Source organism: Lutra lutra, chromosome 2 (genome assembly GCF_902655055.1).
Source record: "Lutra lutra chromosome 2, mLutLut1.2, whole genome shotgun sequence".
NCBI lineage: Eukaryota > Metazoa > Chordata > Mammalia > Carnivora > Mustelidae > Lutra > Lutra lutra.
In genome coordinates, this window is record NC_062279.1 from 74022158 (window position 1) to 74310515 (window position 288358).

The following is a 288358-nucleotide window of genomic DNA, read 5'->3' on the forward strand; positions in this document are numbered from 1 at the left end:
TGTACCATAGCAGGCAGGTCAAACCAAATGCATTCTCAATGGGCCACTTAAAACAGCGCTGAAAGTCCTCCATCTACAACGATCACCACCTAAATAGCTAATTGCCGACTCAAATTGAAGGTGGTCCAAAGGGTTTATCAATGTTTTTCTACGATTCCACCTTATACCAATTTCACCATAACCTAGAGGTCACCCCAGTATTACCAACTTCACAGCAGCATTGTCCAAAAACATGTAATATGAACCACATATGTAATTTTTAATTTTTTAGTAGCCATGTTTTTAAAAGTAAAAAGGAACAGGTGAAATTAATTTTAATAATACACTTTGTTTAACCCAACATATACCCCAAATATTATTATCTCATTTTGCAATCAATTTAGAATCTATTGATGAAATATTTTCCTGTACTAAGTCTTCCAAATCAGTTGTGTGATTTACATCACAGCCCACCAGAGCAATTCAGACTAGCCATATTTAAAATGCTCAGTAGCCACTTGTGGCTAGTGATGACTGTATCAGATAGCTGACAGATCTTGCATTCTGATCTTCTAAAATTACTCCTTGTGATTTATCTTCATATTTAATGCTGTGATCCAAACACTCACTGGTTATTTCTTTGTCCAGACTATGGCAATGTCCTCCCCTGGAGATGACTCTTCTCTATCACTGGTTAATCCGAGTTTTAAATCTTTCTGCTAAAACCCTCCTTCTTCATCATTCACCTTGATGACACTATCTACCATTCTGTTATGTCCATCACTCAGTGGCTCAAAACCAAAGCTGTGCTCCCCCTTGTTAAAATTTAATAAAAGGAAACCTTGCTTAGAATGGAGTCAGGAGGCCAGCAGAGGGAGCTCTCAGCCCTACTGCGCTTAGGCTGTTAACAGATCCAACAGGAGGAGACAGACCTTGCCCCAAGATACTACCTTACTCTCCCAGCAGAAGGAAGGCAGATTTCCTCCTTCCTGGCAACAGCCTAGCCAATGAGCGACAGTTACAACTCAGGCACGAAAAGCCATTATGCTTCCAGCTCCCAGTTTACTCCAATGAGTAAAGTTTGTAACAGTTCAGTTTGTTACAAAGTTTGTTACAAAGTTCAGTTTGTAACAGTCTCTCCCAACACCTCCCCTCTCCTCTCTATGAAAATGCTTTCCTCTCTTTAGTTCTCCAGACTCACCTATAGCTTTGCCCTAGCTTGCCTCTCCTGGATTCAAGTCCTTTGCTATTCCTGAATACACCAGTCTTTCGCTGGTGAAACAATAGCAGTTTTATTTTTAAGGTTAACACCTTCTTCAGAAAACTTTACAGGAGAGCCCTGAGAAATCTTACTTCTTGTATCTCCTGCTATTTCTTTCGCTACATTTTATCTCCCAACTCATTACTTTAAATTCCTGCATCCCCATTCCCCAAATTATAACAATCATATTTATATCCACACCATCCTTACCTCCTATGCTGTCTTCCTCCCAAGGCCATCCCTATCCCCTAACCCTATTCCCGTCCTGCACTCCCTCCACCAGGCAATCCCCTTCTCCTATTCATCCAGGTCCTCTTTCCCTCCTTGCACCTTTCCCTCCTTTGCACCATTCTCTCCTATCCTCTTCTAAAAAAAAAAAAAAGAAAGAAAGAAACCTGAAATTCTCACTTGAGTTCACTTTCCCCAGTTGGCACCCAAACACCTCAACTCTGTCACATCTCATTCACTCCTTCACTCCACTTCTACTCCGTAGGTTCTATGCATCTAATAAGACTCAACATTCATTGACCTTTCCTAGGCTTCCGCAGGGACTTGCCTTCAGCTTAGTGTTCTTCTCCCTCTTCACATGCTAAAGAGTGGTCTTATATCCATGCTCATGGCTTCACTTAGCACCTCCCTGCTCCCAAGATCCAGAGTCCCATACCCATTTCCTCCCTGTCAGAGATAGAGCCCGCCTTCCTTATGTGTTTGTCTCCCTTGCCTCCCACAGCAGAGCCACAATCATAGGTCAGTATGTTCCCATGTGAATGAAGGAATTAGTAAATCTGCTAGCACCTTCCTAACTATGGCGTTCAGACCTCTCCCCATGTTTGCAATGTTCCTCTTACTCAATAAGCTCCTGGATTCCTGCCTTTTCCTCCAGGAACCCTTCCTCAATGTGACCCAAGCACCACAGCCTTCTTTTCACTCAGCAACCACAATTACCAAGTCGCTTGCATTTAACGTTAAGTCATTGGCCAATTTTCACATTTGATCTGTGTACTTATTCCTGTAGTTTCTATTTCTCTCCCCATTTTTATTGTCCATATTATAATTTTGATTCTACCACACTACAAGTACAATATTTGGGAGAGAAAAGTGGGTTTTTCTATTATCTTCTTACCTTTGGAAACCAAACTGCTGAAATGAAAATCCGATTGCCAATTTCCACTTCCAAAGAATGACTGGTTTTCCCTTCCGTGGCTGGAACTGACCAGTACAAACAATGCAGGATAACTTTACGACGGAGGATGCTAACAACGTGATGGTTGGTGTTCAGGAATGTTGAGTATTACAGAGATGTGCAGACATGTACTGGAATCTTCCATTATAAGCAACAACCATGCCTTATCTATTGTGTCACTTTTCAATCCATAATATTTCTTGTACCCTTTTAAATTTCAAGTGTCCAAAAAAAGAAAGCTGTTCACCTCTTTGTTTCATACAACTTACAAGACATCGGGGTAAGACGGTCTCTTACTTACTTAGTGAAAGCTGCTCAGTTCGGTACAAGAGTACAGAATTATCAACGTATGTAAACATATTGTGTGTCCACACATCTCCTACCCAACACTTTGGAAGCCTCTCTGCTACTAGAGGGATGGACCAAGATGCTAATTAAGTCAAAATTAATGAGGCTAACCATGTATACAGAGAGCAAAACAAACCTCTTACTCATGACCAGGACTACGTCCTTAATTTCAGAAAAGCTTTGTGCCTGACAACAAACCCAACTCCACTGATGCTTAGGTCAGATGGCTGTAGGTGGGTGCGTGGTCAGTCATTCATTATTAGCAAAAAAGAAAAAATACACACATTTTTATACAAATGTATATACAAATATATATTTATAAAAATGTATATTTGTATAAAATATATACATTTTTATACAAATGCATATACAAATGTATATACAAAAAAGAAAAATATATACAAAAAATTTATACATCCCCATTCATCAAGTGGATGCTCAAAAATATCCAATAGCTCTGATTTTCACATAGTACCATTATGTAATTATTGCTGTTCGACACCTCAATGTTGACTGATTATAGTCTTTGAAGTTAAATCAGGATTCTCCTATACCCCGAACACAACACTTGTATTGGCACTTTTGTTGTAAAGTAATGGGGTACTTAGGTGGCTCAGTCATTAACCTCTGCCTTCGGCTCAGGTCAGGATCCTAGGGTTCTGGAATCAAGTCCCACGTTAGGCTCCCTGCTCAATGGGAAGCCTGCTTCCCCCTCTGCCCCACTCCCTGTTTGTGTTCCTGCTCTCACTATGTCTTTCTGTCAAATAAATACATAAAATATTTTTTAAAGATTTTTATTTATTTACTCGACAGAGAGAGAGAGATCACAAGTAGGTAGAGGGGGGGGGCGGAAAGCAGGCTCCCCGCTGAGCAGAGTCCGATGCGGGACTTGATCCCAGGACTCTGGGATCACGACCCCAGCCGAAGGCAGAGGCTTTAACCCACTGAGCCACCCAGGTGCCCCCATAAAATCTTTATTAAAAAAAAAAAAAAAAGAAAAGAAAGGAAAAGAAAAGTAACCCATATATGGACCAGACCAAGTTACTGAAGAAGGGGGCTTCATTTGCTCCCCACGTGGTTGCAGGATTTACTTCAGGGGCCTGCATCCTCGGATACAGAGCTTGGGAGAGGGCAGATCATTCCACGGAGAAGATGAGGGGCCTGGAGGCATGGAGTGGTCACTGCCTAGCAGAGTCCTGTTGGTGGCAAAGCCCAGGTCCTGGGGCCAGGTTTGCCTTCTCGTGAGTGACTTCATGGATTGTCTCTTTCAGTGGGAATCCTGTGGCCAAAAGAATAGACTTCAGATGAGAACTTAGCTCAGATTTGTGTAAGTGAAGAGTAGAGAGTACAGCGTGGAGAGGGAGAGAGAGAAAAAGTGAAAGAGAGAGCGAAGGCAGAGGAAGAAGAGGAGTAGCGGAAGAGGAAGAGGGAAGAATAAGAAGACAGAAGAAGAGGGGCGCCTGGGTGGCTCAGTCTGTTAAGCCTTGGACTCTTGATTTCAGTTCAGGTCTTGAGCTCAGGGTTATGAGTTCAAGCTCCGCATTGGGCTCCATTGTGGACATGGAGTCTACGTTAAAAGAGAGAGAGAAAGAGAGAGAGAGAAGAGAAGAAAAAGCAGAAGGAAGGCAGCTGAAAATCCAGTACTATCTCTATTCAAAGGCCTTAGAAACTTTATAAACTTCATCTACCTTAGTGTGAAAAGTGTGGGAAATTTGCCTTCCTTATGGACGATTAATCCTAAATCAAATTGAGGAATCTCTCTATCTTATGCAAGACACACAGTAGCATAACAAAAACAAAAAGCATAATATTTATAAACATTTCAGTGATCACAAAGTATTTCCTCTGCATTTTTCACTTGATTCTCACAATGACCTCATTTTATTATCCACATTTTACAGATAAGCCACCTGAATTCATGAAGGATAAATTCAAAAGCAGGGAGACACCAGATTAAAGAGACATATTGTTAATGCAAAGACATATTTTAGAGTTACCCCTTCATTTAATTTTTTGGATCTGAGCTGATTTTCCTTTAGGAAAATGTACTGTAAGTCTAAAGCCTCAGCATGTTACTAGGAGAATGAATTAAATTTCTATGTTTTCCTCCTGTCTATGAAAAGAATTATTTCTGTGCTTTTGACAACTATAAAATGTGGTGCTCATCAGACTTAAATTAAAATGATATACTCTAGTATGTAAAAAAAAGATACCATTGGATGCCTGGGTGGCTCAGTCAGTTACGTGTCTGCCCCCCATTGGGCTCCCTGCACAGCAGGGATCCTTCTTCTCCCTTTCTCTCTCCTCCCTCCTCGTGCTCTCTCTCTCCATCAAATAAATAAATTAAATCTTAAAAAAATACCAAATATTGAATAAAAAATATAATACAATAACTTGCTTATAAAATGTTATACTAGGCCCTAGTAGCTAAGGGAAGGTATTGCTCTTTAGCCCCTAATTTTTCCAGTAATAAAATACATAGAAAAAAATCAAAAGTGCCTTTTCTTTTATATGCCCATGTTTGGGAATGAAATTACCAAAATGAAAATCAAGTGCAATACTCTTATGAGACAAAGGTCACAAAAGGTGATTGGTTTTCCCTTTAGCTGTTAAGATGTTAGCCATCTTATACATTTTTATAGCTTACAAATTAATAAATCTTGTAAATAAATAAGGTCTTTAATTCTGGATCAAGTTAAATTGCTCAGGAATCTACAGTGATAACTGTAAACATTACACAGATGCACAAGTAGCACACGAATCTTTCATTATAATCAATAATCATATCTACTCAGATTTTTAATACTCTTGTCAAAGTATGCTCCCCACTTCCCTTCCCAACACAAACACACACACACAAAACCCCTGTGTTTCTTCCGGTATATTTCATCTCAGAAATGGCCTCATTTTCAGGGTGCCTGGGTGGCACAGTGGGTTAGGTATCCAACTCTTGGTTTTGGCTCAGGTTGTGATCTCAGGGTTGTGAGATCCAGCCCCACATCAGGCTCCACGTTGAGCATGGAGTCTGCTTGGGAGTCTCTCCCTCTGCCCCACTCACTCACCTCAAATCAATAAATAAATCTTTATTTAAAAAAAAAGAAATGACTCCATTTTCTGTTTGTCCAATAAAATTCCAGTTGACAGCTTTGAGCTTTCTGTTTCCGCATGCTCCACATCAGCAATTTCCATCAATTATATCATATATGTATAAATAAATATATGTATAGATATAGATGAATAGATAGATAGACATGGCCATAAACACTGCCACTACCCTAATCTCAGTCACTAACTTTTCTCACATCAACCATTGTGATTGCCTCTTTACTGATTTCCCTGCTTCTTTATCTGCCCACCCTGAATTTACTGTTCACACTGCAGTCCATTTTCAAAATTTAAATCAGATTGTATCACTCTCCTGCTTTGTATCAGATTGTATCACTCTCCAAGTACATTGGAGCTTTCCAATGTACTTGGAATAAATTCCCAAATTCTTACCATGACTTTCAATGTCCACGAATCTGTCTGCTGCATACCTTGCCCATCTCCTCAAAAGCCACTCTCTCGGGATCTCTGTGTGCAATGGGGACTCCCAGGTACCATCTGTCATATCTTCTTGTCCATTTCCTTCAACATACGCATCACAAAAATCCCGTTTCTTTACTTACGTTGCTTTTTTATCCACTATAGAAGATGAGCACGTGAGGATAGGTTCCTAATCTATGAAAGAGATTTAATAAATAGTTGTTGAAAACAATGAGATATATGTCCCCAAGAACTTTATGCTTTTTAAACTTTAAAGATTTTAAGGAAATAACCTCTACCTCTAAAAGAAGACTATTAAGTAGATTAGGAATGTTTATTTATTTATTTTTTTTTTTTTTGAGGGGAAGGAGAGAGTGAGCATGAGCAGGGGGAGGGGCAGAGGAAGAGGGAAAGCAGAATCCCCACTAAGCAGGGAGTCTGGCAGAGCTCCATCCTAGGACCGTGGATCACAACCTGAGCCGAAGGCAGATGCTTAACCCGCTGAGCTGCCCAGGCGCCCTAATATCTACATCTTTGAACTAAGCACTGTAATAATTATTGGCTTTGACCATGCTCCTTGTACAACATTTTACAAATGAGAAGACTAAAGTTTAGAAAAATTAAATAATTAGTACAAGTTTATATAAATAGGAAGTGATGAAATAAGGCTGATGGGGAAAGACACTATCATTTCCATGGTATGGGCTTTCAATTCCTTCCTTCCTTCCTTTCTTTCTTCCTTCCTTCCCTCCTTCCTTCCTTCCTTCCTTCCTTCCTTTATTCCTTCCTTCCTTCCTTCCTTCAACAAACTTCTATTTAGAACCCACTATATGCCAGGTACTTGATAGTTACTTGGTGGGATGTGGTCGGTGAAGGAAGTAAATGGATTAACATATAGTCCCTCCCAAAGAAGAGAAGAGAAGAGAAGAGCTCAGAGCCCATTCTCCAGTGTAGAGATATAAGTGATATGTATCACTTGTCCAGTGATAAAAAGTGTTCTCTGGCTAGAACCGATCACCCATGCATAGGAGAGCTTATTTCAATTAGGATGTAGCAGAATTGAAATCTGGGGAAAACACATCCTGTTAAGAAGTGACTTATTGAGTATTTTTAACACTTTGAAAACAATATACAATAAAAATTCCAATAACTAATTAATTCACAGATTCAGAGCACACCACACCCCAGCTGCTTAGGAACCCACTTGTGGCAGGAAGTGTTACCAAACACATTGAGTCATTAAGCCTTCCTAGTTGGGTAAAACAATTAGGTTCAGCTGCCACATTTGCTCAAAATTGCTTCATGAAGGCTTCTTTCAAGTTTCAATGTGTTATTTATTCTGTCTTGTTCTTTGCCTCAGCAAATGCATATGTTGACTCCTTGACTTTGTTTAAATGTTATTTAACACTTGCAGAAATCCCAACAGCCCAACCACTGTCCCTTCTTTAATCTAGCTTTACCTCTTCCCGGGGAGTAGTTTCTTATCTCCTTGTCCTGTGCAGGCTGGTGTCTATCCGCCACTTCAGTGACCTGCCCCTGGATGTCTGTGACTAACCCACGCTTGGCTGGACAGCCAACTGGGGTTGGAACAACGGCACCACAAAGAGAAGGGACACAAGTGTCGCTTGAACTGATGGGATTATGGAGGAGAGGAAATAGAGGGCAAGCAAGAATGAGTCCCACACAGGGGCTCTGACGGAAAATAAGCCACAAGCCCCCTTGGTGGTTCTTCCACCTTGGCTTGTCTCTTGCTCACGCCTCAGAACAGGGCAAGCTCCCTTGTCTAAAGTGCTTCAGAAACAAACTCCAAAGCACGACATGAGCTAGCATCATTCTCCATCTTCTCTCACCATCGCACTCATTGCTTCCGTCCTTCTCTCAGTATGTGGCATATTCCTACACTCTCTGACCCTCAGACCACAGTGCATGTGGTTCGCTTTACTTGGGTTATTCTTCCCTTTCCATCCCCACTCCCTTTCTAGGTAACTTTTGTTTTACCAGTCAGGCCTCAGATTACACACCTTATGGAGGAACCTTCCCAGATAGCCTCCATCAGGCAAGGAAGGTCCCATGGTCATGTGATCCCAAAGTTCCTCGTGCCTCTCTCCCTTCTCAGAACGTTTTAATAATTATTTCTTCAATTGACCATAATCTCCTTTATACTATAAATTTTGTGAAGGCAGTAATCATGCCTCTCATGCCTTCTAGTGTCTTCTGGTGTCTTCTGGTGTCTTCTAGGGCCTAGCAGAGTTTGCTACAAAACTGAAACTAAACAAATATTTATTGACTGGGTAAATACATAAATTCTTAAAGAGATCAAGCTATGTTTCTCCACTGACATCTGATATGCCACCATTTAAGTTAAAATACCTTGCTCCAACTCTACATCCATTAAGCTGCAACCTCTTCCATAACAGCAGGAAACAACTCGTGTTTATGGATGTATGCGGATCTGAGGGAAGTATTTTCCTGAGCTTAAGAATCCATCACCACTGCCTACCTACCTGGAATAGAGCTCCGCTGACTCTGAAGTCGGAGCAGCTGAACTAGTCAGGACTTGCTTCGTTGCAACTAAATAAACCGAATTCAAAATGGTCTAGGTAAACAGGAAGGAAGGTACGAAGGAAGGGCACAAGGAGGTAGAGAGGGAAGAAGGAAGAAAACTAATTCACAAAACAGAGCTGGCTTCTTTCCCAACTTCTTCCAAGGACTCCACCAGCACCAGGAAGCTCCATTAAGCCATCCATCCACCTGTGGGTCCCTTTCTTGCCACAGCCCTCTGTGTTAGCCTCACTCTATCCAGTGAGAAGGATTTCTGCAGACATGGTCAGCACTCTCTGTCACTGCCCATGCATAACTTCCCAAAGAAAGACGATGGATTAGCCTGCAGACTTAGGTCAGGTGCCTATTCTCAGGCCAATAACTGGCGATAAGAAAATGGGGCATTGGGGTAAGTTACACCTACAATTTTTTTTTAAATCTAAAAGCCTAGAACATGTAAAACCCCCAACAGTATATCTATAAAGACTAGAAACATAGGTAAAGATACTTCATGTCACCCAAAACATAATCAGTCTGTAATAAAAATAAAATAATACTATCTGTTTTCGGGCTTTATAGACTTCATGGACCAGAGTTGTGCCTTTAAATAATGTTCCATGATCTAAGTTAAGGTCAAGATCTTCTTGTGACTTTTTCCTAGCTCGATCCTTGTTTTGTTTTTTTTTTTAAAGATTTTATTTATTTATTTGACAGAGAGAAATCACAAGTAAGCAGAAAGGCAGGCAGAGAGAGAGGAGGAAGCAGGCTCGCTGCTGAGCAGAAAGCCTGATGTGGGGCTCGAACCCAGGACCTGGGATCATGACCCGAGCCGAAGGCAGCGGCTTAACCCACTGAGCCACCCAGGCACCCCTAGCTTGATCCTTGTTTCCGGAAGACTTTCCCCAACCATCCCTCAGCCACAATCGGATGGGAATCAACGCCAAGTTCTCAGTCTGGGACTCTTTAGGCTGTAAACAATTAAAGCTGCAGAACCGACATGCTGCCATATGGAAAGGGAGTGTTTTTTGTTTTTTTTAAGATTTTATTTATTCACTTGACAGAGATCACAAGTAGGCAGAGAGGCAGGCAGAGAGAGGGGGGGGGGGACAGGCTCCCCGCCGAGCAGAGAGCTTGATGTAGGGCTCCATCCCAAGACCCTGAGATCATGACCTGAGCCGAAGGCAGAGGCTTAACCCACTGAGCGACCCAGGCACCCCAAAAAGGGAGTATTTTTGAGAAGAAGTCTCAGAATAGTGACGGTTCAGAGTATTTTGTCATCTTGTGACTTGTCCTCACTACACTGAATTAGTACATTAGAAAACCATTCTTTACTCAGCAATCACAGTCTCGTGTAAGAAATTCTTGCTACATAGTTGACAATTTGTTGTGTCAATAAATCACTGCTAAATAAACAGGATTAAGATAGAAAGAAAGAAAGAAAGAAAGAAAGAAAGAAAGAAAGAAAGAAAGAAAGAGAAAAGAAGGAAGAAAGAAAGGAAATTCTTGCTAAGGGGTGCCTGGATGGCTCAGGTCCTGATCCCAGGATCCTGGGATCAAGCCCAGAGTGGGGCTCCCTTCTCAGTGAGGGGTCTGCTTCTCCCTCTCCCTCTGCCCCTCCCCCCTACTGCTGGTGCTCTCCCTCTCACTCTCAAATAAACAAATAAAATCTTAAAAAAGAAAAAAGTAAAGAAAGAAATTCTTGCTAATATGTAAGCTGAGGGGTGGCCGTAGACTACTCTTAGATGACATGGTAAAAATAAACTGGAAAACAATGAACAAGACTCAGAAGATCATTTGATTTGGTAAATGAAATTGTCTGGGGGAATAGCCACCTGGACTCTCTAGTTCCAGAGTTATTTCACATTTTCAATCTAGCATAGCATTCCTCACAGCAGGAAAGTCACTTCATTTCTGAGATGTTGTAAGTGATGCTGCAAAATTGAACATGATTCACTAGGACCAAAATAAGAAAAAGTGACAAAATGGCTGATAAATATAATTTTCATATAAAACTTTCAATCAAGTTTAAAACAAAATTTTTTAAAGTTTTTGTTCTTGATAAACCTGCTAAGTTAGACTGAACTAATAACTATTTGAAGTTTAAACATGCATTTCATATTTCTATCGATTCAGTTTAATTTACTGAATATATCTACCCTCTACATTTTATAGAAAGATATTTGTAAAAACTGTGTATATTCACTCGTGTAAATAGAGGAAAATAATAGCTTCCAATGAAAAGGATAAGTATTGGTTCCAAACTGTCCATTTCCCTGACAGTTTATTTGAAAAATATTAGTCAATTAATTCAGAAAATCAAACCTCAGTTGTCTTCTTCAATTTTCAGCATTTTGTTGCTGTTTTTTATTTTGTGTTGGGCAGTTTGCTGGGGTTTTTTGGGCATGACCTGAGCTAAATATGTTTAATCCTTGAAACCTTGTAAAGTAAGCGTTAATACCCCCGTTTTACAGAGAAAGAAACATGCACTCCAGCAACGTGTCCAAGATCCCAGGGAAACAGCCAGAGTCTGACTCCAGACTGAGGTCTGCACAGCAACCCTGCCCTTTCCTCAGGCCTCGGACCCTCAAGCAAAATAGTGTCGCTGCCTATAGTGAGGGAGCTACTGCAGGATGGTGAATTGGCTCCCTCATGGTCTCATCTCAGCTCAAAGCTTTTTCTCGTGGCTCTCTGTTACAGAAAATGTTTTGTGTGTGTGTGTGTGTGTGTCTCCTCTTTATCCATTCATGTATTGGTGGATACTTAGGTTGTTTATCTTAGCTATTGTAAATAATGCTGCTATGAACATAAGCTTGCATGTGTCATTTTGAATTAGACTTTTCATTTTCTTCAGATACATACCTGGAAGTAAAGTTGCTGGATTGTATGGTAGTTCTGTTTTTAACTTATTGAGGAATTTTTATATGCTTCCATAATGGCTACACCAGAACATGAGAGTTCCCTTTTCCCCACATCCTCCAACCCTTGTTATTTCTTTTTTTTTTCTTTTCTTTTCTTTTTTCTTTTGTTTTTTTCTTTGAAATACAACTTTATTCTGATTCTAAACGAAAAGGAATGGGAATGACAGTGACAAACAAGATTTCACCACTAGATATTGTTACGGGACTATAGCAGTCTCATATCTGAAACTCAGGAAGGAAACAACTGCATTCCAAAACAGCTAAATATGCAGGTCCAAAAACTGAAGGTACTTTTTAAACTGCCACATTCACTCCGAAGCCCATTCATCTCCTTCAGCATCCCAGAGATTAAGCATATGTTCTGCTCAGCTATATAATAAAGTGGCAAATGCGCTGCACCACTGACATCACAGGACAGTTGCATATAAAACTAGTCTTCTGACGCTGGGCTCCAGCTGCATGTTCTCACAGGTCATCATCCTCATCCGGGAGAGCAGTTGTCTGAGCAACCTCTAGATCATGCTCATACTTTGCTGCCAAAGCTGGGTCCATGACAACCTCTGGCGGGACGAGAGCAGACATGGCGACAAACTCCAATTAGTTTTCTAGCAAGCCACAGGAAGGGCTTTTCAAAGTTGTAGTTACTTTTGGCAGAAATGTCATAGTACTGAAGATTCTTCTTTCGATGGAAGACAATAGATTTTGCCTTAACTTTCCTGTCCTTAATGTCTACTTTGTTGCCACACAGCACAATGGGGATGTTCTCACACACTCGTACCAGATCTCTATGCCAGTTAGGCACATTCTTGTAAGTAACCCTTGACATGACATCGAACATTATAATGGCACACTGGGCTTGGATGTAAGTAGCCTTCCCACAGCCTGCCGAACTTCTGTCCAGCTGTGTCCCACACGTTGAACTTGATGGGTCTCCTGTTGGTGTGGAACCCGAGCAGGTGGACTTCCATGCACAAGGTGGCTACATACTTTTTCTCGAACTCCCCCGCCAGGTGATGCTTCCTTCACAAACATCATCTTCCTGGTGCTGCCGTCACCAACCAGCACGAGTTTGAACTGGACTTGGGTCTCTCCCTGGGCAGCCATGGTGCTGGTGCTTCCAGAAATGTCTCCGGCCCGTCTGACTCTCTTTTCTTTTCTTTTTTTTTTTTTTTAAGATTTATTTATTTACTTTTTTTAGAGAGAGAGAGAGAGAGAGCATAGCAGGGGGAAGGGCAGAAGGAGAGGAAGAGAAATCTTCAAAGAGACTCCCCACTAAAGTATGGATCTTGATCTTATGACCCTGAGATCATAACTGAGCTGAAATCAAGAGATGGATGCTTAACCAACGGAGCCACCCAAATGCCCCTCTTTTTGCAACAACACCATTCTGACATATGTGAGGTGATATCTCCTTGTGGTTTCGATTTGCATTTCCTTGATGGTTAGTGATCCTGAGCATCTTTCCATGTGCCTGGTGGCCATCTGTATGTCTTCTCTGGAAAGATATCTATTCAGGTCCTCTGGCCATTTTTTAATTGGACTATTTGGTTTTTTGAGTGTTGAGTTGTAGGAGTTCTCTACAGAATTTGAATGTTAACCCCTCATTGTATCTATCATTTGAGAACATCTTCTCTCATTCATTAGATTGCCTTTCATTTTATTGATGGTTTCCTTTGCTGTGCAAAACCGTTTTGGTTTGCTGTAGTCCCAGTTGTTTATTTTTGCTTTTGTTTCCCTTGCCTGGGGAGGCATATGCAGAAAAGAGTTGCTTCACAGTTGAATTCTACCAAATATTTAAAGAATAGTTAAAACCTATCTTTTTCAAGCTCTTCCCAAAAAATTAAAGAGAAGGAAGAGCTTACAAACTCATTTTACATGGCCAGCATTACCCTGATACCAAAACCAAACAAGGATGCAACAAAAAAAGAAAATTACAGGCTAATACACCTGATGAATATACATGAGAAAATCTTTAACAGAATATTAGCGAACTTAATCCAACCATAATTGAAAGGATTATATACCACGATCAGGTGGGATTCCAGGGATGCAAGGATGGTTCAACATCTGCAAATCAATCAACATAATATCACATTAACAAAATAAAAGATGAAAAACATAATTATCTCAATATATGCAGATAAAGCATTTGACAAAGTCAATGTCCATTCATGATGAAAACTCACAACAAAGAGGATTATAGAGGGAATATACCTCAACATAATAAAGGTCATATATTAAAATCCTATAGTAATATTGTACTCAACTATGAAAGACCTGCACCCTGAAAATGATAAGACAATGATGAAAGAAATTGAAAAAGATGCAAATAAATGGGAAGATATTCTGTGCTCATGGTTAGAAGAATTAATATTGTTAAAATGTTCATATTACCTGGGTCAATCTGCAGATTCAATGCAATACCTATCAAAATTTCAAAAGGATCCTTCATAGAACTAGAACAAATTCTAAAATGTATATGGAACTACAAAAGATCCCGAATAGCCAAAACAATCTTGAGAAAGAAGAACAAAACTAGAGGCATCAATCTCCCTGATTTCAAACTATAGTACAAAGCTATCATAATCAAAACAGTGTGGTATTGATATAAAAACAGACACACAGATCAATGGAACCAAATTGAGAGCCCAGAAATAAACCCACACATATATGGACAATTCATATATGACAGGGGAGTGAAGAACATACAAGAGAGAAAAGACAGGCTTTTTAATAATGGCAATAGGAAAACTGCACAGCTACAGGCAAAAAAAATGAAACTAGATCACTATTTTATACCATACATAAAAATTAAAGACTTAAGAAATCAAAATAAAAAATAGATTAATTTTAAAAATATGTATATATGAACAAAAGTATGTAAAAACTATTGATAGTGTATATTTCAGAGGAAATAATGAATTAGAAATTTCATATTCTGTATTTTGTATTTCTACAATGTAATTAACTGTAGTTTGGGTTATTTTTATAACTGGTAAGAGTATAAAAATTATTTTGAAAAAATTACGTTGAAAGAAATTTCAAAATGAATCCTTTACAGTAGAGGGGTGGGGGAAGGTGGTGGGAGTGATTTTCTTCTCAAAAATGTTCAATAAAAGCTCCTAGTCTTACCAAAAAAAAAAAAAAAAATTACTAATCAGCGAATTGCAAATCAAAACGACAGTGAGGTATCTTCTAACACCTTTTAGAATGACTATTGTCAAAAAGATAAGAAATAGCAAGTGTTCGAAAGGATGTGGAGAAAAGGAAAACTTCAGGCACCACTGTAAATTAGTGCAGCCATGATGGCAAACATCATGGAGATCCTTCAAAAATTTAAGACTAGAACTACCATATGACCCAGCTATTCCAGTTTTGGGTATTTATCTGAAGAATATGAAAACATTAATTCAGAAAGACACATGTGTTCCTACATTCATTGCAGCATTATTTACAGTAGCTAAGACATAGAAAAACCTAAGTGTCCATAGTAGATAAATGGATAAAGAAGATATGATATAATTATACAATGGAATATAACTCAGCCACAAAAAAAGAGCTATCTTGCCATTTGCAATAATATGGATGGGTGTTATACTAAGTGAAACAGATCAGACAGAGAATGACAAGTACTGTATGATTTTACTTATATGTGGAATCTGAAAAGGAAAACAAACAAACCAAATAAAACAAAAACAAACTTACAGATACAAAGAACAGACTGTGTTCACCAAGAGGGGAAGGGCATCAGGGAGTGGGTGAAGGGGGTGGAGGGGGTTAAGTCTATGGTGATGAGTGGTAACTAGACTTGGGGAGGGGATAACGATGTAGTGTATTCAACAGATGTTGAACCATAAAACTGTACACCTGAAACTTACATAATAAAAACACAACAAAACTAACTTTACATTTCTGACATAAATGCCATCTGATAATGTATAAATAATCCTTTATATCATACTGGCTTTGGTTTGTTATTTTTTCTTTTTTTTTTTTAGCTAAATTTCCTTGTGAAATATCTTTTTTTTTTAAGATTTTATTCATTTATTTGACAGAGATCACAAGTAGGCAGAGAGGCAGAGAGAGAGGAAAGGAAGAAGACTTCCCGTTGAGCAGAGAGCCCTATGCGGGGCTCGATCCCAGGACCCTGGGATCATGACCTGAGCTGAAAGCAGAGGCTTTATCCCATTGAGCCACCCAGGTGCCCTGTTTGCTAGTATTTTCTTATGGATTTCCACATCTACACTCATATGGGATATTGCTCTGTAGTTTTTCTTTGTCGTGATATTATTGTCTAATTTTGGCATCCAGGTAATTCTGGTCTCACAGAATGCATTTTCCTGCGTTTTAAACACTGCTGTTCTCTATCAGGTCGCTGTCAAGTGTTTTCACTTTCTTGAAAAGTTTATGTATCTACAGATATTCCTGATATGGGTCAATAATGATTGATAAAATATTCATCCACTTAATAAATATTTACAATGAAGTCAGTTTTTAGAAGACTTTTGTCAGCCTATTCTGGGTTCAGTCCATAATAGTTATATTTTGTGTTGGTGGTATAGTGGTGAGCATAGCTGCCTTCCATAACAGTTATATTTTAACTCTATTTAGCATTCCTAGGAACATCCAGACTCTGTGTAGGAACTGGGAAGGTGACTCTGGATAAGAAAACCACTAGGACATTCCCTGAGTGTAAGTCTGTTGGGAGATACAGAGCAGCACGTTGCCCTTAGCATCCAGTGTGCTAAGTTCCATGATAGGAGAACAGTCAACAGTCAACAGGGAAGTACCTACGTCTGACCTAAAGAGAAGAGGTTAGACAGTGTTCACCACAAGTGGTGTCTAATCTGAGACCTGAGAGAGTAGGCTTATTGTTCTGGAGAAAATGAGTAGATATTGAGCGGAAGAGGCTCAAGCATCTCCAGATACTGAGGAAGCTGTGGATGAGGTGGGCATGGGGCTGAGAACTGAGGGATTCTGTGAAAGGGCACCCTCTGACCTGGGGCTCCTAAGGTCCCTTCCACACCTAATTCCCAGAATGAATCTGGGTATCAGGGTATATTCTTCCCCAGAGAGAGACTGGAACAGTCTCCTGTGGAGACACTGAACCCAACCTATTGAAAAAGACAAAGTCTGAAAGGACTTGCTTGCTGTCTGATTATCTAAAATAATTTCACAGTCATATTTGCAAATTCTTTCCCTCCTCAGGAACTCGAGGACATTTCAAATGCATTTAAAGCTGTTAGGCACTTGAACTAGCTCTTCCTCTCCCCAGGGATTTGGTTCTCTTAGCAGGGCGGTCTTGCTTCCTTTCCCGACTACAGATTGTGTTCCCTTGACACAGAAGTGTCAGAGCCAAGAGTTCAGATGGCTGCTCTCTGGGTGAACAGTGCCTCATCTACTCCTGAGCACTGACCCTGCTCTTCTTACTCTCTCCTTCTTCTGTTCCTAGCAAATGATTTTATAGCAAAGGAAACCTCACCGAATCTTCATGGAGTACAAGAAGTTTTGCTCAATCTGCCGAAAGGCTAAACAAAATTTTAAATGTTCTTTATTAGGTGGACACCGTCTTTTGTCAAGTTCAACAGACTTGCATGCCCCCGGAACATCTAAAGCTGCGTACACCATAGGAATCTGCATCAATAAAGTCAGACTCTCAGCTGCTTAAAGCATGAAAAGTGCAGGCAGACCTCAGCCGACCCAGGCAACCCCGACGCATGGTTCCACCTCCAGCGTGTACTTCAAGAACCCCTCTTTGCCCTCTGCTCTCCCCACCATTTGCTGTTATTACTTAAGACTTTCTAAGTCGATCGTTACAATGGCGGCACAATCGCCAAATCCTACATTAAGATGCTGTTACAGGCTCTCCCCTTTTTTAAATTGGTAGGCGTTTTTCAAACTATCCCATGGTGGGGGGTGGGGGGGGGGCTCACGTCAGATGTACAAATGATGCAGTGGGAAACGCAGAGAAGAGGGAAATCCCAGCTCTGCAGGCAGCTCAGCCACTCACGACCTGCATGCCTTTGACCATATGAATGCCACTCACTGAGCCTGTTTCAGGTTGAAAGATTAGCATGAGCAATGGCACAAAGGAGAAGCAAATGGTGCAAAATAGGTATCTTTGGCTAAAAAGGGGTGGCGCTCCATAGTAGAATGTGCCAAGTGGCGACAGAGGAGTGCTGCCGAACCCAGCACGGGGAGATCAGTGAGAAACTGGTCACCTGAAGCAAGAATAAGACCTAGGAATAGGAAGGAGGGGGTGGTGGGGTGAGGCTTGAGCTGGGTCCTTAAGAATATGGAGCGTAGGGAATTTTTAACAGAATAGCCAACATGTGTTGCATATGGCAACACATACTTCCCACGGAGCATCTTACTGAATCCTCACAAAACTATGGACTACTATTAGCCTCATGTCATAGATGAGGGGATAAGCTTCGAGGAAGAGGAGGGGAAAGGCTCTCCAGGAAGCTTCTGTTACCTGGAGTGAAGGAGTGAGAGATGCTGTCATGGCATCTGTGGCTTTGTCTCTCTCCTGTTGTTGTCGCTGCAGTGTTGGCTTCAATCTCCCACAAGCAAGCAGCTCCGGTGGTTACTTACCCTGTGCTCTTCTTCTCCACCACCGGTCCTTTCCATTCTGTACACAGTGAGCATGCATCTGTCCCCCGAGTTTTGTGATTTTCTTAGTAGGTTGAAGGCAGTTTCAGATCCTGGATTTTAGCCTCCCACATCCCCTTCCTTTTGACATGTGGAACTCAACAGCCCTCTAAGTATGCATCCTAAAGACATTTCATGTGGTCCTCCAGTGATTTTAGGTAAAATGTCAGAATTGGAGGCACCTGGGTGGCTCAGTGGGTTAAGCCTCTGCCTTCTGCTCAGGTCATGATTTCAGGGTCCTGGGATCAAGCCCTGCATTGGACTCTGTTCAGCTAGGAGCCTGCTTCCCCCTCTCTCTCTGCGTACTTGTGATCTCTGTCAAATAAATAAATAAAATCTTAAAAAAAAAAAAAAAGAATGTCAGCATTGGACAGTCACCTGCTATTCATGCGACGAAAAGCACATCATTCTTCAGAATACTGGCAGAGAATATAATCTTCTGGAAGAACGGATTAGGATCTAAATCCTCAGAGATGAACATACAACCATCTGACCATCCGCTCTTAAAAATGGTTTAGTCTTTCTCCCACTAGGGGGGTATGGGACTTGAATATGGATTTCATAGTCTGAGGCTTTCTGTGAGAGCAGAACTGGAAGCTGCGGGACAGGAGGTCTCGTAACCTACTGCAAACCCAGGTTTTTCTAAAGGTCTAAATGTCTTTAGCCAGAATACATAGAAGAGTAAAATACTACTTAATTGTGACATGATAGATATAACTCTAATATACTCTGCTAATCATTTTAGCTACAATATTAACCTTAAGCTTTCCAATTTCCACTTCAGTGAAGTCCAATGGATAATCCAACAGAGTATGTTGTCATTTTCTAGAGTAGAATCAGACCTTTGTGTTGTATTTGTACTCTAGTCTTCGTATGTTTTTTGTCAAGCACAAACAGAAGAGAGATAGAAGCTAATCCAGGTAATTTTAGAAGAGGTCTTGCCAGTAAGTCGTATTAAAATTTGCTTGTACTGAAGTGTTGTGTATGAACCTTATTTTCCGGGTAGCTACTGGTTTAGAACTTTCTTCTCAGAAGACTGTACATAGTGAGGGAAAAAATCTGAAAACTTATCCTGTGAGATTTTTCTAAAAGATGCAAGTCTCCATTGTAGTAAACGTAGTGGCTGCAAGCACGGCTTCTGATGTCAAAAGGCTAGCTAGCCCTGTGATCTTAAGTAATTTAACCTCTCAGACAAATCCCTCACATGTAAATGGAGAAAATGGCATTTGCCTCAGAGACTTAAATGAGATCATGCATTAAAAGCTCACAAGAGTGGGCGCCTGGGTGGCTCAGTCAGTCAAGCAACCTACTCTTGATTTCAGTTCAGGTCATGATCTTGGGATCCTGAGATTGAGCCCTATGTCAAGCTCCACACTCATTAGGGAGTCTGCTTCTCTCCTGATCCCTCCCCTTGCTAGCCCGCACTCTCTCTCCATAAAATAAATAAACTTTTTTTTTTTTTTAAGCTCATAGCAGAATTCAGGGTATACAGTAAGCGCTCAGTAAATTAACTAGTGTGAAAAGAATGAATTAGGCATACCAAATTGTTTAGTACCATTTCCAACGAAAGAGGTCACCCTCTCCCCAAGTACTGAGTCACCTTTAACTAATGCAGGTGTCTGTGCATTCCATGAATATTAAAGAACAAAAGGTAAAGATTAAAGCTTCTATAGATTATCTTATAATTGAACCACAAGATTTTAAGCATAGCCCCCAAATCAGTTTGAGAATGAAGAGCTAAACCCACACCCATGAGAGTAGGGGAAGGGACAGAAAGGGAAATGGAAAGGGTCATATGGACTAGGTTCGAGTTAGAAAACATGGTCTAGCAGAATATTCTCAGTTTAACTTTCTGAATCCTTATTTGAATCTTCTTCACCATGTGTCTTCAAAAGAAAGAAAAGACACTTACCAGGAAACGACTCCATATTGTAAATAAAAATTTGGTACTATGATATACAAAGTTAGAATTACCAACTCTTTGAGTTAGAATCTAGATACCATTTAAAGCTTTAAATAAGCTTTAAAAAGTTTCACTCTATTCTTCCCTCTGTACAGACAGCATACATCTTCTAAAAAAGAAAAGAGTTGTCTTAATACTAGGTCAATGGAATTCCCCACTAACATAGCCTGATAAATACATGTCGAAACTGCCCAAAAAGTTCAGCAAATGAAGCACTTTTTAAAAAAGTAGAATTATTCCTTTTATTGCAAAACAATAATATAATGATTTCTGTACTTTTCTTTATAAGAATAAAATAAAACAACTGATGTTCAAAATTGGAACCCAGATAATCAGACAAAAAAATCACATTTATTTCAATAGTTCAAAGTGCAAATACAGCAAGTCAGTTCATGTTTCAAGATACAGTTTTAAGTATAATGAAAACTTGATATACAAAAATGAAAGGGAAAATAGCAGAAATAAAGCTCAATTTTTTAAAAATTTCAAGTAACCCAAAAACCTTTAGACTAAAATATTCCACTTGTAATTCAGAAATGCCTTAATTTATAGACACCAGTAGTACAGTGCAATCCCAAAGGACTTCTCAAAGAAAGAGAAGCACCCCAAACCAGTTGGCTCAGGACAAGAGTAAAGTTCTCCATGCTGGCTCTTCCTGCTTCGGCAGCCTCACTCACGCTGTCAATTGATATGGTTCAACCCATGATACTTTGATGCTTAGGCAATTCCAAAAAATGTTTAAAGTTCAATACGAGGCCAACACCCTACTAAGAGAGTTTCTGAAATGGCCACTATATATTTAGAAGATTTTAAAGACCAATTTCAACTTCAGGCCTATGATACTACTGGGGAAAGACATAGATTAATACTTCTTCTATTACTTAAAACCTTTCTGTAAGGTTAGCAACATGGCCTTTACCACTTCCTCATGAAAAATCGTACTTAAATACATATTTATTTATTTCTACACATACCACAGAGCTTTTATGTAAAGTAGAAAAAGTTCCCACCAGGAAGATAATTAAAGGTTGTTAATGTTCTCTCTATCACTTAGCAGCCAAGACATATGTTTATTTCTGCTCTGCAGAAGCAATGTTAGCTACTTGCTTCAATTCAGGAAAAGTGTGTACCTTCAGGAAGGTTTAGATGAGATACTTATTCAGTCTTTTTCTCAATCTTCTTCATCTTTTCATTGTAAGCAACAAATTGAGAGTCTGTTCCGAAAATTCTATCCCACCATGTAAACGTTGAAGCGTAGTTTCCGATGAAGTTCATATGGTGGAAATCATGATGCCGAGAACCAGCATAGAAAGGGATCAGATTTAAAGGGTTGAGAGGAATGTCATAACCACTGAAATAAAAATGATCAAGATTTTTAAGGAAATAAATACACTTCAAATAACTGACATTTTCATTGATAGTAACATACCTGTTAACTAATTCAAATAACATTCCATTTTACCTAAGTCACTTTGTTTCTAACAGGTTGACACAAGACAAAAATGCACAGAAAAATGGTACATATTCTAGAAACCATTTTCAGAAATTAAGATAAAAACCTTCAAAGATATATGGAACTTAATTATTATACAACGGGATGAAATGAGGGGTTATAAAAATAAATCTTTAGACACAGATTTTCAAGAATTATTTTTCTTTTCTGTTTTAGAGGAGCTTCCTCACCACAGGTTCTTATGCCCGGGAGAGTACATGTCCTTTAGGCAAAGTTAAATGAGTATCAAGCACTAAGAAGGTTAAACCTGAGAATCACTATGTAGCAACTCTTTTAGAGTATCCTCCTTTATTTCCAAAAACAAATCTAGAATCTGATAGCCACAACTGTAGAGCTCGGAAGCACCAGCCCCCTCCCTTCCTCAGGAAGCTGAGAGGCAGGAGGGAGGAGACAACAGTGGAAGGAAAGAATGAAGGAAGGAGATATCCTTTACAATTTAATCTGTCCTATTAGTCTGCTTAGAAATAAAGATGATCTTATGACCATGAAAACAATGGCATTTTATATTTTGATACCTTACATCTGAATAGAAACCATAACCCACCTATGGACGTCAATAGTTTCTATCAAACGAATAGTCACCCATGCCCAAAGGAGAATGACGTGATCACATAAAAGCATGATTCCAATGAAAAATCCAGTTCCAAGAATCAGAGTTTCCAAGGGATGTGCATATTCAGCTTCCATTCCAAATGGAGCCTAAAATAAATACGTACGAATTCCTTAATATATTGTGACTGTTAATTTTATGTGTCGGCTTAGCTAGGCTATACAGTGCCCAACTGTTTGGTTGGTCAAACACCAGCCTGGACATTGTTATGAACGTATATTATAGATATGACTAACATTTAAATTGTTAGCCTCTGAGTAAGGGGGATTATCCTCCATAATGCAAGTGGGCTTTATCCAAACAGTTGAAGGCCTTAAAAGCAAAGACTGAGGTCTCACGAGGAAGAAAGAATTCTCACGACCACAATATGGAAACCCTGCTTGAATTTCCAGTCTGTGATCTGTCCAATGCATTTCAGATCTGCCAATCCCCACAATCACATGAGCCAGTTCCTTAAAATAAATGTATATCCTATTGATTTGTCAGAGAACCACGACAAATACATATATTCTAATTTATGCATACAGTTTTATCAAATTAGATTGTTTCTTTAAGTAATGGCAATATATCTAGCCATACATATATAAACAAGTAACAGTAATTCTCAATAAAAACACCTTTTTGTTCCTACCAAACATCAAAATATCGAGGGATGTCCTTAATAGAATCTTAGTAACTGACTCTGATGGTTTAAGATAAAGGTATTAAACAATTGACTTAAATTCCAATTTTGGTTTATGCTTCTGAATTTGTTTTGCCAAGAAAGGGATACTTGATTTAGCATTCCACGTAATCAGGGCCAATGTGGAATATATGACATAATCAGTCTGATAAAGGTACATCAAAGCAGTTCTGATAAAATAGGTTTTTGTGGGCATCAGAATGAGGTGGAAAGGTGCTCATTAAACAAGTCGGTAACAGTTTTAGAAATTTAAAGATGACCCATTCATTGTTTTGGGGTCCAATTTAAATAACCTTAACATCACTATGGTCTCTATTCATCTGCCACATACCAACCAGAACAGGAGAGTGGTCTGGCCCAAATGAGAGACTGAACTATTTCATGTTAACACTTTTCTTGAACATTTATAGAACTGGCCGTGTGTGTGTGTGTATGTGTGATGTTCTTAACATGTTCATGCCAAAGAGAAAGAAATAAAACCATCACTGACAATTTTTTTTAAAACCTGAGATGATTTTAAAAAAGCATTTTGCCTCCAATTGAAAAAAATGTATTAAAAATAATTCTAACATACCTGAAACTCATGATGAATTTTATGAATATATTTATATATTCTTTTGTGGTGTAAGAGCCTATGCAGGAAATAGTGCCAGGTATCCTCAATCACCGCACAGCCAAAGCATTTTGCCAAAAGCAGGTACCTTTAGGATGAAAATACTGTAATGAGCATAAAATAACTTCTACTTAAGTGATCTAAGCTTTTACTTGGGATCACTGTTTGAGGAATTACATGAACCCACTAACCAGCTTGACCGACCTGGATACACAGACCAGCAAACTCCCATAACTGCTATGTACAAAGTGGCTCTATAATAGCACCTGAAGCAGACCACTATTCCAATTCTAGTTCATTTTTAAAAATTCAAAGGCACAGGGGCGTCTGGTTGGCTTAGGAGATAGAATATGCAACTCTTGACTTAAGGACCATGAATTCAAGCTGAATGCTGGGTGTGGAGCCTACTTAAAAAACAAAAAACTGGAAAATAATTTCACATGTATAAAATCAAAGTTAAGAAACAAAATCTGAAACTTCTAGGAAAAGAGTAATATTGATGAGGGACTTGAACTGAGATTATCAATATAAAATCATCACTTCATTCCACCAAAGAGAGGGATGTAAGTGCAATGGGCAAAATATATTTATATACAAATAAACACATACACAAAAACTCTTTTATATAATATATGTTACAATGAAAAAGTATACATCTATATAATTGGTATATCTCTATTCAGGTTATGTCAAGAGCAGACAGTTGAATACAAACATCATTTGAACACAACTACTAGTGCTCAGGTAATATATATTTGTTCCTATATATACACAACTTTTATAAACCTCACAATTACTCTCTCTTTTCTTTTTATTCACTTCAGACTTAAAATGTAATATAGTTTTTCTTGGTATAAGTGGGTATATCTGTATAAAATCATATAAAGGATGCTAACAAAACTTATCTGATGTAAGAAATCACTTTCCAAAAATATCTAAATAAATAACTTTCCAATAAAATATTACATTAAAACACAAAAAGACAGAAAAATGGGAATGTTTTAAGTTTCTACTATGGCTTACATTTCTATGTTTTAATTACTTCTAAAGTTTAGAACAAATAAATGAAGAAAGAAACATGAAGAATTATTTTAATTGGATGATAAAGCATGACTGAGTATCAAAATCAAATCTTTATATACATACCATCTTGGCATTCTTTCCCAATCATAAGGTATATTAAAATACTCTGTAAAATAGTAAGTTCCACAGATCAAAGGAAGCTGGATAAAAAAGTGATTAAAGAGAAGTACTTTAAAACATTTCCACTGGTTTTCCCATGTTTCTGGTTTATCCTATGGAGAAAAAAAATCACAATATTTAGCATTAGCCTCAGCTATCAGTAGCTTGACTTTAAACTTAGAACGAATTTTTAATTGTTTCTGTAATGTTTCCAGATAACCTTAATTCTACATTATTTAATTAATCTTACGATGTGAATTCTGTATTACAGTGACTGTGTGACAGTAACTGAGACCTAGGAATCACAGCCTCCTCCCCTTCTAAATCCTTGACAACTGTGATCACTAGTTTAAATAGGTAAAAAAAACTGTTAATAGACAAACCCAGGTGTAACGATCTCAAATGAACCAAAGAAACACTACAGAGTAACTGTCCAGTCTTTGCGTCCCACATCATTCCCTTCGGTCACCCAGGAATTTCAGAGCACAAATGCGTGATGCTCAGAGCACAGGTGGGTTCTCCCAAGTGTGCCAACAGTCCTGCAGGCGGTACTGAAGCTTTTATTACAAAGGGAAATCCGTGCTGTCAGCCATTCAGCAGTGTTCTTTCCCAGAAATTAGCATATTTTTGTTCACATCTGATGACAGAATTATAAACTCTGGGCTGGAAGAACTTCGGAAATGGGTCCAGTGGTTCCCAAAGAATGGAGACCTACTGCCCACAGATAAGTGTTCAGAGATGAAAGCCAGAATGAGAAAAGTAAGATCAATAAAATAAATATTTCAAAAACCTCATCAGGATATCAACTGGCTTAGCAAGCCATATAAAAAAACTAAATTTATTCAAATTAAAGGGCTGCAGTTAGGGGTGCCTGAGTGGCTCAGTTGGTTAAGCATCTGCCTTAGGCTCAGGTCATGATCCTCCTGAGACTGGCTCCCTGCTCAGCAGGGAATCTGCTTCTCCCTCGCTCTCAGCCCCTCCCCGTCTTGTGCAAGTGCATACTCTCTCTCTCTCAAATAAATAAATAAATAAATTTTCAAATGGCTGCAGTTAGATAAGAAAAAGTACTTTTGGTTTTACAAAAAGATGGTGATAATAAATAATAGTTATTGCTTTGTTTTCAATGTCCTTACTTAAACATTTAGACTTCTGCCAATGATACTTTTTTAACTAAACCATAATATCCCAAGTATGGAAACTACTGCTCATTAGCAGAAGCCCAAAGAGGTCAACTACCTAGTAGCCCAGGATCACACAGGCAGTGATTAGAACCAGGACTAACTAAAAGCTAGGTCTCCAGGGGCGCCTGGGTGGCTCAGTGGGTTAAGCCGCTGCCTTCGGCTCAGGTCATGGTCTCAGGGTCCTGGGATCGAGTCTGCATCGGGCTCTCTGCTCAGCAAGAAGCCTGCTTCCCTCTCTCTCTCTGCCTGCCTCTCCGTCTACTTGTGATCTCTGTCAAATAAATAAATAAAATCTTAAAAAAAAAAAAAAAAAAAAGCTAGGTCTCCAGTTCTGGACTTAAAATTCTCCTTGTTGTTGTTCTTAAAATTCTGAGTTCTCTTCCATAATAGGGAAAAAAAAAAGGAAAAGCATCCAATTGATAACCCATCTAGACAGCCAGTCTCCAATCTCAGGGCCTTCACCAACTAGTTAGCTGGCTCTGTAATGCCCACAATTCAGTTTCCTTAACAATAAAATGAAGGGATTAGACAAGATAATTTGTCATTGGCTATCTCTGAGATTATCCAACCTCACTACTCCAAACCTCCAGTCTGTGACTGAGGCAAAATATAAATCCAGCTTGGGCAATTTCTCCCTAAGGATCATGTTTAACAGGCTTTTAATATCCTAGCTTGAATCTGATACTCATTTAGCTATAGCAATTAACACAAAAATTTATCAATTATGACTAAAAAAATCACAGTGTGGACAAATTAGTTTAAAAAATAGTGAACAATAAAATACAAATACCTGGGTTTACCATATTTTACTTTATATATAACTACAAGTTAATATGAAGGAATACTACTAGGAAAACTGACTCCAGAAAGAATGGTTTCAGGTGCACCTGAGTGGCTCAGTCGGTTAAGCGGCAGCCTTCTGCTCAGGCCCTGATTTTAGGGTCCTGGGATCAAGTCCCGAATCAGGCTGCCTGCTCAGCAGTGAGCCTGCTTCTCCCTCTGCTTCTGCCCCCAGCCCCTATGTACTCTCTCTCAAAATAAATAAATAAAATCTTAAAAAAAAAAAAAAAAGGAATAGTTTTAGTATATACCCCCTGGAAGAACATTCCTAGAGAACTAGTAAGACATCAGACTTTCTAAAGTGCATTAACTGTCTGGTAGTCTATTCCGTTTAAAAGCTGCTATGCTCATCACCACCAGCAACCTCTTCCTGTATCCTCAGTGCTTCAGGGGATCTTCCTTTGAAATAAATAAACTTGTAATTAATTTTACTAATTTTGTTGCTTGTCTTTAAACCCCTTGTTTTGTGAAAACCTATACTGCTTTACTATCACAATTCATTTTTGTACTAAGAAGATCCAAAGCAGGGATTTTTTTTTTTTTTTTTTAATTTATTTATTTGACAGAGAGAGATCACAAGCAGGCAAAGAGGCAGGCAGAGAGAGAGGAGGAAGCAGGTTCTCCGCCGAGCAGAGAGCCCGATGCGGGGCTCGATCCCAGGACCCTGAGACCATGACCTGAGCCAAAGGCAGCGGCTTAACCCGCTGAGCCACCCAGGCGCCCCCAAAGCAGGGATTTTTAATGGTTGTGAAACTGAAAGAAGGACAAGGCAATGTGAAGCCACACTACCCAGCCTTTTAATTTGTTTATAAATAACTACCTGTAACCAACTAGACAACTACTTGTATTGTATTTTGCAACAGTTTATTTTGAAGTCATGCATAAAACCTTAGCTGAAAAAGGCCTTTCTGGAAAAGTTCCCACCTCTGACTAGTGAGTCAAGGGCAGAGGGGAGGAGGAGGACCACAAGAATGCTCTGACCTGGCCAGACACATCATGTATCAGCCCTATAAACAATTACGTGGTGACACACGGTCTCCAGAATCACCCCAAACATGCATGAGAACTTACACATCCAAACTGAATTCTGCCTTTCAAAGCAGGCCTTGTTATAAAAAGCTTTTGGAACGTCTCTCCTTAATATACAGGATACCCCTCTTTGGGCATGTCCCTTTTTATTTCCTCCCCCTTTTCCTTTGGCTTAGAGTCTACTGGCCTGACCCCATGGACTACCCCCAGAAAGGACCAGCATCAGCACTTGAGTGAGCACTTACAGTGAGACTCACTGGGAGAGGCAACGGGGCTAGGAGACTGATGGGGGAAAATGTGCACAATGACTGCCACCTGGTGTGTACTTGGTGAGTATAAATCATTCTCCACAGGTCAATGCTCTCAAGATGTCCATTTTCTACCAAGACCATGTGCCCCTGAGTTTTAGTTTGGCATAACTTTTTAGAAAGTAAACAGCGAGTATTAGACACTACCACGGGTTTGCCAAGTGCTGATAACTCATCTCTGATAAGCGAGATTGGACTCTGTTCCGGACACCCCGACAAGCTCTAGTCTTCACAGGGCTAGAGCTCACTATTTCCTCCGTGACTACAATGGAGAAGAGGCACTGTGTCTATCTCAACATTTTGTCATGCATGGTGGGAATCTCAAGGAATTTAGTGCACTAAAGCAAATATCTAGACTCTAGGAGCATGATGACATGAATCCTGCAGAACCACCATTATATATTTAAGGAAAAAAACAAAACTTTTAATAGCCCTGATCAAGATCTTATGGTATTAAACATACACTAATGGCTGAGACATTAGGAGATGGAGAGAATTGCAAAGTATCTACACATGCCCATAATGTCTCTTTCCAGCTAGTTTAAAGATCATAAACCCAAATTAGATAAATACTTTTTATACTAAAAGCACACTTTAAAAAATTATTCTTGAAACATTATCAATAATAATCTAGCACTGTCCAATGTGACAGGAACTAGAAAAATGTGGCTAGTGAACACTTTAAATATGGCTAAACTTTGATGGGCTAAAATTAACATAAGACACCCAATTCCAAAGACTTTTTTTGTGAGAATATGAACAGAAAATAACCTACTAAGTACTTTTAAATTCTGATTACTTGTTGAAATGTTTCAATTTATTGTATTAAATAAAATATTAAAATTAATTTCCCTATTTCTTTATACCTTTTTATGTATTCTATCAGAAAATGTAAAATTACATATGTTCCTTCTATTTCTATTAGACAACCCTGATCTAGGTTCTCTCAAAACAAAGTTACATTTACTTTTAAAATATTCGACATGAATGATAACATTTCATTGCAAGTACATCACACTCACCTTTTGAATTTTGTACTTTTTCATGTAAGGTATAAATTGAAACAAAAATCCAGGTAAACAGAACAAGAAATAAAGGACCTCATGAACTATCAAAGATCCCCATGTTGCAATCTGGAACTTTGTATAATTATCCAACATATAATTCCATGCATTTTTAAATGGTTCTTGTAGAGGGTTCTCAGGTAAAAGTGAATCTACATACTCCACAGCCAAGGATGCTGAACTAAAGATGCTGACACTTTCATTTGTTGCCATTTTTCAAATCTCTGCAGAAAGCCTTAGAATTCTATAAAGGCAAATAAAAAAATAAATAAATAAATAAATAAGCAAGCAAGCAAACCAAGTAAGCCAAACAATGAAATTCCCAGAAAATAATTTAAACAATTAATCTTCTGATAATTTTAAAAACAACAAAGGTATAATGGATATTATCACCATGACCATTTGCAGACACTGATTTATGAGACTCTTCTTAATCTTAGGAAACAAACCGAGGTTTGCTGGAGGGGAGAGGGTAAGGGAATGGGGAAACTGGGTGATAGATATTGGGGACAGTATGTGTTGCAATGAACACTGGGTATTATATAAAACTGATGAATCACAGACCTGTATCTCTGAAACAAACAATACATTATATGTTAAATTAGTTTAATTTAAATAAATAAATAAGCCAGCCAGCCACGTGTTGGGGCACCTGGGTGGCTCAGCCAGTTAATTATCCAACTCTTAGTTTCCGCTCAGGTCATGATCTCACGGTCATGAGATCTAGCCTGCCCTCTGCCCCCCAGGGCAGAATCCACTTGAGATTCTTTCCCCCTCCCTGCCCCTCCCTCCATGCTACCGCCCCTCCTCGTGCGCCTGGGCGTGCTCTCGCTCGCGCGCGCGCGCTCTCTCTCTCTCTCTCTCAAATAAATAAATAAATAAAATCTTTTAAAAATAAAAATTAAAAGCCACATGTTAACTTTCAAGAGCAAGATCTAAAAGAACAACAGTAGAGAAAGAACTTCAAACTATCTTTAAAGAGACTTTTCAATGTGGTCTCCATGGAAAAACTTGTACCTTCAATCTGCAATGATGGAGTTCAAGTGTCACTTAAAACCAAAAAAACAAAAAGCACACCAAAAAACCCAAAAAACCTATAAAGAAAAAGTGTGCCAAATAAGACTACATAAAATTAAATATGCTTGTTATAAAGACAATTATAAATAAAGTCAAAGATCAAATGGCAAACCAGAAAAAATATTTCCAAAACTTATGATAAACGGCTGCAAAGTGTGCTTTAGGAAAAGACTAAAAACCCATTAGAAAAATGACAAAGGCCATTCCTAAGGGGTTCACGGAAAAGTAAATACAAATGTTCACTAAACAAATAAGCAGCTCAGATTGAATACACCCTAAAACAAAAGTCTTCAAAAGTTTCAGTGTTCAGGAGACAGTACTGGCAAGGGTAACAATTTGAGGAAATAGGCACCATTATACATTGTTGATGGAGAGATCAGTAGGCCTTTGAAGAAAAATTCACAGTACTTGTCATAATTCCAAAATAAATATACCTTTTGACCCAGCAATTTTCTCACTCACAAAGAAGCATTGCTTATAGCAGCAAAAACAAAGAAAAAAGGAAAACTACAGAAATAAGTCCATTAATAAGAAAGGAGTTAAATAAACCCTAAGTCCTTCCAGAGACAATTATGCAGCCATTTCAAAGAACAGGAAAAATCTTTATGTTCTACATAGAAAGATGCCCCAAGATACAATGTTAAGTGAAACAGCAAGTTGCGGAATAATGCACATAACAAGAGCTCTCCCACCTAGTGTTTGTGAAAAGGTTCTATACTGTGCACGTTCATGCTTATGGACAGATGGATGGATGGACACATACCCACACACAGGAAATGTATGGAAGAATATCTGAGGAACAATGGGAACAATTGAGAGTGATGACTTTAAGGAAAAGAGATCAAGAAGTAACAGATACATGCATTTGCATTATGTGCACACTCAGTGGGTGGGGGGTTCCATTATGGAGGAGAGGACAAAAATTTTACTTTCCATTTTATACCTTCTTACAATTATACTTACATACTCCATAGCCAAGGATGCTGAACTAAAGATGCTGATACTTTCAAGTTTACAAGAATGTCACTTTCCTAAAAATGTTCACTGTTGTTCCCAATTTATGAATTATGATAGACTAAAACCAAAAATATTTTATTCTTTAAAAAGATTTTATTTATTTATTAGAGAGAGAGAGCACGAGAGAGCAAGCAGGGGCAGAGGGAGAGGGAGAAGCAGAACCCCGACTGAGAAGGAAGCCCAGTGTGGGACTAGATCTGAGAACCCTGGGATCATGACCTGAGCTAAAGGCAGATGCTTATTGTTCCCATATTGACCTTGGATCCCTTCCTCATGGAGGACACTGGGAAGATTAGCTAGCTTCCTCAGATCTCAGAATTCACTTAGAATTTTGTCCTACTCACTCTCAAATGACTTGTACTATGGAGGCTACAGATACATCCTGGGCCATCCCAACCTCAAAATTTCTCTTTTCTCACTCACCCTCTCTGAGAGGGACTAGTCTTATGTTCTTATTTTACCTGGGAACTTGTCTGTCACTTATCCTTTCTCATCTTTCATTTCTCCCCTCTTCACTAAGTCCATCCTCTCAAGTTTAAAAATATACTCAAGTCTTCATTTCTAGTGAAAAGTTTTCCTAACCTGTATTCCCTCTTCCCCAAGCCACTGTCCCTCTTCCTATTCTTTGAACCAACTTCTTTCTCTAGGGAGAAATCAACAAAAAGCCTTCCCCCTGCTTTGCTCTTACCCACACAACCCCCTCAACTACTTGCAATATAGTTCCCGCTCACACCAAGATATCTTCAGTCTTCTAACTTGCAAGGTAAAAGTCATTCCAATTCTCATTTTTCATGAGGTTGTTGCCAAATGTGGCAATGAACCAACAACACTTACTTGCTGTGTGTCCTTGAGCAAGTTACATAACCTCTCTGAGCCTTAGTTTTATCATCTGCAAAATGTACACAGTAACAATAGTAACTAGATCGTGGGGATCTTTTCATAGTGTATATATATATATTAAATCACTACAATATACATTTAAATATCTTACAATTTTACCTGTCAATTACACCTTCATGAAGCTGAAAAAAGAAAAACAATAGTTCTAATGGGTCCAAGACCTAACACACGTGAAGTCCTTAACAAAGGACCCAACACATAATAGCTACAAGAAGCTAACAATTTTGAGCACTTCTTACATGCTAGGAACTGTGTTTTGTTTTGTTTTTTTTTTTAAAGATTTTATTTATTTATTCGACAGAGATCAGAAGTAGGCAGAGAGGCAGGCAGAGAGAGAGGGGGAAGCAGGCTCCCCGCAGAGCAGAGATCCCAATGCGGGGCTTGATCCCAGGACCCTGAGATCATGACCTGAGCCGAAGGCAGAGGCTTAACCCACTGAGCCACCCAGGTGCCCCCAGGAACTGTGTTTTAAGAGTTCTGTATGCTCTCTCAATATATTAAAGACTTTAATCCCTACCACACCTTCATGAAGTAGGTAATTTTATTATCTCTTCTATAATTGAAAAACTCAGGTTTAGAAAGAATAAACAACTTTTATAACCCAAGTTACAAAAATACTAACTGGGGGAGCCTATGCACTCATCCCTTATGCTCTACTGTAATCAGAAATAACAAAGCACACAAGAAATATTATAGTAAGAAGGGAGTACTTCCTACAGCTTTCCCAAAGCTCCTTAAAGATTATTCTATACATAATGTCTTCATTTTCACATTTCCCATTGACTCTCCAGCTATTACAATCAGCTTTCCATTCTCTTCACTGCACTGAATTTACTCTTACTAATACAATCACTAAGGATCTTCTAGCTGCCAAATCCAACATACATTCTTTGCAGTTTATTTTATTTGACCAAGCTGAAGATCTGATACTTCTCTCCTTAAAATACTCTCCTTCCTTGGTTCTTGGAATTCACATGTATTCACTCTGATTTAATTTATGCTACTATGTCAGCTACTATGCTAGCTGCTGTCCTCACCCCTGATATCAAAATATAAACTCTAATGAGGAATACAAAGCAAAAACCAGACTATCATAAAATTAAGTGATAAGGACAATAACGGGTTGGAAATACAGAGTGCTAGAACACAGAGGACCAGGAAAGAGTTCTTAAAACAAGAGACCTGGAGCATAAGGGGGAGGTGACCTGATTAAAACAGAGTTAGGTAGGGTGGGGTGGGAGGTACAGGGAATGTTTTGAGGAGAGGGCACATCAGATCCAAATACTCAACCAGGAGATGAGAAAGAAGACAGCGCTTTCTGATTTAGTATGTTTATGCTACCGCTTTTTGAGAAAGAAGACTTGGGAATGGAGGTGAGTTACCCCAAAAATGTTTTCCTTACCCCTTTCCACCTATTTCAGAGTACCTAGAGTGATGGCAACTATTTCCTGTTTTAAAAATACACTGACATGCACAACCTTTCTATTCCTAGCCCTCTCTCCTAAACTCCAAGTTCTGATTATCTAAAACTCGACTGGCCATCTCCAAAGAGACGGTTCAGAAGCCCATCAAACTCAACATGTCCAAAAGTTCAACAACTGCCCCCTGCATCCCTGCCCAAATACTCTACCTTCTTTAACCTCTAATTTGGTGAATTGCACCATCACCTATTTAGTCATTACCGAAAGAATGTTCTAAGTCTCTCCTGTCTCTGCTGCCTTTGAAGACAAGCCTTCAAAATCGCTCCCAATTTAGAGATACTTGGTTTAATTAACATTCAGGAGTTCACTCTCCCAACACAAGAAAGTAAAGTGGATACACGTTTGCCAAGTGAACAAAAGCAAAAACTAGGAATTAAAGAGGAGAGGGGAGGGGGAAATAGTGAATTTTCTTTTCCTTTTCTCATCCTGTGCAACTTGATGGAAAACCTACTTTATCCTCAGAAAAAGTTAGTTCTCCGTGGATTCTCTGAGGAAACCCCGAAGTTTAGCTGTCTGAGGGCGGTCAGCCTGTGTCTGTCCTTTGGCGCTTTACCTTCGCTGAGCCCAGACTGCAAAATTCCCTCATTTGCTGGAGTTGCCCAATCTCGAAGTTGCCCTCCCGAAACGATACAATGCCAGGATATTATCTACACAGATGAGTTAACCCCCTTCTTCGTACAAAATTCAAGGGAGTGCCTCCCTTAAAGACAAAGACCAAGGCCCTCAGCGAAGCAAATCAGGTCCTGCCAGGCCTTTCCCCACCCTTCATCTATCGTATCTTCCACCTCAACATATTCTTATATTTCACGTGTAACGGACACAGCATTCCCTAGCCGGTGATGCCACCCTATCCAACTCCTATTCATCCTTCAGTAACCTCCGTCTCAGATGCCCTTCCCAACCACTCCACCCCGCCACTGCACGAACACAACAGAGCTTATCCCCCGCTAGTGCTTCCGTGTTTGTAAAACTTTCTCATCACTCTTTCACCCCCACGCTGTTAACTATCTCCTAATATTTCCCGTCTTCGAGGACTATAAAGCTCTTAAAGGGCAAGAAACAGGGCCCAACCCCGATTCCATCATTTAAGACTTCGCACCGCTTTCATCCGCTCCCTCTGGCCGCCGTCCTCATATCCGGCACTGACGCCCCGAGCACCCACGCACGCCGGACCCCGCTCCCACCACGGAGCAGCTGGCCAGAGACAGCCTCTCCCTCCTTCTGACCTACCAGCCTCTCTTCCAGCCCCCTCACCTGAACGACCGCGCGGGAACTGCCGGACGCCGCTACCGGGACTCCACCAGGTGATGCAGCCTCGGAACCTGCCTCTCCGCGTCGGGGGTGGAACCCAGAGCGCGAGGCCGGCTTCTTTTGCCATTATTGGCTTGTGAGGGCTCCCAACCCGCCTTCTCAGCACTGTGATTGGCCCTCGGTATTGGAGGCATCGTCTGACTCGCGTGAACGAACCCCTGGCGATCCCAGCCATTGGCTCCGCGGATGGAGTGAGGATAGTGAGACCGAGACGTCTAGCCAGTAGCCAGCGCCGCAGCGCTCCTGGAGGCGGGGAAGCGCGAGGACGCGTGACGGCGTGAGGGGGTGGAAACGGACGGCGGCTACGTGGGGGTCGCCGCAGGGAGTTGCCTTGGCAACCGGGGTTCCTCCGTCGTTCCCGCCACGCCAGTGCTGTCCGGGTAAGAGGGTACCAGCCCGTCCTCCCCGTGACTTTGAAATGTGATTTGTGTAGCAGTCGCTTCGCCAGAACCTGGAAAGAGAATAGGATAAATGCGGTTTTGACTGTTCTGTGTTTACATATAGCTCCGCCTCTCTCAGCCGTACCTTGGATTTAGATCATTCTCCTTGTTTCCCCAGCCCCAGTACCCTTTAATAAACCCATATATATATGGAAGATGGAGAATTTCCCATGCAGTATATCTCCTGCGATCATCTAGAGAGTTAGTTATCATTACCCCATTTTGCAGGTGAGAATATCGGAAGCTAGTAAAGGTTTAGAAAATGATTTGACCTAACAGATGGCAGATGGCTGCTCCCCTGAGGGGGGTTAAGGCCTTGACCTGGCCAGTAGTGCGTGGGCTGCCAGAACGCCCAGGCGTTGTAACCCCCAGGGGAACGGGGAGCTCCAGAATGCCGGGGGCGGGGGCGGGGCACAGAGGATTTGACACACTTGCAACTAGTCTACTGCCCTGACCTCATCTCAGCTGTCTCTCAACACTAAAATACTAATGTACAGGGAATAAGGGTAGCCTGTACAGACGGTGTAAGAAGATACGAATTTCAACCTAAGAGTGTGTCCTAAAAGTTCGCACAAAGGCACCATTTGGTCTAGTGGAAGGTACTGCTATTCAGTGGTTCAGGAAAACGGGATGCTGTTGTTTCTCTCAGGGCTATGCTCAAACTGGTTTTTCTGCCTGAAATCATCAGCCATCTCATCCCCTACCCATAAGCTATCAGTTCAGGTATAATCTGCCTGAGGAAGTTCCCTCTTGAGGGATGCCTCTCGTTAGCTTCAGTGACCTCTACCCTCCCATCTAACTGTCCCATGTCTGACAAAGACATCTCTGTAAAGTATCATTACAGTGGGGTCAAATCAAATTAAATGGGATCTGCCCTTTGGGTGGTCAGAGCCCTATCTTTAGGAGGCCGGAAGAAGGGGAGTGGTGTCCTGGAGTGGATGTTGTGGTGCACCACTCAGGTCCCCTTCTTCAGGACTGAAGCAGGGGCTCAGTTACTGAGTGTTGGCAGAGAGAGCCACCTATCGCCACTGGCACACCCCCTTTCCAGGGGGCAGCGGGAGTCCACGGCTGCTCTGGTCAGTCTGGTCGATGCAGGAGTACAGTGGCTCAGCCCCTCACCAGCTCCAGAGCTCCCCCGCTTACTGGCTGAGGTTGAGGGTGTGACTGCATCTGCAGTCCGCTCTTCATCTGCTCAAACCTGCTGCGCTTTCTCCAGTACTGTTAAAAAATATCCACCATGGTTCAGATTTACCAGGTTTTGTCCATTAGCAGTGTGCTAACTTCTGTGCTAAGTTTTATCTAGTACCTCTGTAAAAGAGTTTGTTATGATGGTAAATAGTATGTATGTAAGGTCACGTGCATAGTACCTGGAATACAGAAAGTGCTCAGAAAATGTTGGTTATCATTTCAGACTTGGAGGCCTACACAGTAGATGTATTTTCTGAATTAGAGCAGGTATATGTATTGGAGGGGTCAAATTACTCTTTTAAATCTTGGACATTTAGAACTGAAAGGAAATACAGATAGGGCAGCTCAACTCACTTATTTCCCTACAATAAAGAAATGGGAGGTTCAGAGACTGTTAACAAAAATGGTAATTTATTGAGGGTCCTCTGTATTCCAGGCATATTCACATACATCATTTCTTTCAAATTCTATAATAAACTTGTGCCACAGACACTACACTGCCATTTTAGAGCAGAAAGATAAGAGGCAGAGGTTAAATAACATATTTAAAGTCACAGCTAGCAGCTAATAGAGGGGGGATGCAAATGCAGAGCCTTCTTGTTCTTATGCCCTTGGATTTTCCAGTACACACACTGCTTTTTTCTTTGGAATCATGAAGCCAGGCTGGAACCTCAGAGTCTTGATTCAAAGTGTGATTCCACTCTCCCATGTGAACTCCTCTCCAAAATGAGACACTGGCTGCCATACAAGTCAGTAGGAGGCAATTTGCTCAATACCAAGCGGAAACAAGAGGCAGCCTTGTTTAGCACATCACTGTGTAATATTATGTTGTCCTTATATCTATTAAAGGGGAAATTTCACAACCCATCAACAGCTGAGATTATAAATACTCAGGTCTTCATGCTATAAGGGAGGATAACAAAAACTAGGAATCATATGCGAGAGTGCACAAGGGAAAGGAAGGGAAGTCAAAGTCTCCTACCAGTATATGTATCACCCACCTTAACCATAGCCACCAGTGCTTTTGGCCAACAAGGCACATATCCAAGCAAAGCAGGCAGCAGAGTTGCTTCACAATGCAGGTACCCAAATCTAGCCTTGAACTCCACTTGAACCTGGTGCTGTTTTCTTGACAGGATTTCTGAAATGCCTCTCTGCCTTAACTTATGGTCTTTCTCGTACAATAATAGAATAAGCCAAGAATGCTTTTATATGCCCCCCTTTTTTAAAGGGGGCATTCCAAACTGGAAAGACAGAGGGGTGTGGGGGAGAGCAGGGTATATCCAAAGCCTCTGAAGACAGAGTTACAAATCTACCTACTGACAAACCTTGGCAAACTACTTTACAGTCTAGCTATTAAAGCTTCAAAGGAAGTAAAAACAAAGAGATACTTGACATGCTAATACCTAAGACTTTGCTACCTTAATAGATTGCATTTCAAGAAAAGCTTAATTTATTTTTTAGATAAATCTTTAATTGATAATTCACAGATGTTTCATGGAATATTAGTGTTTGGAAGTGACTAGGAAGATAATGACACACATTTTCCTTGATGCCGCTGGAAACAGCTAATTGTGCTCCAAATTCATTAGATCTTCAGCATGTTTGTTGACATTGGATGTGCTTGGAGCCACACTAATGCAGAAATTCATTCTTTCATAAGGTAAGCAGAGGCTCTTTCTTTTTCTGATTAAATTCCTTATGTTTCCATTTATAATTAAAAGTTCAAGTAAGTATTAAATATGGTTCTATGTTTAAATTTCAGTACTCTGTATTAAACTAAATGGAAATTTTATCATAGGTCTAATTCTTGCTCTTGATTATCGATTGTTCTGGCTCAACTTCTGTTCATGCTAACCTTTTAAATTCTCTTCTGAGGCATAGCCACCGCATCCCATCACACTTTTCTCATTCTCCTTCCCTCCCCTCTGCACGCTCTCAGGGGTCCACAACCTAAGCTGTCCATCCCAATGGACAAGCTCTCAATTCCTTCAATTCCTTTGATTTGTATCAAAACCACAATTTATGTCTCAGTTGCTCTAGAGTGGGTATTTTTTCTTTGACTTACTTTTTGGTCCTTTGCTATTTGTTTCATTGTCATCTATCTTGTGCTCATAGTAGGGACATAGGAATATAAAAACTTGAAATTTGACCAATACTTGCAAGACTTTTCCCTGATGGCTGAGATAACTTTTTCTTGGACTACAATTTTCAATGACTTCACTTACCTTTTATGTTCTTTTGGCAACAAGTTAAAAATGCTAATCTGTGAAGTTAGAAAACGCAAATTAAAAAAAAAAAAAAAAAAAACCAAAACAGAAAACTTTCTTAATATGAAACTAAATAGATAAAAATCAAGGACAATGTGAAACAAATAATATACAAACTTTTATTCAAAGATATTCAAGAAAGACATGTTTTGGTCATTTTAAAGTGAGATTAATTGAAGATCTCAGAAAAACTGTATTTGATCAACACACATGGCTACTCACAGAAAGTTCTCTCTTCTGTTAATAGCAGCTAAATTTATACACACAGAAAAAATTCTTAAGACCATGCAAATTCAGTTGAATTCCATACATTCATTATATTCATCAAAAACCTGCAGTAATGTTCATGCCAAAGTGTTACTTTAAGAAAAAAATTAAAAATACACACCAAAACATGACCAAGATTAAACTAAAGGAAATAATAAATAAGCATAATTTATATTTTATTTAAAAAAGTTTGGCATCACACATATTCAAGTGTGTTACACCATGTTCATTCCTCAGAAGTGGCATTTTAAAGTGTTAAGCATTGTTAAATATCAAAAAATACAACTCTGTTTTACAATGTAGTACTGGCATAATTCAAAGTACTGTGCCAATTATAAATAGTATAATCAAGTTTCAAACATCTTTTCAAACATATTTAAAGGAAAGCATATAGACACATTTATATGCACACAATTTATTATACTCATGTAATCAAAGATATTTTATAAAAGCAAACAGTTTTATCCCTCAGCTAGTTTGTATACTTACACAGATTTTAATACCTTTTCAAAGATTTTCAGTTCCTGTGTATACAGATTTTCAAGAGAAGGAATAAAGATAAAATTTAATTTTACAAGAACACACATTATTTTATCATCCTTCACAAAATAATCCATAGTCATTCGAGGTTGGTAAGAACTAGTCTGTAAGAAAACAACTGTTGTCTAAAGACCACAGAATAAGTACTGTAGTCCTGGTTTCTTATTAAAATTCAGTCAGCTGCTGCTCATTGCAGAAAAACCCTATGCAGTACTTCTACCAAAAATAATCTTCAGTATCTGAGGCCTATTAAGGCAGCCGATCTGATCTTCTGCTGAGACTTAAAGAGCAGCCACAAGTGGAGAAGTGCTAGACTCTGAGTCGCTTCAGAAATACGTGGTGAAGCCTGCTTTTCATGTGTAAATACGCCAAAAATGTCCTTCTGGCTCATAATGGTTTATCAATAACTGTGACCCCTGAGCAAAGACAGAAAGAGAACAGAAGTCACAGGCAGCATTCTGTACCTCTGAGAAAAGAGTGAATTCTTTATTATTGAAACAATAGGGACTGAATGAATCAGCGTGTTTCAAGATCTCTTTCCTCAACTTGAATACTACTATCATTTAATCTAAATGACAGTAAGATCTCTACTTAGTTATGGACCAGAACTACATCAGACTACTTAATCCAGAACTACTTTTTTGCTCTTTATGGTTATAATTAAGAGAAAATAATTTTTCTTAGGAAATATCAAAATCCACCTAATACTCAAAGGGACACAAGAAACTTTGGGGGTGATGATATTGTCATTATCTTGATTGTGATTGATGGGTTCACAGGTATATACGTATGTCAAAATTAATAAAATTGTACACTTTAAGTATACACTATTTATTCTGTATCAGTTATATCTCAATAAAAAGCTATTAAAAATTTCACCTAATTTTGAGCCATATTATTCTGGGAACCTACTATATATAGTTCTTCTATTAGGTGTTGTTTTGGATGATACATAAACAACAATGATGGCTAATTAGTATAAACTGGTTTCTCTCCACTCCTGGGTAAATATTAGAATAAATATTAGAATTTAAGGCAATATACATATGTATCTACCATTAGAATAATATGTAACATACAACTGTCAAGACTCAACATTATGTTGATTAAAGATTATTACTATTTCTCTTACTAAGAGAATGGACCAAAAATGGTATTTTATAATTCACCCAGGGTTATGTGTAACTAAGAAAAATTACTCCACAGTCTCACTATAGTACTATCACATGGCACCCTGCCAGGGGAGATGTTGTAGTGGTCATATTTCTTGGCTATCTGAGTAATGAAAGCCTTGCCACATAGTGAACTCCACTCTATGCATACAGATTTTAGCCACATTGTTTTATTATATGATTCTGCACTAGAAAGTTTTGGGATTTTGAATTCAAATGACTGCAGAATGACAAAACAATACCAATGCTTTATTTTAGAATATATACATCCAACAGAGAATAAGAAATAAACTTTGAGAAAATTCTCCTTAGAATATTCATAATATAGAAATCATGATAATGTATTTTTTTCCATCTAATAGAAGACTGTAAGAAAATTAGATATTTATTACCTGCATAACTTCTCCCTGTGCTCATACAAGATGACACAACTGTCCATTTATCAGTCGTTGGATTATAATATTCTACAGATGCCAGGTTACAGGAACCATCATCCCCGCCAACTACATATAACAGACCATTAACTGCACAAACTCCTTTAAAAAAATTATGCAGAGAGAAAACAATTATTTTAAAAATCTGGGTAAATATACATATTCCTTTATGTATTTGGTGAAGTGGTCCAGAGACCCTTATTTCCTTGAAAAGGGGCAAGAAGAGAAAGTGGTGAACATGAAAACAATTCCCTTTGTATCTATAGTCTAATACCACTTCTGAGCTCCTGCTTCTTCCATTTATGCAGTAGTTGTTTTATATGACCACTAAATGATATGAATTCAGAAATGATACTGAATGGTTACTTTATCTCCTATAAAGACAGAAAGCATTATTTATTTCATTATTACTAGAATAACTCATTTTTTTGCAAAAATTCAAAATATCTAGAAAAGTATATATAAAAAAAGATCACCTCTAATTCTGTACTAATTAGAATAATGACCACTGAAATTCTGATCACTACTTTTGCTGACTCTTATCTATGCATATATACTCAGATACTTCTTTTTTTAACCTTAAAGTTGCTTATACTACACACACTGCTTTATTACGCACCCACTCCCAAACAACGTACCTTGGACATTTCCCTAAGTTAATATAGATCTACATAATGTTTAATGGCTGCATAATATTCCATTTATAATACCATAACATGATTGTCTTTTGCTGATAGATATTAAGTTATTTTCAGTTTTTTTATTTTTTTAAGATTTTTTATTTATTTATCTGACAGAAAGAGAGATCCCAAGTAGACAGAGCAGCAGGCAGAGAGAGAGGGGGAAGCAGGCTCCCTGCTGAGCAGAGAGCCCGATGTGGAGCTCGATCCCAGGACCCTGAGATCATGACCTGAGCTGAAGGCAGAGGCTTAACCCCCTGAGCCACCCAGGTGCCCCTATTTTCAGTTTTTTTGCTCTTATAGTAATGTTGCAATGAACAAGGATCCCTCTTACATACTTTTTTGCATACCTATGCAACTGTTTTCTAAGTATAAATTTTTACAAAGAAAACTGAGTTAAAAAGTAAATTTGTAAAAGCTCTTTATTTTAATATATACTTTAAAAGCATACTTTTAATAATTTTAAACAAGGTTCAGAACTGGTACCAGAGAGCATCACAACGACTAGAGGATATTGTCCACATACTGGTTTCTGCAGTTTTGTAGATGGTTTTGCTAACCTAATTAACAGATGCTTGTAGATTTTTTTCTTTAAAGGTTTTATTTATTTATTTGAGAGAGAGAATGAGAGAAAGCGAGAGAGAGCATGAGAAGAGGGAGGATCAGAGGGAGAAGCAGACTCCGCCAAGCAGGAAGCCTGATGGGGGGACTCGATCCTGAGACTCCAGGATCATAACCTGAGCCAAAGGCAGCCACTTAACTGAGCCACCCAGGCGCCCTGCTTGTAGATTTTTAACATAACAAAGTAATGAGTCCAAATCTCTATATAATATTTAAAAGTACACTACCAATAATATCTTTTTTCTTTTTGTTAAAGATTTTATTTATTAGATTGCACAAGCAGGGGGAGTGGCAGAGGGAGCAGAGAACCCGTTGTGGGGCTCAGTGTGGGGCTCAATCCTAGGACCCTGAGATCATGACCTGTGTCAAAGGCAGACGCTTAACTGACTGAGCCACCCAGGCGCCCAGCAGTAGTATCTTCTGTGCAAATGGAATGGATTTTCGCTACTCAAATTCAGTTTTGTTACTATTCTAATTTCTTGACAAGAAGCAAATGCGTATCATTTTAATATAGTTCAACTGTTTAAAAAGCAAGAGCAGGATGATAGTTTTACATACACAATTTACTGCCTTATTCTTCTTGCTAGAAGAAATGAGCTAATTTTGATTTGAAAACAGTAAAACACAGGTAGCGGGGGAAAAAATCAGACTATTCCAGTGTTTAGGAAAATAATGAAAGCTCAGAATGCAAATAAATTCCCTAATCCAGCAAGGCGCATGCACATATTACTGTGGCTTTTCTAACCTGATATGTACTGGGGTCAAGCACTTATTCTACTTAGGGCCCAGATTTGTGGGTCTTACCATGGTTCTGGACTATCTATAGCCAAGAGATTTTTAGTAATCTCACCAAATACAATTGACCAGATGATGGGAAAGGTGCTTGTAGTCCCATATACTAGTCTCCCCTCATAATCACACAACTTAATTAGAAATTTTTTAAAAATAAAGAGAGATTAAGAGAGCATTTTGTGGGGGGGTGGAGGTTGCATCTTGAAAAATCATCCAGTAGTGTACAGTGAGTTTGAAAATCATGAGGAACTTATTTTGGACTATGGGAAATGGCATGAAGATAATGGAATTTTAAAGATGACTAGCATTTCCTGAAAAGACTATTTAGCTATGCTGAATCTATTTTCCATTTCTATTTCCCTTCCATAGTTCTTCTTTTTAAGTAGTTAGTTCCCTAATCGTGAAGACCTCAGCTTTCTTAAAATTACTTGGCTGCTGTAGGGCACCTGGGTGGCTCAGTCAAGTAAGTGTCTGACTCCTGATTTTGGCTCAGGTCATGATCTCAGGGGTCTGGGATCAAGTCCTATGTCAGCCTCTGTGTTCAGTGGGGAGTGTGCTTGAGGATTTCTCTCCCTCTGCCTCTCCCCCTGCTCATGCTCTCTCTTTCTAAAAATAAATAAATCTCGGGGTGCCTGGGTGGCTCAGGGTGTTGAGCCTCTGCCTTCAGCTCAGGTCATGATCTCAGGGTCCTGGGATCGAGCCCCACATCGGGTTCTCTGCCCAGCAGGGAGCCTGGTTCCCTTCCTCTCTCTCTGCCTGCCTCTCTGCCTACTTGTAATCTCTGTCAAATAAGTAAAATCTTTAAAAAAAATAAAATAAATAAATCTTTTTAAAAATTACTTATTGTTGATGTTGTTTTAGCTTTTCCAATTTTAGAAATCATGAACTATATTAAATTAGGGTAAGCTTCTTCAGATTCAGATAAACTACTAGCTTTTAACCTCATACAAATAACCAGATAAACTCTGAGTACTGGGAACTCCAGTACACAATACATGGTATGCACTCAAAAATATCTGTGGTAAGAATGAATGAATTTAAGCATCAAATATAGAGGGCTCTTCCTCTGATTTAGTCTACATTATCACCAAAAAGTAGCCACTAAGCTAGGCATTCACTATATAAGATTACTATATGTTTCATTTTAAAGAGCTAATCTACTAGAAAACCCAAATCAGTAAAAGAAGGATGAAATTATACAGCAATACTAGTAAAACTCTGAATACAAATCAATATAAATTCCATAATTGTAAGCTAGACAGATACCTGCATTTCTTCTGCACATGTTCATATCTGCAACCTGTCTCCATGTATTGGTGGTGGGATCATACACTTCAACACTTTTTCGTACTAAGGGACCATCATGACCCCCAACAGCATATAGTAAGTTGTTTAACACACCAACACCTATAAAACACAAAGAACAAAACACGATAGTAGAGTAAAAGTGACAAATTTATAAGATCCGAGGGTTTATTCAAATGATTATAAAAGTAAGTCAATATTAAAGCACACAAAAAATGGAAATGAATTGGTCTGACAAATGAGAATCTCAGTAAGAACTACTATTCTAAACATGGCATGTTAAATACAATAAAAATAATATGAGGGTGAAACACAAAGAGGGAAGTCCTTTAACATAATCCTTCTGAAAACAACTTGCATGGTAAAAGCAAACCAGTAATAAAGCACAGAACTTGTAAGAAATGGATATGTAAGAAATGGATATGAAGTTCAGTACGAACTAAGAACAAAAACTCAAAGAATGCCAAATAATATAAATAATTAAGTGATACAAGAAGCCTTTAATATAGCACTTAGGAATTGTACAAAGTGATATTTAAATACAGCTATCTACCTACCTGCCTAATTCAAAGGAGATTTAACAGTGTCATTAAAATCAGGATATGTAATATATTTAAGAGCAGCCAATGAATCATTTCACTTGTTTATTAATTCATTTCCATCATTTTCATGCTTTAATCTAAATGAGTTGCCTACATACCGGCTCCGCTCCGTCTGGTGCTCATTTCTGCTATATATGACCACTCGTTTGTTGTAGCATTATAGCATTCTACTGTGCTAAGACATTGACGTGAAGCTCCATCATAACCCCCTACAGCATAGAGTAAACCTAAACAAGGAATCACAAAGAAAGCCAGAATCATCAAAAGCTATTTCTTCAAGGCATTAAGTATTTTCCTCTACAGTAGCAGTTTCTCTTTTATTATTTTTATAAACTATAAAGATACTCCCTAGTGGTGACCAAAGGCATTATAAAACCACATTATGAAGCTCTGCAGGGCATATTTGATGATATTAACTTAAAATTTTCATCAACAAATCTGAATAATAGGGCGCCTGGGTGGCTCAGTGGGTTAAGCCGCTGCCTTCGGCTCAGGTCATGATCTCAGGGTCCTGGGATCGAGTTCCGCATCGGGCTCTCTGCTCAGCAGGGAGCCTGCTTCTCTCTCTCTCTCTCTCTGCCTGCCTCTCTGTCTACTTGTGATCTCTGTCAAATAAATAAATAAAATCTTTAAAAAAAAATCTGAATAATAAAGTACATTCATCGCATCTTTGGATAACATTTGGTAAGTAAACAACATCGTGGGAAACAAATACCTTGGTAATCTTAGTAAAATGGGAAAAAAAGTTAAATCAAAAATTAATACCAGTATACAGTAGAATATTATTTGGCGATAAAAAGAAATGAGGTACTGATAAATGCTACAACACAGATGAACCCCAAAAAACATGACTTCAAATCAAAGAAGCCAATCACAAAAGAGCACATACTGTATTATTTCATTAATATGAAATGTCCATAAGTGGGAAACTTATACATAGACAAAGTAGATTAGTGGCTGCTGAGAGCTAGGGAGATGGGGGTGACAGCTAAGGGAAGTGGGGCTGCTTCTTGAGGGAATAAAAGTGTTCTAAAATGAATTGTGGTGATGTGTGCACATTGAATTGTACACTTTAAATGGGTGAACTGTATGGTATGTGAATTATATTGCAATAAAGCTGTTCTAAAAAAAAGTTAGTGCAAAGAATTATACCAATAGTGGGGAAGGAGTGAGAACCCACAAATCTGCCCAGGCAGATTTAAAATAAAAAAAAATTGCGCCAAAAAATAATAGTTACAACCTTTCTTAAGCTCTTTCGGTGGACAAGGTAGGATATAAATAATTGTGGCAACCCATCCTCCTAAATGTGAAAGAGCCTTTCTCCAGCAATAAAATTTTGCACATATGTCTTCTGATTTGTTCCCTCAACAACTGAATTGTGATCAGTTAACAGGTTTATATAGGTTACAAACACACAGAGAGAGAGAGAGAGAGAGAGAAAAGAATGGGATGAAAAAGAGGACAGAAGAAGAAAAAGGAGGACTGGAAAACAAGGGCTTCCACAGTTTATATACACAAGCTAATTTTTAAAAAATGATAAAATTTTACAGCGGCTCTTCCTTTCCTTGTTTAAATGATCATGTGCTTGCCCATTTAGAAAACTGATGTTTAGATTATTGGAAGGATCACTCTTAGCAATCAAAAAGCGAAAGATTCACCTTAAACAACTGTCAGCACCCACCTCCGACAACACCGACACCCACGCTGCTCCTCCTTGTGTTCATTGGAGCCACGTGAAACCACTCATTAGACTTTATATTATATGCTTCCACAGATGATAAACCTGTAAAAAAGCACAATGCTCTTCATTTCCTCCTCTAACAAAAAAACGTAAGGTAACTGTTCCTTTACATATATTACTAGGGAAAAGTACTTCAGGTATGTTAAATTGGTCTAAATTAAAAGAGGAAAATGGTGGAATGTACACAGCAATTACATGATACATAGGACTAGCCTTTTTTCCCCAGGGCTCCTATCCAAGCTACTGACACTTCTTAGCTTTTTAAACATGGTAAGAGGACTGACAGTGATATGCATAAAGAAGAAAATTTATAGACTTAAGTACTCTTCCACTATTTAAAAGAACTCTTTAAAAAAATTTTATTTATTTATTTATTTATTTGAGAGAGAGAGTGCGCGAGCACAGAGTGAGAGGGAGAAGCTGAGCAGGGAGCCCTATGCGGAACTTGATCCCAGGACCCCAGGATCATAACCTGAGCCCAAGGCAGATGCTTAACTGACTGAACCACCCATGCACCCCTTAAAAGAACTCTTTTTTTTTTTTTAAAGATTTTATTTATTTATTTGACAGACAGAGAGCACAAGTAGACAGAGAGGCAGGCAGAGAGAGAGAGGGAAGCAGGCTCCCTGCTGAGCAGAGAGCCCGATGTGGGACTCGATCCCAGGACCCTGAGATCATGACCTGAGCCGAAGGCAGCGGCTTAACCCACTGAGCCACCCAGGCGCCCTTAAAAGAACTCTTGATGGGAGCTTTTAAACTTACCTTTATAATACCTAACTTACCTTTATAATACCTGTTAAAACACTCAAAAGTCTCCTACTAAATTTGCCACAATTTATTCCCTAAACATGACTGCTATGTTAATTCTTTTTTTTTTTTAAGATTTTATTTATTTATTTGACAGAGATCACAAGTAGTCAGAGAGGCAGGCAGAGAGAGGAAGGGAAGCAGGCTCCCCGCTGAGCAGAGAGCCCGATGCGGGGCTCGATGCAGGGCTCGATGCGGGGCTCGATCCCAGGACCCTGGGATCATGACCTGGGCCGAAGGCAGAGGCTTTAACCCACTGAGCCACCCAGGTGCCCCTGCTATGTTAATTCTAATACAACATAGAAAAGACCAAAAGAAAGCTACCTGTGCTGCCATCAAAGCCTCCCACAGCATACAACAATCCATTCAGTACAGCAGCTCCCAAAGTGCTTCTGCGGTCCCGCATGTTTGCAACGCTGGTCCACTGATCTTTCACAGGGTCATAGGAATCTACAGTGCGGACTCTCAAGGAGCCATTAAAGCCACCGACAGCAAAAACAAGCCCAGCCATGTAGACCATCCCTGCCAAAGAAATCCAGCAGTTAACGATGAGTATGCAGCCAGACGACCACACTATCTTAAGGCTGCGTTCCAGTAAGTTCACAGCTGTTGTCAGAAAATAAACTGCTCTTGGGAGAACACCAACTAAATAGAACTCTATTCATTAGCAAGAATATCTAACCACTAAATTGTCCTCCTTTCCAAGATTATTAAAAAATGCAGTGGTGTGGGCTGAGGCATTATTTTGACTCTTGGCTTTTTCAAGTATTTATTTACAGACTTAAATACTGAGGCAATATTTGCCACCTGCTCAAACCTGTATACAGCTCCCACACCTTTCAATTTTGGATCTTCCAACTCTATATGTTTATACTCAATTTGCATAACGTACTGCAAGTTTATCATGTTAATAAGCTAAATCAGGGGTTGTGATTATTTTTTTTTAGAAACTATGAGCCAGGAGTGGTTTTTACATTTTTTAATTGGTGAAAAACAACCAAAAGAGTATTTTGTGACACAGGAAAAATTACACGAAATTCAAATTTCTACACCCATAAAGTCTCACTGGAACACAGCCCATTCATTTATGTAGTGTCTAGGACTGCTTTCGCACTGCAGTGGCACTTGAGCTGTGACAGAGACCATATAACCCACAAAGCCTGAAATACTTATTTTCTGGTACGGTAAAAAGTTTGCTGACCCTGGGCTAATGAGAGGTTAGGGAATCCCTGGATGGAGAAGCCAAGTTGCTAGCTTCTGGGTTTAATCACTTTTTCACTTCTCTAAGCTTTTTCCTGTGGTTGTCCTGATCTGAGCAGCCCCTCTTACCACCCACTCTGCTTTCTTCAAGTTTCAAGTCCCAGTGAAAGTTCCACATTGTCTCAAACCACTTTAGCCTGAAGGGATTACCTCTAGCTCCTGAACCCCCCCAGAGCAAATCGCACCTAGATACACATTTGAGGTTAGTAAATCTCGCACAGTCTGCATTTTCATCACTATACACTGTTCCAAGTTTTACTGGTCTTCAATTCTGTAGTGCTTCTGTCACGGCTCAGCTTGGGACAGGCACAGTGCCTCACAGTTCTCTGAATCCAGCTGGGAGACCAGGAATCAGCAGTCCAAAGTGCTGACCAGCTGAATGTTTCATATGATGTCATCAGGCAAGGCACAGACCGCGAACCCCGACTGTCTTACCCTCTGGTGCTTGATCCCCCAGCTCCCAAAATATGTATGGATGTGCAGTCCTTCCTATGGCATGAAGACTCTTTACAGTTCAAATGAAACTGCCTGTGTTGGCAGCTCTCTGTCAGGGAAAGGAATGACTTTTCAGTCCCTGGTTCGATGAGGAAATGAATACTCAAGTTACTTTCCAGTAAATCTCAAGGATTTGAGGAGAGCTGTGGGCAACAGACAATTTAAGTACACAGAGAACTAATGAATGATGAAGAGTAAACCCTGGATTTCCTGCATGCCCTCGATAAAGAAAATGTGGTATTTCTCCTACGAGGGAACAGAGCAGGCAGTATGAATCATGAAGAACACTGAGGAATGTTCACTGTGGGAATCTGGACCATTGCAGTGTTCATTTTCTTTTCTCTCCAAACAAAACAAAAATTTATCATCTCTCAGAGATTTGATACAATATGCTTAGCAAGTGCTAGGGTATTTCAGGTGATAAGGAAGAAAACGACGTATGAGTCCAAACACTCTGGGTGGAGAGGGGGTGAACTAAAAGAACTGAAACTCCCCAAAGTTACAGGGAAGCCCCCAAAAGTTTGAGTAATTTGGCCAGAATTCCACATTTAAAGGGCATCAACTCCAGTCTGCAGTGGGTGGGGAGGCACATTGTGCTTTCACGAGGGCACTATGAAGGCAAAATTTACACAGAAAAATACACTTTGGAATGGACCCAGTCTAATGAGTTATAGTGCAATAAAAAGGAAACTGAATCAGGAATCAGATATGAAATGAGAAACCAGTTATAAATATCAGGGAAGACTCCAACAGTAACAATAAAGAAAAAATATCAAAGAATGACCTTGCCAAGAAACATTCAGAACCATATGAAGAGAATGTTAAAAATCTACTGAAGAAAGAAGGAAGTCCTACTACCAGTCATGTAACTAGTCCCATCGTATCTTAAAACAAATTATAAAGCATAGTAATTATAGTGATAACTGCTCTATTTTGAAGCATAAATAGACAAGATGAGTCAATGGAACAGGACAGAATATTCAGAATAAAACCAAATAAATGTAGAAACTTAGTATATGATAAAGGCAGCATTTCAAATGAATGGGAAAAGCTGAATTAGCCAATAAAAAATCTTCGAACTGGCTACCATTAAAAAAAAAAAAACAATTCCACATCTTAATTCTTATATAAAAATAAAGTCTAGATGTTTCTGATGTGAATATAAAAATTAAAATTCTGCAAATACTAGGAAAATTCATATTTTTAAATATAATTTTGTTTTAGGGGAGAAACCTAGCAGACACCACCTTAACCAAGTGACTGAGGTTAACATCACTAGAGATAATCATGATAACCTCCATCTAATCATGAGAAAACATCAAACTGAGAGACATTCTTCAGAACACCTAACCAAGGAATTAAGGGCATGAAAGATAAGGAAAGACTAGAGCTATCACAGATCAGAAGAGACTAAGAAAATATGACAAATGCAATATGGGTTTCTGAAACAGAATAAGGACACTAATGAAAAAACTCATAAAATATGAAGTCTATAGTTTAGCTTAAATAGTAATGTACCACTGCTAATTCCTTAGTTTTGAAAATCGTATCACAGTTGTATAAGATATTAATATTAAGAAATGAATATATCAGAACACTTCATAGTAAGTTTGCAACTCCTAAGTGTAAAATTATTTCAACATAAAAAGCTTAAAAATAAAATAATTTTTTAACTTAAATAAAAAACATGTATATACACACATACACAAATAGTTCTGAATAAGCCCTTTCTACACAATGAATCCTTGAATCCAAAGGCAAACCTTGATGTACAGAATTTCATAAAATGGCAAATATTTTATGTGGTGAAAATAACACAAGTAAAATCAAAAAAGAAAAGATTAATACAAATATTCACACCACATATGACAAAAATGATACTTTCCTTACCATATTATCTGTCAAACCAGTGAAATAACAAAAAATGGCAAAAATCGTAAACTGACAATTCAGAAAGATGTTGAGCTCTCCTCATAATAAAGGAAGTACAAGGTAAGATGAGATAACATTTTCCATCTACCAGAGTGGCAAAACTCAAAAAATTTAATCCAAGGTGTTGTTGGGAATGTAGGGAAATGGGTACCTTCATATTTTACTATTTGTGGTAGTAATAATTGGTGTTTCCTCTTAGGATACCCTTTGAATCAGTACTTAAGTTCTAGAGTTTTACCCCACTAAAATATATTGGCACATGTACGTAATGATGTAAGTGTCAAGGATTCATTGTAGCACTGTTTATTATGTAAGATTAAAAACAATTTTAATGCTCAACAAAAATTAGCAAAAACTATACTACATCCAGACCCACCCCCAAATATTAAACAGCCCTTAAAGAATGAGATAACTGTATTGCTATGTAACCATCACCAAGTAACCAAGATAAACTGCTAAAGTACTACGTTCCATTTGCTATGGGAGCCATGAATTACGGAGTTTTTTTTTTTTTTTAAAGATTTTATTTATTCATTTGACAGACAGAGATCACAAGTAGGCAGAGAGGCAGAGAGATAGAGAGAGACAGGGAAGCAGGCTCCCTGCAGAGCACAGAGCCCGATGTGGGGCTCGATCCCAGGACACCGGGACCATGACCTGAGCCGAAGGCAGAGGCTTTAACCAACTGAGCCACCCAGGTGCCCCATGAATTACGGAGTTTGAGTTTGAAGAACCCTTAGGGGTTTACAACTGCCTTTCTGCTTGCAGTTTTGGCTAAAACAGTTTTGGCTAAAGTCTATTTCAACAAGTGTTTATAAAATGCATGCCTGGAAGAAGGCAACTAACTGTGGATTATATAGCAAAGTCAGGAATCTCTTAGAACGAAGGGTCCCAACCTAAAGAATTATTTCTCAACATTTGAGTAAAGGTAACCAGGAAAATATCCAGCAAATTACAAGCTATGCCACCTTCTACTAGAGAATCAAAAAGATATGCAAAGATGAAGACTAAGTGGCTCTCCCCAACAATGTCTTGGGGCATTCATGACATATCTACTTTAATCAAAGCTTTTCTAGTAAAGAGTCTTCTAATTAATAAAATAAGACCTGAGAGTGAAGCTCCCAATGACCCAACAGCAGAGAAATGACCACAATGCATCATGCTTACCTGCCCTACATCTCCTGGAAGGTAATTCTGCTACTTGGTGCCATCGCTCTTCTTTAAAGTCATAGCATTCCACACTTCGGATAGCTTTTGGTGCTTGGCCCCCAACTACCACCATCAACTGGAAGGGCAGAAATGTAAGCACTTGAATAAGCAACTATTGCATATAGAGGGATTTAAAATGTCTTACAAAGACACTGATGTGGAGAGTGTTAGGATGAAAATGGTAGGGTGAGCTGGGGAAAAACAACCACCTAATCAACACTTAATAAACATCAACAAAGGGGGCACATGTTAGAACTACAATTCTATTATCTAGCACATTTAGTCAAAAATAAGGATTTCAGAAACTAGACTAAGTTTCTGATCCTTCAAGCAAAAGCAGTATTAAAGCCAAAAAACAGCAGGCACTCAGCACTGGCAAGGCTGCGATAGGTCATAGGGCTTGCTATAAACTAGACCCTGGCTTTGTAATGACCAGGGATTAGGTCTCCACAATTCAGACAGAAGTGAAATCTATGTTAGTAGGTAGGTGAAATGAAAAGGGCAGTAAGGTATTAAAAGAAACATGAAAAAATGAAAATAAAAAACTATTGAAAGGGGGAAGTAACTGAACTGGAGTTCACAAGAGAGCATACATTCCTAGATCTCAAGTAGAGACCTCCTTTGATGCCACACAAATAAATCAATCTAAAGGACAGATAATGGAGATACCCGGAATCATAATGAATGAATGTACAATAGGCTAGTGTTAAGAATAAACAAGCTCTACAAATTTCTTCAGTTCAATCCAACTATTTACTAAGTGCCTATCATCTATATTTGTCCAGAACTGTGCTAGGTATCATACACATAAGAAATACAAGACAGTCTCTACCTCCCAAGAGCTTACAGATCTCACTAAGGAGACAAGACCCATGAAGTAATTCAAGAACAATATACAATTATGCATGACCAAAAAGGTATATGATTAGTATAGACATGAATCGCTAATGCTGATCAGAAAATGGAATGTTGCCATAATTCAGTGAAAGCTTCTTGGAGACACCTTGAGAGACAGATGGAATTTAGCTGTCACTGGGTTTGTCTTCTACCAAGTACGAAGGGGCACTCTTTGGCAACACTGAAAACACAGCTATCAAATTCGAAGAACATACAAGTTAATGATATCACGCATGGAAAATTTTAAAGAATGGCAAGAACCTCAGGGGAAAGATGATGATGATAGGAGGAAACAGATGTTCAAAGGAAATAAAAAGTCAAAACAAAAGGAGATGGAATCACTCATACATACAAAAAGGGGAGGTTTGCTTAGCAAAGCAATGACCTACCTGTACTTAGAACTACAGAAAGATGGGTATGGCAAAAACATGATTCCTGAATCAGAGTAAATCCCAAGTTTCCAAAAAGAAGACTCTTTTAGTAATTTATTAACTGGAAAGTAGAAGAAATTTTAAAGGTCTTAAAAAAGAAGACTGAGCATAGACCAATAACATGATTTTTTTCAGATATGTCACTCTTCTAATGTTGATGCAAATAAGGAAGAATTAAGAAAATCTGCAATACTCTCCCTGCTTTCACCCAAGCGGGAAAAAGGGGAGGGGGAGAAGAAAGGCAGGTTGTAAAACCATAGAGGTAGGACAGACAGATCAACCCCATATCCAGCTATTTATGTAAGATCGATCAGCATTTAAACTTCTAAACACTGCCTAGCAGTTAGGCAATAGTTAACACAGGCTTGGTTAACATCTCCGAAGATCACTTTTACAGAACAAATCTCTGAAGGCAATACTTTTCAAAAAATCCATGAGGGGCGCCTGGGTGGCTCAGTGGGTTAAAGCCTCTGCCTTCGGCTCAGGTCATGATCTCAGGGTCCTGGGATCGAGCCCCGCATCAGGCTCTTGGCTCAGCAGGGAGCCTGCTTCCCCCGCTCTCTCTGCCTACTTGTGATCTCTGTCAGTCAAATAAATAAATAAAATCTTTAAAAAAAAAATCCTTGAGAAAAAATACTGATTTATTAGATTTCATGATTCTCAAACTTTGAATCTCACACTTTCCGTGCAGTGGTTCTCTTCTGCACATCACAATGAGGACAGAAGGGAAAACACACTAATGAATACAGAGAATGGCAGTATTATCTGTCCTGAGCTCACCCAAGAACAGTAGAATGAGGTGAGGATTTGGGACTCCCAGGAATCAGAGAGAAGAGGGACAAAGAATGGATAATGGGAACACAAGAGAGCAGGGCTATTTGTATGAGATCAAGAGACTGCACTAAAAACCACTGTGCTACTAACCATCAAAACAAGTGATCATAACTCTGACACCACAGTTATTTGTAAAAGGCATCTGATCTGTTTTGAGAAACACCAAACTAATTATGCCACTATAAGGGAATAGAAAACTGGAAACATTTTTTTTTGTATAGAAAAGTTCAATGTGACATGTTTAAAGAAGGCAAGAGGTAGGGAGTTAAACAAACCCAAGCGACCATCCTAAAATGCACATTAAACTTTGTTTTTTCGTTTTCTTCACCTACTAAATATTAGGTAGAAAATGCCTCCCGAAAAATCAAGTTTCATAATTTTCCAGTTGGAAATCTCAACAGATATCCTGAGTAAAATGAATACATACACAGAAATAATATGATAACATTTCTAAAAATACAGACTCCAAAGTGAAAAGGCAACAAAGTACAGGAGCAAACATAGTTTCTCATTATGATGTCCGAATCCAAGAGTGCCTTACACACTCCCAATATTGTTTACTGAAAATGCAAAACTAATGTATGAGATAAAAAGAATCATTCATGAAAATCTGTATGATTCCACACAATCAGAGCCTAATATAAAAAGTACTAAGTCACTGTCATGGAAGAAATATTACTGAATATTGCAAAAGTTTCCTTAGCACTACTACCACATTTTGTCTGATTTGACTTATCAATACCATGATAAAATGCATCATTATTATAAAATATGTAAGCATGAGAAATTAACCTTTGTATTATTCTTAACTACCTATTCAGAATTAATCTTGGATATAACCACTCTAAAATGGCAAACAGTGTTGCTGAAAGAGCATCCAATACAAGTATCTTTTCAAAAATATGTGTAAATAAATTTTTTAAAATTATTTTTATTAAAAAATAAATAAAATTGTTTTTATTAACATATAATGTACTATTTGCCTCAGGGGTACAGATCTGTGAATTATCAGGCTTACACACTTCACAGCACTCATCATAGCACATACTTTCCCCAATGTCCATAACCCAACCACCTTCTCCCTACACTCTCACTCCCAGCAACCCTCAATTTGTTTTGTGAGATTAAGAGTCTCTTATGGTTTGTCTCCCTCCTGATCCCATCTTGTTTCATTTTTTCCTTCCCTACCCCCACAACCCCCACCCTGCCTCTCAAATTCCTCATATCAAAGAGATTCATATGATAATTATCTTTCTCTGATTGACTTATTTCGCTCAGCATAATACCCTCCAGTTCCATCCACATCATTGCAAATGGCAAGATTTCATTTCTTTTGATGGCTGCATAGTATTCCATTGAATATATATATACCACTTCTTTATCCATTCATCTGTTGATGGACATCTAGTTTCATTCCATAGTTCGGCTATTGTAGACATTGCTGCTATAAACATTCGGGTGTACATGCCCCTTCAGATCACTATATTTGTATCTTTAGGGTAAATACCCAGTAGTGTGATTGCTGGGTCATAGGGCAACTCTATTTTCAACTTTTTGAGGAACCACAACACTGTTTTCCAGAGTGGTGGACAAGCTTGCATTCCCACCAACAGTGTAGGAGAGTTCCCCTTTCTCTGCATCCTCTCCAACATCTGTCGCTTCCTGACTTGTTAATTGTAGCCATTTTTACTGGTGTGAGGTGGTTTCATCTCATTGTGGTTTTGATTTGTATTTCCCTGATGCTGAGTGATGTGGAGCACTTTTTCATTTGTCGGCCATCTGGCTGTCTTCTTTGCAGAAATGTTACATGTCTTTTGCCCATTTCTTCATTGGATTATTTGGCCTTTGGGTGTTGAGTTTGATAAGTTCTTTATAGATTTTGGACACTAGCCGTTTATCTGATATGTCATTTGCGAATATCTTCTCCCATTCTGTCAGCTACTTTTGGTTTTGTTAAATGTTTCCTTTGCTGTGCAAAAGCTTTTGATCTGGATGAAGTCCCAATAGTTCATTTTTGCCCTTGCTTCCCTTGCCTTGGCAATGTTTCTAGGAAGAAATTGCTGCAACTGAGGTCGAAGAGGTTGCTGCCTGTGTTCTCCTCAAGAATTTTGATGGATTCCTGTCTCACTCCTGTCTTTCATCCATTTTGAGTCTATTTTTGTGTGGTGCAAGGAAATGGTCCAGTTTCATTCTTCTGCAGGTGACTGTCCAGTTTTCCCAAAACCATTTGTTGAAGAGACTGTCTTTTTTTCTATTGGACATTCTTTCATGCTTTGTCAAAGATTAGTTGACCATAGAGTTGAGGGTCCATTCTGGGCTCTCTATTCTGTTCCATTGATCTAGGTGTCTGTTTTTGTGCCAGTACCATACTATCTTGATGATTACAGCTTTGTAATAGAGCTTCAAGTCTGGAATTGTGATGCCACCAACTCTGGCTTTCTTTTTCAACATTCCTCTGGCTATTCGGGGTCTTTTCTGGTTCCATATAAATTTTAGGATTATTTGTTCCATTTCTTTGAAAAAAATGGATGGTATTTTGATAGGGATTGCATTAAATGTGTAGATTGCTGAAGGAAGCACAGACATTTTCACAAAATTTATTCTTCCAATCCATAAGAATGGAATGTTTTTCCATTTCTTTGTGTCTTCCTCACTCTCTTTCATGAGTACTTTATATTTTTCTGAGTACAGATTCTTTGCCTCTTTGGTTAGTTTTATTCCTAGGTATCTTATGGTTTTGGGTGCAATTGTAAATGGGATCAACTCCTTAATTTCTCTTTCTTCTGTCTTGCTGTCCGTGTATAGAAATGCAACTGATTTCTGTACATTGATTTTATATCCCGACACATTACTCAATTCCTGTATGAGTTCTAGCAGTTTTGGAGTGGAGTCTTTTGGATTTTCCACATAAAGTATCATATCATCTGCAAAGAGTGAGAGTTTGAGTTCTTCTTTGTCAATTCAGATGCCTTTTATTTTTTTTGTTGTTTGACTGCTAAGGCTAGAACTTCTAGTACTATGCTGAATAGCAGTGGTGATAGTGGACATCCCTGCCCTGTTCCTGACCTTAGGGGAAAAGCTCTCAGTTTTTCCCCATTGAGAATGATATTCACTGTGTGTTTTTCATAGATAGCTTTGATGATATTGAGGTATGTACCCTCTATCCCTACACTTTGAAGAGTTTTGATCAAGAAAGGATGCTGTATTTTGTCAAATGCTTTTTCAGCGTCTATTGAGAGTATCATATGGTTCTTGTTCTTTCTTTTATTAATGTGTTGTATCACATTGATTGATTTGTAGATGTTGAACCAAACTTGTAGCCCAGGAATAAATCCTACTTGGGCCGTGGTGAATAATCCTTTTAATGTACTGTTGGATCTTATTGGCTGGTATTTTGGTGAGAATTTTTGCATCCGTGTTCATCAAAGATATTGGTCTGTAATTCTCCTTTTTGATGGAGACTTCATCTGGTTTTGGGATCAAGGTAATGCTGGCCTTATAATGAGTTTGGAAGTTTTCCTTCCATTTCTATTTTTTGGTACAGTTTCAGGAGAATAGGTAATTAATTCTTCTTTAAATGTTTGGCAGAAATCCTCTGGGAAGCCGTCTGGCCTTGGGCTCTTGATGTTGGGAGATTTTTAATGACTGTTTCAATCTCCTTACTGGTTATGGGTCTGTTCAGGTTTTCTATTTCTTCCTGGTTCAGTTTTAGTAGTTTATGTCTCCAGGAATGCATCCATTTCTTCCAGATTGTCAAATCTGCTGGCGTATAGTTGCTCATATGTTCTATAATTGTTTGTATTTCTTTGGTGTTGGTTGTGATCGCTCCTCTTTCATTCATGATTGTATTTATTTTGGTCCTTTCTCTTTTCTTTTTGGTAAGTCTGACCAGGGTTTATCAATCATATTAATTCTTTCAACGAACCAGCTCCTACTTTTTCATTTATTTGGTCTACTCTTCTTTTGGTTTCTATTTTGTTGATTTCTACTCTGATCTTTTTTATTTCTCTTCTCCTGCTGGATTTAGGCTTTCTTTACTGTTCTTCCTCCAGCTTCTTTAGGTGTAGGGTTAGGTTGTGTACTTTAGACCATTCTTGTTTCTTGACAAAGGCTTGCATCGCTATATACTTTCCTCTCAGGACCGCCTTTGCTATGCCCCAAAGATTTTGAACAGTTGTCTGTTCATTTTCATTTGTTTCCACGAATTTTTTCAATTCTTCTTTAATTTCCTGGTTGACCCATTCATTCTTTAGTAGGATGTTCTATAACCGCCATGTATTTGAGTTCTTTCCAACTTTCCTCTTGTGACTGAGTTCTAGCTTCAGAGCATTGTGGTCTGAAAATGTGCAGGGATTGATTTCAGTCTTTTGGTACCGGTTGAGACCTGATTTGTGACCCAGGATGTGATCTATTCTGGAGAATGTTCCATGTGCACTATAGAAGAATGTGTATTCTGTTGCTTTGGGATGGAATGTTCTGAATATATCTGTGATGTCCATCTGGTCCAGTGTGTCATTTAAAGCCCTTATTTCCTTGTTGATCTTTTGCTTAGATGATCTGTTCATTTCAGTGGGGGGGAGGGCATAAAGTCCCATACTATTATTGTATTATTGTCAATGTGTTTCTTTCATTTTGTTATTAATTTGTTTATATAGTTGGCTGCTCCCATGTTAGGAGCATAAATATTTACAACTGTTAGATCTTGTTGGACAGACCCTTTAAGTAAAATATAGTGTCCTTCCTTATCTCTTATTACAGTCTTTGGCTTAAAATCTTATTTATCTGATATAAAGATTGCCACCCCAGCTTTCTTCTGATGTCCATTAGCATGGTATACTGTTTTCCTCACTTTAAATCTGGAGGTGTCTTTGGGTCTAAAATGAGTTTCTTGTAGACAGCATATCAATCGGTCTTGTTTTTTTACCGTGTCTTTTGACTGGGGCATTTAGCCCATTTACATTCAGGGTAACTATTGAAAGAGATGAATTTAGTGCCATTGTATTGCCTGTAAGGTGACTGTTACTATTTATTGTTTCTGTTCCTTTCTGGTCTACTACTTTTAGGCTCTCTCTTTGCTTAGAGGACCCCTTTCAATATTTCCTGTAGGGCTGGTTGGTGTTTGCAAATTCTTTTAATTTTTGTTTGTCCTGGAAGCTTTTTCTCTCTCCTATTTTCAATGATAGCCTGGCTGGATATAGTATTCTTGGCTGCGTATTTTTCTCATTTACTGCTCTGAATATATCATGCCAGTTCTTTCTGGCCTGCCAGGTCTCTGTTGATAAGTCTGCTGCCAATCTAATATTTCTACCATTGTATGTTACAGACTTCTTGTCCCCAGCTGCTTTCAGAATTTTCTCTTTGTCACTAAGACTTACAAGTTTTACTATTAGATGGTGAGGTGTGGACCTATTTTTACTGATTTTGAGTGGGGTTCCTATGCCTCCTGGATTTTGATGCTTGTTCCCTTTGCCATATTAGGGAAATTCTCTACTGTAATTTGCTGCAATATAACTTCTGCCTCTCTTTCTCTTCCTTCTTCTTTTGGGATCCCAATTATTCTAATGTTGTTTCAACTTATGGTATCACTTATCTCTCAAATTCTCCCCGCGTGGTCAAGTAGTTGTTTCTCTTTTCCTCAGCTTCTTTATTCTCCATCATTTGGTCTTCTATATCACTAATTCTCTCTTCTGCCTCATTTATCCTAGCAGTAAGAGTTTCCATTTTTTTATTGCACCTCATTATTAGCTTTTTTTATTTCAACTTGGTTAGATTTTAGTTCTTTTATTTCTCCAGAAAGGGATTTTATTTCTCCAGAAAGGGATTCACTAATATCTTCCATGCCTTTTTCAAGCCCAGCTGGCACACTGATAATCATCATTCTGAACTCTAGTTCTGACATATTACCAATGTCTGTATTGATTAGGTTCCTAGCTGTCAGTACTACCTCTTGTTCTTTTTTTTTTGTGGTGAGTTTTTCCACCTTGTCATTTTATCCAGATAAGAGTATATGAATGAGATAGTAAAATACTAAAAGGGTGGCAAGGACCCCAGAAAAATATACACTAACCAAATCAGAAGAGACCTGAAACCAGAGGGGAGAAATAAGGGGAAAAAAATACAAAATTAACAAAATTTATATATTGGACTAGTGAATAGAACAGAGCCACCCACTTGATCTTGGATGTATTCTGGTGTCTTAGAAGAAACTAGCTCCCAAAATTTTAAGGAAAGGAAGACTTATATATATCCAAAAATAAGGATAAACACAATAATGGGATGGAATATGACTGTAAAGATGAAAATTACAAAGTACTGCATGGAGCACTGGATATGGTGCATAAACAAGGAATTCTGGAACACTGAAAAGAAATAAAATATATATATATATATGTAAAAAAAATCATAAAAAAAGATTCTTAAAAAGGAATTGTTAAGTTGGCTGGAAAAAGGAAAAAAAAATGGGAAGAGAATGTGATCAGGCTGGAGACTAGAACAAAGCCATGTGCTAGATTTAGGGTACATTTTGATCTACTAGAAGAACTTGTAGCCCAAAATTTTAAAGAAAAAAAGCCTATATGTACACAAAAAATGTTAAATACAATGAAGGAATAAAATATGACTATAACAATGAAAATTTTAAAAGTTTTTTTAAAAAGTTATTGTTAAAATAAAAGAGTTAAAATACCTCAAAAGAGGAAAAAAGAAAAGTTAAAAAAATAGAATAAGAAAAAAATAAAATAAAAAAAAATTAACTTTGCAAGACTAAAGGATCATAGGGATAAAGCCATGAATTCTAGGTGTTGCTTTCCCCTAGCTCTGGAGGGGAGTTCTCCAGAATTCCTCAGTTCTTGTTGATCAGTGAACTTGATCTTGGCTGGATGTTCTTGCTGATCTTCTGTGGGAGGGACCTGTTGCAGTGATTCTCAAATGTCTCTGCCCGAGGCAGAATTTCACTGCCCTTCCCAAGGGCCAGGCTAAGTAAACTGCTCCGGTTTGCTCTCAGTAGCTTTTGTTCCCTGAACACTTCCTGTAGAGATTTGGAGGATGGGAATAGAAATGGTGGCCTCCCAATCTCCAGCCCTGTAGAAGTGGAGAGCTCAGGGCCCCACTCCTCAGTGTGCCCTCAGAGAAAAGGAGTCAATCACTCCTGTCTCCCTGGTCTCTAGCCACGATCTGTGCTCACCCAGCCTGTGACTGAGCCCTTCTATCTCTGGTGCATGGTCCCATTTGGAGTCTCCAAACCCAGCAGATTCCTGCCTCACGCTCCTGCACCGCTCCTCCCAGAAGAGGAAGGTGGGGTCCCTGCTCAAAGAGCAGTGGTCCAACTGTGCCCTGGATCATGGTGTAAGGTTGACCTTGAGCTGAGAGCTCACTCCTCTGTTCTGTTTCTGTAGTCGGGCTTCCCTACTCCAATACCTGGCAGCTCTGACACACTCAGACAGCCCCGGTCTTTATGTGACCCCATGAATCCTGAGACCACACTGTCCCCGCGAGAGCTCCACTGCCGCTTAGCCTCTTGAGCAATGTCCCTCAGTGGAGACGACTTCTAAAAATTCCGATTTTGTGCTCCACTGCTCCACTGCTTGCCAGGAGCTAGCCCCTCTCCTGTGGACTATCTTCCCAACTCTTTGGATTCACTTCTCTGCACATCCTACCTTCCAGAAAGTGGTCAATTTTTTGTTCCTAGAATTACAGCTATTCCTCTCTTCTATCTCCTGTTGAGTTTGTAGGGGTTCAGAATGGTTTGATAACTATCTAGCTGAACTCCTGGGACCTAATGATATTTCAGTCTCCTACTCCTCTGACATCTTGCTCAAGAAGAGCCTAGATAAATTTATGCAAAGTCTAAGCAACAGTGGAGCATACTGCCATCTGCCATGTCTGTTGTCCCCCGCCCCCAGCCACCTGAGACAGCAGAATGAATAAGAACCTTGATGGATAGTATAAAAGGTAAAGAGCTGAGAAATCACAAGTATTAAGAGAGCTGGAAGGGCCACTCCAAAGCCACAACCAGAAAAGCCCAGAAACAATGTAACTGAACAGATGATCTCAACTCTACAAAAGAGAAAATAAAATACTTGATGGGATTTTACCAAGAACGCTTCAGAAAGTTTCCAAAAGTGACGTGTTTATTCCAGAAATTGGAAGAGAGTTAGTTTTCACTCTAAAGGTCATTGCAGAATAGTTAAAGACAGCAAAGCTAAAGATGCCAGAAGAAGAGAACTTTTACAAATATGGAATATTTTAAAAAGTATTAAAATAAAACAAAGCTGCTCAGAAGAATGCTGAAAAAACTAGCATAAAAAGAAATGATAATTTAAATGGGCTAGGACTATGAACACTTTTTATAAATCCTTTTTTTTTTTTTTAAGAACAAAAACTGACACCAAATAATATGGACAAATATGAAGTGATGTAGACTTATAAAGATGGCTATTTATAAAAGCAGGTAAAAGGGTACTTGGAAAATGTAAACATTTATAAAATCAGCAGACCCGGATGGCATGCATACTAAAGTGTTAAGGGAACTAGCTAATGTACTTACTGAGCCACTTACAATTATTTTTGAAAAATCTTGGAGAACTGAGGAGAGATCAGAAAATTTAAAAACGGCAAATACCAATTTTCAAAACAGGGTAGGAAGTGAATGCCTTGTAAATACCTTTTAAGTGATAATAACTCTGAGCAAAAATTTAGAGTATTTTGAGAAAAGCTTCTGAACCTCTAGGAGACAACAAAATGAGTAACACGCAGAGGGATGTTTAAAAAAAAAAAAAGTCATGCCAAATTTGAATCTATTTGATCCTGAATCTCACTGGATGTTACAGGCCAAATTACTTATTTTTGGCTTAGATAATAAACATAATCCTATGGACTGAAATTTTCTGCAAATGGACCTTGTCAGTGAGTGGGTATTTCTAGCAAGGTGTCACCAGGAAGAGCAGTGAGGTCCATTCTAAATTAAAATATTTACTAATGATCTAGAAGAAGGAGTAAATAGCATACTCGCAAAATACACAGTTGGTTCTAAATTGAGAACTGGTATTAACAGTGGGCAGAACAGAAAAACAATGCCAACACAGATTTGAAGAAATTAAAAATGTACACTCCAAAAATAAAACTTGAAAAGAACACTAAGTTAGAGCATTAAGTGAAAGAATTTAAAAGACATAATTTAATGAAAAGGATAGAGTGGTAACTAAAGATGATGTAAGAAAACAATGGGTAACAGATTAACTCTTATTTCTTAATCTATCATTGCTCCACACTCATATAAGAGCTAAAAATAAATACATAAATAAAAGCATTATATTATGGATCATTCTGATTAGACCATACAAAATGATGCATAAAGTGCTGGTTTTCTAGTACTGTGAAGATGGAAAAAGGGCACAAGAAATTGCAAACAGAGACAGAAATGTGGGGTTATTCTGTCAGGAAAATTAAATCAGTAAAACATAAATGGCTTCAACTAAAAAGATAAAGGTAGAATATGAACTCTCACACAAGGGAAAGGTGAACACTGGCGATCTGGGACAATAGAGGGGAGACCTACACTGAAATGACTACAGATGATGTGTGAGTGAACCATCAGACAGCATACAACAGGGAGAGGAAGAAAACGAACTGAACAAGCTGTTCATCAGCCTTAACTCTAGTATGTAATTCTGTGAAACTGCTCAGTTTTCAGTTATTACCTAAACAGCTTACAGACAAATTACAGACAAAAAAAAAAAAAAAAAAATTACAAATTACAGACCAAAAAAAAAAAATTCAGTTATTACCTAAATAGCTTACAGACAAATCTTTCTACCTTCTCTGATTTTCCTTTCTACTGTAACTAAAGCTAATAAAACTCAGAAGAGACAAAAATCAGTTGCTTTTTGTTCCAGAACAGTGACATCATGTGGTTTATAAAGATTAAATGAACCAAACAATCCCCACCCTCCACATACAAACCCAACAGAGAAGCTGAATTATAGACACTACAATGAATTCTCAGGCACGTGGAAATTCAGATGAATAAAAACATTAACAGCCTCACTATGGGCCCTTCAGGTGAAGTAGTAACAAGTGCGAACAATAGATCCTACTTTGGGAAGGTTCATGGGTGTCCTCAGTCGGGTCCGGACACTCTTCATTAATATACGCTGCTCTGTTGGCAGCAAATGATACTTCATAGCCTCAATGAGGTAATCTTTGCAAGCACTGCTATTCTTGACCAATGCTTCCTCTTCAACCCTCTGTAAGAAGAAATAAGACATATCCCATGATGGGGACAACTATTTCATGATAAAACTGGCAAAGAAATGAAATAAAGAAGAGGCAAAAAAAGGAGTAACTATCCTCTCTGGTTCAGTCTTTTCCTTACATTGAAAATCACTAAGAGAAAAATAAATGAAGCCAAAAAATGCTCAATATCTGGTCTGCAGAGAAAAACACATGTAAGTAATAAAGAATGACAATCAAAATTAAATACCTCGACATCAGCTCTAGAATAATCTTTAGGTAATACTATATCCATCTATATCTTTTTCTTTTTCTGTGTATATTCACCTATTATCTTTAAACATCAAGCCAAAGAGTAAGAAAAACATTTAGATAATGAGTTCTTCAGGTGGAGTAGGCAATACTAATAAAGACATTTTTCAAACACAAAAAGGCAAATAAAATAAGAGAATGATTCAAAATACCTATAACAACATGCCTACACCACAAACAAATCTTGTCCTGGCTATTCCTGACCTCACATGCAAAACAGATTTTTCCATTCATTTTCTTAACAGTAGATTGTCAATGACTATGCAGATCACAAAAAATAATGAGGCTTCAAGAAATCCTAAAATGCTCCAACTGAATCTCTTAATAAAGAACGTTTCCTTAAATGGTTTCAATTATAAAAATGTTGAAATGTTCAGAGCAGGATGCTAATAATAAAAAAATTCTCATAGACTACTAAAATCCATTTATTTCTACTTATTTCAAATAACCTAGGTTTCCTCAGATTAGCAATAAAGACCAAAACCAAATACATGCCACTGTAAAACTATGATGTAGAATTAAATAGTATTTGGGTCAAATGTCAAAATTCCATTTCTGCAGGGCCATCAGAAGAAGCTCAAAAGGAAAGCAAAGAAGATACAGAGCAGGGACACAGAGGCACAGGTGCATTTATTTATGTGTAAATGACCATCAATACTGCCTGGATAAGCTCTAGTATTTGCTTGCCCACATCAAAAATTGGGGGAAGCACAATTTCCAAGAATGGGGAGTGGCCAAAGAGGAACAGCTGCCAAGGACTGCAGGTGCCTTTACTGTCCTCTGTCCTGTGCCCTGTGGATCTGTATTCTACAGGTCTTACCACTGTGTAACAGGCATCTACACGCTGTCAGCCCAGGGACATAGTGCTACCCATGACAAAGTGCCGTGTGTATTCATGTGTTTTGCATATGCTTTTACCTGAACTAAATATTCCCGAGGAAGCAAAGGTAACCGCACATGTTCCATCAGCCGAGCCATAAATTCTTGCCTTACATCTTTGTCATGGTTTACCCAAGCTATTACTGCTTCAAATACCTTGCAGAAAATACGGGGAAAAGAAAAATAAGTAATGAGTTATGGACCAAGGCATGTGAATGAAGTATGATGAGACTACATTTTATTCAGTTCCTGCTAAGACATCCAAGTTTAACACATAGCTCAAATTTTTCAAAATCTTGACCTGTGCTGTACTAAAAAAGTTATTCAGTCTATTTCTTTCTTTTAATTTGGTATTTAGTAATTACTTTACTTTTTTCCAGCTTCACTGAGTATAATCAACAGATAACACTGTGTAAGTTTAAGATGTTCATCTGATATATTTATACATTGCAAAATGATAACCATCATAGCCTTAGCTAATACCTTCATCATGTCACATAATTACCACTTCTTTTTTGTGGTGAGAACATTTAAGATCTACTCTCTTAGCCACTTTCAAGTATATAATACAGTTTTGTTAACTATAATCACCATACTATACATTCCCGAGAACCTACTCATCTTACAACCAGAAGTTTGTACCCTTTCACCAACATCTCATTTCTCCCATCCCCAACCCCACATAACCACCACTGCACTTTGTTTCTATGAGTTCAGTTTATTTAGATTCCACATATAAGTGATATATAGCATTTGTCTTTTTTTCTGACTTCTTTCACTTAGCAAATGCCTTCAAGGTCCACACGTGTTGTCACAAATGGCAGTTATTTCCTTTCTCGTGACTGAATAATATTCCAGTGTGTGTCTGTGTGTGTGCACGCGTGTGTGTGTGTGTGAGAGAGAGATCTTCTTTATCCATTTATCCACTGATGGACACTAGGTTGTTTCTATATTTTGGTTCTTGTGAATAATGCTGCAACAAACCAATGCACATGGGAGTGTAGATGTCTCTTCAAGATTCTGTTTTCATTTCCTTCGGATATAGGCAGAAGTGGAATTGATGGATGATACAGTAGTTCTACTTTTAATTGAGTAAGTATCTTTAGTACTTTTACATATTAAGTATTTTTCATTTGCTATTTACGAAGAGTTTCACCAAATACATTATCTAATATTCTTGAACTTAAATGGTTACTGTGATAAATCTGATGATACACGATCTAATTCACTGTTGATAACCTTCCTAATTTGAATTTGGTTCTACTTACCTAGATTTAAATCTCAAGTCTCTTTGGAATAAAGCACCCAAAATAATAAAGCTAAGTGATTCTGTGGAATGAAAATCACATGCCCTTATAAACAACTATTTTGGGGGCTTTTTCTATAGGTTTACACATAAATGTTAATGGTACACTTCTAAATCAAGGGTGTGCAGAATAGATGAACACAACTTTTCTCACAATGGAATGTATTAAAATCTAATATTTTTGAATTTTCTTAAAAAAAGAAATAACAAGGGCATTACAACTTAACAACATGTACCTATGAGAAAGCTAATAGGCTAATATGAAGCCCATATTTGCATATATAATTTCCCTCCAGGCCAATGAATATATAACCCAGTAATTTTTAAAGGCTTGTAGAAAATACCTGATGATAGGTAAGTGGATTATTGGAAACAAAAAAACTTCTGTTGATACAGAAATAGAGCAAGAAACTAAAAATGATTTACAATATAATTAACATGGCTCTTTAATTCATTTGGTCAGCAAGTACCTACCAAGTACCTCTAGGTATTGGGTGCTAGAAATAAAAAGAATCTTGTCAATTCTATCTACTATTTCTCAGCTCTGCTTGCTCTCCTCCACCTGTTTCAACCATCCTACATCAGATCCTATTGCTCACTGGTATGACTTCAACATCCTCCTATCTGACCCTCACCCTACTTTTGGTTCATTTAGCACACCACCTCTGTGACAGCTGGCCTCCAAAACAGTCCCCTAATAAACCACATCTCTGAGTATCCACACCTTATGAAACCTGCCACGGGGAATCTAAGTTGGCCCTGTATAACAAAAAATAAATAAATAAATAAATAAATAAATAAATAAAGAAAGAAAGAAACAAACAAACAAACAAACAAACAAACAAACAAAGAAGCAGTGCTGAGTGATTTCTAAAGCTTTTCAGTTTTCACTCGGGTCTCTTGAAATGCTCATTTGGGGGAAGACAGATGTCATGCAAGAAGACTCATTACTTGAGATTACCACGTGACGAGGAACCCAAACTAGCCACACAGAGGGAGTGCAAGGAGGGGCCTGGGGGAAGAGGACAGAGGTGGAGGGAGATACCAACCAAACTCTAGCCCAGAAGCCAGAGAAGTGAATGAAGGAGCCACTGTGGAAATTCTGGAGATATAAGATACCACGTGCAAACAGACTGAAGCTCCAGGATGGCTCATCTGGTATCATGCTGATATCTCCAGACATTCAGGCCAAGCCAGCAGAAGCCCCAGATACTACTGAGCAGAGATAAGCTGTCCCAAAATGCCCTGAATGAATTCTGCCCACAGAATTTTGAGTATAATAAAATGGTTATTGTTTTGTGTCACTACACTTTGGGGTGGCTTGTTATGCAGCAAGAGAAATTCAGAACAGCTTTCATGACATTTCTATCATGTAGGTATTATCATGATTTTATTCTCCTACCACTTAAAACCCTTTAAAGATTCTCCATCACTAGGATGAAGTCAAGGTTCTTTAATACGGCTGAGAAGATTATTTTATGTCATCTTCCCATCTTATCTCGTACCACTCTGCCAAACATATTCTAAACTCTAACTATATAGAACCAACATAATGCAAGTTATTCTTTCTCACCTTCTTTACATTTACGTATTCTACCTCTACCTGGAATGCCCTTCCCATTCCCACCCACCTGGACTTCCCCAGCAAATGCATACTTATTTTTTAGAACTTGGGTCCTACGTGTGAGACAGGCTGAACTGCCATCCGTACCAGGAATGATTAAATGCTCCTAGAGTACCCTCTACAGCATTCCACAATCATTTATTTACCCTGCTGTATGTCCCTCTAGTCTGTGGAGTAAAGATTTCTATTTTGTTAGTATTTCCGTATCTGTGATGCTATGGCAATGTCTGGTACTCAGTAGGCACTCAATAAATGTCTGTTAATATGACTAGTAATGTCTTCTTCTTCTTTATAATTCTAAAGTGCTAAGATTATACATGTAACAAGCACTTTTTGCATATTCTTATAGTAAATATAACAGTAAATGTGTCTTTTTATGGCTAGGCAGGATGGATATCTTCGAAGAATAAAAGCTAAATTTCATATAACTTTAAATGCAAAGAACAAAAAGGAAAAAAAGTTTCGTTTCTCTGAACTCAGTGTGTTCACAAGCTTTTGTGCCCTGATTCCCACAGAAAAATAACACCGACCCAAAGAATAAAACCCTAAGGGTAGAAGAGAAAGTCAGGGGCGTCTGGGTGGTTCAGTCAGTTAAGCAGCCAACTCTTAGATTTCAGGTCATGATCTCAGGGTTGTGAGATCAAGCCCCACGTCAGGCTTCATCAGCACAGAATTTGCTTGAGATCGTCTCTCCCTCTCCCTCTGCCCCTCCTGCTCATGCTCTCTCTCCCTCTCTCAAATAAATAAATCTTAAAAAAAAAAAAAAAAAAAAAGGTTCAGGTGGCTGACAAAGGCAATTCAAAATGTGGAGAAAGGGAGGCTACAGCCAGACAAAGCAGGTGCACAGCACTCTCGAAGGGAGAAGGGAAGCACTGGTAGGGGTGGGGTATGAGTAGCAGGAGAGTAGTCTAAAGGAAGAGTATGATCAAGAATGTTCAGTCTAGGGCATCTGGGTAGCTTAGTCAGCTAAGCATCTGCCTTTGGCTCAGATCATGATCCCAGGGTCCTGGGATCAAGTCCTGCATTGGGCTCCTTGCTCAGCAAGGAGTCTGCTTCTCCATCTCCCTCTGCCCTTCCCCCCTGCTCTCATGCTCTCTCTCAAACAAATAAAATCTTTTTTTTTAATTTTTTTTTTTTTTTATTACAAAGAATGTTCAATCCAGGACAAGCTATTACTTTGTTATCCCTGGTATCTTCTTTCAACTCATGTGACAGTGAAATTACTTAGATCACAATTTTTTACAGACATCTAGCTTTGGGAAGAAACTGAGCACCCAAAAGACTTGTTTCAAACAGCTTAATGTGTACCAGTTATTGCTGTGGGGGTCAAGGACAAAACTCTAATGTTTAGCAATTCAGGGAACCTCCTATGAAGAAGAAACAGTAATCTGCAGACAATCAACAAGTTAACTACTGGAGTTTCTAATAACTTCCACATCAAAGATCACTGGCTGTCACTACACATACGGGATTACAAAGTTACAAAACAAAGTGAAACAAAGAAAGGAAAAGTACTACTTCACAATATACTAGAAAAGAAATATTTAATTACCTTCTCTTCTGAGGAAATGGTAAGTTTGTCACTTGAGATTAAGCTGCACACTTGTTCAATGCCGAGATTGAGAAATTCTTCACTAAGTACAACATCTGCAAAATGCTGCTCTGTTTGGAGGTTAAAAATAAAACCCATTAAAACCAACATTCCATTATCCAGCTTCAATCTGTTTCAAAAGGAAGCAGTTTTTCTTAATCTAACCTAAGAATGAGAAAAACAACTATTTCCTCAAGGCAAGAGCTAACAAAACCCAAACAATCTCACCTGGGGAAGTGCACTCTATTTAAGTAACAAAATAGAGACACAGGTAGGAAATCTGCCTCATCATATACTCAGCTGAATCACTTCTCCTTCACATGGTGGTATTTCAGAATTAAACATGTATTCCTTATATGCTAATAAGACTATTAGTATTTAAATCCATAAAAACTTTGAGTATACAAATCAGATAAAGTACATGGTATTATACATTCACACACTTGAATGTATTATATGTAAAACATTAGAGGACTCCAAAACATACTGGAATAAGGAGGGAAACCAACTTTATTTGAAAACTTTAAACAAAGAAATTTTAAATGCTAGTCAATCTGAACATATGACCATCATTAAAAAAACAGATTTGATTTATAATATAGATAGCTCTGAATTCTGTGGTATTTCATCCAGGGACCAAAGCATACTATTTTATAAACCCTCAACCTCCTTCCAGAAACTGGTAAAACTAGAAATTCTTAAAATTCTTAAAAATTTTTAAGAATTCTTAAATTCTTAAAAAAACCTTTGATTTCACAAATATACCTACTCCTCCAAATGGGGGGAAAACTATTCTTATAATCAATGACTTTACAACTTTAAAAAGGAACCATTTGTTGTGAATGGCAAGATTTCATTCTTCGCCATGGCTAATGTTCACTGTACACATATACCACTTGTTCTTTACCCATTTATCTATCGATAGATATTTGGGCTGCCTCTGTATCTTGACTATTATAAATAATGCCACAGTAAATGTAAGGATGCATATATCTTTTCAAATGAGAGGTTTTGGTTTCTTTTAGGTAAATACCCAGCAGTGGAATTACTAGATCATACAATATTTCTTTTTTTTTTTTTTTTAAAGATTTTATTTATTTATTTGTCATAGAGAGAGAAGCGAGAGTGAGCACAGGCAGACAGAGTGGCAGGCAGAGGCAGAGGGAGAAGCAGGCTCCCTGCCAAGCAAAGAGCCCGATGTGGGACTCAATCCCAGGACGCCGGGATCATGACCTGAGCCGAAGGCAGCTGCTTAACCAACTGAGCCACCCAGGCGTCCCTAGATCATACAATATTTCTAACTTTTTGAGAAACCTCCATACTGTTTTCCATAGTGACTGCACCAACTTATATTCTCACCAACAGTGCATCCAAGAAAACTTTGCTCCATGTCCTTGCCAACATTTGTCTTTTATTTCTTATCTTTTTTGATACTACCCATTGTGACTAGTGTGAGACGATATTTCATTATGGTTTTGATTTACATTTTTCTGATTAGCGATATTGAGCATCTTTTCATGTGTCTGTTGGCTGCCTGCATGCCTTCTTTGGAAAATGCCTATTCAGGTCCTCTGTCCACTTCTTAATCAAATTATTTGAGTTTTTGGTTGGTTTTGTTTTGTTCTTTGGTGTTGAACTGTATCAGTTCTTTATATATATTGGATACTAACCCCTTATAGGATACATTATTTGTCAATATCTTTTGCCATTCAGTATATTACCTTTTCATTTTTGTTTGTTTTATGGTTTCTCTCACTGTGTAAAAGTTTTTAGTTTGATATAGTTCCAGTAGTTCACTTTTGCTTTTGTTTCCCCTTGCCTAAGGAGACATAGCCAGAAAAACATGAAAGCTGATGTCAATGAGAATACTACTTATGTTTTCTCTTAGAAACAGTTGCAGGCCTTACATTTAGGTCTTTAATCCATTATGAGTTTACTTTTGTGTATGGTATAATGTAATGGTCCAGTTTCACTCTTTTGCATGTTTAACTATCCAGTTTTCCCAGCACCATTTAAAAAAACTATCTTTTCCCCAATGTATATTCTTGTCTCCTTTGTCATAGATTAAGTGACCATATTATTTATGGCCTTTCAATTCTGTTCCATTGGTCATGGTGTCAATTTTTATGCCAGTTCCACCCTCTTTTGGTTATTATAGTTTTGTAATATAGTTTGAAATCAGAAAGTGCAATGCCTTCATTTTTATTCTTCTTTCTTAGGATTGCTTTGGCTATTCGGGGTCTTTCATGATTCTACAAAATTTTTAGTATTTTTTTTTTCTACTTGTTGAACAATACCATTGGAATTTTAATAGGGATTACACTGGATCTACAGATGGACTTGGGGGTATGGACATTTTAACAATATTAATTCTTATTCATGAACACAGGATATTGTTCCATTTATTTATCTTTTTTCAGTTTCTTTCATCAAAGTCTTTTAGTTTTCAATGTATAGATTGTTTACCTTCTTGTTTAAATTTATCCCTAGGTATGTTACTGGTTCTGATGCTATTACAAATGAGATTGTTTTGTTTTTCAGATATTTGTTAGTGCACAGTAACTCAGATTTGCATGTTAATTTTGTATCCTGTAAGTTTACTGAATTTGTTGATTCATTCTAAGGTTTTTTTTTGGTGAAATCTTGGGATTTTCTGTATATATGAAGTCATATCATCTGTGAAGACAATTTTACTTCTCCCTTTCCAACTGAATGTCTTTTATTTCTTTCTCTTGCCTGATTGCTCAGCTAGGATTTCCAGTAATATGCTCAACAGGAGTTTTGAGAGTGGGCATCCTTGTCTTGTACCTGATCTTAAAGAAACCTTTCCAGTTTTCTCACAGTTGAGTATGAAGTATGGGTATGCCATATATGACCTCTACTATATTAAAGTTTAATACATTAATGTATGTTCCTTGTATACCTAATTTGTTGAGAGTTTGTCTCATGGAAGAATGCCATATTTTGTCAAATGCTCTCTCAGCATCTGAGATGATCACATAATATTTACCGTTTATTCTATTCCTGTGCTGTACCAAATTTACTGTTTGCAGATGTTGAACTATCCTTGAATCCTATAGATAAATCCCACTCGATTTTCTATGTACTGCTGAATCCACTTTGCTAATATGTGGGTAAGAATTACTGCACTTACATTCATCATTGATATTGGACTGTAATTTCCTTTTCTTGCAATGTCCTTATCTGGCTTTGGTATTAGTTTTAACCCTGGCCTTGCAAAATGAGTTTGAGAGTATTCCCTCCTCTTCTGTGTTTTGAAGAAGTTGGAGGATTAGTGTTAATTCTTTAAATGTTTGACGGAATTCATCCGTGAAGCCATATGGTCCTGGATCTTTCTTTTGAGGAACTTTTGGATTACTGATTCAGTCTCCTTACTTGCTATTGGTCTGGTCAGATTATTCTAATTCTTCATGAGTCAGTGTTGGTAGACTGCATGTTTCTAGAAATTTATCCATTTCTTCTCATTATATTAGCATATAAGTGTTCTTACTAGTCTCATGATCCTTTGTGTTTCTGTGTATAAGCTGTAATGTCTTTTTCACTCCTGATTTTATTTATTTGAGTCTCCGTTTTTTTAGTCTTGCTAAAAGGTTTCTCAATTTTACCTCTGCAAAAAAAACCTGGCTCTTAGTTTTATTGACCTTTTCTATTGTTTTTCTGGTCTCAATTCATTTATTTCTACTCTGTCTTTTGCCATTTTCTTTCTTCTGCTAACATTGGGTTTAGTTCGTTCTTTTTCTAGTGACATGAGGTATAAAATTAGGTTGCTTATTTTGGATCTTTTTTAATAGGCCTTTATCACTGTAAACTTTCCTCTTAGAATTACTTTTGAAGCATCCCATAGATTTTGGTGTGGTGTGTTTCTGTTTGCATCAAGATATTTCCCTTTTGATTTCTTCCTTGACCCACTGGCAGTTCAAGAGTATGTTGTTTAATTTCCTCACATTTGTGAATTTTCTAGTTTTCTCTTGTTACTGATTTCTAGCTTCGTACCACTGTGCTCAGAAAAGATAGCCAGTTTGATTTTAATCTTAAATTTGTTAAGCCTTGTTTTGTGACTTATCACATGATCTATCCTGGACAACATTCTGTATGTGCTTGAGAAGAAGGTGTATTCTGCTGTTGTTGGATGGAATGTTCTACATGTCTGTTAGGTCTGTTTGGTCTAAACTATGGTTCAAGTCCAATGTTTTCTTGTTGATATTCTGTCTAAATGATCTATCCATTGTTGAAAGTGGATTTTGAAGCCTCCTACTATTATTTTATTGTTGTCTATTTCTCCTTCCTGGTCTGTTAGTCTTTCTTAATATACTTAGATGCTCCAATGTTAGGTCATACTTATTTTTTTTTAGATACTTTATGTATTTATTTGACAAAGAGATCACAAGTAGGCAGAGAGGCAGGCAGAGAGGGGGGGGGAAGCAGGCTCCCTGCTGAGCAGAGAGCCCCATGCAGGGCTCGATCTCAGGACCCTGAGATCGTGACCTGAGCAGAAGGCAGAAGCTTAACCCACTGAGCCACCCAGATGCCCCGAGTCATACTTATTTTTAATCATTACATCTTCTCAATGAATCAAACTTTTTGTCACTATGTAATTACCTTCTGTTTCTACTTACTGTTTTTGGCTTAACATCTATTTTGTATGATATCAATATACCTACATTTGCTCTTTTCTGATTTCCCCTTGCATGGACTATCTTTTTCCAACCCTTCACTCAGTCCTTAAAGCTAAGTGAGTCTCTGGTAGACACCATATAATAGGGTCTTGTTTTTTTAATCCATCTCACCACTGTATGCCTTTCAATTGGAGAATTCAATCCACTTACATTTAGAGTATTTATTAATTAGACCTTACTAATTCCATCTTATTGTGTTCTGGCTGTTTTGTATTTCCTTTGTTCCTTTCTCCCTCTCTTGCTTCCTTCCTTTGTGAATTGGTAATGTTCCATAGTTGTATGCTTTATTACCTTCTCTTTATCTTTTGTATATATACTATAAAGTTTTGTTTTGTGGTTACCATGAGATTCATATAAAACTTATAACAGATATAACTGTCTATTTTATATTAATAAAAATTTCACTTTGATCTCATACCAAAACTCTACCCTTTTACTCCCTTCCACAGTTTATGGTTTTTGATGTCAAAAATTACCTCTTTTTAGACTCTTAATTTCACAAAACAAAATGAGGGTTGCCAGGGGGAGGAGGGTATGGAGAGAGTGGTTGAGTTATGGACATTGGGGAGGGTATGTGCTATGGTGAGTGCTGTGAAGTGTGTAAGCCTGACGATTCACAGACCTGTACCCCTGAGGCAAATAATACATTATATGTTAGAGAGAGCGCTGAATCCTAACCACTAGACCACCAGGGAGGTTAATACATTATATGTTAATAAAAAAATTAAATTTTTAAAAAAATTATCTCTTTTTACATTGTGCATCCACTAACAAGTTATTGTAGCTATAGTTATTTTTGATACTTTTGTCATTTAATCTTATGCTAGAGTTAACACAGCACCATATTACAGTATTATTCTATTCTATTCTATTTGAGAGAGAAAGAGCATATGAGCAGGGGAGGGGCAAAAGGAGAGGGAGAAGGAAGAAGAAAACTCCCTACATCGAAAACTAATGATGTACAGTATGGTGACTAACACACACACAAAAAGATTATCTCTTTACATTTTTGACTATTTTGTTATAATGCATCTTAGAGAAAATGTCTTTAAGTTGATTTTGTTTGGTGACCTATAAAAGCTTCATGAACTTAGATATCCAAATCTTCACCCAGATAGCCCTTCTTCCTGCATTTTTTTTTTTTTTAAGATTTTATTTATTTATTTGAGAGAGACAGAGAGAGCACAAGCAGCGGGACGGGCCAAGGGAGAGGGGGAAGCACACTCTCCGCTGAGCAGGGAGCCCAATGCAGGGTTCAATCCCAGGACCTTGAGATCATGATTTGTGCCAAAGACAGGTGCTTAGCACTCTGAGCCACCAATGCACCCTAGCCCTTATTTCTTCAAATAAACTTTCTGTCCTCTTCTCCCTTTCTTCTTCTAGAACTCTAATGATTCACCAGTTGGTCCTTCTGATGGAATTTCATAGATTATGCAGCTTTTCTTCATTCCTTTTCATTCTTTTTTTCCTTATTCTCCTGACTGGATAGTTTTAAACTTCCTGATTCTTTCTTCTGCTTGATCAAGTCTGTTGATCTTTTCCACTGCATTTTTCATTTCATTCACTGAATCCTTCAGCTCCAAAATTTGTTTAATGATTTCTCTTTGTTAAACTTATTTTATTCCTGTATTGTTTTCCTGAAATCACTGAATTATTGGTGTTTTCTTGAAGCTGAGTTTTCTTAAAACAGTTATTTTGAATTCTTTATCAGGAAAACAACAGATCTTGGATGTTTTGGGGCTTAGTTATGGGAAGATTACTGTGACCTTTTGGTGGTGTCATATTACCATGATTTTTTAATGTTTCTTGGAGTTATGTGCTGCTGTCTCTGCATCTGAAGTAGCAGTCACCTCCTCCAGTCTTTACTGTCTTTAGGGGACTGATATCTGCCTTTAGCCCTGCTGGAGATTCTGAGGATTTCTTGGACCTTCCATGGATACATCTCCTCTAAGCTTCTTATTCTCTTTTGTGGAAGAAATCTTAAGCTTGTAGGCTTGTCTTTATCCTGCAACACACCAAGCTGAGTGCTCACAGCCTCTTGTTTTCTTAAAGGTGGCACTACAGCTGAAGTTTGTGGTCTCTCCCTCACCCACAGATTTGGATGCATGTGCTTATTTGTCACCTTCCAAAGCCCACTCTTGATGCTTTCTACAAAAGCACAAACAGGAAACTGGCCACACAGTGGAGGTAGGGGGCACAGCACACAGGGGATGGGCTGGCCATGGGTCTGTTGAGAGGATCTGAGATGGGGGGCTTTCCTAGCAGCTAGTGGGAAGGCTTTTTGATGGGAGTCCACCGCACAGTTAGTAGAACTTGTTCCTGGGCACTCACTCATACACTCTCCCTTTTCTGCACTAAAAGAATTGCATCCTGAGGAAGTTCTCTCTTGTGAATAGGAATGCTGGGCACTCACTCATACACTCTCCCTTTTCTGCACTAAAAGAATTGCATCCTGAGGAAGTTCTCTCTTGTGAATGGGAATGCTGTAGCACCTTAGGGAAGGTGTGATGTGTGTAAAGACAAACTGTTCTGACCCACTCTAATGTACCCAAACTTTTTTATCCCTCTGGTAAGTGCTGGATCTTCTCCTCTGGAAACCTGGACCTCTTCAAAGACTCTCTTGACCACAGGTGACCATCTAGGTCAATGTTCTCCAGTGGCTCTTTGACTTCAGTCAAGAAGGGCTAGAATGGGTTCATGGGTCACTTCAGAGTCCACAGCCAAGACAGGAGTCTGTCTGCCTATTATGCAATGCACAAGTGGGCAAGACTCCCACTGGATGATGTATGATGCTGGATCCCACAGGTCCCACAAAGGCATTTTGTACATGGATGGATACAGAATACTTGTTGTTGGGGGTGGTGGGGAAAAATGAAGAACGTCCTAGTGGTTAAGATTTTTATAAAAGAAAAAATAACAAAGTATTTCCAAACTAGACCCAAACAGTTTCCTTCCCCAGTGGGAAAAAAAAGTTTTGCTATAGATAATCAACACATTTTATTGTCCTGACTTCAGTGGACAAATGCTGTCCTAAGTAAGAAAAAAAAAAGAAAATGGTTACCCTCCCCATCTTGGGCCACTGCCCTACATTGCTGATATTCATACAAAACTTCTTTTTTTTTTTTTTTTAAGATTTTTTATTTATTTATTTGACAGAGAGAAATCACAAGTAGGCAGAGAGGCAGGCAGAGAGAGAGGAGGAAGCAGGCTCCCTGCTGAGCAGAAAGCCCGATGCGGGGCTCGAACCCAGGACCTGGGATCATGACCTGAGCCGAAGGCAGCGGCCTAACCCACTGAGCCACCCAGGCGCCCCCATACAAAACTTCTTTAGGGCAGATCTTAATACAGAAGCCTCTGCATTTTGGTGCACTGTGCACTCACATCTTAACCTGTTGTAGCATAGCCTCTGGCTCACCCTTCCCTCCTGAATTTGTTCTTTGGAAGTCCTTTTCTTGAGATTAAAACTTCTCAACCCCCATACAGTGTTTAACCCTAAGGATACTCTCTCCCAATTCGGATTCTATAATACTTTTTTCTAAACTTTTTAAAAAAGTTTTTATTTTTTTAAGTAATCTCTACACCCAACGTGGGTCTCAAACCGACAATCCCGAGATCAAGAGTCACATGCTTGGGAGGCCTGTGTGTGGCTCAGTGGGTTAAGAGTTTGCCTTTGGCTCAGGTCATGATCCCAGGGTGCTGAGATCAGAGCTCTGCATCAGGCCCCTTGCTCGGCGGGGAGTCTGCTTCTCCCTCTGCCTAACACTCCCCTTGTTTGTGCTACCTTGCTCGCGTGTGCTCTCTCTCTCTGATAAATAAATAAAATCTTAAAAAAAAAAAAAAAAGAGTCACATGCTCTACCCACTGAGCCAGCCAGGTGTCTAATCTTTCTAATCACTCAGTTTGTCTCCTTCAGCTCCCTAAACATTTGAGTCTGCTGCATGTGCTTATTTGTCCTGTCTGCCCTGAGCCCTTTTTTCATTTTCTGCTTACCCTCCCTTTACCATCTCATCTACATTTGTGTGTCCCCAGTTATCTTTAACTAGCACCCCAGTATGGTTGCTCCCAGATTCAACCTCTCTCCAAACCTCAATATTTGAATTTCCACCTGTTAGTCTCTATGTGATCTGAATCATCACCATGACTCTTCTAAACAGATTTATCCCCAACCACACACCCAGTAATCCATACAAGCAGTCCTCTAAAACCTTCACATTATTCACCACTTTAGGCCACTTACCTTGGCTCTACTATCTAAATTTTTCTTCACTGCCCAGTTTTCCCCACCTTGGTTGGATGCATGGCAAAGATTCTCTGGCTGAGTCTGATTATCTCTCAAAATAAATCAAGGTCCTCCACTGGCCTGCTACCTTTGCCTATTGCTAATACACTTGCCCAGTCAGAGAACTTCTTAAAATTGATAGTGCACTTCACTCTCATTCTCCCTCAAGCAATCAAGACTAAGACCCACCTACACCTCAAAGAGTGTCAGTACCTTCCTCTAGATACCTAGAGTGCCCTCCTGTACTCCTTTTGTGTCTTTTTTTTTTTTTAAGACTTTATTTATTTATTTGACAGAGAGAGACACAGAGAGAGAGGGAACACAAGCAGAGGGAGTGGAAGAGGGAGAAGCAGGCTTCCTGCTGCAGGAAGCCTGCTGTGGGGCTCAATCCAGGACTCTACAATCATGACCAGAGCCAAAGGCAGACGCTTAACCCACTGAGCAACCCAGGCCTCCCAAGCCTGTGACTCTTGATCTCAGGGTTGTGGCTGAACAACTGAGCCACCCAGGCATCCCTCCTTTTGTGTCTTAATGGCTCTACTATCTGCACTGATTCCAAGGCTAAATGAAACCTCAATTCCTCATTCCTTTTTCTTTCCCTTTTTATCGTGGTGTGACAAAGAATATAAAATTTAACATCTTAACCATTTTTAAGTATACAGTTCAGTAGTTTTAAGTATACTCACATTGTTGTGAAACAGATAGGCAAAACTTTTTCATCTTGCAAATATGAAACTCTGTATCCATTAAAGAACTTCCCTTTTCCCCCCTCCTACATCCCTTCCTCTCTTTAAACCCTAAAATAAATTCTTTCACAAATCCTGTTGAATCTTTTCTTCTAATGCCATGGGAAATCATAAAATTTAGTGGTATAAGAAATCTGAAAGGTCCCTGACACAACTTTTGTCAGAGTAACCTCTAAAATGCTTATATTTGATGGATATCTGTTACACATGTGGCACACATCAACAGACAGCAAGGTAGTCACACCATTCTTAAACACTTACTATAAGGGGCAGTTAGGCTTTATGTTGCACTAAAATCTTTTTCCATCTTATTTTCTAACACTGACACTACCTCTGCACACCAAAGACACGATTAATGTCTCTCACTCCTGAAATTCCTTCAAACTTTTATAGAGCATTATATTCTTCTAAATTTTATTTCCATGGTCTACAAACTCCTAACTCTTTTGAGCATTTCTTGCATAATACTGCTTGGGATCTTCACCATCATGCTGGCTCCAAATTCAGGGCTTCCATTTGTCAGTCTCTCTCAAAACACATAACCTGAAAATGAACTCAGTTTCATAGATATGGTCTGACCCTGGAAGAAGAGAATGAGATAATCACCTTACATCTTTCTAGACACAGTTACAGAACTGTTATTCAATACACTATCAGCTAAAATGCTAACATCTTTGGATTGGTTTGACCAATATAAGCTTAATACCTGTCACAAAGCCAAGATAAGAAATTCTTCGTTTCACTGAATGAATTCTTACTCAGCTTACTGCACCTCAGCTAGGTACCCAAATTAACAGCTATTGCACGCACTAAAATGTACCCACAAAATACTTAAAATGTAATCCTAAAGAGCAGATCATGTCAGAGTTTGGTTAGTTCCCATATCCCCAGACTGGCTTCAGTCACCTCCTATCTTCATTACCATGGTTCTCCCTTACCAACCTCAACTATTGTCTCCAATCCTTTTACTCACATGTTGACAAATTACTGTTTACAGCACAGAGCTTTCACTGTGACTTTAGTAACCTACCCTTACTAGTTTTACCACTGCTGCTGAGTAAAGCCAGCCTAGTTAAGCTGACATTCAATAATCAGTTCCTTTTCTCTAGACAAATCCCACAACTGCAGGAGGGCATAACTTCCAGTAGTACATACTAACTCATGAATGTGCAATACATATTAAACACATTTATTGTATATATGATATACATATACATTCTTCCTTATATATGATTCTCTTCACTCTCTAGGATAGTTGAACTTTCCTGTTTGCTTCCTTGCTGAAACTAAAATAAGATTATAGAGAAATGAAAGACAAGCCTTGGGATTTGTCACACAAGGTCTGTTGGGGCTCATTAGCTCTGGTCCCTCATCCTAAATTAAGTCCAATGAAATACAAAATAAAAGTCCAAAGTTTTGTTTGTTCAGTTATACACCCTGTGATAAGCTACAAAGCATCCTTTATGTTTGATTTCCCAACCTTTTTGACCAGAATTAAGTGCCATGAAGAATTCCTGTAATTCCTCTATATTCCACCTAATGCAGAATTCCATCTGAGAAATGAGTGTAAGTGCATGGATAATAACATATTTTAGACCCAAAAACAGCTTATCCCTGAGAGATAAAGTGTTTTTGGGAAAATAAAAATCCCCCCGGTCTTCATTATCCTAATTAATAAAATAAATGTTAGATGAGATAACTGCTAAGTTCCCTACAAGTGCTAATACTCTGTGATTCTTTCATTCTGAATACTATTAGCCTCTAAGAAAAAAAAAATTACATTTATATCTCCAGCAGCTCCATTAACACAGACAGCTTTGGTGAAACCTAGAAACAGCTTACTCATCTGAATGAGAAAAACTATCAACCCAAAGCAGAGCAGAGAGATTGCATGTCACTTACTAGGACACAAATGAGGACCATTATGAATGTAAAAACATAAAAATGATTAATTCTTGTAAGAAGCATCAATTAAGTCAGCATGAATTCGTACATCAAATGCTTTCATGGTTCTCCAAAGAGAAAATCTTCTGTATTGGTAAATTAACACTGCAAAGACCCTTGGATAATCAGCACCTTAGTCTTTAGTATGCATATCACACAGTCAAGGCTAGTAATGCTACTATAAAAACCACTCTCTCAATACAAGTTTCTTTCAAAAGGGCAGCTTTCAAAATCATGGGCTTTTTTTGACAGATGTTTACCCCACGCAGTGACTCCTAGCCTAAATTACAGAATGGTGGGCAAATGATTGAAGCAAACTGACTGCAAAAATAAATAAGTAAGTAAAATGTTATGGGACCTACTTTTACAGAGAATAAGGCATAATCTAGACACTGAACCTGGATGTAAGTGGAATATTATTGGCCCTGTAAGCAGGGGTTAAATTGCCCTGAGCCTCTTTATCACCCACAGCAGCCTGGGTAAAGGTAGACACATAAAGCATAGCTTTGAAATGACTGGCCATTGAGACTAAAGGGCCAAGAGATTGCAGGGTAAGTGGAATCAGAGAGCAGATTTATGAAGAAATACATGAGGAGGCAGGAATAGAGTCAGCACAAAGCTGTTTCAAATATCAACAAGGTGTCCAAATAAGGTTCAACATGCCCTGGTCAAGGTCTAAGGTGGCACGTCTGTTTATGGAGGAAAGATGGTGGCCACAAGTAACCACGAACAGGGAATCTCAAGGAAGCCAACAGGAAAGATCCCGAGATTGCTGATGGCAAAAGAGAGAAAGTAGAGAGGGAGGAGATAATCTAGGTGTCAAAGACAGAAGCAGACGTGGAGGTCTGGAGAGAAAACAGGCTGCAGAGAGAATGCTGCAGGCCTCCAGGGCAGAATGGAGGATGGTGACAGGGACAGAACAACAGTCTGAAGTCGTACCCCTTCACCCACCTTCCCAGAGTCGGCGGGGAGGGGTGTTCCCTAAAGAAGTCTGCCCCCAACACTCAGGTTTGGAGGGAAAACAAAGTTTCATTTAAGACAAAGGGAGAGGCGACACACATGAAAACAGCTGGGCATATAAAAAAGTGTCATTGTGCAACCATGGTAGAAAGGCTAAAAGGGCGGCAATTCAGGCCAGGATGTAAACAGACAACAGGGTTAATAGCAAGAGGAGGACAAGAAAGAAAACTGAAAGTATATTAGGGACTGGAGAAGACTGCAGGTTTTCCTGGCACTGGGGAATACTGAGTGTTCACCAATCCTAGAACTTGAGCCAGAACACTGGCTTGAAAATGATACTGCAAATCTCCCCAAAGATCACTAAGAACTGAGAGTAAGCAGCTTCTCAAACTTTTAATGTCAGGAGTGGCGAGATGAAGGAACGATTAAAAACATAAAACTGTTGTTTCCCTTAAATTTGTTTGAAATTCTTACAACTCCACAACTGGCAACTTTTGTTTGTCAACACAGAATGCTAAATAAAATTCATATTTCAAGTTAAGATTAAAATCTAACTTTCAAAACAGTCTGGGACTATTAAAATGCACTGAAACCAGTAAGTTCACTTTTTATCTCCTCCATATTTTTGTCCTGGAGAAAATGTTAAAAACAAAGGTATTCGTGATTTGGGAAACTCTTAAAATATGAACACCACTCAAAACACATGGGAACTAAAAGCATCCACAAGTCAGCATTATCCAAACGAGGCTGTACAACCTGGAATTAGGTGTGAAAATTTTCTTTTTTAGGCATGAAGCAAAAATAATTTCACCTATTTCACCTAGCTTTTTAGCTAAGAAAATAATTCAAGAGCATAACAAAGGCTGATTACAGTCCAGAACACCATGCCTCAGTATGCAGATCATTTAACCTGGCTGGTCTAGTCGCCCTCAGCTGTCTACAATTTGAAAAACATGTCGCCACAGGCCCCAGTAAAGCACGTGGGCCAGCGTGACAGGCTGTGACTGCCAGCATCACACTGCCACAGCCACGGGAGTGCAACAGGATAAGCAGGAAGGATTTACACCATCCCTGCTCACACTTTCTACCCTGCCCACTGGTTTCTCACCCTCCCTGAGCCTTCTCTCTTTAAAATAAATTTTAAAAATCTTTTTTAAAAATTAAGAATTTTTTTTTATAATTTTGCTGAAAATGAGAATAAACTGTCCACAAAAAATTCTCTGCATAATTATGAAGAAAGATTCTACAAATGAAGACATAGAGGTGTTCAAATTCTGGTGGATAACTGTTCATATTTTATAGTATACCACACTAAATTTAAGATTTTAAATAAGATAAAGAAATAATTAAATCTAATAAAAATCTCCTAAACACACAGAGCATGAGTTGGTTCTGACAGGAGCAGAACTAAGAGTTCCAGTACATCATGTGAATTATGTGTGGACATCTTTTGCATGAGTCCTGCTTTATTCATTCTGTCCCCAGTCCCTTTCCCTATCTCTGAAAAGTCAGTAATGTGTATCAAGTCATATGAGACAACTAGCTGCCCAAGAAAGATATGTTCATGCAGAAAAAAAAAAATCATCAAAAAATATACAAGCCTCCTTCACTCTCGCAATATAAATCACTCATAACAGGCACATTATGTCTAGAGTTAATGGATCTTACAGATTTAGAAGGAAAATTTTCTATTTAGCTGAAGAAGAGCTAAAGAACACTGGAATACATCAGCGAATCCAAATTTGTCTTTGGTTTTTCTTAAAATGTCTCATCCCACTCAGAAGGATTACATGAATATCATTACATATATAGGCATTCCCCAACTTACAGAAGGGCTGTGTGCTAAAAGTTCATCTGTAAATTAGCTTTCTGAAATTCAGATCATGTTTTTCCCACTGAAAGAATCTTATAAAGGGTATTCAGACCAATCAGGCCACCCCAAAGAAATCTATAAAATTCAAATTTACTGGTCATATTATGTTTCACTGCACACTGCAGGTTTTTTCTCCAGCTAACCACTTACCATTATTTCTTTGATAAATATAATAGGGATGATAGCATACTTCTCTTCAGTGCTTGGTGCATACATATGTAAACACACACACACACACACCCCTCCCCCCGCTCCTTATCCGGGTCAGTGCGCTACAGTGTCCTGATGAGTAAGCACTGTGGAGCAGAGTTTAGACAAATGGCTCTTGCATTTGAAGGCTGGAGGAAGTTGGGATTCTAAAGCATATTAAGGGGCAGTGGTCATGGAAGGTTCTATAGTAACGGTTCTTACTGGATCTTACAACTATAGGACAGAGATGGTGGGTTATAACTTCCACCAGACTTACCTTCCCAAAGATGTTTAAAAAAATTAGAAACTTCCTAACAATCACCTTTAATATGTATTTTTTACATGCTTACAAATTCAGAGCAAAATAAATTATAAGTTACTTTTGTGTACTTGAGCTATATCCAAAACAATAACAAGAAACTCTCCCCCTAAACTGGAGAGATGGGGATCAGGATCAGAGGGTCCTATATAGTAACCAAAGTGATGGCTTCCTTGACAACAGCAATGGGCTGCCTCTGCCACAGAAGGAGGGTGCCAGCGGGAGATTCTGGGAACTAGTGTCTAAGGAGAAAGATGCCTATATTTCAGATCTCTTTTTCCACTCCGCCCAAAGGCAACTAGACTTCAACACCTTGAAAATTTTTAAGCCAGAAAATTGTTCCCTTGGGTTTAAGAAAAGGGTGTACAAAGCCACAGAGATTAAATGACTTAATTTCATATGCAAATATTTTCTCAAAAAAGACAGGGATTCAATACTTGCATAAAACTAGCTATTCTATTCTTTAGGCCCAATACCAATTTATAGAGGGTTTTTTTTTTAAGTTCAGAATTTTATAAACATACTTCAATTATGCAGTGATACATTAAAAGATTTTACATGTATTTTTATAAAGTCCAGATCCAGAAACATGACACAACTTTCCAGAAATCACTACAGATTCATATCAGAACTCAAGAGCTCCAGATTCCACCATCTCAAACTCAGCCAAGGTCTATTCCACTTGCCTGCATAGGTGTTGGCTTTGTTCAGGAGGTCTGTGCATGCATGCATATCAGCAAAAGCTCGAATTCCTAAGCAGTTGACAGGGTGAAGCTGAGACTCCAAAAATTCACAGCAGGTCTTCTTCACATCCTGTAACTGTAACAGACCAGCTGCTGGGAGAAGTACCTGCAACATGTAAGTCAGTCCGGTTAGGCAGGTGGACCGAGGAACACTTACTATTTACCACTCCTATACAGATCACAACACATGCAGCGAAAACTTATGATCTGCATCCTGACCCGAATACTCCATGGACACAGGGAACACTCCGTGGAAAGTAATGGAACAATTATTTGCAAAAAGGGGAACGACCCACATTCTCCCTAATTTCTATAGAATCTTTCAAAGATCCCTTCCTGGTCATAAAAATATAAGAGGTATTAGGTATTAGATTAATGGTTCTTTTTTATAAGCATAAACAAAATGTACCTTTGAATTTTCAAAACAAAAACTATTAGGATGCCAGGGGGTGCTATGGTTCAGTAAAAAATGGGTTTTTTTGCCCCTTCAATTCAAGCATCATGACCTTCAGTGATTTGTGGGGAAGGCATGAACCCAAAATAATACATACCACAACAAAGCCTCATTTTACTCTTCCACTGTCTGAATAACACAACAAATTGCTTTCCTTAGGGGAAAGAACAAATTTAAATTCAATAGTCTCAGTATAACCAGATGGTTTCTCTAAAATGTAATATATGTACTAAAAAGGAAAACACAAAAGGTAATTGCCTAATATTAACTTTTTAATTTGTATTTGTATTTGAATAACTCCAAGAGATTTTATATTAATTATGAGTTTTTCTATGAGATTTAACCAGTATCTTCACTATAAACTATATCCAACACCACAACTGGTTTACAAATAGGTCAATAATGGAAACATTTTTTTCTTGTTAAGTGAATTGGTATGAAGCTATGTTAAGTACCACATTTGAAAGTCAAATTAAAGAGGAAACCTTCATTAAAAAAAGTTCTTGAACATCTGCTGCTCTTTTATAAAAGCCAAAAGAAAAAAATAAACCTCAACTATTAGAACAATGGTCAATTTTAGAAAAGATCACATTAGCATAAAAAATAAATAAAACCTAAGTTCCTTCAGGAATTGACTCTCATATATGCCAAGCTATAGCCCAAGGAGAAAATGAGAAAAGAAACAGTAGTTTGGGATAGTAGTTTTCTCTATCTATGTAATAATCCTTAATGTGGAAAAGAAAGAGGGTATTCATGTAGTTCTGTAACACAAACTAGTCTACTTGTTTAAAGGAACCACAGAAGTTCTACCTTCCAATCTAGAGGCTGCATGTGTAGTTAACCCACATGTACACAATCAAATGGCCAGAATGAAGGACAGAGAGAATAATTTCATGTGTTTTTAGTGGAACTTCACCAACTAATATTAGTTTTCTATAAAAATACAGAAACAGTACCTAGCAGCCTTTTCCTTCTGAATTTAAGAAAAACAAAATGCAAATAATGCTGTTTATAGCCAAACCTTTCATACAGTATGAATAGTGTGTTTCATTACGTTATAAAAATGATCTCCATGGAAACCTTTAGCTGTTGATAATTTGCAAATTGGAGGTTTTTCTACTCTGGTATAATTGTGCTCTGAAGCAATGTAAAGTACATTCCAATATGCTTAACAGTGCTGCCATTTAATTCAGCAAACACATACAGTTAAGAAAGTGGTCTTCAGTGTAAGATTTAATCCCTGTGAAATTTGTACAAATACTAACAATCACCCATCTAATCAACATTTTCCCAGAGGCAATACAGAGTGAGAAAGTAACATTCAAACTGGTGGTAATATAGAAAAACAGGAGCCATGGCGGAGAAAAGCGGTTGAGCAGAAATGGACTCACTCATGCACTTTTGGTAGGAGTGTATACTGACTGGCTCAACGTTCTTGAAAACCAATTGGCCCATTTTAATCAAAATTACAAATGCACATAACCTCCGACCCAGCAATCTGACCCACAGATACACTAACAAATGCACAAAATCTCACACACAAAAGACATTCATTAGAGCACTACTGAGGGTAACAGCAGAAGTTAGGAAAAAGCCTAACTGTCCATTGCAAGGAGATGGATTAAGCACTTATATCCCTTCCACTCAATGGAATGCTCTGCAGTCATTCAAAACAATGAGGAAGCTATATGAATGGGACAGTTTCTAAGATACATTCTTAAGTGAAAAAAATCAGTAATTGATTCATACTAAGTAACATACACATAGATGCCCTCACTTATATATACATCCATCTAAAAAAGTAGCTACAGCAGTCTTTTAAAATTTTTATTTTGCTTCCTTACCTTCAACTTCATCACTACCAAGCCCAGAGCAACCTTATCAGGAGAATGAAATTCATAAAACTGTGGAATATGTATGCCAGGGACAGAAAAGTTATTTCAATTGTAGGCCATGTAGCTCAAAATTCACATATAATTTTTAATTCACTAAAATCAATTGATTTTAATTGATTCATCAATTAATGATGAGTCAAGTAGTCCCTATGCTTGGCAAACAACACCATTAAGTATACCTTAAGTGTTAGTCAAATGTATAAAATAAATTTATGCATAATATCTTTCCGTCAGCAAATCCTTTAAAAATGCCTCAGTTTTATGATATAATTTTACCAGGACTAAATTTCAATTGCTCATTAATTATTAATTACATACAGCATCAAAAACAATGAATAATTGGCCTAGGCTTACTAACATGACCCATGGTGACCATGAATTAGTTACTCATGATGAAAACAGGAAAGCAGCCTGGGGCACACCAACTTTCTAGATTACTTTGTCTATTAGAAAGCCAACAAAAATGAAACAAAATAAAAAGTGCTCCTAATTTCAGATGAACCATAACCCACAATCAGAACCACTCAAACAGCTGGAGCCTATGAGCTAGATGCCTTGGGATCAAATCATATCAAACCTTCTAATTTGTTTGATAAAGAAACCCAATCTTAGAAGAGGCCCAAAGCCTGGACCGAGTGGTACACTTGGTCAGTGGAAAGCTAAGAATATAATCAAATTTGCCAACTCTTTGGTCTGCGATTTTTTCCACTACCTTGAGCCCCCTCTATAGGTGCAGAATGGAAGTGTTTGTCCAATTTCTAAATTTCCAGTACTTATCTTTTCAGCAAGAGTAATAAAGACAACAATCACCTCAACAATACATTCTTTTTTTTTTTTTAAGATTTTATTTATTTATTTATTTGACAGAGATCACAAGTAGGCAGAAAGGCAGACAGAGAGAGATGGGGAAGCAGGCCCCCCCACTGAGCAGAGAGCCTGATACCGGGCTCGGGCCCAGGACCCTGGGATCATGACCTGAGCCAAAGGCAGAGGCTTTAACCCACTGAGCCACCCAGGTGCCCCCAACAATACAGTCTTGTAATTGCTTCCACTTAATGAGCAATTATGACATCAGGCACTGTGCTAAGCACTTGTCAGGCAATAATATCTCACTATCCCCATTATACACAAGTGAATACAGAGGCTTGGAGAAGTTGGGTAACTGGCCCAAGATCACACACCTTGTATGGCACAGGTAGAGTCTGCTATGAGAGTAGCACTAACCGGAGTGAGTATAATGCTTTTGGATGGCACCCAGATAAACATTCTTATGTCACTAGTTAGGAGTAGGTTTTTAAAGTTACCCTCTATTTATTTCAATAATATAAACTATTTTTAAGTAAATTTATTTAAGCAAGAATTGAGTCAACATAGAGGAAAACATTAAATATTTAATGGTGCCAGCAATATAGAATATAGCAAAATCAAGAAGGTGACACACAAATTATGAAACTTCAGAAATCTCTGATTTGGGAGATCAAATTCACTATTCTAATCCTTCAATATGTGATCTCATTCTGATTCTTATGGCTTTTGCCTATCACTGAAAAGGAAGGCTGTGCTTTAATCTGGGGCTATCACAATCCCATGGCATACTTTCTACAGAGTGGATAAACTCTACTATTAGCAACAAATGTGGGAAACACCTAGCAATGTAAAGAGGTGGTTTCTTAATTTGCTATTTAGGTCACAAAAATATCTTGGGCATTGTAATTAAGAGGCCTGAGGAACAAATTTATGCCTTAAAAACTAATTTTTCTGAGCTCCCTAGAGCAAAGGTGCAGTTAAACAGTGCTGCTTCTTATATGAAGTGGAATTATATTGACACAATAAACCTCTAGCCACATAGCATTATGACCTAATGGAAATTTTCCATTTGCTCCATTTTCCACATTAACACTGAGATTGGTGAAAATAACCCTATGGCACTCTAAGATCTAAAGTATATTCCAAAACATCAAAGAAAAAGGAATTATGTTTGTTATATAATACAAATGTTAATGATAGAGTCTGAGAATCAAAAAGTGATTAATTCCCATACAGTATATATACTGAGGGAGGGCCACACTCCAAAAACTGAAATACCTCTCTCAATTATGTTAAGGCCTAAGATAAAATATACAGCTGGCATCATGTCTTGGGGTCCAACCCTCCCTCCCCTTCCAGCAGCCTCTTCCTCATTCCCCTTTAGCTCTATTCTATCAACCCTGAGGTTCCCCACTCAGACCCTGGTGTTCTCACCATGATCTCTCAGTCCCTTTCAGGTCACTACTAACAGCATCACACAGGCTTCATCTGCTTTGTAACACTTACTATTGTCAGAAATGACTTTATGTATCTGCTCCCACATTTACTGTCTCTCTCCCTATAGAAGAATACATGCTCTGGGCCTGTGGGGTCACATCTCTTATCCTTATTGTAGCCTCAGGTACTAGAAGAATATTTAGATGCATAATAAATGAATCAACCTGAATGTACTCTCCTGGGTATTTGTATTTTAAAAGAGATACAATTTTGGATGTCCTTTGACCCAGAAATACAAATTCTATTTCTACAATGTGTCTATATGGGACATTTGTGTCCTGCTGCAAATCACCTCAGCTCTACCTCTTGCTCAAGCCACCACTGCAGCAACCTGTTCTAAGTAGGCTTTGATCACCTCCGTGAAAATATAATTTAACAATGCCTCACCCCTACTCTGTCCCAGCCAGGGAATGCACTGGGGACTCACAGCTGCACCATCTGGAAGCACAGGGGGAACAATGATTGTGGGGCCAGCCCTGACCTATGGAGAAAGATGATAGGTAAATACTTCCCCTCTTTATTCCCAAGCAGATAGTTCTGAGGCACATTTCATAAGCCTCCTCAGATGGTGCTGGTGAAAACCAAGTAAAAGAACGCACTTCTGGGTCTCTAGAATTCTAGCCACGGCAGCAATGATAAAGGCAGCTATTTATTCCGTGATTGTCATCCAGCCCTCGCCAGGCACGCCTCAGTTTGGCCTGTCCTCTGAGTACCATGAGTCTCAAAGGCCTATGATCATGAAACTAGTGTTCTGTAGAATGTTACATAGGCTCTACATATTCTTCTTCTTGTTCACGTGAAAAACATTATCTTTAAGTGCTGGGAAAAATGTGAAGTAAAAGAACATGACCAGGGGCGCCTGGGTGGCTCAGTGTGTTAAGCCTCTGCCTTCAGCTCAGGTCATGATCCCAGGGTCCTGGGATCGAGCCCCGCATCGGGCTCTCTGCTCGGCAGGGAGCCTGCTTCCCCCTTTCTCTGCCTGCCTCTCTGCCTACTTGTGATCTCTGTCAAATTAATTAATTAATTAATTAATTAATTAATTAATTAAAAAAGAACATGACCAGCTCATTAAACAACTTTTAATCAATCATTTTGGTAAATAGGAGAAATTTATTTTCACCTAGATGTGCTGATTTCCAAAATATCAAGAAAATACAAGCCTAAACATTTTACATGGTGGAGACATTTTCTGCAAGGAACAAAGAAGAAGGGGGAAAGCTACCAGTGATTAGAGAAGACAAGAGGAACACTAGACATGGAAGACACCCGAGACGAACAATTAGCACCCGTGAGACACTCTTACACCAGCTGCACATTTTAAGTAAGATGCTTTCATCCTACTTCACTTTGTTTGACAAGCCAAATTACACATAAGATGTTTCGCTTAGACAAGTACACTCCTTCTGCTTGGCTATTAGGATTTGCAATTTATTTTCAGCTTGGGCATTTAATCCATAGGGGAGAATAATTTACGTAGTAAGTCTTTTAAATCCTGAGTCATTAGCAGTGCATTTATTAGAAAAGACTACCAAGGGGTCTGACTGTTCCATACACAAGATTTCCAGATGTCTATGAAAACATGCAAACATGAAACAACGCAGTCACTATTAACTTTACAGTGACTATACTGCTAAAAAGAAGGTTTTTATTAATTTCCCAGCCATTTTATATTCATATAAGAAGCACCTGTTTGTTCACAGAGCAAGGAAGGCACCTGGGTGGCTCAATCAGTTAAGCATCTGACTTTTTTTTTTTTTTTTAAAGATTTTATTTATGTATTTGACAGAGAGAGATCACAAGTAGGTGGAGAGGCAGGCAGAGAGAGAGGGGGAAACAGGCTCCCTGCTGAGCAGAGAGCCTAATGCGGGGCTCGATCCCAGGACCCTGGGATCATGACCTGAGCTGAAGGCAGAGGCTCTAACCCACTGAGCCACCCAGGCGCCCCGAAGCATCTGACTCTTGACTTCAGCCTAGGTCATGATCTCAGGGTCACGGAATTGAGCCCCACATCAGGCTCTGTACTCAACAGCAAGTCTGCCTGAGATTCGCTCTCCCTCTCCCGCTGCTCCCTTCCCCCACTCTCATGCACACATGCTTTCTCTCTCTCTCACTCAATAAATAAATCTTTTAAAAATAAAGAGCAAGGGCCTTGTGTACCAGGAATGACCTGAAAACAGAGAAACAGCTGTTCAAAGGGCATGAGGAGAGGAAAGAAATTATTCCCAAACTTAAGCTATACGCTATTGGACAAAAAAAAAGAAAAAAAAAAAAAAACTCATTATGAAATATAACCCAGGGGCGCCTGGGTGGCTCAGTGGGTTAAGCCGCTGCCTTCGGCTCAGGTCATGATCTCAGGGTCCTGGGATCGAGTCCCACATCGGGCTCTCTGCTCAGCAAGAAGCCTGCTTCCCTCTCTCTCTCTTTCTGCCTGCCTCTCCGTCTACTTGTGATCTCTCTCTGTCAAATAAATAAATAAAATCTTTAAAAAAAAAAAAAAGAAATATAACCCATAACTTTCAGTACTACATACATCTTCTAAAATCTGCGTTTAGTCTCCAAATTATAAGTCATGTTTCACAAGTTTATTTTTTCAACTGGCTTCTTGATACTCATTTAGTCATAAAACAGTATTAAAAATAGTAATAAATCACAGTATTAGTGAATATAATATTACCACTTGACTGCTACAATCTTATAGGGCATTGGTGCAGAAAAAAAGGAGAAAGAAAGTTTCCTTCCTCTTTCTGGGATGTAGGCCTTGCTGGGTGCAGAGTTTTGAAATAGGAAGTGTTTGACCTTGGCATCCTGCCACCTCATTCGCACTTCCACATCTCAAAACCCTAAACCTCAACCACCAAGAGCTGGTCTCTGCTCTGTGCTCCAGCTATGATTCCCCCATAAGATCATCCTTTTCTGACTGATAAGTGTTTCATCCTCTAAATGTATTTACCTCACCTTCCTCCTCCCAACACCCCCCATCCCAAGCTCCATCCCTTGGGATAGCTATGGCCAGCAGAGTCGAAAGGAAAGACATCTTATTATTAATTTATACTAATGGCTAATAACGCATCACCTTCCAGGACAAATCCCTTCCAGAGATATTTAAAGTTTTAAGAGAGGCTGACTCTTAAGCAGAATACATCTGTAATTGAGGTCTTTTCCAATGGTATAATAAATGAGGCAGAAAGGCACAAGTAGTACAGAAAGAGAAAATATGTGGGCAATGTGGCTTTCCAACAGGCTGAAAACTACCCCTCTTCTACTATCCTTTCAAATACAGCTGCTTTTTCCATTCTTTTTAACCTAAGTTTTCTCTAAAATCTCTCATTTATTCAACAGTGGCTCAAATGTGTAACAAACATAGCATCTACCTTATAGAGTTATTGAAAAAAAAAAGTTGGTCTACTGTTTAATGCAGTTCCTGGCACATGGAAAAGGAGCATATTAGCTCTAACTCAAGGTTTCTTCTTGGACTGAACTGAACATTCAATCCCATAACAACAGAATGCCAGGATTTCTTTTCTCCCTCACAAGACGATGTTCTATGCCAGATCATTTACAATAAGCATAAGGTTGCTTTCTTTTTTGATCAAATATTCCGAAAGTAAAATATATAATCAGGGACAATTCGAAAAAGAACAAACACTGCATACAAAAATGGGAAATATATTTGATATCCCACTACCTATTAAATAAATATAAATTAAAATAATGAGAGAGCATTTTATGACTATTGATATTCTTTTTTTAAGATTTATTTATTTATGAAAGAGAGAGTGAGACAGAGAGAGAGCATAAGCAGGGGGAAGGGTAGAGAGAGAAGAAAGCTCCCTGCTAAGCAGGGAGCCATATTCAGGACTCATCCCAAGACCCTGGGACCCTGACCTGAGAGCCAAAGGCAGACGCTTAACCTACTGAGCCACTCAGGTGCCCAACTATTGATATTTTCAACCACATAACTCAGGCCAAGGGATAGTAAGCGCTGGCCCCTATCACGTTTCTGCCTTCACTGTAAACTAGTCAACTCTCTTAGAAAAGAAATAGGTAATATTCATCAAGAGCTACCAAAAAATATAAAGTTTAAAGCATCTGATGGTGGAAGTATGCTCCCGAACATCTACCCTGAGAAAAGAGTTAAAAAACTAGAACAGGCTACATCCATGAATTTTACTTTAGCATTACTTATAAGAGTAGGCAAAAAAAAAAAACAAAACAGAAACAACTACAGACTTACCAATATGCCAACAATTGGATGAATTATATTAAACCCACATGATGAAACAGTATAGTCAATGACAATGAAGTCTAATAATGGTTTTAAAAAACTAGTATTTCTAAAATATTTGCAGTAACATACAAAATTATAAAATGAGATGGATACACAGCTAGCTCTAATCTATGATTATACAGAAAAACTTAACAGATGTCAAATTCTTTTGATCTCAAGGAATTTGGTTAGTAAAACAATGTTGACAGAGACAGAAAAAATACATAACTGAACATTTTCACACAATTTAATTTTTCTAACACATAATGGACATTAAGTAAAGAAAGAGGTGCACGGGTCTTTTTAACAACAGCTTGGCTCCCTGCCCTCGCATCTGTCAGCTCTATAGCTGGAAGCACTGGATCTGGATCCAATCCTGATCTGATCAGAGAGAACATCTCTCAACTCTAACTATAAGCAGCTCAACCTGGTCAACTTCATGTCAATGCTAGTGCGACCTTGGGCACTTCAACGCTTTTTTCCTAGACCCAGCTCCAGCCTACCCACCTCTAACTAGGATCCTTCCCTAGTGGGCATGGACCAGATCTCCCAGAGGCTGAAATCCTGCCCCTAGGTCCCAGCCCAGAAAATGTAGAGTGCTTGTTCCCAGGCTCCCTTCCTCCTGTTCTCCTAGGACCTCCTGCCTAGTTCCACTTCAATCCATCAAACAGGGCCTATTCATCACACAGGCCTATCCTATGGGCATTCCCCCATTCATCACTTAACAAATATTTATTGAGCATTCAGCCTAGGGTCCAATCACAAGACGATGTTCTATCCCAGATCATTTACAATAAGTTTAAGTTCTGGGGATACAGCAGTGAAGCCATCCTAGAGCTTGGATTCTTTTTTTTTTTTTTTTTAAGATTTTATTTATTCATTTGACAGAGATCACAAGTAGGCAGAAAGGTAAGCAGAGAGACAGGAGGAAGCAGGCTCCCCGCTGAGCAGACAGCCCCATGTGGGGCTTGATCCCAGGACCCTGGGATCATGACCCGAGCTGAAGGCAGAGGCTTTAACCCACTGAACCACCCAGGCGACCCCCCTAGAGCTTGGATTCTAACAGGTAGTGCTTACATTTAGTAGGGGCATGTGTAATTTCCATCATCCCAGCACTCATGCCCTTCAAAGTGGTCTTCAGATCTCAAAGTCTAAAGTCCAGAGGCTCTGGAGGACTTAAGAGCTATAGATTTTAATCCCCAACCTACTGCTGAGTTCCTATAAAGCCTCAGGGCAGAATGGAGTTAGTATGAAAAGAATGGAAAATGGAAACCATACCATAGGCTCAAGAGTGGGAACTCTGGTCTTGAATGCTGGACATGCTCCATGTTCACTGTGTGACCCAAGAAAATCGCTTAACCTCCCTGGGCTGCAATCCTCTACATTGTAAAAAACAACTCTCTGTCCAGGATGTTATAAAAACTAAATGAGATCAGTACTTAGCAGAGTGACTGGAACATGGAAGGTAGATAGCTCCTTCTTCCTAAATGAATACTTTTTAAATTCTATCTCTGCTATCATTTATGGGCATTAATCTATTTTAATTTCTTCTCCTTTAGTCCTTTCTCTCTAAAATCACCTCAAATCAAAACACATGACTACTAGTCTCTTGACTACCTGATCATGCATTTTACTCCTACTACAGATCAAATTTTCCCCTGTATCTCCTCTATATTCTCCAGGGTCCTTCCTTTCCACAACCTCAGAATTTCATGAATAAAGAATAAACTAACACTATCACTAACTCCATATCCACCTTCAACACAGAATTTAAACTCATTAGTTTAGGATGGTGAGACTGAAGCATCAATCTACTGCTTAGCAAAGAAAACAAGGACCAACAAGAACTGTCAGCAGGACTCAAAAATATTTTTTTAAAAAAACAAACAGGGGCGCCCGGGTGGCTCAGTGGGTTAAGCCTTTGCCTTTGGCTCAGGTCATGATCTCAGAATCCTGCTTCAGATGCTCTGCTCAGCGGGGAGCCTGCTTACCCCCTCTCCCTCTGCCTGCCTCTCTGCCTACTTGTGATCCCTGTGTCAAATAAATAAATAAAATATTTTTAAAAATAAAAAACTGAAACAAAAGCAAGCAAGTTTAAGGGGCCACGATTATCAACAAACGTAAGATATGAGTCTTAGCACAGGGACTAAAGGTGCTTACGGCTTTTCAAAGCTGCTGCATGGATATACTCACAACTGTGGATGGTTAACTGCCAAACATAACCATCAAAATAAGTTAACTTCACTAACTTCACTCCCCAGGGCTCTCTATTGCTTTAGCACACACACCTCCCTCCTCTTCCTCTACTTCTTCTTGGTCTTTCCTCTCTCACTCTCTCCCTGTCGCCTTTTTGTCTATGCCTGCTCCTTTTTCATCTTCTTTCTAAACTGATTTATATTATTCAGAGCTTCCCCACCCCCACCAATAATCAAATTTTATTCCAGTGGAATTTTTTCAAGACCAAAGAGACTGCTAATATCTTTTAAAGGTTATTTTTTGTTGTTTTCACAAATAATACAACACTAAATTAAAACACACGGACATCTATTCATACATGCACACATATATACCAACACTCACATACATCATGTACTCATACTCTTTAGACAAACAGCACTTTTTCTGTTGCATGATTATATATTCTCTCCTTTCATGTATCATCTCCCAACCCCATGTGTCAAAGCCCAAGCTTGACATGAAATAGAGATAAGATAAGATCAAATTATTGCTGGAGAATAAAAAGTAAGAAAATACATGATAAGAAAGCATATGTCAAGCAAAAAAAAAAAAACCAAAAAACAAATCCCTTTTAATAAGCAATTAAATAACTTTATCCATCTTACTGATTAGCCTCTTCCTGACCCCAACTACAGCTTAATTACAGAATATGTGTTTCTCAATGTCCTCTATCAAAGTGCCTTAAGTCTATTCATAATAGCCCAAAACTTTAAATACATGTCCACCATCATGCTAAACTGCAATAAATCCATACTCTAGAATACTCAGCATCTATAAAAAGGAACTAAGTACTGGAACATGCGGCAACACAGATAAATCTCACAAATGCTCTATTATGCCAAAGAAGTCAGCATTGAAAGAATACATTCTGCTTGATTCTATTTATATAAAGTTCTGTAACAGGCAAAACTAATCTGTTATAACAGAAATCATACAGTGGTTGCCTAGAGTCAGAGGTAAGAGATTTATCAGGAAGAGGCCTGAGGTTATAAATGCTCAATATCCTGATTTGGGTGTGGGTTAATGGGTGTATACATTTGTTAAAACTTAGCAAACTATTATGGACATTGGGGAGGGTATGTGCTACGGTGAGTGCTGTGAAGTGTGTAAACCTAGTGATTCACAGACCTGTACCCCTAGGGCTAACAATACATTATATGTTAATAAAAAATAAAAAAATTTTTAAAAACTTAGCAAACTGAACATGTAAAAAATAGCCCACTAGAGGAAAAAAAAAATGAGTGCTTTAGGCCCACACTAAAAGTCACCAGAAGTCAGTCAAAGGCATTTATAAATTACAAAACAAATTTAAAATGAAAAATAAAAATACTACCTGATAGAACCCCAAGTAAGAAAATAAATGAAAATATATCAAATGTATTTACATAACCAAATTTCTATACTAGTATTTGTAAAGTTAATTTAAAACAACAGCTTTTGAAGAAATGTTAGTAATATAGCTATATTCTATTTTCACAAAAAATGAATCATATAACCTGGGGAAAGACACATGTACACTTCAACTAGATGATGAGAAGCACATTAATTTTACTAACCTGACAATGGAATTAAGACATTAAAGTCCAAAAGGTAGTAATATTTAAAGTTGTGGGTCAATAATGCTAGGATTTATAAAACCTTTGGCTTATTTCAAACCAAATATGCCTGAACCACAGATAATTCAACAACTCTAGGCTCCCACCACCTAAACTGGTCTGAAGAACTGGACCCTGAACACTGGCAGCTGACACAGATGTGCTTTGCCACACATAGGTCCAAATGTAAACAGTATGAGGCATAGCTCAAACATGAAGGAAAAAATCCACCTAATAAGGACTTTAATGTATACCTAACTTTTTACTGCTCAAATTATGACACTGCTATAAAATGCTAGATCACAGGGTGCCTGGGTGGCTCAGTGGGTTAAAGCCTCTGCCTTCGGCTCAGGTCATGATCCCAGGGTCCTGGGATCGAGCCCCACATCGGGCTCTCTGCTCCGCGGGGAGCCTGCTTCCTCCTCTCTCTCTCTGCCTGCCTACTTGTGATCTCTGTCTGTCAAGTAAATAAATAAAGTCTTTAAAAAAAAAATGCTAGATCACAATCAGGATGAAGTATTTTTTTGCTCATCAAGATAAATTCCTCTTATATACCACATGAAGCTAATTAAAATATCAATCACAAAATGACTCAACATTGGACATCTTCAAAGATTACATATTTTAGGAGCGCCTAGGTGGCTCAGTCAGTTAAGTATCTGACTCTGGGTTTCAGTTCAAGGCATGATCTCAAGGTCCTGAGATCAAGCCCTGCATTGGCCTCTGTGCTTAGCAGAGTCTGCCTGTTCCTCTCCCTCAGCCCCTCCCCCTACACACACACACACACACTCACTCTCTCTCTCTCTCCCTCCCTCTCTCTCTGTCTTGCTTTCTGGATAAATAAATAAAAACTTTTTTTAAAAAATTATATATTTTGGGGCGCCTGGGTGGCTCAGTGGGTTAAGCCGCTGCCTTCAGCTCAGGTCATGATCTCAGGGTTCTGGGATCGAGCCCTGCATCGGGCTCTCTGCTCAGCAGGGAGCCTGCTTCCTCCTCTCTCTCTGCCTGCCTCTCTGCCTGCTTGTGATCTCTCTCTCTGTCAAATAAATAAATAAAATCTTTAAAAAAAAATTATATATTTTAATAATGTAAAGCCACAACTAAACTTAGTTATTAATATTTCCTGAGTACCTGGCTTTTCTGTAAACAAAAACTTAAACACTTCAAATTTGATGCCCATCTAAGATTTATAACATGTTTTTATGATAAACCCTCTAGATTTTTCTCAAACTAGCTGACCTCCAATGGCTTCTTCCATCTAAATTTTAAATAAGTTTTCATTTATTCTATACTTTTAACTTATACAAAGTAAAACATAATTTAACTGGCATGCCTGGAGAACAGATATTCTAGCTGGTCAAGTATTTTGATTAAAATTAGGATTGATTAAAAAGGATTACCAAGTTCAGACTTAAAATATAATAAAATGCAATTAAGACCAAAAATCAACTGTAAATATTTAAATTTATAGTAATTATTAATATAAAAGAAATTCACCATTTTGTGCCTCTGGGTAATAATAAACTAAAATTATCATAATTCTGATAAACTGATAAAATACTAGTTTAACAGTTTTCTGAGTATTAGAATGTCAGACAAATTCACTTCAATGATAGGATTTCCCACTGCTATCCCATAAACAACCACTAATCCTGAAAGTTTGATTCAACACTTTCTTATGTAAAGTTTTAACGTGTGTTTTAAGCATATCATCTGCCAAATTCTTTTAGTAACAAAGAACTTACTTTCTATCTCATAAGAGAAACAGAAAATGAAAATGGAAAAACAATAAGGCTTCCAAAACTTATGCTAGGAAAAAGAGCACTTTTTCTTGAACCACTGCCTGTCAGACCAACGGAAGAGGGGGTTACAAACTGGTACTGCAATCACCCTAGAGTGCTGTCTCCACACTAACCCAAACACCCAAGTCCTGCTGGGTGGAGAGAAGTCTACAGCAATTTAAGATTTATGGTTTGGTCACAAATACATATCTGGATTCAGAATATAAAAAATAAGGGAAAGGTTACATGAGCCATTTCTTTTTTTTTACCCAGGGATCCCAAACAATCTCAGTGGGTTCTTCTTCTACCTCATGGCTACAAGACTTTTTATTGCTGCCCACTTCTTATTTCTGTTCAACATTTATAGAGGACTTTAATATTTTTATAAGCTTTAACAGGCACATTTCATATATCACAGCATTTCTGTGAGGTGTCAAAGCATTATCAGTTTATTTGTAATCGCTAAAAATCTCAAGGCCATTCTTTTTTTTTTTTTTTAAAGATTTTATTTATTTATTTGACAGAGAGAGATCACAAGTAGGCAGAGAGGCAGGCAGAGAGAGAGGAAGGGAAGCAGGCTTCCTGCTGAGCAGTGAGCCCGATGCGGGACTCGATCCCAGGACTCTGGGATCATGACCTGAGCCCAAGGCAGCGGCTTAACCCACTGAGCCACCCAGGCGCCCCTCTCAAGGCCATTCTTGAAGTCAATGGTTAAATTCAGGATTTGAGCTCTGAATTCTAATACAATAATTAGCCAGAGTCCAATAGCCCATGAAAGTTTTCTAGCAGAGAGCCAATCTAAGGGGCCTCCTTATTATTATCTAAGTTGTTCTCGAGTCCCACATCGGGCTGTCTGCTTGGCGGGGAGCCTGCTTCCCCTCTCTCTCTGCCTGTCTCTCTGCCTACTTGTGATCTCTGTCTCTCTGTCAAATAAATAAAATTCTCTAAAAAAAAAAATTAAAAAAAAGTTTATTATCTGAGTTGTTCAACAGTAACTTAAATATACAGTGTTATATATTTGATTTAAATGATTTTATTTAAACCAAAAATATTTACAAAACTGCTCAGTAGACATTTTTGCTCACCCTGAAGACAAATCTGCTACTGAACTCCTTTGGTACAGGAGCAACTTCTATTTGTGTGGCTGAGAATGGAAAATTGTCATTCAATCAAGTAACTAAAGGGCAGATCTGGAATGTGACTGTAATTAAGGTTAAAGCATAACCAATCGTATAGTTATAGTCTCTGTCAGAAGAAATCATTGTTAACAGAAGAGTAAAATGGTTCTTATTATTCAGTCTCTATATGAAGACAGATGAGAATTCAAAATACTGGGGCCCTACCCTCTAATTAAGAATCCTGGCCTCAATGAGCCACGATGGCTGATAGAGATCCTGACAGCCTCCAGGGCCTGGAGGTAGAAACAACAACTACCAGCTAACAAAATGTTCAGAAATGGGTCATCTAAAGAGAAATTACTTGTCAGTTTTTCTGGGTACCATGCAGTGGAGAGAGGCATTGGATCTGATGGCATTTGATCAATTTCCTGGTCACTAGAGATGTGTTTTGCAGCAGAATGATAGTCAATGAGGGCCCTCCCTAATCCATCTGAAGTAAGCTCCCTTCTCTAAGATTTCATGCTCACCAAACAATCCTCTGATTGGAAGACCTAGGTCCTGGGAATGACGCACATTGGATAGTGTACATTGGATAATGTACACATCTATCCAGTCACTAGAAACACCTATTACCCTGTAGAGCAACAGGCTGTAAAGACTCTTAGGACAAGGGCCTTATCTATCCATCTTGATATTGCATCACCAATAGCTGGAACAGTGCCCAGCATAAAGCAGATGTAGATAAAACAGATGCTCGATAATTTTTTACTGAACTACCACTGAGAACCAGAATTCATAAGGATCAACACTGGCAATGGAAAAATGGGCAAGCTCAGTATCTTTAGAAATAAGAAAGGGAAAGAGCAAGCCATGTATAAAGAAGCAGTGAAATGGTTATTAATTCTTACCTGATCTATCCTCATTCAGCTGAAAATGTTAAAAGCCTCATATCTTCAAGTTCAGTCCAACTCAGTCCTAAACTAATCTGACCAAGACTATGAAGTTTATTGGGCGCCCAACCAGTGTTTCTAGTCTGTCATTAATCCTGCTGCCTTAAATGCGGTGCGCTCCCTAAAGCATCCTCATGCTTACCAAGCCACACTGTGAGCCAAAATCCCTACCCGACTGAACATGGCCTCAGATCCTGGATTTACCGTCCACAATCCCACCTTTACACAGCTATGGTATTACAATTGCCTAGAGCTTACCAAGTCTCTTTCCTGACAAATGAGCTTGGGGCTATCGACTTGACTCACTGTTCACTCAGGGCAGCTCTTCCTGGATCAAAGATACTGCCATTAGCCTAACAGCAGGTACCATACCACCACTGCTACCACCATGAGACTTCCTGCTGCCATGCCTCCTGCAGCACCTCATTCACACCTGAATCTGTCACTCATCCTGGAGCACTTTCATTCAGATTACATGCTGCCCTCAATTTAAAAAAAAAAACTTACTGGGACGCCTGGGTGGCTCAGTTGGTTAAGCTTCTGCCTTCGGCTCAGGTCATGATCCCAGGGTCCTGGGATCAAGTCCTGCATTGGGACCCCTGCTCAGCGGAGTGCCTGCTTCTCCCTCTACCTCTCCCGCTTCCCCTGCTTATGCTCCCTGTCACAAAAATAACTAAAATCTCTTAAAAATAAATAAATGAAAATTAAAAATAAATTTAAAAATATTTATTGAGTGCTTGCTCTCCCAGATTGGTGCCCCTATTCTTAGCCCCATTCATTTCTGGCCCAAGCCTCAATCCCAACTATGCTTTTAGTTAGGACCCAGCATATCTCACCTAGTTTATGTATATAAACCAGTTATCTAATGAGTGATGTTTCACAAGTTCCTATATATGAAAGAACAGAATTTATCCCCCTCTTTCAGACAAGAAAATAAAGCTCAGAGAAGTTAAGAACTTTGGACAAAATCCCAGATATTTCAATAGCACTGCCAACATCTATAGTATATTTACTATGTTTTCGTCTTTGCTCATTCTTGGACCAAGCATCAGGACCAAGCACAGGACTGAAGACTTAGCAGAAGACTTAGTCTACTTAACTGATAGGGTGTCTTCGATATACACTGGGAAATAAATATCCATCTAACAGGAATCTCATTTCGGTGTTTATCTACACAATGCAGAAATACACACAGCAAAAGCACTGGCTTACCAACCTCTGTTTCACCTGCCCACCTGACTAAGCAACTCTCCCATGCCCCCTGTACTCTCTAATATGCCTGCACACTTCTGCCTCTCCAGGTGAGTTGCATTTTACCAACGCATACATTTTGGTTTCACCCCCAAATCTGTTTATGACACTGGCACTTGTTACTGAAATTACATAATTTAAATAAACATATATAATCCAGTGAGATATAAGTGTAAAAAGAGAGCTATTTCTATGAAAACTAAGTTGATTGCTTTAGAATGACTTGAACAATGTGTTACTACAAAAAAAAAAAAAAAAGCTTCACAAATTACACACAGGGGGAAGGAAAGAGAAATTATGTAATTCAAAGATGACTTTGCACTGAGATTTCTTTTCAAGTGTCTCAGTTTTGTTTTTTTTTTTAAGATTTTATTTATTTATTTGACAGAGTGATCACAAGTAGGCAGAGAGGCAGGCAGGGAGGCAGGCAGGGAGGCAGGCAGAAGCAGGCTTCCCACTGAGCAGAGGGCCGGATGTGGGGCTCATGTCTCAGTTCTTGATGCACTTTTTTAAAAACTAGAAAATTAGGGTTGATCTATCATTATGATGTCACATGTGCAAAAAAGGATATGGCTCTCCAACCATACTAGTTTTACCACAAAAGACTGGCATATAATTGTACAATTGCAAGTTATAGGTTAAAATAAAATAGTTGGGGTATACATGTATTCTTATTTGATGGTTTCTTCACTTTAACAGCCTTTTGTTGATTAACTGGTCAACCTGTCAACAGGTCTCCTACTGTGGATGCCCCTTTCTCTGATGTCTTTTTAGGAACGCCTCGCTGGTAAAACAATATATACAATTATACAATATATTGCTAGCACTTCTGGTCTGAAACAAACAAAAATAACCTGCCCTACACCTCCAACAAAATGGACACACTATGTTGAATTTTCTACTGTATTGAGATTGTGTAAAACACTTTGGTGTGTTTATTACCAAAAATTAATTTTAACTTTCTTAAAATTAAATTAGGTTCCTTTTCTAAAAGCATGAGATTTCCTTTCCCAAATAATTTCAATTTATGCAACATATAAATTTTCTGAACTGTTTAAAACCTATCCATTCACAATTATCAGATGCTTCTTAAATTCTTCTGAAATGAGAAAGGTTCTAATGTAGACAGAACTTCTGATGAACATTCATTTTTTATTTTTAAGATTTTATTTATTTATTTGACAGAGATCCCAAGTAGGCAGAGAGGCAGGCAGGGTGGGGGGGCGGGGTAGGGGAAGCAGGCTCCCCGCTGAGCAGAGAGTCTGATGTGGGGCTCAATCCCAGGACCCTGGGATCATGACCTGAGCCAAAGGCAGAGGCTTTAACCCACTGAGCCACCCACTTGCCCCCCTGATGAACACTCATAATATTAATTTGGAAATGAGAGTATTTACTTACATTGGCACTATCTATTAAGATTCTTACCTTTGTTTTTCACACTTACATCAAGTGAAAAAAACTCTTAGCTACTTTTAGCAAGCCAAAATACCCAAAAGCTGACAAGTCAAAATATATGTAACAAAACCACAAATTGAGCAATGAAGTAAATGTTTTGAAAAACACAAGTTGCTTTAGGCTTCTTCAAAAATGTTGATTGATAAAAGAAGAAGAGTTAAACCTCCAATAATTTTTAGATAATGAAAAAAATATTTTTGGTTATAAAGGTATTTTAATTTTCAAATTTATAAACTTTCTTTTTTAAGCAGCACTAGTTAATGACAACTTAACAGCTGCTGTGTGATACTGAGCTAATTACTTAGCCTTCTTGAGCTTCCTTAATTGCAAAATGGAGTAATACCTATCTAATAAGGTGGTGAATATCAAATGAGACATATGTAAAATGCCTAGCACATAGCTGAAAATAAACTCATGTAAAATCCCTTCACACATACACATATACACACATATACATATAAAGCTAAGTATTCTTAACAGTGGGAGAGTGAGGGGGGAAAGACAAAGTACACAAACTCTCTACAAGTGTATGAGAAACTGTGTGCATAAACGACTATGTGTACTTTGCTTGGGAGAGGGTCCATAGTTTTTCATCATTCTCAAAGGAATTCCTGATGCCCCAAATTTAAACAGTTTTTGGTTTGTGTATGTGTGTATTTTTTAAGAGAGCACGAATGAATGGCAGGGGAGGAAGAGGGAGAGAGAATCTTAAGCAGGCTCCACACCCAGTGTGGAGCTCAATGTGGGGCTAGATCTCAACCCTGAGGTCATGACCTGAGCTGAAACCAAGAGTCAGATGCTTAACTGAAAGAGCCACTCGGGTGCTCCATGATGCCCCCAAGTTTAAAAACCTACCTTATAAAAGCCTTTGACTTTATTTTCTCTGTTCCCAGGTATAGAATGTTTATAAAATTTGACCGGAAATTCTAGAAACGAGTTAAATTACTCAATAGCAACAATAAGCCGAATTAAATGATTGTAGTAAGATATATATTCTCCTTTTAGTTCTCCTTTAAAAAAAATACACAAAGAAATTCATTCGGCTCAAATTATTCCCCAATCTTGCCATATATAAAAGCAAATACCTAAACTCAAAACCAAAGTTTAAAAACTTAAAAAAAAAAAAACAGCAACATCAAAAGAAAGAAAGAAAGAGAGAGAGAAATCAGGGAAACCCTAAAGAACCAAAAATTAAAGTCCCATTACTTACATAACACAGTAATAATTATTCCTTTTCTGGAGTTAATGTTTCAAATTGATTCATTCCCTCATTCTGACTCAAAGTTCAACCTTCACTTCAAATGACTGTTATATCTAATTTTTTAACTTGTGTAATAGGAGACTGTATGGTATCACAGAAGAGGACCTAAAGTAGGAATCAGGAAAAGCAGGGTTATGGTCCTGTTCTGGCACCAACTGACCAAGACAGCTGGACCTCAACATTCTACGGCACCATGATTCTACATCAAAACATGCAATCCCAAAGTAAAACACTAAGACATCTGTTATCCTAAAATCATATTTTATTATTACTAAAACAGAAACTTACTAAAAGAGAGGTTATCTGACATTTGATTCTAGGTCTAATTAAGAAAATACACCTACAGCAACAAACTTCTGAACTACAGAAAGTTCTATCCCCACTGTCAATTCTCTCAAAACAGACCTACTCAGAGCCAGGTTCCCAGTTGGGGCCATTTAAAATTTCAGCTTAACTTTAAAAAGTATATCACATACCTCCACCATACCACTCCCTTCCCTAAGGTGAACAGTGCTTATAAGAAAGATCTAACAAAGTGTACACGAAGATAAACAAAACAGAAGAGAGAGCAGTTTGGCATATCTTCATAGGTAAACCCTTACTATGTATTTCACTGAAAAATACTTGTTACAGAAAGGGCAACTTATTTTAATCAATTTTATTTCTAAACTGCCTTTCCTAAAAGAAGTATTTTTCAATGGAATATAAATGAGGCTTTGCATACCAAGGTATCCCTATGCTCTCTTCCCCCACCCTCCCCCCCAAAAAATAAAAACTACATGAATATTAAGCATTTAGTAAGTCTGCCAAATACAACTCTGAATGTATTCCTGTAGGAGCTGAACATATACACAAAAGGCAAATCAGCATGGCAAGAGGTTTTCTGAAAGGCTATGATGACTAATATTTCAGGACTAGAACGTGACAGTTATTAAAAGAAACATGAGAGGCGTTTTCCCAGTTCCCCATAGGCCAATGTCTCCACCGCAAGAACTACTGCAAACAGCATTGAGGGCTGAATTCACACAGTCTATTCTCTTAGGCCTAAATCATCTTTTGCAAATTTCCCTCATGTCACATATTATGACAATCAGCAATTCATTGGTTGAAGGTCAAATACAGGGCACAATGAGGCCCATGAACTCAAATGAATTTTTAAAAAGGAGCACGAAGAAAACCAAGATAATGTCTCTTTCAAAACGATAAGCCAAAACCCAGAAACTAGCATAACTATACAGAAAAAATCAGATTGCAATGATATGCTGGTACTGTTCTCCCTCATGACATGTACCAAACACTCTCCAGGTTAAAAAAAAAAAAAAAAGTTCACACAACAGTTGATTCACACCTTTATACACAACTCTAGTACCAACCAAGGTTGTTTCAAATGCTTTACCTCATGAGCTGGATTTCCAAGTAAAGGCAAATAAGGCCACCTGGGAAAGATCATCAGAAGGCTTCACCACTGCCAATATCTCAGATTTAATAACAGCATGTCTTAACAAGTTAATATCCACAGATTTCAGTCTCCAAACTCAAAAATTTTGTATCATATTTCAACTAATTACAAGAAACAAAATATTGAGCCCACACTTTCCTATCTGAGCAAGTATAATTCAGAGATTATTTCTTAAGAAGTTAGTCCTAATTCTTTTTATTGTCCTCAAAACACAGTTTACCTGTTGGAAGGAGTATAAATACAAATTTTCAGTTGGCAATTTGGCATACCTATCAAAAATTAAAACATGCATGTACCCTTTGATCCACCAATTACATTTGAGAAATCTTTTCCACTAGTTTTGGATGTAAATATAAAAATGTTCATTCACTGCAGTACCTTTATAAAAGTGGAAAAATCATATATACTGATTAACATATGGGATGCCAGTCAAAAGAAGGGGCTGGGCCCACATATATTGATGTGTAAAGAACTTCAAGATACTTTGTACAGTGAAAAAAGCAAGTTTCAGAGTAACAGGCATATTTATATCAGGAAAACTGTGCAAGGGTGAGTGCATGAGTATACATAATTGCATAAAAAATGGTCTGAAAAGATAATTTAAAAGAAGCACTTTCATCTTCTACACTACATACTATATACTATATATATATATATATCTGTATTATTCCTTTACATCATATATATAAAACGTGTTCTTTAAAGAAAGTAAGAAAATGCAATGCTAAATTTTAGCTAAATTCTAGAATTACAGAAGATGCTATAATAGTAAAAGAAGTAAAGACTGTTAATAGTCAAAAACATCCTTTGTAGATTTTAAACTCAAGGGAATAGAGAAATGTGGGCAGCATCAATCAGTAGTTATAAATGAGTATGACAGCGTTTTCACAAACAAGTGTCATTCAGAGAACTGATAGATTCAAACTTCAAAGATTCAAATATAAAAGATATTGAAATCAGAAACATCATTAGAAAGATGTAATCATTCCAAATATTCCTTAGAAATTCAGTTTTAATCATGAATTCCACTACTTTAGTACAAAAAGTATCCTGAGGTGCAGGTATGCTCTTTTGATTTAAAAAAAAATGGCATGTATGAAGAGCTAAATGGTATGAGGGGTTTACTCTCACCTGTACATTTTCTTCTGTAACCTGAATTTCTGCAGTGTAAACATAATCGATCAGCATTCTCAGGGTCCAGCCATCTACCTCTTTTATTCGAACTCTCTTTGCTCGGCTCTCACTCATTTCACCTAAAACACAAACAAGGAAGAGTTGACGCTACAGCAAGCCACTGCTATAGAGAAAAGAAAATACCAATGCCATTTTCTCTCTTTTTTTTAATTATTTTATTTATTTGACAGACCGAGATCACAAGTAGGCAGAGACAGGCAGAGAGAGAGAGAGAGAGAGGGAGAGAGAGGGAGGGGGAAGCAGGCTTCCTGCTTAGCAGAGAGCGGGATGTGGGGCTCCATCCCAGCACCCTGGGATCATGACCTGAGCCAAAGGCAGAGGCTTAAGCACTGAGCCACCCAGGCATCCCCCAATGCCATGTTCTTGCCACTCGCTATATTTCATAAGCAACACAAACAGCCACTTTTTGCAGGCCTAGAACATTCCATTACCTCCCCCAAAACCAGAAAATGTACTTGTCACCCACTTGTACCTGAAAATCACATCAAAGCAGTGACCGTGCCACATGCCCAACTATAATACCTATGGAATTATTAAGTTCAGTATCTGCTTCTGTCCATGCTTTTTTTGGTCCATGCTTGTGGGCAGCTTGTTTTCTTTTTGGATTTCTACTCATGACTAGAAGAGTCACCATGTCACCCCTTTTGGCTAATAGCAATGAGCACTTGCTAAAAAGGACTCACTTGGTCAGCAGCACTCATTCAACAAGCACAGCAGTGGCTGCCATGTGCATGAGTGACCTGCAATGGACAAAGAGGTTTTGTCCTCAGGGACAACATGACCCTCATGCAGAAAACATTTAGAACACAAACTACAGAAGCCACTGAGGGAATGCAAGATAAAAGAGGGATCACAAAAGGGCTAGTCAAGGACAAGGGGCTTCTTACAGAGATCTTCTAGCCCATGTTCTGCTCCTCTTTGTCATCTGTGGTAACTTTATCCACAAACCTAAGTCACTTCTATACCAGCCTTTCTTACTAAAGCCAGATGTTCTTCTATCTCACTGCCTGCGAAAAAGTGCTGTAAGACCTCTCTCCTTTACTCACTGAACTACTGGAACATTCAAGGATCAAAAATAAGATCCTTCTTGTGGAAAGAAACAGGGAAGCAGAAAAGAGAAGGGAACTTAGGGAGAGAAAGCAGCAGGTTTGACCACACATGTATGGACAACATAAAATGACCCAAGACATAGGGAAACATAAAGTGTCGAATGCTGGAGAAAGAAAATTTCCATTTAAAATGATGAGGGCAGTCTAAAAATTATGTTGAGTGCATGAGACACCTGGCACAAGGGTTTGGTTCCATTAGGTTACAAAGATAAAAGCAGCAGCATCAAAAGCGATGCTGCCCCCCCTTACTTTTACCTTAATCCAACATCTGTCAGAAAAACAAGATAACATCCTCAGGATTTCTTGAAAGTTCATTTCTTTTTTTAGCCATGGTACACTGTCAGCGACCATAAGCTATCAGAAAAGCCTATGGGAATCCATAATTACACCGAATTCTTTGTAAACATAAACCCTGGGAGGAGAGAAATAATAATAGTGATGTACATTTAACTGCATACTTCCCTAGAGATTATTTCTGACAAGATCTCAGAAAGAAGCTGTTCTCCTAAGAGCTAAAATATCTCAAAAGTATCCTGCCACCTCCCAGGGAGGGGCATAGGGGTGAGATGGGGGTGGGGGGACATCTACCAGTATTACAAGGGAAGATAGTTAATGAGGAAGAGGTATATATGCCTCTACAGTAGGAAGACAAGGGACTGGCTTATGTGTGTGTTGCCTCAGCCTGTTTTTTTCCCCTTTAAAGACAGGGAGGAAAAAAGAAAGGTTGAGAAATACAGAAATATAATTCTTCATTTGCATATAAGGCACAACCCCTATCCTACTCTCTCCGGATCTTGTAGACAGATGGGATTTGTATCATCTCAAAGTTCTTTTGTGTCTAACATGAAGACAGTTGGGACTGTGGACTTGGACTTTAGACAAAGGTCACATCTAATTCACCTATAGGGCTATGGCAATGTATAAAGCCTCGCAGGGCCTGGAGCCACACAAGTATAAAGCCACATACTCAGTTCTCAAGGAGTGAATTCAGCCCTCAGGACTTAACGCATGACCTAGCTTAGACAAAAACAATTCTGACTTTGGGGCGCCTGGGTAGCTCAGTCGGTTAAGCATCTAATTTCGACTCAGGGCATGATCCAGGGTCCTGGGATGGAGCCCCACGTCAGGCTCCCTGCTCAGTGGGAAGTCTGCTTTTCACTCTCACATTCCCCTTGCTAGTGTTCCCCGTCAAATAAATAAATAAAATCTTAAAAAAAAAAAAGTCTGACTTTAACTTAAATGTTTGAGTGAGAAATCAGTCCTATGACAAGTTTTTAATATCCTAGTTTTTAAGATATTACTATAAGACATACTTTGCTAATTCATATATTCCATAATTGTCATTTTTAATGAATTCTTTCTTTCCCCAGAAAACTGTATCTGCTTTCAACAAATTCAACTTCTATTATATGTTGCTTTAAAAATGTTATAATCTTTATGTTTCATGTTAATCTACAAAAACAGTAACAAATAGCTTGCCACAGATTTCACTAATAGTTTGAGAATGCCAGCAATACTAAGAACTAAAACACATACTAAAGAGAGTTGTAGGGATGCCTGCATGGCTCAGTCGATTATACATCTGCCTTCAGCTCAGGTCATGATCCCAGGGTCCCCCACATCGGGCTCCTTGCTCGGCACGGCCTCTCCCTCTGCCTGCCGTTCCCTCTGCTTGTGCCCTCTCTTTCTCTCACACAAATAAATAAATCCCATCATTCACTAAAACTTTCAGAATGAACCTGAGAGAGACCTCAAATCAATGCCCCCTCTCCTCTCCATCCCTTCCACCACTAGGTCACTGGAGTCCTACCATATCTTGCCAACACCAGCACAGCAACCTCCTAATTCTTTCCTTGCCCATAGGGCAACTCTACAGATCTGACCATGGTACTCAAAAGCCTCCAGCTGCTCCTAGTGTAGGCACAGGTGATCCTTCCATATCCATCCCTGCTTCACCATCCAGCTTCCTCTCTCTTCCACTTCTGGCCTTAAAATATATCCAGAAGAAATCCTCCGTAGTTTTCCACATGCAGTGAACGATATCCTGCTTTGATGCCTTTATCAGCTTTGTCCTCTTTGTCTCCCCACTCTCATTCCCCAGGCTAATCCCCATTCTTCAGGAGTCAGCTGGACCCTCTCTCCATGTAGACTTACCTATTGGTGGCCCAAAGCTGGGTTAGGCTCTTACCCTGGGTATACCTGGGTACCTCCTGCAAATCCACTCTGTCCTAATAGTACTTAGCTCTCCCTACCTGGATTCTTGAGCTCCCTGAGAGCAAGATGTCTTTTTCATCTTATCTCTACACCCCATAATGCCTGACCTATTATAGATACCCAATAAATTCTGGTTGGGTAAAGGAATGACTAGAAGAATAAAAAGTGAAACATGTGCCAATCTAAAATGTAGCATCTTTACTCAACAAAATTAACATGTGAATTAGTCTTGAACATGGGTTTCTAGCTATGAAGGATTTTAGTCAAATTTACTGAACATCTACTATACATTCTAGGGCAAGATAAATACTTCATTAGGGAACACTGCATCATCTCTACTTTTTTTGAGTAAAAAATGAAGTCCTCCCAATTATAAAAGTTTACAGACATATTTGTGGATAGAAACATTCCCATCACAAAGACCTTTAATCAAGGCTCCTGAAACCCAGCAAAAACTGGTGACTTTATTTATGCACTATAAAGTTCTAAAAAGTGAATAGGTTAGGACAGCAAATCCTAAGATCCATTTCAACGCAAAAATCCTATCATTCTAATTTCCATTACTGTTTAGCATAAAAATATCTGAGAAAAATATAAAAGTATAATGCAGTATCTTTTACTGTGCTGAAATTCTAAAAAGTGAATGGCAAATTTACAGCTATGTGTAATACATAAATTTTACTCCATTACTCTTCAGATTCATTTGTAACCTAATCATTATTGTCCCTTTGTTTGTCATTAGTCCTGGGTCACAAAGAAGCTACTGACACACAGGTATTTTCTTTTTTTTTTTTTTTTAATTTTTAAAATATTATTTATTTTATTTAAAAATTTTTTTAAATTTTTTTAAATTTTTTTTAATCTTTTTTTTAAATTTATTTTCAGCATAACAGTATTCATTGTTTTTGTACCACACCCAGTGCTCCATGCAGTCCGTGCCCTCTGTAATACCCACCACCTGGTTCCCCCAACCTCCTACCCCCCCACCTCTTCAAACCCTTCAGACTGTTTTTCAGAGTCCATAGTCTCTCATTGTTCACCTCCCCTTCCAATTTCCCCCAACTCCCTTCCCCTAAATCCCCATGTCCTCCATGCTATTTGTTATGCTCCACAAATAAGTGAAACCATATGATAATTGACTCTCTCTGCTTGACTTATTTCACTCAGCATAATCTCTTCCAGTCCCGTCCATGTTGCTACAAAAGTTGGGTATTCATCCTTTCTGATGGAGGCATAATACTCCATAGTGTATATGGACCACAACTTCCTTATCCATTCGTCCGTTGAAGGGCATCTTGGTTCTTTCCACAGTTTGGCAACCATGGCCATTGCTGCTATAAACATTGGGGTACAGATGGCCCTTCTTTTCACTACATCTGTATCTTTGGGGTAAATACCCAGTAGTGCAATTGCAGGGTCATAGGGAAGTTCTATTTTTAATTTCTTAAGGAATCTCCACACTGTTCTCCAAAGAGGCTGCACCAACTTGCATTCCCACCAACAGTGTAAGAGGGTTCCCCTTTCTCCACATCCCCTCCAACACATGTTGTTTCCTGTCTTGCTAATTTTGGCCATTCTAACTGGTGTAAGGTGATATCTCAATGTGGTTTTAATTTGAATCTCCCTGATGGCTAGTGATGATGAACATTTTTTCATGTGTCTGATAGCTATTTGTATGTCTTCATTGGAGAAATGTCTGTTCATATCTTCTGCCCATTTTTTGATATGATTATCTATTTTGTGTGTGTTGAGTTTGAGGAGTTCTTTATAGATGACACACAGGTATTTTCATTCTGGAAAGCTGACCCAGATGTCCCTGTGAGCCATTCTCTATGATGGTCATGGTACATAATTCCCCAATCCTACCACTAATCTGAGGCAAACACTGTAGCCGTATTCCCCTGCCAGTTTTGGTCTAGTCTGAGTAACTTCTGGAAAAAGTCTGCTAGACCCTAAAAGAGAGAAAAAAAGAAAAAGCACGCCCTCCCTCTCCTTCCTTGAGATGCTGGGTCCACTCCATAGGCATCTTGTCATTCATAAGGGGGAGCAACCTTGAGATAACATTTTCACTGCAAACAGCAGGGCAGAGAGAGAAGGAAGCAGAACCCTGATGAAATTCTCAAGCTGCAGATCTGACCAGGCTTGGTGTCCAGCCTACTTCCCAGTTATGAGAGAATACATTTCCTTACTATTTAAACCAGTTTAAGTGGAGTTTCTGTCATGTGTAGACTAAAGCATCCTAATTTAGGCTCTTTATGCACAACACCCTATTTGATTTTCTTCACAGCAGTCAGTGATATCAGAAATGATCTTTTCTTTACATCTACTCTCTAACCTTTCCTCCCCTGCTAAGAAGAATCATGAGAACAGGGACTTATCTATCTTGTTCATCTCTGAAGTCCTCACACCTAGATCTAGCACACAAGAGATGCTCAATAAATATTTTTTGATGAATGAAAGCATGAATCTTAGATAATTATAACCAAACACCTTTTTAAAAATCTCACTTCTTAATTATGCAAATGATAATCTACCTTTTCCTATTCTAACTTACTGAATCATGTTCAATATGACAAAAGAAATCATCAAAAAACACAAAACAAAGAATAAAAATAAAAATTCATTATTTCCCATTTGATGTCAGATATTTTAGCCTGTGGCACTAAATAAGCCTCAAATGTATCTGTGTAAGAGAAATGGCATTTTAAATGCCACATTTGTAACCAGTAACCTAAAAGCGCAAGAACCTTTATCTGATATATGCTTTCTCAAGTAACAGTTAAACCACCTGGCCTTGCTCTAAATAGGCCCATATTTCGCAGAGTAAAAACTTGTGAGTTTATCACAGAATTACTTTTCACCTCCCTTCTCTACTTGGAATTACAATGAGTAACATAATTCTTTTTTAGGTGCTATAATTTCAATGAAAAATTCCCCTACAATTTATGGGAAATTAATAACAAGGGCCAAAAAAGGACATGTGCATATTCCCCATTTCCTGACAGGCAGTCACAGGAAAACAAGAGTGTGCCCTTGCACATTGTGCCATTGCAAACACTTCTGATTATCCACGAAGCAGGAAAAAATAAATATATATAACATATGATGCAATGGAAGCATATAAAGGTCTACTGGTTGGCTTCACTATTTTTTTAAAAACAAAGTTAACAGGGCCTCAGGCCAAAAAAAAAAAAAAAAAGAAAAGAGAAGTAAACGAAAAAGAAATAATGGACTCATATTCTAGCAAAACATAAATAAATGTATGTACATATTATAAACCACCTAGACCAAATCTCCTTATCTTCCTTACCTAATCTCTGAATGATGTACTTATTCAGTGGATTCAAAAGTAGAAAATGTACAAAGATTGCCAGAAAGGTGACTAGCATCTATTGCTAAAGAACCATAAAAGTCAAGCCTAGTAAACATATGAAAAGATAGAAGCTCAACGTCATCAGTCATTAGGGAAGTACAAATTAAAACTGCCATTTTATACCCAATAGAATGACTACAAGTTTAAAAAAAAAAAAAAAAAGAAGCAACAAGTGTTGACAAAGATGTGGAGAAGTGGAAACTCCCGTACATTAATGGTAGGAATAGAAACAGCATAGCAGTCTTTTTTAAGTTAAACAGAAATTTACCATAGGACCAGCAATTCCACTCCTATGTACCTATTCTCTTGAGAAATAAAATTAAATGTCCACACAAACTGCACGTGGATATTTACAGCAGGATTATTATAATAGCACAAAACTGGAAATAACCCAAATATCCATCAACAGGTGACTGGACATTCAAACTGTGGTGTATCTATACAACTGTATATATTTAGCAATAAAAAAACAAATTCATGATACATATTATGACATGGATGAATTCAAAATCATTAATGTGGGAATAAAAATGTTCCGAAACTGGGAATCCTGGGTGGCTCAATAGGTTAAGCGTCTGACTTCAGCCCAGGTCATGATTCCCAGGTCCTGGGATTGAATCCTGCAGAGAACCTGCTTCTCCCTCTGCCTGCCGCTTCCCTGTTTGTGTGTGCTTTCTCCCTCTCTCTGACAAATAAATAAATAAATAAAATCTTTTTTAAAAAGTTCCAAAATTGATTTACAGTGATGACCACTCAATACATTTACTAAAAGTCACTGACCACTGCACTTGAAATGGGTAAATTTTATAATATGTAAAACATGCCTTAAAAAAGTTATGAAAAAACAACATAATTGAGGTATTCATTTTATATGTATCAGAAATTAATACAGTATCCATTATTTTGCACTTATCTTAGTACACTGCCATCTGAAATTGACTACATATAGACGGTAAAACCTCAGAAGCATGTTGGACTGCAAGAACTACCCACCTACTAGAGTAACTAGGGATATTTATAGAATCAGAATATCTTCAGGGCCTCTCATTCCCATCATTAGGCAAAGCCCACACATTCATAAATTGGATATCAGCTAAAATATGAGGAATTGAGACTCGTTAGACCAAAAAAAAAAAAAAAGAGGGAAAGTAAAATGTAGTTTAGATCATAAAGTAAACAGAAAAGGAGAACAAAGATATAATAAGATCCTCCACCCCTATCCAGCATTCATGTTTCTGGATATGCAAAATTGAGGGAGACTGGAGACTCTAAGTGCTATCTTTTGAAGAGAAAGGAAATTAACCTTGATCTTGCAGTTTTAAGTTCATAATATATTTTTGTAACTCTGTGGAAAATAAAACATTCATCAAAAAGTAGTCTAGTTGGGGAAACTGGCGGCTCAGGTCATGATGCCGGGGTTCTGGGATGGGAGCTCCACATCAGGCTCTCTACTCAGTGGAGAGCCTACTTCTCTCTCTCCTCCCCACTTGTGCTCTCTGTGGCTATCTCTATCTCTCCTTCTCAAATAAATAAATAAAATCTTTAAGAAAAATAGTCCAGTCTAAGACTTCCTCAATCTTCTAGACTTCCTCAATCTTCTACTCTTATAGAATATAAAGACATTTAGAAATTTAGAGCATAAGAAAAATAATGGATCATGTGGGATGCTTGTTTTTAATTTTTTGAGGAACTTCCATACTGCTTTCCATAGTGGCTGTACCAACTTACATTCCCACTAGTAGTGCAAAAAAGTTCTGTTTTCTCTATATCTTTGCCAATACTTGTTCTTTCTTGTCTTTTTGATTCTAGTAACTCTGACAGATATGATTTGCATTTCCTTGATGATTAATGATGTTGAGCATCATTTCACATGTCTATTGCCCATCATTGGTCTTCTTTGGAAAAATGTCTATTTAGGTCCCCTGTCCATTGTGTAATTGAATTATTCGGGGGTTTTTGGTGTTAAGTTGTGTAAGTTCTTTCTATATTTTGGATTTACCAAAAAAAAAAAAAAATTAACTTGAAAAAATATATACAACCCCTGTGTTTACTGCAGCATTATTTACAATAGCCAAGATATGAAAGCAAACCAAATGGCCATCAATAGATGAATGGAAAAAAGATTTGGTACATATCTACTATGAATAGATACTACTCAACTGTAAAAAAGTATGAGATCTTAGCATTTGAGCCAACATGGATAGACCTAGAAGGTATCATGCTAATGAAATAAGTTAGAGAAAAATATATACCACATGATTTTATTTATATACAGAATCGAAAACACAGAACAAACAAGCTGAAACAGATACAGAGAACAAACTTGTGGTTTCACAAATACAGAGAACAAACTTGTGGTTACCAGAGAAGATAGGGTGGTAGGATGAGCAAAATGAGCAAAGGGGAGCTAGGGAGTGAATAAGTTATGGGGCTAAAAGATACAGCACAGGGAATATAATCAATGATATTGTAACACTGTTGTATGGTGGCAGATGGCGGCTAGTCTTGTGGTGAGCACAGCATAACATATAGAGATGCTGAATCACTATGTTGTAACCCTGAAACTAATGGAACATTGTGTGTCTGCTATTCTTCAATTAAAATAATAATAATAACCATAATTACAGCCAAAATTAATTGTGTATTTTCTATGTGCCAAGTAAACAGCTTAGAAATTCACATACATGATCGCATTTAATTTTTACAAAAATCCTAGGAAATGGGTAATATGATTATCCCCCTTCTCCAGATGGGGAAACTAAAGCATAAATTGATGACATGAGCTTCCCATTGTTTCCAACAAGGAAGTAGCAACAGAAATGTCAACTGAGAGAATGCTACTTACAGGGGACAACGCTATATACTAGGGAATTCCTAAATTAGGCCAACACATTCCAACTAGAACCCTCCTCTCATAAGCCTAGAGACTCTGTTGAGAAAGCTGTCCAGGAGAAATAAATGTGAACCACGACACTGAAATGAACCCTAGAACATAAAAATTTTACTAGTCTCACTTCATCAGTATTGACTTTTCAAATCAGCCTCAGCTAAAGGCACCCTTCCAACTTGGCTCACAGCCCCTCTGCTATCCTTCCTACATTCTTGATTATTTAACTGTTCAGGAACAGTAAGGCTGCAACAGGCTGAATACTGAGGGGCTCCAGACTCTCCTCTACTCCTAAAACACTAAGCCCATCCTTTTCACATGGCCTTCCACACTCATCTTCACGTTGTGTGAACCCTTTAAACCTATCAGGTTTTAGGAATGTCAGATCCCCTTCTCTCAGTGCTGCCCATCACAGCCCTTACCACCAGCATCACTGCCTAGGCACCCAGATCTTCCATACACTACTGCATACTTAAAGTGTGCATATCATTACCAGGGCAGGAAGCACACTTACACTGGTCTGTATTTCTTAAAGTATCTAAGCAAAATGTTAAGCACAAGAAATACTTCATGACTTCTAAAGTATGAATGGTTTTATATTTATGCTTTTTTGTGTAATATGTTTGTATTTATAAGTATTCTGTTTGTCCAACCAATACTCATAAGATTATAAGCTCACTGTTAGAACATATAACTTCATTTCTTTGTACCGTAACACAATTTTTTTTTTTTTTTTTTTTAAAGAATGAGGTTAAGGGGGCACCTGGGTGGCTCAGTCAGTTACATGTCTGACTTCAGCTCAGGTTATAATCTCAGGGTCCTGGGATTGAGCCCACATCAGGCTCAAACTCAGCAGGGAATCTGCTTCTCCCTCCCTCTCCCTCTGCTCATGTGCTCATAGGCTCGCTCTTTCAAATGCATAAAATTAAAAAAAAAAAAAAAGAATGAGGTTAAGGACTTCAACTGTTGCAGGCATAAATTACTTTTTTCCAGAAGTACTGAAATCATTCTCTGTATGTATGTATGTATGTACAGTTACCTAAGTGTTCACCCTATTTTTTTATGTATCCAAGTCAAAGGATATTAAATAAACATCTCTTTATTCATGATATAGAATAAATGAAGCATATGTGAAAATCACTTGAAAAAAATGGAAAGAGTAAAAACATAAACAGTAAAAAGTAAACAGTAAAAAAGTAAAAACTTTGCTTCTGCCAAAATAACAAAGTGCCAAAAGTTGTTATAAATAGCAGGAAAGTAAACTGAGTCAATATGTGTAAACATAAATATAAAGGGGGAAAACTGAGCATAAAATTCTGAGTATGTGAATGCAATGTACACATACACATGATTACAAAAACGAAAAACAATGAGGAAGAGGAATTTGAAACAAAGAGCATTTACTTCCACTACAATACTGAATTTCCTAACAGTGAAATATTAATAAAAGAAAATATCGAGAGAAAAGCCCAGATCTGGATACATTTTAAAAACACCCATAACTAAGACATTTCATACCTGTAAACATGGCATGAAAGTAAGGACTACAGGCAGCCAGCACCACTCTATGAGCAGAGATTTCCATGTCTTCAGCCACAATTGTGACATCACACAGCAAATTTTGACTGTTTACAAAGTAGAGAGAGAAAAAAAATTTTAATGATACCAATAATAAATGTATTGAACATCCTATGCAAATATACTATAGTAAAAGCCCACTCTTCTGAAGTTGAGGCTAACTTTTAAAAGTGCCATCCTGTGGGGCACCCGGGTAGCACATCAGTTAAGCCGCTGACTCTTGATTTCAGCTCAGGTCCTGATCTCAGGATCCTGGGATTGATACCCCATCTTTAGGCTCTGCGCTCAGCACACAGCCTGCTTCAGATTCTCTCTCCCTCTACCCGTCCCACCCATCCATGCGCTCTCTACCTCTCTAAAATAAATAAGTATTTTTAAAAAATAAATAAATAAAACTGCCATCCTCTAAAAGAGAATTCCTAAACATGAAGCACACAGGAAACAGTCATGACAAATGCCTGGCAGGCATTGGGCCCTCACTAGAATCTTGCCTTTGTTTAACAGAGAAATCTTTCCCAATTTGATTACTGATTTCTCAACCTAAAGTAAATTACTGGCAGCAAACCATCAATGGACTGTAAAAGGGGAGGTTGTTTGAATTGAGAACAACATCAGCAGAAGTGGCAGACGACAGTCTGACATTAAGATGATGACAAAATAAAACATATGTAGGAAACCAAATTGGGTCAAAGTACACACACAAAAAAGATACTTAAAATGATGCTGGTCATGAAGCAAAGGTAAACTTAAATTCAATTACACCTTTAAAAGGCACATAAGACATCTGAAGCTTAACTTAATCAGAACATTTTACCAGTGCAAACCATCTCATTCCTCAAGGCTAAAAAAAATTACCATATACAAAATTAAAAAGCATTTTGTTACCTTAAAACAAACCATTATTCAGCAAACATAATTATCCCTACAATTCTGAATTATCCATTTTAAGTCATTCAAAACCACGTGATGAACACTTTTTACATTCTACACAAGCTGCTAGATGAGCCTTTCCAGCTAAGTGAGAATGTCACAGAATTATTTTTTTGGCAAAAAGTGGTGCTGACGCTTCTTCCAGAACAAGCAAGAGACTCCAAGTCTAAAACCAATCTTACCAGTAGTCATGTCATAACTGAAACAGGTGTGGTGAGCCCAAAAGTAGTCCTTTCCACACCTCAAACACCCAAGCACTGAGTTTATGTGTATAGCACATGTAGGTCACACTTGGCCCCCCTCCTCCAATATTCTATTTCCTACAAGGGTGGCCTGTCTGCTTCTGTAATTTTCTAGGAGCTCACAAGCAACATTTTCACATAGGCTTCACCAAGTCGAAGTTTTCCATTTTTCTGCACTGCTTACAAACTTGTTTCTGTGGCGCTCACACCAAAAGTTTTTGGAGATCCTACTGGCATCTATTTTCCCTCCAATCCAAGAGCAACTAAGAAAAAGGAGTCCCACAGCAGTGGTGATAAGTGTGTTGCAGGCCTCCCTACGGATGAGTCTGCTATACCCTTTAGACTGAAGTATGGCTCATGGGTGTCACTGTAATGGCTCACAATGCTCTATGAGACATCAGGCAGGTCCCACATTAGAGTCATCAAAGGTGGCCTGAGGTTACCCATTTGTGAGTCCTCCACTGTGGAAAACTGACAAAGTCTACTCTCTGCTTGGAGGATATAAAACCAATCTGCGAGTCTATGAATTCCGTGGGTTCACAAGTAACCATGGGAAAAGCCAGTGGTGTTTTTAGAAGAATGCTAGGTAACAGCTTTACCTGCATTTATCATCTCATTTAGACCCCACCATAGTCCTTATGAGGTAGGTATTATTAGGATTTTTTACCCCCAAAATCTATAACTGGGAAAGTCAAGGTTAAAGATGAACAACCAGCCATTAAGTCCCCACTATTGGCAATGCCAGGATTCAAATCCATGGAGTCTGGCTCCAAAGCCTTTTAACCACTACACAAAACCACCTAAAGCTGTGCTATTTCAAGACTTGGTAAAACCTGAATAAAACAGGGAATAAGAAGTATAAATCAGGGACACCTGGATGGCTCAGTCTGCTAAGCATCTGCCTTCAGCTTAGGTCATGATCTCACAGTCCTGGAATCGAGTCCCACATTGGGCTCCTTGCTCAGTGGTGAGCCTGTCTCTCCCTCTGCCTGACACTCCCCTTGCTTATGCTCTCTCCATCTCTGAAAAAGAAATAAAATCTGTTTTTAAAAAAGTATAAATCAAACAGCACGATTTATTAGTTGACATACTATATTCTAGAAACATTTTTTAAAGTTCTATATATAATTTATGAAAGGCCTAATTTTAGTGGGTTTTTATCACTACCTCTACAAGAATATTTAGAAAAATCAAATTCAACAAATCACTGCAAGATCATCTCTGCCCTTAAGCTGCCTAGCAGTAAGGACTAATGATGCCAAAATTATAGGATCAAGTGGAAAACATCATCGTAAAGGTGCTGTGGGAATATCTAAATCAGAGGAGTGGTCAGAAGAGTCTTCCTTCAGCTACTGACCTGAAGCTGAGTTCTAAAAACAAGTACGCATCAGCAGAGTGGAAATGGAACAAGAGAACTCCCTAACAGAGAGAAGAGTGTGTGCTGTACAGACCTGAAGCAGCACAGAACCATGGGGACCCCCAGAAGAAGAAAAGCAGAGAGAGAAGAGTGAGCAAAGAGCAGGAGAGGGAGGGGTTGAGGTCAGCAGAGTTGCACACAGCCTCTCAAGAATGCAGCCATCCAGGTGTTCCTATAATGACCAGGGCATCTGGACACAACTCAAACATGAGTCAAGTACATCGTTACACCTATTTTCCTTCTGTTAGTAGTAGTCCTTCTTAGTGCTCTAATTTCAAGATGGAACTTAAGTGGAATTATACTTGAACACCCCCAAATCACATAATTAATTACATTTAACTTCAATTACAATCACTCATTGATTGAAACCATCTAGCATAACACCTGCTGGTTGTCACGTAATTAGCTTGGCCTTCCCAGCTTATTAGCTGATGTTAGTTAACTAATAAAGTAAACATACTGTCAAATTAGCATGCAGCCGCACCCTAGGCTGGGTCACACAGAATCTAGGGGTCGCATTCCAAAACAATAACATATTTAGTTCTAGTGTTTGATTTTTTTATCTTTTTGTTTCCAGCAATACCATATTTTAAAACAGCACTCAAAGGCAAGAGAGAGCTGACCAAACTTCTTTCAGCCGAACTTCTTTCAGACACACTTTGTGTGCCTAAGAGTCTGGCTCTTACCTCTTTGCAAATGTGCATGTTCATAAGAAGCAGAATAACTTCTGGGAAAGGAGGAGTGAGCTACAAATGAAAAGTCTGGCAATAAAAAAAAGAGCAACATCTTTACCAGCACATACCCAAAGTCTACATGGTAAGTTTCTGAGTTCATATTCCTATTACCTGAAATCTAATGAGGGAATGAACTGCAGAAGGGAAAGTCTTCCTGAATAACAAGACAAATAAAGTTGCTATTTAGCAAAATTCACATGTATTCATTCATTTGTCAAATATTGAGAGTGGCTACTGTGCGCCCAGCACTATGCTCATTTACTGGACATACTGCCGAAGCAAGCACACACTACACTCATTTACAACAGCAAGATCACGTCCATGAATAACAAGGAGTTGACAGTCAACTGGGAAGAAACACATAAGCTAGCAGGTAATTACAAAAATGAACTTATAACTTTTAAGGTGTGGCAGGCGTGGGGTGTGTGGGAACACACAAGAGAGGCCAACCCCAACCTTAAGAGGCTTTTGCAAAGGAAGTTGCTTCTAAGTTCAAACGCAGAGAAGAGCAAACATTATACAAGCCTTATGTAAAACTCAAATTGCCCAGGAAAATGAAAGGCACTCCATCTCCTAAATGAAATATCATCATGCAAACTGGTCCTTCTCAGGAAACATACTGTTTTGAAAATTAATGAAACATGCCCGAACATACCAAGACATCCTTTAGTTTACTGATACAAAGTGACTGATTGCTAAGACTGGAAAAAAAACCTATCACTGCTGTATATCTATTTTCTCAAAGTAAAACAGACCATCCAGCTCTGAGAGGTCAAAAATAATGAGTAGTCACATGAAATAAGAATTTACTTTCTACTGGGGTGCCTGGGTGGCTCAGTGGGTTAAAGCCTCTGCCTTCAGCTCAGGTCATGATCTCAGGGTCCTGGGATCAAGCCCCGCATGGGGCTCTCTGCTCAGAGGGGAGCCTGCATCCCCACCCCCCGCCTGCCTCTCTGCCTACTTGTGATCTCTGTCAAATAAATAAATAAAATCTTAAAAAAAAAAAAAAAAGAATTTACTTTCTACTAGAAGTGGGGGTCATGAGGCAATCACATGGCATCTGTCCATCTGCCTCCCTCAGATGCCAGGGAAAACCTGGAGGCACTCCTGCCACATGGAGTAGAATCAGAGGAACAGCTGAAGCAGCAGGCTGGAGAGATGACCTGCCAGCCAGAGTCCATGGGCAAACCACAAACTAGAGCCCAAGAAGGTGCCCACAGTCATCTCTGAAAGAGCATCAGGTGTTAGAATAAATAAATAACAGCAAGACATAAAAAGAAATGAGGCAAGGGGTCAGAAATCAAGGCAAGAAGGAAAGAAACCAAGGAGATTAAAAACTGGCCAGGAACCAGAGGGTGAGGCAGATGTGGAGTTGCTGTTCGGGACATGGCTGCATCATGGAATACTGTCCTCAGCACGAAGGGAGGTGGGATGAGGAGATGAGCTGGTTTAAACATGAAAGGCTTCATGACTGCTGACTTAGTCATATTTAACCAAACCTCCTGTACCTGACAATTTTATTCAAAAGACAAGAGAGATACAATGTGGCTATAATGTCAATAATCTCGAAGAGCAATAGAACTCCCTGACAAGTGTCACCACTGTCTTCCTTCTTTTTCTTAAAACCATGGTGGTTTGATTTTGATAGGAATTTTAATTTCTGTGGCAGTTAAGTACAGAGAAAACTCAGGATGCTGGGTTTAATAAGATTCACCATCATAGTAAAAGTCCTGAAAAACAGCACAACCCCCTCAACAGATTTGCACCTGCCAAGATTTTCAAATAGGAAGCAGGAAGTGGTGACAGTCAATTTGGAAAGTTAGGGAAAACTACTCGTCAGTGACTTAGAAACTGCCTGAAACTAGTAAAGGGTCCCAGAATAGAGAATACTATTCTTTTCAAATAGAATCAAGACAGCAGAACGATGTGAAAAATGACAAAACAGCCACAGGAAGACGGGGGAAAGCGTGTCACCTAACACCTCAGAAAAGGGAAGGTAACATCTCCAGAGCAGACGACCTGCAAGAACACTTGGTCACAGTTGAGAGGAGAAGATGGAAAAAGTAATTAAAAATAAAGTGAAAGAAGATATTAGGGACAGAGGAAAGCTGGTAGGGAAAGGGAGAACAGAGAAATGAGGAAGATGAGGGATTTCAGGGGGAAAAGTAATAAAGAGAGCAGTTTTTGAACACGTGATGAAAAGCTTATGTGATAGAATATATAAGATGTAGACAAAGAAACTTCCTCATTAAAAGGTTTTTTTTTAAATTGGTAAAATAAATCATGAGGTACTCTTAGCTATAATAATTAAAAGAAAAAAGCCACAGTAAGAGCTTCTGATTTTCAGATTTAAGAGGGCCTAGTGAAAGTGAGCTTTGAAACAGAACACTATCTCATGTATGGTAGGTATTCAACAACACAAAGAAAGGGAAAAGAAACAAGTTGGGTCAGTAAACTATTTCCCTGCTATCTATTATTTGTACACTTTGAAATGTTCAATGATTCTATCCATCCTCAAGAAACACCACCTAAGGGGAGCCTGGGTGGCTCAGTCAATTAAGTGGCTGCCTTCTGCTCAGGTCATGATCCCAGGGTCTTGGGACAGAGCTCCACGTGGAGCTCCCAGCTCAGTGGAGAGCCTGCTTCTCCCTCTGCCTGCTCTGCCTACTTGTGCGCTCTTGCTCTCTCTCTAATAAATAAATATTTTTTAAAAATGCACAAAAAAATAAACAACACTGAAAAAGAGATCAATCACATGTGCTTAAGAAACACTGTCGGTGGGGCACCTAGGTGGCTCAGTGGTTTAAGCCTCTGCCTTCGGCTCAGGTCATGGTCTCAGGGTCCTGGGATGGAGTCCCACATTGGGCTCTCTGCTCAGCAGGGAGCCTGCTTTCCCCTGCCTCTCTGCCTACTTGTGATCTCTGTCAAATAAATAAATAAAATCTTAAAAAATAGAAAAGAAAAAAAGAAACACTGTAGAAGATTACCAGTTAAATTGAGCCTAAAAGCATCAAACCATTATCTTAAATTTTCTAAATAAACAAGTCTATTTGATTTGGGGGCTCTTCCCAACTGCTCTGTCTTTCAAGGAATGTTTTATATTCTACTCTAGTACAATATGAAAATAAAAGAACTCACAATCTTTTACCATAGGAAGAAATAGGTATTAGAGCAATAAAAAAACTTCACATATGTAATTTCCTAAAATCTCTTTTAAAAACAGTAGTATAAAACAGTAGTATAAAAGAGAAACACTCACTCAGGTCTGTTCTTTAATTCACTTGCCAAATAAGCAACAGAATATAAATAACTAAAGAGCCACAACTCATATTTTTCATAGCTGCACAACAGATAACTTAATCCTACTAGTGATCTGGACCCACAATGTCTAAAAGTCCAGGAGGAAAAATACAGTAAGGGCTCCTTTAAGAGAGAGCTTCAGGCTTTCTTGTTTAAATTATCTTTGGAAATGTAAAAACTGCTGTTATAACTGAACCAGTAAATATCTATGACTTATATGTGATGTATAGGGGAGCATTTGAATGGCTTCATATGATTTATCCTTACTAAGAACTTTCAACTCCTAACTTAAGGATCAAAATTATCTTCCTTCTAAACAAGGAACAGGCTGCCCCCAACTAATAGTATCTGAAATTTTTAAAGCTCAAATACAGTCTTATCCCATAACTTACAAAACTGAAGTTTTTCTGTTTAAAATTTATTGTGAAGGCAAGATGCTGCCTCCTGACATTTCCCTTTTTTGGTCATCTCAAAAAGCCCACACAGCATAATGTTCTCAATAAAACATGTCTGAGATTTAGTCTGCTTGTCTCCTCCACAGACCCAATACAGTGTGTTGCACATAATAAGCACTCTGTAAAGACCTATTGATTTGATTCTGAAAATGTTAGTGTTCGGAAAAGCTCCTACCCCCGCCAATTCATGCTAGGGAAATTTAAAGAGCTGACTTTCCTGCCAAAGATGTGTTGCTAAAGATGTGTGCTTTCACCACACTGCCAGGTTGTTCCTCCAACATCATTAATCTTACAATGCTGCTCCCCTTGACAAAAACCTTCCCTGATTCCCACTGCCCACAGGATTAAGTCCAGATTCATCATGTGATTTAAGCCTGCACAATTCTGTCATTCTCCCACTTCCTAGCCTCGTCTGCAGAGACTCCCCAGCATGAACTCTTGGTTCACTTTATCCAACAAGTTCTGTTTATCCGCTCCCTTACTCATGCAATTATCCAGGCCAGGATGCCTTTCCACTACTGTCCTTTGTATGAATGCTACTGGGCACCATCAGGCCCATCAGAAACTAATTCTGTGGGCCGTTGTAGATTTCTCCTGTGAAAAATCCTCTCTGGCCCACAGTCTTTTCCACCACCTCCTCCTCTTCTCTGGACATCTCCAGCAGCAATCCAGAATTTCACAGGGAATGGGCCAAGTCTGATACTGTTTCTGGCTCCTACATAGCCTTTTGGGCAGGCGAGCTGATTTCAAAGGAGAACAAGCTGCCTACAAATACTTGTTGAATACACTGTTTAGGAGTGACTGCAGGGTTTTTTAAACCAAGCAGTTTTAAGTTATTCAAGCTCGTATGGGCTAGGACATAGAGCTATATTTGGGACTCCTGTCTAAAAAAGAAAACAAAACCAAAAATCAATCACTTCCATCAGCCAAAGGTTCATAAACACATTCCCTACTGTACCGCTGTTACTCTACCAGGTAGAGGGTGAGGGCCCAAGAGCAGAGTGGTAACAACAAGGAAGATATTCCTTCCCAAAAGTCAGGAAACCACTCTCAGCTACCCCTTCCTGGCAGCAGGAAACTGATGCAATGGCAGGAAATAAAAGACTTCAGCTGTTTATGGAGTAGGCCTCTTTAGAGATTTTTTTTTTTAATTACTCAGTGGGTTGTAAGGGGTAAGAGAGAAGTGAATGACATTAAAAACAAACCAAAAAAGGAGTTCTAATGAACCCCAAAGAGAGTTTATTTTTTAACACTACCTGCTAGTGACTTTATTAAAACAATCACAGGGTCATAGAGCTGGCAACCAACACCCTCTGGCTTTCCAAAGGTCACTCTTTGTCCTGAAAATCATCAACTTCCAGCCTGGTGACACATTAGCTCCTAAAACGGTGTGACACAAAGAACAAGGTACTATTTCTGAACCATACAGTTCACACCCGAAATGGGATAAATAGGTACGGGAAGGCTAGTGTTAAATAACCCCAGGACCAGGTGCAGGTAAGCAGGAAAAAAGCTCACAGGCTCAGAGAACATCAGAGCAGCAACAAACCTTACATTCCACCCTGTCCACTCTCCTGATTTCACAACTCAGCCTCAAAGAAGTAAAACTGCTGGCCCAAGGTCAAAGAGTTTGTCCCCAAACCTGGGTCATCCACCTCAGGACAAGGTGTGACCTGCCCTAAGTTCAGTGAGTCATGCCTGGGTCAACAGAGACCTACTCACACCCGTGGAAGGCCACAGCTCCCACACCCCACAGGCATGGGAGGAAATGTGAACAGGCCTAGAAAAAGTCTTCCCAGACTTTTCAAAGAAAAAGAAGAGCCACTAAAAATCTCAGTTTTAAAATGACCAGACTGTTTTTTCTTTTTTTCTTGCAGTTCTATTTAGTAGCCAGTATAGTTTACCTTTAACGACTGTTACAATGGAATTAAAAAACTAAAACAGCACAGCCAGACCTGCTACGTATTCACCCAAAGACTAAAATGAAAACATTTATTAAAAATGCCGTCATTACACTATGTGTTAACTAGAGTTTAAAAAAAAATTGTTAAATGTGTCAACTAGAGTTTAGACAAAAATTTGGGAAAAAATAATTATTAGTAAAAAGAAAAATAAAAAATAGGGACCCCTAGGTGGCATAGTCAGTTAAGCATCAGACTCTTGGTTTCAGCTCAGGTGGTGATCTTAGGGTCCTAGGACTGGCCCGTGTGGGTCTCTGCGCTTAGCTGAGAGTCTGCTTGACCCTGCTTGACAGAGGGAGTCTCCCCTTCTGCTGCTTCCCTCCTCCCCCACTTGCACACATGCATGCACACTCTCTCAAATAAATGAATAAAATCTTTAAAAGTAAATAAATAAAAATAAAAATGCTGTCAGAGCAGGACGAGGAAGCAAGTAATAGTTAATTTACCCTTCTCATCTCTCCAATCCAGCTTCCACCTGGAAGCAAATATGTTCTTTTCAAAATGAAAATCTGATCTCCACCCAGTTTAAAACTCTCCAATGGCTTCCTCCCATGATGACTCCTGATAAAGACAAAAATGTATACAGCCCTAAGAATGGTGGGCCTCACCTACCCACTCAGGCTTCTCTCTTTTGCCATGAGACCCCCTGGCCATCAACACCCCAGCTGCCCCTCAGTTCCTCCAATGAGGCCAGCTCCCTCCCACCACCAGATGTGGGCACTGCCATCCCTGTACCTGGAACCCTCCTCTGATCTCTCCCACACCCCCATCCTGGCTTCATTTCTTTAACCCATTTGGCTTTAAATCTCAACATAATTACTTCTATCTTCCCCCGGAAGCCTTTCCTGAGCACTGTAATCCACGTTCAGAGCACCAGGCAGGCCTCCTTTGTAGCACTTACTACCATTAAAATTTACAGTAAACTATGTGTGTAATTCTCTGATTAATGCCTGCTTCCTGCACTCAACCATAAGCTACATGTCTGTTTTTGCTCACCATTGTATCTCTGGCACCAAAAAGATAAATATTTACTAAATCTTTAAGTAAAGAAGAAACAAATGATGGACCTAAAGCATGGGCTTTTAGGAAGACATAGCAGAAACAGATTGAAGGAAATATAAGTCATTCCCTTCTTCATTGCCCAAGCTTTTAAATATACTGACTTTCACAAAGAGAACGATGGGATTAAAAAAAGAAAAATACATGTCTTCCACAAACAGCTAAGAAAACCGAGACTGTTAAAACATACACTCGTCTTTTAATTAAAAAAAAAAAAAATTATTCGTGGTTCAATCAATTTTGGGAAGGGGGTACAGAGAAAGAGGGAGAGACTCTGAAGCAGGTTCTATACCCACCATGGAACAGAGCTCCATTCCATAGCCCTGAAATCGTGACATGAGCAGAAATCAGGAGTCAGATGTTTAACTGACTGAACCACCCCAGACATCTCTCCACCAACTTTTAAAGCCACTCCTTTCATATCATGACTCTAAACAAACCTGAGAATTACCTTAGCAAAGGACATGTCACCAATCCTCAAAATTCCTATCACTATGACCTCCACCACCACTGAGAGTCACATTTTTCTCTGATAGTTTTCTTTTCTTTTTTTTTTTTAATATTTTATTTATTTATCTGTGAGAGAGAGAGTGCGGAGAGGGAGAGTGAGAGGGAGACGCAGTCTCCCCGCTGAACAGAGAGCCCAATGTGGGCCTTGATCCCAGGACCCTGAGATCATGATCTGAGCTGAGAGCAGAAGCTTAACGACTGAGTCACCTAGGTATTCCTCTCTGACAGTCTTCTTTCCATATTCTCTGTGGTAACTTAAAAACCCTAGACCAGCGCTGTCCAGTAGAAATTAGATAGATACACAGACAGAAATAGATATATAGATACAGATAGATAGGTATAGATATGGTATAAAATATATGTGCAATGTCAAAATTTTGTACTGATCACACAAAAAAGGAAACAAGTGAAAATAATTTCAGTAATATCTTCTATTTAACCCAAGATATCCCGTATGTTCATTTTAAAACATAATCAATATTCTTAAAACTTATTAATAAAACATTTTATATTCTATTTTGTATTAAATCTTGGAAATCTATTATATATTTCCACTTACAGAACATCTCAATTCAGACTAGCCACATGGATAGAGCAGAGCAGTCTTTTACTATCTATGCTTCTGATAAAAAACCTGCAGAAAAAGCTTTTAATGTTCTCTGTATCACACAAAGCAACAATGAGGCATGAAGAGTATATTCACTATAAACAAGTAAAAAATTAAGGGAAGAGATCCATGGTTACATGTATATTAATGGAACAATACCTTCTTAATTCGTTCATGACCTTAAAAGCTTTCTTCATATGCCAAGGATTCACTGTCACTGGGCAGTGTTTTTCAGTATTATCATCTTTTGAATCGAGAGGCTTCTGATGACCCTGCTTTGTGCATCTGTACATAAGAGAAAAAAACAACAAAAAAAGATCTTATTACAGATAATTTAGTTCAGGCTTATCAGACTACAAGAAATACAATGAATCTTCCAAACTCGTTTAGAGGAAGTCTCACAATATATCCCAATGTAAGATTAAGACACAATTCAGAACATTTTCTGATGTTCACTATGATTTTAACCAAAAAAGTGGGTATTCTCTACCATGTCAAAGCTCTGTCAGAGACTAGCACAGAAAATTCAGTAAAAGTGATTTAGCAGACAACTGGAAATAAAAATGCTGAGAAATGATCCTCTGTGTTGGAAATTAACCTGCTTTTAACAATCTGTTGTAGTCATATATTATTTACAAACATATTACAAGACAGGAACAGGATCATATTTTACACAAACTTCAGCAACTCAGAATCTGATCTGAATTTTGCTCTCCACCTGCCAGCTTATTTACCCCACATATTTCAGACCTACTCCTCTAACAAGAAATTAATCATGTTAGCTAGAGTTTACTGAGTATTCACTATACAGCAGCCACAGTGCTAAGTCATTTACCTGAATTATTTGCTTAATCTTCAAAACAACTCTGTGAACTCATTACTATTATTATCCCCATTTAACAGATAAAAAGATGAAGGCAAAAAAAAAAAAAAAACCAATTTGGGTAACTAAATAGTAGAGCTGGGTGAGGCTGAAGCCAGTCTGATTCTTCAAGCTCATTCTTTCTATTAATGTTCAATACAATGTCCTACATTAAGCAATGATACTTAACTTCATATTTAAACACAATTTTTAAGAGCATGGGCTAAATCAGTATTGCTGTATAAATTATTCTTTTGAGACTTGGGGGGCAAAAAAATTAACAAATCAAGGTACCATAGTAGGGAGGGGAATTAACTGCTAATGGACACAAGGGAACTTTTTGAGGAGATGGCTGCACAACTCCAGAAATGTACTAAAAATCACTGAATTATACAATTATAACAGTTGAATTTTATGGCATGTAAATTATACCTCAATAAAGCAATTAAATTAAAAAATCAGGATACCAAATTAAACCTAAAGAAATCATACTTGTATATATATCACACAAAGAACAGGCAAACATCATCATTTACTGCTGCATTTCTCTTTATACCTCTTCCTTTCCTGACCCATTTAGAAAGAATCATTCATTTTTAAAACATTATCTCTCATGAATTCATTAGGCACATATTATTTGAGTGCCAACTATGTACCAAGTGCTGTTCTAGGCACTTGGGATACATGTGAACAATGAGCAAAAAGACTCCTATCCTCACAGAGCTTGGACTCTAGGAGGGAAGAGGGGAGAGAGGGAAGAAACAATACACAGAACAAGCCACTGAAGTAAGAAGTACATCAGAAAGTAAGAGCGGGCGCCTGGGCGGCTCAGTTGGTTAAGCGACTGCCTTCGGCTCAGGTCATGATCCTGGAGTCCGGGGATCGAGTCCCGCATCAGGCTCCCAGCTCCACGGGGAGTCTGCTTCTCCCTCTGACCTTCTCCTCGCTCATGCTCTCTCTCACTGTCTCTCTAATAAATAAATAAAATATTAAAAAAAAAAAAAAGAAGAAGAAAGTAAGAGCAATGGATTGGAAAAAAACAGGCAACATAAAGAGAAGCAAGAGTATGGAGTGATATAACTTGCATTAGGCAACAGGGTCATCAGATCATCAATAGCCCAAATGAGAACTGAGATTTGAACCAGGATCAGGAGGTGAGACAATGTCCGGAAGGAATGAAGAGCTAGAGCAAAGACCTGTATGAAGTTGGCGTGTTCCAGAACGGTGAGACCAAGGTTGGGGCTGGGGGACAGTGGGGAGTGCAGGTCATGAAGGGCTGTAGGATGCTGGAAGGACTTTGGCTTTTACCCTGAGTACAAGAGGGAGGCATTGCAGAAGAGTGACACAATCCAACGTACGTTATCAAAGGATTACTTTGGCTGCTGGTTGAGAATAGTCAAGGTGGGCAAAGATGAAAAACGGTTAACTGTTTAGGAGAATAATGCAGCAGGGGGTGACAGGGGCTCAGAGCATGGCAGCAGCAGTGGAAGTAGGAGCAGTGATAAGAAGCGACTGGGCTGGGGCACCTGGGTGGCTCAGTGGGTTGAGCCTCTGCCTTTGGCTTGGGTCGTGATCTCAGGGTCCTTGGATAGATCCCTACATCGGGCTCTCTGCTCAGCAGGGAGCTTGCTTCCCTCCCCCTCTCTGCCTGCCTCTCTGCCTACTTGTGACCTCTCTGTCAAATAAATATATAAAATCTTTAAAAAAAAAAAAGAAGAAGAAGAAGAAGAAGCGACTGGGTTCTGGGTATATTTTATTTTTTTTTTTAAGATTTTTTTATTTATTTGTCAGAGAGAGAGGGAGAGAGAGCGAGCACAGGCAGACAGAATGGCAGGCAGAGGCAGAGGGAGAAGCAGGCTCCCTGACGAGCAAGGAGCCCAATGCGGGACTCGATCCCAGGACGCTGGGATCATGACCTGAGCCGAAGGCAGCTGCTTAACCAACTGAGCCACCCAGGCGTCCCTCTGGGTATATTTTAAAGGTAGTGCCAACAAGATCTGTTGACAGAGCGGTACTCTCAATATTATTATTTTCTAGTTTTTTATTCCCCAGCCAGTTTTTTTTCTCTACCTCTAATTTTCCTTTCTTATTTTTCTAGATCTTAAGTGAACAGAATTGGTTGAATCATAATCTTTGACTTACAACACACTGTCATCTTTGGCCCATGACTGGCCTTTGTATTTTATTTGCTTACTTTTTAATATAACGAGCACTGATGAATGTACCATCCAACTATTTTCTGTTTGATCCACAGTTTAAGAATGACTTTTACACTTCTAAGGATTGTTTTTGTTGTTGTTTTTTAATCTTTCTATTCTTGCTATATCTAGCAGTTTCCTTATCTGTAAGATAGACTTATTAACAGACTCATTTTTTAGGGTTATTGTGAGAATCAAATGGATTAATCTTTGTAAAATGCTTACAACAGGGTCTGGCACATAGTGGGTGCTATTTAAATGTTATTGTTTTTATTATTAGGCTAGATCAAAATTGTTAATTACATATATATATATATATATATATATATATATATATTAGATCTCCCATAGTCTTGTTCTTTTTATGTGATTTGTCAGGAACTAGTAAAAGTGTGGTAAAATCTCCTGGTTTTCAAAAAAAAAAAAAAAATCTGTTGACAGAATGCATGTGGCACATCAAAGAAAATCAGAATGCCTCTTATTTTTTTGGTTTGAGCAACTGGAAGGATAGAGTCTCCACTAACTGAGATGGGGGGGCTGCAGGTGCAACTAGTCTGCAGTAGGAAGATCAAGAGCTTCATCTTCATACATGTTGCTTTTAAGATATCAGACATCCAAGTAAAGATATCAAATTGACATATTAGAGTCTAGAGCTGGAGAAACTTTAGCAGTAAAGAAATGTGGGGAACATTGATTCCACAGAAGGCACATGAAGCAATGAAACCCAGGCACTCAAACATTAATGTAACTTCCATCATCAACCATAGATGCTATCCATGTTCGTTCCTCTGCACCCCAAGAATCAACATAAGTTGAAGCATCTGATTCTTCCAGGCTTTGCAAACTAGAAGTAGATATAAGTCCTGTTTCTCCATCCCTTCAGAGTTTTTAAAGGGACCTTACAAATAAATTAGTACAAGACATTGCCTCCAGTGGGTGAGCCCACAGCTGGAATGGGAGAACAGCATGGTGCACTCTATGCCCTGTGACCTGTATGTGTGTGTTTGTGTGGAGACAGATGAGTTATACTTGGCCTGAGAAAAAGAGCTAGTAAGTCTAGGAGCCAAAGATGAAAGAACATTCAGATCTGGCAGAGGGGACTGTGATACACTTTATAGTAAAAGACATACTCTCGTAATGCTATTTCTCACCATCCTTTCATAAAGAAAATTGTAGAACAAAAAAATTATGTAGATATATGCAACCTATGCAAACTTTCTGACCATGTAACGCTGAAGGTCCACATGTATAACGAGTTAAGATTTACACCTGCTTCTAGTTTAAGAATTTAAGAGTTTACAACGTAGAGGAAATAAAATATTGAAGATTGGCAAAACTATCATAGAAGGCTTTTTTTTTTAAGATTTTATTTATTTATTTGACAGACACAGATCACAAGTAGGCAGAGAGGCAGGCAGAGAGAGAGGGAGAAGCAGGCTCCCTGCTGAGCAGAGAGCCCGATGCGGGGCTCGATCCCAGGACTCTGGGATCATGACCTGAGCTGAAGGCAGAGGCTTTAACCCACTGAGCCACCCAGGCGCCCCTCATAGAAGGCTTTTCAATGCTCAGAATGGAAGCAAAAGCAACTCAACCCTAGAAGGAATATCATTATATAAGAGTCTAAAGTGTTTATATTTGCTTAAGAAATTATGAAATAAAACTTCCTGCAGTAGAGAATTAACTTTAAGACAGCTACCATACAATAATCAATATTTTTATTGGTGCAGTCTATTTTCAGTCTATTTCCTGTTTTTCCTGATGTACTCCAAAAACTCTATAAAGAAAAGAAAGGCTTAAAGGAATAAGTAAGAAATAACAGTGAATTTTTTTTTTTTTAAAGTTCTCTGTACTAAGAGCTACTTAGAAATACAGCACCCTGCTGCACAGGGCCACATTTTCAACATTAAAGTCCTTTCCATAATCTTTCACTTCCTATGTGGTTTTGTGTTAGACAGTCTCTTATTCTAAAGCAGAGCTAAGTAAAAAAAATGACACATCATGCCTAAAACTACAAGTATGGAAAATGAACATATTCTAGGAAGCAGGTAAGTGGGAGGTGAAGGTTTACCCTTCAAGTTATACCAGTTAAGTGTAGTTATACCTTCTTCCCGCTTCCCTTCTAAAGCAGGGAGCTAGCCTTTTCCAGAGAAGCTTCTCATTCTAAGAATTGGCTTCTCAGACGAGGTAACTAGGTAACTCTAACTCTGCCCCCAAACACACTACTGACAATGAATGAGTTCTCCGAGAAGGAGAAAATAGAGACTCTAAGAGGGCTATCTCCCTGAAAGAGTCAAGATCCATAATCAAGCAGAGGTTGGTTCTGAGGCCATCTTAGAAATGAGGTATAGTTTCTTTAGATATATAGTATCTGATCTGGAATAGTGATTCCCAGTGGCAGGGACAAGACCAAAATGACCCAAGCAATTTTTTCAAACATGAAAAATTTTCACATGAAGATTCAGGCAAGCCCTTTTTATAGGACTAGATATATCAGAATGACAGCTTCTCCAAGAGTAGGGGTGAAAGGCAGCTATGTATAATTTAAAATTAAAAAAAAAAAAAGGTGATGTAATATGTCGCACCACCCACTTACCTCCCACCCTGGGACAATCATCTGAGATTGAGAACAACACTTTAGAAAATATGGGTTGTTGATGTTTTTAGGGTTTTCTGGTGGAAACAATGCTACAATTCATGTGAATGATGCAGCTGCAAAATTTAACAGGGAACCAGACATTTTCACATTCAGGACACAAATACTTAGCCCCTGGATGGCCACCATCTCACTCTCCCCTCTGCCTGTACACCTCAAAAGCTGCAAGACTCCCTTGCTTGCAATGAGTCACCCACCATTACTCACAAACTTCTGCCAAGTTCACGTCAGCAGCTGTTGTTTTCAGAGTCACCATCCACCACTGCTCTGAAGTTTTCGCCATTACCTTATTACATCTCTCCTATTTCCTCTGCTGCCTTCCTAGCTAAACTTGCATTCAGAAGCTAATTATCATACTAACATTGCTCCCATTCACAAAGCCAAGATATCAGAAGTAGAGATTCAATGATAACCAATATTTTAACTAGTATTTGCTATGTCACTCTACAGTTTACCAATGAAATACTCTCACATCCTTCATCTTACCCAAATAACCACCACAGTATTTAGAGGTTGTAAAAATAGAGGGCTTTCTCCACTGGAAACATGGTTTGGTTTGTGGCAGAGTTGTGGTTTCAGTTTTTGCAATTAGCTAAAGACAGTGTTTGGAATTTAAACTTTTATTAGGTACAGAGCCAGCAGACTAACTATAATCTACAAATATATGGTCATATTACCAAATAAATATAGCTTAAAAAGACGTTAACATCTGCCCTCCTGACATGTAAGAATTTGCATTATACCTTCAGTATGAAGACCTTTAGGAACTGAATAGGAAGCATCTGTGAGACAAATAAAAAAAGCCAAGAAAAAATCATGCCATCTAGCCAGAGAACACCTTACAAAAACATCATAATAATGCCATTGAAATCTTGCCATTTACAAAGATATGGACAAACCTAGAGTATAATGCTAAGAGAAAAAGGTCAAAGACAAATACCACATGATTTCACTTACATGTGGAATCTAAACAAACAAACAACAACAAAAGAGACACCGATTCATAAATATAGAAAACAATCTAGGGCGCCTGAGTGGCTCAGTGGGTTAAGCCGCTGCCTTCGGCTCAGGTCATGATCTCAGAGTCCTGGGATTGAGGCCCGCATCGGGCTCTCTGCTCAGCAGGGAGCCTGCTTCCCTCTCTCTCTCTCTCTGCCTGCCTCTCTGTCTACTTGTGATCTCTCTCTGTCAAATAAATAAATAAAATCTTTAAAAAAACAAAAAAAATATAGAAAACAATCTAGTGGTTGCTAGAGAGGAGAAGGTTTGTGGGCTAGGTGAAACAGGTGAAGGGGACTAAGAGGTACAAAATTCCAGTTATAAGTCACGAGGATGAGAGATATAGCACAGGGAATATAGTCAACAATATTGTAATAACTTTGCATGGTGACAGAACAAAAGGTAATGCCACTGAATGTATATATATATATATATATATATATATATATATCCAAAAATGTTTCAGCTTTCTCCGAGCTGGAAAAGCTGGAAAGACCCAATTTTACTAAAATGGATTAACAATGAAAGCAGAGCACTGAACCTACTGGAGGACAGGGGGAGAAATCACATATGTCCCCTCTTTTCCCCCTAGGATTTAGTTGTGTGGCTTTATGTTAAGTGTGTGGAGAAGCACTGGCAGGAGGAGGTGGTTGGGATGTCTGAAGTGGAGAGGCTGATGGAAGTTGGGATATAATTGTTCTCTGATAGTAGAACAATAGAGCTGTAAAAAGCTCTGCTTCAGTTCAACTCAGCTCTCTCTCCCTCTCTCCCTCCCACCTACATGACAAACAGAGCACAATCAGGCACTTTTTGTCCCTGGCAGTGACTATTACCAGGAAAGGGACCAGGGTAAAAGTATGTCTTATGCAAGATCAATCTTATTTTAAAGAATACGTTATAAACAGTTAACAAAGCACTGTCAGAGTGGGATATTTATGACATGCTAAAATTGGGAGGAGGAAGTTGATGATCCATTTCAAACACTCCCATGCCTTTTAGCAACTCCTATTTCTGGCCTTTCTTTCACCACTTGTCATAGTATTACCAGCACTTGGCCAGTAAGAGAGGGCAGCAATCTGATTTGACAATTCAGTTGACTAGGCCACATTTTCTAGCACTTGAACGAAAAGGCACTAGAAGAGGACCAGAATCAACTGGAAGACCTGCACTGTAGTTCTGCTACACCTAATACTAACCAAGTGACCTTGGGTATAGTCACTTGGCCTCTCCAGGCTTCAGACGGTTTACTTATAAAATAAGCTTTTGTTATTCCATAAATATGTCTAATATGAAATGTAATAGTAAAGTCAAAGATAATAACACCTCACCTACTTGCCTCAGGGAGCTGTACAAGCACTAAGTACTGTATGAATGTAAATACAGAGTTAAGAAGAAAAATGTTGAGGTTAGGAGCTAAACTGAATGTAGAGATCTATTTTAATGGATTTTAATGGCCTTCCTCATTTTTAATTGCAACAATCAATCAAAAGTTATTAGCAATACTCCAGACAACCACCACTGTTAATATATCAAGTAGGTAAGCACTGCTTAGATGCTGACCACATGCCCTAACATTAAGCAGAGGGATATAGAGGAGGCTGAATGCAGGAAACTTCTCCAATACCATCTAACTGGGGAGGCACATTTGAAACCACTAGGGAATGACATAAGTCAGTACGCAAGTGCAAGATAATGGGTTACTGACACTGTAGGAATGCAAAGAGCGGCTGAAACGAATTGGAGTAAATAGGGAAGACTCTGAAGGAAGACAGGGTTCCAAGTGGGCCTTGGAAGAATTCCAAGTTGTTTTAACTGGGGACAGGACAGGAAAAGGCTATGTGATAAGGCAGAGTTTACTCTAGAAGGTCAAAAGTAAATAATAATTTTGAACATACTATAAGATTAGGCCAAAATGGTAAGAGGGTTCTGATCACTGGGTTGAGATAACTGGTTTGCTAAGTCATTGGATGTGAATGTAAGATGTTGTTGGGGTCAAAACCGTAGATGGACTAAAAGGTGAGGAAAGAACACATAGAGGGTAATAGGAGAAAAGGTAGGAGAAAAAAAATGCAGGTATCAAGGGATAAAATCTGTTCGTCAGAAAGGTAGTAGTCAGAATGGACACTTGAAACCAGGACTCTACAGTTCCTGGAAGATGATAAGAAGTGGAAGACGACGAGAGACAGAGAGAGAGAGAGAGAGACACACCAGAGACCCTTCCATGGCTTTGGGTACCTAGGACCAGAAGAATGATTAACCACTGAATAAGCGCAGATGTTACAAATCGAAGTCAGTTTGAGAACTCAGTTTTGGCATGTCGAATCTAAGATATAAGCTAAGAGTAGATGTTCTGTAAGAAGCTGAAAATTCACGACTGAAGCACAGATCTAGAACCCAGGCTTAAGATAAAGATGGAGCCACAACTTAGTGATTAATAGTTGATTAAAAAACAACTGGCCAAGACCTGCATTTGAGAGGAGGAGCCAGCAAACAGTAACAAAGGAGAAGCCATATAAAACAGGAAAAAAGTGTTCAATGAGTCCCAACTTCTCCTCTACTTGATAACCTATGAAAATTAACCATCTGAAAAAAGACAATAGAGACCTACAGACAAGGGAGTTGACAAGACTAAACGAGATAAAGTAAATCACATTTAACAACCTAAAAACTACAGGAGGAAACCAAGAAAAAGTAGTATCATGGAAAGCAGAACTTATTTTTCAAGGCAGGATCAGTGAAAAGAACTGATCAAAAAAATACTTCAGTGGGGCGCCTGGGTGGCTCAGTGGGTTAAAGCCTCTGCCTTCGGCTCAGGTCATGATCCCAGGATCCTGGGATCGAGCCCCGCATAGGCATCGCGTCGTGCTCTCTGCTTAGCAGGGAGCCTGCTTCCCTGCTCTCTCTCTCTGCCTGCTTCTCTACCTACTTGTGATCTCTGTCAAATAAATAAATAAAATCTTAAAAAAAAAAATACTTCAGCCTGCTTCTCTGCCTACTTGTGATCTCTGTCAAATAAATAAAATCTTAAAAAAAAAAATACTTCAGCAAATGCCAACAGCCTGAAATGTAAAACAGTAAAGCACATAACACAAAATATATTGACCCATGCACTACAGTAAATGTATTATATATTTGTTCACTATCAGTTTCAACCACAAGGAAATGGACTTTGTTTTCTGAGATATCCCCAAAGCCTGGTCATAGTAAGCACCCAATAAATATGAATGAAAAACGTGAACTCCCTTATTATAAAAAGTAAATACATCTGGAATTTGGAAGAACTCTATAGAAGAGCATCTAAAAAGCAATTTTCATTCTCTGTATCACCTGGAAAGAACCCTCCATCTGATCTTAAGAAGTTCAACTGTTTTCATAAACATTCCTGATGCAGTTCCTTAACAGCCACAGGTGAGTAAATTTACAGTCACGTTCATGAAAGCACACTTACTAATATTTATCGAATGCCTACTGGATGCATTAGAAAGTACAGACTAGAAACAAGGTTTGGGGCTATTCAGTAGGAGGAGGACGAGTGATTTCCCAGCAACAGAAAATTTTAAAACTACTGCTGACATGTTACCTATTTCCAGAATCCACATCTCAAGTTCCCAAATACACTTCAGAATTTTCCTTATATAACACTTCCTTCAACACACACTGATCCATGTCTTCTCTCAACATCATCTTGTCAGCCATTACTGCTCCTAAATATTTTAAACATCTTTGTCACTGAGGAGATTCACCTATGATCTGACAGATGCCTAACTTACATTCATGTCTAGTTATACAAAAACAAGAATATATTCCAATGTGCTATAAAATACAAACCAATGAATATGGGGGTAACCTGTGTCAGGGTTCTAAATTCCCAGTAACTGAATCTTAAACGTAGACAGAACATTAAATGTCATCTGGTCCAGTGGATTACAAATGTCAGGCTTCAAGGAACTTTTTACTGGTCTGTGACAAAATAAGGAAAATGTAGTAAGGTTTCATAAAACTAAATTAATTCCATTTAAGGACTATCCTTTAGTCCGAGATAATGCCCTTCTTTGTATTTGGAAAGGGACACTAAAACGTCCTTTCTCTTACCAAAAGATAGTGAGAGTTATAGTAAGAGTTGATAATTATTATTTTATAGATCTTTTTTCCTGCTAGGCAAAACAAAAAACTTAGCAATCCTGTGTTGGACCTGAGTTTTTTTCTTTTAACTTCACAGGTCAGTGAAATCCAAAATTCTGAAAACCTCTGTTCTAATTCAACCCATCTTCTGCTGTCTAAATCCCTTAGAGCGTGGTCAACGAGATGTTTGCCTGCCTACGCTTGAACAACTCCGATGCCAAGAGCCTCCAGTGATGTGGAATCACTGGTCCAAGATATGGTTGTATCTGAGGCATGTTTGCTTAGTTTTGTGAAGGAAAAGCAACAATATAAGGCTTGTAGAGAGAAAGCCAACTTGTGAAAGAGGAGCCAGAAAAAAATGAAGGCTAAGAAACTGGTGAGGGGTGGCCAAAGAAATGCACTCCATTCTATACCTCAGTCTTCCCTCAACTTAATAATTATGAAAATCCTCTGCAAAAATAACCATAAAAGCCAGAATGTGTGAAACATTCCTAGGGTCAAGGCTGCATATCTCAGTTTACCACCCGGATTTCCTTTACTACTCTACATCTAATTTTTAGTAACACACCTTCAGGTTCGATCAGAGGCAAATGTCCCATTATCTTCATATCACCAGACTCCAAAATGCAAGACAATCGAAATGCTACATATAGAATGCAAAAACAATACGCAGAGATATGAAGCCCAGTGACAACATGAGAGTCAAAAAGGATGAGGAGAAAGTGGAGGCAAAGAGTGGAAAGAGTACAAGAAATCAAAACCTAATTTAAACAAGCCTATCCCAAAGGAACCACAGAAACTCCACCCCTCTAAGACCATGTGCTAACAGGCCAAAGGGCAGCAAGGTGGCATTTTAAAACACTGTGAAACTAGCTGTTAGAGAAGAAGCACCAGCATAAGCTCCTACACAGTGTCAGGCAGAGATAGGCATTCAAATATTTGCAGAATTAATGAATTAACAAACAGACACTTCCCCAAAGAGGATCTAAGTCCCTGCTTCCTACCACATCACCCAAGGCTTAAGTCCACATCAAACATCTTTCCCTGCCTTAAAACTCAGGCTAAAAATCTAACCTTACGAAAAGCTGAGTCCTCCCAATAACTTCCACTGCCTCCATCCACCAGCTTTAGCCCAGTGAGGCCCAATAAAGCTCCTTCCCCAAAGACACTGTCTTGCAATTCTCAAACACAGCACCCCATGACTTAGTGAGGAAGGAAAAAGTAAGCTAATGGGAGTGAAGGCAAAGAGGCCAAGTGGTAGGAAGGAAAACTATTTCAGATTCTAACAAACTCTGAACTGAGGATTAATTCTACGGAGACCAAATGAAAACAAACCCTATTTGTATTTATCATTAAATGAATAAGCACAATGAAAAAGTCTCACCAACTTTAGACACCCATAATTAAAAGAAGTTTGAACAGTTCTTTGATCCCTGCGGGCATTCCTAGCTTCCCATCACATCTCAGCCTGCCATTGTTCCAGCATTACTGATGGAGTCTCAATACCAAAGAATTGTGCTAGATACCAAAATTATGGTTAACTTATCTGTCCTAGATCCTGTTTATCAATGTTTGCATGCACACATAAATTTCATTTTCAATTAAGTCTATTTAAACCATTTTCTATGTCTCTACTCTCTCCTTCCAGAGCCTAATTGTCCACACCCTTTTTTCACCTGCATTCTAAGAGCCCCTGTTCTTTCCTTTAGTTCCCTCTGCTCCAAAAGTAAAATGGGACTGCAGAAAATGGATATAAAGGGGGCAGATTTACTACAACTAACATGCCGACATGGTATATTCTATATATTATGTGCTACCTACATACAGGTAACATTTCCTGCCTTAATTGCCTTTGAGCCTGGACAGAATCCATGTGCTGTGCTGTATTCACACTGCTGATGCTAACAACCCACCATCATGTTTCCTAGGGGTTCAGGTGCTTTCCCAAAGCCACTGAAGAACATGACCAGAAAACAAAGCCTACAAAGTCCTCAAAGCCACAGTGCTCAGGAAGCAAGAGAGCCTTGCTTCTATATGCCCAAGAGGGTCAATTCATCAGTCTTACCGTCTACTCCTCAGATCCTGATGACCTGTTCCACTCAAGCTAAAAATTCTGTAAGGCACTTTTAGAAATTGTAGTTCCAGGATCCTATTAGCTCTCCTAAAAGGACTTGACACCAAAATATTATTCAGCCCAAGCCAAATATCCACATTTTGGCTGGAACTCTGCCAACTAACTGCAAGAGGCTGGTGCCATGGAGAGAAGCTGGCCAAATCTAAGTGAAAAACGATAAGGCTCCATGAATAAGCTCCCATGAAAAGGTACTCCGTTCTCAGAATGAGGTTTGCTTGCGGTCTGAAAAGTCAGATTCAAAGGGCTCTTGTTCCTTCCTAAAGGTTAATCTAAGGAAGGCAAATCAAAATGGAAATTTTCAAAACTCGTGAGGATTTTATAGTCCACTTTTACTAAACACTTTCCAAAACATAATACTGTACTGAATAATGCAAATCTTCGATAGCTTCCACAATAATTGTGCAACTGTTATTATTTCTGGAAAGTAGTTTCGTTGCAGGTATCTTGAATGTATCTGGGTACCACGGAAAAAGACACCTGTGCCTGGCAGGTCGCTACACTACTAATTTGCCCAGGGTACCAAGGAAACAGAAGATGCTCCGGTTTCGGATACAATTTTCTGCAGTGCCAGGTAAAAGAGGTCACATGCCCTGAAGAGCCGTGGCTCCTTTAGAGTGATGTAAAAGCTCCTCAGATAATAATTTTGCTAGAAATTCAGAGAAGCAAGCGACCTAAGACCAATTCATTTAGACACCGGTGTCTGGTACTTTCCAGTTTCCTTTTTTCAACGGACTCCCGTGCAGCACATCTCCATCCCTCAGAAAGGGGTTGGCAAGCTGGGCACCAGCAGCCCATGCATTCCAGGGAGGCGTACACAGGACGGGCAGAGTCCCCAAGCTCAGCCCCACACCGAATCTTCTATTCGCCTGAGATCGGGAAGACCCTTCCCTGGAAATCCTGGACAGGTTTTAAGTCACTGCCTGGCCAGGCTGAGTTTCCGTCCGCGTCCACCTCAGGACTGCGGGAACCGCGCCTCGTCACGCCCCGCAGCTTCCACCTCCCGCCGCCCCCGGCGTCCGCTCCCCGGCGGCTCCCGGCGGCTTCCGCCGGCGGGCACCGGGCGGCCGTCTCCGAGCAGCCCCCGCGACCGGCGACACGCGCCGCAGCGGCGCGCTTATCCGCAGCGGCACAGCCAGCCCTCCCGCTTGCCCGCCCGCCCGCTCGCCCGCCCGCCGGCTCGCTCGCCGGCTCACTCACGCGGGAGGCAGCGACGGCGTCTCCATTGTGGCTCCTCTCGGGCTTCAGAACGCAGGCACCGACCGCCGCCGCCAGCACCATTCCAGCCGCGGACGCCGGCACTGCACGCCCGCCGAGCCGCGTTCCATCCGCCCCAGAGGGGGCGCCGCGCTCGCCTCACCGCGCGCCACCACCTGCGGCGGCGGCCCCCGCGGCCATGGCCCGCTCGGCCGGGCGCGCTCCGTCTGCCTGCGCGGCTTTCGCGCTTGCCGGAGTGCGGGGCGGTGGCGGCGGCGGCGGCGGAGGCGGCGGCGGCGGGACTGGCGGGCGCGCGGGCTCGGCCACTTCCGGGTTCGGCCCCGGCCGCGCCGACGCCGTGACGGGACAGCGATGCGGCCTCCCGCGGCGGCCGAGGACCCCTCCCTCGGCGCCTCCCCTTCCTCCTCCTGCTGTTGCGGCGGCTACTGAGGGTGCTACCGCTGCGGAGGGTGCTGCTGCCGCTGCTGCTGCTGTTGCTGCCGGTGGAGGCGTGCGGGCGCCAGCCGGGTGCGGGGCGGGACGGGGGAGGCGGCCGCCTGCAGCTGGGGTTGTGGGTCACCGGGGCGTGGGGGAGCTAGAAAATAGAAGGGGGTGTTGTCTGTGCGGGGAAAGGGCACCCGAAGGCACAGCATATCAGCGCTCTCTCTTGACTTACTGCTCTGCTTCTCAGGCTGTTCACATCATTCTCTTTTGATTTGAGCCTATCTGTGCTCAGGGAGATGGGAAGGGTAGGCATTAATCAACTACTTCATAGCAAATGGTGAAACTGAGGCAAGAAGAAATGAATTTGTCCAGTTTCCCAAGCAAGGACCTGGGCCTCCCTTCTCAGTGTATGATCCATTCGTTGTACAGGTGAAGTGAGCACCTACTAGAGAAGATTTTGGTAGGGGATGCAGTAAGAGCAAAACCAGGTCTCCTTGCTCATGGAGCTGTCAATCTGGACGGGCTAAGAAACAAACGAAGGATGCATGCTATGCAGAAAATCAGAGTGAGGAAAATGGGATGCTATTTTAGGAGTAGCCTGAGAAGTCCCCTCAAATGATATCATTTAAACAGGGATGGAATAAAATCAATCTTCAGGAAAGCAAAAAGTCCTCAGGGCCAGGGAAGAGTAAGGCAGAGACTCCTATGCAAGATCTTGCCTGGCTTGTTGAGGAACAGGGAGAAGAACAATGTAGCAGGTGGTCACCCAGATACGCCCGCTGGACAACAGTAGCGTCTGGCAGTTGGTTAGAAATGCGAATTCAGGAGGCCCACTTCAGATCTACTGAACCAGAAACTCTGGGGGGTGGAGCCTAGGAGTCTGTGCTGTAACAAGGCTTCCAGATGATGCTGATGCCCAAAGGTTTGAGAACCTCTGGTGTGGCTGAAGCAGAGTGAGGACAGGAGACAGTGCAAGGAGATGTCCTGTGGGGAGTACTGACAGATCACAGAGGCACTGTAGGCCATCATAGAAGATCTGGCTTTCACCAAGAAGAGGAGCTACTGTGCAGTTGTGAGCAGATTAATCTGATAATTAAAAGGACAGCTTTGCTGGTATTTGTTTTAAAATACTCCACCAAAAAAGAAAAAAGAAGGGTAAGGAATTGAAGAAAAATGATTTTAAAATGGGCAAAATGTTGATTTTTGATGCTGAGTGATGGGTACATGAGGATGGTCATCATTTATGTGTATGTGTATGTTTTTCAAGACCCATAATTTAAAAAAGTGGTGTTTTGTTTTGTTTTTCAAAAGATGACTGGTTGCTATATGAGCAGAATATGCGGGGAAGTAAGAGAGCAAACAGTTTAGCCTCGCTGGAATGAAAATAAGGATGGCCTGGACTAAAGTCAGAGTGATGGAGAGAAGTGGGCAGATTCTGATTCTGTTTAGAAGATATAGCACACAGGAATTGCTGATAGGTTAGATATGAGTATAAGAAAAAGAATAGAGTCAAAGATGATCCCCAGGGTTTTTGATCTGGGCTCTTGGGAGAATGGACTTGATATTTACTGAGATTGGAGAGATAGAAAGAAACAGATGATTTGGTCGGGGGAGGGAAGTATTTGTAAACTCTGATTTAGACATGATTAAGTTGGAGGTTTCTATTAAACATCCATGTAAAGATAGGTGTAGACAATTAGATAAGTATATCTGAAGTGAACATAACCGTGGATAATGAAGGTTTTTTAAAGATTTTTTTTAAAGATTTTGTTTATTTATTTATTTGACAGAGCACAAGAAAGAGAGAAAGAGAGAAGGAACACAAGCAGGGGGGGTGGGTGAGGGAAAAGCAGGCTGCCTGCTGAGCAGGAAACCCATAGCGGGACTCAGTCCCAGGACCCTGGGACCATGACCTGAGCAGAAGGCAGACACTTAATCAACTGAGCCACCCAGGTGCCCCATACATAATGAGTTATTGGTGGTTTTTTCAGACTCCAAAAAAACTTCCTACTTTATCAGATCATTGTAAGAATGAAATGAAATAATCTATCTAAAGCGTATAACATAAGTGTATAATGGAAGCACTTAATAAATGGTCATTGCTATTATTATTTCTACACATTTACATGACTATCAGTCATACCTGACTGAGCTGAGATTAAGTACTGGACCCAAGAGATACACACTAACTTAGATTTGATCAAAACTTTGGCCTGACTTCCTTTTTCTACATATAAGGTGAGTGAGCAGAGCCATTTGATCAGCCATTTCAGGAACTCTTTCAAGAAAAAAAAAAAAAAAAAAAGTCTTCTATTGCTTGTGTATATTCCCACTCAAATGAGGATGTATCAGTCTGACAAGTAGGCACACAACTTCAAACCATAGCTCCTTTCACATCCTCCCCTGGATTAATTATATCTGTTAGAATTCTCTGCTCCTTAAGGGATCCAGGTCATCTAGAATGCTAAGTATGTACCCAAACCTTTACTTTTTCATATCTAGTTTTAAATTTGTAGATTTCACAAATGGTCTGGGAAAGAGTACCTTTTTACCCTAGTATAGCTCAACCTCACTGAGAGTCAAATGTCAGTCTACAAGCTCTAGTATCCTAGCATGGTGGACACTGGGTAGATTTGAAGGCAGTCCATATTTCTAATCCAAGTCTCTGCCCTGATGCCTGTTCCTTGCAAAAAAGTGGAAGAACTAAACCCACAATTCAACATCTCATCTAAGAATCTTGAAGCAATTTGAAAATGTTAATTAATCCATACTGTGCTTTTGTTGTTTTCTGAAAAGACAGTGGTGGAATCCTTGGCTTTCAGATATAAGCAGACCTGCCTAAGATAAGTAGCAATTTATGAAACCAGTTTCCATTTTCATCTTTGCATGGGCCAAGTAACTTCACAAAGCTGACCCTTGGCCAGATGCAACCCCAAGACCCAACAATGCTTTACCATTCACAAGAAAAGTAAATGACAGTGCTTGACAAGAAGAAAGCCAGTCAATTTGTGGGGAAAATAAACTTTTAATACATCTTTATTTGTATGTCAGTTTCACCATTTTCTCAACTAAAGGACACAAAAGATTAGGAGTAGCTACCCAAGGCCACCAAGGACTTCTCATTTCCATTTTCCTTGGTATGGAGCTGACTGGATATGCAAAGGTGTTTGAGCTCTCCCTGCGTGGGTTATTAGCTCCACTCATCTCCTGATGTTTCTTTAGATGAGTTCTTCACACCCCACAGAGGGGTAACACAAAAGTTCATTTGTTATACTGTTGGAATAAAACAAGTCTTTAGCCATATTAGTAACTACAACCTAAAGCTAATGTGAATAACCCGAATATATCACTTGTGCAGAAGACGGAACGAAAAGAAGATGGAGGAGGAGAAGGAGGAGGAAGCACACAGAGGAACACATCCATGACAGTAGCTGGTGACAAAAATTTCTTAGACTGAGTTGAAATCAGACATTGCAGTAACAATGGCAGGCACAAACACATCACATGGCAAAAATCTGGGAACTGAGACTTATCCATGTAAAGAAAAGACTTAATTTCACCAAAGAGTATAAAGCTGGAAGATCCTGTTTTTGTAATTCTTCTCAGTGTAAATATACCAGGTATGAAAAGCATCACTTACTCAAAAATACACTTTTAAAGAAGATGGGGACCTTCAAAAAAAATCTTATTTTCTATCCTAAATAGGTAGTTTGAAATGCATTACTTGAGTTGCTTTTCCAATTTTAAATTAGGGTTTTTGCTTTTATTCTTCTGATTCGGAAGAAGCTTAGTGTACCTAATATATTATGAAGCATTTCAAAATATCTTTGCAAGATTTTGCTGTTTAGCAAATGGATTTGTCAGTACATTAAAGGTATTTATTACATGCTTTGTGGTGTTAAATGGTGTGATGTAAGTCTTCTGCTCCAGACCAATAGAAAATCCTTAATGGAAGGAATCCTTCATTTTTATGACTCCAGTTTAACCTGCAAATGCTTCCTTGTTTTCACAGTCTTTATGATACCCACCCTACTTCTAGCACAGCACACCTGCCCATTATCCTGTATGGGAGGCTCCAGGAGAAATGAAAGCAAATTGTTTGCTGCAAAGTTTAATTGGAAATCTGTTGGACTTGGTGCAGGAAGTATCCAAAAATAGACTTCACACTAATGTATATCAGGTAAGCAGTTTCTCTGTGCTTTTTTTAAGAAAAGGAAATCTACTTAATCTATTTTTACTTGTATAGAGTTATATGGTATCTATTTATGTAGTCTAGTGATGTAATACTTCATTAGAGAATTATCTAAAACATCTTTCTACACAGTCAGCAATGCTGGGGGGAAGAAAGAGCAAGTAAAAATTCTTGACAAATTACAGGAAGCATTATTAGCATGCTGTCATTCATCTGAAGTTATGCGTGCATGTGCACACACACACACACACACAAACGTCTACCCACATCTTCTGTGTGTCCATCACAGCTGACTGTTCATAGCGTGGACCCTAAACCAAATGGTGAAATAAATTTGTTGTTGGCATTCTCATTTTCCCCATTCTGTTCCTTTTTTTCCCTTTTGGAATCAATTATCTATCACCTCTGGCTGTTCCCAGCTACTCATCTCCAATGTCCTTTCTTCATCCCTAATAAAACTTAGAGATTATCTAATATGAGTTAACAGAATAATTGATTAGTGGATTACATTTTAATATAATAGCTTTAATATAATGAGCTAACTTCTTATTGGTATTATTTTAGCCAAATAATATTTTATACCCTAGTCCCTACTCTCCTTTCTCCTAGAATACATTTCAATGTCTTCTATATTATTTTAATCACAATATTTTTGATAACAAAGTATGATGTTGAAATGTGTCTTTTTCTTTAATGTACTGTATAACACTGGGAGAGGAATGCTTTACTTAAATAAAGGACAATGCTGACAGAAGAGATGAAAAATATTCTTGAACACCAGACTTTTTTGAGAACAAAGCCTCTGGGAGTTTGTATTATTTGTTCAAATTGTTCACATGGTAATATGAAAGATAAGTCATGAATTTCCACATAAATCCTAAAATTTGAGCTCAGCCCAAGTCTCGGAATTATTTTTGCGAGTCAGGATCCTTTGCCAAGAAATCCTTTCTAGTTCTTAATCTGGTTCTAGTCAGTTTCTGGATGCAGAGAAGCATGTTTAATGCACATATAAGTGGTTAGTCAATTCCTGAGGCATCCATATTTCTTCATTTTCCTTGTTAAGATCTTGGTAATAATCCAACCCAAGAAATAGAATTGAATCCAGGCTGCATATGTATGAGAACTATTCTTCACTGAACTAAAAATGAACCTAATCTGCCATTTTGAAGTCTTTGTTAAAAGCCAACTAAAACTAAATCACAAGAGAAATATTCCCAGTCATACTTTCTGAGGCAAACTGATTCAAGCAAATGTTAATTATATTATACTTAGGTATTATACCAATTTTTTAATGCCACATAGGGAAAGCACTGACCACCCTATTTTAAGTTGCAGTTGTATTCTCAATACTCTCTAAACTCCTTTTCTGATTTATTTTTCCCCAAAGCACTTATTTATAAATCACAATTTAACAAACTAAGCGTTTTACATGTTTATTTCATTTATCATTTGTCTTCCCCCTTGGAATGTAAGCTCCTTGAAGGCATAGATTTTAGTCTGTTTGATCCCCCCCACATGCAGGCTTAGAAAAGTTCTAGCACATAGTATGCATGCAACATATTTTGAATGAACATAATGGCACAATTTACTATATTCACCAACCAAAACATTTACCTCCAGGAATGTATATTCTAACTCAGACTCATGCAATGTGCATTTGAACACTTGTATACAACATTTATATATTAATTTTTCTTCTTTTTTACTTTTAGAAGCATAAAATCAATGCTCTGCATAAATAAGGAAGGCACAGAGGAACTTACTTTGATTCCAGTCAGTCAACCAGCAATATTTATTAAATGACTTATTTGATGAACATACTGTGAAAGGTTGGGAGCTGGTGGGGGTGGTGGTTGGGGGGTATGTGTGTCTCAGTTGGTTAAGTGTCTGCCTTCAGCTCAGGTCATAATCCCAGGGTCCTGGGATGAGTCCCTCATTGGGCTCCCTGCTGAGCAGGGAGCCTGCAGCAGGGAGCCTGCTTCTCCCTCTCCCTCTGCTGCTCCCCCTGCTTGTGTTGGCTCTCTCTCTCTGACAAATAAATAAATAAAATCTTTTTAAAAAACTTAGAGCAATAATTATGCCTTTAAGAAACTTGTGATTAACTTCAGACACAAGAAATAAATCCAGTATATTAAATCAAATTAACTAAACAAAAATACCAGACAACAAGGTCTTCACAAATAAGGTGAGTACTGACTTGAGAACTTAAGAAAGAGAAAGGCACATAGTAGGAAAAGAGAATATGGTCCTGGACAGGAAAGGGAGATTTTTTTTTAAAATTATTCTTTTGAAGTTTTTTATTTGACAGAGAGATAGAGAGCACAAGTAGGCAGGGCAGCAGTCAGAGAGAGGGAGAGGGGAGCCCAATGTGGGGCTTGATCCCAGGATCCTGGGGTCATGACCTGAGCCAAAGGCTAACACTTAACCAACTGAGCCACCCAGGTGCCCCAGAAAGAGGGAGCACGACTTGTTGACTAATTTGACTTGGAGGCAAAGGAATATGAAGTTGTCAAATACCCTGTGGTTTTGATATGGATAAAAAAAAGAATATGGTGACAGATATATTTTTTTAAGATTTTATTTATTTATTTGAGAGTGAGTAAGAGAGAGAGAACAAGCACACAAGCAGGGGGAGCAGCAGGCAGAGGAAGAGGGAGAAGCAGGCTCTCCACTGAGCAGGGAGTCCAACATGGGGCTCTATCCCAGGACTCTGGGATCATGACCTGAGCTGAAGGCAGACACCCAATCGACTGAGCCACCACATGTCCCATCTGGTGACAGAATTGATTAAAAAGAAGAAAATCACATGGGATAAATGATAATGGGTGTGGCATTAAGCCTAAGAGTTTGCAGTAATAATAAGATATCCAAGCGAAATGTCCAGCAGGAAGTTATAGATAAGCCAGGACAAGGCCACTTGGTACAAAGATACAATCACTCAGAGAGTTACTGTACCTTGAAGAAACAGGTAATGCAACTTTCTGTGGGGAGCTACTTTAACAAGATGTAGACTCTCCTGCATGTTGTCCACATTGTTCTATGCATCTCTGACATCTCTGTGTTGTTACTTGTTAACTTCTTAACTGTTGATTTTTTTATTAGTCAGATAACTCATGATTGCATTCCTACAAATAAAAATTCAGACCATAATGTGAAACTTCCCACTGACCTCTCTCCCAATCCCCTTCCCAGAGGTAGCACACATTAACCATTTTATGAATGTCTTTCAAGCATTTTTCTATGCAGTTACAGACATATGTGGTACATATAGAAACACATGTGTTTGTATTTGTTTGTTTTACACAAGTGGAATCATGCAGTATGGTACTATCAGCCCATTAGCAGCTGCTAAGGAAGTCTTACTGCCAATTTGCTGTAGCTGTGGGGAACCCAGGCAGGGAAAGCTTGGCTGCCAGTTGCCAATACATCCAAGATTTTAACTGATACTAATTTCAGGGAAAATTTTGAACATCAGAAGCTTGGCTAATGCATTAGATTAAATAGTACCTTGCCAGATAGATAACTCCATTGGGTCTCAGCACCATACTCAATTTTTTTCCCTCCACTCTCACCAAAATGCACACACTCTCTTGGAAATCTTGTTTTTACTCTAATTCTTAAGGAACAAGACTCAAGTCACTACTTCTTCAGTAATTTTCTTTTTAATGAATTCACATTACCAGAAATCCTTAGTATTTCTTGATTCTCAATTTGTTTTTTTATATCTCTTGTTCTAACCTGCACTTTTTCTCTCCATAATTTTTCATTCCAGTTACCACTTCTAAAAAGCTTTCTCTTTAAAACTCAGAGTATAAGGAAGATCTAGAAGAGCTGAGTTATGGTGGATAGCTGTTCATTTACATGTTGGTCAAAAGCTGCTGAAATTTCAAATTTCATTCTCTTGTGTTTTTGTTCCTGGTTAAATCTTCCTAAAACCATAGTAATTACATGCCTACTTGTAATGATTTACTTTAAAGTATATTTAAATATTGCAGCAACATGCATTTTATTTAGCACAATCCATTTAAAGATCTAACTGTGGGAAGCTATCTATATATGTTCATAATTACAGTTTATTTGAATGTGTAATATTTTTGGAAACTGAAGTACCATACTTTGGGGGGGTGGAATGAAAATAATTTATGTCTTTTTAAATGAACTAAAGGTTTTTTTTTTTAATGTTCAGTATCTAGGGTAATTTTTAAATTTGTTGGTTCTATTTTATGTTATAAGCCTTGAATAAAAATATCTTTATACAATGAAATCTCACTAATGTTGTTTTCAAAATCCGTATCATTGGCCACCTCTAACTGCTTTGGTAATTGTGGTGATTAAATTATCAGTGCAAGATTTTTTTTTTCTTATACTCAATTCCATACAAAATAACTTTTGCAAGTGGAGGTATCTTCCAAAACACTAGTTGAAAAGTATTTGATTTTATCAGTAACTAATTATAATCATAGTATTAGAAAAGTATGGCTGAAGCCACTTCAGTAACTCATCCAATTTCATATGGGAGTATAATCAATTCTTACAGGCATTCAAGGTATATTTCAGAACTTTCTCCAATAACTCATTCCACAGTTTTAGAGTCCTTTTCAAGACTTAACACCTAGCACTGTGTTTACCTTGGAGACAGATTCAAAAAATAACCTGCCTGGGAACAACTTGACTATTCCAAGGAAATGAGATATACATACCTAAAATTATAGGGGAATATGATTCATGAGTGTAAAGATAATATGGGTTGGATTATCCCAGAAACACTTTTTGGAAAAGTCTAATTTGATTTGGGCTTTGGGGACATGTAGATTTACATCAATAGAGAAGAAAAGGAACAGTTTCCTCACATAGGGAAGGAAAAAAACAAAAAATAAAAAAACAAACGGTGGACCTGGCAAAAATTATAGGTATACCCTAATCAGAACTGAAGAGTAGGTGAGATTAGATAAGTAAGACAAGGTGTTTTCCCATGGGGACCTCCCAAGACCCCGGGTGCTTTATAAGTTGGTCTAATAAGCTAGAAGACTGAGGCTTTTTAACAAGTGAGTAAAATATGCAAGCATTACTTTATTGAGATTTATCTAGCTGAAATAGAAATGACTAAGTTGGAAGGTTTTTGAAGGAAGGACATTGATTAAGGAAGCCTTACGTTTGTACCAAAAGGTTTCAAAAATACCTATGTCCTGTGGCACAACAGTTTCATTTATAGGAATTTATTGTAAAGAAGTAATCATGTATGCACGTGGGCGAGCTACCAGAATATTTAATGCAGTTTATTTCTATAACAATAAATTAGAAACTTAAACTGACCAATAAGTGAGTGGCCAAATATTATAATACCACCATGTAATGGCCTGTTATGGGACCATTAAAAGTGATACATTACAAGACTACTTAATGTCATAATAAGATGACATACTGTTGACAGGAAAAGAAAGTTACAAAATCTGTGTGTAGTATGATCCTATGTATGTAAAAGGAAAAAAGAGGTGTGTGTAGGTGACAGAGAGAGTGAGAAATCATCTTTGTGTGTAACTAGGAAGTTTAGCAAACAGGACCCTTTTGATTGGGTAGAAAATGCAACTTTTGGGGTGCCTGGGTGGCTTAGTCGTTGAGCATCTACCTTTGGCTCAGGTCATGATCACGTGGGTCCTGGGATGGCCGCCTTGGGCTCCCTGCTCAGCGGAAAGTCTGCTTCTCCCTCCGCCACTCCCCCTGCTTGTATTCCCTCTCTCACTGTGTCTCTCTCTGTCAAACAAATACAATAAAAAAAGAAAATGCAACTTTTATCTTCCATTGTCCTTCTAAGTATGTGTTCATCTGCCTTAAGTTGAAGTGTGAAAGAGGCCCATCACTTTCAGATGACAAGAAGTTCTTTAGCTAGTTATAGTCCCAAAAAAACCACAATTCCATCTTAATCATCAAAATTCCAAACCTCTCTCTCTCTTTTTTTTTTTTAAGATTTATTTATTTATTTGACAGAGAGAGAAATCACAAGTAGGCAGAAGTAGGAAGAGAGGCAGACAGAGAGGGAGAAGCAGGCTCCCTGCTGGGCAGAGAGCCTGATGTGGGGCTCGATCCCAGGACCCTGGGATCATGACCTGAGCTGAAGGCAGAGGCTTAACCCACTGAGCCACCCAGGCGCCCCTCCAAACCTCTCTTGATGCTAATTTTTCTTCCCTCCCCAATCTCTGACTACTTCAGTCTGAAATCTTGCAGAGGGAAACGTTGGAGAGGGAGTGAGATCCCTCAGCAACACTCTTTAGATAGTGGATGTCTTATCAGGAAATTTGCGTTCTAGAACAACCACTACACCTTGAACTAGCAAATTAACCACTCCAGCTTTTCATTACCTCATGTGAAAAATGGAACTAATAACACTTGGCCTACCCACCTCTTAGATTTATTAGGCACACCAAATTATATCACAGAAGCAGAATTACTTTGCAGATGAAAAGCGTTTTAGTAGTGTATTACGAAATACAGCCCACTAGACTAGGGATCCAAAAACCAAATGCCTACGAGAGGCCAGGAAGGTCACCTAAATGACTACATTATTTAAGATGTAAGGTGATAAATAGGAACCAGTATCTAACCATTACGTTGGGGAAGCAATATATAGCATACATAGAGAAGATGGGCACTGGAGATGGCAAGCTCATACCCAGTGAGAGGGAGCAGCTACCCCTCAGATCTGAGCCACTTGTGCCATGGAGAAATATAGGCCACGTTACTGGATCCTCTGGTATTTCCAGGAAAGCCAGAATTCCTTTTTTTTTTTTTTTAATGTGAAATCTTCTTAGTTTCCAATATTGACAACTGATTTAAATATCAAACACAACATAGACCAACAATGTGTGATTTGAACTAATTAATGAGATTCAGGCCGCAGGACATCGCTTGATAATCCTGCACTAGACTATAAGCTACTTGAAGGCAGAGACCTTGACTTTTATCTCTGAGGTCTTAATATTTGACACAATAACTGACACATTTGGTGCTTAAAACCTGCTGGTAAAATGATAGATAGACCCTGCTAAATTGAAAGACGGTTTCTCCACATGGAGACAATTCAAACAACTCAAGACTGCCTCTGCATACAGTTTTTTTATATGTAAACTTAATTGTAACAATCCTTCCTTTTATTTTTCCCAACCAGTCAAAATAGAGTAGGGGAAGGAAGTAGAAAAAAGCTAAAGAAATAGATGCAAAATACAAGATGAATGTGAGCAAAGAGCTAAGTAAATAAATCACAAGATGTTTGGTTATTTCTGGAGCTTTGTTGAATCTCCTGTAAAGAGATTAGGTTGATCTGATTGGAGGGGGTGGATTTAGCGCCCTAAAGATGTAGGTGAGAAGAGCAGCACCTGACTCAGGGCATGTGGGTGTCTGTTGTGGGGACAGCAGGTAGTCGGAGAAGACTTCCTGAGGATGTGTTGCTATTTAATTCAACAAGTGATTTAATTCAACAAATACATATTGAATATTGACTATGGAATATATCAGTAAGCAAAACAGAGGCCTCTAGCCCTCATGGAACTTATATTTTGCTGGGGGGAGACAGACCATAGACATAATTAATTAGAAATTATATAGTATGTTAGATGGTATGATGGTCCATTTTTTTTAAGATTTTATTTATTTGATAGAGATCATAACTAGGCAGAGAGGCAGGCGGGGGCGAGGGGGGGGGAGCAGGCTCCCAGTCGAGCAGAGAGTGTGGGGTTTGATCCCAGGACCCTGAGATCATGACCTGAGCCGAAGGCAGAGGCTTAACACACTGAGCCACCGAGGCGCCCCTATGATGGTCAATTTTATGTGCCACTTGGTTAGGCTATAGCCCTTAGTTATTCAATCAAACACTGATCTAGGTGTTGCTGTGAAGGTTATCCTGGATAATCTGGGTAGGCCTGTTTCGATCAGTTGAATGACCTCAAGCATAGAACTGAGGTTTCTCTACCAAATGAGAAATTCTGCCCATGGACTGCAACTTTAACTCGTGTTGGCAAGTTCTAGCCTGCCCTTCCTGACAGCCTGTCCTGTGGATTTGGAACTTGCCTAGCTAGCCCCCACAGTTGCATAAGCCAGTTTCTCATACTACATGAGAAATCATTTGTCTTTGTATCAAACTATTGCTACATAACAAACCACCCCCAAATTTAATGATCCCATCACCCTTTGCCCAAGATTCTGTGCATTAGCAATTTGGTTTTAGCTAGGGGAGTTCATCTCTGCTCCACGCCATGTCAGCTGGAATTACTCATGTGTTTGCAATCATTTGGCAAGTCAGTCAGGTGGGCTAGCACCAAATGGTCTCATTCACAGGTCTAACAGTTGACTGAAGGGGTGGGCTGCTGGGACACCTCTCTCACCACCAGCAGACTAGCTCAAGCTTTTTCAGGTGATGTCTGGGTTCAAAAAAGCAGCAAGCAAGACAGTGTGAAAACTGAACGTGCAATCACTCATCATGCCTCCACTTCTGTCATTGGCCAAAACAGGCCATGCGACCAAGCTCAAAGTCAATGTGAGAGGAGACTTCACAAGAGCACAGGAGACTGGGTTTAAAGGTACATGACATATTGGGTTTGCTGTTACTTCAACAATCCACCACAGTCTCTATAAAAACCCTGTAAGGTAGGTACTGTTAATGTCCCCGTGTTTTAGATGAGGAAACTGAAGCCCAACAGGGTGTTAAACAACCCAGGGCATCCCGATGGCTCAGTGGGTTGAATGTCTGACTCTTGGTTTGGGCTCATGCTCTGATCTCAGGGTCCTGGAATCCAGCCCTGCACTGGGCTCCCTGCTCAGCAGAGAGTCTGCTTGAGATTCTCTACCTCTGCCCTTCCCCAACTGGCATGCACTCACTTTCAATCTCTCTCTCTCTCTCTCTCTCTCTCTCTCTCTCTCTGAAAATAAATATTTTTTTTTTTTTTACAAATGTATTAAGTAACCCAACCTAGTATGAGGCAAGGCTAAGATCTAAACCAGTCCGACTTCAGGGACTGTGCCCTTAACCACTAAGCTCTACATGAGGAAAAGCCATGGGAGAGACAAGAGGGGTGAGTTGGTGAGGATGTAATTGGTCTTGAACACTGTCAGGGTTTATCCTCTAGGTCCATGCAGACTGTAACAACATGTATGGGCAGCAGCAGGTAGAGAACTTGTGGGTTGGGATTCCTGAAAAAAAGAAGAGAGAAAAGCTTTAACCAAGAAACGGAGTCAGAGTCACAAGCTGGGGAGAGAATGAACCCTGGAGCAACCCGCAGAAGGCTGGTGGCGGCATAAACAGATGTCAACACGGAAGAAGGTCAAGGGAATGGAGTGAAAACAGAATGTTGCATTCGTTGCTGCAGACAAACCAGAAGTTAATTTTGCATCTCTAGGGTGAGGTATCCACCATCTCTAGGGGGAGATGGTACTCACCATCTCCAGAGTGAGATCTGCTTTTGTAACAATTTGTCTGGAGTCATGCTCACCACAGCAGAAATAAATTCAGTTTTACTCCTTTTTCGTGAGGGTGCGGGTGTATGCAAAAACGGGGAATAGTGGATGTGCTGAAATTACAGTGAGCAGCTTTGAGCAGCCTCTGAGTGTATTTATAGATATCAAGCACACGAAACACGCCCACATCATACACCCTCTCCCCAGGAATCCAGGATGTATGAGGAATAATACCAGGTGTACATTTGGCAGTCTGTACCACACAAGGGTGTGCTGGGCTGGGCATCAATTTTTTAAAAATCCTTCATCCTGGGGCACCTGAGTGGCTCACTGGGTTAAAGCCTCTGCCTTCGGCTCAGGTCATGATCCCGGGGTCCTGGGATGGAGCCCTGCATCGGGCTCTCTGCTCAGCAGGGAGCCTGCTTCACTCCCTCTCTCTCTCTGCCTGCCTCTGCCTGCTTGTGATCTCTGTCTGTCAAATAAATAAATAAAATCTTTAAAAAAAAAAATCCTTCATCCTACCTGACCAGTGTTTTGTCAGAACTATAAAATGAATGATTGGAAAGCTTGTAGACAGAATCATTTCGAATGCACAATCTTCCTTTTTTCCCAACATGGGCACCAACATAATCTGTCTGAATCTCTTAAGGTCAAGACATATCAGTTGTGACCTGAGGTGAATGGATGAATGATAAAATGGCAAAGGATTGGAGTGCTTCCTTTTTACTCCATTCAGTTCTCTACTATCACTTTTAACAAAAAATATATCGCTTTTATGGTCAAGAAAACCTTATAAAAAAAAAACTAATAGGATCTCTAAACAGAACTGTCTCCTCTTTCTAGTGCAAAACACAGAGAGAACTATCAGGCAATAAGTTGTACAAGTATTTCAGTCAGAGAGGGATATTCCCCCAGTCCTCCATGCTCCAAAGATCTGGGAATGAAATCATTAAACTCTAGGACCAAATTCCAACCAGTACTAGTCCCTTGGCATGAAAAATAGAGACCTTTTGATTTGTTATCTTAAGATGCAATGGAAACACAGATTATTTGTCAGAGAAGACATCAGTTTTTCACTCATCAGATGGGGGAAAAAAAAAAGAAAGAGAGAAAGAAATTACAGTGAGACCCAGTTAGCTTAGAACAGACAGTACAAAAGATTGAGGGCATCTGCTCTCTTGTCACCAATTTAGTGAGGTGCAAAGAACAGAAAAGATTGGCAGAGACTCATAAATACTTAATATGAGAGAGAACATAGACACATGCTTGCTTGTTCTATACCAAGAATGCCTCAACATTTTTAATGAAAAAGCATTAATTGAGCAGCTATTCTCTGTCGCCGAAGGCTACAGGGAATTCACAACTGTGTAAAACACGGCTTTTCCTCTCAAGGAGGTGATAATTTAACCATCCATGTTGCTCTCTAGAACTTTATAGCAACTACAACACACTCTCCCTATTTCTTGGAATTGGATCTGCTTCTTTGCTTTATTTCACTTTGGTCTCTTACTGTTTCCTACCACTAGTTTCTCCAGATATTTGATGGCCGGTGGACTTTATTTTTTTTTTTAAGATTTTATTTATTTATTTGATAGAGAGAGAGATCACACGTAGGCAGAGAGTCAGGCAGAGAGAGAGGGGGAAGCAGGCTCCCCAACAAGCAGAGAGCTCGATGCGGGCCTCGATCCCAGGACCCTGAGATCATGACCTGAGCCAAAGGCAGTGGCTTAATCCACTGAGCCACCCAGGTGCCCCATGGACTTTATTTTTAATTCGAGTCTCTCACCTCTGATTTCCTGGGAGAAGAAAAGACAGATTAACAATATATTATCTGTTGGGATGTTTTCAAGTGACTCACCCCTCGGAGTTCCTAACTCACAAGAGCTCAGTGACAGGAGAAAACATCTTTTTCTCCAAGCTGTTAATTCCTGCTGTAGGTATAAGCCATCTTCTCTTTTAACAGAATTTCATAATGAGTTCTCTCTTGGCATAATAATAATAGCAAAAGTTCTAAATCCACTCTTTTGAAGTTTTATATTATCAATGAGTCATCATACTTCTGACTTCTCTGTCTGGCTCTGTGACACTTAGCAGCTTCACACTCCCTGGTTTCAGTTGTACCTGTTACTACCCAATGAACTGTCCTCTGTCCTGAGGAGAAAGCAGAGGAAAGCTGAAACTATCTGGCTTCTAGCTACCACAGGTCACTAGAATTAATCTTGCTTGCTTGCTTGCTTGCTTTCTTCTCTTTTTGAATCATAGCATGGAGTTCACAGAATGCTCTGAGAAGAAACCTTAAATCATCTACTGCCTAGATTCATAGGAACAGGGAGAAACAAAATAAGTAGAATTTACGAAGGTCCTTTATTGAAAAGAAGGAAAAAGGGATGAGGCTGGGGCACATTTCATTCTTTTTTTTTTTTCCTGTTCCTTTCCCTTCGGTGAAAGAACACTCTATAGAACATCCTTCCCAGCCTGCACGTATATCGGCGGGATCCTTCTGGGTAAACCCCTTTCTCCTCAAGCTCACTCAGGCCTTTGCTGAGAAGTAGCCCAGGACAGGAAAGGATAGTGAGCCAGGACAAATAAAAGAAAAACCACACAAAACTGTTGTTCTTTAAAATTCAGCTAGAGTTCAGGAATCTGTAGAAATGCAGAAGTGAAAGAGCCCATTTTTATTTTTATTTTATTCATTTATTTCTATAGTGGGGGAAAGAGAGCATGGGTGGTGGGGGTAGGCACAGAGGAAGGGGGAAAGACAGATTCTTAAGCAGGCTCCACACCCAGCGCAGAGCCCCACCAGGGCTTGTTCTCAGGACCCTGAGTCGGGCGCTTAATTGACTGAGCCTCTCAGGTGCCTGGAAAGAACTAATTTTTAGTTAAGTAAACAAGGAAGGGATAACAGAGGGGGTGGCTTGAAGGATGGGTAGGACTTCCACAGCAGAGATGACGGATGGGGAAAGACAACTATGTGCTTCTGCCATAATGTGAGCTTGTAACTCCACCTCCCTGAGATCCCATAGTTCCTTCTCTAGAATGTGGATTTGAGGATCTGAAAAGTTTCCTCCCAATTCATCTCTTATTCTAGCATGTGATTCATAATAACAATATTGCTTGCGTCTTAATGAAGATCTTTCCCACTCACCTTCCCTTTTATGCTAACTTTGTCTTTTTCCTTTTTCTCCCATTTATCCCCTATAAATTAATAATGAAATAATCAAGGCTTAAATAAATTAGCCATTGCCATGATTATGCTGCATACAAACTACCCCACAGTTTAGTGGCCTATGACATTAATTTGCACACTCAACAGGTGTCTCTGGGGTAGCTGCTTTAGCCTGGAGTTTTCTGGACAGTTCTGCTTCATCTTCCAACCTTAGTGGGCTCTAGTTTATTCTCATTATCACTTCCAAATAATGTTTTGTATTCTTACCTTTGTCTACACCATCTCCCAACGCATTGCTTATGTGGAAAAAGATGCAGATAAGTATTCATTAGCAAAGTCAACAAAAAACCTGCAAAATTTTCAAGAATCTTGTTTAATATTGAAGTGAGTGTTCTAGAAATAGCTAAGATCAAACCAGAAGGAACTACTGTCTGGACTGTTTTCCACACGCTTTATATGTATGACACAATCATCATTCTTGTGTGTTAAAAGTAATGATGAGGATTCTAGTAATATCTCACTGAATAAACCTAACACTCGGGAAGATGAGATAGTTCAGGGCACCTAGGTAGGCTCAGTTAGTTGAGGGTCCGACTCCTGGTTTCAGCTTCGATCATGATCTCACAGGTGTATGAGCCCCGAGTCAGGCTCTGCACTCAACATGGAGTCAGCTTCAGACTCTCTCTGCCTCTCCCTCCCACTCTCTCTTTCAAATAAAAAAGAAAATCTTTAAAAAAAAAATGAGATAGTTTTAGTGAGGCAAGATCACAACGTTCGTTATTCTTTCTGAAGAAAGTGGCTGCTAAGTAAATTATTAATGAAAAACAATCCAGAGGGAACCATTAGCCTTCCTCAGAAAGTCCTCTCAAGCATTCTTGAAGCACTGTGGCATAGATACGTGCATATGAATGATGAACAAATGAAAAATGATTTTCATCTGTTTGTTAAAACAGGTTCAAAAGAAGCTCTCTTTGGAAGTTTTGTGGGAATTAGCTCACATTCCAGGAGAGCTTTAAAATACAAACCTGTAGATCTCAAAAAGAACTTTATAAATCAGACTTTAATTCACCTGAGTCTTTCAGATAATTTTTCTGAATTAGAATTTTCCTGTGTTAAGCAATTTTACCCACCTACTAATGACTCTTAACAAAACATTTGAGGGGGGATAGCAAATGGAGAATTACTTTGGATATTCTAATCCAAATCAGCCCACACAAACCTCACTGCATCATGACCCAACTGTAATCCACACAGTCTGAAGAGAAAGGTCATGGGAAACACAAAAAAAAACGAGTATTACTCTCCAGAACTGACTCTGCTTTTATCTTAAAATAAGTCTTCTTCAATGGAATTCAGGTGGAATGACCCTATTTGTTCTCCAGGGAATGCATTTCTCTAAAGGTTCAATGTAATTATTGTGCAGTAAATGGTAGAAGTAGGAAAATGTATGTGTCTGCTATGCTATTTGCCTCTAAATGACATATGCTTTTGATTATTATATGTAATTTCAGTTTCCAGCAGTAATAGACTTGTTAACCTTAAAATGTTCAATCCCTGTGCATTGTAGTAAACAGCATTTTTAAATACTATACATTCAATTTTATGATGATTTATTGTTAGTGATCCTGCACTTCTTTCTAAACTTAAAAGTCAAATAAATTTTTCTTAACTTTCTCTCTCTGCCTTTCTCCCCAAGTGTGTTCATGCATGCTCACTCTTGTTCTCTCCCTCCCTCCCTCTCTCTCTCTTTCTCTCTCTCTCCCCCTTTCTTACTACCAAATCTTCTCCTGTTTATTTTCTCAATCATCTTTGGGCCCAATCAAATACTTTAACCTTTTGAACTGACTTTTGGCAGGGGTTAATTTTATCTATTTTGTTTCAGAAATGCAGTACCAAATATTTTGACCAAACTCAGCTTTTTTTCAAACTAATCAAGCCACAGATTAAGCCTTCCAAATTCACAGCTTGCTCATGAACTAGACAAGCATGGGATGGGGGAGGAAACTGGAACATTCAGTACTGCATGATCCTCCCCATCCCTCTGTCACCTTTTTGCCAAGAAAATTTTCTTAAGCTCCAACCTAAATGACCAGCTCTTTTTAGCCCTCTTTCCTTCACAAGAGTTTTCAGTATTTATCCATGCTTCTCAAGCTTTTTTGACCTATGCACCTAATTTTTTCTAGTTTATTACAAAATCAGTGTTTCTGCCAAAATTATATTGAATTCTTTTCCATTCACATACACTGGAGAGTCTCACATATCCCTGAGTGAGGAGTGGAGGGGTTAGGGTTGACTCTGTACTTGCCCTCTTTAAGAATCACTACTCCAGGGGTGCCTGGGGGCTCAGTTGGCTGGGTGACTGCCTTCAGCTCAGGTCATGGTCCTGGAGTCCCTGGATGAAGTCCTGCATCAGGCTCCCTGGTCAGTGGGGAATCTGCTTCTCTCTCTGACCCTCCCCCTTCTCATGGTCTTTCTCACTCTTTCTCTCATTCTCTCTCTCTCTTTAAAATAAATAAATAAAATCTTTAAAAAAGAAAAAAAAAAAGCAATCCTACTCCAACTGGACCTCTCCTGGGAGCTTGGTTAGTAAATCTGCCAAAGCTGAGAAAGAAATTCTGAAGAGTAAGTCATTATTGTTGTAGATATTCCAAATTGCATTAAACTAAAAGTTGGGGCTATAAACAATGAATGAATTGGTCCCCGGGGGAAATACTCAGATTTCTATGAGATTCTACAGTTGATACTAGAACCTTGCACTGACTTTAGATTCTGCAACCAATAAAGACGAGCAGCCCCTGATAATCTTTGTTTTGCTAAATAGAATTTAGAGAGCTGTTTGATTGATCTAAATGAGTTTTCTATTTTCTTTTTTTTTTTAAAGATTTTATTTATCTATTTGACAGAGAGAGATCACAAGCAGGCAGAGAGGCAGGCAGAGAGACAGGAGGAAGCAGGCTCCCCGCTGAGCAGAGAGCCTGATGCGGGACTCGATCCCAGGACTCCGAGATCATGACCTGAGCTGAAGGCAGCGGCTTAACCCACTGAGCCACCCAGGCGCCCCTGAGTTTTCTGTTTTCAATCCATTGTCCAAAATACATGGTTCTGCTTTTCAGTTTTTATACTGAATTGGCTTGTGCACATTCCTAAAAAAAAAAGAGAGAGAGAGAGAGATCTCCAGATGTTAGTGATTAACGAGTAGATAAGGCTGAACAACATTGGGAAAATGTGGTAAGCTTGTCTTCTGTTAATATTTCTTTGACCTTGGGAACTTTGGTTTCTAAAGCTGAAGCTTTTGGGGGTTTTGTTTGTTTACTTTCCTTAGCAAGGCACTAAGGTAGAATTTGTCCATGTGAAAGACTGAAAATACTGAAATTTACAGATGCTTTCTTTTATTCCTTTCAGTTATCAACATGCAGTAAGCACATCCATAGCATTTTTTCCCTTTTTCTAAGAAATGGTTTATCAAGGGCATTTGGGTGGCTCAGTTGCTTGAGTGACTGCCTTCAGCTCAAGTCATGATCCTGGAGTTCCAGGATCCAGTCCTGCATGGGGCTTCCTGCTCAGCTGGGTGTCTACTTCTCCCTCTGACCTTCCCCCTCTCATGCTCACTCGCTCTCATTCTCTTCTCTTTCCCTCAAATAAATAAATAAAATATTTTTTAAAAATGGTTTATCGATATTCTCTCATTAACCCTTACTGCCCACCCACCCCCCTGTGGTATAAGGCAAGTTCTCTATCTCTTTAAATTAGATCGACCAAACCTTCTGGAAATAAAGACGTTTGTCCAAACTAAACTGTGTACCACTCATAGAACTGAAAATAGAATTCAAGGCAGCAGGGTCTAATATTTCTCAATCAAGTTGCAGTAGAATATAAAGTTGACTCAATGTATACAGTGTCAAGGAAGCTTATTCAAGAAAATAAACTTATTTAGGGGGTGCCAATTGGCATCATTACATGAAAGAGCAAAACTCTGGAAAGGTATATGTGAAAATCTGTAACAAATATAAAGCCCATTCTGTTCTATTGATCTCCGTGTCTATTTTTGTGCCAATACCATACTGTTTTGATCACTACAGCTTTGTCATATAACTTGAACTCCAGAAGTATGATGCCTTGAGCTTTGTTTATCTTTTTCAGAGTTGCTTTGCCTTTTTGGAGCCTTTCGTGGTTCCATACAAATTTGGGGGGTTGTTTGTTCTAGCTCTGGTAAAAATGCTGTTGGTAGGGGCGCCTGGGTGGCTCAATGGGTTAAAACCTCTGCCTTTGGCTCAGGTCATGATCTCAGGGTCCTGGGATCAAGCCCCACATCAGGTTCTCTGCTCAGTGGGGAGACTGTTTCCTCCTCTCTCTCTCTCTCTCTCTCTCTGCCTGCCTCTCTGCTCACTTGTGATCTCTCTCTGTCAAATAAATAAATAAAATCTTTTTAAAAAATGTTGTTGGTATTTTGATAGGGCACAGAAATAAACACATAGATCAATACATAGAACAGAATAGCAAATCCAGAAATAAACCCACAACTATTAATCTTCAACAAAGTAGGAAAGAATATCCAATGGGAAAAAGACAGTCTCTTCAACAAGTGTGCTGGGAAAACTGGACAGCAACATGCAGAAGAATGAAACTGGACCACTTTCTTACACCATACACAAAAATAAACTCAAAATGGGTTTGAAACCTAAATGTGAGACCTGAAACCATAAAAATCTTAGAAGAGAACACAGGCAGTAACTTTTTTGACATCGGTGCAGCAATGTCTTTCTAGATATGTCTCCTGAGGCAAGGGAAACAAAAAAATAAACCATTGGGATTTCATCAAAATAAAAACCTTCTGTACAGTGAAGGAAACAATCAACAAAACTAAAAAGCAGCCCACTGAATGGAAGAAGATATTTTCCAATAACATATCTAATAAAAGTTTAGTCTCAAAAATACATAAAGAACTTATAAACTCATCACCCCCAAAAAACAAATAACTCAATTAAAAAGTGGGCAGAAGACATGAACAGACATTTCTCCAAAGAAGACATCCAGATGGCCAACAGACACATGAAAAGATGCTCAAATCACTGATCATCAGGGAAATGCAAATCAAAACTACAATGAGATATCACCTCATACCTATCAGAATGGCTAAAATCAACAACACAAGAAACAACAGGTGTTCTCCAGGATGTGGAGAAAGGGGAACCCTCTTGTATTGTTGGTGGGAATGCAAACTGGTGCAGCCACTCTAGAAAACAGTATGGAGGTTAGGAGTTAAAAATTAATAAAACTACCCTTTGATCCAGCAACTACACTGCTAAGTATTTATCCAAAGACTACAAAAACATGAATTCAAAAGGATACATGTACCTCTATGTTTATTTTTTTTTAAAGATTTTATTTATTTATTTGACAGAGAGAAATCACAAGTAGGCAGAGAGGCAGGCAGAGAGAGAGGAGGAAGCAGGCTCCCTGCTGAGCAGAAAGCCCGATGTGGGGCTCGAACCCAGGACCTGGGATCATGACCTGAGCCGAAGGCAGCCGCTTAACCCACTGAGCCACCCAGGCGCCCCTACCTCTATGTTTATAGTGGCATTGTCTACAATAGCAAGTTATGGAAATAGCCCAAGTGTCCCTCAGTTGAGGAATGGATAAAGAAGATGTGGTATATATACAGCAGCGTAGCCATAAAAAAGATTGAAATCCTGCCATTTGAGGTGACATGGATAAACCTAGAGAGTATCGTCCTAAGCAAAATAGGTCAGTCAGAGAAAGACAAATACCATGTGATTTCACTCATATAGGGAACTTAAGAAACAAAGCAAATGAGCAAAAGGGGGAAAAAGAGAGAGAGAAAGGCAAACCAAGAAACAGACTCTTAACTATAGAGAACAAACTGATGGTTCCCAGAGGGGAGGTGGATGGGAGGATGGGCTAAATGGGGGTGGGGATTAGGGACTGCGGTTGTGATGAGAACCAGGTGTTGTATGGAATTGATGAGTCACTATATTGTACACCTGAAACTAATATTATACTGTGTGTGTTAACTGCACCAGAATTAAAATTAAAAAGTTAAAAAGAAGAAATATAAAGCACACATTTGTTGCTTTCAATGTTATGGAGATCTTGCCTAATAGTTGCTGGTGTTCAGCAATGCTTCAGGTCAGGGAATGGAAGACTAAATCCATTCCTAAATCCATTCCATTCCCCTGAAACATGATGCCCTTTTGAATACATTTGATAGTTCAATTACCGATCCTGTTTCTTTGCCAGAAATAGGTTTCTGGAAATGGTGTGCAATATCTGTGGCCTTACCCTGAGACTATTTTTTTGGCCTCTGATTGCAAATGTTTCCTTCATGGGATTCAATAGTGCTATACACTGACACTTTTCATGCCCTTGTGATAGGTCATTTTTACATATTTCACCAGGAATATGTGCAAATTCAAGAGATTTAAATTTCTGAATAACGAATGCCACTTTTGAGTATAAGTGTAATATTTTGGTGATAGAATGTTTTAAAAGGATACATGGATACAATGTGAACTCTTTGAAGCCACATTATTATTTACTGAGTTTCCTACTCTATAGGAGCCATCTTGGTTCTAGTGTACTAAGTACCTCTCCATATCTCCTCTAATCACTGAGCATTTTTTTTTTGCATATTTCTTTAGTACTGAGGGTGTTTTAGGGGAGAAACATCCTTGACATGATCACTTCTCCCATATCTGTGCCAGCCTGCTAATACATGCATTGCCATCCGAAAGGAGCTATATTTAGGGCCAATTTTTAAAAATTTTTTTGATAGGGTCAGTTTTTATTTTTTTTATTTTTAAAGATTTTATTTATTCATTCATTCAAAGAGAGAGAGAGAGAGAGAGCACGCAAGAGTGGGAGGACAGAGGGAGAGGAGAATCTTAAGCAGACTCCATGCTAAGCATGGAGGCTGCTGCGGGGGTTTGATCTCTCATTGCATGAGATCATGACCTGAGCTGAAACCAAGAGTTTGATGCTCAACTGACTGAGACACTCAGGTGGATGGGGCAATTTTTAAAACTAGCTTACTGATTTTAGAATATGGTACATTTTCACAATGAACAAAATTCTGACAAGACAGAGAAGTACAAAGAAGAAAGTAAAAATATACCTAAAATTGCCTCACCAGAGAAAACATTTGACAGTGTGGTGAACATCCCCCAGAACTTTCTCTGCACATTTCTATGCATTTGTAGATTAATGCAATGTTACATAAACGATATCACATACTATATGCACTCTTCTGAAGCGTGCTGCTTCTTTTCAGTCCATCATTTGTCCCTGAGATCTTTCCATATGCATCAATAAAGTACTACATTCTTGTTTTACAGGTTGCAGTGTATTCTTTTTTTTTCTTTTTTAACCAAAAAAAGATACTTATTGAACAGTTACCCACCACTGGATTTGACTTAGGCAGGCCCTATAGTGGGTCTCCACCTTCCTGATTTAGTTTCAGCTGTTGAGAGCATCATTGCAGATCAAAGCAAGGCCCCCAGGAAGGTGATATTCTCCTGGAAGTTCACTACTTTGCCCTTGTTCCCATCCAAGGCATCCATCAGCTTTGCTATCTCAGTATCCTGCATCTTCGGGCCAAAGGTGAGCTTTTCCTGGATCAGCTCCATCAGGGTGTTCTTGTGGCCATTCCTGCGCAGATTCTTGCTTAAGATGACCATAAGGAGGCCCACGGCCTGATCTGGGGGGACATGCCTTAGTTGGGCTCTAGGCTCAGAGCACATGGCAGGGAGAGTGTGGAGGGATCACTGGGGTGGCGGCCAGCGTGCCTTTTAGCCAACAGTCTACAGGGTATTCTATTAAATCTATGTGTCATCTTGACACAACTTATCTAGGCTGTTTCTGAATTTCTACCATTAGTGCTCGCTTCGGCAGCACATATACTGAATTTCTACCATTATAAACAGAGCCACATGAGTATCCTATGGTTACATCTATTCTCACTTACTCATTTATTTCTTTTGGATAAATTCCTACATGTGGGGCTTGGGGTCATTTTTATGTGTATTGCCAAACTATCCTCTAGAAATATTGTACCAATTTATCTTCTTACCAATAGAACATGAAAGTATGCATTTCCTGAAACCATATCAAATTCTGACTGTTACTAACTTTTTCAATATTTGTTGAGGACCAAAAATTGGTATTTCATTGATAGTTTGCTAGCTAGTATCTGATTCCTAATAAGATTAAACATCTCCTATGCTTATTGATTATTTGGATTTTTCTTTTTTCTTTTATTCCTTCTTTTTATAAACTTCCTGTTTGTGGTGTTTTGTCATCTTTCTTTTTGTTTTCCCCATATATGTACACATATTTTTTTTATTTTTAGCACCTTGTTATGCATCATGTTATGAAACATTTTCCTAACTTGTCATCTGTCTCTCTCCCTTCTTTACAGCGTGAATTGTTAAGTTCATTTTTTGTTTAGGTGTCTGCAACACAAAAGTTTAAAAAGTCAAAGTTATCAATCTTATCCTTTTTTGTTTCTGAATTTTTGTGACATAGTTCTGAAAATTCTGCCGTATCTCAAAGGCAAATATATTTATCCATTTTTTCCCTCTAGTACTTCTGAATCATCTATCTCACTTATATATGTGATCCATCTAGAAGGAATTTACCATGTAAGGAGTTAAAAATCTTGATCTGTTTTTTTTTTCCCCTACCCCTCTGGATGGATGACTAATCTATTATCCCAAACCCTTACCAAATGACCTTTCTTTATCACTAATTTGAAGTGCTACCTTTATCTATAAATTAATATATATTCACCTGGCATAGTGATCAACACTGTATTTGGGTTTAAACAGATCTCGATAAAGTTTGATCATTTTCTTCATATAGCATTTCTTATTAAGGTTTTCTTGTGTAATTTAAATTTTTGTTGTTTTTGAAACTGGTACGTTGCCTGCCACTATATTTTATGACTAGCAATTTTTTTCTATATAAGCAACTATAATTTTGTACATGTAATTTAAAGTAACCTCCAAAAATGACTTTTTTTCTGCTTCCATTCCAGTTCTTATTGGTCTCCTTGTTTTGATATACTAGTGGCACCTATATTTTACTCCAGACATTAATGAGTTAAGGAAATATTCATCTAATTCCACTTTACTGAGTGTTTTCATGGGAAATGCATATTAAATTTAATAAAGGCATTTTTGGCATCAGTCAAGATGATCATACACTTTCTCTCCTTTAACTTGTTAATATGGTGAAATATATTAATAGTTTTTTAAAACTACAAACCTCATTTACATTTCTGGAATAAATCCCACTTGGTCATAGAGTATCAGTCTTTTAATATACTTCTGCATTCTGTTCAAGATATGTAAGATTATTTTCACATTTATAATTTGATTGTAAGTAGTATATCCTAACAATCTCACTATTTCGTTGTTGTTGTTCTACTTTAGGTACTAACTTCAAAGTCAGCTAATTTAAAATACTGCATTTGGGATGCCTGGCTAGCTCAGTTGGAAGAGCAACAACTCTTGATCTCGCGGTCATGAGTTCGAGCTCCACATTAAGTGTAGAGATTAATAGATAAAATAAATAAACTTAAAATAAAATAAAATACTATGCTTTATAAAATGGAGCTACTAAACAAACTCAGAAATGAAAGAGCAGAAATAACCAACACAACAGAAATACAAAGGATTGTAAGAAAGTATCATGAAAAATTATATAGAAGAAATAGGTAAGTTTCTAGAAACATATGTCAAAAACAGAATCAGAAAGAAATAGAAAATTTGGACACACTGATTACCAGTAATAAAACTGAATCCATAATCAAAGAACTCCCAGCAAACAAAAGCCCAGGACTAGATGGCTCCACAAGTGAATTCTACCAAACATTTAAAGAAGAGTTAATACCTCTCCTCAAATTATTCCAAAAAAATAGAAGAGGAAGGAAAGCTTCCAAATTCATTCTATGAGGCCAGCATTACCCCAATATATGGATTCTTTTTTTTTTAAGATTTTATTTATTTATTTGACAGACAGAGATCACAAGTAGGCAGAGAGGCAGGCAGAGAGAGAGGGGGAAGCAGGTTCCCCGCCGAGCAGAGAGCCTGATGCAGGGCTCGATCCCAGGACTCTGGGATCATGACCTGAGCCAAAGGCAGAGGCTTTAACCCACTGAGCCACCCAGGCGCCCTGCATTACCCCAATATAAAAAACAGATAAAGTCACCACAATAAAAGGGAACTATAGGCCAGTATCTCTGATGAACATAGATGCAAAAACTGTCAGCAGAATATTAGCAAACAGAACCCAACAATACATTCAAAAGAAATCATTCACCATAATCAAGTGGGATTTATTCCTAAGATGCAAGTGTGATCCAACATATGTAAATCAATCAACGTGATACATTGCATTAACAAGAAAAAGGGTAAAAACCATATGCCCATTTCAATAGATGCAGAAAAAGCATTTGACAAAGTATGTCGTCAATTTATAATAAAAATCTTTAACAAAGTAGGTTTAGAGGAAATATACTTCAGCATAATAAAGGCCATGTATGAAAAACCCACAGCTAACATCATATTCAGTGGTAAAAACTGAGAGGTTTCCCCTATGATCAGGAACAAGACAAGATGTCCACTCTCACTATTTGTATTCAACATAGTACCGAAAGTCCTAGCCACAACAATGAAGGGAGAAACAGAAATAAAAAGCATCCAAATTGGTAAAGAAGAAGTAAAACTTTCACTATCTGCAGATGACATGATACTATATATAGAAAACCTTAAAGACTCCACCATAAAATGAATAAAACTGATAAATGAATTCAGTAAAGTCACAGGATACAAAATCAATATACAGAAATCCAAAGCATTTCTATATACTACTAATGAAGCAGCAGAAAGAGAAATTGAGAAAACAAACCCATTTACAATTGCACCAAAAAGAATAGAATACGTCCAGGGGTGTTCGGGTGGCTTCTCCCTCCACTGGTACATTTTCTCTCTCTCTTTCTCTCTCTCTCTCTCAAATAAATAAATAAAATCTTTTCCTGAAGCTCTTTCAAAAAATTGAAGCAGAAGGAAAACTTCTAGAGTCTTTTTATGAAGCCAACATTACCCTGATCCCCAAGCCAGGCAAAGACCCCACCAAAAAGGAGAATTTCAGACCAATATCCCTGGGGAATATGGATGCCAAGATTCTCAACAAGATCCTAGGTAATAGATCCAACAGTACATTAAAAAGATTACCCACCATGACCAGGTGGGATTTATCCATGTGATGCAGGGGTGGTTCAACATTCGCAAATCAATCAATGTGATAGCACAAATCAATAAAAGAGAGAAGAACCACAGGGTCCTCTCAATTGATGCAGAAAAAGCATTGGACAAAATACAGCATCCGTTCCTGATTAAAACGCTTCAAAGTATAGGGATAGAGGGAACATTCCTTAACTTCAAAAATCCATCTATGAAAAACCCACAGCGAATATCATCCTTAATGGGGAAAAGCTGATAGCCTTCCCTCTGAGATCAGGAACATGACAAGGATGCCCATTCTCACCACTTTTGTTCAACATAGTATTAAAAGTCCTAGCAACAGCAATCAGACAATAAAAAGAAATAAAAGGTATTCAAATTGGCAATGAAGAAGTCAAACTCTCTCTCTTTGCAGATGACATGATTCTTTATATGGAAGACCCAAAAGACTCCACCCCAAAACTGTTAGAACTCATATAGCAATTCAGTAATGTGGCAGGATACAAAGTCAATGTACAGAAATCAGTTGCTTTCTTATACACTAACAATGAAAACACAGAAAGGGAAATTAGAGAATCGGTTCCATTTACTATAGCACCAAGAACCATAAGATATCTGGTAATAAACCTAACCAAAGAGGTAAAGGATCTGTACTCGAGGAACTACAGAACAGTCATGAAAGAAATTGAAGAAGATGCAAAAAGATGGAAGAGCATTCCATGCTCATGAATTGGAATAATAAATATTGTTAAAATGTCTATACTGCCTATAGCAATCTATACTTTCAATGCCACTCCAATCAAAATTCCACTAGCATTTTTCAAAGAGCTGGAGCAAATAATCCTAAAATTTGTATGGAACCAGAAGAGACCCCAAATTGCTGAGGAAATGTTGAAAAGGAAAAACAGAACTGGGGGCATCATGTTGCCTGATTTCAAGCTTTACTACAAAGCTGTGATCACCAAGACAGCATGCTACTGGCACAAAAACAGACATATAGACCAGTGGAACAGAGTAGAGAGCCCAGATATGGACCCTCAACTCTATGGCCAAATAATCTTCGACAAACCAGGAAAAAATATACAGTGGAAAAAAGGCAGTCTCTTCAATAAATGGTGCTGGGAAAATTGGACAGCTATGTGTAGAAGAATGAAACTCTATCAATCTCTTACACCATACACAAAGATAAACTCGAAGTGGATAAAAGACCTCAACATGAGGCAGGAATCTATCAAAATCCTAGAGGAGAACATAGATAGTAACCTCTTCGACATCAGCCACAGCAACTTCTTTCGAGATATGTCTCCAAAGGCAAAGGAAACAAAAGTGAAAATGAACTTTTGGGACTTCATCAAAATCAAAAGCTTCTGCACAGCAAAGGAAACAGTCAACAAAACAAAGAGGCAACCCACGGAATGGGAGAAGATGTTCGGAAATGACACTACAGACAAAGGGCTGATATCCAAGATCTATAAAGAACTCCTCAAACTCAACACACACGGAACAGATAATCATGTCAAAAAATGGGCAGAAGACATGAACAGACACTTCTCCAAAGAAGACATACAAATGGCTAACAGACACATTAAAGAATGTTCATTATCACTAGCCATCAAGGAGATTCAAATCAAAACCACATTGAGATACAACCTTACACCAGTTAGAATGGTCAAAATTAACAAGACAGTAAACGTGTTTTGGAGAGGATGTGGAGAAAGGGGAAGCCTCTTCCGCTGTTGGTGGGAATGCAAGTTGGTGCAGCCACTTTGGAAAACAGTGTGGAGATTCCTTAAATATAGAGCTACCCTATGACCCTGCGATTGCACTACTGGGTATTTACCCCAAAGATACAGATGTAGTGAAAAGAAGGGCCATCTGTACCCCAATGTTCATAGCAGTAATGGCCACAGTCGCCAAACTGGAAAGAACCATGACGCACTTCAATGGATGAATGGATAAAGAAGATATGGTCCATATATACAATGGAATATTGTGCCTCCATCAGAAAGGATGAATACCCAACTTTTGTATCAACATGGACCAGACTGAAAGAGATTATGCTGAATGAAATAAGTCAAAAAGAGAGAGTCAATTATCATATGGTTTCACTTACTTGGGGAGCATAAGGAATAACAAGGAGGACACTGAGAGATGGAGAGAAGGGAAATCAGAGGGGGAGACAAACCATGAGACACTGTGGACTCTGAGAAACAAAATGAGGGTTTTGGAGGGGAAGGGTGGTAGGGAGTGGGTGAGCCTGGTGGTGGGTATTATGGAGGGCACGTATTGCATAGAGCAGTGGGTGTGGTACATAAACAATGAATTCTGGAACACTGAAAAGAAATTTAAAAAAATATATATATAAAAAAATGTTAAAACTTTAAAAATATATTTTTTAAAGATTTTATTTATTTATTTGTCAGAGAGAGAGAGAGCGAGCACAGGCAGAGTGGCAGGCAGAGGCAGAGGGAGAAGCAGGCTCCCTACAGAACAAGGAGCCTGATGTGGGACTCGATCCCAGGACGCCGGGATCATAACCTGAGCCGAAGGCAGCGGCTTAACCCACTGAGCCACCCAGGCGTCCCTACCCTGGATTAAACGTAACCAAGAAGATGAGAGATCTATATTCTGAAAACTAAAACACTGATGAAAGGAAATGAAGATGAAACAAACAAATGGAAAAATATTCTGTATTTATGCACTGGGAAAACAAATATCGCTAAATGTCCATACTACCCAAAGCAATCTACAGATTCAATACAATTCTTGTCAGAATATGACCAACATTTTTCACAGAACTAAAACAAATAATGCTAAAATTTATATGGAACCACAAAAGACCCAGAATAGCCAAAGCAATGTTGAAAAAGAAGAACAAGCCTAGAGATATCATAATTCCAGATTTAAGATACACTACAAAACTGTGGTATCAAAATAGTATGGTACTGGCACATAAAAAGACACATAGATCAATAGAACAGAATAGAGAGTCCAGACATAAACTCATGATTGTATGGTTAATTAGTCTTGGACAAAGGGGCAAGAATATGCACTGAAAAAAAGACAGTCTCTTCAATAAACAGTGTTGGGAAAACTGGATAGCAACATGCAAAAAAAAATAATAATAAATCTGGCCCATTTTCTCCACAGCAAAGGAAATAATCAACAAAACAAAAGACAACCTACTGAATAGGAGCTGATATCTGCAAATAATACATTTGATAAGGGGTTAGAATCCAAAAAATATAAAGAACTTATACAACTCAATATTAAAAAAGAAAAACGAAAAACAAAAAATCCAACTAAAAAATAGGCAGAAGACATGAGCAGACATTTCTCCAAAGAAGACATTTAGGTGGCCAAACAGACACATGAAAAAATGTTCAACATCACTCATTACCAGGAAAATACAATCAAAATCACATTGCAGTATCATCTCATACTTGTCAGAGTATAAAATCAACAACACAAGAAACAACAGGTATTGGCAAGGATATGGAAAAAAGGAACCCTCTTGCACTGTTGATGGGAATGCAACCTGGTACAGCTACTGTAAAAAGAGTATGGAGTTTCTGTAACAAATTAAAAATAAAATTACTATATAAAGTAGTAACTCCACTATTGAGTATTTAGTCAAAGAATAGGAACAGAGTCATTTGAAAAGATATATACACCCCTATGTTTATAGCAGCATTATTTACAATAGCCAAGATATGGAAGCAGCCCTTGTCCATTGATAGATGAATGGGTAGAGAAGATATGATACATACACTATACTCTCTAGAGTCATCCATTTGTTGCAGACAGCAAGATTTCATTCTTTTGAAAGAATGAAAATACTCAGCCATAAAAAAGAATGAAATCTTGCCATTTACAACAACATGGATCTAAAGAATATAATCCTATGTGAAATAAGTCAGAGAAAGACAAATGCCATATGATTTTTTTCCTATGAGAAATTTAAGAACCAAAGCAAATGAACAAAGAAAAAAGAGACAAAAAAACAAACTCTTAAATGTAGAGAACATATGGTCCACAAAAAATGTGTACAAAAAATGTCCATAACATTATTTATAATAGCCAAAAACTGGAAACAACCCAAATGTCCACCAATTGACAGCTGGATAACCAAATTTTGTATAGCCATACAGTGGGAAATTATTCAGCAATGAAAAGGAAGGAAGTACTGATACATGCTACACTGTAAATGAAAATCTAAAAACATTTTGCTAAAGAAATAAGCCAGTCACAAAAGACCACAAAATGTACGATTCTATTTATATGAATTGTCCATAACAGGCAAATCCAAAGGTACAGAAAGTGGGTTAGTGGCTACCAGGGGCTGGGAGTGCTGGGAAATGTGGAGTGACTACTGAGGGTATAAAGTTTCTTTTTAGGGTAATGAAAATGTTCTAAAATTAGATGGTGGAGATAGTTAAACAATTCTGTGAATAGACTATCACTATCAATAGACTATTTAAAGGCTGAATATCATTATATGTGTATTTTAGATCAATAAAGCTGTTATTATTATTATTTTTTAATCATATGAGCAGTGCCTGGGTGGGTCAATCAGTTAAACGTTCAACTCTTGATTTTGGCTCAGATTGTAATCTCAGAGTCGTTAGATTGAGCCCCACATCCGGCTCCACCGTAGGCATAGATCCTCCTTAAGATTCTCTCTCTTCCTCTTCCCGTTCCCCTCCCCCCACTTGCACATTCTCCCTCTCTCTGTCTAAAAAAATAAAAATAAGTAAATTTTTTTTAATTTTATGAAGAAAAAATATTGAAGCCACACATGGGAAGCAATTATTTACTTCTCTATCTTTTTCTCTTTCCAAAGACTAGCTTAAGAATTGAAAGCCTCTGTTAAAAATGGAAGCTTTGCTGTAGAGAAACAAAGAACACCCTAAATCCCTTGACTAACACAGACTGAGAAATTTCTGAGGTTCCCAATAATAGACCTGTACTAGTGAACAACAGTTTAATTTCCCTGCTCTACAAAATTTTGCTGACGAAGGGCTTTACATTTAAAATATATAAATGTGGGACGCCTGGGTGGCTCAGTTGGTTAAGCAGCTGCCTTCGGCTCAGGTCATGATCCCAGCGTCCTGGGATCGAGTCCCACATCGGGCTCCTTGCTTGGCGGGGAGCCTGCCTCTCCCTCTGCCTCTGCCTGCCATTCTGTCTGCCTGTGCTCCCTCGCTCTCCTCTCTCTCTGACAAATAAATAAAATCTTAAAAAAAAAAAAAATATATATATATATATATATATATATAAATGTAAAATATATTTGCACAAGTTCACCTGACTTTCCATGTCTTTAGCTCTTACCACAAAGGTAATGACAAATTTGCTGGGAGTACGTTGGCAGGTATATGAGCAGGTAGGAAGGATCTTCAAAGGGTAAAAGGAGGGAGGCGTATAGGAGGTCTCTGATGTGTGTGTCAGAAAAGGGCACTCTTATCCATCAACATGTTCTCTAGGCTTTATACCCTTCTTAGGAAGGGTACAATTCCTGTTATCACAACTCAGAACCATCATGAGGCACCTGGTCCTAACTGTAAACCCTGAAAGACCAACCACATCAACTCATGTGAGTCACCAAACAAGACCCAAGTTATGCCTCAGTTGCTGCTGCTATCTAAAGGGTCATGTTGCTTCCTGCAATCAGTCAGTCAGAGTCTGGTCTAGGGAATCTTTTAGGAAAATGTAATCAAGTTAGTACTTAATACTTAATTCCCAATTCAGTAGCGTATGTTAATGAACACTGACTAATGTGGAAATTATAGTACTGTAGGGTGTAGTAGTTCTGATTTCAATTCTCACACAGGAAAAATTCTACCTCCATGTTTGCCCTCACCTGCAATCACTGTGGTGCAGCCATATGTCTTTGAGCAACATAGACTTAATTTTTGAAATGCTGTTTTCAAGTGTTTTATTATCTAATCGTTGTTAGGACTGGATATCTGTGTTACAAATATGCTTCAGGAAACAACAACCATGGGGCACCTGGGGGGCTCAATGGGTTGAGCCTCTGCCTTCGGCTTGGGTCATGGTCTCAATGTTCTGGGATGGAGCCCCAAATCGGGCTCTCTGCTCAGCAGGGAGCCTGCTTCCTCCTCCCACTCTGCCTACTTGTGATTTCTGTCTGTCAAATAAATAAATAAAATCTTAAAAAAAAAACTTAGAATTAAAAAAAAAACAATAACCATGGAAAATGTCTGGAGTTATTTGTTTTTTTTTTTAAGATTTTATTTATTTATTTGACAGACAGAGATCACAAGTAGGCAGAGAGGCAGGCAGGGAGAGAGAGAGAGAGAGGGAGAGGAGGAATCAGGCTCCCCACTGAGCAGAGATCCCGATGTGGGACTCGATCCCAGGACCCTGGGATCATGACCTGAACCGAAGGCAGAGGCTTTAAACCACTGAGCCACCCAGGCGCCCCAAAATGTCTGGTTTTTTAAAAGATTTTATTTATTCATTTGACAGACAAAGATCACAAGTAGGCAGAGAGAGAGGAAGGGAAGCAGGCTCCCTGCTGAGCAGAACCCAGGCACCCCAAAAATGTCTGTTTTTTATAACAGTACAGTACATACTGCTAACCTTTCCAAGAGTAGTAGTAGTAGTAGTAGTAGTAGTTATAGTAATAGTAGAATAATTATTATGTAGTGTCCTTGTCCAATATACTTGCAATATTATTTAAACAAAAAAGGGTAGATAAGATTTCTGGTAATCAAACTAATAAAGAGGGGCGCCTAGGTGGCTCAGTGGGTTAAAGCCTCTGCCTTCAGCTCGGGTCATGATCCCAAGGTCCTGGAATTGAGCCCCACGTCGAGCTCTCTGCTCAGCGGGGAGCCTGCTTCCCTTCCTCTCTCTCTCTGCCTGCCTCTCTGCCCACTTGTGATCTTTGTCAAATGAATAAATAAAATCTTAAAAAAAAAACTAATAAAGAGTAGCTGGAGAATTTATTATGATAACAAATATCCCAGAAGAGGAAAATATTATGAAATATGTCTTCAAGGATGAAGATGTCACTACTTACCCACTATTAGTGAGCAAAAATTTTGAACTTTTTCTATAGTGTTCATGAATTTGTAATGACCTATTACCACTTTCTTGCCCAGCTTTTCTCATAAGATAAATATTTGTGTGACAGTTATGACAGCTAAAATATATCTCACTAACAAGAAGTGGGTTACATGGACACCCGTACATGGAGGACAGCGGCTGGGAAGATTAGGACTATGGTTCAGGTTGGGTCAGCCTACCAACAATATCAGTTCCACCATCCCTTCCCTCACACATTCCTAACCTCACTGAACTCAGTGAAGCCCAGCTATAGGGACAAGCACAGGCTCATGTTTGAGGCTCGTGTAAAAGAAGACTGCTGGGGCCCCTGGGTGGCTCAGTCAGTTAAGCATCTGTTTTTGGCTCGGTCATGATCTCAGGGTCCTGGGATCTAGTCTCACTTTGGGCTCCCTGCTTGGGGGATCTGCTTCTCCCTCTCTCTCTCCCTCTGTGCTCTTGCTCTCTCTCAAATAAATAAATAAAATCTTTTAAAGAAAATAAAATAAAATGCCTATTACACAAATTACCTAATTACCAGTTCTTCTTATGTATCAGAAATGAATGTGATATTAAAATAAGGACAGACATGTAGATATACGCATATGGAACATATCTAGATAATGGAACAGAGTAGAAAGTCTAGAAATAGATCCACATATATATGGTCAAGTGATTATCAAAAGATATCAAGGCCAATTAACTGAAAAAAGAGTAGTTTTTTTAACAAACATTGGAATTGGGTTTTCACATGTGGGGAAAAATGAACCATAAACACTGTAAACAAATATTAACTTGAATTAATACAAAAGACTACATTTCTGGAAGAAAACATAGGAGAAAATCTTTGTGATCTTGAGTTAGGTAAGGCCAAAGCACAGACCATAAAAGAAAAAAATATGATAAATTGGACCTCATCATATTAAAGACCTTTGATCTTTAAAAGACACAGCTGTGAAAATAGAAAGGCAAGACAAATTCTGAGTTTCCTTTTTTGCTGGTGATCTGAAGAGTTTGTAGGACTAAGGATGTCCTCATGCACTAATGGTTGGGAGATAGATTCGTGCACAGTACAAAGAGCAGTCTGGCAGTATTTAGTCAAATTAAGGACATGTATAATCTATGGCCCAGCAGTCTCCCTCCTGAGTATGTTTCCCTAATACATCCTCACACAGACCTAGGAAGGGGCATGTATAATCGCTTTCATTGCAATACTAATACTAATACTACTGGTGGTAGAAGCCAAAATGGTGCAAAGCAGAGAAGCAATTACTATTAATGTATACAGAAAAATTTTAGCATTCCCAGACCCCCAAAGTAATCTCTTTAAAGCTTCTCTGATATTTTAGGACACATCTTGCTAGCAGATGCACAAAATAAATCGAGATAAAGCACAGATGTGTATGAACCATTTAAAGCTATGGCAGCTTGATGCTGAGAGGCTGAGCGTAGTTCCCAAGGAAGAAGCCTGGTGGCTGTTGAAGACAAAAGTGAGGGGCATGAGCCACAAAACAACCCCTGACCACTACTTTCACTCTTCACTGCTTTCGTAATAGCCAAAATCCTGTGTGGATTTCTTTCAGTTAACTAAAACAGGTGCTAATGTAGGTCTTTCGTAAGAGTGGAGTGGCATAACGTGAACTTTTGAGAAGCAAGGTGGGGAGAGGGGAGAATGCCTGTATATCACATCAACTGGAATCTTTAAATCAGAAAACAATTTATCCTGGTAGAGTCTATTTTTTTTTAATTTTACAAAAAGGAAAATGACCACTCTGCACCCATTAGGATGGCTATTTTATTTTATTTTTTTTTAAAGATTTTATTTATTTATTTGACAGACAGAGATCACAAGTAGGCAGAGAGGCAGGCAGAGAGAGAGAGAGAGGAGGAAGCAGGCTCCCCGCAGAGCAGAGAGCCCAATGCGGGGCTCGATCCCAGAACCCTGGGATCATGACCTGAGCCGAAGGCAGAGGCTTTAACCCACTGAGCCACCCAGGCGCCCCAGGATGGCTATTTTAAAGAAAAAAAGGAAAATAACAAGTATTGATGAAAATGTGGAGAGAAATTGGAACCCTTGTGCATTGCTGGTGGGAATGTAAAATGTTGCAAATGCTGTGGAAAACAGTTTGACAGTTCCTCAAAAAGTCAAACAAAGAAGTGTCCCGGGGTCAGGGAGAGCAAAAATCAAGAAAGAATTCTTGGGACATTGTATGGTGCAACTTAGTAGGTTTATTTAAGTAGCACAGGGACAGGGTAGAATGACCTGTACTTTTGCTATATGAAGCTGGTGATTATATGCTTAGTACTCAAGGGGGAGCAGACGTTCAGGGAGTATTAGATTACAAATGTCTTCTTTGAATTTCTACTTGTAAAACTACTTTCACAGGATTTCTCTGGTGCTTATCATTCAGTTGGATATTAAGTATCGGTACCTTTGAAGGTAGTCATGAAACCCTTAAAGGCAACCAAGGGTGCCTGGCTGGCTCATCAGGAGTACTGTATGACTCAACAATTCCGTTCCTAGATATATACCCCAAAGAATTTAAAACAGGGACTCAAACATATACTTGCATATGAACGTTCATGGTAAGGTTACATTAAGCAAAAGATGTAAATAACCCAAATGTCCATGTGAATGGATGAACAAAATGTGGCATATATATATATATATGAATATTATTCATCTGTAGCAAGGCATGAAATTCTGATACACACTACAACATGGTTAAAATTTTAAAATACTATGCTAGGTGAAATAAACCAGATACGACTTATCCAAAAGGACATATCTTATAATTCCACTTATATAAGGTTCTTGGATAAGACATGTTCCTAGAAACAGAGAGTAGAATAAAAGTTGCTCAGCTGGGAACATGTGCATCAGGCTACTCAAACTTTTCCAGGCTCTGCACATGTCTGCTCAGGACTGTGAAAGTACCAAGAGCATTGATTTGAGGATTACAAACAAATTTAGCAAGCAGGTGAATTCACGGATACAGAATCTGTGAAAAATGAGGATCAACTATATTTACTATAATATATATATATTTTTAAAGATTTTATTTATTTATTTGTCAGAGAGAGAACGCAAGCAGGGGGAGCGGTAGGCAGAGGGAGAAGCAGGCTCCCTGCTGAGCAAGGAGCCCAATGTGGGACTCGCTCCCAAGACCATGAGATCATGATCTGAACCAAAGGCAGTTGCTCAAAGGACTGAGCCACCCAGGTGTCCCCTAAAATGTATTTTTAAGCTTGTCGAAGTTTTGGAAGTAATCTCCCAACAAAATGGGAATAGATTTATATAAGGTGCAAAATGTCACTCTGGCTTTACTTAAAGAGACATCTTCCTCCATGGAAAACAAATCAAGCAGTTGTTTACACTCCTACAGACATGTGAGATTCACTGGGGAAGCTTATTAAAATGCAGAGCTTGGACTTTTGTTTTTTGGAAGGTTTTTGTTTACTGCTTCAGTTTTATTACTGGTTATTGGTCTATTTAGATTGCCTATTTCTTCCTGTTTCAGTCTCGGTAGTTTTTAAGTTTCCAGGAAGGCATCCATTTCTTCCCAGTTGCTTAATTTGTTGGCGAATAGTTGCTGGTAATAATTTCTGATAATAGTTTCTGTTTCCTTGGTGTTAGTTGTGATCTCTCCCCTTTCATTCATGATTGTATTAATCGGGGTCCTTTCTCTTTTCTTTTGGATAAGTTTGGCCATTAGTTTATCAATCTTTTTCTTTCAAAGAACAAGCTTCTAGTTTCATTCATCTCTTCTACAGTTTTTCTGGTTTCTATTTCATTGATCTCTGCACTAATCTTCATTATTTCTCTTCTCCTGCTTGGTTTCAGTTTTATTTGCTATTCTTCCTCCAGCTCCTTTGGGTGTAGGGCTAGATTGTGCATTTGGGATTTTTGTAATTTTTTGAGAGAGGTTTGGATGGCAATGTATTTCCCCCTTAGGACTGCCTTCGCAGTATCGCATAGGTTTTAGACCAAAGTGTTCTCATTCTCATTGGTTTCCCTGAATTGTTTAAGTTCTTCTTTAATTTCGTGGTTGACCCATTCATTCTTTAGCAGGATGCTCTTTAACTTTCAAATGTTTGAATTCCTTCCAAATTTTTTCTGGTGACTGAGTTCCAGTTTCAAGGCATTGTGGTCTGATATCGTGCAGGGAACAATCTCAATCTTTTGGTATTGGCTGATTCCTGATTTGTGACCCAGTATGTGGTCTATTTTGGAGAAACTTCCACATGCATTTGAGAAGAATGAGTATTCTGTTGTTTTAGGGTAGAATGTTCTGTATATATCTACGAAGTCCATCTGGTCCAATGTGCCATTCCAAACTCTTGTTTCTTTGTTGATCTTCTGTTGAGATGATCTGTCTAGTGATGAGAGTGGGGTGTTAAAATCTCCTACTATTAATATATTACTGTTGATCTGATTCTTTATTTTGGTTAACAACTGGGTTATGTAGTTGGCTGCTCCCATGTTGGGGGGATAGATATTTACAATTGTTAGATTTTCTTGTCATATACACCCTTTAAGAATGATATAGTGTCCCTTTGGATCTCTTATTACAGTCTTTGGTTTAAATTCTAATTTGTCTGATATGAGAATTGCTACCCTCACTTTCTTTTGAGATCTGTTGGCATGAAAAATGCTTCTCCATCACCTCACTTTCAGTCTGGTAGTATCTTTAGGTTCAAAATGAGTCTCTTGTGGATAACATATGTGTGGGTCCTATCTTTGTGTCTTATCTGCAACCCTGCGCCATTTCATGGGAGAATTTAGGCCATTCCCATTGAGGGTTACTACTGAAAGATATGTGTTTATTGCCATCCTATTGTCTTACAGTCCCTGTTTCTATGGATTATCTCTGTACATTTCTGGACCATATTACTCTTGGGATCTTTCTTCTTTTGTAGAATCCCCCTTAATATTTCTTATAGGGCTGGCTTAGTGGTCACATATTCTTACAGTTTCTGCCAGTCCTGAAAGCTCTTCATCTATCCATCCATTCTGAATAGCCAAACTTGTGGAAGAAGCCAAGATGCCCTTCAACAGAGAAATGAGTAAAGAGGATGTGGTCCATATATACAATGGAGTATTACTCAGTCATCAGAACTGAGGAAGGTTTTGCATCCACATAGATGGGACTGAAGGACATTATACTGAGTGAAATAAGTCAAGCTGAGAAAGTCAATTATCATATGGTTTCACTTACTTGTGGAACATAAGGAATAGCATAGAGGACATTATAAGAAGGCAGGGAAAAATGAAGGTGGGAAATCAGAGAGGGAGATGAGCCATGAAAGACTATGGATTCTGGGAATCAAACTGAGGGTTTTAGAGGGGAGGGGTGTGGGGATGGGTTAGCCTGGTGTTGGGTATTAAAGAGGGCACGTATTGCATGGAGCACTGGGTGTTATACACAAACTATGAATTGTGGAACACTACATCAAAAACTAATGATGTACTGTATGGTGACTAACATAATAAAAAAAAATAAAGCCTGCAGATCCTGGGCCTCTGAAGAGGTTCAGGTGAGCTAGGATTGAGCCCCAGCATCTGCATTTTTAAAAGCAGGCTCAGATGATTCTGAAAGTTGGAAAGAAAAGATATAGCAGTTCTAAATATGGCCCTACCTCTTGTTTGTGCACTCCAGCCAAAGACCATAAAGAACACATTGGTAAATCAAACAAATTTGGTTTATTGGCTGGACTCATTGCAACCAAGGAGACCACACACCATGGAAGAACCATAGGGGGCACCTCATTTAGAAAGAGTTACCGGTATTCTTCAAAGAGCTGGAGCAAATAATCCAAAAATTTGTATGGAACCAGAAGAGACCCCAAATCGCTAAGGAAATGTTGAAAAACAAAAATAAAACTGGGGGCATCATGTACCTGATTTCAAGCTTTACTACAAAGCTGTGATCACCAAGACAGCATGGTACTGGCATAAAAACAGATACATAGACCAGTGGAACAGAATAGAGAGCCCAGATATGTACCCTCAACTCTATGCTCAGTTAATCTTCGACAAAACAGGAAAAAATATACAGTGGAAAAAAGACAGTCTCTTCAATAAATGGTGCTGGGAAAACTTGGCAGCTATGTGTAGAAGAATGAAACTCGACCATTCTCTTACACCATACACAAAGATAAACTCAAAATGGATAAAAGACCTCAACATGAGACAGGAATCCATCAGAATCCTAGAGGAGAACATAGGGAGTAATCTCTTCCATATCACCACAACAACTTCTTTCAAGATATGTCTCCAAAGGCAAAGGAAACAAAAGTGAAAATGAACTTTTGGGACTTCATCAAAATCAAAAGCTTCTGCACAGCAAAGGACACAGTCAAGAAAACAAAGAGGCAACCCACGGAATGGGAGAAGATATTTGCAAATGACAGTACAGACAAAAGATTGATATCCAGATCTATAAAGAACTCCTCAAACTCAACACACACAAAACAGATAATCATGTCAAAAAATGGGCAGAAGATATGAACAGACACTTCTCCAATGAAGACATACAAATGGCTCTTAGACACATGAAAAAATGTTTCTCATCACTAGCCATCAGGGAGATTCAAATTAAAACCACATTGAGATATCACCTTACACCAGTTAGAATGGCCAAAATTAGCAAGACAGGAAACAACATGTGTTGGAGGGGATGTGGAGAAAGGGGCACCCTCTTACACTGTTGGTGGGAAGGCAAGTTGGTGCAGCCTCTTTGGAGAACAGTGTGGAGATTCCTTAAGAAATTAAAAATAGAACTTCCCTATGACCCTGCAATTGCACTACTGGGTATTTACCCCAAAGATACAGATGTAGTGAAAAGAAGGGCCATCTGTACCCCAATGTTTATAGCAGCAATGGCCAATGGTTGCCAAACTGTGGAAAGAACCAAGATGCCCTTCAACGGACGAATGGATAAGAAAGATGTGGTCCATATACACTATGGAGTATTATGCCTCCATCAGAAAGGATGAATACCCAACTTTTGTAGCAACATGGACGGGACTGGAAGAGATTATGCTGAGTGAAATAAGTCAAGCAGAGAGAGTCAATTATCATATGGTTTCACTTATTTGTGGATCATAACAAATAGCATGGAGGACATGGGGAGTTAGGGGAAGGGAGTTGGGGGAAATTGGAAGGGGAGGTGAACAATGAGAGACTATGGACTCTGAAAAACAATCTGAAGGGTTTGAAGAGGTGGGGGGGTGGGAGGTTGGGGGAACCAGGTAGTGGGTATTAGAGAGGGCATGGATTGCATGGAGCACTGGGTGTGGTACAAAAACAATGAATACTGTTATGCTGAAAATAAATTTTAAAAAATGATTAAAAAATTAAAAATAAAAATAAAAATAAAGAAAGAGTTAGAAGGAACTTGCTATGGGAATTTGGTCTGTGTTAGAAATTTTGGGGAGAGTTCAAAAAAGCAAGCATTTGTCACAGATTGGCTGCTGTTGGGAAGTAAGAGCAATTCCACAGTGAGGTATCTCAGTCGTTTTTATCTAGAAGGCAGGAGAAAGGAAGAGAAGCTAAACTGCAATTGGTAAAGAACCAGGAGTTACTCTGCTGGTAAAGAGGACACTTGATCATTTTTATGATTTCACAGTGACCTTGTTTTTTGTGAAGCTCAGACCCAACTACACAATAGTCTTATATTTTGTTTCACTTCATTACCAAGACAGAGTGACCTCATCCAACCTTGGTGCTCTAAAACATTGTTTATATTCAGGAGGAAAACATCCTGGCCTGGCTGTGGGTGCCATCAACTAAGGTCCAGTTGGCAGTAGCAGGCCAGCTCCCAGCTGTTAAGTGTTGCTTTTTTTCTTTTTGGTCTCCTTGGACATCATTGGCTTGTCCTGCTTCCTCCTCTTCCATGGTCCTGTCACTTTCCCTTGTCTCATTTTGCTAATGTCTTACCAAATTCAAGTGCAATCAGTCTAACATTTGCATAAAATTTTCCATACTCAAAAGGGTATCAGGGGCGCCTGGGTGGCTCAGTGGGTTAAAGCCTCTGCCTTCGGCTCAGGTCATGATCTCAGGGTCCTGGGATTGAGCCCCGCATCAGGCTCTCTGCTCAGCGGGGAGCCTGCTTCTTCCTCTCTCTCTGCCTGCCTCTCTGTCTACTTGTGATCTCTGTCTGTCAAATAAATAAATAAAATCTTAAAAAAAAAATAGAAAGAAGAAAAAAGGGTACCAGAGCCTCTATTTCCTGCTAATACATGCACAAGTGATGGGGAAAATGCTCCCCAAACACTCACAATAAAAGTAAGGTGATACTTTAAGTTGCTATCTCAAGAGAAGAAATTTTGTCTTTTTTATAGTCCTTGGCATATCATAAATGTAAAGCAAATATGCAGTGGAATGTGGTGGTGAGCTTAAGGAGAAAACGGAGGATGGCAGTGGTGTTAAAAGGAGTCAGAGGTGTTTAATCTCATTTTAATTCCTCAGAGAAACTACAATAACTTCTAACAAACAACTTTAAATGAGTTGCAATAAAAAGATGTGGGTTTAGTGATCATAAGGTCATTAAGAAAACCATCAAGTAGCCTAGTTTTTTAGGAAAATGGTAATTTTTAAGCCTCTTAGGATGGCCAAATTCAATTTCCAATGGTTCTAGTCTGCCTTAGACCAGCTGGCTACAGCTGATGGGTTTGCCTCATGATACAAATGGTGGGTAAAACCAAGATCTCTGTAAATGGAGTAATGATGACCATATCTGGGCTAATGATTAATAATCCACACATGCTTAAGATGAGGCATTCCCAAATGCTTTTCCTAGCTCAGAATCCAGGGAGTTAAAATGCCAAGTGTTTACATCATAAAAAATATGATTTACCCTTTGAAGATACCTGGTTTTAATCATGTATTTGGGCAACATGACCCACCAAAAATTTTTGAATTGTTATCCCTATAAAGCAATTCTCTGATAGTTCAAAATAACAGCTGAGTATTTTAGTGACTGAAGAAGAAAATCCACTTTCACCAAACATAAACAGTAAAGGGTGCCTGGGTAGCTCAGTCAGTTAACTGTCTGTCTTCAGCTCAGGTCACAATCCCAGGATCCTAGGATAGAGCCCCACATTGGGCTCCTTCCTCCACAGGGAGTCTGCTTCTCCCTTTGCCCTTCCTCCTATTCATTCTCTCAACCTCTCTCTCTCCCTCTCTCTCTCTCTCTCTCAAATAATAAATAAATAAAATCTTTTTAAAAATTTAAAAATATAAAGAAAAGAGTTGGGATGAAACTAGCCAGGAGAATGAGAGAAATCACATCAATGTGGCAAATGAAGCAGGTCTAGGTAATCTATACATAGCAGCTCTTCAAATTCCAGGTGATCTTTGTTTCTTTCTGAAATAATACACTCTCTCAAAACCCTATTTTGAAAGGAAAAACATTGTATTTCCAAATGTAGAGCACCTCATTATCCCCTTACTATTCTTACCTCTTAATTTCTCTATATTTCGCCTGGGAAGAGAAATATCATAAACATACAGAGAATCATCTATTTTTTTGAGACTAGGTTGACTTCAATCTTGATAGTCACATTAAAGCACATGGTTACTCTCTAAGTGATCCAAGTAAAACATGTGTTTTAGGATCTTGATTGGTGTGTTGACAATATATACCAGTTCAATAAAGCAGATTTATAAAAGGAAACCCATATGAAGTAGACCAGTGGTGGGCAAATGTAAGTGTATTTCAGTTTGTATCAAAAAATAAAATGAGAGACTTGCCTGTTTCCAGCACTTAAAATTGAAGTATGTATCACATAATTATGTGTTAATCTTCCCCATAAGAGTCGAAAGATTGGAAATATGTTCCTTTCATTTTATTTGCTTTTGGTCCTGTTTTACAGATGTACTAGAAAAGTAAGAAATTTAGTCACCATGCTTACATTTTAAGAGAAACAAATTTTAAGAGAGTCTAGATGGGCCTGGAAGTGAGTATGCTCAGAGCTAACTGGGCTGGGAAATACAGAGGTAGAGTTTGCAGATACATTGGAAAGCATAGTTCTCTCTGGCTTCTGCCCAGTTTTCCAACCATACTTGGACCTGGTCTGTGTTTCTCTGAACCTTCAACATCCTGAGCCATTTAACGTTCACACAACAAGCCAGAGTTCAGGTACTTTGTTGTTAAAATATACATGAACATGAGACTCTGGTCTACAATTCTTATTTGCCTGGCTTTTAAAACCAGGTGGAGGTGGAGAGCACCTGGGTGGCTCAGTCGGTTAAGCGTCTGCCTTTGGCTCAAGAGGGATGGAGCCCTGCTTCAGGCTCCCTGCTCAGCTGGGAGTCTGCTTCTCCCTCTGCCTCTCCTCCTCACTCATGCTCCCTCTTGCTCTCTCTCTAGCAAAAACAAATAAATAAAATCTTTATAAATAAATAAATAAATAAAACAAAATAAAATAAAACCAGGTGGGGTCACCTGGATGGCACAGTTGGTTAAGCTACTGATTCTTGGTCTCAACTCAAGTCATGATCTCAGGCCTTGACCTCAGGGTCATGAGATCAAGTCTCCTGTTGGGCTCTTGCTCAGAGCGATGTCTGCTTGAGACTCTCCCTCTTCCTCTGCCCCTCCATTCTGCACTCTCTCTCCCTCTCTCAAATAAATAAATAAAACCTTAAAAAAAAAATTTTAAAATAGGAGTGCCTGGTGGCTCAGTCATTAAGCATCTGTCTTTGGCTCACTTTATGGGCCCAAGGTCCTGGGATCAAGCCCTGCACTGGGCTCCCTGCTCAGAGGGAGGCTTGCTTCTCCCTCTCCACTCCCTCTGCTTGTATTCCCTCTTTTGCTGTGTCTCTCTCTGTCAAATAAATAAATAGAATCGTAAAAAAATAAAAAATAAAACCAGGTGACTTTTTTATGTAATAATTAAAAACAGCAAAATCTCTGTTGAGTTCACTTGAACAACAACGAAGAATAATGTAAAAGGAAAAACATCGTAATTAGGAGGAGAAGAATGAAAAGGTGCTTCGATTTCATGAGGGTATTGTTGGAATTTATATATATATAGATAGATAGATAGATGATTTATGTTCATTTATGAAATTAAAGGAGGTTTTTTGCAAGACACACATCTGCAACATCTTTTGAGAGCCAACGTATTATGGAACAGTGCAATCACGAGAATGGCATTTAGGTGTGTTCTCTTTCAGGGTTAACACACCACAATTTTACTCAGTCTGTTCATGTGTTTAATTGCCTTCTGTTATTATTTTTTATGCAAGACATCTAGCTAGAGACCAGTGAATTGGAGCAATTATGTTTGGCTTGCATTCCTTCTGAGAACAGAGACTACTAATTGCAGTGAAATTCACCCTTCACCTGTGCTTTCAATCATCTGCCTCAGATTGTGTATCATGTATGCAGGCGGAACATAGGGCTTGGGACATCATTCAGGTAAACCAAAGTCCCTGAAATAATAGGGAGGAAAAAATACATTTTCTAAGAATCCAATATGGTTGTTAATTTATACTGATTTTAAGAATACATTTGACTCACCAATTGTTTATAAATAATTCCTCAGCATTTCTCTTAGGTATTTAATATTCATGCAATAATACATGTGTTATATTAGTTACAAAAATGAAACATGTAGTTAGAACTACATGGAAAAGACTGAATCAAGTTGAACTGAGTCTTAATATTTAGAGACTCACTGTAATGGTATTTGAGCAGCAAGACATTATTTTCATATGACTGCTCTATAGTACGGATACCACAGTACCTTTGACTCTTGAACAACAGGAGGATTAGAAGCACTGACCCCCTGAGGAGTCAAAAATCTGAGTATAACTTTTGCCTCTCCCAAAACTTAACAGCTAATAGCCTACTGTTGACCAGAAGCCTTACTGATAGCAGAAACAGCTGATTAGCCAGTATTTTGTATGTTATATATATTATAAATTGCATCCTTACAATAAACTAAATAAAAAATACATTATTAAGAAAATCATATGGAAGAGAAAACACATTTACAGTACTGTACTGTATGTACCAAAACAATCCCCATGTATGCAGCCCCGCACCATTCAAATCTCTGTTGTTCGAACGTCCTCCCTATACAGCAGCCAGACAGATAAAAAAAAAACCCATTTTTGTGTTTCTGATTTTATTATGTTCACACAGAAGCAGTTTGCTAGGAAAAACTACAATGTAGATCACTTAAAACTTTTTTTTTTAAAGATTTTATTTATTTGACAGACTGATTTTATTTATTTGACAGACTGAGATCACAAGTAGGCAGAGAGGCAGGCAGAGAGAGAGGGGGAAGCAGGCTCCCCGCTGAGCAGAGAGCCCGGATTCGGGGCTCAATTCCAGGACTCTGGGATCATGACCTGAGCCGAAGGCAGAGGCTTTAACCCACTGAGCCACCCAGGCACCCCCACTTGACACTTCTTGTGAAGACTTGCTATTCCCTTCTCCTCAGATTTTAAACTCTGATGGTTACAAAGTAATGTTGCCTCCCGCCTCCCCTTCCCATCCCAGGTGCTCCCCACGGTTGGCCCCAAGGGCTGCCCAGATCAGCTTGCAAAAGTCTCCAAGAGGCTCCAAGGCTCTAAGCCCACCAAAGTGGTCTTAGAAAATGCAAAAAGCTTCTATTGGGCCAGAATTCCTTCTCTACAAGTGATGCTGGTTTTATTTTTGTTTCCTCACTGTTTTTCCTCAATAGGTAAGTATCCTTATTTCTGGGGCGCCTGGGTGGCTCAGTTGGTTAAGCATCTGCCTTCAGCTCAGGTCATGATCCCAGGGTCCTGGAATCAAGTCCAGCATCAGCCTCCCTACTCCACAGGGAGCCTGCTGCTCTCCCTGCTTGCGCTCTCTCTCTCTATCTCTGACAAATAAATAAAAAAAATTTTAAAACCATTTTAAAAAATATCCCTGTGGTGTCTGAGTGGTTCAGTTGTTAAACATCTGCCTTTGGTTCAGGTCACAATCCCAGGGTCCTGGGATGGAACCCTGCATCGGGCTCCCTGCTCAGCGGGAAGCCTGCTTTCCCTCTCCCACTCCCCCTGCTTGTGTTCCTGCTCTCATTGTCTCTCTCTGTCAAGTAAATAAAATCTCTAAAATAATAAATAAATATAAAAAATTTAAAAAGTGTCCTTATTTCTAAAATACTATTTTTACTTACCTACTTTACTGTCAGTGCTACACCTATCATTTAACTCCTCGTTTTATCAAAAGTTCCTAAATTTATTTATTTCACATAATTGTTAAATAGGTCCTTGTAAAAAAAAGGATCTGTTTTTGAATTTACATTATCTTCAACTCTGTGCCTCCTTATCTTTTATTTAGATTTACTTCTCCATTCTCCAAATACATTTTTCTCCATTGAATAGTGTCTTTCTTTTCTCATCAGGAGTTACTTTGAGTTTGGCATTCCCACAGTCGGGGCCAATCTTTGGCTTAACAGTAAATAAAATTTTAACTTAAAAAAAAAAAAGCATCAGCTAGTTTTCTGTTCAGTTGCATCCATTTAACATTGTCCATCTTTCTATAGTAACCCTCTCTTTTTTTATGTATAGCTTTATACATTTTTATCCCCTTAAAGAAGCTTGTGTTTGTAGTTTTAACCTGGAGGTTTAAAAAAACCCTCATAAAAATATTTAAAAATATTTTTTAAAAATAAAAGAAAAAAAAATAAAATAAAAACTTTGGGAACAATAATTCGATTATCTCATATTATTATCTTTAATTGTCTATTGATTCTACTGGCAGCTGAATTTGTGGGTTTTTTTTTTAAAGATTTTATTTATATATTTGAGAGAGAGAGAGAATGAGAGGGGAGGGATCAGAGGGAGAAGAAGACTCCCCACCGAGCAGGGAGCCCAATGTGGGACTCAATCCGGGGACTCCAGGATCATGACCTGAGCCGAAGGCAGTTGCTTAACCAACTAAGCCACCCAGGTGCCCTGAATTTGTGTTTTTTTTCCCTGAGGAAGGCTCTTCCAGTCCTGCATGTCTTGGGGGGTAATTCCAGAATGCCTGGGCTGAAGATAAAAAAATAAAGTAAAATAAATGTAAGAATTCAGATTCTTAGGGAACAGTATGGTATGAAGAGACATGGCAACTGATGGCAATTTTTGCTTCCCTCCTTGCTCCTCAAGTTGTCACTATAAGTCCTTTCTTTAGGCTGGTCTCTTTACCTATTTAACATGCAGCTGCTTCTGAAACTATCTGCTTTCTGGAAAAAAAAAAAAGTTCTAGGCTCACCTTGATTTTTTCTGCCCCAAAACATTGTATCAGATAATTTGAAAAGTCCTCATTCTTTTTAACTGAAAACAATATTAGAGGATAAAAAAGACAAAATTGGGCACTAATATGTATATTAGATTCTGTAGTCATTAGATGACTGTTGGAAGGAGGCAGGATGACATCAGAGAAGACACTCCCTAAAATACTGTAACAGCAATAATCCCTTAAAAAGAACAATGAATTCATGTTAATGTTTTCAATTTATCTCTAGTTAAATTTAGACCCTTCTGTATTGTCCTATTAAGAGAGCTTAGGGACACCTTAGGCTCAGTTGGTTAAGCGTCTGCCTTCAGCTTCAGTGGGATGGAGTCCCATAGAGGGCTTGGTGCTCAGCAGGGAGCCATGTCTCCCTCTGCCCCTCCCCCTGCTTGTGTGCGTGCTCGCTCGCACTCTCTCTCTTTCTGACAAACAAATAAAATCTTTTTGTTTGTTTGTTTTGTTTTTAAAGATTTTATTTATTTGACAGAGAGAGAGAGAGAGAGTACAAGCAGTGGGAACAGCGGTGGGAGAGGGAGAAGCACCCTCCCCGCTGAGCAGGGAGTCAGATGCGGGGCTCTATCTCAGGACCCTGGGTTCATGACCTGAGCTGAAGGCAGATGCTTAACTGACTGATCCACCCAGGCACCCCAAAATAAATAAAATCTTTAAAAAAAAAAAAGGAGAGCTTATTTTTCCATTTCAGTTAATGGAGTTTTTCTATTTTACATTAACTTCAACATGCCATAGTGTAGCTTGTCACACTGATTGTGTTTCCTACAAAATGTAAAATACTTAGAAATCTTCTCATTTCTTTTTTAGATTCTCAACCCAGGTATCTGGAATTGCCTCCAACTTATGCAACTCTAGAGAGCTCTCTCTGTCCCTTTCTCAGTATCACCAGAAACCCCAACTACGTTTGAAACACAAAAAAACCCCATCCTCCCTCAGGAACACAACTACAAATCCAACCCAGTCTAATAAGCTGAATCAGTAGACACTTAATTGAAGATAATAACATCCAGTGGGAAAATTATTAGTTCTCCAGGTTTGTTCTTTAACAATGCTTCTCTAGCCTTATCCTTTTGAATTGATTTTTCCATTAGGCCTTTTGTTTCCCTTATGCTCATGTCATTGTTTGTTTGCATATTCTCTTATTTTAAGGCTGTCTTAAAGCTGAATTCCAATTTCTGGGGTCCTTGGATATGTAACTATTATCTCACCGTTGTTCAACTGCAGTGATCCAAACCAGGCAAAAGGTAATCTGAAAACAAAACTAAATTATAACTAGAATCATTAGAAAATCATCTTAAAGGAATAGAGAATTCTCTTCCTAGAAAGTTTATTTTGAGCAGCTTCTGCTTTATTTCTGGTTGATTCTGCTATATTCCATAAAAACCATTTCATAAAAGACAAAAGCCCCATTGAATTATATCATGTTTCCATAGTCAAGTAAATTTTAGATAGTCCCCTAATAACATTACATGCAATTTCCAGGCACTTGGCCCATCTCCAGAGATCTGTAGTACAAAAATTTTTTAACCCATTAAATTATAACTAAAAACAGTTTTACTGTGGGGCATCTGAGTGGCTCAGTCAGTTGAGTGTCCAACTCTTGATTTCAGCTCAGGTCATGATCTCAGGGTTGTGGGATCCAAGCCTTGAGTGGGCTCTGGGCTCAGTGGGGAGTCTGTTTCAGTTTATCTCCCTCTGACCCTCCCCCTACTCTTTGTCTCTCACACTCTCAAATAAATACATACATATTTGAAAAAAAAGTTTCAGTGTAACATGTCCAGGTTCTCAATGGATTAAAACTTCCCATGCTTATATCCCAATACTGCAGTGTACAACAATTATCTAATCACCATAGAAATAAATAATTCAAATAATCCAATTACACTAAACTTTTGTTTGAAAGAAAAAGACAGAAAAAAGGAAAGGAAAAGATGGTTTCCATTTTAATTAGAAGAATAGATAGGGAAATCTCACAGCTAAGAAATATTAGCTTCCTCAGTTTTATTGTACTGTATATGTCAATCTTTTTTTTAATGATAAAAGGAGAGAGTTTTACTCCATTGGACCAGATGGAAGAAAAAAAATGTGAGTCCAAATAGGCAGACTTGTACTTTTGGTGTCACGAAGATGAAGAGCTCGAAAACTGATGGTTTCTCTTTTCTCAATGAATTTATTTTCACAATGAAGTGTCAGGGAGAGCATCATCTCAAGAATGAGTACATAGGAAAAGAATGAGTGCAGAAAGTTTGGGCATAGAATAGGAGATATAACATAATCATCTCAAGGAGTGGGAAAATGGCCAATAGGGAACACAAAGGAATTGATAGGTGGAACCAAATGTCTATGAGTTCTGTGACTGTGAATTTAAAGTAAAAGCATCTACCTGGATTGTGTGGTCCAAAAATGTCCAAGGTGGCAAAAGAAAACTTTCAATCAGAATTATTCTGACACGACCCCTCCCTACCCTGGGGTGGGGAGAGGGGGAAGTGAGGTGAGATTATCATCTACCAGTGAGCTATTAAAATGCAAGACCATTGGGACACCTGGGTGGCTTAGGTGGTTAAGCATCTGCCTTAGGCTCAAGTCATGATCCCAGGGTTCTGGAACTGAGCCCAGTGTTAGGCTCTCTGCTCAGCAGGGAGGCTGCTTCTCCTCCTTCTGCCTGCTGCTCCCCCTGGTTGTTCTCTCTCTCTCTCTCTCTTTCTCTCTCTGACAAAAAAAAAAAAATTAAATTAAATCATTTTTAAAAAGGGAAAAAAAAACATGGAATCTAGACCAGCAAGGAGAAAGGTAGGATGAGAGAGACCTGAGGCTGTGTTATGGTCAGGGGACTGGATGCCTATAAAAGGTTGAAAAGTAGAAGTTACTTGAGCAGGTGAGCTGAAAGACTAGGAAGTTGTGTTTGAAGAATGAGTGTCTGCAAGCAAAGTTTCAGAGGTGGACATATTTTTTGAGATTGGCATCTTGATTGTGACCATGGGAAGTGGTTGCTAGGAAGCAAGTGAGGAAAAAGTCATTAGAGACCTCTTAGATCCTTTTCAAGCTTACATTTTCAACTCACTATTAATGGTGTGTAAGAACAATATTAACTTTTGTATTTGTATCTTGTCTCTGATTACCTTATTAAATAATCTATTTGGCTCTAATTATTTTAAAGTTGATTTCTCTTGAACAGTTTAGGGAAGATAACCATCTTTTTGCCAAATAACAACAGGTTTGTCTCTTCCTTTCTAATAATCCTACCTGATTTATTCTTTTTGCCTTTTTGACTTATCTAGAATATCTACTAAAATGTTGAGCAGTGCAAGTGATTACCAGGGTCCACTTTGGTTTCCTGACCTTAACAAGAATACTTCTACTATTTTATCATGAAATATAGTGTTGATTATGGCTTCTTGATATATTTTTTTAAAGACTTTATTTATTTATTTGACAGACAGAGATCACAAGCAGGCAGAGAGGCAGGCAGAGAGAGAGGAGGAAGCAGGCCCCCGGCTGAGCAGAGAGCCCGATGCGGGGCTCGATCCCAGCACCCTGGAATCACGACCCGAGCCGAAGGCAGAGGCCTTAATCCACTGAGCCACCTCTTGATATATTTTTTAATCAAACTAAGGAGTTTTCTCTTATTCCCAGTATATTAAAGTTTTGTTTTACTTCTTGCCTTGAAATCAGAAATGTAGGTTACATTTATTGAATGCTTTTTGATCATTTATGAAGGTAAACATGATTTTCTCCTGATTCTCTGAATACAATTTATATTAAATTAAATTAATAATTTAATTAATTTATTATATTATATTATTATATAATATATAATATTATAATAATTTATATTATTATATAATATGTAATATTATAATAATATATAATATAATATATAATATTATAATTTATATTATTATATAATATTATAATTTATATTATTATATTATATTAAATGTAATTTAATATAATTAAATTAATAAATTAAATTAAATTAATAATTTATATTAAAAATGCAGATACTGGGGCACCTGGGTGGCTCAGTGGGTTAAGGTTTCTGCCTTCAGCTCAGGTCATGATCCCAGCGTCCTGGGATCGAGCCCCGAATCGGGCTCTCTGCTCTGCGGAGAGCCTGCTTCCTCCTCTCTCTGCCTGCCTCCCTGCCTGCTTGTGATCTCTCTCTCTGTCAAATAAATGAATAAAATCTTTTTTAAAAAATGCAGATTCTATTTCAATTCAATTCAACACTATTTTTTTTAAAGATTTTATTTATTTATTTGTCAGAGAGAGAGAGGGAGAGAGAGCAAGCACAAGCAGACAGAATGGCAGGCAGAGGCAGAGGGAGAAGCAGGCTCCCTGATGAGCAAGGAGCCTGATGTGGGACTCGATCCCAGGATGCTGGGATCATGACCTGAGCTGAAGGCAGCTGCTTAACCAACTGAGCCACCCAGGCGTCCCAATTCAACACTATTTTTTGAGTGCTTACTATATGTTATACTGTAATTTAGACTCAGTGTTCAGTGTTGATCAAAATATGTACTTTTTAAAAATGAGATTTTGAGGGGCGCCTGGGTGGCTCAGTGGGTTGAGGCCTCTGCCTTTGGCTCAGGTCATGATCTCAGGGTCTTGGGATTGAGCCTCGAATGGGGCTCTCTGCTCAGTGGGGAGCCTGCTTCCTCCTCTCTCTCTCTGCCTGCTTGTCTGCCTACTTGTGATCTCCTTCTGTCAAATAAATAAATAAATAAAATCTTTTTTAAAAATGAGATTTTGAGGGTGCCTGGGTGGCTCAGTGGGTTAAAGCCTCTGCCTTCAGCTCAGGTCATGATCTCAGGGTCCTGGGATCGAGTCCCACATCGGGCTGTCTGCTCAGCAGGGAGCCTGCTCCCTCTTCTCTCTCTGTCTGCCTCTCTGCCTACTTGTGATCTCTCTGTCAAATAAATAAATAAAATCTTTAAAAAAAATGAGATTTTGAGATGATGAGTATCAAGTTTACATTCTAATGGATTAATCTTCTACTCCTGCTTCTAGTAATTTATTCTACAGATATATATGCTTTTTAAAAAATATTTTATTTATTTATTTGACAGACAGAGATCACAAGTAGGCAGAGAGGCAGGCAGAGAGAGAGAGGGGGAAGCAGGCTCCCCGCTGAGCAGAGAGCCCGATGAGGGGCTCGATCCCAGGACCCCGAGATCATGACCCGAGCCGAAGGCAGAGGCTTTAACCCACTGAGCCACCCAGGCACCCCAACAGATATATATGCTTAAATGTATGTAGGTTCAGGGGTATGTATTGAGACACTTTTCTGTGTTGTACAATATTCAATAACAGATGAGTGACAAAGAAATAATGACTTATTCACATATAAGCACTGTACAACTATTAAAAGAATGAGGTAGACACATGTGTCATGATGTGAAAATTTCTTTAAGATTATTAAGTCTTTTAAAAGTGCATCATAAATCCATTATGTAAAAGATACATAAGTTCATGATCTACATGTATAGAAAGACAAGTGAAGGATGTGATGGGTAACTGTGATGGTTACTTTTATGTGTCAACTGAATGGGGCTAAGGCATGCCCAGATTGCTGGTAAAACATTATCTTTGGGTGTGTCTGTGAGGGCATCTCTGGAAGATGAGCATTTGATTCCATAGACTGAGTAAAGCAGATCACCCTCACCAGGGCAGGTAGGCATCGTCTAACTCAGTGAAGATATGAATAAAACACAAAGGTTAGGGGAAGGGTAAATTCAGTCTCTCTGCTTGGGCTGAGACATCCATCTTCTCCTGCCCTTAGACATGGGTGGTCCTGGTTCTTGGGCTTTAGGACTCTGACTGTGAGTTATGCCATTGCTCCTCACTCCCTTCTCAGGTCTTTAGACTTGGACTGAATTAAATCAACAGCTTTTTTGGTTCTCCAGCTTGCAGATGGCAGACTGTGGGACATCTTGGCCTCCATAACCGTGTGAACCAATTCCTATAATAAATCCCTTGTATCTATATCTATATCTACACATATCCTATCAGTTCTGTTTCTCTGGAGAACCATGACTAATACAGATATCCATCAAACTGTCATAGTTAGTGGTTACCTCTAGGGAGGGAATGAGGAAGGGGATCGGGTGAGTAGGAACCCCAATATGTTTCTGGATAAACTTATGTATTGTTTGAACCATTTGCAGTGAGAATTTATTTGTGTATTATTTGTGCAGTTTTAAAAAGAGAGAGAGAGAGAGAGAAAACAGCATGAAACTGCTGTGAAACCAGCAAAATTTGACAGATGGTCTGTCAAAACTACCAGGAAAAATGCAAGCACTGGGAAAATAACAGAGAAAAAAAAAATCAGGGAAGTATCCTCAGTTAATTAACACTAAGAAAGAAAAGAAAGAGAGAGGTGGAAAAAGAACCTAAATAGTTGGACTCTAAACCTAAAGCAGGAGATTTGAGAGATCTTGAAGCATGATCTTAAGTATGGCCACAGCCCGTTACATCTGTGATTTATAAAGACCATTTTGTCAAAATGAGAGCATCACGAGTCTCTCTTACAGCTCTATTTCAGAAAGGCTGGAAGGCATCATTTCATTTCAACACCCAAGAGGAAATGATCCTGAGCCAAGAAAGATTTAAATATCCTCGGAGACAAGAGTGTTGCTTGCCAACTCTTAAGAAGCCAAGATTTACTTGTCATGATGAACCAAGATGCTGAGCAAAGAACAGATTCTCAAGTAAAAGGCAGGGACCAAGCAGAGTGACATCTGCAAGTCAGCTGTTTTTATTCCAGACTTTGATTTTAAATTTTTAGATTAGAAAATTGCTTGATATCTGCTTCTCCAATCAAAGTCAGATCACATCAAAGAAAGCAGCAACTCTCTGGACATTGAGCTGTCCATGTCCCCGAGCTCTCCTTACTCTTGCACACGGCCTAGCAGTTTAAAGGACATGTTCTCCTGGATTACCTCAGGTGGCTCTCACAACAAATCTAAGACTGGTACTATTGATCTTATTTTATGAGTGGGGAAACAGCTTAAAAGGGTGGCTTCTACCAAGATCACCTTAGTGAATGGCACAGCCAGGATGCAAATCTCTGACTGCTGACTCCAGCATCCCTGCAAGGATCATGCAGGCAGAGATAATTAATGTGTTTGACCTTTTCTGAAACAATATTTGTGTAGTCATATGAGAGAAGGGAAGTAGATAGTTTGGGATGGAGCAGAATAGAAATAGGAAATAATAAGCTCGGGGAAGCATGGAAAAGAAAAAGTGAATGAGAAGTCTTGATTTGACTGGAGGGTTTTTAATCTGTTATGATCTGGCCTACCAAATGCCACTGGAGAACTTTGAAAAGGGAGATGCTGTGATGAAACTGTGCTTAAGGGAAACTGTTTGAAGAATCTGGCACAGCGGAAATGGGAAAATAGTGCATTTGAAACAAGGGGAGTGGGGCTGGACAGAAAAGATGATGAACATCAGAAATACCAAGCACTAGAAGATTCTCAAGACCCTGGAAAAAAGAACCAGTCGGACCGTGAATGAAGAATGAATCAGAAGATATATGCCGACATTTTATACCAACTATGTCAGACTGATCATAATGCGAGTAACTGGTGGAAATGTCGAGAGGGTGGCTAGAGATGACTCAGCCAGTTACTAATACTTAAAGCTTCAGGTGTCAACAATCAAGTGAAACTTCCTATAAGGAGCTGGTGGTGTAAATCTGGAGAAAAGTAAGAAACGACGGCTAGACATTTATTATCTGAAAGCCATTTATTTTGTTAGGTAATCATGACAATCAGGAGAATTGGGAATTGCATAAGAAACACTGGAGAGGTCCACCCAGTAGCAGCCAGAAGGGGAACTCCAGCCAGACAGGAGAGAGTAAGGAGACAGTGAAGGTTTCACAAGCAGAGCATCAGACAAAGCAGGAAGAAGAAAGAGCAATCACTCATCTACCCAACAAGATCTGCAAGTCTGTAAGTACAGCCGGATGAAACATTCCTGGTAAGCTCTGGTTTTACAGCAGACATCCTCTTTGCTTTTGGTAACTTCTTATTGAATAGAGGCAATTCAAGGGTTAAAAGCACCCATTATGGCTATGAAGAGATTATCGGAGAAAGGTAAGTTGTTGGAATCACTTTATTCTAAATGGATTATAAAGGGGAGCAAAGCCAAAACCCAAGTTTAAGGAATAGCCCATAATTAAAGAACTGGAGAAATATTCCTGAAGGAGAAAGAGAGGAAGAGAAGCACGAAAGGAAAGGTGCAAATAATAGCATCTCAGATCTTAGGTTAAGAAAGAACAGAAAGATAGAAGTGCTATTAGATACAACAAAAAGATCAAAAAGGATGAGAACACATCGAAAAAAATTTCAATTATTCAATAATCAGGAAACCATTGGTGATGAGAAAGGGTAATTTAAAAAAAAGATTTTATTTATTTATTTTAGAGATGGAGGGTGGGGTGAGGGACGAAGGGAGAGAGAGAATCTCAAACAGACTCCCTGCTGAACTCAGAGTTTAATGAGAGACCCGATCCCACAACGCTCAGACCATGATCTAAGCCGAAATCAAGAGTCAGACATTTAATCAACTGAGCCACCCAAGAGCAGTGAGAAAGGATAATTCTAATGAAGATGGGAAGATGGATAGCAAATTGCTGGAAGGGACTGGTAGTTAGTAAAGCCACAGAGAAAAAGAAACTCTGAAAGACAGTCAAATAATGGAATGACAATTATTAGGGAAACAAGACTGAATTTAATTGAAGAAACTTTTTCTTTAAATTTTATTTATTTACTTTAGAGAGGGAGAAACAGAGAGAGCAGTGGAGGGAGGGGGGAGAAGGAGAGAGAGTCTTAAGTAGGCTCTGAGCGCAGCTTGATCATAGGCCTTGATCTCACAAACCTGAGATCAGGACCTGAGCCAAAACCAAGAGTCTGAGGCTTAACTGACTGAGCCACCCAAGCATCCCAATCAAAAAAGCATTTAAGGAACATGTATTATATGCATAGCATATGTTAGATGCCAAAAAAAATTTGGAGAGGGGAGAAACAATCAAAAGAAAGTAAAAGTAGGAAAGATAGATGAGCATGGTGGTCCCCAAAAGGCTAACAGAGAGAACCCGGGAGTAATAATCCACGAGCTGGCAGCTCAGGTATGGTGGAGGTGACGTGGAGGACAGGTTGAGGTAAATGAAAAGCAGAAGCAGAGAAAAAGTCAGGATAGAAGTTTGGCCTCAAAAAGGAATCGGTAATTACTAATCAAGTACAAGACTGGCAACTCCAGGCAAATTGTAAGTAAATGCAAGGCCGAAGCTGGGGGAGGGGGGTGGTGTGTAAGGTGAAGGGTATGCAAGGAGCGCAAGCTGAAGTCAGATGGTAGGGACAGAACAAGTCGTTGATAGCAGCACTTTGTTTCTGAAGTCAAAACAGCTGGATTTGAGATCTGATCCTGCCACTCTCTAGTTGTATGACCTTAGGAAAACCACTTAACTCTTTGGAGCCCTAGTTTTCCCCTTTAGAAATTGCTATGTCATAGTGTTATTGTAAAAAGTATCTGAGAGAGGGGCACCTGGGTGGCTCACTTGGTTAGGCACTCAACTTGTGATTTCAGCTCAGGGTCATGAGATAAAGCCTGGTGCCAGGCTCCATGCTCAGCCAGGAGCCGGCCTGAGATTCTCCCTGCACCCCTCCCTTGCTTGCATGCCTGTGCTCTCTCTCTCTTTCTCAAATAAATAAATAAATCTTTTATTAAAAGTATATGAGATAATGCCTGTAAAACCAAATGCCTGACATTCTGTAGGTACTTAATAAATCACCAATATTGTAAGCAGAAATTATAAGCAGAAGTACATAAGGACACAAACACGGGTGTGGGGGTTCAAAACTGGATTTCATCTGGACACCAAGTCAGTGGGTTCTGAGGGAAAAGAGTAAGGAAAAAGGAATGAAGAAACCTCAGAGCTCAACTTTCAGTCGGACTTAGAGAGAGCTGGGAGATAGTCTTTGATACTTTCTAGAAGATACAATCTGTAATGGGGCACCTGGGTGGCTCAGTCAGTTAAGCCTTAGGTCTGCCTTCCACTCAGGTCATGATTGCAGGGTCCAGGGATCGAGGCTGGCATCAACATCGACATTGGGCTTTCTGCTCAGTAGGGAACCTATTTCTTCCGCTGCCCCTACCCCTGCTTATGATCTCTCTCTCTCCCTCAAATAAAGAAATAAAATCTTATAAAAGATACCATTAGTAGTGTTATCAAAGAGGACTGCCTACTCTTAGAGAAGTAGAGTAGCATTTCAGTTTTAAAATATTTATTATGGGGCGCCTGGGTGGCTCAGTGGGTTAAGCCGCTGCCTTCGGCTCAGGTCATGATCTCAGGGTCCTGGGATCGAGGCCCGCATCGGGCTCTCTGCTCAGCAGGGAGCCTGCTTCCCTCTCTCTCTCTCTCTGCCTGCCTCTCTGTCTACTTGTGATCTCTCTGTGTCAAATAAATAAATAAAATCTAAAAAAAAAAAAAATATTTATTATGAAGCCAATACATATGACCCATATACAAAATATCTACATAGAAAATGCAGAAAGTATTAAAAGTGAGTTTAAAAAGTTACATAATTTGATATGTAGGAGATGACCACTATTAAAACGGTAGGGCAATTCCTTAGTTTTTTCTTCTATATACATGTGCATGTGGGGATAACAAACTAAATCCTACTTTTTTCACTTTACATTATATCGTAGCTTCTCTCCATACTTCATCCTATGGGTATTTCATACTCCATTTATCAAATAGCTTACTGTTAAACTTCTGAGTGTTTTCAGTTCTCCCTAATGTAAGTACTGGAGTGATATTAATATCTTTGCATCATTTAAGACAGTTGCATAGTACTCTGTTTTGTTACTAGCTTCAATTTACTTACCGTTGATTCCTACTTGACATTTTAATTTTTTTCTTCTTTTTGATCTCTGTTATTGAAACAATATCATAAGGAACATCCTTGTACATATTTTTGTGTGCTTTAAGATCAAATCCTTTAAAACAAAAACTTTAAAATAAACCCAAGCACTTGATACAGACAGCCCAATTTAGCTTTAAAAGTTTGTGTCCATTTTCACCCATCAACAGAAACTGACAGTGCCCATTTCAACACATGCTCATCAATAATGAACAATGATTGTTTCATAAATTCATTGCAACTTTCTGTTCAAACCAATGGTTTTTGCTTTTTCTCTTTATTGTTTTATTAACAAGAGGTTGCACACATACATTTTTATTGGTGATTCACTTTTCATAGGATATTTCTTAAAACCCCTCATAAGGCAAAATATGACAATCACAGGAGCCTATTTTAAGTACCATTTCTAGAACCTCAGAAATAATTTTTTTTGCACAGTTCACAAAGGTCTTTGTTCTGTTTCCTTCAATCTTATAACTGGAGACAGAAGCATTTGGCTTCAACTCCCAATAGCTCTTCATTATTTAAAGGATGGGATGGAAAACTATAGAGGATATCTGAGACTATGTCAGTAACAGAGCCTTTGTTATCTTCTCCTGAGTGCTGTTTCCTCTTTAGACTTCGTTGTGGTACATTAAAGGGTGAGGTTGAACAGACTCCATGTTGTATATTTTTCTGCCATGTATAATTAAGCTCTACTATTTTCTTGAAGTTGGACATAATACATTGGCAGTGGAAATGTTGACCGGAATCAATCGTCAAACAAGGCAGTGGATGTATTTCTTTTCTCGTGACTAGTGATGGTAAGCGTAGGCAACTGCAGGAATTTCAAACCATAACAATCTTATTTCATCTGATGGATGAGACCACAAAGATTGCTACAGTGAAATATGATTATCCAAAATTTCTATGATTCTGGGAACTCATTCCTCTTCTTCTCACCCCTGAAGTTTATCTAAATGATCACCAACAGGATGATTCTGTCAGAATCAGAAACTGTCAGAAACTAGGCCAGTCTCAACCCTTGGGAACTGGAAAATTTTCTCACCGGATGGTTGGACCTATAGGCTACTAAAAATCTGGTACATTCGGCAGGTAGGTTTTCTGCCATGTGGCTTGTGAAACAGGTTGGTCAGAGAGTAGAAAGAAGGTAGTGGATGAGAAATAGTACACAATACTTCCTTGGTTCATTATAAAACCACAGTTCAGTCCACGGGCATGTGTCCCTGCCTATATCTTTATAATAAATTCTCTCAAATCCATTCTAAGTCTATCTTCTTAGTGCTGTCTAGGGTTGATTTCTACTGCTTGCAGACAAGAGAATTCTAAGTGATACAACTGCCCAAATCTCTTTTCCTATGACCTTACCTGTAAGTAAAGAACATGTTGATTATTTTAAACTGTTGAGGAAAGGATATACCTTCTCCCCACTGCCTTTATCTCATTTGCTTCCTTTTCCCTAACAGCAAAATACTTGCAAAACATTTATTATCATATTCTTATAAATGTAATCAACTTCATTGTAAATGTGATCAATTCAATTAGTAAATGTAATCAGTCCAATTGTAAGAAGACATTATTGTGTGATTGCCTTGGATATTCCTCTTACTCAAAAGAATTTTAAATCTTCTAAAGGGCATCCCAATTACTTATTTTTCTAAGCACAGTCTTAGATAGTAAAGTAGGCATGTTTTGAGACATACTATTGAAAGATTTTCTTATTCAAAAATATTTCCCACTGGGGATGATGAAAACATTCTGGAATTAGATAGTGGTGATGTTGCAAAACCTGGTAAACATATTTTTAAAAACCACAGAATTGTACATTTTAATGGTGAATTTTATGACACGTAAATTAAATCAAATATAAATTAATAAAACCAAAACCAAACAGCACCAACAAAAACCTGGCCATAGTAATACATATTTAAATTTTAAAATGATGTAATAAAATTAAATTTACTGATCATATAATACAGAAAAAAGAAATCTGTCACCAACTGCCATGCCACAATATCCCTAACTCTGTTACTGGAGAAACTGGTCCCTTAGTTAAATCACTGCCACTCCTGGAAACTCCCATTAAGAAGCAAATAAAATTTTCAAGATCATATTAAGAACCACTATTGGCCATTCACCCCTTTGGTTAACTTATCTACTGAGCAGTCATCACTTATCAAGATGTGAAGAAAGAAAATATGATGGAAAAGTAAGTATAGGTTCCTTTCAATGTGGACAGCTGACAGCATAACTGGGCAGTAGTCGAAGAATGGACTATGTATCATGCTAGGTCCTGGGCAGTGAGAAGATAGCATTAGAGTTTGGGGTCTATACAGAATATTAGGAAGTTACATTGTGGAGTAGGAAAAAAGAAGAGGAAAGATAAGTGTCGAAAAGAACAGAAGTCCCCAAGGGTGGAAGAAAGTACTTAAGCCACACTTGACCTCCCTTACAATCGACACAGAGTGGATCCAGCCCATTATCCTCCTTCTAGAATCCTGAGCTTTCCGTGGAAATTGCAAAGACAAATCTTAGACTAAAACTAAATTATTAATGGTCCTTAAACAAAATGGCCTTTTTATCTGACAACACACTTGTTCTCATTGCTTGCTAACTGCTGATCACACAGCTTACATTTTCCTTTGTTCTCCAAGTGGTGCATGAACTTTATGAATTCTTGCCATATTACAGAATGACAGGATGGGATTTCTTCAATGAGGTGTGATGGTAAGTAAATCCAAGTTACACAGGCAGCCAAGTACTAAGTTTTCACTAAGTCTGTTCCTATTCTAAACAAAGACTCTTAGGAAAGCACAATGAAAATGAATTCTTTAGAAATAATATTCACTAACCTTAAAAAAATAGTAATTAGAACTTCTAGTACTATGTTGAACAATAGTGGGGAGAGTGGGCATCCCTGTCATGTTCCTGATCTCAGGAGAAAGGCTCTCCGCTTTTCTCCCATTGAGAATGATATTCGCTGTGGGTTTTTCACAGACGGATTTTACGAAATTGAGGAATATTCCCTCTATCCCTATACTTTGAAGAGTTTTAATCAGGAAAGGATGCTGTATTTTGTCAAATACTTTTCCTGCATCAATTGAGACCACCATGCAGTTCTCTCTTCTCTTATTAGCTTGTTCTATCACATTGATTTGCAACTGTTGAACCACGCTTGCATCTCAGGGATAAATCCCATCTGGTCGTGGTGGATAATCCTTTTAATGTACTGTTGGATCTTATTAGCTAGGATCTTGTTGAGAATTGGCATCCATATTTATCAGGGATATTGGTCTGAAATTCTCCTTTTTGATGGGGGTCTTTGTCTGGTTTTAGGATCAGGATAATTTTTTAGCTTCATAGAAAGAGTCTGGAAGTTTTCCTTCTGATTCTATTTTTTGAAACTGTTTCAGGAGAATAGGTATTATTTCTTCTTTTAATGTTTGGTAAAATTCCCCAGGGAACCCATCAGGTCCTGGACTCCTGTTTTTTGGGAGATTTTTGGTCACTGCTTCAATCTTGTTACTGATTATTGGCCTATACGTGTTGTCAACTTCTTCCTGTTTCAGTCTTGGAGGTTTATGCATTTCTAGGAATGCATCCATTTCTTCTAGGTTGCTTAGCTTATTGGCATATAACTGTTAATAATAATTTCTGATGATTGTTTCTATTTCCTTGGTATCAGTCATGATCTCTCCCCTTTCATTCATAATTTTGTTAATTTGGGACCTCTCTCTTTTCTTTTGGATTAGTTTAGCCAATGGTTTATTGATCTTATTGATTCTTTCAAAAAACCAGCTTCTAGTTTCATTGATGTGTTCTACTGTATGTCTAGTTTCTATCTCATTGAGCTCTGCTCTAATCTTAATTATTTCCCTTCTTGTGCATGGGGTAGGCTTAATTTGTTGTTGATTCTCCAGTTCTTTAAGGTGTAAAGATAGCTTGTGTATTCAGGATTTTTCTTTTTTTTACTTTTTCTTTTCTTTCTTTCTTTCTTTCTTTCTTTCTTTCTTTCTTTCTTTTCTTTTCTTTTTTTTTTTTTGAGTGAGGCGTAGATGTCAATGTATTTCCCCCTTAGGACCACCTTTGCCATATCCCATATCCCACAGGTTTTGGACTGATGTATTTTTGTTTTCATTGGTTTCCATGAATTGTTTAAGTTCTTCTTTAATTTCTTGGTTGACTCAAACTTTCTTGAGCAGGATGGTCTTTAGCTTCCAAATGTTTGAATTTCTTCCAAACTTTTTCTTGTGATTGAATTCCAGTTTCAAAGCATTGTGGTCTGAGAATATGCAGGGAATCATCTCAGTCTTTTGGTATTGGTTGAGACCTCATTTGTGACACAGTATGTGGTCTCTTCTGGTGAAAGTTCCATGTGTGCTCAAGAAGAATGAATATGCTGTTGTTTTAGGGTGGAATGTTCTGTGTATATCTATGAGGTCCATCTGGTCCAGTGAGTTATTCAAAGCTCTTCTTTCTTTGTTGATCTTCTGCTTAGATGATCTGTCTTTTGCTGACAGCAATCAGACAACAAAAAGAAATAAAAGGTATTCAAATTAGCAAAGAAGAAGTCAAACTCTCTATCTTTGCAGATGACATGATACTTTATGTGGAAAACTCAAAAGACTCCACCCCCAAATTACTAGAATTCATACAGCAGTTCAGTAATGTGGCAGGATACAAAACTAATGCACAGAAACCAGTTGCCTTCTTATACCTTAACAATGAAACTGTAGGAAGAGAAATTAGAGAATTGATTCCATTCACAGTAGCACCAAAAAACATAAGATACCTTAGAATAAACCTAACCAAAGAGGTAAAGGATCTATACTCTAGGAACTACAGAACACTCATGAAAGAAATCAAAGAAGAAACAAAAAGATGGAAAAACATTCCATGCTCATGGATTGGAAGAATAAACATTGTTTAAATGTCTATGCTGCCCAGAGCAATCTACTTTCAATCCTATCCTGATCAAAATATCATTGGCATTTTTCAAAGTGCTGGAACAAACAATCCTAAATTTTGTGTGGAACCAGAAAAGATCCTGAATTGCCAAGGATATGCTGAAAAAGCAAAATGAAGCTAGGAGCATCATGTTGCCTGATTTCAAACTATATTACAAAGTTGTGATCACAAGACAGCATGGTACTGGCACAAAAACAGACACATAGACCATTGGAACAGAGTAGAGAGTAAAGATATGGATCCTCAACTCTATAGTCAAATTATCTTTGACAAAGCAGGAAAAAATATCCAAAGGAAAAAAGGCAGTCTCTTCAATAAACCGTGCTGGAAAAATTAGACAGCTATATACAGAAGAATGAAACTTGACCACTCCCTTACACCATACACAAAGATAAACTCTAAATGGATGAAAGACCTCAATGTGAGAGAGCAATCCATCAAAATCCTAGAGGAGAACATAACCTCTTCAACATCAGCCACAGCAACTTCTTTCAAGACATGTCTCCAAAAGCAAGGGAAACAAAAGTGAAAATGAACTTTTGGGACTTAGATCAAAAGCTTCTGCACAGCAAAGGAAACAATCAACAAAACAAAGAGGCTACAGAGAATGGTAGAAAGTATTTGCAAATGACACTACAGACAAAGGGCTGATATATAAGGTCTATAAAGAACTTCTCAGGGCGCCTGGGTGGCTCAGTGGGTTAAGCCGCTGCCTTCGGCTCAGGTCATGATCTCAGAGTCCTGGGATCGAGCCCCGCATCGGGCTCTCTGCTCAGCAGGGAGCCTGCTTCCTCCTCTCTCTCTGCCTGCCTCTCTGCCTGCTTGTGACCTCTCTGTCAAATAAATAAATAAAATCTTTAAAAAAAATAAAAAAAAGAACTTCTCAAACTCAACACACACAAAACGGATAATCACTTCAAAAAATGGGCAGAAGATATGAACAGACACTTCTCCAGAGAAGACATACAAATGGCTAACAGACACATGAAAAAATGTTCACCATCATTAGTCATCAGGGAGATTCAAATCAAAACCACATTGAGATACCACCTTACACCAGTTAGAATGGCCAAAATTAGCAAGATAAGAAACAAAAAATGTTGGAGAGGCTGTGGAGAAAGGGGAACTCTTGGGGCCCCTGGGTGGCTCAGTGGGTTAAGCCTCTGCCTTCAGCTCAGGTCATGATCTCAGAGTCCTGAGATCGAGCCCCACATCGGGTTCTCTGCTCGGCAGGGAGCCTGCTTCCCCCCCCCCCCGCCTGCCTCTCTGCCTACTTGTGATCTCTGTCAAATAAATAAATAAAATCTTTTAAAAAAAATTAAAAAAAAGAAGAAAAGGGAATGCTCTTACACTGTTGGTGGGAATGCAAGTTGGTACAGCCACTTTAGAAAATAGTGTGGAGGTTCATCAAAAAACTAAAAATAGGGGTACCTCAGTGGCTCAGCGGGTTAAGGCCTCTGCCTTCAGCTCAGGTCATGATCCCAGCATCCTGGGATCGAGCCCCGCATCGGGCTGTCTGCTCAGCGGGGAGCCTGCTTCCCCCTCTCTCTCTCTGCCTGCCTCTCTGCCTACTTGTGATCTCTATCAAATAAATAAATAAAATCTTTAAAAAAAATTAAAAATAGAGCTACCCGGGACGCCTGGGTGGCTCAGTCGGTTGGGCCACTGCCTTTGGCTTGGGCCATGATCCCAGAATCCTGGGATCGAGTCCTGCATCAGGCTCCTTGCTCCGCAGGGAGCCTGCTTCTCTCTCCGCCTCTGCCTGCCACTGTGCCTACTTGTGTGTGCGCTCTCTCTCTCTCTCTCTCTGTCTGACAAATAAATAAATAAATAAAATCTTTAAAAAAAAATAGAGCAACCCTATGACCCAGCAATTGCACTACTCGGTATTTACTCCAAAGATACAGATATAGTGAAAAGAAAGGCCATATATGCACCCCAATGTTCATAGCAGCAATGCCCACAATAGCCAAACTGGAAAGAGCAGAGGTGTCCTTCAACAGATGAATGGATAAAGAAGATGTGGTCCATATATACAATGGAGTATTATGCCTCCATCAGAAAGGATGAATACCCAGCTTTTGTATCAACATGGATGGGACTGGAGGACACTATGCTGAGTGGAATAAGTCAACCTGAGAAAGTCAACTATCATATGGTTTCAGTTATTTGTGGAACATAAGGAATAGCATGGAGGACATTAAGAGAAGGAAGGGACAAATGAAGGGGGGAAATTGGAGGGGGGAGATGAACCCTGAAAGATTATGAACTCTGAGAAACAAACTGAGGGTTTTAGAGGGAAGGGATGTGGGGGATGGGTGAGCCTGGTGATGGGTATTAAGGAGGACACATATTGCATGGAGTACTGGGTGTTATACACAAACAATGAATCATGGAACACTACAACAAAAATTAATGATGTAGTGTATGGTGACTAACATAATGTAATAAAAAATTAAAGATTAAAAATAAATACTTACATACCTATTAGGTGCAAAGAACCCTCAAAAAAAAATTAAAATTGCATCAATATTCCCATCCAAAATCAAAGTGAACTTATAGGTACAGGAGTAAGTAATGACTTTGTAACCCAATAAGTACCTAGAGAGTTTAGGTAATGTTACTTTCCCATCAAAATGTTTTAGGATAAATTTGACCTAAACTTTATCTTACTTTTTTTTTTTTTAATCTGAGAGAGAGAGAGAGAGTGCGCACAAGCAGGGGGAGCTGTAGAGGGAGAGGGAGAAAGCAAGCTCCCCGCTGAGTGGAGAGTCCAAGGTGGGGCTTGATCCCAGGACCCTGAGATCATGACCTAAGTGAGCCAAAGGCAGATGCCTAACCAACTGAGCCACCCAGGTTCCCATGACCTAGCTTTTATCTTTGCCCATGTAAACAAATGCCTATGAGCCATGGATAAGTAAATGAAATTAGCAACTGCTTGACAGAAGACAAACGAATGCAGTCGTTATGATTAGGTACTAAGATAGAATTGTTCTAAACAGCCAAACTTTACTGAGTACTAACTATGTACCAGGATTGTTCTAAGCATTTTATACATGCTTATTTAAAGTTTGCCACAACCCTGTGAGATAGGTAATGTTAGTATCTCCATTTACAAAATGAGGAAATGAGGAAAAACTGAGAGCTTTCTCCCTAAAGTCAGGAACAAGACAAGGATGTCCACTCTCACCATTTGTATTCAACACAGTACTGCAAGTCCTAGCCACAGCAATTAGACAACAACAACAACAAAAGTCAGATTGGTAAGGAAGAAGTAAAACTTTCACTATTTGCAGATGACAAGATACTCTATAAAGAAAATCCCAAAGACTTCACCAAAAGACTAGTGAAATTGATAAATGAATTTAGTAAAGTCACAGGATACAAAACTAATGTGCAGAACTCCGTTGCCTTTCTGTACACTAATAATGAAGCAGCGAATAGGGAAATTAAGAAAACAATCTCATTTATAAACAAATTGTACCTCAAATTATAAGATACCTAGGAATAAAATCAAAGAGGTCCAAGACCTACTCTGAAAATTGTAAAACATCAATGAAAGAAATTGAAAGACACTCCATGCTCCTGGATCAGAAGAACAAATATTGTTTAAAAGTCTATACTATCTGGGACGCCTGGGTGGCTCAGTTGGTTAAGCAGCTGCCTTCGGCTCAGGTCATGATCCCGGCGTCCTGGGATCGAGTCCCACATCGGGCTCCTTGCTTGGCGGGGAGCCTGCTTCTCCCTCTGCCTCTGCCTGCCATTCTGTCTGCCTGTGCTCGCTCACTCTCCTCTCTCTCTGACAAATAAATAAAATCTTTAAAAAAAATAAAATAAAAATAAAAAAAATAAAAGTCTATACTATACAAAGCAATCTACACATTTAATACAATCCCTACCAAAATACCAGCAGCATTTTTCACAGAGCTAGAACAAATTATGCTACAATTTATATGGAACCACGTAAGACCCAAAATAGCCAAAGCAGCTTTTAAAAAGAAAAGCATAGTCAGAGGCATTGCAATTCTAGACTTTAAGTTACATTACAAAGCTGTAGTAATCAAAACAGTATGGTACTGGCACAAAAATAGACACATAGATCAATGGAATGGAATAGAAAACCCAGAAATGAACCTACAATTATATGGTCAATTACTCTTCAACAAAGCAAGAAATAATATCCAATGGGAAAAAGATGGTCTCTTCAATAAACAGTGCTGGGGAAACTGGACAGCCAAATGCAAAAGAATGAAACAGGACCAGTGTGTCATATTTTGTATACACAAAAATAAACTCAAAATGGGTTAAAAACCTAAATGTGAGATGTGAAGCCATAAAAATCCTAGAAACAGTAATGTCTGCACAGGCAGTAATGTCTCTGACATTGGCCATAGCAACTTTTTTCTAAACAGTTCTCCTCAGGCAAGGGAAACAAAAGCAAAAATAAACTATTAGGACTATAGCAAAATAAAAAACCTTCTGCACAATGAAGAAAACAATCAACAGGGGCACCTGGGTGGTTCAGTGGGTTAAGCCTCTGCCTTCGGCTCAGGTCATGATCTCAGGGTCCTGGGATCGAGCCCCGCATCGGGCTCTCTGCTCAGCAGTGAGCCTGCTTCCTCCTCTCTCTGCCTGCCTCTCTGCCTACTTGTGATCTCTCTCTCTCTCTCTCTGTCGAATAAATAAATAAAATTTAAAAAAAAAAAGAAAACAATCAACAAAACTGAAAGGCAACCTACAAAATGCAAGAAGGTATTTGCAAATGACATATCCAATAAAGAGCTAGTATCCAAAAATAGATAAAGAATTTATAAAACTCAACAACAAAATAAAGCAAATAATCCAATTTTTAAAAATGGGCAGAGGACATGAAAGGACATTTCTCCAAAGAAGATACCCGGATGTCCAGAAGACACATGAGAAGATGTTCATCATCACTGATCAACAGGGACATGCAAATCAAAACTCCAATGAGATATCACCTTCCATCTGTCTAGAATCAACAACAAAAGAAACAATAGGTGTTGGCATGGATGTGGAGAGAAAGGAACCCTCTCACACTCTTGGTGGGAATGCAAACTGGTGCAGCCACTCTGGAAAACAGTACTGGAGGTTCCTCAAAAAAAAAAAAAAAATAGAACTACCCCACAATCCAGCTATTGCACGCCTGGGTATCTATTCAGAGAATACAAAAACACTAATTGGAAAGGATATATGCACCCCTATGTCTATTGCAGCATTATTTACAATAGTCAAATTATGGAAGAAGTCCAAGCGTCCACTGATAGATAAATAGATAAAAAGCGGTGGTATATATACACAATGGAATGTTACTCAGCCATTAAAAGAATGAAATCTTTGCAACAACATGGATGGATCTAGAAAATATAATACTAAGTGAAATAAGTCAGTCAGAGAAAGACAAATACCAAATGACTTGATTAATATATGGAATTTAAGAAACAAAACAAAGAAACAAAGAAAGGGACAAATGAAAAAAAAACCACTCTTAAATATAGAAAACAAACCAGTTGTCATCAGAAGGGAGATGGGTGTAGAGTTGGGTGAAATAAGGGAAGGGTGTTAAAAGTACATCTATGGTAATGAGCACTGACTAATGCATAGATGGTTGAATTATATTGTACACTTGAACTTTTAAATTCTTTTTTTTATTTTTTAGATTTTATTTATTTATTTGCCAGAGAGAGAGAGAGAGAGAGCACACAAGGATCAGCAGGAGGATCAGCAGGCAGAGGGAGAAGCAGACTCCCCACTGAGCAGGGAGCCTGACATGTGGCTTGATCCCAGGACCCTGGAATCATGACCTGAGCTAAAGGCAGACGCTTAACTGACTGAGCCACCGAGGCACTCCTTTATACTTGAATCTAATATAACACTGTATGTTACTTATATTTGAATTTAAAAACAAGAAAAAAAAAGAATGAAATCTTGCCATTTCCCATGACATGAATGGAGCTAGAGAGTAAAATGCTAAGTGAAATAAGTCAGTCAGAGAAAGACATTGATATGATTTCACTCATATGTGGAATTTAAGAAACAAAACAAACAAGCAAAGGGGAAAAAAGGAGAGAGAGAGAGAGAGGTAATTCAAGAAACAGACTCTCAGCTATAGAGACCACACTGATGGTCGCCAGAGGGGAGGTGGGGAGTTTGGGGGAAATAGGTGACGGGGATGAAGGAGGGGACTTGCTGTGATGAGCACTGGGCATTGCATGGAAGTGTCAAATCACTACATCTTACACCTGAAACTAATATAACACTGTATGCTAACTATACTGGAATTAAAATACATTCTCTTTTAAATGGGAAACAAAGGTACCAGCCCGGTAGTGACAGGAGTAAAACAAATAGCAGGGAGATCCCAAATTTAAAGTAAAAATCAAGAAGGCAAGTGGGTTTGGTTAGTTCTCCCCTCTCCTAGAAATTCTCCTTCTGATGCTAAAATTAGAAGGTTCTGGGTGTTGTCTCATTATGTCAATTCTAAGGTATGTGACCTTTAATGCCTTGCCCAAATCCCCTAGGATTGTTATGATTCTGTATGAACTCTGTGGATATAGATCTAGAACCTCCAAGACTAAAATGAACTTAGATGCTTTGTGCTTGTTACCAAAGAGCCATGGTAAGGACTTCTGACTTTACTCAGGGTGTGATGGCAAGCCATTTGAGCATTCTGAACAGAGGACTGTCGTGATTTTTTGTTTTTCACAGATCACTCTGGCTGGATGTGTAGAAAATAGATTGGGATGAGGACAAAGATTGAAACAGAGAAACTAATTAGAAAGCCATTGAGATAGTCCAGGTGAGAAGTAATTATGGTCTAGATTAGGAAGGGGTAAAGGAGGTAGTGGGAAACAGATTTTTAAATATATTTTAAATGTAAAGCCAGTAGGGTTTGCTTATGGCTTAATCATGGGCTATCTCTAAGTTTATTGGCCTTAACAACAGATTGAAAGGAGTCTTTCTAGTCAATAATATGGAGAAACCCATGAAGAAGGATAGAAAATTAAGAATTCGCTTTTTGACGGGCGCCTGGGTGGCTCAGTGGGTTAAAGCCTCTGCCTTCGGCTCAGGTCATGATCCCCGGGTCCTGGGATCGGGTCGGGCTCTCTGCTCAGCGGGGAGCCTGTTCCCCACCCCTCTCTCTCTGTCTGCCTCTCTGCCTACTTGTGATCTCTGTCAAATAAATAAGTAAAATCTTAAAAAAAAAAAAGAATTCACTTTTTGAGATTTTGAGTGTGAGATGCCCTTTAGACATTCAACTGACAGCATTTAATAGCCTTGAAATACATGAGTCTGTTCTGTAGAAGAGAAGTACCTTTGTTTTTTTCCTCCTCCTCCCACCATGTTCTCAAGCAAAGATTTAACTCATATCAAGCTACAAATTAAGATGGAAATTTTACACATTCTCCTTTTAGAAATAGTTTAATTTCAATAAGGGACAAAATGTTATGCCATTTTCTGGTGGCAAAATTTCAGACATTCATATTACTGCAACTGGGGCCAATAAAAAGGGCATGTTAAGTGATGCCTGGGCCATACCACAGAAGTAGAGATGTATCATACTTTACTGCCACTCCTCAGGATTATCTCAGTGTTCAAGAAGCGGACATCCTTAGAGAAATGTCAATGAGTATCTTGACATTTTACCACTTTGCGTAAGAAATTTCTTGGGTTAAGTATGTTCTTAGATTAAACAGATAGTTGATAAAATTGTGCTTAAAATAAATTCACTCCCCTTTGCTCACTGAATGGTTTTAAAATATGGATGAAGAGGGAGAGGTAGGTAATGTTTTCACAAGCTGCAATTTTATCAGGAAATACATGGAGACACTGAAATCACAGCACCCTATCAGAAGGTGTGAAAAAAATACAGTATACATGAAATGGTTTGAAGTCAGACCTTTTTATATGCAAAAAAGACGCACATTTTCCTTAGAAAATACACTTAAAGTTAACTGCATTTCTCAATACTAAATTTTATTTCTATAATTGGATGTATAGTTGGAAAAAAAGGAACATTCCCTTAAATGGTCCAACAGAAAACACTGCCAAAACCACTGTTACTTTATTTTATTTATTTATTTTAAAGATTTTATTTATTTATTTACTTGAGAGAGAGAGAAATAGAGAGCACGAGCAGGGGGAGGAGCAAAGGGTGAAAAATCTCAAGCCGACTGCTGTGTGCTGAGCGTGGAGCCTGACACAGGGTTCCATCCCATGACCCTGAGATCATAACCTGAGCCAAAACCAAGGGCCAGACACTTAACTGACTGAGCCACCCAGGTGCCCCATATTTTATTTCTATGTTATTGTTTGTTATTCCCAAATGTTCTTCAAAATAAAAACCCTGATATTCTTATATCTCACACTAAATTTAGAGTGCTGTGTTTAACATATCTAACACACAATACTTTACAAAATAAACATACATTGTATTTATCTGGTTGATCTGTACAGCAATATTTTGGAACAATGTTATTAATATCCCCATTTTGCAAAGGAGAAAATCTGAGGCTCAAAAAAAGGTTAAATGATATGCCTAAATTTATATAATCAATCGATGGTTTTAAACTAGGATATAGTTTGGTTCTTCAGATTCCGTATCTTGCTGCTGCTTCGCATTTCCCCTCCTCCCAACACCCAATACCCGTTGAAATTTCATCCATTTTCCTCTTCCTTGAGACCATAACTTTTCTATTAATAGAGGCTTTTTCGAGAAAATACACACCGCCCTTGCCAAGATACTTACCCTTGCCCAGACTGAAAGAACAATCAAATGTTTTCTGTGAGCCTGACAGAGGAAGGGAAGAGCTTGTCTGACTATGCCATTTGTCCCTCTTTCTCCCTGACTTCCTTCTCTTACCTTACAAATCCCATCCAGATCTAGGTTAATAGTTGCTTTAAAGTTTTTTTAGGTGCCCCTGAATGGCTCAGTCTGTTAAGCGTCTGCTTCTGCTCAGGTCATGGTCTCAGGGTCCCAGGATCGAGCCCCGCGTTGGGCAGGGAGCCTGCTTCTCCCTCTCTCTCTCTGTCTCTCATGAATAAATAAATAACATATTTTTAAAGATTTTTATCTATTTATTGACACAGAGAGAGAGAGAGAGATCACAAGTAGGCAGAGAGGCAGGCAGAGAGAGAGGGGGAAGCAGGCTCCCTGCTGAGCAGAGAGCCCCATGCAGAGCTCGATCCCAGGACCCTGAGATCATGACCTGAGCCGAAGGCAGAGGCTTAACCCACTGAACCAATCCGGCACCCCAATAAATAAAATAATTTAAAAAATAAATAAGGGGCACCTGGGTGGCTCAGTCATTAAGCATCTGCCTTTGGCTCAGGTCATGATCCCAGGGTCCTGGGATCAATCCCCCCATCAGGCTCCCCCTCACTGAAAGCCTGCCTCTCACTCTCCCACTGCCCCTGCTTGTGTTCCCTCTCTTGTTGTGTGTCTCTCTGTCAAATAAATAAGTAAAATAAATAAGTAAACAAATAGAAAATGAAAAAATAAAGTCCTTTTAATTCCAACATCTGAGTCATGTCATAGTTGACCTCTATGGATTGCCTTTCCCTTGAGAGTGACTGACAGTTTTCTGGTACTTTGTATGTCACGTAATTTTAGATTGTATCCTGGAGATTGTTGTAGAATGTTGCAGAGATTCTGGATTTTATTATATTTCTCTTAACAATATTGTCAGTTTTGTTGTAGCCGGTAACGAATTTGGTTAGATTCAAACTGCAAATTCTGTCTCACCTGTGGTGAGTGGCAGCTCAAGTCTCGGTTCTATTCTGTTCTTTTATCTTTAGCTGTACTGCTTGCAGTCTGATACCTTGCATACTTTGGGAGTCAGCCAGAGTCTTGGGCGAAATTTATATGCAAAAGTTGGGGCTCTATTCTCTAGCTCTTCCTTTTCTGGGATTCCTCCCTCATGCTCTGTGTCCCCCCTATTTGCCTCACACTCACTCTTCACATCAGAAAGATGGCTAGCTTTCTATTGGTGTTTTAGCTGCTATCTGCCCTGAAATGACTGTGACCTGAACTCAGTCAGGGAGAAGCTGCAAGGAAATAGGAAACTCACGCTGACAGTCTCTTCCTTCAAGTTTTTTTTGTTGTTGTTGTCTTTTTTTTTTTTTTTTTGTCAGAGAGAGAAAGCACAGCATGGGGAGCAGCAGGCAGAGGGAAAGGGAGAAGTAGACCTCCTGGTGATCAGGGAGCCTGATGCAGGACCTGATTCCAGGACCCCGGGATCATAACCTGAGCCAAAGGCAGATGCTTAATCGACTGAGCCACCCAGGCACCCCTCAGGTTTCAACTCTTATCAAAAACATACTGCTTGGAAACAAAACAAAACAAAACAAAAAAAAAAAAAAACAAAACATACTGCTTGGGCACCTGGGTGGCTCAGTTGGTGAAAGCCTCTGCCTTCGGCTCAGGTCATGATCTTAGGGTCCTGGGATTGAGCCCTGCATGGGGCTCTCTGCTCAGCAGGGAGCCTGCCTCCCCCCCTCTCTCTCTCTGCCTGCCTCTCTGCCTACTTGTGATCTCTGTCTGTCAAATAAATAAATAAAATCTTTTTTAAAAAAATACTGCCTTTGTCCGCTCTTTACAGGTAGGTTTTGTTGTTTTTTGGGTTTTTTTTTTTTTTTTTTGGTATTTCTTTCCAGACTTCATAATTGTTGTCTGCAGGAGGTTTGGTGTATTAGTTTGCTATGCCAGAAGCATGATCTCCCATATAGATCTCCATTTCAGTTGTCTGTTGCATCAACCTAAAATTTGGTGGCTTAAAATAACAACTATTTGTTTATTATTGTTGTTGTTGTTGTTGTTTTAAAGATTTTATGTATTTGACAGAGAGAGAGAGAGAGAGAGCGAAAGAGGGAACACAAGCCAGGGGAGTGGGAGAGGGAGGAGCAGGCCTCCTGCCAAGCAAGGAGTCTGATGCGGGGCTTGATCCCAGGACCCTGGAATCATGACCTGAGCTGGAGGCAGGTGCCTAATGGCTGAGCCACCCAGGTGCCCCAAAATAACAACTATTTGCTCACAATTCTGCAACTTGGACTGGACTTCACTGAGTACTTCTTCTCCATGCAGTGTTGGATGCAGCCATCTGGAGGCTTGAATGGGGCTGAAAATCCAAAATAGCTCCACTCACATGCCCGACACCTCAGATGGAATGGCTAGAACAGCTTGGGGGCTGATCAGATGGCTCTCTTTCTGCTTTCTTTCTAGCAAGATAGCTGGACCTCTTTATGTTATGGCTTAATGTTTCAAATGGAAGTATTCCAAGAACAGAAGCCCCAATATACAAATATTTATAAAGCCTCCATTTGCATCGCACTTGTTAATGTACCACTGGCCAAAACAAATCACATATCTAAGCTAAGAGTCAGTGTAGGAAGGGACTACACAAGAGTGGTATGGCCCACTGAAGTCACCAATGTACAGTCTAGCATAATCTCTTAGGCACCTTTCCTACGTTTAAGTTACAGGTTGCCTCTCCCCACTTTTTTTTAACCTCGAGGATCTTTCTCTATCATTTGTCCCTCCATTTCCTATATCCTCAGCCTCTTTCTCTCTCTATTGATTCTTCCCCTACCTTCCTCTTAAAATAACACAGAACTCGACTTAACCCTAGCACCCTATCTCTCTATTGTCCCTCAAAATCAGACTTCTTAAAGCAGTTGTCCCATTCATCTGTTTCCAATTCTCCATCTTGTGATTATTTGACACTGTAAGTGATATGGCTTCACTCACACAACTACATTGGATTGCTCTTGCCAATGTCACTCACACCTTTTTGTTGCTAAACAGAATAGATGTGGCTAGGTTCTTTGAATTAACTCTCAGTAGCATTGAGCCATGTAGACAAATCCCTTCTTAAAACACTCTCTTACGTGGACTCAGCTTACTTTATCTTACCCTCTCGACAGCACAGTTCCTGGCTGCTCCATTTATTCCATGTCCATTTTTTTAAGTGTTGTCATTCCTAAGCTTTTATCTTGTACCTTTTTTCATTCCAAACATTCTTTCTTGTCATCTCCTCTTTTTCAATAACTTTAGTTACCCTCTGTATGCTGATAACTCCTGAATGTAAATCTTTGGCCCAGATCTCTCTCCTTTAGCTTCAGAAGTACACATCCAATTACATACTCAACACTTCTGCTTGCTTACCCCATAGGGAACCCAAAATGAAGTCATCTCCCCTCTCCCCAAAACTATTTCTCTTCTTATGATCCTTCTCTTCATGATCGACACCATCAATGGCTCTAGCCAGATGCCTGATTATCCTTTTACCCACTGCCCCCCCTATCCAAAATAGTGTTCCATCCCCAAGTTGATCAACCACCAATGATCTCATTTGGATTTCTGCCAGACTCTTATCTAATTTCCCTGAATACACTGTCAGACTTGCTGTCATACCCCATTCACATCCCAGTCCCCCATGCACACATATACAAAAGCTATTTATCATAGAAAATCCAGAATGATCTTTCTATATGAAATTTTTTTTTAAAGATTTTATTTATTTATTTGACAGAGAGATCACAAGCAGGCAGAGAGGCAGGCAGAGAGAGAGGAGGAAGCAGGCTCCCTGCTGAGCAGAGAGCCCGATTCAGGGCTCGATCCCAGGACTCTGAGATCATGACCTGAGCCGAAGGCAGCGGCTTAACCCACTGAGCCACCCAGGCGCCCCTCTATATGAAATTTTTCACTTGTTTTAAATCCTCCAGTGGGTCTCCAACACCTGTAGAATAAAACCTCAACTCCTTACTTGGGTGACAAGTTCCTTACGGATCCAGCACCTACTGCTCAAAGCTCCTTTTTTAGCTCTCTTCAACTCCTCTCAAATCTCACCCTTTACTCATTTTCCCTTTGCTTCTTTTCCAGTGACACACAACCTCACCCAACCTGGCACCAGAAATTCAACATGCTATCTCTGAAGTTAAACTAATTGGCTGTTCTGTCACTCACTTAGATGTGTGACCTTGAGCAATTTACGTGACCTCTCTGTGCTTCAGTTTCTTATCTGTAACATCAGAATAGGAATAGTACCTAGTTCAGAAAGCTGTTGAAAGCATAAACTTAGGTAATGTATGCAAACTCCTTGGCATAGTGCCTAGCATGTAACAAACACTGAATTAGCACTATGACTTTTAGGGGTGCCTGGGTGGCTCAGTCAATTAAGTGTCTGCCTTTGGCTCAGGTCATGATCCCAGAGTCCTGGGATTGAGCCCCGCATTGGGCTCCCTGCTCAGTGGAGAGCCTGCTTCTCCCTCTCTCTCTGCCTGCTGCTCTGCTTAACTGTGCTCTCTCTCTCTGTCTCTGTCAAATAAATAAATAAGATCTTTTAAAAAAACACTGTAGCTTTTATTCTTTTTCTCCAGCCACACTACTACTTTTAGTTGTTAAAACTGTCTATTCTTTTCCTTCCTTCTGAGCCATTTGTGGGCTGTTCTCTCAACCTAGAACATTCTCCTTCCCCACAACATTCCGCTGACAACCTCCCCCTCCACCACCGCCATCCTCTAACTACCCTTTGCCTGGCCAGCCCTTACTCATACTTCAAGTGTTAGTTTGGATATCACTTTCCACTAGAAGACTCACTTCCAAATCACTGTATTTCTTTCTGTTATAGTATTTTTCATACTGAATCATCATCTCCTGTTTATTTCTTTGCATCTCACTAGATTGGAAATTCTGTGAGTATTTTTTCTTTCTCACTTTCTTCCTATAATGGGCTGAATCATGTGCCCCCCAAAATACATATGAAGTCCTAACTCTCAATACCTCAGAATGTAGTTGTATTTAAAGATAAGTTCTTTTTTAAAAAGGTGATTGGGGGGCACCAGGGTGGCTTGGTGGGTTAAGCTTCTGCTTTCAGCTCAGGTCATGGTCCCAGGGTCCTGGGATCGAGCCCCGCATCCGGCTCTCTGCTCAGCAGGGAGCCTGCTTTCCCCTCTCTCTCTGCCTACTTGTGATCTCTCTCTCTGTCAAATAAAAAAAATAAATAAATAAATCTTAAAAAAAAAAAAAAGGTGATTAGGGGCACCTTGGTGGTTCAGTTGGTTAAGCATCTACCTTCAGCTTGGGTCATGATCCCGGGGTCCTGAGACTGAGGCCCACATAGGACTCCTTACTCGGGGTTCGGGGTCTGCTTCTCCCTCTCCCCCTCCACCCGCTTGTGCTTTCCCTTTCTTTCCCTCTCTCAAATAACTTAAATCTTTTTTTAAGGTAATTAATCCAATATAACGGGTGTCCTTAGAAGAAGAAAAAATTTGGACACAGAAATGTATGTATAGGGGTGCCTGGGTGGCTCAGTCAATTAAGCCTCTGCCTTCGGCTCAGATCATGATCCCAGGGTCCTGGGATTGAGCCCCACATTGGGCTCCTTGCTTGGCAGGGAGTCTGCTTCTCCCTCTCCCTTTGCCTGCTACTCTGCCTACTTGTGCTCTCTATTTCTCTATCAAATAAATAAATAAAATCTTTAAAAAAAAAAAGAAATATATGTGCAGAGAAGAAAGATCATATGAGGGCAGGGGAGAAGATAGCCATCTAAGTCATCTATACTAAGGAGAAAGTCTTCAGAGATATAAACCCTGCCAACATCATGGATTTCTCCATAACTGTGAGACAAGGAGTTTCTATTGTTTAAACCACCCAGTCTGTAATACTTTGTCAGCCAACTAATACATTACCTCATGTAGCATTTAGCAATATGTCGTGCAGAAATAAGAGCCCAAAAATATTTGTTGCATGAAAACAAATCATCCCATTTTCTTGCAATCTTATTAGAAAATGCTCCTGTTGTGGAATACTATGCAGCCATCAAAAATGGAATCTTGCCATTTGCAACAGTGTGGATGGAACTAGAGGGTATTACGTTAAGCGAAATGAGTCAAACAGAGAAAGACAATTATCATATGTGATTATATCATATTATATTATATATATCATTCCTATGTGAAATTGGAGAAACAAAACAGAGGATCATAGGGGAAAAGAGGAGAAAATAAAACAAGACAAAATCAGAGGGGGAGATAAACCAGAAGAGACTCTTAACTATAGGAACAAACTGAGGGTTGCTGGAGGGGAAGGGGGTGGGGATGGGATAACTGGATAATGGACATTAAGGAGGGCATGTGATGTAATGAGCACTGGGTATAATATAAGACTGATGATTCACTGACCTCTACCTCTGAAACCAATAAGTTAATTATAAGCTATAATTAATTATATAATTATACATAATTATATAATTATAAGTTATAATTATAAGTTAATTAATTGAATTTAAATCTTTTTTTTAAAGATTTTATTTATTTGACAGAGATCACAAGTAGGCAGAGAGGCAGGCAGAGAGGGAGGAGGAAGCAGGCTCCCTGCCAAGCAGAGAGCCCGATGAGGGCTCGATCCCAGGACCCTGGGATCATGACCTGAACCAAAGGCAGAGGCTTTAACCCACTGAGCCATCCAGGTGCCCCTGAATTTAAATTTAAAAATAAAGTTAAAGAAAATGCCCCCAATGAATTGGAGTAACTAACAGTAATGAGCTAAGCCTTCTTTTCCAGACCAAAGATACTACAGAAATGTGAGACTACACTAAAATCTAAATCTGAACGTCAAGTTTCCAACACTTGCAAATCAGGTCCTTTTTTTTCCCCTTTCAGAAACAGAAGGTAGGACATCTTAAAAGGTGTTTATAAACAGCTGAAGCAAAAGAGAAATTTTACAGTACCTACATCCCAAGCAAATTTGCTTTTGATTGATTTCATCACTATAATTAGCCAGTGGGGGTATGTACTTGAAAAGTCACCAAAAGTGCTTAGGTTGCCTGCAACAGTCATCAGATACCCCCAAGTCCTTCAGGTACCCAAAAGTAGTACCAGGGTAAAAAGAAATATTCTAATAGATTCTCTTTCTAGGAAACAACTTTCATTTCCTCCTTAACTTTCTCTTGATGGGCTAAGACAACCGAAAGCAGAGAATCAAAATCATTCCTCTATCTTCAGTATGCTGCTATCTTAGTACATAAAGGTTATTTAATCTTCCTCTCAAGAAAAAAACGAGGATCCCTAAAATTTACAGAGTCCATTTGAATATAATATCTGCTGGAAAATTATAAGAATTAATGGGAACTCAAAGTCTATAATGAAAAAGGTCTTTTAAAAGATTTTATTTATAAAGTTAGGGGCACCTGGGTAGCTCAGACAGTTAAGCGACTGCCTTCAGTTCAGGTCATGAAACCAGGGTCCTGGGATCAAGCCCCACATCAGGTTCCCTGCTTCTCCAGGGAGCCTGCTTCTCCCTCTTTGTCTGCTCCTCCCCCGACCTCCCGTTCATGCTCTCTCTCTCTCAAAATAAATAAAATATTGGGGCGCCTGGGTGGCTCAGTGGGTTAAGCCGCTGCCTTCGGCTCAGGTCATGATCTCAGGGTCCTGGGATCGAGTCCCGCATCGGGCTCTTTGCTCAGCAGGGAGCCTGCTTCCCTCTCTCCCTCTCCGCCTGCCTCTTTGTCTACTTGTGATCTCTCTCTGTCAAATAAATAAATAAAATCTTTAAAAAAAATAAATAAATAAATAAATAAATAAAATATTGAAAAGAAAAGATTTTATTTATAAACTTATTTGAGAAAGAGAAAAGGCAGGTGGAAGGAATAGAAGAAGAGAATCCCCAGCAGACTCAATGCTGGAAGCAGAAACCCATGTAGGGCTTGACCTAATGACCCTGAGATCATGACTTGAGCTGAAACCAGGAGTCAGATGCTCGACCCACTGAGCCACCTAGGGGCCCCACAATGAAATAGTTTTATATTGCATTTAGTTTAAAACCCTCAATCATCTAAGATTTCTATAAAGGCAACATTGAAAAAAATGGTTTAAAAAAAAAGAATGGGGGCACCTGGGTGGCTCAGTGGGTTAAAGCCTCTGCCTTCGGCTCAGGTCATGATCCCGGGATCCTGGGATCGAGCTCTCTGCTCAGTGGGGAGCCTTCTTCCCGCCCCCCCCGCCTGCTTGTGATCTCTGTCTGTCAAATAAATAAATAAACTCTTTTAAAAATAAATAAATAAATAAATAATGTGTAACATTGATTTCTAGACAATGCAGCAAACTTATTATTCCCTAATATTATAATTTTAAAATAACTTCAGAAAACTGAAAACATCTTCTCTTATTAGAAACATTTGCCTTCCCTTTGTTTGTTATTGTATGTATTATTGTATGTGTAGTGTGTGTATTGTGAAAACCATGACTTCAGTGTCACATGTATTTTAACTTACACTTTGATGTAGCTCTGTGACTTTGGTCATGTCATCTGGCTTACCTGAGCCTTGGTTTCCTTTTCTATAAAATAAACATACTTACCTCATAAGGTTATGAGGCTTAATGAGATAACATTTATAAAATAGCAACATTGTACCTCTTATATAGTGGACATTTAATAAATACTAATCTCCTTTCCATGCTTTCCTTCCTTTTTTTTTTTTTCTAAAGATTTTATTTATGTATTTGATGGCAAGAGAGAGAGAGAAAGAAAGCACAAGCAGGGCAGAGGGGCAGAGGGAGAGGGAGAAGCAGGCTCCCTGCTGAGCAAGGAGCCCATTGGGTGCTCCATCCTAGGACCCTGTGATCATGACCTGAGCTGATGGGAGATACTTAGGGGATTGAGCCACCCAGGAGCCCTCCCTGCTGTCCTTCATGAGAAAGGAAAATAAAAGACACCCAGAATGTGTCTTCCCAAACTCACAAAGAAATTTGGTTATATTATCTGGCTTTATGCTCCTGCAGCCTGTGCAAAGAAGAGAGTATCATACTGCCAGAGACTAGGGTAGAAAGAATTTGGCCTTAGTGATGATGATGATGATCATAGTGGAGGTGTGTGAGTAACGTCTCACACGTTAATTCTCTCTTCAGATATTCAGGAATGTCAATCTCCTAACACAATGCTTGGTGCACACTAAGTGCTATTCAAATCATAGTTCACTTTACTTTTTTAGTATCTACTTCAGAGCCTCTTCATATATGTCACTAAAAGGAAATCTTTTATTAAAGATTATTTATTTATTTGAGCGAGAGAGAGAGAGAGAGAGAGGGCATGTGCAGGCCTGAAAGACAGTGCCAGGGGAGGGGCAGGGTGGAGGGAGAAGCAGGCTTCCTGCTGAGCAGGGAGCCCAATGGGGGACTGGATCCTAGGACCCTGGGATCATGACCCCAGCCCAAGTCAGACCCTTAACCGACTGAGCCACCCAGATGCCCCCAAATATCTATCTTTAAGTGTTCAGCAGAAACCCATTAAGGGCTTAGCCAGTCCCATTTGATAAGAAGTATACTTGAGTCCCGGGTCTCCATCTTACAAATAGAGGCACAGTGCTGCTCAGTGGGCTGGTTGAGAACTGCACCACTAGATGTATGTGTGGTTTGGAAAGCTTACAACTGCATTTTTTAATTTTTTTAAGATTTTATTTATTTATTTGACAGAGACAGAGATCACAAGCAGGCAGAGAGGCAGGCAGAGAGAGAGAGGGAAGCAGGCTCCCCGCTGAGCACAGAGCCCGATGCGGGACCGGATCCCAGTACCCCGAGATCACGACCTGAGCCGAAGGCAGCGGCCCAACCCACTGAGCCACCCAGGCGCCCTACAACTGCATTTTTTAGCTATTAAGAACCAAGACGGTTTTTCTCAAAGTTTTGGATAGTTTGCCGTCCTATAAGCATTGGGATGGACATATCATCCTGCCCAAACCTTACTGCTTATTCCTAGAGATCCGTCCCAGAGCACGGCAGGAGATGCGATGTGGAACAGAAGAGGAAGGAGGAAGGGGCCATGAGATGTAGAAGATTTCATACCACAGAATATATCCCAGGGAGAGCTCTAAGTGTGTTTGGAAGAAATTCTTTGATAAGCAACTTGGAGAGGAGCCTAGGGCATCAAGGTCCTGCTCAGGCAACAAACGATGTAAGCTAAGCAGATATGCATGAAGCAAGAAAAAAATACTTTTTGCTCCTGAAAAGGACGAAAATGTAGAACAGAGGAAATGGACTGAACCAGTAGGACAGCAGAAAACCTTACCTTCACCAAATTCTCAGAAAATCCTATAGAATCCACAAGTTCCTGGTGTCAATTGGTTTCCTGTAGTGATTCATGAAGGCAGAACGGCAAGGAGATCCCAGCTAACGTCTGGGTTCCTTTCGAGAGCCGCATCTGGTCCTGACTGTGAAGGGGTGGGTGACGATAACACGAGATAAACCACTTCCTCGGTCTCCTGACTAGCCCCCAGCTTCTCAATCTCTTTGCCTCTGTGTTTGGTAACCACGTTATTGACCAGAAGGCAGGCCATCGATTCTAGATAGCGACTGTCCAATGGCAGAGTCGTGAGACAGGTGTGAGAATGATCATCCCGTCCCGGGGAGGAATGAAGTATCACTACACGATTTGCTAAAACAACACTTAATTTATCATTGGCGCCATCTGAATTTCTGCCAAGGAAAAACATCTAATCAGGGTGATTGCGCGAAGTGTTTCTCGCCCACTATGATGCTGCTGAACTTAATCAACAAGCATTTATTAAGTACTTAATTACTTGCCGTGCTGTGCTGGATATCTGCAGAGAGAACTGTGTGCACAGGCCCCTCCTCTCCGGCAGTTCACGTATGGAGAATCGCGGGGGGTAGAGAAGGAGACGCGAAGGAAACGAAAATGCCTTGAGTTCCTTATATGCGCCAAGTCCATGTACAGATTGGACACACGCTTTACTTGTAGATAAGGAAAAGGAGGTGCACAGGGGCCTGTTGTGGAGCTGAAATTCAAACGGAGTTTTCCAGCTCTGAGGCTCTCTCTCCAGACCACATTGCCTGTGGGAGGAGGGCAGGCTGACGTGGGAAAGGGTCCTCAGAACAAAAGGACTCCTTTATAACAGTAAGATGACTTCTAAGCATTTAGGGGTGGAAGGCAGAGATACGTATGTTGCATGTAATTTGTGATCAAAGAAAATGTGCCGCGTAGATACTTTGTTTCAGGCCCTAAAATTTGAGATGAAAACATTCTATTCAGGATCTCAGGCTTGAGGAGCGCCGTAGGGCAGCGGTCCGAAAACTAGCTGCGCTGCTCTCTCCTAGCCCTCCCAACCCGCCCCCCAGGCTACTTAAGAGATTCTGACACCGCCTTTAGGATTTTCTTCTTATGCCTTGCCCCGCCTTTCTCCTTGAGTAAAGTCAATTCAGCCACCATTTGTTGCATACTCCGTTCTGAACTGTGTGTGATGGATTCTGACTTAGGATGTCCGAGGCTTAGTAGGGGCTGCGGTGGGGGAAGTAAGGCATATCCAGGCAACTTTTAGTGATTACGGGGGATAATTATTATTGGGAGTCAGACAGGAGCGCCTGTCTCAGTTGGTAGATCATGTGGCTCTTGATCTTGGGGTTGTGAGTTCAAGCCCCACACGGGGCATAGAGATTACTTTAAAAAATAAATAAAATAAAGACCTCGAGACGGCTCAGTCGGTTAAGTGTCCAACTTTTGGTTTCAGCTCAAGTCATGATTTCAGGGTTAGGAGCTCAAGCCCCAGGTCAGGCTCCACACTGGGCATGAATCCTGCTTAAGATTCTTTCTCTCTCCGGAGCACCTGGGTGGCTTAGTGGCTTAAACCTCTGCCTTCAGCTCAGCTGGTGATCTCAGGGCCTGGAATCCAGCCCACATCAGGCTCTCTGCTCAGCAGGGAACCTGCTTCCCCCTCCCTCTGCCTGCCTCTCTGCCCACGTGTGATCTCTCTGTCAAATAAATAAATAAAATCTTAAAAAAAAAAAAATTCTCTTTCTCCCTCTGGCCGTATCCTGCATGCATGCATGCTCTAAATAAATAAATAAATAAATAAATAAATAAATAAATAAATAAATAAAATATTGGGAGTCAGAAAAATGGTATGTGCTTGTAGCTAAAGAGATGAGAAAGTTTTTTGTCGTCTTTTTAGCCCTCTAAACTGTAAATACTTGGCTTAAAATTTGTTCATTTCTCACTCGCTAAAGGATAAACATCAGTTAGAATAATGAAAATAAAATGATACTTTTTTAAAAATTCAGGGTTATTACTTTCAAGTGGCTGGAGAAAGGTTGTGTTAGGGAAGGAAGAGGGAGTGGCATGTTGCTAACTTTTGTGAGTGTGCTGAGTGGGTAGACATTATTTCTGATAAGCCAGAGATGACTCTTGGTTTCAGCTCAGGTCATGATCTCATGGGTCCTGAGACCCAGAACACCCACTCCCCTAGCACCCCCCCCCCCAGGCTCTGTGCTCAGCAGGGGATCTGCTTAAAGATTCTCTTTCTGACCCTCCTCCTACTTGCATGGCCACACACACTCTCTCTCAAATAAATAAATCTTTATATACATAAATCATTTACATATAAATACATATATAAACTTCAAAAGCTGACACTGTTTCAGACATGGACTATAAGGAGGGTTTTTAACTCATTTTTCTCCCATTTTATTTCTCTTGGCTACTTTGCAATGACACACAAAAAAACCACTTTAATCTTTTAGGTATATATTCTATTTATATTATTGGATATTTTTGTCTAAAAGAAATTTTTCTACCTATTTACCAAAGCATGATTCTTTTCTAAACTATTTTTCTAAGATTTTATTTATTTATTTGTCAGAGAGAGAGAGAGAGAGCAAGCACAGGCAGACAGAGTGGCAGGCAGAGGCATAGGGAGAAGCAGTAGTTTATTTAACTAGTTCTCTATTGTTGGATATTTAGATTGTTGCTGTTTTTAATAGAGAATGTTCCAGAAACAATGTTGCAACAAACGTCCATAAACAAATATCTTTCTTATTTTTTCTAGCATAACTTAGGGAAAAGTTTAGCTACAGTTAAAAGATAAATGTTTATTTTTAATTTTTTTACAATAAATATTTAAAACTTGGATAAATGTTGATTTGGTAAGTTCGACACACTTTACAAATCGTTCTCAAAATGTTGCAGTAATTCACAAGGTTTCTGACAGGGTGCAATTCTCACCAATACTTTTCATCTTTGTCAATCTGATAAATAAAATGGCATCTTTTGTTGCTTTAATTTGCATTTTAAAAATTATGAATGAAGTTGAACATTCTTATGTTGTGTGCATTTCTATTTCTGTGAATTACTTTTGCACATTTTTAAAAACTTTTTTGTTTGACATTAACTTAGAGTGCTTTTTCCATAATAAAAGAATTGGCTCTTTATCACGTGAGTTAGTGTTAGGATCGAGCCATGATTCATAATTACAGAGTAAACAATTTTGTGTGTGTATTCCAGACTTTTTTTTTTTAATTTTTTAATTTTTTTTATTTTTTTTATTTTTATTTTTTTATTTTTTTTTTAAGATTTTATTTATTTATTTGACAGAGAGAGATCACAAGCAGGCAGAGAGGCAGGCAGAGAGAGAGGGGAGGAAGCAGGCTCCCTGCTGAGCAGAGAGCCCGATGCGGGGCTCGATCCCAGGACACTGGGATCATGACCTGAGCTGAAGGCAGAGGCCTTAACCCACTGAGCCACCCAGGCGCCCCTATTCCAGACTTTTTAAAAACTATTATTTTTATTGTTTATTTATTTTATTATTTTATTTTTTATTTATTATTTTATTATTTTATTGTTTATTTATTTTATTGTATAAAAATATTTATAACATACCATTTGCCCTGTTAACCATTTTTAAGTGTACAATTTAGTGACATTAATTACTATTATAATAATATGTGATGATCACCACTATTTATTTCCAAAAATTTTCATCATCTTAAACAGAAATCTTTAGCCATTATGGAATAATTCCAGTTCTCTCCTTTCCCCAGCCCCTGGTAACCTCTAATCTACTTTCAGTTTCTCCTAGATATTTCACAGAAGTGGAATCATATAATACTTATCCTTTTCGATCTCACTTATTTCACTTAACTAAATATTTTCAAGGTTCACCCACGTTGCAGCAAGTATCAGAACTTCATTCCTTTTTATGGCTAGATAATATTCCATCTTATATATACATACTTTATTTTGTTTATCAGTTCATCTGTTGATGGACACTCAGGTTGTTTCCACATTCTGGCTATTGTGACCAAAGCTGTAATGGATATCTATGTACAAGAACCTATGTGAGTGCCTGCTTTCAAATTCTTTGGTTATATACCTAGAAGTGAAATTCTTTTATGGTAACTTTACGTTTACCATTTTGAAGAACTGCCAAACTCTTTTGGCTTCATCACTTAATTCCCAACAGCGATGTACAAGAGTTCCAATTTTTCTACATCATCAACATATGTTATCTTCCATTTTTCTAAGTATAGTCATTTTTGTAGCTGAAAAGTACCATCTCATTGTATTTTGACTTGTATATCTTTAACTGAGGAAAAGAGTTGAGCATCTTTTCATATGCTTCTAGGGCATTTAGAGATCTTCTTTGGAAAAAATGCCTGTTCAAGTTCTTTGCCCTTTATTTTAATTGGGTGGTTTGGTTTTGTTATTATTATTGTCAGTGTTGGTGCTGTTCCTATTTTTGAGCTGTAAGAGTTCTTTCTATATCCTCAATATTAAAACCCTCTCAGATATAGGATTCACAAATATTTTCTCATTCTGTGGGTTGTCTTTTCACTTTTTTTTTTTTTAAGATTTTATTTATTTGACAGACAGAGATCACAAGTAGGCAGAGAGGAAGGCAGAGAGAGAGGAGGAAGCAGGCTCCCTGCTGAGCAGAGAGCCCGATGCGGGACTCGATCCCAGGACACTGGGATCATGACCTGAGCTGAAGGCAGAGGCTTTAACCCGCTGAGCCACCCAGGCGCCCCTTCTTTTCACTTTCTTGATAGTATCTTTTGATACACAAAAGTTTTGAAATACAATGGTGCCCAATTTATCTATTTTTACTTTTGGTGTCATATTTTTAAAACCATTGCTTAATTCAACCAAGGTCACACAAATTTGCCTTATATTTTAACAGTTTTATAGCATTAGCTATTAAATTTATCTTTATTTATTTATTTGAGAGCAAGAGAGAGAAAGAGCTTAAGCAGGGTAAGAGGCTAAGCAGGCAGCCCTATGTGGGACTCAGTCCCAGCACTCTGGGATCATGACTTGAGCTGAAGGCAGATGCTTGCGGATTGAGTCACACAGGTGACCCTGAAGTTTATATCTTTAATCCCTTTTGTGTAATTTTTGTATATGGTGTGGATATTCAGCTTTTCCAGCACAATGTGTTGAAGAGATCATCCTTTCCCTCATGAATGATCTTGGCATCCATGTTGAAATCAACTGAACATAGATGCATGGGTTTATTTCTCAAATATCAGTTCTATTCCACTGGCCAATACGTCTAACTTTATGCTAGTAGCACACTCTTTTTTTTTTTTTTTAAGATTTTATTTATTTATTTGACAGAGAGAGATCACAAGCAGACAGAGAGGCAGGCAGAGAGAGAGAGAGAGAGAGAGAGGGAAGCAGGCTCCCCGCTGAGCAGAGAGCCCGATGCGGGACTCGATCCCAGGACCCCGAGATCATGACCTGAGCCGAAGGCAGCGGCTTAACCCACTGAGCCACCCAGGCGCCCTAGCACACTCTTTTGATCACTATAGCTCTGTAGAATGTTTTGAAATCAAGAAGTGTAAGTCTTCCCAATTAGCTCTTTTTTTTCCCAAGAATATTTTGGTGATGCTGGATTTCTTGAAATTCCATGTGATTTTTATAATGGGTTCCATTTCTTTTTTTTTTTTTAAAGATTTTATTTATTTATTTGACAGAGAGAGGTCACAAGTAGACAGAGAGGCAGGCAGAGAGAGAGAGAGAGGGAAGCAGGCTCCCTGCTGAGCAGAGAGCCCGATGCGGGCCTCGATCCCAGGACCCTGAGATCATGACCTGAGCCGAAGACAGCGGCTTAACCCACTGAGCCACCCAGGCGCCCTGGGTTCCATTTCTGAAAAAAAAAATATTGTTACAATTTTCCTAGTGATTACCTTGAATCTATATTATCACTTTGGATAGTATTGTGATCTTAACAATATTAATTCTTGCAATCCATGAACATAGGATGTCTTTTCATTTATTTAGGTCTTTAATTTTTTTTCAGTGATATTTCTTATTTTTCAGTGTACAAACTTGAACCTCCTTTGTTAAATTTATTCCTAAGTGTTTTCTCTTGGTTTTGGCCCTGATCATGATCTCAGGATCATGAGATTGAGCCCCACATCAGGTTCTGTGCTCAGTGTGGAGTCTACTTAAGACTCTCCCTCTCCTTCTGCCCCTCCCCCATGTTCACTCTCTCATAAATAAATAAATGAATAAATAAATAAATATTCCTAAGTGTTTTATCTTTTCTGTTGCTATTGTAAATGGAATTATTTTTCTTAGCTCCTTTTTTGTAGTGTTCGTTGATTGTATATAAAAATGCAATTCGGGCGCCTGGGTGGCTCAGTGGGTTGAGCCGCTGCCTTCGGCTCAGGTCATGATCTCAGGGTCCTGGGATCGAGTCCCGCGTCGGGCTCTCTGCTCAGCAGGGAGCCTGCTTCCCTCTCTCTCTCTCTGCCTGCCTCTCTGTCTACTTGTGATCTCTCTCTGTCAAATAAATAAATAAATAAATCTTTTAAAAAAATGCAACTCATTTTTTTATTTGACTTTGTATCCTGAATCTTCCATGAATTTGCTTATTAATTCTAACAGTATTTTTGTGGATTCCTTAAAGTTTTTTAGATATAACATTATGTCTCCTTTTTAAAAAATGATTTTATTTATTTATTTGACAGAGAGAGACATAGCGAGAGAGGGAACACAAGCAGGGGAGTGGGAGAGGAAGAATTAGGCTTCCCACGGAGCAGGGAGCCCAATGTGGAGCTCAATCCCAGGATCTTGGGATCATGATCTGAGCAGAAGGCAGACTGTAATGACTGAGTCACCCAGGCACCCCAACATCATGTCTTCTAAGAATAGAGGTAGTTTTAGTTTTTTCTTCCCAGTTTATTTTTTTTTTAAGATTTTATTTATTTATTTGACAGACAGAGATCACAAGTAGTCAGAGAGGAAGGCAGTGAGAGGAAGGGAAGCAGGCTCCCTACTGAGCAGAGAGCCTGACTCGGGGCTCCATCCCAGGACCCTGGGATCATGACCCGAGCTGAAGGCAGAGGCCTTAACCCACTGAGCCACCCAGGCGCCAATTTAAATGCCTTTTATTTCTTTTTCTTGCCTAATTTCTCTAGCTCTGTATACATTCATAGCATATATTTGCATATCAAAATATCTGTTTTTTAAATACGTGTATTCTTTTTTCATTAAAAAATATAGCATAGGGTGGCTGGGTGATGGACATCAGGGAGGGTATGTGTTGTGGTGAGCATTGTGTATTGCATAAGACTGATGAATCACACATCTACACCCCTGAAAGAAACAATACATTATATGTTAATAATAATTTAAAAATTGTTAAATATAGCATGACTATTATTTTGCAACCTACTTTTATATCACACTATATTATAGAGCCTCTTTTTGCCAACATATATAGACCTATCTTATTTTTTAAATTGTTGAATGATACCAAAGGGGAACCTGCACCTCAAGGTTTATAGCAGCAATGTTCACAATAGCCAAACTATGGAAAGGGGCTAGATATTCATCAACAGATAAAAAGATAAAGAAGATGTGGTAAATATACAGAATGGAATATTATTTAGCTATCAAAAAAGTGAAATCTTGCCATTTGCAATGACTTGAATGGGACTAGAGGGCATATGCTAAGTGAAATAAGTCAATTAGAGAAAGACAATAATCATACGATCTCACTCATATGTGGAATTTAAGAAACAAAACAGAGGATCATAGGGGAAGCGAAGGAAAAATAAAACAAGATGAAACCAGAGAGACAAACCATAAGAGACTCATAATCATAGGAAACAAACTGAGGGTTGCTGGAGGCGTGAGGGGTAGGGGAATGTGGTGGCTGGGTGATAGACATTAATGAGGGCACATGATGTAATGAGCACTGGGTATTACATAAGACTGATGGGGACACCTGGGTGGCTCAGTGGGTTAAAGCCTCTGCCTTTGGCTCAGGTCATGATCTCAGGGTCCTGGGGTCGAGCCCCACATCAGGTGTTCTGCTCAGCAGACAGCCTGCTTCCCCCCTCTCTCTGCCTGCCTCTCTGCCTACTTGTGATCTCTCTCTCTATCAAATAAATAAATAAAATAAAATAAAGACTGATGAAATTACTGAACTCTACCTCTGAAATTAATAATACACTATATGTTAATTAATTGAATTTAAATTTTAAAAAAAGATTTGTATCCAAAATCTATAAATAACTTATAAAACTCAACACCCAAAAAGCTAATAATCCAGGTAAAAAATGGGCAGAAGAGGGGTGCCTGGGTGGCTCAGTGGGTTAAGGCCTCTGCCTTCGGCTCAGGTCATGATCCCAGGGTCCTGGGATCGAGCCCCGCATCGGGCTCTCTCCTCGGCGGAGAGCCTGCTTCCCTCTCTCTCTCTCTCTGACTGCCTCTCTGCCTACTTGTGATCTCTGTCTGTCAAATAAATAAATAATCTTTTAAAAAAAAAATGGGCAGAAGACATGAATAGACACTTTTCCAAAGAAGACACATGGGTGGCCACGGACCCATGAAAAGATGCTCAACATCACTGATTATCAGGGAAATGCAAATCAATACAATGAGCTATCACCTCACACCTTCAGAATGGCTATAATCAACAACACCAGAAAAGACAGGTGTTGGCGGGAATGTGGAGAAAAAGGAACCAACTGCACTGTTGGTGGGAATGCAAACTGGTACAGCCACTCTGGAAAACAAAATAAAGGTTCCTCCAAAAGTTAAAAAGTAGAAGTACCATACAATTGTCCTACTAGGTATTTCCCCAAGGAATACAAAAATATCAATTTGGGGGGATATCTGCTCCCCAATGTTCATAGCAGCATTATCTACAATAGCCAAACTATGAAAACAGCCAAAGTGTCCATCCACTGATGAATGGATAAAGAAGATGGAATATTACTCCTCCATAAAAAAGAATGAAATCTTGCTATTTGCAGCAATGCGGATGGAGTTAGAGAGCATTATGCTACACAAAATAAGTCAGTCAGAGAAAGACAAATACCATATGATTTCACTCATAGTGGAATTTAAGAAACAAAACAAATAAGCAAAGGGGGAAAAAAAGAGAGAGAGGAAAACCAAGAAACAGACTCTTAACTATAGAGAATAAACTGATGGTTGAAAGAGGGGAGGTGGGTGGGGGGATGGGTGAAATAGGTGACCCCCGTTAAGGAGTGCATTTGTGATGAGCATGAGTCCTACGGAAGTGTTGAATCACTCTATTGTACACCTGAAACTGATATTACACTGTTTGTTAACTAATTGGAACTTAAATAAAAACTTAAAAAAAAATAAAAAATTGTGGATAATATCTAAGTATGGATACATAATTCACTTAACTCTTCTACAAACAATAGATATTTGAGTTGTTTCCATTTAGTTGGCATTTGGCATTTATATTTTAATTTTAAGCTGTCTTCTTCTTTCCATACAGAAGTTTGAAACTTTATGTAGTCAAATTTATTACACTTTTTTTCTTTAGTGCTTCTGGCTTTGGGGTCATGCATGGAAATTCCTCCTTTTCTCGTAGACTATGTTACAGTATGTTTTCCCCTAGAACTTTTGTTAATTTATTTTTAAGCTTGAATCTTTGAGCTATTAGGAATTTATTTTAGCTTAAGAACTATGGCAGTGATCCAGCTTTATTTTCTTCCAAATGGCTAGCTGCTTTCCCCAACATCATTCACTAAATAATCCATCAACTGGGCAGTACTTATAAAAGAAATACAAAGTTTAAGTTGAAAAAGGAGTAGGGCAGGAGTACCTGAATGGCTCAGTTGGTTAAATATTTGCCTTCAGCTCAGGTCATGATTCCCCCGGGTCCTGGGATAGAGCCCTTCATTGGGCTCCCTGCTTAGTGGGGAGAATCCTTCTCCCTCTGTCCCTCCCTCTCCACTCATGCTCTCCCTCTCTTTCTCTCAAATAAATAAAATCTTTTAAAAAAAGAAGAAGAAGGAGTAGGACCTTTTTACCCCCACAAGAGTTATATAGGCAAAGACAGACTGTGAGAATAAGTTTCCTAAGAGAAAGTGAAGATTACTTATCTTTCAGAATTGAATCAGAGCCAAATTAGGGAGCTCCTGCTCAGCTCAGTGTGGAAGACTATAGATTCTAATTTGGGTTCTTTACTCATGCCCTTCGGTCCAAGTCTCCCTCTCTTTCTAGTTTTCTCTGTGAAACCCAACTCAGTTGCCACTTCATCCATAAAGAAATTATGAATAAACTATTCTCCAAAAGTTTATTTTTGGGGGTGCCTGGGTGGCTCAGGGGGCTAAAGCCTCTGCCTTCGGCTCAGGTCATGATCCCGGGGTCCCGGGATCGAGCCCCACATCAGGCTCTCTGCTCAGTGGGGAGCCTGCTTCCTCCTCTCTCTCTGCCTGCCTCTCTGCCTACTTGTGATCTGTCTGTCAAATAAATAAATAAAATCTTTTTTTTTTTAAGATTTTATTTATTTATTTGTCAGAATGAGAGAGGGAGAGAGAGCAAGCACAGGCAGACAGAATGGCAGGCAGAGGCAGAGGGAGAAGCAGGCTCCCTGATGAGCAAGGAGCCCGATGCGGGACTCGATCCCAGGACGCTGGGATCATGACCTGAGCCGAAGGCAGCTGCTTAACCAACTGAGCCACCCAGGTGTCCCAAATAAATAAAATCTTAAAAAAAAAAAAAAAAAGAAAGTTTATTTTTGTTCCTGGTCTACTTTAAACACACATCAGAATGTCCAGGAATCCCTTTCAACACTCAGGTCGAAGACTAGAAAGAGGAAATTGGAAGGGTTGACAGAAGATACCAGAGAATTGGGCTGAGGCTGGAGACCAGAACATAGTAAGAGAGCATAGTTAGGGGCTGCCTGAGTGGCTCAGTGGGTTAAGCCTCTGCCTTTGGCTTAGGTTATGATCTCAGGGTCCTGGGATTGAGCCCCTCATTGGGCTCTCTGCTCAGCAGAGAGCCTGCTTCCCCTTCTCTCTCTGCCTGCCTCTCTGCCTACTTATGATCTCTCTCTGTCAAGTAAATAAATAATTTAGAAAGAGAGAGAGAGCATAGTTAGGAGAAAGCTGAGGCCCAATGGGAACTCATGAATATAATTTACTCAGTCCCTGTGGAGGTTCATTTTAAAGACAAGAGGATAGGCAAAATCTGAGATCGGCATTTACAAAGACTAGCCAGAAAGCAAGGAATAGAAAACAAGAAACATAGAACCTACTGATTGTTTTAGTTTCCTACAGGGCCTACCAGTATCCCATATTGGAGAACTTTAATAAGTACTTATTGATGAATGAAAAAATGAATAAGAGAGTACCAAACATAAAATCAAACTCCAATTCTGTCTATTATTAACAAGTGACCTTGGGCAAGTCATTTAAATTCTCATACCAATTTTCTCAACTGTAAAATGCAAGTAATAATATCACACAATCCCAGCTCTGAGGACCGTCATAAGGACCAAAATAAATGTTGTTTTCAAATGTAAACTTGAAATTGTATGTAAAATTTTGTAAGTTGTCATGCCCATATAAACACTGGACCCAGGATCCTTCTTAAGGAAAGACAGGACATAGGGACACCTGGGTGGCTCAGTGGGTTAAGCCGCTGCCTTCAGCTCAGGTCATGATCCCAGGGTCCTGGGATCGAGTCCCGCATCGGGCTCCTTGCTCAGGGGGGAGCCTGCTTCTCTTTCTGCTTCTACCTGCCACTTTGCCTGCTTGTCCTCTCTCTCTCTGACAAATAGATAAATAAAATCTTTAAAAAAAAAAAAAAAGGAAAGACAGGACATATACAACCCATGTACAAATTTACATATTATTTGCTTTTGTCTTCTGTTGTCTCTCTTTTTTAACACTCTAAGTAACTTAATTTTCATTTATTCTAAAGAATAAGTCCATGTCGGGGCGCCTGGGTGGCTCAGTGGATTAAAGCCTCTGCCTTCGGCTCAGGTCATGATCCCAGGGTCCTGGGATCGAGCCCCGCATCGGGCTCTCTGCTCCGCGGGAAGCCTGCCTCCTCCTCCTCTCTCTCTCTGCCTACTTGTGATCTCTGTCTGTCAAATAAATAAATAAAATCTTTAAAAAAAAAAAAAAGAATAAGTCCATGTCTTATATTAACTAAGGTGTTGTAAACAACAGATCCCCGTGTGTCCAAGCTAATTTCACCTTGGTTCAGACAACTTCAGAGACTTAGAAGTTATGAGGTTTTCTAAATATTGGAAAAATCAACGTAATTATTTTATAAGTTATTGGGGGGACACTTACAAATGTGCTTCAAACTTCAGCACACAGAATTATGAATTGTATTTTAAAACAAAATTTTTAGGGGCGCCTGGATGGCTCAGGTAGTTAAGCCTCTGCCTTTGGCTCAGGTCATGATCCCAGGGTCCTGGGGTCTAGCCCTGTATCAGGCTCCTTGCTTAGCTGGGGAACCTGCTTCTCCCTCGCCCTCTGCCTGCTGCTCCCCCTGCTTGTGCTATCTCTCTGACAAATAAATAAATAAAATCTAAAAAAAAAACAACAAATTTTTACTTCTTACAACTTCATTAAGCAGGATATCACTGCAAAAAGCTTAAAGCCCCATCTTCTAGTTATTCGGAAATAATGAAATCCTTCATGAAAATGCAGAAAACTAACCTGGCTGGATTACAGAACCTGGCACTTAGTATTAGAGTAGAATCAGAAGGGAGCAGAGATCAGATGAGGTTAGCTCTAGAATTACTAAGTAGTGGCCTTGATTTTCATGAAGGTTATAAATGAAGGTTACACTTTCATGAAGGTTACATTTTCATCCTGAGTTTCTGTAAATGTTTCTCTAAAACTTTATTTTTTATAAGTTTATATTTATTTATTTGAGAGACAGAGTGAGAGAGCACAGTGGGGGTGAGGGGCAAAGGGAGAGGGAGAAGCAGACTTCATGCTGAGCAGCAAGCTCAACTCAGGGCTCAATCCCAGGACCCCAAGACCATGACCTCAACTGAAGGCAGATGCTTAAACAGCTGAGCCACCCAGGCGCCCCTGTTTTTCTAAAACTTTAAATGAAAACAATTTTGGGGGCGCCTGGGTGGCTCAGTGGTTAAAGCCTCTGCCTTCGGCTCAGGTCATGATCTCAGGGTCCTGGGATCTAGTCCCGCATAGGGCTCTCTGCTCAGCAGGGAGCCTGCCTCCTCCTCCTGTCTCTCTCTCTGCCTGCCTCTCTGCCTACTTGTGATCTGTCTGTCAAATAAATAAAATTAAAAAAAAAAAACAATTTTTTTTTGGTCTAAAACTTCACATATTTGGTATCTATCCAAAAATAAATAATTTTTGGAAGTTTTAGCAAATTTGTTCTCCCACTCCCGAATTAGTCAGTGAAACCAAAATAAACTTTTCTGCCTTCAGAAACAAGTGTGATTTTAAATGTCAGTACAAGAACTTTAGGAGAATACAAACCAATAATGTGGGAAGAGGTGATGGGTAACAAATCTGAAATTTCATAGGTTCTGAAGACCTCTAATATACCTTTTTCATCCAAATTTAAATGTTTGGTTACAATTGGATCTATTTGTGGTACCTGGTGTTCTCAAAGGCCCATATATTTATGGAACAAATAAATAGAAACTGCAGAATATTTCTGAGTGCTCACAATATCCTTAAATTCCTTTCTAGAAAAAAAAATTCCAGGAAAAATATATAAGCAAAAATAATTTGATTACACTAAAATAACTGTTGACTTACTTTTCTGTCTGTTCATTGAAAGGGAAATTGTCAGCAGCATCTCTCTGGGTATCTAAGAGAGACTTAGCTAGAAAGCATTATCCAAAGCCAGAGCTTGGGATAAGTGTATTCCTGACAGAAGAACGGGGAAGCTTAAGAGAATCATAGAAAAGTCTAGCTAGGATTGGCTCAATCTAAAATTTGATTAAAAAGCCAAATTAGGGGCGCCTGGGTGGCTTGGTGGGTTAAGCCTGTGCCTTTGGCTCAGGTCATGATCTCAGGGTGGTGGGATCGAGCCCCGCATCAGGCTCTCTGCTCAGCGGGGAGCTTGCTTCCAGCCCCCCCGCCCCCGGGTTGCCTCTCTGCCTACTTGTTATCTCTCTCTCTCTCTGTCAAATAAATAAATAAATAATCTTTAAAAAAAAAATAAAAAGCCAAATTAAAATCAGTATTAGTCGCTAATGAGATCTCACTTTAAAATCAATAACAAATACTAATTGAGCACCTATTATTTAAATGCTACATTCTACTATGGTCAGATGAATAAGGGAAGTTGTATTAGCAACACTATAAAGTGAATTAAGGACACATTTTACACTGATGTTAAAAAAAAAAGGAGATATTATTAACACTTCAATATCTGTGATTGGGCTAAGCACTGCTCAAAATAACGTTGACGGTGATAACACTTATAGGAAAGATAAAGCTTCAGACCTGAATCAAAAGGTCACCTGTTTGGCAGAAAAACAGTTTCTTCCTATCTTCTTATTCCTCAAGGTGAACAAACACAAGAACTTTCACTAAAAATATTACAGTCATGCAACAATGAAATGTCACATACCTTTATAAATATCATTTCTTTACAGGGCTTTGCTTATTTAAATTACTTTGATCAACACTAGAACATTATATGGACATTTTAATAATCTTTCCTGATAATGACTAAATTTTCATTCCCCATACATGTCATCTGTGCCTGAGTGCTATAATGAATCCTTTTCAAATTTTTGGAGAGAGTTCCACAGAACAGTATTCCTGCACCTAACCTATTGTTTCTGTTTATATCCCCTGAATATGAATATCAATGTCTTTTAGTGGCAATCATATGATTTTCTTTATCTCTAACTTTTGACCTGGGCATAGTAAACATAACTATGCTTGCATGGCTAGGCCTAAAGAAAATGATGAGGCAAAGACAAATCTTCTTTCTAAGGACGCCAGGGTGGATCAGTCGGTTGAGTATCTGCCTTCAGCTCAGATGGTGCTAGGTTCGAGTCCAGCATTGGGCTCCTCGCTCAGCAGGGAGCCTGTTTCTCCCTCTCTCTCCTCCAGCCGCTTCCCCTGCTTGTGCTCTCTCTCTCTCTCTGACAAATAAATAAATAAAATCTTTAAAAAATAAATAAACAGTCACCCTTGTCATTCCATAGGGCAACCTTTTCTCCTGCTCTTTCTAATCCTTGGGGGTCACAGCCTCCTACTGAAGCACAGCTCCTGGCCTGACAACCTCTCTCCTCTACCAACCCACTCCTATAAAGTCTTGCAACATTCAGAATTCTATTTCCTGGCACCATTGCTCCCTTCTGGTTTACATAGGGTAATCACAGATTATTCCTACCCTAAAGCCTTTTAGCCGACCAAGTGCACCATCATCTTCCCCCCCACCACTACTATTTTTATTATGAAAAATTTCAACCTCCAGAAAAAAAAAGACTTACTGAACTATTTGAATAATGTAATATTTTAGTATACTATTAAAACAATGACTGTATATGTTAATAATGTTTCAATAAACCTGACTTACACAAAAAGTGCTAACATTTTGAGTGCTTAGAGACAGCACTGTACCAAGAGCATTACATGCATTATATCATTTAATCAAAAATCCCTCCAAAATTGGATCTAGTAATATTTCCATTTTTACAGATAAGGAAACCGACTCCTAGAGAATTTAAGTAAGGTGCCCAAGATCATACCCCTAGTAAGACAGAATTCGAATCTTCATGACTAATTCCAGAGCCTTGGTGTTAACCAGTATAATGTACTTATTAAAGTATACTGGGGTGCCTAGGTGACTCAGGCTATTAGGCAACTGCCTTCGGCTTGGATTGTGATCCCAGAGTCCTGGGATTGATCCCGGAATTGGGCTCCTTGCTCGGTGGGGAGCCTGTTTCTCCCTCTCCTGCTCCGCCTGCTTGTGTGCGCTCTCGCGCGCGCTCTCTCTGTCAAATAAATAAATAAAATCTTTTTTAAAATAATATAGGGCACCTGGGTGGCTCAGTGGGTTAATCAATCCTCTGCCTTCGGCTCAGGTTATGATCCCAGAGTCCTGGGATCGAGTTCCACATCGGGCTCTCTGCTCAGCGGGGAGCCTGCTTCCTCCTCTCTCTCTGCCTGCCTCTCTGCCTACTTGTGATTTCTCTCTCTGTGTGTCAAATAAATAAAAATCTTTAAAAAATAATAATAAAAAAATAAAAGCAATGTGTGAATCTTGACTAAATTTTGGATGATGAAAAAGAACTAAAAAAGATATCTTAAAGAGCCCCTGGGTGGATCAGTTGGTTGAGCTTCTGAGTCTTGGCTCAGATCATGATCTCCACCTCCTAAGATGAAGGCACAGAAGGAGAAGTGAGGGCAATCGCCTCGAGATTCTCTCTCTCTCCCTCTGCTCCTCCCCCTGCTTATGCTCACTCTCTCTTTCACTCTCTAAAATAAATAAGTCTTTTATTTTTTTTAAAGATTTTATTTATTTATTTGACACAGAGAGAGAGAGAGAGAGATCACAAGTAGGCAGAGAAGCAGGCAGAGAGAGAAGGGAAGCAGGCTTCCCGCTGAGCAGAGAGCCCCATGCGGTGCTGGATACCAGGACCCCAGATCATGACCCTAGCTGAAGGCAGAGGTTTAACCCACTGAGCCACCCAGGTCCCCTATAAATAAGTCTTTTAAAAAGATTTTAAAAAATTAAAAAAACATTTTGGGGAAATTTTGGAAAATTTTTGCCATGGATTGTTTATTAGCAAACATGGAGCTACTATTGGTTTCTTAGTTGTGATAATGATATTGTGGTGAAATAGGAAAGTGCCCTTATTTTCAGTCAATGAAGTATTTGGAATGAATTTTCATAATGTCCTCTAAGTATTTTCAAATGATTCTCTTAACATGTACGTGAACACTAGAGCACACATGCACAAACACTCACAGCGGCTGTGGCATAATATGAACTGATGAATGGATGTGAGGGTCACATGGATGTTCACCACACTAGTTTTAAAACACTTCCCTAGGTTTGAAAATTTTCAAGATCAAATGTTGAAGGAATATGAATGCCTGGAAACGGTTCTTGGAAAACAATTTATAGGGGGCGCCTGGGTGGCTCAGTTGGTTAAGGGACTTCCTTCCACTCAGGTTATGCTCCTGAAGTCCAGGGATGGAGTCCCACGTGGGGATCCCTGCTCAGCGGGGAGTCTGATTCTCCCTCTGACCCTCCCCCTTCTCATGCTCTCTCTCTCAAAATAATAATAATAATAATAATAATAATAATAATAATTTATAGAACCTCAGGAAATTTTAAAATTTCCTGAGATTGTAAAGATGAGGTGGAGTCTTGTATCACCTTTTCCTTGGCTGATACTTGAGTAATTTTATTTCCAATGTCATAAACAGGATTACACCATACGCAATGCACAAATAAGCATTAGAAAGTATGAAAGTGTGCATATTCCCACTAGTAGCTGAGTCAGATCAGGGAACTGATGTTTAACACAATTTTTTTAACTTTCTTTACATTTTTACAACGATCATAGATTTCCAGAAAAGTTTTATTTATTTATTCCATTAAAAAGAAACAAAAGCCCGAAAAATCCTGAACTGCTTCATTTCCCATTAGTGAAATGTGTAAATACGTCATGTAAATTAGAATCTTTATTCTGTTCCTATCACTCTGCTGGTGGAGTTTCCAGCTGTAAATGGATTCTATAGCTATAGGATTCTATAGATGGCTCTACTCGTGCATGGAGCTGTGCCTCCAAATACAAACTAAGAAAGACCGAGAAAAGTTAATGTTTTTAAAAAGAAACAAGTGGCGGCAAAAATAGTTAAATTCTTGGATTCGGAATGCAACCTTTAACACCCAAGCTCTGGCCACCACCAGACCTGAGCGGAGATTGCCGGAAACCCCCGAAGCCAGGCGGTCAGTGCAGCTGCGGGAGGCACACAGGCCTCTCAGGGCGGGACACGCCCCCACGTCTTGGCCAATCGGGAGTGAGGAGGCGGGGCTGGGGGAAGAGGGAGGAGGAGCGGGAGCAGGAGGGGGTGTGTCTGAAGTGAGGGAGGCTAAGTCCTAGCAGGTGGCAATTTTGCTAGGCCGGCGGCGCGGGGATCAGGTGGAGAGGCTTGGCTGGCCGGGGCTTCGGCCTCAGGCTTCGGGAAATGGCTACGAGGGGCAGGATGGAGGACGTGAGTGCGCGGAAGTGGAGGGAGGCTGGTCCCGGAACCTCTTTCTTCCCTTGCTGGGCGCGCGGGGCGGAGACTGCCAGGGGAAGCCACCCTTAACCGCTACGGCCGTGGCTGGAGGCGGCGCTTCTTGTGCAGGGCTGGCCCGGGGCGCGGGGTCCTGGGACGAGACCCCAGGAGGCAGTGGGGTCCGCGACGAGCCGGCTCTGGGCTTCTGTTCCCGAGTGGAGGCCGGGTGGGCTGCTGGGTGGTGGGTGCGCGGATGCGGTGTCCCTGACGGGCGCCCAGCTCACGTGCGGAGCGCGTCTTTGATCCCGGAACTGGGAACTTCACGTGATGCGCGTCTGGCCTGACCGCCCTCCCTCCGTCGCTTCTCTGCGCGGGGCGGCTGGGCTGCGCTCACATGTTCTGGGGCTCGGGGGGGAGGGGGTGTCGGTCTCCCTCGTCGTAGGTTCCCTGCGTTGGCTTTAGAGCGCTGTGGACCTGGAGCGGCTGTGACACGCAGTCAGGCCGCCGGCGTCCCACGGGCCGACTTGTAGCTGTCATTGCTCAGAAACCCGCACTGGAGAAAAACAGTGTTGTGATGTTTTGAATGCAAGCGTGATAGGCATGGGAGGATTTTTTAAATTGCCTTACTTCTGGTCCAAACCAGATTACATTAAAAAAAAAAAAAAAAAAAAAAAAAAAAAAAAAAAAAAACAACAACCATAGGCCTAGTTTACAGTCTGTATCGTACAAAGTGAAATCTTGACTTAAATATATTGAAATTTTCTTAGGGGAAACATGTAATTGTGCCCAGAATTAACTGGTTTGCCTCATTGACAGGTAGTAAAATCTATCCTTGAGAAATGCAAAGTTGACAGTTACATTAAAGCATTAATTTGGATTAATACATAAATAGGAATATTACTCTGATCCTGTCATTGGATTAGAGGCATTAGGCAAGACACATAACAGTCCCAGGCCTACAAGAGCTTAGAATCTTATGTAAGTAACAACCACACTTAAAGTATCTTAACTAAGATCCAAACAATTTCTAATGATACAGCTAAAACCTACCATTTTTTTTCAGTTGAAAAAATGTAAAACTAACTGTAAGACATGGAAGGTAGATTTGACATTCACATACATTTGAAGAAATAAATCATTGTTTCTGAATTTTTAAGGGTGACATTTGTAAGCTGACAGTGTATGGGGAAAAATCAGGAAAATGTGTGCTGTAAATGCTTCTTGGTTGATGCTAAGTTGCCCCCAGATTTTTGAATCTGCAGCCTTTAGTTTTAGGATGAGTACAATTCTAGAAATCTGTTCCACCAAACAAATGGAGATTAATGGTTTCACCAACAGTTACATATCTAAATCACTTTAGATCTGAGCAAGTTGCCTGTTTTGGGTAATTTGTGGCTATGATTTCTACCATTCAGTAAAAAGCTAAAAATATGGTATATGCTATAGGCCTAGACACTTACAAGAGTTAACAGAGGCAAAGGCTCTTTATTTAGGGTTCACTGTTTGCAAGCTATGAAACCAACTCTGGCTGATTTAAGGAAGAAAGGAACTTCTTTGAAATGATCAGAGTGAGTGAACACCTACGCCGCTGAAAGGACTCCAATCAAGGGCGGCACAAGGGATCTAAGGGACCGGGGTCCTTTCAGAGTCTGTCCTAGACTGAATGTGCCCGCTGTAGTCTCCCTTTGGTTTGTCGCCCACAGAAAGAATTGAATTGTCCAGCCCCCTTAGGTTCTACCAGAGGCCAGAGGTTCCACCTTCCCAGAGGAGGGTGAAAAGTACTGAAGGATGTTCCCATTGGGACTTAATGGAGAGGTAGACAGTGAGTCCCCAGAGGCGATCCAGTTATTATCACAAAAGAAGAGGAAAGAGATCCATGTGGGCAAAACAACAGATACCTTGTCCAGGTCATGATGTGTAGTTCTTAATAGTGTAAGTGAAGAAATTACATGAATTCCAGGAGTTGTATTCATTTTACCTTTCACACGGAGATGGTGAGTTGCCATCTGAGAGTGATGAGGCATTGTTACACATTTCCTGTAGAATCCACTAGACAGTGGATTTGATATAGCCTTCAAATACGTTTTATTTACTGAGTCTAATAAGTGACGTAGAGGGGCGCCTGGGTGGCTCAGTGGGTTAGGCCGCTGCCTTCGGCTCAGGTCATGATCCCAGGTCCTGGGTTCGAGCCCCACATCGGGCTTTCTGCTCAGCAGGGAGCCTGCTTCCTCCTCTCTCTCTGCCTGCCTCTCTGCTTACTTGTGATTTCTCTCTGTCAAATAAATAAATAAATAAAATGTTTAAAAAAAAAATAAGTGACGTAGAGAAGAAACCATATTATTGTCTCCAACCTGTTCAGTGTAATCAGGAGAAACAATGTATATACATTAAAAAGGAAAAAATACAAGATAGCACTCATAAGGAAAAAATACAATGCAGCCTTGGTGGCTGGGTGGGTTAAGCGGCTGCCTTCGGCTCAAGTCATGATCCTGGGATCCTGGGATTGAGCCCCACATGGGGCTCCCTGCTCAGCAGGAAGTCTGCTTCTCCCTCTCCGTCTGCCCCTCCACCCCTGCACATGGCTCGCTCTTGCTCACTCCTGCTTGCTCTCTCAAGTAAATAAATAAAATCTTAAAGAAAAAAGAACTATTCCAAATTAATATTATGAGCAGTACATTTTATAGCAGTTGTAGAGTAGAAAGAAAACAGTTGGCAGGACAAGTTGTTTCTTTGTTTTTGTTTTTGTCTTTTAGAGGGGGTGGGGGAGAGATTGAATCTTAAGCAGGCTCCACACCCAACTCGGAGCCTGACTGGGGCTCCATCTCAACCCTGAGATCATGACCTGAGGCAAAATCAATAGTCTGACACTCAACTGACTGAATCACCCAGGAGCCCCTACATAACAAATTTTATAGAGAACTTAAGGCTTGTATGGATTCTGAAAAAAATAAGGATATTTGTGGGGCCGTCTAGAAAGGTGATTTAGGCTAGGGGAGGAGGGGCATGCAAGGGAGGTAAATGGGAGATAAATGGACAGTAGTCTTACAGTTAAGGTCTCAAGGCCTGCTTTGTTTAAACTCTCAGGTCCCAAGTGTTCAAGAAGTTGGGCAATGTTTCGTTCACTCCACACACATACTGAGCCTGTACTCTATGTTAGATGCTAAAGGTATAATGAAAGTACAAAACAGAGTCTCTGCCCATGTGAAGCACACTTTTCCAACAACTTTGCTATCCTGTGGTTAGCATTGGAAGTTGTAATAGACATGTGTGAGAGTGAAGTAGGGACTTCTGTTCCTAGCCAGCACGGTATAACAGGGACTGGATTCATTCTTCTGCCTGAAGTAACCAAAAAACTACATGCAATATTGGAAACAACACTTTTTTGAGCTATTGAACGTTGGGCAGTGAAAGCCAGTGCTTTCCAAGAGGAGGGGGATGGAGTGAGTCATATGACTGCCCCAGCTGACCCCCTTAAGAGAGGCTGAGGGCTGTGACAGGAAAGGGTGCCCCGGCAGAGGTCAGCAGGCTCCCTGAGTTGAGGATGGAGCTGAGAATCTGGGGAGACTGAGGCAACGAGAGTTCACGTGGCAGTACCTGGAGAGGAGAACTGAAAACGTGCAGAAATGCCCCTCAGGGAGTCAGCAGAGTCCTGCTCGGTATGAGCCTGTGAGGACATTGCCCACAGCCTGGAAAAGAACCACCTGAAATGACTAGAGGCGGAACTTAGCGCTCACACAGGGCCAGGCATAGTGGCTAGTCCACCAGTCCAACTGGAAACTCAATAATTCACAGGGTACTAGGTCTCACAGAGGTCTACCTTCATAGTGGGGAAAAACTAGCCTTAGACTAAATGTGGCTGTGGTCCCACCTAACAATAAATAAATAAAAGCAAGGCCAAAAAGATCAAACTGTTTCCAAGTAATTTAACTGCGTTCCAGAAAAAAACAAAAACTCAAGACTATAGGAACACAAAACTGTCCCACACCCAAAGCAATAAATCGGGAAGTCTTTCATCCAATCCAAAATTACCAGGCACTGATGATTATGTGATGTGGTGAAGGTGTTAGGTAATGCTTCAGTGGGAATCATTTTGCAATATATATAAGTGTGTCATATTAACTCCTGGTGCACTTTAAACTTACACAAAGCCATATGTCAACTGGATCTTAATAAGTTGAAAAAAATTATCAAGCATGCAAAAGGCAGGAAAACATGATATATAAGTCAGTTGAAATGAATCAGAAATGACATGCTAAAAATAGCAAACAGGAACATTGAAAAATTATTATACCCATTTTCTGTGTGTTCAAAGGGGTAAAAAGACATACGGAAGATATAAAAGAGATCCAAGCCAGACTTGGGGACATGAGAAGTACAATGCTGGCTGACAGGGCAGTAGGAACAATGTTGAGGATCAGCAAAGCCAGTGTTCTTGCTAAGACAAGCCCTTGACACGTGGGCCAAAATAAGTAAAGGCACAGGGACTGAAAGAGATTTGTGAGAGACAGGCGCTTGAGCAGTAAGCATCAGGAAGGAGAGAGAAGTAACGAGAGGCAAGACCCAAAAAGTAGCTTGGGAAGGGATTCTAACACAGAGAGCCAGAGTAAGAATTTGGATTTTGTCCAGAGGAGAATGGGGAGGGACTCAAGTTTTGGGGGAGAGAAATGTAAATGTTCATGTTAGAAGACATCGACTGCAGCAAGACGTTGCTAAGATCTGGAGACTGGAAGGCAAAGGCCATGAGAAATGATGGGACCTGGCCTGAATAGTGAGAATGGAGAGCAAGATGAGATTTAGGGGCCAGAGTGGTAAGGCGTGATCCACGGGGAGCAAGGGAAGAGCAAGTGGTAGAGACAGCAGAGGCTGATACTGACTATCACGTCTTTGCCAGCCAGTGTTCCAGCCATTTTATGAATAGTAACTCGTCTGATCTCCCCCCTGTAAGCTATGAAGCAGTTGCTATTAGCACTCTGTTTCCTGAGATGAGAAACAGGCACAGAGATGAAGTAACTCCCTCACTGCTAAGGAAGCAGGAGAACTGGTATCCGAATGGGGCAGTTTCCTTAGGAGCTTACCTGTAAGCACGATACTTACTGCCTTTGCATCTGGTCAGAGCTGATTCTCCCCACAGCTCCCGATAACCTCTCCTGCTTAGCCCAGGTCTTTGACGACACCCTGACTGACTTAGGAACACTGCTGAGATAGGATCAGAACAGTCATTCATTCATCATCTGTCCCGGGGGTGCTAACCCCCAGTCCCTGTTGGGCGTTAAGATTACAAAGACAAATACGTGGTGGGGAGTTTGTGGGTCTCATGTAATCTACTTGGGAGGGTAGGTAAGAGGTAGCACTGTCATAGGATAGTATGATAGAGGAGGCAAGCACCAAACTATGTGGGAGGGCGTGGAGGTATGGCGTGATCGAGATGCTTGGCAGCCCAGGAAGGCTACGTGTAGGAATTGACCCAGCAGGACCTGGAAGGATGCGCAGATGGTAGCCAGAGGAAGCTCTGTGAAGACTGGGACATCTGTCTGCTGCCTGAGAGAGAGCTAGAGGTAGAGGAGTCTGGAAAAGAACAGAAATAATCAGAATCATACCATAAGTTACAGCAAACTAAACAGGAAGCTGTATGTAGGCACTGAATGAAAAAAAAAAAAAAAAGAAATTTGTAGAGCAGCATTGAATGCCTGAGTTTGGAAACTGAGAAGCCCGCCCCAGATCTGAATTAGGCTCCAGATTATTATTTTTATCTTTGTAATCTGGTGCCCAGAAACCATCCCTATACCATTTGTCTCACTCTACCCCTTCCAAAGAGCCCTTATCTGTTTCCAAATGCTATTCTCAGGCTTCCCTTTTTCCGATGAAATCTTTATTTCCATCCTATTTTTGTCCAGTTAGCTCACTTATAATATTATTTCATCCTGTATACCTTTATCCCCAGCTTCCTCAATGAAAATGTAATCTTTTGGACAGGGACTGTGTTTTATAATTTTTTCATCTTATAGTATCTTATATATAATAGTTTTCAGCAAGGGTCTTAGATTAAGAGATGGTTATATGAGCCAGAGATCTGGTAGTACTGTTCCTGCCAAGACAACACCTTTAAATAAGTCAGACTGAATTTTTAGGTTGCAGCTTAATGCCATCAGCTACTTCCGGAACTTTGCAAGTTGTTTTCATTGAGACTCTGGTATCTGTCAGCTAAAGTCTCCTTGAAGCTCTATCATGGTGATCTGTTTCCTTCTCTAAAACATTTCTATCATAACTGAAAGTTTAATAAAGCCTCCACCAACTTTCCAAAATTTTGTGGAACATCAGGATGTAGTTTAAGAATTGCAACCATATGTAATTATTTCATCAATAATCTAAGTAATGTTAGATAAATCAATATCTAAGTTTGAGGACTCAAAGAAAACATTGTTTGCTTTAATCTCATTATGTAATACCTCACTTGAAGATAATTGAAGTAAGATTTCCTCAACCCATTTTAACACTTGTTTTCACCAACTTGTATACAGTAGTTACCTAGAAGTTTATGGTATTTTTAAACTCGCTTTATGTAGGGAGGTTATTTTTCTTGCCTCTAACTTGTGTAATGGTTTTTAATGCTTTAGAATTTAGTAGATTTGTCTTAGAAACATAATCGGGAAAATGGGGATTAAAAGATTGCTTCTGTTTTTCTGTACCTCAGGGTTCCTTGGATCTCACCCAAAGTATTGAAGATGACCCTCTTCTGGACACCCAGCATCTTCCACACCATTCATTACATGCTCAGTTTAGACCCAGATTCCATCCTCTTCCTACGGTCATCATAGCAAATCTTCTCTTATTAATACATGTAAGTTGGCTGGGACAATAATCCATACAGAGGCGATGTTCTTAAAATATATATATAAGCTCAGGATGCCTGGGTGGCTCAGTTAGTTAAGCATTTGCCTTCAGCTCAGGTCATGATCCCAGGGTCCTGGGATCCAGCCCCATGTCGGGCTCCGAGCCTGCTTCTCCCTCTTTCCTTCTGCTGCTGCCCCTGCTATGCTCTCTGTCTCTCTGTCAGATGAATAAATCTTAAAAAAAAAAAAAAAAAAAAATATATATATATATATATATATATGGACACACATATATATATATACAAGCTCTTATGTATATATAAAATGTAATAATAATAATATATATGTGTGTTTGTGTATGATCTTCAGAGGGCAGTTGGCTACATCTACCAACTTTTTTTTTTTTTAAGATTTTATTTATTTATTTGACAGAGAGAGATCACAAGCAGGCAGAGAGGCAGGCAGAGAGAGGAAGCAGGCTTCCTGCCAGCAGAGAGCCTGATGTGGGGCTCGATCCCAGGACCCTGGGATCACAACCTGAGCTGAAGGCAGAGGCTTTAATCCACTGAGCCACCCAGGTGCCCCTATATCTACCAACATTTAAAATGTACATACTTTTTTATTATTGCTCTACTTCAAAGAATTTATTGCAAATATATTTGCACACGTGTAAGGATATTGTTAATAGTAGTAATGTTGTCTGTAATATCAAGATATTGCAACTACCACCATTCAGAGGACACTTTGTATTTCCCATCCATATGAAGGAATGCTCTGCAACTGTTGGGAAAAAAAAACAGGGTGGATGTGTATATATTAATTAGACTAGCCTTCATGCTTACATTGTTGAGTATTCATAAACACAGGTTTACATTCGGGTTTGCATGGAATGTTCCCATTTGCACATTTTAAAAGATAATTGAGAGGGCTGGTGTGCATGTGTATTCCCGTATATAAACAGAAAATTTCTAGAAGCATTCACAAGATCCTTTAACACTAGGTATCACTGTAGTAGAGGTCTGAGGTCCTCAGTAGAAGGCACACCTGATACATTTTACTGTTTGCCTTTTGTACTATTCGAAACTTCTTTTTACCATATGCATGTGTTTTTCAGTTACTAAAACAAAAAAAAAGTAGATAAATCTATATATGTTGACACAGAAATTTATCAATTTATCTACACTTAGAAAATAATGTTAAGGAGAGAAGTCGAGTTGCAGCAGAACAATAAGTAGTGTTGCCCCATGTTTTAACAATGATAAAATTACAAATGTCTGTGGATTTCTTTTTTTTTTTTTTTTTAATTAAGAGAGTGTGAGTTGGGGGCTGGGGAGGCAGAGGGAGAGGGAGAGAAAGAATCCTAAGCAGGTTCCATCTTCAGTGTGTAGCCGGACACAGGGCTTGATCCCATGACCCTGAGACTATGACCTGAGCTGAAATCAAGAGTTTGATGCCCATTAAAAAGGGTGTGTGTTGTGGTGAGCACTGTGAATTCTGTAAGGCTGATGAACCACAGACCTGTACCCCTGAAACAAATAATACATTATATGTTAGTCAATAAATAAATAGGTAATGGTGGAGAAAGTTAAAAAAAAAAAAAAAAAAAAGAGTTGGATGTCCAAGTGACTGAGCCACCCAGGCTCTCCAAATGTCTGGGGATTTCTAAAGACATATGTGTTGCAACTAGTAGATAAATAAGTTCTGGAGAGGGCAACCCTGTCAGGACCCCTCTCACTCCTGAGAGCTTTTTCTGCATCCTTGCTTTAAAAAATTCTATCACTTTAAAAAAAGAAAAAAGTCCTGGCAATCAAATGCATAGCCTAGTTTGTACAGTCAGCCATATTTTATGTATTACGAACTTCAGAGTTGCCAAGAGATTAGATAGCTTAATTGTTGTCACCACAAAAAGGAAGTGGTAATGATGTGAAGTGATAGAGGTGTTAGCTAACACTGGGAAGGTAATTATATTGCAATACATAAATTTATCAAATCAACCAGTTGTAGGGGCACCTGGCTGTCTCAGTTGGAGGAGGGTGTGACTCTTAACCTCGGGGTCATGGGTTTGAGCCCCACATTGGCAGTTGAGATTACTAAAACTAAAATAAAAAGTTTAAAAAAAAAAGAAAGAAAAAACAAACCAAAAGCCAGGTTGTCCTCTTTAAACTGACACAATGGTATATCAATGGTATATGCCAGTTATTCAATAAGAATACAGAAGTAAATAAATTCAACATCACATGCACACAAAAAGAAACCCCTAAATGGAAAAACAAATAAGCAAAACACCTATACGTGTGAGTGGTCTTGGTGTAACTTATCGATGGCTCTGCATCCAGTCTGTTAATCATCTCCATTTTGGTCACTGAAATCTGAAGCTCGAGAGGATGTAGTTATTCTTTGCTACAGTGTGAAAAGTCAGGGGGGCAAGTTCTTAGCGATTCCAAATGTTTATGAGAAGAATGAATGTGGTTCATTGACTCGTTCAGCTGCTGCTCCAGTGACACACACCATGTAGACTTGAATTCAGAACTGAATACCCTGAGGAGAGAGAAGCATCCTTTTTCCTTGTGTAGATGTAGTTAAGTGTGGCCTGGTTCTATCAGGGCTTCCCAATCCCCAGATTATCAACTGAAGAGGTGGCCTCTTGGTCCCTGGCCAGATTATCAACTGAAGAGGTGGCCTCTTGGTCCCTGGCCTGTTTTCTTCTTCTTCTTTTTTTTAATAACATATCTTTAATTTGTGTAACATACTCTCTATGTATGTATATCCCCACATACACACAAACATACACACATATGACTTTGAAAAACCCTTTTATATTAAAATGCCTGCCTACAGGGGCATCTGGGTGGCTCAATGGGTTAAGCTCAGCTCTGCCTTCAGCTCAGGTCATGATTTCAGGGTCCTGGGGTCGAGCCCCACATCAGGCTCTCTGCTCAGCAGGGAGCCTGCTTTCCCCTCTCTCTTTGCCTGCCTCTCTGCCTACACGTGATCTCTCTCTGTGTCAAATAAATTAAAAAAAAAAAAAATCCTTAAAATGCCTGCCTATGATACTATGGGATCGATTGCCCTAATTTTAGGACTAAGAAAATCTTGTGTTAAAAAGCAAGAAAAATACCAGCATTACCCTGATACCCAAACCAGATAAAGACACCACAAAAAAGAACCATAGGCAAACATCTCTGATGAACATAGATACAAAAATCCTCAACAAAATACTAGCAAACCAAATCCAAAAATACATTTCAAAAAATCATTTACCGCAATAAGTGGGTTATTCCTGGGTTGCAACGGTGGTTCAATACTTGTAAATCAATCAACATGATTCATCCCATTAATTATTTTAAAAAGGATAAGAACCGTGCAGTCATTTCAATGGATCAGAAAAAAGAATTGACAGAGTACAACATCCATTCATGATAAGAAACCCTCAACAAAATACGTTTAGAAGAAACATACCTCAACATAATAAAGGCCATCTATGAAAAACCCACCGCTGGCATCATCCTAAATGGGAAAAAAACCTGAGCTTTCTCTTAAAGATTTTATTTATTCATTTGTCAGAGAGAGAGAGAGAGCGCACAAGCAGGGGGAGCAGCAGAGGCAGAGGGAGAAACAGACTCGCCACTGAGCAAGAAGCCTGACGTGGGGCTCTATCCCAGGATCCTGGATCATGACCTGAGGCAAAGGCAGATGCTTGACCAGCTGAACTACCCAGGCATCCTGTGCTTTTTCTTTACAGCCAAGAACAACAAGGGCTGTCCACTCTCACCACTTTTATTCAACATAGTACTAGAAGTCCCAGCTTCAGCAATCTGACAACAAAAAGAAAGAAAAGGCATCCGAATCAGCAAGGAAGAAGTAAAACTTTCACTGTTTGTACATGACATGAGACTACACATAGAAAGCCTGAAAGAGAAAAAAAAAAAAAAAAAAAAAAAAAGAAAGCCTGAAAGATCCACCAAAAAACTGCTAGAACTAATAACAAATTCAGCAAAGTCACAGGATACAAAATCAATGTGCAGAAATCTTTTGCATATCTATACACCCAATTACGAAGCAGTGTAAAGAGAAATCAAGGAATCAGTCCTATTTACAATTGCACCAAAACCCAAAAGCTACCAAGGAATAAACCATAGAGGTAAAAGACCTATACTCTGAAAACGCTAAAACACTGATGAAAAATTGGAAGATGACATAAAGAAATGGAAAATCATTCCACACTCATGGATTCAAAGAAAAAATACTGTTAAAATGCCTGTACTACCCAGAGCAATCTACACATTTAATTCAATCCCTATCAAATATCAAAATACCAACAGCATTTTTCAGAGAACTAGAACAAACAATCCTAAAATTTGTATGGAGCCACAGAAGACCCCAAATAGCCAGAGCAACCTTGAAAAAGAAAAGCAAAGCTGGAGGCATCACAATTCCTGACTTCAAGTTCTAGGACAAAGCTGTAGTGATCAAGACAGTATGGTACTGGCACAGAAATAGACACATAGGTCAATGGAACAGAACAGAAAACCCAGAAATGAACCCACAATTACTTGGTCAGTTAATCTTCAACAAAACAGGAAAGAATATCCAGTGGGAAAAAGACAGGTCTCTTCAATAAACAGTGCAGGGAAACTGGACAGCAACATGCAAAAGGATGAAACTACACCATTCTCTTTTACCATACACAAAAATACACTCAAACTGGATGAAAGACCTAAATATGAGACCTGAAGCACAAAACTTGAGGAAAATACAGGCAGTAATTTCTCTGCCATTAGCCATAGCAACTTTTTTCTAGAAAAGTCTCCTGAGGCAAGAGAAACAAGTTAAACTATTGGGACTACATCAAAATAAAACGCACAGCAAAGGAAACAAACAAGAAAACTAAAAGGCAACCTACAGAATGGGAGAAGATATTTGCCAATGACAAATCTAATAAAGGGTTAGTATCCAAAACATACAAAGAACTTACAAAACTCAACACCCAAAAAACAATCCAATTAAAAAATGGGCAGAAGACATGAACACGTATTTCTCCAAAGAAGACATCCACATGGCCAATAGACATATAAAGTATGCCTAACATCACTTATCATCAGGGACATGCAAATCAAAACTACATGAGATATCTCCTCACACCTGTCAGAATGGGTAAAATCAACAACACAAGAAACAACAGATGTTGGCAAGGATGTGGAGAAAAAGAAACCCATCAGCATTATTGGTGGGAATGCAAACTGGTGCAGCCAATCTGAAAAACAGTACAGAGGTTCCACCAAAAGTTAAAAATAGAGCTACCAGCAGTCGCACTACTAGGTATTTACCCAAAGAATGCAAAAACACAAATTCAAAGGGATACATGCTCCCTGTTTTTTATAGCAGTATTTACAATAACCAAATTACGAAAACAGTCCAAGTGTCCATCAGCTGATGAATGGATAAAGAAGAGGTGGTATATATACACAACAGAATATTACCCAGCCATAAAAAAGAATGAAATCTTATTTGCAATGATAAATGGATGGAGCGGGAGAGTATTATGCTAAGCAAAATAGAGAAAGACAAATGCCATGTGATTTCACTCATGTGGAATTTAACAAAACAAATGAGCAAAGGGAAAAAAAAAAAAAAAAAGAGAGGCAAACCAAAAAAGAGACTCTTAATTATAGAGAACAGACTGATGGTTCCCAGAGGGGAGGTGGGTGGGGGGATGGGAGAAATAGGTGATGGGGATGAAGGAGGGCGCTTGTCATGAGCACCGGGTTGTGTACAGAGTTGTTGAAATACTATATTGTAACCTGAAACTAACATTAAATTTCCAGTCCATATACATTAACTGAAATCTAAGTAAAAATTTAAACAAGCAAAATGTCTATATGCTAGTTTATAAAAAATGAATTGCTTCAATGTACAGTGTTTTCCTATATAGGGAATTTGTTGACCTTTCAGTTTTTTCCTTTATGGTAATAGGCATTTTTTTTTTTTTTTTTTTTTTTTTGGTAATAGGCATCTTGAGTTGCCCTAGCAAATATGACTGCTCTTGACAAATCACATAGACAAATCACATATATTTTAAGTAGATTTATTATATGCTAGGATTGCCTACTATTGGTGTTTGGTGATGAATACCAAGGATACATTTTTCTTTATTTGATTTTTAAAATTACAAAATAACTTCCTTATCGTAACAAGTAAAACATTACCAAAGTGTACAAAGATAAAATCCTATCTTCCCTTTTCTCTGCTTCAGCCCTTTTCTCTGAGTTAATAAATGGTATATCTCAGTGCCTTTTGTTCAGTTCGTACAAAAAGAGGGGTGCCTGGGTGGCTCCGTCGGTTAAGTGACTAACTGTTGATCTCAGCTCAGGTCTTGATCTCAGGGTCCTGAATTTAGCCCTGTGTTGGGCTCCACCCTGGGCATGGAGCCTGCTTAACATACACACACACACACACACACACACACAGATTCATACATATTTTAAAGGATTTCCCTATTTCTTCCCCCCACACCCCAGTTGGATAATACTGTATTTATCACTCTGCCCAAGTGTTTCTCACACTTGAGCCTGTGTCAGACTCCCCAGCAGGCTTGTTAAACTAGATAGCTTGGTGACATCCCCAGATTCTCCTGGTTTTGGGTGGGGCCTGAGAATTTGCATTTCTGACTACCTCCCTTGTGATGCTGATTGTGCTGGTCTGTAAACCACACTTTGAACTACTACTCTATCTTCTTTTAATCCTAACATACAGACATCCATCCAAATTAATGCAGGGAGATTTAGTTAATTCTTTAATAGCTCAGTACTACTCTGTTTTACGAGTAGATGTATTTTAATTTACTCAAGCATTCTGCTATGGATGAACACATATCCTTGGGCAATTTTCAGCGTTATAATAGAGAATACTGTAATAAATATTGGTAGTCATAGAGCTGTCTGAACTGGGGCTGTTAGTTCTGATAAGTAGAGTTCTTTTTTTTTTTTTTTTTTTTTTTTTTTATAAGTAGAGTTCTTAAGACAGGATCAAGATGCTTCCAAATTCTTTTTCCACATCTGTTCCTAGACCAGCAATATATGAGAATATATGAGAATTTCTGTTTGCCTGTATTTTGGCACCCATCTTTTAATTTTTTGTCGATCTAATTACATACTTGTTTTTGTTCTCTTAAAACTGAAACTAGAAATAAAGTTTTTTAAGCCATGATTTTTATTACTTACCTCTGAAGCACTAAATTAACTGTTTTTACTCTTTTCAATAAAAGAGAAGTGGGCAAGAAATTGTTTAAGTACTCATCTCTATTAGACAGGATTGGGGGTGACTTCTCTTATTTGTGATTTGTTTCCAAATTTTTTGCAAATTTTTCTCCAAATTTTCTGTTTAAAACATTTGTAAAATGGAAAAAAAAGTTGTTTGTAAATTCATTTATAAAAATAGGATCACAAAAGTCATAGGTATGACTATGTGCTTGGGTGGTAAATATCATTTCTTAATTCTAAATGTTGAATATTAATCCTACTGCTTTCATTTCCACCAGGTTGTATTTGTCATTTTAGCATTTTTAACAGGTGTGCTTTGTTCTTACCCTAATCCAATTGAGGACAAGTGCCCAGGAAACTATACCAACCCACTGAAGGTTCAGACAGTCATAATCCTTGGAAAAGTTATTTTGTGGATTCTGCATTTCCTTCTTGAACGCTACATCCAGTATCACCACAACAAAGTCAGAAACCGAGGCTATAACATGATCTACCTAGCTACGAGGCATCTTAAAGGACTTGCACTGATGATACACTCAATCGGTGAGTCTGGCTCAGCTTGTCTGTGGCTTGCTTGTGTGGTGGAAATGCCAGCAGAAGGAAAATGGGAGGTTTGACTTTAAAATCAAATATAGTCTCTCATGTTTGTGAGAGTGATGTGTGTTGTGGCCACTAAAATAAGATCAGCCTATTGTCTTGAAGCTTTTTTAATAATATGGTCTTAATTTTCTTTTTTTTTTTTTTAAAGATTTTACTTATTTAGGGGCACCTGGGTGGCTCAGTTGGTTAAGCCTCTGCTTTCAGCTCAGGTCATGATCTCAGGGTCCTGGGATCGAGCCCCACATGGGGCTCTCTGCTCAGCAGGGAGCCTGCTTCCCCCTCTCTGCCTGCTGCTCTGCCTACTTGTGATCTCTCTCTCTCTCTGTATCAAATAAATTTTAAAAATCTAAAAAAAAAATTTTTTTTTTACTTATTTATTTGACAGAGAGAGAGAGAGAAAAACACAAGCAGGAGGAGTGGCAGGAAGATGAAGAGTAAAAAGCAGGCTCCCCCCTGAGCAGAGAGCCCAAGGTAGGGCTCAATTCCAGGACCCTATGATCACGACCTGAGCTGAAGGCAGACTCTTAACTGACTGAGCCACCCAGGCGCCCCAGTACAGTCTTAATTTTCCTTTCACATCTGTGTTTGTTATCATTGGGGGGATGAAAAAATTTCCCTCTTCTAGGAAGATTTTTGGTTGGGACCTCACTATAATAAAAGGTTAACAAGAAAAAATAAATTTATTAACATGCATACCTCCTGGGGCGTCTGGGTGGCTCAGTGGGTTAAAGCCTCTGCCTTCGGCTCAGGTCATGATCCCAGGGTTCTGGGATCGAGCCCCACATCGGGCTCTCTGCTTAGCAGGGAGCCTGCTTCCTCCTCTCTCTCTGCCTGCCTCTCTGCCTACTTGTGATCTCTGTCAAATAAATAAATAAAATATTAAAAAACAAACAAACATGCATACCTCCTGTGTTTCATGGGAGACCCCCAAGAAAACTGAGTAACTCTCCAGAAGGGGCCACGCCACCACCTTTAATACCATTTCTAGCCAAAGAGACCATAGACATTGTGGTGAGGCAGTGGGAGGAATAACTGGAGGGTGAGCAGGAAAAGCTCTGGAAACAACGGTAACATTATTATGCAGATTTAAGTCTGTGCCTTCTTTGTGGATAATAGTTTCTAAGCCTTCGTTCTCTTCCTGGTACAGAAAGGACACGCTTACAAACTAGTTTTCCTTTGTAACTGTCTCTTACAAAAGGGTATCTTCCAGGGCACCTGAGTGGCTCAGTCAGTTAAGTGTCAGCCTTCAGCTCAGGTCATGATCCCAGGGTCCTGGGATGGAGCCACACATCGGCCTCCCTGCTTGACGCAGAGACTGCTTCTCCCTCTCCCTCTGGTGTTCCCCCTTCTCCCTCTGCTTCTCCCTCTCTGCAGCTCCCCCGAGAGAATAATGCTCTCTCATTCTCTCTCAAATAAGTAAATAAAATTTTTTTAAAAAGGTAACTTCCATCAGCTTTCTGGGATTCACCTGTGTCTCTTGTTTCTTAAAACTAATCAGCTTAAAATAATCCTTATGTCGGGGTGGCTGAGTCGGTTAACCGCCTGCCTTTAGCTCAGGTCATGATCTTGAGATCCTGGGATCAAGCCCCAAGTCAGGCTCCCCGCTCAGTGGGGAGTCTGCCTCTCCCCCTGCCGCCCCCCCTTACTTTTCTCTCCCAAATAAATAAAATCTTAAGAAAAAAATAATCCTTATGCCCAAAAGCATATTTTGGGGTGACATTTTCTTGCCCCCATTGTGAACATTGTGTCCACGTATCTGCCTGTGCATGATGTAGACTTTTCCCCCCTTCTGGTATGAGCTGTCTTAATCATCTCAAGAAGATAAGCTGCTGCTGCTATTTGATACTTGTAGGGTGAGAGGAAGAAATTGGCTTTACTTTAAATGAAGTTCAGTGTTTCTTTTAGTGAGAGACTGTGATATAATAAAATGCATTATCCAAAATGGAAAACAAAAGGTTGGAAAGTCTGCATAGGACTTAGCTGCATTAGAACCCACTTTGTTGATTTTGCAAACATCTTAAAAAGGCTGAATGGAATTAAATTGAACTTCTTTAGTCATTTTTGCCTTGGTGTTCAAAGTTCCTACCTTTTTTAGAGAACCTCTTTTTCGGATTGAGTCCAGAATAAATACTTAAACATTTTGAAACCAGATTTGAAGATAATTTTTTCCCCCAGAAAAACAGCTCTACAGAATTTTTTTTTTCTTCTGTGTTCTATTAATACATTTTCTTAAAGGGCAAGTGCGAGTTCATCTACTCTGCAGTGTTCTCAGTGGCAGCTGCAGGGCCATGCGATAACAGAGAAGCATTTTATAGAGATGGCTGGTTTTGACTCACTGTGGGGTGGGGGGACATTTTTACCTCTTCCTTGAGGAAGAGCTTGCTTGGCTTGTATGTTCTGCTGCTGATGTGCAATACTTGTTTTTGGCCAGAAGATGTCACTATAACCTTTCCTCCCACCCACTGAAGATAAAAGCAACCCCCCCCCTTTTTTTTTTTAATTTGACAGAGATCACAAGTAGGCAGAGAGGCAGGCAGAGAGAGAGGGAGAAAGCAGGCTCCCTGCTGAGCAGAGAGCCCGATGTGGGGCTCGATCCCAGGACCCTGGGATCATGACCTGAGCCGAAGGCAGAGGCTTTAACCCACTGAGGCACCCAGGCGCCCCCAAAAACCCATTTTTAACTTAAGTACCATATATGCATTATAACCAAAGTAATGTTCAGTCTCTCAAGTGAGCAGTCTGGAAATAGTATTTTTGAGGCCCACCAAGGGTTGTCTGATCTTTACCTTTCTGCTCACTTTCAAATTCTTGCTAACATATGACCCTTAATATTTCTAAGCAATTAGACCCTTACTTTTAATTGCAGATGGCATGACTTTTATGTTTTCATATAAGGACCCAGAAGATCAAAGAGATTGGGGCAGGTATTGACCTTGTTTCTACTTTAAGTATTTTATCTTATATGAAGAATAAAAAGGTAAGTCCATGAGTGTGTAGAACATCCAGCTAATCAGATGAGTGTGACCATTGTTTCTATGGCATGTGATAGTATTGTGGGCTAGTGATTAGCTTCATCCTGATACCTTTTCTCTATAAAATCGGGGAAATAATATTTCTCACACAAACTCTGTTGCAGGAGGAAGTGAACTAACAGTACCTAGTGGGTATAAGCTTCTGCCTTCAGCTCAGGTCATGATCCCAGGGTTTTGGGATCAAATCCAGCTGCGGCTCCCTGCTCAGCAGGGTGTGTTTCTCTCTCTGCCTGCCACTCCCCCTGCTTGTGTGTGCTCTCTCCCTCTGACAAATAAAGAAACTCTTTAAAAATAAAACTACTACTGGGGCGCCTGGGTGGCTCAGTGGGTTAAGCCGCTGCCTTCGGCTCAGGTCATGATCCCAGGTCCTGGGTTCGAGCCCCACATCGGGCTTTCTGCTCAGCAGGGAGCCTGCTTCCTCCTCTCTCTCTGCCTGCCTCTCTGCCTACTTGTGATTTCTCTCTGTCAAATAAATAAATAAAATCTTAAAAAAAAAAAAATAAAACTACTACTACTAATTTTGGTTTTGTGTAATCTTTAAAAATCCCAGGCACAATGCCCTACAACTCTTCCTTCAAGCAAGTCCCTGTGGCAAACTCACAGTCATACCTTACACGATGGCAAGACCCAGCCTCTTTGCTCCAGAATTTTACTTTTCTTCTGCGCTGTATTCTTCAAAATGAAAGTACACACAAGGCTAATGATCTTCAAAACCAAATAATAGATATGCTAAGTGGAGGGGGGAACAGTTCATATTGATCAGTGTCCAAGCACCATTCTAAGTGTTTTTCACGTATTAACTTCATTCATTCCTCACAAGAGCACTGTGAGGAAGGTACTGTTGTTCCCATTTTTCAGACAAGGAAATTTAGGAGCAGATGTGTCAGGTCATTTGTCCATAGTCAGCAGCATGTCCCAGATGTCCAGCCAGGTGGTCCACATAACTGCAACATTCTTAACTTCTGTGCAGTTCTCTGCTGGTACATTATGTGACCAGGATGGACCACCATGGTCCTCAAGTGCCTCTGGACTCGGAAGAACTGGGATAATGCAAGTTTCCAGAAACTTCATCCTTATGTATTTATTTTATTTTTTTTTAAGATTTTTTATTTATTTATTTGACAGAGACAGAGATCACAAGCAGGCAGAGAGGCAGGCAGAGAGAGAGAGGAGGAAGCAGGTTCTCCGCTGAGCAGAGAGCCTGATGCGGGGCTCGATCCCAGGACCCTGAGATCATGACCTGAGCCGAAGGCAGCGGCTTAACCCGCTGAGCCGCCCAGGCGCCCCCTTATGTATTTATTTTTTGAGAAAGAGAGAGCAGGGGGAGGAGCAGAGGGAGAGGGACAAGCAGACTTCCTACTGAGCACGAAACCCACCAAGAGGCTGGATCCCATGACCCTGAGACCATGACCCGATCCAAAATCAAGAGTCAAACGCTCAACCAGCTTAGCCACCCAGCACCCCTGCATCCCTTTTTAAATGCACATGGGACTTCATGCAATGCCATTGTTAATAATTGTATAGAGCAAAAAAATCATAACTTGGTTTTTAAGAAAATCCAGATTCTTACGTAATTGTATTTTGGGGGCATCATTAACTCTTAGTTGCATTTGGGGATTTTTCCCTCTAGAGAGCAGCAGTTCGGGGTTTTTACCAAAGCCTCCTTCACTGCTCCGTATAACAGGGCCTGGGTGTGCGCCTGCCTTGTGGACCCCATCTGGGCTCTGCTAACCCTGCACTTCTCTGTCCTCTGCAGGCAGCACAGCTCTCCTCCTCGTGTTGTGCATGCAGCACTCCTTCCCGGAGCCCAGCAGGCTGTATCTTGACCTCATCCTGGCCATCCTGGGCCTGGAACTGATCTGTTCCCTGACCTGTCTGCTCATTTACACAGGTGAGAATTACAGCGAGACTGTTGGGTCAAAGACCATTAACTAACTGGTTGTTTCATCCCTGATCATGGGAAGCGTGGCCATTATCTTTATGGCAAGGTTTTCCTAGCAGCTGGGAGCCTGTTGAGCACCTGTACTTTTCAATGCTGACCACATGCAAACTTGGCGCGATTTCAAACCAACAGCAACATACCAGTGATGCTTCTAAATTTGTGTCATAAACTAATTTTTAAAGATTTTTAAAGATAAGATACTTATCTTTTTTTTTTTAAAGATTTTATTTATTCATTTGACAGATAGAGATCACAAGTAGGCTGAGAGGCAGGCAGAGAGAGAGAGGAGGAAGCAGGCTCCCCGCTGAGCAGAGAGCCCAATGCGGGGCTCGATCCCAGGACCCTGGGATTATGACCTGAGCCAGAGGCAGAGGCTTTAACCCACTGAGCCACCCAGGCGCCCCAAAGATACTTATCTTTAAAAAAGACCAAAAACAAAAAAATTGAAAAGACCCACAGACATTTGCTTCTTGAAAGGCAACTGAGATATAAGTCTGGCATTTAAATTCAAAATGACAAAATACAAAATAAGTAAATAAATCATGTGTGCAAAATGCATTTAGCCCAGACTTACTTTAGGATAAACCATTTAGGAACTCATTTTCTAAATTTAGAGCTGTCTGAGGTTCGGTCTATTTGTCTGTCTCTGTGTATCTCTCTCTCTCAGAACTCTCAGGGATTAAAATTAAAGGAAGCTTTACTTTAGAGGGGTGCATACATGGCTCAGTTGGTTAAGTGGTCCTTCCTGGTGGACCCTCTGCACATCTCCCAACTTTCTCAATTTTTAAATTTTATTTCATCTATTTATTTGAGATAGAATAAGAGTGAGAGAGAGAGCACAAGCACGGGGAGCAGCAGGCAGAGGGAGAGGTAGACTCCCTGCGGCAGGGAGCCGGATATGGGACTTGATCCGAGGACCCTGGGATCATGACCTGAGCCGAAGACAGCTGCTTAACTGACTGAGCCACTTAGCCGTCCCCCCACAACTTTCTCACTTCTAACCTCTTCACTCCAACTTCTTGAGCCTAATTCTCAGCTGAAAGTGCACATTCGAATCACATGAGGAACCTGGCAGCTCCACAAAAGGAGAAACAGAGTGTCTCATGACTCTGCGTATATATCCAAGACATTTCCACAAAAACACGTACACAGTTGTTCAAAGAAGTGCTGTTTATAATAGCCCAAAGGGGAAAACATCTAATTGATGTTAGTATAAACTGATGAATAGATAAACAAAATGTGTTCAATCTATACGAAAGAATATTACTCAGTCCTAAAATGGAATGACTACATGGACTGATGTACTAGTATGTGCTGCAATGTGGATGAACCTTGAAAACATTATGCTAAGTAGAACCAGTCATTGCGAAGACAGTCTATGTACGAGCCCATGGATATGCAATGCCCAGAATAGGCACATGTACAGAAAGAGGAAATAGAAGAGCAGTTACCGGGACGCCTGGGTGGCTCAGTTGGTTAAGCGGCTGCCTTCGGCTCAGGTCATGATCCCAGCGTCCTGGGATCGAGTCCCACATTGGGCTCCTTGCTCAGCGGGGAGCCTGCTTCTCCCTCTGCCTCTGCCTACCACTCTGTCTGCCTGTGCTCATGCTCGCTCCCCCCTCCCCTCTAACAAATAAATAAATAAAATCTTTAAAAAAAAAAAAAAAAAAAAGCAGTTACCTAGAGCCAGAGGGCAGGGGGCAAATGGAGAATGACCACTAATGGATACTGGGTTTCTCTTTGGGGGTATGAATGTGTTCTAAAATTGACTGTGGAGGTGATTGCCCAGTGCTCTGAAATACTGAACCATTGACTTGTATACTTCCAATGGGTGAACGCATGATATGTGAATTATATCTGAAAACTTGTTATGAAACAGGAAAGAATGGCATGTGGAGCTTTTACAAAATGTAATGCCGGGGTCTGACCTGTCCCCTCTCCCCGCATTCCCATGGCAAATATATTTCTCATCTATTTGGTGTAATTCTCATGTTCAGTTGGGTTGACGATCACTGCCTCCTTCTCCCCTGGCTTTCTCCCCGCTGGTAGCCATCTCTGGGGAAGACAACTCATGTCAGCCCAGTCCCAGAGTTATTGTTCAGGCAGGGGAGAGCCCCAGCCCAGTTAACTGCTGTCCAGGGTGCAAACTGTCCCAGTTGTTGTCATGCCTGAGAGGTGGAGAACAATGGCCTTCCCTGTGTCTGCTTCTCCGCCTCTTTGCCACTGACTTCCCCCACTTGCAGTACCTGGACTAGGTGGCTAAAGCCACACAGATTCATTTTCTCACAGTTCTGGAGGCTGCCAGTCCAAGGTCAAGGTATGGACAGGCTTGGTTGCTCTTGAGCCTCCCTTCCTAAGCTGCCTTCTGTGGGTGTCTTCACATGGCCTTGGGCTCTGTGCAAGCACATCCTGGCATTTCTCCTGTCCGATCAGGGCCCCACCCTTATTACCTCATTTAATGTTAATTACCTCACTGGAGGCCCTATCTCTAAAGACCATTACTTCCAGGTGAGGGCTTCAGCATGTCAATTTTCGGGGAACAGGGTTCAGTCCATAACATCATTTACCCTCACAAGTGGCCAAGTTCATCGGTGGCCTCCAAACTGCTACGTCCCCTGGGTCCTCTCCGTGTCTTCACCTTCCTGGAAGTGACTGCTCTTTCCCGGTTCTCCTCCCTCTCTGGAGATTCATTTTCATTCCTTTTAACAGATTCTTCCGCATCTCTTTACTATTAGTGGGTGTCAGCTTTCCCGCATCCTTTTTCTCTACCTACTGAAAGTTACTGTCCTCACACTAGGAGGCAGCCCTCAGGTGAAGAGAGTCATCCAGACCTTTATATTCACCTGCTCAGTGATCATTTCCATCCTGGTGTTCCAGTGTCCCAAGACAGAAGTTACCTGAACATCTGTCTCTTCTTCCAAACCTTCCCCCATCCCGTCCCTCCTCCCCTCCCTCAGCTAAGAGCACCAGCCTGCAGTTTCTGCTCAATTCAAAACCTTTTTGTCATCCTGGATTCTTCCTTGGCCCTTACTCTCTCCCCTCCCTCAGTCATCAGTCCTGTTCAGTCGGCCTGTCTCCATAGCCATCTCCTCCCCTCTGTCACTGCCTCAGTTAGACACTTATCGCATCCTGTGTGGATAATTCCCATAGGCATGCTACTGCTCTCCCTTCCTCTGTTCTCTTAACTTTGTATTCCTTCCTCCTGCCAGTGTAATTGTATTCAGAAGTAACTCTTATCATTAACAATTTCCCTGTTCAGAGTTTTCTGAAGTCTTGGTGTGGCATAAAAGACCCTCCATGAGGGGTGCCTGGGTGGCTCAGTGGGTTAGGCCTCTGCCTTTGGCTCAGGTTATGGTATCAGGGTCATGGGATCGAGCCCACCATCCGTCTCTCTCTGCTTGCCTCTCTGCCTACTTGTGATCTCTCTCTGTCAAATAAATAAAAAATCTTAAAAAAAAAAAAAAGGAAAGAAAAGAAAAGGCCTGCCATGAGCTGGACCTACTCATCCCTGCCCTTCAGGGGTGATGGTGAGCTCCTTTCAGTGACTCCCATTTACTCTCAGGACAAAATCTCAACGCCTTGGCAGTCACTCATGTCTTGCCTGCCTACCTTTCCACCCCCTCATACACACACACACACACACACACACACACACACACACACACACGTGAGTGCATACACACACCCCTTCTCAAGGTCTAAGTATTTGTTCAGGCTCTTCCCACACCTAAAATACCCTTCTTCTCTCCTCCCCTAGTCCATGCAGTTTTCCTGTTTCCCCCAAGACTGGACTCAAGCCCTTCTATCCTCCTCCATGATCGTCCCTCCCATCCCACTCCTGCTGAGTTAAGGGGCTGCTTTCCAGGGCTGCCACAAGCTCCTCATGCAAGCTTCGATTTTGGTTCTTTTCATACTGTCTTGGATGTAGACTGTTCATCTGTATTTTTCCCTGAACTAGTAGCTCTTTCTATAGGGTAGTATCAACAGTGGAGGTTGTTGGAAAAAAGTCATGGTTCCTGGACTGGAAACCTGGCTACTTATTTAACTTCTCTGGGCTTCACTTTATTGTAGAAGGTAGGAGTCATAGGGCATCTGCTTCAGGGGTGGTTCTGAGAATTGGATGAGGCTGTCCACGCACAATAGTTCACCTGTGCCTTCTGTCTTTTAAATTTACCAAAAAATCATAGCTGTTATTATTACTAGTAATAATGACACTCTGTAGTCCGGTGTTTAATTCACGCCTGCTCACAGATTTTCAAATGCTTGAGTACATCAATAAACAAACCTGTTTATTCACTTTATGAAGCATTTTCGTCCATATTAACTTACTTGAAAAGCATAGCCAATTATTGTAATTTGAATAAATGGAAGTAAAAGTTTTTTTCATAATTAGGTAACCTGACAATATTATTGACTTTATTATTTTAGTGAAAATTCGAAAATTTAATAAAGCCAAACCACAACCTGATGTACTTGAAGAAGAAAAAATCTATGCTTACCCCAGCAATATTACCTCGGAGACTGGATTCAGGTAAGCTTTGGGTGGGAAATGAAAGACTAGAGAAAGAGAATTATGAGGTTGCCCCACCTTGAAAATCTAGAAAACATTCTTATGCTTGGAATTTATGATTATGCATATGTGCCTTAGATTTAAGTTTGATTTGCTTACTCCCATTCAGCTGGATAAAACCAAGTCTGATGAAAGAACCTCATTTTGGAATATTACCTTGGCTTACAGCATCTTAAGAAAAAGTCCCAAATACAATATGCTGTACTGGAAACTGGGAGGGGACCCATTTGCAAAGAGATGAGTATTGGTGAATATGTTGATTCTTCGCAGGCCTATTTCAAGCCTAGAAGAGATCGTTGAAAAGCAAGGAGACATAATTGCCTACCTCAAGCGACACAATGCCCTGTTGAGTAAGCGCTTGTTGACTTTCACTTCCTCTGACCTTGACTCTCCGCCTGGTTACGTGTGAGCTGCTCAAGGTCAGGAGAGCAGTTGCAGAGGAATGCAGAGGAATCTAAGACTGATCAATGACCTGACCAGCTATCCTCAGGAATGCCAGTTTTTGCCAGATAACATTTGACAATTTTGGTTGGAAATTTTAATTTTGCTCTCACCTGCATGGCTCTTTTGGGTCTTTGGGTCATGAGACTTTTGGGTCACTTGAAAAGTATTTTGTAGAGCCTGGATATCTCGAGGAGAACGTCTGTTTTTGCACATTTTGAAGTTGTTAACTGTCTGGTTTATCCTAAGATCAAAGGTGTAGTTTAAACGACTCTTCCTGCCCAAGATTAGAACCCGGTAATAATTTGGCTATGTATATGGAGGAAATCTGACGCGATGATCTAGTTGAAACAAGGGTTTGATCAAGTTAAGTTTTCTCCACTCTTAAACTGATGAGAGAAATCATTTTTTTTTTTTTTTTTTTTTTGTGGTTAATGTTGTTTTCCCCTGCAGAGCCTCATCATGTACTCGAAGTGCTTGTGTGGTCTGGGATGACAGCTTGGCCTCTGTAGCTCTTATGGAGAATATCTCTTTGTAAGACCAGTCTCACTAGGTGGTTGACTATGCAAACTCCTATAGTTTTCCATTCTCCAGAAGTAAGATAGTCAAGATCACTTGGACCAGTGTCAGACTGACCAGTGTTGCTTATTATGTCAGCAGCACCTTCCACTGGCAACAGCTGAAAAGCTTCAGAGAAAACTTGAGAATGTGCCTCTTATTTTAATCCTTCTTTAGTTGCCATGTGTTTCAGTATTGACTATACCTTGATTAGATCAAGAAAGGTATGTTCTTTGGCTTGACTTATGCTTTCTTAAGTCTTATTTATTTGAATAATCTCTACACCCAGTGTGAGGCTCGAACTCACAACCCAGAGATCAAGAGTCACATGCTCTTCCACCTGATCCAGCTGGGCCCACCTTGGATTATACTTTAAAATTATGAGACTAAGATGTCATATAAATTTATATATAGAGGGGCGCCTGGGTGGCTCAGTTGGTTGGGCTACTGCTTTCAGCTCAGGTCATGATCCTGGAGTCCCGGGATCGAGTCCCGCATCAGGCTCCCAGCTCTACGGGGAGTCTGCTTCTCTCTCTGACCTTCTCCTCGCTCATACTCTCTCTCACTGTCTCTCTCTCAAATAAATAAATAAAATATTTTAAAAAATTTATATATAGATATTAATCATATCTAATTCTCCAGGTGAAATGAAGCATTTTTATGAGTAAAGGGCATTATTTCCCCAGTTTTCCTAGTTTGCCCCTTTAATTCATCCATTTGCATTAGCATCTTTATGTGCTGCCCTAGAAAGCTTAATTGAGGGGAGGGGGCATTTGCGATCATGTGTGTTGGTCCATTAGCTGAATAATCAAGATCTCATTTGAAAACCCATACAATATACACAACTATTTGGCAGAGGTTGTATTGATTTGGTCACATCCAGGTACTTAGGAGGACGAACACCAGTTTCCTTTAGATCTACTCACTGCTGGGACATTCTAAAAGTTCTCTCTCAAGGGAAAAGTGATGGTCTGTCACCCATAGTCAGTCCCCTTGAGGCCCCAAAATGGCAACATTCACAAACTAAAGCCAAATAGCATTTTTAAAAATTAAGATCGTATCCAAGTTTCCTAACTTATTTTCTCCCTTCTTCTTTTTTTTTCTCTTCCTTTTTAATAAGTATATCTCAAAGCCATTGCCTTCTCCAGAAATCTGTCTCTGTGTTCTGGAAGAATCTGTAAACTGCTTTTGTTGGTCTGCAAACTCCTCGAGAGCTTTCCTGGGTATAATCTGAAATTGGCCCTTGTACATGGAGAGCTGGGAGAGACCAAAGAAAGGGGCAGACCCCTCCAGACTGCTTAATAAACAAAGAAACTGACTTGTTTGTTACAAGGCTTGTCTGGGGTGCCCACAAGGTGAGCAGATCCCTGCATCCGCCCGCCAGAATCTTCAAAGTGTATAAGGAGGCCTTAACTGGGTTCAGTCACGTAGACCATCCAGAGCTGTCAACAGCATACCGCTGTCTCAAATCTGTGTCCTTAGGCCAGCTCCCATTGTGCCAACGGTGGGCAGAACATACATTCCAAGGACAGGGGAGGGGGTGAGCAGCCTCTGATGGCCCAAGTCCAGCTCATGGGTGAACTGGCAGTCATGTCCTCTCAATGACCTCCCCATGACAGCCTTCAGCTATTTTCCTTTTAAAAAGGAAAATACCAGGGCACCTAGGTGGCTCAGTGGGTTAAGCCTCTGCCTTTGGCTCAGGTCCTAGGATTGAGCCCTGCATTGGGCTCTCTGCTCAGCGGGGAGCCTGCTTCTCCCCGCCCCCCCCCCCCCCCCCCCCGCCGCCTGCCTCTCTGCCTACTTGTGATCTCTGTCAAATAAATAAATCTTTTTTAAAATAAATTCATAAATAAATAAGGAAAACACCAGTAGGAGATGATTCTTACTTGGTTTTAAATTCACTTGGGGTGTGTAGTCAGTTTCTAGTGTTTATAGGATGAACTTTGGCTTACAGAGAAAGATATAGTTAAAAAGTTGGCATACTCAGATTCTGCTTGCTGTCTGTAAAACCACAAAGACTTTTCTAAACTCAATAATGAACATATCAAACAATAAGAAAAATGAAACAAGGTATCAAAACCAGGAAAACAGGGTAATGAACAAAGCATTTTAAATGTTAAGCATTCTATTCACCAGGCAGGTGGTGTGCTAGTACAGCAGATAAAAAATTAAGATGACCTTGGTGTGTAAGGAGGAAGGAGGGGACTAGGATTTCTAGGCTTTGTGCTAAGTGAAATAATGGCTGTCAGCCCAAGGAACTGGAACTTCGGGTCGGAGTACCAGTACCATAGTAGGGAAGGGGCTATAGGAACTCCAGGCAAATCAATGAGTCAAGCAAGGCAGCTACAAAGGTTACAAACACTGTGTCAAGTTTGAACCAAAAGAATGAGGGAGTGGGGCACCTGGGTGGCTCCGTGGGTTAAAGCATCTGCCTTCAGCTCAGGTCATGATCCCAGCGTCCTGGGAACCAGCCCCACATCAGGCTCTCTGCTCAGCAGGGAGCCTGTTTCCCTTCCTAGCTCTCTGCCTGCTTCTCTGCCTACTTGTGATCTCTGTCAAATAAGTAAATAAAATCTTAAAAAAAAAAAAAAAAGTATGAGGGAGGACACGGGAGGAGACCTGGACAGTCTCAGATCTAGGAGGGTGCCCTGATGCTATTGAGGGGTCCCCTGAAATGGGATCCACGAGGATCCAATTACAGTACAAGGAGGAGGAAAGCTAGGTGGCAGAAAGAGTTGGCTCTGAACTAGGGCAGGCACAGTGACAGTGAAAGTCTATGTATATATGTATAATATGTATTTCTATAATTTGGGGATTTTTATTTCAGATGATAGCATCATGACTTAGAAGCTAAAAGCTCGTTTTTTAGAAGAACACTGTTGAAAAATATAAGGAAAAAGATAATTTGAAATCCCACTGCCAAGGAATTATACCAATACTGCTTGCAGTCCTGTGTTCTCACCCATTGTGGGTATTATCAGTCTGTTTCATTCTAGCCCATCTGATGGATTAAAATACAATCATTGTTGGGGCGCCTGGGTGGCTCAGTGGTTTAAGCCTCTGCCTTCGGCTCAGGTCATGATCCCGGGGTCCTGGGATCGAGCCCCGAATCGGGCTCTCTGCTCAGCAGGGAGCCTGCTTCCCTTCCTCTCTCTCTGCCTGCTCTCTGCCTACTTGTGTTTTCTCTCTGTCAAATAAATAAATAAAAATATTTAAAAAAAATAATAAAAAAAATACATCATTGTTTCTCATTGCATTTCCTTGAATTTCCTTGAATACTAATGACGTTGAGCATTTTCCTCCATATTTCTCTGGCCTTTTATCAGGCCTTTGTGATATGTATGGATCAGGTCTTTTGCTTATTTTTCTTCTGGGATAGTCTTTTTCTTAACAAACATAATATTCCTTTATATACCAGGATAGTCCTCAGTTTCTGTTTGTTGGAGATATTTCATTGTTTTGTGTTCTTCTGCTATGTTCTCTTCCTACACTGCAGCCTAGATTTTATCTGCTGCAGCTCGGGTGACAGAGTTCATACCAGTGAATCCCTACAAGCCACATCAGGTGTTTTCTTGTGTGAGAGCCAGCAGTATCTGGAGTGAATGCTGCTGCTGGAGGCCCTTTTCTTCTTCCAGGGATTCAAACCCAAGTCTTACAGGAATCAAGCTAATTCTTTTTCCTCTTTTTCTCTAAGGTAGCATTCCCCAACCTTGGCACTACTGACATTTCAGGTTGGACGATCTTTGTTGTGAGGGGCTGTCCTGTGAATTGTAGGAGGTTTATTGGTATTTCTGTCTCCAGGATGCCTCTGTGTACCCTCCAGCCAAAAATGTCTCCATAACATGCATTTTATTTTATTTAACACTTAGCATTTAATTACTCCCCATGTGCTAGGTGCTGGGAATTCAGGTGTCAAAGACTGAGAAAGTTCCTGTTCTCCTGGAGTCTACATTCTAAGGATGGTGTTGGGGTGAGGGGAGGGGTAGAGGGAAGGTGAAAGTGAACACAATAGACAAATAAACTGACCATTGGGTTTGATAAGTTTGATGATTATTCTGTAAATTAGACCTCCTGGAGCACCCTTATATTAATGTGACATATAGAGGGGGCACCTGGGTGGCTCAGTTCGTTAAGCATCTGCCTTCATTGGCTCAAGTGGGATGGAGCCCTGCATCAGGCTCCCTGCCCAGTGGAGAGCCTGCTTCTCCCTCTATCTTTGCACTCTCTTTGCTTGTGCTTTATCTCTCTCAAATAAATAAAATCTTCAAAAAAAAAAAAAAGTGACTTACAGAGAAACTTTAACTTCTGTGTACTGTAACCATTCAGAAAATCAAATGGCAAATGAAATGAACTTTATGTTCTTCTTTCCCCATTTTACAGAAAAGACTTATTTTAGTGACTTCACAACTTGATCAGAGATGGTTTTGTAGGTCTTATAAATATTTAAGGAAATAAACCTTCAATATATGGCAATCACAAAAATCTCAAAACCTGCCCTGGGTTTCCTAAGGAAAACTGTTTCATTTATAAACCAAGGAAGCCTGTGTCTAATTCTTTTTTCCACATTTTTAAATCAGTCTCACTTTTCACCCTAGTATTCCACTGAAACTGTTCTTGAATGCCCTTCTGTGTTGCTGGAGCTCGGGATGAAGGCATAGTTCTCCTCCTCTTCCTTCGCCCGTCAGCACTAGTAGACTCAGCTGAGCACTCCCTTTATGATTTATCTTCTTCATTTTGGCTTTCAAGACAACTGCAAACTCCTTGTTGTCTTCTGACCCCATTGGCTTCTTGTTCTGTGTCCTTTGCAGGTTCCTTTTCTTCTCCTTGTACTCCAGAGCTCAGTCTCTAGGCTGCTTTCTTCTCTATCAGTACCCACTCTCTTGGTTTTAATACAGTTTACAATCTCACAGTTCCCAAATGTGTACCTCCAACCGGGTCTTGAACTCCAGGCTCATGTACCCAGCTGCCTCATCTAGAACTCTAATGTCCAAGACACCTCAAACATAACATGTCCAAAGCAGGGCTGTCTGCCAAAGCTGTTCCCTGTCTCCATGATGATGGTTCCTCTACCCCTCACATCCCATACACAGTCTCTCAGCAAATCCTGCTGAATTTTCCTTTAAAACCAATCTAGAAGCTATCGTCTTCACATGGATTGTTGTAATAGTCTCTTAAGTGGTCTTCTAGCTTCTAACTGCCACAGTCCACCCCCCCAAACCCCTCACACACCCTCCCAAAACATCAGTATTTAATAAAATAACAAAGAGATTCTCCTAAAACATCCATCAGATTGGGGTACTCTAGTGGCTCCCTTTATCTCAGTAAAACCAAAGCCGGACAGGGACCTCCAGGGCTCTAGAAAATCCACCCCATCTCCCATCTTTAACTCATCTATCTCATCCTACTCTCCCACTGCTGACTGTTTCAGCTACATTGTGGTTTTTCCATTGTGAGCCCCACCTCAGACCTTTGTAGCTGCTGTTCCATCTACTTGGGATGATCAATTCCCATATACCCTTCATCCTTCAAGTCTTTGTAAAATGTTACTTTCTCAGTGAGGCCTGCTCTGGACCACTATTTAAAACTACAGCTTTCCCCACACTCAGTACTTTCTATCTCCCATACCCTTGTAGGGGTTTATACTCTGTCACCCCAAAATATGCCACTTTGACTTATTATTTTGAATTAAAGATACTTGAGAAACAGCAAATGCAGGGACACCCTTGCCTGCCTCTCTCCCCCTGACAGGAGATTATAAATCTCCCCGGTGAAAAGTGTCCTCTCTGTAGCAGGAGGGTAGAAGACACCCATATGACCAGAGATAGGATTTTGGACTGGAGACTATAGAGATTTTCTTTCTTTCTTTTTTTCCTTTCTTTCTTTTTTTTTTTTTTTTAACAGACAGAGATCACAAGTAGGCAGAGAGGCAGAGAGAGAGGAGGAAACAGGATCCCTGTCAAGCAGAGCCCGATGCGGGGCCCGATCCCAGGACCCTGGGATCATGAGCTGAGCCAAAGGCAGTCACTTAACCAACACAGCCACCCAGGCACCCTGAGTTGGAACTTACAGTCCTCCTATGCCAACCCGTGATGGGGGAAAGAAACTAGGTAGCTAGGAGATGAGTGGGAGTGAGACTAAACTGTATAATCCTTTTCTACCTCTTGAATTTTGAAACTTGATTTTTATACCTATTCAAATATTACATTAAGGTTTTTTTTTTTAAGATTATTTATTTACTTATTTATCTATTTATTAAAGAGAGAGGGGTAAGGAGCTGAGGGAGAGGGACAAGCCGACTCTACACTCAGCATGGGAGGGAACCTTGATCCTACTGAGCCAAAACCAAGACTGTCATTTAACCAAATTGAGCCACCAGATGCCCCCTACATTTAAGATTTTAGAAAGGAAAGCAAAAAACACGCAGCCCACAGGTCAAACATAGTGGCCAAAAATCATGTGAAAAAATGTTCCACCTTATTTTTTTTTTTAAGATTTCATTTATTTATTTGACAGAGATCACAAGGAGACAGAGAGGGCAGGCAGCGGGGAGGGGGAGAAGCAGGCTCCCCGCTGAAGCAGAAGGCCCGATGAGGACTCGATCCTAGGGCCCTGGGATCATGACCCAAGCCGAAAGCAGAGGCCCCAACCCACTGAGGCACCCAAGCGCCCCAATGTTCCACCTTATTACCTATCTGGGAATAGAAGTTAAACTGGGTATACTGCCAGAGAGGGAGACAAACTGTAAGACTCAACTAGAGGTTCATATATGGTGATGGTGTTGGATTCAGCTGCCTCCCCTTTCATAACTCCCCTACATGTTCTCCAACTGACCAATACTGACCCATAGCTAGGGACATTTCTATACCCCTTTTTCAGTCAGGAAGACATTACAGAAGATGAAACCTTCCACCTACAACAACCTTAAAGATTCAAGGTCAAATTTGTTCAGGGGGGAAATGATGAGGGAGCAGAAGGCTAGCTAAGGACAAAGCATAGGCTGAAACCCCACAACCTCCCCCTCTCCTGCCACACTCCTGGGTGGGACAAGTGTGACATTTTTCTAGAATCTCCCAACTATCTTAATGTTAATGCCTTGCTAGAGGGGAAAACAATCTTAACTTGACAATAGCAGGGCCTCTGGTATCTTGTAGGTCCTCTAGCATATAAAAGTTCTTTTGAAAACCTCCCTTTGCCTTACTTCCCCCAACCCCGAAGTGTATTATTAGCCACCCCTCACAACCCCAGTGCAGTAGCTCTTTCTGCCCATGGGTCCTGCCTCTGTGCTTTAACAAACCACCATTTTGCACCCCAAAAAAGGGGGGCTCTTAACTATAGGAAACAAGCTGAGGGGTGCTGGAGGGGAGAAAAGGGGGCTGGGGTAACTGGGTGATGGATAACAAGGAGGGCATGTGATGTAATGAGCACTGGGTATTACATACAATAGATAAATCACTGAACTCTACCTCTGAAACTAATAACACATTATATATTAGTTAACTGAATTTAAATTAAAAAGAGTAGCAAGAGTGGGATTAGCAATACCAATTTTAGCTGGAGTATGTGCAAACGGATATATCAATAATGGTCAAATAGGTGGAAAACATTCTAAATGGTAACTTGACCTAGTAATTTTGACTCCACCTTTCCTACAAAATTATTCATGTGTGAAAAGTTGTATGAGTGAAGGTTTACTTCATTATTTTCTCTTTTTTTACAGATTTTATTTATTTGAGAAAGAGAGCATGAATGGGGGGGGAGAGGGAGAAAGAGAAGCAGATGCGCCCCTCAGCACAGCAGGGAGACTGATGCAGTACTCAATCCCAGGACCCCGAGATCATGACCTGATCGACCCACAGGCAGATGCTTAACTGAGTCTCCCAGATGACCCTACTTCATTATTTTCATATTGAGTATGTAAAATGAAATGGATTCAGTAGGTGAATCCTTAAAGAAGTTATGATAGATTCATGGCATGAAACACTCAGCAACATTAAAAAAAAATTTATGTATATACACATAGCAGCATGAAATAATGCCTCTAATATATTGTGTTGTTTTTTTCCCCCCACCCCCATTACTTCCCTCTAATATATTGTTAAGTGAAAGAAGCATGTTGTTCAACATAGTTGTATAATGTTGTGGCATTCCACTTAGGTTAAAAATTGTGTGTGCGTGTGAGAGAGAGAATCAAGACAGAAGGATATAAAACAAACTTAATAGTTCATACTGTAAAGATTGTGTAACTGTGTGGGGCGCCTGGGTGGCTCAGTGGGTTAAGCCGCTACCTTCGGCTCAGGTCATGATCTCAGGATCCTGGGATCGAGTCCCACATCGGGCTCTCTGCTCGGCGGGGAGCCTGCTTCCCTCTCTCTCTCTGCCTGCCTCTCTGTCTACCTGTGATCTCTGTCTGTCAAATAAATAAATAAAATCTTTAAAAAAAAAAAAAAAAGATTGTGTAACTGTGGAATGGGAGAATGAAAGGTAGAAGGGTTGAAGGAGAGTAAAATAAAGAATTTTTGGCTTTTTATTCTATTTCTGTATTCAAAATTTTTAGAGTGACTATTTTCTAATTAATAAAGAAATATTCCATATATAGTAAATTAAAAATGTAAGTTACAACTCAGTATATTTAGTACAACTGCTTTTTTTTTCTTTTTTTAAGATTTTGCTTATTCGAGAGAGAGAGGGAGAGAGGGAAGAGAGGGAGAAGCATGGCTCCCCAGCTGAGCAGGGAGCCCAACATGGGGGTCCATCCCAGGACCCGAGCTAAAGGCAGTCACTTAACTTACTGAGCCACCCAGGCACCCCTACAACTGCTTTTTTAAGTAATAGTGCATGCTATACATACAAAGAAAAGCTGGTACTTGAAAGAAAAGATTGTGGGAATACACAAATTTCCCACGTTTCCTCCCTAAACCACACTAAAATAGTAAAGAATTTGTTAAGCACAAACTCAGAATGACTGAAGAGTAGGAGAGGAAACAATTTTTCTTTTAAACGTAAAGCAGCAAAACCCTTCCAGAGTGTTGCTATTTCTGCTGCAAGTGTGATCTCTGGTCTGGTGCTGGCACCTGCAGGCAGCCCACGAGAAGACGAGGCTGGAGAGCCAAGACGTAAATCAGCTCTGTCACTAAGCATTAAGATCAGGGGACTTTTTTTTTCCATAGCAAGATTTCTGAATCAGGAAGCAGTGTGCTGATTTAAATTCCGGTGCAAACTCCTTATCTCCTAGAGGACAAGTAACTCTCTGTTAATGGTTCAAGGACTGGCTACCTGAGTGGCAGTGGTTTTCCTTAACTGTCTTTACTCCTTCGCTTCTCTCTTAAACCCACACTTCTGTCTGGCTTTTGCTTCCACTACTCCCCAGAAACTACAGTTGTCAAATAGTTGACTAGAGGCTTCCATGTTTCTCGATCACTACTCACCCCTTACCGTCTTGGATCTCGAGAGCATCTGAGTTCATCATGGCCTCCCTGCCATTATTCTATTCTATTCTATTCTATTCTAGTCTATTCTATTCATCTATTTATTTATTTGACAGAGACAGAGATTGAGCATAAGCAGGGGCGGGGGAGCCAGCAGCAGAGGGAGAGGAAGAAGCAGACTCCCTGCTGAGCAGGGAGCCCAATGTGGGACTCAATCCCAGGACCCTGGGATCATGACCTGAGACAAAGGCAGATGCTTAACTGAGAGAACCACCCAGGCACCCCACCTCCCTGATATTCTTGCTTTACTCAGCTATCAGGTCACCAGAAACTTTTGGTATCTTCTCACATTCCTGGTGATTTCTTCTCAGTCTCCTTTGCTGTTTCCCCATTTTCTAGAGCCAGTTCTAACAGTTATATACAGGAAAACTCATGTTTAGTATGATCTGTGATTTTTTAAGAATGTACAAAGTGGGGCGCCTGGGTGGCTCAGTGGATTAGGCCACTGCCTTTGGCTCAGGTCATGATCTCAGGGTCCTGGGATTGAGCCCAGCATCTGCCTCAGCATCCCTGCTGAGCAGAGAGCCTGCTTCCTCCTCTCTCTCTGCCTGACTCTCTGCCTACTTGTGATCTCTCTCTCTGTCAAATAAATAAATAAAATCTTTAAAAAAAAAGAAAGTACAGACAAAGTTGTCTGACCAATACCACAACAGTAATAAGTTGAAACTCTGGGGAGGTTGAGATGAGGTGAAGGGGAGGAGGGGAGGTGGTTTCTCTTTTTTTTAAGTTTTTTTTTTTTTTAATTTATTTGACAGAGAGAGCGAGCGATCACAAGTAGGCAGAGAGGCAGGCAGAGAGAGAGGGGGAGGCCTCCCCACTGAGAGGAGAGCCCGATGCTGGCCTTGACCCCAAGACGCTGAGATCATAACCTGAGCTGAAGACAGAGGCTTAACCCACTGAGCCACCCAGGTGCCCAAGATTATTTATTTATTTGTCAGAGAGAGCACAGCCGGGGGGAGTGGCAGACAGATTAGGCAGAGGGGGAAGCAGGCTCCCTGCTAAGCAGGGACTTGATTCCAGGACCCTGGAATCAGGACCTGAGCTGAAGGCAGCTGCCTGACTGACTGAACCACCTTTCCCCTCTTTGTTGTTTTTTAAAAATTTTTTAAAATTTGCAAGTAAACTCTATACCCAATATGGGGCTTGAACTCAAGACCCCGAGATCAAGAGTCACATGCTCTACCAACTAAGCCAGCCAGACACCCCTAGATGAATGTGCTTTGCATGTAGGACACATGGGAATCTTTGGGGTCAGAGAGTGGGCTGCGGTGGACAAGATAACGGACCCTCTCCAAAGATGTTCTTGTCTTAATTCCAAGAACATGTTTGTTAACTTACATGGCAAAAGGGACTTGCGGGTCTAATGAAATTAAGTCTCATGAATGATGGAGAGATTATCTGAAAATGCTCGTGTTGGTCCAGTGTAATGACAAGGGTCCTTAAAAGGGGAAGAAGGGAACAGAAGAGTAAGAGGCAGTGAAGAAAGGACAAGGGAAGCCAAAGTCAGAGATGTGATGTTACACTGCTGGCCTTGCAGACAGAGGGATGGTCCATGAGCCAACAATGGAGGGCGGCCTCAAGAAGCTGGAAGAGGCAAGGAGAAAACAATCCCTCGCTTTCTTTCCTAGAGCCTCCAGAAAGAATGCAGCCCTGCCAATACCTTGATTTTAGGACTATGGACCTCCAAACTGGAAGACAGTAAATTTGTGTTGTTTTAAGCCACAGGTGTGATTCATTTGTGACAGCAGCAATAGGAAACTATTACAACAATCAAGATAAATAACTTCATCAATCCTTTCCCCCCAAATATTGAATTCTATATTCCCTTTGTAATTAAACCCTCCCCTATTAACCACTGACGAGGATCAACCCGTTTTATATCTGTATAGTTTTGTCGTTCCCAATTATGTTGTATAAATGGAATCATATGGTATGTAGCCTGCCTGTTAGGTCTGTCTTCTTTCACTTAGCTGGTACATTTGAGATCCATCCATGTTATGATTATCAACAGTTCATTCTTTTTTATTGCTGAATAGTATTCCACGAGCATACCAGTTTATCCCTTTCTCAGCTGAGACATTTGGGTTGCTCCCCCTTCAAAGGTCCTATGAATACATCTGCTATAAACATCTGCACTAATTTTTTTAAAGATTTTATTTATTTATTTGACAGATAGAGATCACAGGTAGAAAGAGAGGCAGGGGAGAGAGAGAGGGAAGCAGGCTCCCTGCTGAGCAGAGAGTCACATGCGGGGCTCCATCCCAAGACCCTGGGATCATGACTGGAGCCGAAGGCAGAGGCTTTAACCCACTGAGCCACTCAGGTGCCCCTGCATTAATGTTTCTGTGTGAACTTCATTGAAACGATGTTTTCATTTCATTTGAGTAAATCCCTATGAATGGGATTGCCAAGTAATATGGTAGGTGTATCTTTAACTTTATAAGAAATTGACAAACAATTTTCTGAAATTGCATTCCTAGCAGCACCATAATAAAAATTCTAGCTTCTCTGCATACTTGCCAGAGCCTGACATTATTACTTTTTGAAAAATTTTAGCTATTCTAATAGGTGTGTCGTAGTATCTTACTGTGTTTATGTTCACTTAACCAGCCGCTACAATCTTAACCATCTTTTCATGTGCTTATTTGCCATCTGTTTGTGTTCTTCAATAAAATGTCTGTTCTAAACTTTTATCCATTTTTTTACTGAGCTGCTTGCTTTCTTAGTGTTGATTTTTAATTCTTTTTATATCTTATCTGTCCATTGTGCAAACCACTCCGGAGTTGTCTGGGACTTCTTGAGGGTTTGCGTTGTAGTACATTTCTCAAAGCATTTCCTTTGCATCTTTGGGTTGTTTTCTTATGCTCAGCTATGGGTGAGCCTGGAAATATTCACAGAAAGGGAATTCCCTTCTCCTCCTTTCCTCCCCACTCTCTTGACTCCCTTTTCCAATTATCTGTGGCCAGGTAGATGGGGTTTTCCTGCAAATTTAACTTCTGTGCAATTGTGCCGTTCTGTACAAATGGGCCTGCACTACGGACAAAGCAATAAAGTAACAGGGGGGTCCTCTACCACTCCTTCAAGGAGGGGTCTGCTTTCCTGGTTCCCACTGCCTGGGAGTGCAGATCCCCAACTGGAATTAAGTGTGGCTTCTGGGCAAAACTAGGAGGGAGAAAAAAAAAAAAATCCCATCCCCAGGGGCCTTTTTTCTGGTCCTCTCACAGGATGGATTGCTCTCTGAGTTTTTGCTGTCTTTGATTCATTATCTCACTCAGATCAAAGCTGGGAGATAAAAGGAAAAACGCCCCAGGAAGTCACGAGACCACCTTACAGGATACTCTTCAAGTGTGTCCGGAACACAGTCTGTCTGCTATTTACTTTTTGGAGTCCCCAGATAATTGCTTTTATATTTTGTCCCGGGTTTTTAGTTGAAATCAGAGGAGAGATACGCTACAGCAGACATCTTGGTTGACATCCATTTTCTCTCCCTGGATTTTCAAGGTTGGAGAGCCCAAGGGTTCAGTCCTGGGGTTCGTCTCGTCTCTGTCTACACACACTCCCTTCCTGATTTCCTCCAGTGTCACTGCCTAAATGATTCCCCAGATTTATATTGCCAGGCTTTCTCCTGAACTCCAGAACTGCTGTTCCAATTGTATGGTTGACAATTGGATATCTTACATTTAAAAATTAATCTTTTCAAAACTGAACTCCTGATCCCCCCTACCCCAAACCTGCTCCAACCATCTTCCCCATTTCAGTAAAGGCAAGACCATCCTTGCCTTTGTTCAGGGCAAAAAAAATTCATGCCAGCTTTAATGTTTGAGAGACATAAAGAATCAGCACTTTGTGCATTAAATAATATATAGAACACTACACTCAAAGGGAAGAAGATTAACTTGAGAAAAAGTAACATGAGTAAAAAAGGAAAAATGATTAGAGGAGAAAAAAGTGACCAGAGCATTCCCTGTCATAACTTAAACACTGACTATTAAGTTAACAAAAATTAGAATAAAAGTAAATGGTAGATTTGGATGAAAAAAGACTGCATGTGTGGGTTGGGATGGAAAGGAAGGCTG

The 288358-nt window shown here is 39.5% G+C and overlaps 3 protein-coding genes, 2 long non-coding RNA genes and 1 pseudogene across 13 annotated transcripts; 2 read left to right on the top strand and 4 right to left on the bottom strand.

The window, feature by feature from the left end:
• Window positions 1–11870: 11870 nt before the first annotated feature.
• On the bottom strand, window positions 11871–12893 carry LOC125094234 (GTP-binding nuclear protein Ran-like; annotated as a pseudogene).
• A 7695-nt stretch (window positions 12894–20588) lies between these two features.
• MSMO1 (methylsterol monooxygenase 1) lies at window positions 20589–35271 on the bottom strand. 5 transcript variants are annotated; one of them, XM_047717742.1, is made up of 7 exons: window positions 35124–35171; window positions 31435–31546; window positions 29353–29638; window positions 24937–25085; window positions 23752–23878; window positions 22430–22584; window positions 20589–21723 (listed from the first exon to the last, which is right to left on the bottom strand). In XM_047717742.1, the coding sequence occupies exons 3-7, from the start codon at window positions 29605–29607 to the stop codon at window positions 21528–21530; spliced, it is 882 nt and encodes a 293-aa protein (XP_047573698.1). In that variant the 5' UTR covers window positions 29608–29638; window positions 31435–31546; window positions 35124–35171; the 3' UTR covers window positions 20589–21527. The 5 variants fall into 5 exon arrangements, with proteins under 5 accessions (XP_047573698.1, XP_047573699.1, XP_047573696.1 ...); XM_047717743.1 differs by lacking the exon at window positions 31435–31546 and adding an exon at window positions 32323–32377 and having other exon boundaries at window positions 35124–35138; XM_047717740.1 differs by lacking the exon at window positions 35124–35171 and adding an exon at window positions 32323–32377.
• LOC125093070 (uncharacterized) lies at window positions 26131–26544 on the top strand. Its single transcript, XR_007125141.1, has 2 exons — window positions 26131–26264; window positions 26475–26544. It is a non-coding gene; the product is annotated as an uncharacterized LOC125093070 (long non-coding RNA).
• Window positions 35272–39183: 3912 nt separating the features above from the next.
• On the bottom strand, window positions 39184–146715 carry KLHL2 (kelch like family member 2). Of its 2 annotated transcripts, XM_047717737.1 has the most exons (15): window positions 146553–146715; window positions 132547–132672; window positions 121113–121219; window positions 109949–110070; window positions 86733–86895; window positions 71001–71110; window positions 66558–66674; window positions 65192–65341; window positions 52894–53011; window positions 48364–48561; window positions 47173–47274; window positions 45590–45718; window positions 44851–44991; window positions 41450–41593; window positions 39184–40301 (listed from the first exon to the last, which is right to left on the bottom strand). In XM_047717737.1, the coding sequence occupies exons 1-15, from the start codon at window positions 146576–146578 to the stop codon at window positions 40273–40275; spliced, it is 1782 nt and encodes a 593-aa protein (XP_047573693.1). In that variant the 5' UTR covers window positions 146579–146715; the 3' UTR covers window positions 39184–40272. The 2 variants fall into 2 exon arrangements, with proteins under 2 accessions (XP_047573693.1, XP_047573694.1); XM_047717738.1 differs by lacking the exons at window positions 109949–110070; window positions 132547–132672; window positions 146553–146715 and having other exon boundaries at window positions 121113–121202.
• LOC125093071 (uncharacterized) lies at window positions 51454–52224 on the bottom strand. Its single transcript, XR_007125142.1, has 2 exons — window positions 51970–52224; window positions 51454–51931 (listed from the first exon to the last, which is right to left on the bottom strand). It is a non-coding gene; the product is annotated as an uncharacterized LOC125093071 (long non-coding RNA).
• A 102706-nt stretch (window positions 146716–249421) lies between the features above and the next one.
• Window positions 249422–274628, top strand: TMEM192 (transmembrane protein 192). 4 transcript variants are annotated; one of them, XM_047717745.1, is made up of 6 exons: window positions 249422–249559; window positions 256257–256403; window positions 263933–264197; window positions 269043–269177; window positions 273657–273759; window positions 274069–274628. In XM_047717745.1, the coding sequence occupies exons 1-6, from the start codon at window positions 249533–249535 to the stop codon at window positions 274205–274207; spliced, it is 816 nt and encodes a 271-aa protein (XP_047573701.1). In that variant the 5' UTR covers window positions 249422–249532; the 3' UTR covers window positions 274208–274628. The 4 variants fall into 4 exon arrangements, with proteins under 4 accessions (XP_047573701.1, XP_047573702.1, XP_047573703.1 ...); XM_047717746.1 differs by having other exon boundaries at window positions 263933–264194; window positions 269040–269177; XM_047717747.1 differs by having other exon boundaries at window positions 263996–264197.
• The last annotated feature ends 13730 nt before the right edge of the window (window positions 274629–288358 follow it).

Excerpts from the sequence above, each read along its gene's own strand:
- MSMO1 (XM_047717741.1), bottom strand. The coding sequence starts at position 29,607 with ATGGCAACAAATGAAAGTGTCAGCATCTTTAGTTCAGCATCCTTGGCT. Across the intron at positions 23,879-24,936 it reads TGGGAAAGAATGCCAAGATG|GTACCTGCTTTTGGCAAAAT; the intron begins GTATGTATATAA and ends TTCATCCTAAAG. Across the intron at positions 21,724-22,429 it reads GAAACTATTGACGTCCATAG|TGGTTATGACATTCCTCTCA; the intron begins GTGGGTTATGGT and ends TTTTTATTTCAG.
- KLHL2 (XM_047717737.1), bottom strand. The coding sequence starts at position 146,578 with ATGGAGACGCCGTCGCTGCCTCCCGC. Across the intron at positions 110,071-121,112 it reads CTTTCATGCCATGTTTACAG|GTGAAATGAGTGAGAGCCGA; the intron begins GTATGAAATGTC and ends TTTGTGTTTTAG. Across the intron at positions 44,992-45,589 it reads CACCAGACGGAGCGGAGCCG|GTGTTGGTGTGTTAAACAAC; the intron begins GTATGTAGGCAA and ends TGTGTTTTATAG.
- TMEM192 (XM_047717745.1), top strand. The coding sequence starts at position 249,533 with ATGGCTACGAGGGGCAGGATGGAGGAC. Across the intron at positions 249,560-256,256 it reads CGAGGGGCAGGATGGAGGAC|GGTTCCTTGGATCTCACCCA; the intron begins GTGAGTGCGCGG and ends TCTGTACCTCAG. Across the intron at positions 269,178-273,656 it reads CTGTCTGCTCATTTACACAG|TGAAAATTCGAAAATTTAAT; the intron begins GTGAGAATTACA and ends TTATTATTTTAG.